This window comes from Salvelinus alpinus, chromosome 12 (genome assembly GCF_045679555.1).
Source record: "Salvelinus alpinus chromosome 12, SLU_Salpinus.1, whole genome shotgun sequence".
Taxonomy (NCBI): Eukaryota; Metazoa; Chordata; class Actinopteri; order Salmoniformes; family Salmonidae; genus Salvelinus; species Salvelinus alpinus.
The window spans coordinates 8,626,664-8,841,032 of NC_092097.1; the positions used below are offsets into that span (position 1 = coordinate 8,626,664).

At 42.1% G+C, this 214,369-nt stretch overlaps 1 protein-coding gene and 1 long non-coding RNA gene across 3 annotated transcripts; both read right to left on the reverse strand.

Moving 5' to 3' along the window:
• Window positions 1-15,239: 15,239 nt before the first annotated feature.
• LOC139535441 (chemokine-like protein TAFA-2) lies at window positions 15,240-203,292 on the reverse strand. 2 transcript variants are annotated; one of them, XM_071334846.1, is made up of 5 exons: window positions 202,792-203,292; window positions 107,480-107,592; window positions 41,616-41,765; window positions 38,544-38,668; window positions 15,240-17,753 (listed from the first exon to the last, which is right to left on the reverse strand). In XM_071334846.1, exons 2-5 carry the CDS (start codon window positions 107,589-107,591, stop codon window positions 17,742-17,744), a joined length of 399 nt encoding a protein of 132 aa, XP_071190947.1. In that variant the 5' UTR covers window position 107,592; window positions 202,792-203,292; the 3' UTR covers window positions 15,240-17,741. The 2 variants fall into 2 exon arrangements, with proteins under 2 accessions (XP_071190947.1, XP_071190946.1); XM_071334845.1 differs by having other exon boundaries at window positions 38,531-38,668.
• On the reverse strand, window positions 141,424-143,948 carry LOC139535434 (uncharacterized). The gene is made up of 3 exons (XR_011667130.1): window positions 143,628-143,948; window positions 142,671-143,175; window positions 141,424-142,554 (listed from the first exon to the last, which is right to left on the reverse strand). It is a non-coding gene; the product is annotated as an uncharacterized lncRNA (long non-coding RNA).
• Window positions 203,293-214,369: the final 11,077 nt, after the last annotated feature.

The following is a 214,369-nucleotide window of genomic DNA, read 5'->3' on the forward strand; positions in this document are numbered from 1 at the left end:
GTTGGTCCCCGCTTTGCTGCTATAAAAGCCTCCACCTTTCTGGGAAGGCTTTCCACTAGATGTTGGAACATTGCTGCGGGGACTTGCTTCCATTCAGCCATGAGCATTAGTGTGGTGGGGCACTGATGTTGGGCGATTAGGCCTTGCTCGCAGTCGGCATTCCAATTCATCCGTAAGGGGTTCGATGGGGTTGAGGTCTGGGCTCTGTCAGGCCAGTCAAATTATTCCACACGAATCTCGACAAACCATTTCTGTATACACCTCGCTTTGTGCACTGTGGCGTTGTTATGCTGAAACAGGATAGGGCCTTCCCCAAACTGTTGCCCCACAGTTGTAAGCACAGAATAGTCTAGAATGTAATTGTATGTTGTACTGTAGCATTAATATTTCCTTTCAATGGAACTAAGGGACCTAGCCCAAACCATGAAAAGCAGCCCAAGTCCATTATTCTTCCTCCACCAAACTTTACAGTTGGCACTCTGCATTCAGTCAGATAGCGTTCTCTTGGCAACTGGGAAAACCACGATTCCTTCGTCGGACTGCCAGATGGTAAAGCGTGTTTTATCTCTCCAGAGAATCTGTTTCCGGTGCTCCAGCGTCCAATGGCGGTGAGCTTTACACCACTCCAGCCGAAGCTTGGTATTGTGCATGGTGATCTGAGGCTTGTGTGCAGCTGCTCGGCCGTGGAAACCCATTTCATGAAGGTCCCGACGAACTGTTATTGTGCTGACGTTGCTTCCAGAAAGAGTTTGGAACTCTGTAGTTAGTGTTGCAACCATGAACAGATGATTTTTAAGCTTCAGCACTTGGCAGTCCCATTCTATGAGCTTGTGTGGACTACCACTTTGTGGTTGAGACGTTGTTGCTCCTAGAAGTTTCCACTTCACAATAACAGCACAGTTAACCGGGGCAGCTCTAGCAGGGCAGAAATTTGATGAACTGACTTGTTGGAAAGGTAGCATCCTATGACGGTGCCACTTTGAAAGTCACTGAGCTCTTCAGTAAGGCCATTCTACTGCCAATGTTTGTCAATGGAGATTTTATGGCTGTACGCTCAATTTCGTACACCTGTCAGCAACGGGTGCGGCTTAAATAGCCGAATCCACAAATTTTAAGGGGTGTCCACATACTTTTGTATATATAGTGTATCGTCACATGTGAAGTGTTCCAAAAACACATGATTTCACATTTGCAAAACGTGGAAATGTCATGTGAAATCATGTGTTTTTTTAATAAGGGGTATTTTAAACCACAAATAATGTATGGCTATTTGGATTGTGAAATGTTTCAACTAAACCTTGAGTTTTTGTACGGTTGAATAACACTAAATATGCACTGACTTCGAAGCCATGTGGAGTATGAGAGGAATCCAGTAGGCTTGCAGAACAGACTGTAGTGTGTTGCTGGTGGGCTCGCCTCTGTGCTCCTGGGTCCTTTGTACAGATGGAGTGGAGTGCCCCAGGTAACCGGAGAACCAGAGACAGAGCCAAGGATATGAAACACGGATGACCAGCCTCCCACAGGATGGCAACACAGGGATTCTGGGATGTTTGAGAACTGTGCAACAATAGATAATTATTTTTGGAACATCTGTTGGATGAGGTTTCCAAATACCTCAGTGGGCAAAGCATCTTAAATCACTGTGGAAACCATGGTGAGCTGGTTTTATTCACTTTAATAAATCGTTTGTGTTCATCATCAAGGCCCACTTGTATATGGGTCTTTCTATAAACGAGGGCACCAATGAGGATGTCCTACACTGGACAACTTGTTACAGTTGTTGATAAGTCATTGATAATAATCTGCCAATTTTCTTCATGTCATTATGATATAAAGGGAGAACATAGCTTTACTTAATACAATTCATGAATTGATTTAAAACCTATGTTTAACCCTTTCTCGTGGTTGGTGTCTTGACGGATTTGTCCAAAATCGTGTGACATAAGACATTACCTTTCTGTCCTTGCTGTTATGGAATTGTAAGTAGTTGTTATATCATATATTATGCATTAATCAGTTAAAATAGACATTGAACTTGAACCCTGCAAGAATCCTGGATCTAGCTGTCGGACAGTTTTTTTGTATAGAGATCTCAGACATGCTGTGGAACTCCGTAACATTTCGTTTCTCCTTATATTACAGATTGAAAACAGTTTTCATGGGCACACAAATCCCCAAAATGTATGCAATTGCAAAATCGAATGCTTATAACCGAAAGAGTCACCTTACCTTGATACTTAAAACCTAAATCGATACTGTCATTAATGTGGTTCTTCAATAATTATGCATAATACTTTGTTGGATGCGCATTTGGTGTCGAGCTGTTTAATTACGGCGTGATATTTTCACACATCATCATCTGATCCAGGAAGAAATTTTCTGAATGACAGTCAAGTGAACAACAGCTGCTGTGATAGCACAAGCGATGCAACAACAGCCCAAGTGCTGGAAAAAGTGTGTTGGTGTCTCATTCGTTACTCCTGTGAAGACAGTTGTGCTTGGATCCACGTTGGATCTCTAGCGAATTGATGTTGATCATCTATTGTCTGCTTGATTTACAACATGGTGTTGTTAGATTTAACAGAAAAAGCATCAAGGTAATGGGTTAATGTTTTCATATGTTTTTGTGCTTCGGATTGGACACCGAGCGATTGTGCGCAATTGTGTAGGATAGACTATTGCTCAACACCCAACGCTATTCCTAATAATTATTCTGGATATAATGACAACATATTACATAGCCTAGTAGTGGGAATTTTCTCAATATGATCCTGAAATGAAATAACATGACACACACATTTTGGTTTCCATGTTACACCTGCAATGTTAAACCTTACACGAGGCTTGAAGGAGCCTACTTTAATTTGGAGCTCAGAAATTCAAGTACTGAATAAGCCTACCTTGAAAATAATTTGGTGCTTGAAAAGTCCTTGTAATTATTGTAGCCAATTTATAGGTTCTCCTGTACCCTTTATAATTATCCATGATTTAATCTTGTATCTGTTTTTGTGAGAGATGTGGCCACTCAATTGTTTACAGCGGCTTAAATGGAAGGGTGTTGCGTTACTCTGTTGCGGTAAATCCCCGTTCCCTTATTATGAGGACGACAACATCTAATGCTGGCTTCAATTTGGCTTTCCATACAAATCCTTCCATTACATAAGGGAACCTGGTTTTTGGTCACTTTCTCATTACAAAAACTGCTATGGTGAGATTCAAATGGTGAGATCAATGCTACCGCTATTCATGGTTTTATTATGTGCGCTTGCGTCGGCCACATAGGCTACAGAATATCAGCATGCGTACATCCAAATCATTTAGTCAGGCAAGTCCACATTATTCTCACATATTTTAGAATGTAATAAGTTAAATATCAATGCATTGGCAAGCCTAAGAAATGAATTATTATTAAGTGGTAATGGCCTAATTTTTTGTAACCGTTTGCATGCTCTTTGCGTGCCTTATACGTACAATTACATAAAAATGTATCGGACAAATAATAAAATATGATAAAAACAAATTAAACATCCTACAAGCCCCAACTTTCCTCCAGACCTTATCTTCCCTTCAAAGTTGTACCTCTCGTCTCACCCGCTAATAAAACAGCCTTTTGAAAATGAACTGTGGAGAGGTGATATGATCTTCTACCAGAGTTGTTTGAAATGTGGACACATGCCATCTCTGCAAATTACATCAAAAGCAAAAACAGATATTTTCTCAGATCCCTGCCTTGCTTATGTAACGAGAGCCTGGCCGTCTGCATTGGAGGGAAGATGCTGTGCATACTGCAGTGTTCAGTCAGGTGCAACCAGCAGGGAGCTATAGCTTCAAGTTCCATTACTTCCCTGTGATTTCAGTCTCCATTTAGTACACATCAGCATGGCTGAACATGTCAGGGATGTCAGGAAACATAAACAACCCGTCTATGACTAAAACTGGTGAGAGAACATTTGATAAGATACATTTCAGTTGGCTCCATCGTCACAAGTCTTCCACCATCTTCCAAATGACAGGCCGTTGACCTCACCGAAGGGGAACTTTGGAAATAAATAATACATTTCGCCAGAATCATCAACTCATCTTGAAACTCATCAACTGCTTTATCTGACCCAACCCACCTTGTGCTACTGAACTGTAACTTGCCCATTAGGCAAACATCTGCTCTCTCTCCTCAAGGAGCTATTTACAGGCCATAAAAAAAATGAATGCACACACATCAAGAAATGGGGCCAAGGAGGAAAAAAAGTCTGTTAGAAGTTCCATCAGAATTACATTTCCAGTGTGTCTCTCTCTCTCCCTCTCACCCCATCCTGATAGTCATCATCAGCTCATTGCAAGTCTCACTCCCATTAACCTGTTCCCAGGTTGCGCGGAGAGGAAGTTACTTTCTTTTTTATATATATGTCCTCCTGTCCTTTCTTTCCTTCTCTCCCATCTTCCATCTCTCTCAGTGTGGATCACAAAATATAATTTATTTTTGAAATTACAGCAGTCCCTTTCAGCTGACCCCAGAGCATTGTGATAATGCAGTGTGGGAGTGGAGAATGCCTCTGATGAGGGTTCCAAACAGAGCAGACGCTCTGGCCGGCAATAATGCCAGACAATAGTATATTTGTACTCAAGGAGAGGAACCTCTGCAGCAGGTCCCTAACTACATTCAGCCATAGGGTATTTTTTTCTTTAGCGAGTGGTTTGGGGGACATATCATTTTTTGTACAACCTTTATTTAACTAGGCAAGTCAGTTAAGAACAACTTCTTATTATACAATGACGGTCTACCCCAGCCAAACCCTCCCCTATCCCAGACAACACTGGGCCAATTGTGCACCGCCCTATGGGACTCCCAATCACAGCCAGTTGTGATACAATCTGGGATTGAACCAGGGTCTGTACTGACACCTCTAGCACTGAGATGCAGTGCCTTAGACCACTGTGCCACTCGGGGGCCAACATAATCATAAATCATTTGTACCATGCAAATTGACCACAATAATCCCAAACAGATATAGTATTTGGCAAAAACATAATCATTTCGAACCTGGATTACATTGGGATACAATCACGTCTCTGTATTTATGCCTGGGAATACTTCAAACAGATTCCCAAATTAAAATTAATTTGAGCTGATTTCCTATTGATTTTACAGGGGTCTTCAATGAAAATTCTATATAAAAATAAATATATAAAACATCTCTTGGAAAACTTCAGCGGTGATTGTGATTGGCCCCCCAATATTTTTTTAAATAAAAACATTTTGTTGAAGACCTCTGCGTTACAGTAACACACTGGGAGCGAAGGGCTCCATCTAAGCTAGTTGGACAGATCCAGACATTCATTATGTGTCATGGAGAGGGAAAAATCAGGAAGTGAGGCCCTGCATAATCAGCTGTCACTTACTTTCTCCTGAATCCACCAATAGTGTATGCAAGGAGAAGAGTTCTCCAGGGCAGGTAGAGAGAATCCTTTGGAAGTGGGAACATATACTGTAGTTAGTGTACAGTGTGAGTGACTGAGTGACTGACTGGATGTAGCAGATTGAGGGCCGTGTTGTGTGATACACATGATGAATAGCCTCAGTCCAGTCAAGCGTGAGGAACATGAAGAGGAGGAGATATCAGGTATAGGCATACAGGAATACTGTACTTTGATATTAAAATTACAGCCACTATGGCTTGGCCCCAAGCATGATAATCCCATTGTGCTGCAGGTCACAGCAGAGAGAGAAGAGAAGCTGCCTCACTTCAAACTAAACTGCTTATGGCTGACGAGAACAAAAAACAACCATCAGAATAACATCAGCCTCCCAACTAAAGTAAGTGAATTAGGGCAAACGTCCAATTTAGATGATATAGGAAAGATATCATGAGATATTGAGAATGGAGAGAGAGACCAAACAATTAGATCAACATGAAGTAAACCTTTTTTCACAGGCAGACCTTTACAGTTGATCTCAAATGTTTTCAAGATCCAAAGATTTTTCATTACACATTGTCTGCATTCATTACGAGGTGGGGAAATCAAATTTTGTTCCATGTATCTGACAGTTTTTCAGACAAATTCATCCTGTCAAGGTGCAGCCTCAACAAACTCACCAGATGGTGTTTATGTGAGCTGGAGATTTTGTTTCTTGTTCATGCGTCTCCTAAAGTGCAAGCTACTAGGGGGGATGGGCCTAGAGAAAAGCTGAGGGATGGATGCAAGGCCTGACCATCCCACAATTATGGCTTTAAACATGTTATGAAGCTATACAGTGTGTACTTTTACAATGTTTAAAAACATTGTAGTATTTCACGTTTATTTATTGGGTTCTGATGGGGTTTGACAGTTGAAATAAGCATTTATAAGTTACATTCTTCAAGAATCAATGGGAATATATAATTAATTAATGGGCTCCCGAGTGGCGCAGTGGTCTAAAGCACTGCATCTCAGTGCTAGAGGTGTCAACACAGACCATGGTTTGATCCCGAGGTGTATCACAACCGGCTGTGACTGGGAGTCCCATAGGGAAGCGCACAATTGGCCCAGCGTGGTCCGGGTTAGGGGAGGGTTTGGCCGTGGTAGGCCGTCATTGTAAAATAAGAATTTGTTCTTACTGACTTGTGGTAGCAGAGAGAACAGTTTATGACTAGGGTGGCAGGACTCTTTGGCAATTTTTAGGGCCTTCCTCTGACACCGCCTGGTGTAGAGGTTCTGGATGGTAGGAAGCTTGGCCACAGTGATGTACTGGGCCGTACGCACTACCCTCTGTAGTGCCTTGCAGTCAGAGGCCGAGCAGTTGCCATACCAGGCAGTGATGCAACCAGACAGGATGCTCTCGATTGTGCAGCTGCAGAACCTTTTGAGATTCTGAGGACCCTTGCTAAATCTTTTCAGTCTCCTAAGGGGGAATAGGTTTTGTCATGCCCTCTTCACAACCTTCTTGGTGAGCTTGGACCATGTTAGTTTGTTGGTGATGTGTACACCAAGGAACTTGAAGCTCTCAACCTGCTCCACTACAGCCCTGTCGATGAGAATGGGGGCGTGCTCGGTCCTCTTTTTCCTATGATCCACAATCATCTCCTTTGTCTTGATCACGTTGAGGGAGAGGTTGTTGTCCTGGCACCACACGGCCAGGTCTCTGACCTGCTCCCTATAGGCTGTCTCGTTGTTGTCGGTGATCAGGCTTACCACTGTTGTGTCATCGGCAAATGTAATGATGTTGTTGGAGTCGTGCCTGGCCGTGCAGTCATGAGTGAACAGGAAGTACAGGAGGGGACTGAGCTCCCACCACTGAGGGGCCCCTGTGTTGAGGATAAGTGTGGTTGATGTGTTGTTACCTACCCTTACCACCTGGGGGTAGCCCATTAGGAAGTCCAGGATCCAGTTGCAGAGGGAGGTGTATGGTCCCAGGGTCCTTAGCTTATTGATGAGCTTTGAGGGTGTTGAATGCTGAGCTGTAGTCAATGAATAGCATTCTCACATAGGTGTTCCTTTTTTCAAGTGGGAAGGGCAGTGTGGAGTGCAATAGAGATTGCATCATCTATGGATCTGTTGGGGCGGTATGCAAATTGGAGTGGGTCTAGGGTTTCTGTGATAATGGTGTTGATGTGAACCATGACCAGCCTTTCAAAGAACTTCATGGCTACAGACGTGAGTGCTACGGGTCGATAGTTATTTAGGCAGGTTACCTTAGTGTTCTTGGGCACAGGGACTATGGTGTTCTGCTTAAAACCTGTTGGTATTACAGACTGACAGGGAGAGGTTGAAAACGTCAGTGAAGACACTTGCCAGTTGGTCAGCGCATGCTCGCAGTACACGTCCTGGTAATCCGTCTGGCCCTGCGGCCTTGTGAATGTTGACCTATTTAACCTACCTGTTGTGTTTGTTTCACGTTAATTAATTCTGTGTTCCCGGTCCAAAATGACCGCCCCATTAAAGCTGATTATAAATCCATAATAATACATATATTATCACCAAATATTATGTTAGATCTTTTTATCAACTTAAGTTCTTGTGAACATTACAAGTTTTGAATTTCTATTTGCTATTTATGGCCTGCAGGCCTCATTGATCTGAGCTCATACAACTTGTTTTTGAGTAAAAAAAGCATATTGTATGGATTATTTTGACTATAACAAATACTCAGATGAAACATATTGTGCTATTTATCACAGCCTCACATACAGTACATTGTACTGTACATACAGTACAACTCATTCTGTGCTGCCACAGAATGAGTTGTGAGCAAGGCCTCAAGAAAGCTTTATATACCAGAGCTGCGAGAAAAGTTCTAAATATTATTGAAACAATGTTGCGAAAGTTTGTGAGAATGCCAACAGGTGTGTTTCCGTGGGGGGGGGGGAATTATATTGGTGAAAGATTCCTGTGTGGGTTGCCATGGAAGCCAAGAAGGGGAGTGAGGTGTGGTGTGTGTGCTCAAACACACATGCATGTGGTGGTCTGGGAGAGGAAGTGTGTCCATCTGATGAATGGGCATGTGCCTGAACTAAATTTTATACACTAATTGTAGTCTCACCCATTAATTTCTAATGACCGATCATTTTTGACCAGGAACACCACAGGTGTACAAATGTTAAATAAAACACACAAAATGTAATGATGGAACCTTATGACGATCAGATTGAACTACATTTTTCAGAGAGAAAACTTGTAAATCGGTCCAATTCAACCGGAACGCTCCAGGAGGGTTAAAGGTCTTACCCACATTGGCTGCGGAAAGCATGATCACACAGTCTTCCGGAACAGCTGGTGCTCTCATGCATGTTTCAGTGTTATTTGCCTCATAGCGAGCATAGAAGTAGTTTAGCTCGTCTGGTAGGCTTGTGTCACTGAGCAGCTCTCGGCTGTGCTTCTCTTTGTAGTCTGTAATGGTTTGCGAGCCTTGCCACATCCGACGAGCGTCAGAGCCAGTGTAGTATGATTAGATCTTAGTCCTGTATTGATGTTTTGCCTGTTTGATGGTTTATTGGAGGGCAGAGCGGGATTTCTTATAAGCTTCCGGGGTTAGAGTCTCGCTCCTTGAAAGCGGCAGCTCTAGCCTTTAGCTCAGTGCGGATGTTGCCTGTAATCCATGGCTTCTGGTTGGGGTATGTACTTATGGTCACTGTTGGGATGACGTCATCGATGCACTTGTTGATGAAGCCAATGACTGATGTGTTGTACTCCTCAATGCCATCAAAGGAATCCCGGAACATATTTCAGTCTGTGCTAGCAAAACAGTCCTGTAGCTTAGCATCTGCTTCATCTGGCCACTTTTTTATTGATCGAGTCACTGGTGCTTCCTCCTTTAATTTTTTCTTGTAAGTAGGAATCAGGAGGATAGAATTATGGTCAGATTTGCCAAATGGAGGGTGAGGGAGAGCTTTGTATGCGTCTCTGTGTGTGGAGTAAAGGTGGTCCAGAGTTATTTTCCCTCTGGTTGCACATTTAACATGCTGATAGAAATTTGATAAAACAGACTTAAGTTTCCCTGCATTAAAGTCCCCGGCTACTAGGATCACCACCTCTGGGTGAGCGTTTTCCTGTTTGCTTATGGCGGAATACAGCTCATTCAGTGCGGCCTTAGTGCCAGCATCAGTCTGTGGTGGTATGTAGACAGCTATGAAAAATACAGATGAAAACTCTCTAGGTAGATAGTGTGGTCTACAGGTTATCATGAGATACTCTACCTCAGGCGAGTAAAACCTTGAGACTTCCTTAGATGTTGCGCACCAGCTGTTATAAAAATACATAGCCCGCCGCCCCTTGTCTTACCAGATGCCTCTGTTCTGTCCTGCCGATACAGCGTATAACCAGCCAGCTGTATGTTGACAATGTCATCGTTCAGCCAAGACTCCGTGAAGCATAAGATATTATAGTGTTTAATCTTCCGCGTAAGTCATCGATTTTATTTTCCCAAGATTGCACATTTGCTAGCAGAATGGAAGTAAGTGGGGGTTTATTCGATTGCCTACGAATTCTCAGAAGGAAGCCCACCCTCTGGCTCCTTTTTCTCCCCGCCTTCTCTTCAGGAAAATGGCGGGGATCTGGGCCTGTTCCCGGGGAAGCAGTATAACATTCATGACGGGCTCGTCGGAAACGTTAAAGGAAAAAAATGATTCTACCAGTCCATGCTGAGTAATCGCAGTCCTGATGTCCAGAAGTTATTTTTGGTCATAAGAGACGGTAGCAGCAACATTATGTGCAAAATGAGTTAAAGAATAAGTTACAAATAACGCAAAGAAACAAACAAAAAAACACAATTGGTTAGTAATACGTAAAACATCAGCCTTGTTCTCCAGTGCCATCTTAATTAACGGTAAATAAGTGAATTGCTTTCCCCCACAGTTAGCCAATATCATTGTTTAGAGTTATTTAGCAACTGCTTCTGCACACTTTTGTTAGCTACCGTTGCACTGCCAAGTTTAAGACTGGTCTCCAAAAATGGCGAGGTGTCAACTGTTGATTTTAATTTTTGAAATTGTAACTCACCTTCCATGTGTATTTACTTTACATGTGTATTGGGCTGATGAATGTACATGAAGAATACTGTTATAACAGTGATACTCCTGTAATAGGGGTAGATAGGGCCTAAGATAGTGCACAGTAAGCCTAAGACTCAAAGGTTGTGCTGTTAACAACCTACTAAGCGTTGCATCCCTAGATCTTCAACATATTAGGTGGGCGGCAAGTAGCCTTACGGTTAAGAGTGTTGGGCCAGTAACCAAAAGGTTGCTGGTTTGAGTCCCTGAGCTGACTAGGTGATATCTGTCGATGTGCTTTGGGCTAGGCACTTTATTACTCCTGTAAGTCGTTCTGGATAAGAGCGTCTGCTGAATGACTGAAAATGTCGATATTTTCCAGGGGTTTTAAATTATTTTCCAATCGTTCCGAACAGAACCGCAAATTTTTTCATTCTATCCCAGTGTTCCAACCAGCATAATAAAGTTCTGAACCGGTTCAAACCCCCAAAAATGTAGTGGTTCATACAGTTCCTTTTCGTTCATTTTTTAACCTGTGAAATCAAAATTTTTACATTTAGCTCATTATTTTACCCCACCAATTAGCACGGATAGAGCAGCTGGCTATGGAACGGGTAAGCTAGTTGTTTACATATTTAATTGGTCAGAGATGATGCGACTGACATTTCACAGGTGGGGAGAGAGCAAACGAGGGGAAGAGCTGATTCTTCATGACATGATGTGAATTGGAATGTATTTAGGCTATTACTAGCATTATAACATTGCAGAATTATATACTATTTTTGTAACAAAAAATAACATTATTTACCGGTTCTCAAGATTTGAAAATAGCGGTTCTGTTCCGGAACACTAGAGATCACTTTAGTTCCTGGTTCCGTTTCTCTTCCTTGAAAAATGTTGTTCTTTTCCGGTTTTCGGTTCTGTTCCCTGAACCGGTTCCAACCCCCAAAGCAGTAAGCACCACACCACAACCCCTGCATATTACACATTTTACCATTTGGACATCCTTAAAAAATACCCTTAAAGAAAATCCATTCATGGTAAAAGCTCACTAAATACTTCCGCAATAGAGAATATGGCATGAATAAAGTCTTCTCTCCCCTCGTCAGAAGTTTTTGCATCATTGTGATCTGAGACTGTCATCAAATGCTTGGTCATTTTTCTTCTGTGGCACACGTTTCTGTCCTAAGGTTTGCTACTTGAGAACTTGGAGCATCTCTTCGAAATGTCAAGAACATTCTTCGATTCATGCTGTGGTTTCAAAACACCCTGAAATGATTTCTTGCTCTCAAACTTTGTTGAAAGCCTTTTCTGCCCAGATATGCAAAACCCGGAGGATTCATGTCTGAAGAAGCCTTTCATATGTTAATAGAATATTAGAGCGCATAAAGGTGAATCACTGAAGGATTTTGTTTTAATACGTCCGGGGCATCACACTGCACAAAGGTTAATTCTCCTATCCATGGGTAGATTCACATCATGGTTTGTAGATTGAAAAGGGCCTTTCTCTGGGATCGGTTTCATGTGTTCTCTTCTCTTCTATCGAGCGCCACAGTGTATTGTCGTCTGATTAATCTTAATGAATTATGCAAATCGCCTTTATCTCAAATGATTTAGGAATGTTTTTGTATTGTTTTATTAATGCACTTTTTTACTCTGTATTATCACGTAGCCCTTCTCTGAGGCGTTCAGTGTTTGTTATTCATTGCAAGCTCTTTATTAAATCCTTGTTGGTCTCTGGCGTATTGCATGCTGGAATGAGAAATTAGTCATTACTGTAATTTAATGATTTCTAACCAAACAAGAGGCAACCTGGATCGCTAACCGCATCACCCCGTATCACTCTATTCCCCGCAGTCTGGTATTTGGGAGCATGTCTCTCCTAAAATGTATACTTAATTAATTGCGTTCATTATCAGGAGCATCCTGAGTTGAATATACTATTTTAATTACAGCAGAGAATTGACAGACAAAATATTAAACGCCCTGAGTAAAGCACCGGCCTGATGAGAGTCTCTGGAAACCACGTTCATTGTGTTGCATTATGATGAAGGGATTTTTGGTTTACTTAAATACCAGTAGGTTTACTATAAAAGGTCACGTGAAGTAAGGTAAAATACACTGTGTGTTTCTCTTCACACTGACTAAATGACTTTTCTTGAGCTACTTTAAGCAACAGCTCACATAACTCGTTCATTTAAAGCGATCACTGAAACAGTGAATTGCAAAATGTCTCAAAGAACCTATTTAACTTCCAGTGCCATTTTTATGTAGGTGAATAATTAGGATTATTAAGATTAAATGAGTGTCAACAGACAATTGTCTGGCCGTGGCGATGGTAGAGGCCTCACTCCCCCCTATCTGAGATACCTACTGCAGCCCTCATCCTCCACATACAACACCCGTTCTGCCAGTCACATTCTGTTAAAGTTCCCCAAAGCACACACATCCTTGGGTCGCTCGTCCTTTCAGTTTGCTGCAGCAAGCGACTGGAACGAGCTGCAAAAAACACTCAAACTGGACCTTTTTATCTCAATCTCTTCTTTCAAAGACTCAATCATGGACACTCTTACTAACAATTGTGGCTGCTTCGCGTGATCTATTGCCCTTCTTGCCCTTTGTGCTGTTGCCTGTGCCCAATAATGGTTGTACCATGTATTGTGCTGCTACCATGTTGTGCTGCTGTCATGTTGTGTCGCTACCATGTTGTTGTCATGTTGTGTTTCTGCCATGCTGTGTTTTCATGTGTTGCTGCCATGCTATGTTGTTGTCTTAGGTCTCTCTTTATGTAGAGTTGTGGTGTCTCTCTTGTCGTGATGTGTTTTGCCCTATAATTTTTTTGTATAGAAAGATATCTAGCTTCCACTCTAAAGTGTAGGTATTTTAAAAGTTTATTCTCTCTAAGGATGTTATTCCTCACCACTGAACCTTCACTGAGCAGTAATATCTAAATGCACCATCCCACCACTCCAACACCTACAGCTGTTGCACAAGTCAATTTACACTTCATCAAATATGTCCCTGATGTATCCGACAATACGGCATCTGTAATGAATTTGATAAACACATACATACATTAATTTCCATAAATACGGTCACCAATGCATGCTCATGAACCATCTGTGAATAACAGATATATGATATTCATGTCTCAATTATCCTTATCATTACAGCAGAAGCAGCACCCCAAATTATAAGGTTACATATCCTAACATTACAGGGTCTGCTGGCGTTAGGTAAACCATAGGAGAATAATCAGCACAGCTCCACCTGTGTCCTCCGTATATCTGTTCTTCCTGTGAGATGCCTGCTTGTCTCTAACCTGTGTTTGGTTTACACAGGGAGGGGAATGGAGCTGCATGTTGATAAGGATATCAGAAATGATAATGGCAGTATATATCGGTGTGGAAATGGAAGAATGTGCTATTCACCCTTGCCCCCCACAGATTATGGCTGTAGCACAAACAGTCAGACGGTACAGCAGGCAGGACTGAGGCTGAGGATGACAAATCCTGCCCCACTTGGTTCCACCCCCTGCTCAAGACTGTGCGTCCTGAATTCCATAGCCGGTTAATTTTCTTTAAGGTTTTAATGACATGCACTACGAATTTTAGGAAGCCGCCTGTGAGAAATCCCAACAGGAAATCGCTCAGAATGCTAAAGCATCTTTGTGCAAACGGGCTTTTGTTTATCAACTTTGGAAGAAGGCAGGGTAATGGGGACTACAAATGACCATTTTAGTTGGTTGCCCTTTATGACAGTAAAGGTGTACTAGTACTACTGCACTGTGGGTCGCTCAAGCAGCAGGACCAGATTTCCTGTTTACTATTTTACAGCAAAATATCAACAACAACAAAAAAATATGTTTTATTATTATTTTAAATTGCCATGCACATTTCATCATAAAAGGGGGGGGGGGGGGGCAGAGTGCCATTTATAGTCTAATCCTGTCCATGAATTACTTGCTGGGTATAGAAATCAAAATACTGGGTTGATGGTACAGCATATAAACAGAAAATTATAATTTGGATCCATCTCTGGATTTGGCATTGTTGAAATCGGAGCTCTTTGATGAACACAACTCCAAATTAATTCTGAGTGCTTTTCCCCTTCAATTATTCCACTATTTGCAGGACTGACTAATTGTAAATTAGTTCCAGTGTGGATCCTTGGAAAATTATATTATGCTAATAGCATTACCCTTGCCTTACACAAGACATGTCCCACGGAGGCTGTCTGGGACTGTGACACCGATGTAAACAGGATTTTTTTGGTTACACCATCTGAATATAAATCATGTAATCTAAGGGAATGAATGCATAACGCTGACCTCTGTGACAGTTCATGGTTTCCCAAAGAATGAAAGGATTTGAGCGTTAGCAGTGGGAGAGGTGCTATGACGTCAGTGCAGTAAGATTCAGTTTCACTGACATCTTCCCTTTCCAAGCAGTTCATGGTTTTCCATTCTGACCTTTGTGTTCAAAATGCATCATCAACCCTCATGACAGAACAACGTAAGAATGACCACTTTTAGTGTTGTTGTTATCCGGCCTCACAGTAAGTTGGACATACAGTACTGTGCTGATATAGCGCAAACAAGTGCCTGTAATGTGGCAGTTGTATGCACAATCCGGTGTTGAATTTCTTTCATTGTTATTTTGTCTGTACGTTATTTGGTTGTCTTGTAAAGGTGACGTTGGCGATTTCGTAAAATGTATTGAGTTGTAGAGACATTTGAAACTATGATACAAAACCAAACCCTTTCTCGATTCAGTGACATCCTTTTGACATAGGTTTATTGAGATAATACTGACACTTTTACTCAATGTTGGTCACCAGGCTTTTAAAAACAGATATTAAAACAGTTGGAGTTCAGCTTATGTCATTTTAATTGGTTTGTTGAAACCATGGTGCCTTTAATTCAAGCACTGCAACATAGTAGTTAGTACTATCTTTCACTGTGGCATCTCCTTCGATGTCTCAAGTCTTCAAAAGCAGACCTGACAGTCCAACAGATTTACTAAAACCAAACACTTAATTCTTTAAAAAAAATCAAAAGCCTTAAAAAGAAGAGATGTCTGCTTCATACTGTTAAAAATAAATGGATATGCTTATAATCTAAATCTCGAACACAAACACTTTGTTTTGGAGTCATTGAGCTCTCTGTGGCAAAAAGAGGAAAAATATTTGAAAATGTCACGTCACATGTTTCGCATGAAGGTTTATCTTGCTTGCATAATCCACAGTTTTTGTTTTTACTGAATAAATACCTTGCAGGTTTGGATCTCCTACTGTAGCAGTTCATTGGAGGAAAAAACATAAACAATAATGGCTAGGAATTGGATCTGATCAGTAGTCCAGTAGTCTGGATAGGTGGTTCTATGGGATCTGATCAGTAGTCTGGATAGGTGGTTCTATGGGATCTGATCAGTAGTCTGGATAGGTGGTTCTATGGGATCTGATCAGTAGTCTGGATAGGTGGTTCTATGGGATCTGATCAGTAGTCTGGATAGGTGGTTCTATGGATCTGATCAGTAGTCCCGTAGTCTGGATAGGTGGTTCTATGGGATCTGATCAGTAGTCCCGTAGTCTGGATAGGTGGTTCTATGGGATCTGATCAGTAGTCCAGTAGTCTGGATAGGTGGTTCTATGGGATCTGATCAGTAGTCCAGTGTCTGGATAGGTGGTTCTATGGGATCTAATCAGTAGACCATTAGTCTGGATAGGTGGTTCTATGGGATCTGATCAGTAGTCCAGTAGTCTGGATAGGTGGTTCTATGGGATCTGATCAGTAGTCCAGTAGTCTGGATAGGTGGTTCTATGGGATCTGATCAGTAGTCCAGTTGTCTGGATAGGTGGTTCTATGGGATCTGATCAGTAGTCTGGATAGGTGGTTCTATGGGATCTGATCAGTAGTCCAGTGTCTGGATAGGTGGTTCTATGGGATCTCATCAGTAGTCCAGTAGTCTGGATAGGTGGTTATATGGGATCTGATCAGTAGTCCCGTAGTCTGGATAGGTGGTTCTATGGGATCTGATCAGTAGTCCAGTAGTCTGGATAGGTGGTTCTATGGGATCTGATCAGTAGTCCAGTGTCTGGATAGGTGGTTCTATGGGATCTGATCAGTAGTCCCATAGTCTGGATAGGTGGTTCTATGGGATCTGATCAGTAGTCCAGTGTCTGGATAGGTGGTTCTATGGGATCTGATCAGTAGTCCCGTAGTCTGGATAGGTGGTTCTATGGGATCTGATCAGTAGTCCCATAGTCTGGATAGGTGGTTCTATGGGATCTGATCAGTAGTCCAGTGTCTGGATAGGTGGTTCTATGGGATCTGATCAGTAGTCCCGTAGTCTGGATAGGTGGTTCTATGGGATCTGATCAGTAGTCCCGTAGTCTGGATAGGTGGTTCTATGGGATCTAATCAGTAGTCCATTAGTCTGGATAGGTGGTTCTATGGGATCTGATCAGTAGTCCAGTAGTCTGGATAGGTGGTTCTATGGGATCTGATCAGTAGTCCAGTAGTCTGGATAGGTGGTTCTATGGGATCTGATCAGTAGTCCAGTGTCTGGATAGGTGGTTCTATGGGATCTGATCAGTAGTCCAGTAGTTTGGATAGGTGGTTCTATGGGATCTGATCAGTAGTCCCGTAGTCTGGATAGGTGGTTCTATGGGATCTGATCAGTAGTCCAGTTGTCTGGATAGGTGGTTCTATGGGATCTGATCAGTAGTCTGGATAGGTGGTTCTATGGGATCTGATCAGTTGTCTGGATAGGTGGTTCTATGGGATCTGATCAGTAGTCTGGATAGGTGGTTCTATGGGATCTGATCAGTAGTCCAGTGTCTGGATAGGTGGTTCTATGGGATCTAATCAGTAGTCCATTAGTCTGGATAGGTGGTTCTATGGGATCTGATCAGTAGTCTGGATAGGTGGTTCTATGGGATCTGATCAGTTGTCTGGATAGGTGGTTCTATGGGATCTGATCAGTAGTCTGGATAGGTGGTTCTATGGGATCTGATCAGTAGTCCAGTGTCTGGATAGGTGGTTCTATGGGATCTAATCAGTAGTCCATTAGTCTGGATAGGTGGTTCTATGGGATCTCCAAGTCAAGTCTCTGCTCTGCATCCATTCAGTGGAATTTCAGTGTTTCCTTTTTCCCCCTTATTGGTCCCTGGTTCCATCCCACAATCCTTCAATACAGTCTTCACATCCAAGAAGTCCCTGTGGTTTCTGTCAAGGAAGAGATGACTGATGCCAAGTCTTCAGATCCAGGACAGACAGCACTATCGTGTGACCTGTAAACAGGGGAGATAGCAGGATGTTAGTTAATACTAATGGACAACGCTACAGATTAAACTAGGATTTGGTGCTATTTATGACACATGGCAGAGTGTAAAAACCTCAGTCAATCTGACCCCGCTGCTGGACTACAAACCCATGATAAGAAGATTGAGTGATTAATTACACAACATGGATGGAGCGTTGTTTATTCCAAAAGGTCCATCTCTAAGTACTAAGCACCACACCACACTGTCTATTACTGTGTAAATCCATATCTGTCTTAATGTGTAGATCAATCTGCCAAACGTGCTGCATACACCAGGCTGTGTTTGAATCCCCAGCTGTCACGACCATCACCCACCTGTCCTAGGGTGTCCGAGTCAAATAGTGTAGTGTAGTGTATGTCAGAAGTGGTACAGTAGGTCTGGTAGGTCTTATATAATGAGATGTACTGTACACACGGTAATGGTGTAGATTGACTTCAAAACCTGACGCACATGATCCATTTTGACACCCTGCAAGCATAAGTATTTCACTGAATATTAATCCAAAGGGCCTTCACAAAGTACAGTAACTATGACATGTGCCATCTTTGCTGTTTTCATGGTCATAAAAGGAATGTTGTTAGTTGTCCTCTCTTTGGTGTTTTGCCCTTTAAGTAGAACACACATTTAGAGCCCTAGTTTAATTCAAAAATAGAATTATAGGTTCAGGGGTATGTCATAAATACTTTTGCTATTTTCACAATCGGAATATAGGCGCAGTAGCTGGCGGTGGTGTGAAAGGGCTGGTTTTTGATGAATAAACAAGTTGTGGGTGTGTCAAGGCTTGACTCCTCAATGGCCAATCAGAACATGCTCCATGGTTAAATATGTGGTTGCTTCAAGTTGTGTATTTACGGTCTTTTATGTATTGCGTTGTCATCAACTCCAATTCGAATGTTAATCCGTTATAGCTTAGTTTGTTAAATAGCCTGCCTCATATTTGCTAAATTGTATGTTGAACATGTTTGCAGTACACATTGTTCTAATTGTATTGCTTCAATATGGAAATACATTGATAAACATAGGCTTTAGCAATCGCACTGATAAAGGGTCTAGGACTACTGTAAATTGCAATTGGGACATATACATGACAAACGTAGTCAATAAGCAAGATTAAATTCACTAGGCTATTGATAAGGCCTAAAAAGACAGTGTATAACTAATACAATTATAATGAAAATTAAACAACTTATTTTAAATAGGCTGTCTAAATACAGTTCCAGGCACCATAATTGCTCCCCATGGGCATATAATACAGACAGGGCAACTTAGACTATGGAGGGTTTTACGCACATCTAAACTTTTCTCTAGAGCTGGATAAAGATCCAATATGAAGAGAAAGGGGGAATGTCCACTCACAGTTATACTGCTCCCAAATGTAATGTTTTATCAACATCATGGAACCATTGTACAGATCATATTTGCACTTCTCTGGAAATAGCAGATGAAATTGCATTCGAGCAATATACAGTGCCTTCGGAAAGTATTCAGACCCCTTGACTTTTTCCCACATTTTGTTACGTTACAGCCTTATTCTATATAGATTAAATTGTTTTTTCCCCCTCATCAATCTATACACAATACCCCATAATGACAAAGCAAAAAATGTTTTTTTTTGGAAAAAAAACTATACAAACCTGAAAAAATGATTTACATAAGTATTTATAAGTATAACTTTATTTGCCACATGCGCCGAATTACAAGTGTAGACTTTACCGTGAAATGCTTACTTACAAGCCCTTCACCAACAGTGCCGTTCAAGGAGAAAATATTTACCAAGTAGGCTAAAATAAAAAGTAATAATAATAAGTAACACAATAAGAATAACAATAACGAGTCTATATACAGGGGGCACCGGTACCGAGTCAGTGTGCAGGAGTACAGACTTGTTGAGGTAATCTGTACATGTAGGTGGGGGCGAAGTGACTATGTATAGGAAACAAACAAACAGCGAGTAGCAGCAGTGTACAAGAGGGGGTAGGGGTCAATGTAAATTGTCCAGTGGTGATTTTTCTGAATTGTTTAGCAGTCTAATGGCCTGGGGGTAGAAGCTGTTGAGGAGCCTTTGGTCCTAGACTTGGCACTTGCCGTACGGTAGCAGAGAAAACAGTCTATAACTTGGGTGACTGGAGTCGCTGATAATTTTATGGGCTTTCCTCTGACACAGCCTATTATATAGGTTCTGGATGGCAGGAAGATTCGCCCCAGTGATGTACTGGGCCGTTCGCACTACCCTCTGTAGCGCCTTACGGTCAGATGCCGACCAGTTGCCATACCAGGCGGTGATGCAACCGGTCAGGATGCTCTCGATGGTGCAGCTGTAGAACCTTTTGAGGATCTGGGGGTCCATGCCAAATCTTTTCAGTCTCCCTGAGGGGGAAAAGGTTTTGTCGTGCCCTCTTCATGACTGTCTTGGTATGTTTGGACCATGATAGTTCGTTGGTGATGTGGACACCAAGGAACTTGAAACTCTCGACCCGCTCCACTACAGCCCCGTCGATGTAAATGGGGGCCTGTTCGGCCCTCCGCCTTTTCCTGTAGTCCACGATCAGCTCCTTTGTCTTGGTCATATTGAGGGAGAGGTTGTTGTCCTGGCACCACACTGGCAGTTCTCTGACCTCCTCCCTATAGGGCATCTCATCATTGTCGGTGATCAGGCCAACCACTGTTGTGTCGTTAGCAAACTTAATGATGGTGTTGGAGTCGTGTTTGTCCACGCAGTCGTGGGTGAACAGGGAATACAGGAGGGGACTAAGTACACACCTCTGAGGGGCCCCAGTATTAAGGATCAGCGTGGCAGATGTGTTGTTGCCTACCCTTACCACCTGGGGGCGGCCTGTCAAGAAGTCCAGGATCCAGTTGCAGAGGGAGGTGTTTAGTCCCAGAGTCCTTAGCTTAGTGATGAGCTTCGTGGGCATTATGGTGTTGAACGCTGAGCTGCAGTCGATGAACAGCATTCTCCTTTTGTCCAGGTGAGAAAAGGCAGTGCGGAGTGTGATTGAGATTGTGTCATCTGTGGATCTGTTGGGGCGGTATGCGAATTGGAGTGGGTCTAGGGTATCCGGGAGGATGCTGTTGATATGAGCCATGACCAGCCTTTCAAATTACTTCATGGCTACAGACGGTAATCATTTAGGAAGGTTACCTTCGCTTCCTTGGGCACAGGGACTATGGTGGTCTGCTTGAAACATGTAGGTATTACAGACTCAGTCAGGGAGAGGTTGAAAATGTCAGTGAAGCCACTTGACAGTTGGTCCCCGCATGCTTTGAGTACACGTCCTGGTAATCCATCTGTCCCAGCGGCATTGTGAATATTGACCTGTTCCTCAATGCCATTGGATGAATCCCGGAACATATTCCAATCTGTGCTAGCAAAACAGTCCTGTAGTGTAGCATCCGCGTCATCTGACCACTTCCATATTGAGCGAGTCACTGGTACTTCCTGCTTTAGTTTTTGCTTGTAAGCTGGAATCAGGAGGATAGAATTGTGGTCAGATTTGCCAAATGGAGGGTCTCTGTTCTGCCGGTGCATGGAAAATCCTGCCAGCTCTATATTGTCCGTTTCTTCGTTCAGCCACATCTCGGTGAAACATAAGATGTTACAGTTTTTAATGTCCCGTTGGTCGGATAATCTTAATAGTAGGTCATCAATTTATTTTCTAACGATTGCACGTTAGCAAGAATGGAAGGCACTGGGAGTTTACTCGCTCGCCTCTGCCTTCTCAGAAGGATCCCTGTTCTGCGTACCCTTTTCCGGCGTCTTCACGCAAAAGGCATGGATCTGGGCCTGTTCCAGTAAAAGCAGGATATCCTTCTCGTCGGACTCATTAGAGGAAAAAGTTTCCTCCAATCCGCAGTGAGTAATCTCTTTTCTGATGTCCAGAAGTTATTTTCGGTCATAAGAGACGGTTGTAGCAACATTATGCACACAATAAGTAAAAAAATTATTTACACAAAATGCCAAAAAAATAACAAAATTGCACAATTGGTTGGGAGAATGAAAAACGTCAGCCATGTTCTTCGGCGCCATCTTTATCAGACCCTTTACTCAGTAGTTTGTTGAAGAACCTTTGGCAGCAATTACAGCCTTGAGTCTTTTTGGGTATGATGCTACAAGCTTGGCACACCTGTATTTGGGGAGTTTCTCCCATTCTTTACTGCCGATCCTCTCAAGCTATGTCAGGTTGGAAAGGGAGCGTTGCTGCACAGCTATTTTCAGGTCTCTCCAGAGAAATTTGATCGGGTTCCAGTCCTGGCTCTGCATGGGCCACTGAAGGACATTCAGAGACTTGTCCCGAAGCCAGTCCTGTGTTGTCTTGGCTGTGTGCTTAGGTGCGTTGTGCTGTTGGAAGGTGTTACGCACGCCTCTAAGAAGAGGGAACGCAACACCCTGCTACAACTCAACTCCCCGTGAAGTGAAAGAGGTATGGAACTGTAGGTGTGAGAAAGGACGACAAATGGCAGATTTGACCGTTTACTAGGACTTTATTCCTTTACACGGTAATATGGGGAAAAGGGGCTGGACGGAACCAAAGCAAAGAAAGTAAATGTCAAAGCCCCCCCCTCTCCTATCTAACCTGCCTACCCACTACTTACCTAACTTAGCACCACCTGGTACACTAACCAAAATACAGGGGGTGGGCCGCCCAGGTCTTACCTAGTGTGCCTAGACATTGAATATACTACGGGTATATGTATGCCCGCGGGCCTCTTGCCTAAGCACTCCCTAGGTGCCTTCCCCTTCCCTCGTGGGAACAAATGAAACAGAATATCAAACAATTACTCAAACAAACTAATAAACAAAGGACATCAAATAAGCTCTAGCTGAGCAACAATCTCACACAGAACATACCAACTGCTCCCAGCAACAACTAACACAGTACATACCAATACATACCAACATGCTACAACCCTCAGCCATCAACCTCCTATCTCAGCAATGATCTATATAACATTCAATCTCTCCAGCAATGATCTCAGCCAGCAATGATCTCAGCCAGCAATGATCTCAGCCAGCAATGATCTCAGCCAGCAATGATCTCAGCCTGCCTATGATCTCTCTCTTCTGAACAACAGAACACTGGCTTTTATAGCTTCTGACGGCATTGGTAATTAGAGACAGCTGCATCTTGACGAGGGGGCGGGGTCAGCTCTCCAATCATCAATTGGGGCCGACCAATCAGCTGCTTGGGGAGAATTTCAGGAAGCCATCTCCTGAAACACACACACTCAAATACAAACTACAACACAGAAACTGGGGAACGTAACAGAAGGTGAACCTTCACCCCAGTCTAAGGTCCTGAGTGCTCTGGAGCAGGTTTTCATGAAGGAACTCTCTGTACTTTGCTCCGTTAATCTTTGCCTCGATCCTGACTAGTCTCCCTGTTCCTGCCGCTGAACATCATCCCCACACCATGCTTCACCATAGAGATGGTGTCAAGTTTGCTTCAGACGTGACGCTTGGCATTCAGGCCAAAGAGTTCAATCTTGGTTTCATCAGACCAGAGAATCTTGTTTCTCAGGGTCTGAGAGTCTGTAGGTGCCTTTTGGCAAACTTTAAGCAGGCATTCATTTGCCTTTTACTGAGGAGTGGCTTCTGTCTGGCCACTCTATCACAAAGGCCTAATTGGTGGAGTGCTAGAAAGATGGTTGTCCTTCTGGAAGGTTCTCCCATCTCCACAGAGGAACTCTGGAGCTCTATCAGAGTGACCATCGGGTTCTTTTTCACCTCCCTGACCAAGGCCCTTCCCCCCCGATTGCTCAGATTGACTGGGCGGCCAGCTCTAGGAAGAGTCTTGGTGGTTCCAAACTTCTTCCATTTAAGAATGATGGAGACCACTGTGTTCTTTGGGACCTTGGATGCTGCAAATTTTTTTTGGTAATCTTCCCCAGATCTGTGGCTTGACACAATCCTGTCTCGAAGCTCAACGGACAATTTCTTCGACCTCATGGGTTGGTTTTTGCTCTGACATGCACTGTCAACTGTGGAACCTTATATAGACAGGTGTGCGCCTTTCCAAATCATGTCCAATCAATTGAATTTACCACAGGTGGACTCCAATCAAGTTGTAGAAACATCTCAAGGATGCTCAATTTAAACAGGATGCACCTGAGCTCAATTTCGAGTCTCATAGCAAAAGGTCTGAATACTTATGTAAAGTAAATAAGGTATTTCTGTTTTGCAGTACATTCCTAAACTGCTTTCACTTGTCATTATGGGGCATTGCGTGTGGATTGATGAGAAAAAACAATAATGTAATACATTTTTGAATACGGCTGTAACGTAACATAATGTGGAAAAAGTGAAGGGGTCTGAATACTCTCCGAAGGCACTGTACATTCTGAACATAAACCAATGGATGGTGAATCTTTCTAATAAAACTTTGTTTTTTAATAAAATTAAACAAAAAACAATCAATTTGTGTTTAAAAAAAACAATATTTCTAAATAGGATTGGGTCAGAAGCATGATATTATAAATCACATCTTCAGCAGGAGGCATGGATGTTTGTCCTATCCATTGAAGGTTTATTAAAGAGTATACAGTAAGCCTACAATAGGCCTAGTTACAACAAACATTGGCTTCAACATGGAAATAATTATCTGCACACATTGCATTCACATTTCGAAAATTCACTGTGTGTTTGAGCCATTGACAATTGGACATTGCCCAAACGTTATAATAAGATTAGTTTACCATCGCCATTGATATGATCTGTTTGTGACTTTGCCACATGAAAGATAAACAAACGAACAGGGAAATATAGCCTAGACTACAAGCGGATTCAACACCAAGGAAAAACAATAATTAGTCTATCGTAATAACTTGATGTTCCTAAACATTTCCGCTAAAACCAGCTTTTGGTAAGTCTTAAATATCACCAGTAGTGCTGCTTGAAATTGACACATTGGTGACACACATGTTTTTAATGACACGCGTTAAATATTTCCACCCTCCCACCTCAGTGCAAGCAAGCTGATATAAGACAGGTAAATTACCAACCCTGGTGTTAGAGCTGGAAAATGCCAGTGCGCCAGTGTTTACATGACAAAATTACAAACTATCATGCGTTTGCCACTAGCGCCGCCTTAACAGCAGCTGAAACTAGAGCCCCTAGTATACATAATTATAAGTGGGGCTTGTTATCAGAGAGTGGCACACACATGCATAGGTGTTCCTATTTGTGTCTGGGCACCTATTAGTGTCATTTAATTACCGAGTGGCAGGGGCTCCACGGTCTTGGCCTGGAATGCGCCACAGTGTCAGGTAACATGAGGTGTCAGTGCCCCACAGCACACTGTTCCAAGGTATGCCTCATCCCAGTCGGCCCATGAAGGGTCTCACTCTCTAACATATTTCACACACACAAACATCTAACAACTAGATATACATTGGCCTGTAATTTTGTGTTCACGGGCACTGAAACCGGGAACATAAGACTCACCCCTCGCTGTTTCAGGAGGCACAGTTTAATCTTCACATGGCAGTGACACTCGTCAGGATGCTGGTTGTGTGTGTATGTGCGTGTGGAGAGGAGTGACTGTGTGGTTTGGTTCCATTCCAGGACACTGCGTGAAGTCTTCAAACAGAAGAGGCTCAATGCGTACAAGCCAGCAGGTTCTCCAGTCTCACCATTAGCTACACCACAGATTGGCAAAGCATGTATCTTACAGTACGAAGCCACTAGAATAATTAAATGCCAACAAAGTGGATAAGTCCTGACTTACAACCCATAACGAGTAACCAGACCCATATGACAACAAAAGGTGTTGCATATTCTTGTTATATTGCTATGCTGCTCCATATTGGAATTCTATTTATATCCACGCAATATGTGATCAGATGTAAACACCTAGAGAATCATATAATGAAAAACAATTTGCATGCTAGTCATGTGAGAGCAGTTTTGGGTGCTGATATGAGGGTTTTGTGGAGGAGACCGGGGTTACCAGTGGGCGAACCACACGAATGGAAAGAAGAACAAAGGAGGTTTTGATGCTTAAGCTGTGTAGGCTTATAAAGGGATAAAAGACCACACTTGACTAGTCAGGCTCAAACTAACCCGATTCAAAGCTTCACGGACAAACAAACAAATGCTTACCACTGATAAAGAAGCACAATCTTTGTTATTTTGATTTTGTTCTCTACTTATTGACTGTACGGATTTCATAATCTTTTAGAGGTTCTAGGCAGTGAAATACAGTAAATTATTGGCTTGCCTACAGAAAGTGTCTTGTCTATCTGTGAAAGCTGTAAAAGAGTCATCAAAAGGTGGAGGGTCTCATTCCACTGTCTTTACTGGTGCCCTAAAAGCCCAAACTGCAGAGTCAATCTCAGATTTCAGACAGAGCCTAATGGGCCTTAAGAAACAGATCAATGATCGATATAATGATTTAGGGCATCTTTCAGGCGATATATTGACTCCTTCGGTATTGATGGAAATACCAGATGGTATCTTTTATCTCCCAAACTATTAAAAGGATGTATATCAGCCATACTCAAAAGGCAGATGGCTAATTGTTATTTTGGGGGGGGACTCAGTCAGGCTTTTGAAATGTGGTAGTGCATAGGCAGTTATCCTCTTGGAATGTCATTGACTGACAGACATTAGAAAGCTATTTATAACCTGTCAGAAATGTCCAGTTGATCAGTTAGCCCATGTTAGCTAGCAGGTAAGTTCAGCTAACCAGCTATCTACATCTTGTACTTATCATGGCCAGATCATGTGCCCATGGGCCTTGAACCCCAGCGAGCCCCCATTGATTTTGTTGAGTCACTCAGGTATCATATGAATACAGATAAGATATGGCAAAATGTGTAGAATTGCAGGAAATTAGCTTTAAAACGGCAGAATTTTCATTCCGTCCCATTGCAAAATCTGTAGAATTGCAGGAAATAAGCTTTAAAACTGCTAAATGTTCTCTAGACCAACAAGAGGGGTGTGACATTATTTTAAAAGTTTGGGGTCCCATGGGTCGTGATTTGGGGGTTTGTTACTACGCCGATAAATTACAATATCCATCTGGACCGTTGCCAATTTGTGTGACCAGACCTTCTCAAATAGTAGTATCCCTACTGTATATTATATAGAGTCTATAGGTTACCAGTGTTTCTACATGGTGTATGGGTGGGGGTCCATTTACAGCAGCCAATACAACAGTGAATTGTTATGTACTGACAATGTGTCAACAACAAAAAAGTTTCACTAACACAGACAGCTTAAAACCTCTTAAGGATCGGACCCTTTTTTTCAATTTTTGCCTAAATAGACATACCCAAATCTAATTAAATTGCTGTTAGAGGCACATTGTCTGTGGTAAAAATGAAATGGAAAAGCTCATTTGTGTAAATGTTTGGTCTGAAATTGTTTTGAAAGGAGGATATGATTTCACACAGCTTTACATATTGAATCATACACATTACTTTGGGCCCACATTTACATTGCCATTGCCATGATATCTTGTAATGGGATACATGAAACTGTTAGCAAACTTTAAACTCGAACCCTCAGCACTTAAAGGAAGAAAAATATGATGTGAAATGCATCATACCAGCTGTATTTCTGCTGTATTTTGAAAGATAAATATACTGAAAACTTGATTGCTGACATAGAAAACATTTTGGAACTATATTAACAATGGACTAATGAAATAAATACTAAAATATCATTTTTGGTTTTCCTTTAACCCTCTCAAACCTGTAAAATGTATTTTCTTTATCAAACTACAATAGGATTTGATTGACACAGTGGGATTGACATAGTAGTATCTGCACTAGCATTGAGTTCTCAACCCCGTAACATCACGTGTGGCAAGGCTTACAATGAATAAAAAGTAAACTCTTACATGACAGTGTACCTACTGTATACAAACAACGACCATGGGTCCTAAGGTCCCGGATTCATTCAAGCTATTCCACTCAGCTCTTAGTCCAAACACAGTAAGCCCTTTGTATAGGTCTTATACAACCTTACATCTTCTCATCACCAACATCCAGGTAATTATTTCTAAAAGTAACATAATTAATATCTTCCTGAGAATTGGCTCTGTGCACCGCTTGTTAGGTGTGATGTGTGTTGATTGATATGATGTGAAAGCGGGGGTGGGGGTATGACTCATGACATTACTGACAGGCTTCTAACACCTGCACTCTTAGAAAAAGGTGCTATGTAGAACCATACAGGGTTCTTTGGTTTGTCCTCATAGGGGAGCCCTTTTTGGTGCTAGGTAGAACCCTTTGCAGACAGTTCTACCTAAAACCCTATATGTAGGGTTCTTCATAGAACCCCCTGTATATGGTTCTACCTAGAACCCTCTATGAAGGGTTTTAACAATAACAATTTTATCATCTAAAGGTTCTTCCTAGAACCCTCTATGAACAGCGTTATTAACCTTTACAATTAAATTATTTATGGCAATATATTATATACAGTACCAGTCAAAAGTTTGGACACACCTACTCATTCAAGGGTTTTTCTTTATTTGTACTATTTTCTACATTGTACAATAAAAGTGAAGACATCAAAACTATGAAATAACACATATGGATTCATGTAGTAACCCAAAAAGTGTTAAACAAATCAAAATATATGTTATATTTGAGATTCTTCAAGGTAGCCACCCTTTGCCTTGATGACAGCTTTGCACACTCTTGGCATTCTCTCAACCAGCTTCATGGGGTTGTCACCTGGAATGCATTTTAATTAACAAGTGTGCCTTGTAAAAAGTTAATTTGTTTGAGCCAATCAGTTGTGTTGTGACAAAGTGTGACAAGGTAGTGATGGTATACAGAATATGTATTTTTATTTGGTAAAAGACCAAGTCCATATTATGGCAAGAACAGCTCAAGTATGCAAAGGGAAACGACAGTTCATCATTACTTTAAGACATGAAGGTCAGTCAATCCGGGAAAATGTCAAGAAAAATGTCAAGAACTTTCAAAGTTTCTTGAAGTGCAGTGGCAAAAACCATCAAGCGCTATGATGGAACTGGCTCTCATGAGAACTGCCACAGGAAAGGAAGACCCATGGTTACCTCTGCTGCAGAGGATACGTTCATTGGCGTTAAGTTACTAGCTATAGTTACTAGCCTCAGAAACTGCAGCCCAAATAAATGCTTCACAGTGTTCAAGTAACAGACACATCACAACATCAACTGTTCAAAGGAGACAGCGAGAATCAGGCCATGGTTGAATTGCTGCAAAGAAACCACCACTAAAGGACACCAATAAGAAGAAGATACTTGCTTGGGCCAAGAAACACAAGCAATGGACATTAGACCGGTGGAAATATGTCCTTTGGTCTGATGAGTCCAAAAGTGAGATTTTTGGTTCCAACCGCCGTGTTTTTGTGAGATGCAGAGTAAGTGAACGGATGATCTCAGCATGTGTGGTTACCACTGTGAAGTATGGAGGAGGAGGTGTGATGTTGTGGGGGTGCTTTGCTGGTGACACTGTTGGTGATTTATTTTGAACTCAAGGCACACTTAACCAGCATGTCTTCCACAGCATTCTGCAGCGATACGCCATCTGGTTTGCGCTTAGTGGGACTATAGTTTGTTTTTCAACATGATAATGACCCAAAACACACCTCCAGACTGTGTAAGGGCTATTTGACCAAGAAGGAGAGTGATGGAGTGCTACATCAGTTGAACTGGCCACCACAGTCACCCAACCTCAATCCAATTGAGATGTTTCGGGATGAGTTGGACTGCAGAGTGAAGGAAAAGCAGCCAACAAGTGCTCAATATATGTGGGAACTCCTTCAAGACTGTTCGAAAAAGCATTCCTCATGAAGCTAGTTGTTAGAATGAAAAGCGTGTGTAAAGCTGTCATCAACGCAAAGGGTGGCTACTTTGAAGAATCTCAAATATAACATATATATGGATTTGGTTAACACTTTTTTGGTTTTGATGTCTTCCCTACTATTTTACAATGTACAAAATAGTAAAATAAAGAAAAACCCTTGAATGAGTAGGTGTGTCCAAACTTTGACCTTTTCTGTATATCATAAGTCCTTTCGTTGAGGGCCTAGTTATACCCAGTGCTTAATTTGAGCCAGATCCTGCTGGAACAGGATCCGGCACCTCTCAGTTTTGGACTGTTTTGTTCCAGAACTTATTTGTCAGGAATCGGTACCTCTCGTGCAATGTAAAAATCACATAACTAGATTGAAATCCCCTTTCTATGATCTCTCCCCTTCTGCTCTGATAGACATGAGCCTGCAACTTTCATCTCTTCAGCATTGCACTTCATCATTTATTTCCTAATAGAATCATAGTTTCGCAAAGGGTTCTGGAGGAGCTGCCAAAGTTATAGAGCCACAGTACTGCTGTCTGTTCTGAAAGAACAGTGGCAAAAAAAAATACCACAGAGGATCGATGGCTTATTTTACAAATAGCCTAGCTGTGGAGTGTAGTCCGATAACAAGGCATAGCCTACAGTCGGAAACACTCGGCAATCTGTCAGTGAACAAACAGCATGCAGACAAAACTGGCTATTCGCAGTATTTCAAATTGCCTTCAATCGTGGGAAAACAAAGGTTGGAAAGCAAATGGCTCCTGCTGAAAAGAGAAGACTCTAATATGTCAGCTGTAGGCTACCAAAATATTTGATCACCTTCCAAATATTGTTTTACAAAGTAAAACAAGAAAGAGGCTTTTCGAATGAGAGCATAGGCCATCACCAGCAAGTGAGCTGCGCATCAATGGGAAAGTCAGTGAAACTGTAAAACAAAATGAGGACTATCATTTCCTCTTCATATTGTAGCATACAATATGTGTCTCCACACACCTAGCCTAGGCTAATGATGGATTCAAGACAAGGTTGTTTTCATTGATCTCAGATTCTCAGTCAGCGTCAAAGTAGTGTGTCATTTCGATCATTTGTGCAGTATTATGGTGCTTTCAAGACAACTGGGAACTCCGAATTCTTGGGGGGAATTATGACGTCAGTGATCTTCAGGTTGGAAAGTCTGAGCTCTAGAAAGAGCCCAGAGTTCCTCACTTGGAATTCCGAATTGGATGACCGTTCAAAAAATAATAATCCCAGTCGGAGCTCGTTTTGTCACGATTTCCCAGTTGTCTTGAACGCACTGAAGTCAGAAGTCAGAGATTTCCCAGCTCAGAGTTCCCAGTTGAATGCGGCACTAAAACAGATTATGCCAAGTCTCCAGTCATGTAAAATTAATGAAATGCGTTTATAAAAAGCCCAAAATTTACCAGACCCTAGGCCACAAAAAATGTTTCCCATGTTTGCAACTTCTGTAAGTGCCTCTACTCGTCTATGCCACTAAGCAAATGCGATGCTATATATTCAAAGCTTTATTATAGAGGTGATATTTTTTTCTCATGCGTTCCGTTACCTCAGGGCTCCCCAGGTCACCCCACTCTTGCTCTCACTTTTTGTTCTGGCACTTCCCGATTTACAAAATAAGCACTGGTTAAACCCTAACACAGCTGTGTTAGGAAACCCCTGGTTTACAGGTCACATCAGGCATGCGAGACCAATTATACTGACTTGCAAAGTTATTTGTAATTCCTATTGGAATCCAGCCTGAGTTATGATATTCAACAAGAGGAATCACCCGCATCATGAATTCAGAATCACTGCCAGAATAGGGAGGGTTGAATAATGAGACAACCTCAACGATCTAAATTGGAACAACCATCCCAGTAAGCGGTGCAATAAGTCTGGCTACTAACAGATTGGTCTAGTTTTATTTAAAGTATTTTATTTATCTTTGTGTAGCATAAAAATTCATCAACCATTTAAACATTTAAACTCAGTTTTTCACAATTCCTAACATTTAATCCTAGTAAAAATGTCCTGTCTTAGGTCAGTTAGGATCACCACTTTATTTTAAGAATGTGAAATGTCAGAAAAAAGTAGAGAGAATGATTTATTTCAGCTTTTATTTCTTTCATCACATGCACAGTGGGTCATAAGTTTACATACACTCAATTAGTATTTGGTAGCATTGCCTTTAACTTGTTTAACTTGGGTCAAATGTTTTGTGTAGCCTTCCACAAGCTTCCCACAATAAGTGGGTGATTTTTGGCCCATTCCTCCTGACAGAGCTGGTGTAACTGAGTCGGGTTTATAGGCCTCCTTTGCTCACACACGCTTTTTCAGTTCTGCCCACACATTTTCTCTGGGATTGAGGCCAGGGCTTTGTGATGGTCACTCCAATACCTTGACTTTATTGTCCTTAAGCCGTTTTGCCACAACTTTGGAAGTATGCTTGGGGTCATTGTCCATTTGGAAGACCCATTTGCGACCAAGCTTTAACTTCCTGACTGATGTCTTGAGATGTTGCTTCAATATATCCACATAATTTTCCGTCCTCATGATGCCATCTATTTTGTGAAGTGCACCAGTCTCTCCTGCAGTAAAGCACCCCCACAAAATGATGCTGCCACCCCTGTGCTTCACGGTTGGGATGGTGTTATTCGGCTTGCAAGCCTCCCCCTTTTTCCTCCAAACATAACAATGGTCATTATGGCCAAACAGTTCTATTTTTGTTTCATCAGACCAGAGGACATTTCTCCAAAATGTACGATCTTTGTTACAAACGGTAGTCTGGCTTTTTTATGGCGGTTTTGGAGTAGTGGATTCTTACTTGCTGAGCGGCCTTTCAGGTTATGTCGATATAGGACTCGTTTTACTGTGGATATAGATACTTTTGTACCGCTTTCCTCCAGCATCTTCACAAGGTCCTTTGCTGTTGTTCTGGGATTGATTTGCACTTTTCGCACCAAAGTACATTCATCTCTAGGAGACAGAACGCGTCTCCTTCCTGAGCAGTATGATGGCTGCATGGGCCCATGGTGTTTATACTTGCGTACTATTGTTTGTACAGATGAACGTTGTACCTTCAGGCGTTTGGAAATTTCTCAAAAGGATGAACCAGACATGTGGAGGTCTACAAACATTTTTCTGAGGTCTTGGCTGATTTCTTTTGATTTTCCAAAGATGCACTGAGTTTGAAGGTATACCTTGAAATACATCCACAGGTACACCTCCAATTGACTCAAATGATGTCAATTAGCCTATCAGAAGCTTCTGAAGCCATGACATGATTTCCAAGCTGTTTAAAGGCACAATCAACTTCTTACCCACTGGAATTGTGATACAGTGAATTATAAGTGAAATAATCTGTCTGTAAACAATTGTTGGAACAATGACTTGTGTCATGCACAAAGTAAATGTCCTAACCAACTCGCCAAAACTATAGTTTGTTAACAATACATTTGTGGAGTGGTTGAAAAACAAGTTTTAATTTCTCCAACCTAAGTGTATGTAAACTAATTGACGTCAAATGTTTTTTTTGTTTTTTTGCATAATTCCCCTAACCTGCTACATGAATTACCATAATCTGCTGGGTAAGTTCACCTAAACCTGCTATGAAAAGTCAATTATTACAAAAAGCACTATCCCTCAAAATGTCATTCATTTGCACAATGTCTCTCATTCACATTTGCTTACATTTGCAAACTCACCAAAAATGACATTCGGTAGATACTACCTATACTTGTATGACTTTATGAGCTAGATTGCCTGTCTTTACAATTAGTTTATTTTCGTTTGTGCTCGTTAGCATATTTAGCTAGCAAGCTCTATGGAAATGCACTAGTACTTGTGCTAATTTTGTTAGCATTCTATATAGTAATAGACGCCCAATGGGCTTTTTTTGCGTTTTAAGCGCCTCATTGTGTACTAAAACGGTAATACCTTAATTCTGTGGATGAGAAAAGGACGGTATGACGATGTGAAAATCTAGATACCTCCCAACCCTAGTACTGTAGCAGCCACCTGCACCCCAGGCCGCATGCCTCTATGCCTGCCTGCCTCTCTGCCTCCCTCTTTGATAGAGAAGAGGTATACATTATTAACTTGGCTAAAATAAAAAGGTCTGCCTCGTCCAAGCCCTCAGCACAATGAATAATGGAGAAGGCAGCTCAAGTACAGGTGTTTGGTGAGTCAAACACTGGGCCGTGATGGATGGCTCTGGGCCCACTGTGTCACAAACAACCCCCTCCTAACCCACCCCACGCTCACCCTAAAGCACAGACACACATAGCCTCCATTAATCTCTGGAAGTCACCCTATCCTGCTCTGAACATCCACCTGCATGGCTCAGCTTGTTTATTGTTGAGGTTTTTCTTCTTCTCTTTTTTGCCAATGTTGTTTCCTCGCTGACTCTCTTCAAGTTACATCCAAGACCACTCAAATGTTTTCAAAGGCAGGCCCCGACCCAAGCCTGTTCTCAAATCCAAGTGCCAAATGCAAGTGGGTCAGATGGAAGCACGAGAGTTTTCTGTACACCAGTAGGCAGGCAGGAAGATATGTTTAAGGATAATGTTGGCGCTCCTAGGTGGGCATGTTTTCAGCCCCTGTAGGAGCTGGGAAATACAGTAGTCAGCCTTAGACGCGCATTTTCTATTTCAGGAGGCTTATTGTTCATCTTCATCACCAGAGCCTACTGTCAAGCTGTCATATGGACACTATATATACAAAAGTATGTGGACACCCCTTTAAATTAGTGGATTCAGCTATTTCAGTCACACCTGTTGCTGACAGGTGTCTACAATCAAGCACACAGCCAGGCAATCTCTATAGACAAACATTGGCAGTAGAATGGCCTTACTGAAGAGCTACTGAAGAGCTCAGGGACTTTCAACGTGGCACTGTCAAAGGATGCCACCTTTCCAACAAGTCAGTTCGTCAAATTTCTGGCCTGCTAGAGCTGCACCGGTCAACTGTAAGTGCTGTTATTGTGAAGAGGAAATGTCTAGGAGCAACAACGGCTCAGCCACGCAGTGGTAGGCCACACAAGTTTACAAAATGGGACCAGCGAGTGCTGAAGCACATAGCGCATAAAAATAGTTTGTCCTTGGTTGCAACACTCACTATTAAGTTCCAAACTGCCTCTGGAAGCAACGTCAGCACAAGAACTGTTCATCGGGAGCTTCATGATATGGGTTTCCACGGCCGAGCAGCCGCACACAAGCCTAAGATCACCATGCGCAATGCCAAGCGTCGGCTGGAGTGGTTTAAAGCTCGCCGCCATTGGACTCTGGAGCAGTGGAAACAAACGCGTTCTCTGGAGTGATGAATCACGCTTCACCATCTGGCAGTCCGACAGACAAATATGGGTTTGGCGGATGCCAAGAGAACACGACCTGCCCAAATGCATAGTGCCAAGTGTAAAGTTTGGTGGGGCTGTTTTTCATGGTTTGGGCTAGGCCACTTAGTTCCAGGGGAGGGAAATCTTACCGCTACAGCATACAATGACATTCTAGACCATTCTGTGCTTCAACTTTGTGGCAACAGTTTGGGGAAGTCCCTTTCCTGTTTCAGCATGACAATACACCCATGCACAAAGTGAGGTCCATACAGAAATGGTTTGTCGACATTGGTGTGGAAGAACTTGACTGGCCTGCACAGAGCCCTGACCTCAACCCCATCAAACACCTTTGGGATGAATTGGAACACAGACAGCAAACCAGGCCTAATCGCATAACATCAGTGCTGACCTCACTAATGCTCTTGTCGCTGAATGGAAGCAAGTCCCCGCAGCAATGTTACAACATCTAGTGAAAAGCCTTCCCAGAAGAGTGGAGGCTGACACAGCATCAAAGGGGGGACCAACTCCATATTAGTGCCCATGATTTTGTAATGAGATGTTCGACGAGCAGGTGTCGGCATACTTTTGGTCATGTATTGTACTTCAGAATGACACTTTTCTACAAAAATGTAATTGGATGAATAAGTGCATAAGTGTGTGTGTGGGTGTCTCTCACAGCAATCTCTAGATACTGTTCTTTCAAGATACACATATTTTACAGTATCTCAGTAGAATTTAGCCTTTTTGATCGTATAAAATTCAAATATATTGCTCCCTACAGATACAAACACTTTTCAGCCACACAATCTATAGTTGGTAAGAAGGGCTTATGAGTCTAGGAAATTCAAAACATGTATGCGTGAGCACAGCAGTTTTCTAGAATATTGAACTTTTTGAATTCTCAGTGCAGCTCAAGCAATTTCTACAACTGTGAACACATTCAAATGAAGAGAGGACGTGTACCGGATCCACTTTGGTTTGGAATTTGCGGAGAGTTGCGAGTTTGGGCTGTGCGTGCCAGCGGATGGTGTCTCAGAGCCATGTAGCTATGTCACAATGGGACGCCGGACTATCGCATCTCAGCGTCTGTTGACTTTGACTTATACTTTACAGTTGGTTATGTAGAAGATAAATCAACAACTTTAATTACTGAAGATTCTATGTCATGGTGGGCTTTAGAGGAAGCAAAACCTGTATGTGTGTTTAATAAGGGTGTGAACTACCGTTTAAACAAAATTGGGATTGTTAACATACATCTGTTTCCCCCTACAATCACAAAATTAAAATCATAGTGCAGTTTTCAAAAAACGACCACACTACTAAAAAATTCAAATAAATGCTGGATTAAAAACAACCCAGTGCTGGGTAAATAGTGGACAGAACACAAGTTGGGCTATTTTTGACCCAGAGAGTTGGGTCACTTAGTTGGGTTATTGAGCTATGATCCACCGGGTCAGATCAGAAGACTGGAGGCGTGGCTTAGTATGGGCATGGCTTTCAGATAGTTTGTTTTGGCCACCCGTGAGAGTACATTTATTTCCCTTTAATCTGTTCTGTTTTATTGTTGACACATATTTTGATTGAGCACTGAAACTGTAGTTTAATGATGTTTATGCTAGGTGATTTTCTCAAGGCCTATGTGTATCCCAATTTTGGGATAGTTAGCATTTAGTTATGATACTTAAATAATAATGTTATTAATTGTATATTAAAATATGTCATGTGCAAGTATATTGAAGGGACATTAGAATGTGCAGTGTATAAACATATATTACATTTACTCTCACAGGTTGCCAAAAATACCTTATTTTTGCACCCGTGAGAGTAAATTTTATTAATGTTCATCATGTTAAGTTTTTACACTGCAAATTTCAATTTTTCTTTAATATTTTAGTACATCACATATTTTTATATAATTTTTTTAACACTATTATGTAAATATTCTAACAAATTGCTAACTTTGACAACTTTGGGATATGCCTCTACTAAGCCATGCTTCCAGTCTTCTGATCTTACCAGGCAGATCATAGCTCAATAACCCAACATCAACAACCCAACTGGCTGGGTCAAAATAACTGTTTTTAATCATTGTTTTTAACTCAGCATTTTTTGGAGTGCACTAACAGGACAATTTTTTATGAAACAAATACCTAATGCAACAATGATGTAAAGTTAATAGGAGATACTGTATGCATCTGTCAAATTATTATTATTTATTATTATTATTATAAAGCGCTCTACACGTCATCGTCGTTCACAGTTGGAAAAACGGCAAGGGAAGGCAAGCGACGGCAGCGAAGTGCTCCCGCACATTGGCATCTGCATTGGCCTAACGTTATATCCTAATTTGACTTTGGTCCATGTTGTTCTTCAAATTACCATCTCTGATAAACCCACACTATATCAAATAAAATCAACCTTTACTTGTAACATGTACAGGATACAGAAGGTGTAAACCCTACAGTAAAATGGTTACTTGCATAGTGGTATCTTCTGTTTAGACATGTAGCTAGCTAGCTAAGCAATGAACCATACTCCCAACTCATAATGTTATACCCTGCATGAATCTGCAGGTAGCCAAAGATAACCAACTAGGTTCGATGTTAGCTAGCTAGCTTTCATTAGGCTGTAACTAGCAATGCAAATGGCTCTGAGATACGAATAATATTACTACACAGATCCTACACGTAATGTTAGCTAGCGAGTAATCTGTTGATCTGTTCAACACTCTCTCGCTTACTAAATGACTCCACGTGCCATTCCACAGTTCTGATGTCCTCACCACCACTCCACAACGCAGAAAATAGTAAAAACAAAGAAAACCCCTCAATTAGTAGGTGTGTCCAAATTCCTGACCGGTACCGCAGATAGACGTACGCATGTGTGCCTTGTCCCATAGGCCCAGGGCTTATCAGCTAAAACCCTGGGCCTGGCTCCCCAGTGGGTGGGAATTAGCCCCTAATCTATGCCCTCGAAGGCCCACCCATGGCTGCCCCCCTGCCCAGACATGTGAAATCCATAGATTAGGGGCTACTTCATTTATTTCAATTGACTGATTTCCTAATATAAACTGTAACTTAGTCAAATCTTTGAAATTGTTGCATGTTGCGTTTATATTTTTGTTCATTATATGACTACGGTAGATAGAACTTCATTGCCCCCTAGCGGTCATTCGCAATAGGACCATATTCTGCATTGTGAATTCAAATGGAATTTTTAGAATTTTTGTTTTAACTGAAAAACAATTTTTGGGGGCAGTTTAAATGTTAACAAAAAAAAGTGTGTCACATCCCTAGTGTGTTTATGTGTGTGTGTTTGTGAGCGCATGTGCCCCATGTGCGCGTGTGTGTGTGTGTGTGTGTGTAAGTGCACATGTGTACACGTGTACACCTATGTGTACATACAGTGCCTTCGGAAAGTATTCAGACCCCTTGACTTTTTCCACATTTTGTTATGTTGCAGCCTTATTCTAAAATGTTTTTGTTTTTTTAATCCCTCATCAATCTACACACAACACCCCATAATGACAAATTCGAAAACAGGTTTTTAGACATTTTTGCAAATGTATAAAAATAAAAAAAACTGTATGTGTTATAACGACGCATGTGATGCATTTTCTTACATTATGCACCCACCTTCGTCGTCTTTACTTTGTTTCCTGTACTGCAGCTCCAGCCTTTCAGGTCAGGCAACACTTTACACTCCTCCCCATCCATACATGGATGCATCTGGCACCACCACTTCTGGGCAACTATGGATGCTGCAAGAGGCAAAGAGAGAGGAATACAACCAGTTAATCTGTGCACATTACAAGGCGGTGAAAAGACACTTCCTCTACTAGACTACTGTAACAACTGAACCCACAACAAGACATCTGTTTCTACAAACATGTCAGTGAGAGTGAAGCCTTTTGATCCATGACTGACAGTAGAGTAGAGAGAGATCCTCCATGACTGCGAGCTGACTGCCTGGCTGCCTGACTGACTGGCTGAGCTGTGTGTTTCCAGAAGTGAATTACAGGGTGTGGGTCAATGTTAAGCTGATGAACAAAGTGGCAGGAGGGCAAAACACAGACTGGCACAGTGGGAGCAGAACAGGCCTCCAAGGTCTACAGCTGCCTCTGAGGACACCTGCAGAGGGTAGGGTTTCCCTTGACATTTCTAAAGCTTCAGTCAGTGGTGTCAAGATGGGAGGAAACTGCTGTCAGAGCCATTACAGTACAGAGGATAGGGATCGATTCACCTGTCGCAGGGGCCTCTGTTGACATGATATTAAATGACCTGGCCCACTATACTTCAATGAGCAAGCGCATCAGCACGCCGGGCTTTATTGTTTCCAGTGATAGACAGACAGCAAAACAGCCTGAAACGTAAGTTTGCAGTTTACAAATGTAACATGTTGAACAGAAATGACATTTACTCTCACGGGTTGCCAAAAATACCTATCTGAAAGCCACGACTCCAATAGGCCAAGCCTCCTGAAAATAACATATTATATACAAGATACCCATCTGCTGGGTCAACCCAGCATGAAAGTGAATACAAACACAACTGATGATTAACATAACCCATGTTTGGGTAATCCAAAGCCTGGCCTATTTCGGGTGTTGCTTCCAGAGTTCTTTATGCACATGTGAGAGTAAATTTTATTAATGTTCATCATGTTAAGTTTTTACACTGCAAATTTCAATTTTCCTTTATTATTTTAGTACATCACATATTTTAATATAGCATTATTTACACTATTATGTAAATATTATAACAAATTGCTAAATTTGCCAACTTTGGGATTTGCATACGCAAGGTAAAAATAACCCTGTCCAATATTTACCTAAATTGGGTTGTTTTTAAGCATTTTGTTGAGATCTTCCAGCAATTTGTTTAGATTGATCGGTAGATGCAGGAAAACGTAATAGTAGAAGAAAATATCTTACCCTATGTCAAATGTTGAATTGTTGATGATTGATAATCATTTGAAACCGCACTAATTCTGAGTGATACATGTGTGATACAAGACCGATTTTGGAACAGTGTACTGCCAATTACTGTGTTGCTAATACTGTCCTGTCAATAAAAATATATACAGTTGAAGTCGTAAGTTTACATACACTTACGTTGGAGTCATTCAAACTTGCTTTTCAACCACTCCACAAATTTCTTGTTAACAAACTATAGTTTTCGCAAGTCGGTTAGGACATCTACTTTGTGCAAGACACAAGTACATTTTCCAACAAATGTTTACAGACAGACTATTTCACTGTATCACAATTCCAGTGGGTCAGAAGTTTACATACACTAAGTTGACTGTGCCTTTAAACAGCTTGGAAAAATCCAGAAAATTATGTCATGGCTTTAGAAGCTTCTGATAGGCTAATTTACATAATTTGAGTCAATTGGAGGTGTACCTGTGGATGTATTTCAAGGCATACCTTCAAACTCAGTGCCTCTTTGCTTGACATCATGGGAAAATCAAAAGAAATCAGCCAAGACCCCAGAAAAAAATTGTGGACCTCCACATGTCTGGTTCATCCTTGGGAGCAATTTCCAAACACCTGAAGGTACCACATTCATCTGTACAAACAATAGTACGCAAGTATAAACACCATGGGACCATGCAGCCGTCATACTGCTCAGGAAGGAGACGCGTTCTGTCTCCTAGAGAGTATAAATCAATCCCCGTACAACAGCAAAGGACCGTGTGAAGATGCTGGAAGAAACAGGTACAAAAGTATATATATTCACAGTAAAACGAGTCCTATATCGACATAACCTGAAAGGCCGCTCAGCAAGGAGGAAGCCACTGCTCCAAAAACGCCATAAAAAAGCCAGACTACAGATTGCAACTGCAGATGGGGACAAAGATCGTACTTTTTGTAGAAATGTCCTCTGGTCTGATGAAACAAAAATAGAACTGTTTGGCCATAATGACCATCGTTATGTTTGGAGGAAAAAGGGGGATGCTTGCAAGCTGAAGAACACCATCCCAACCGTGAAGCATGGGGGTGCTTCATGGCAGCATCATGTTGTGGGGGTGCTTTGCTGCTGGAGGGACTGGTGCACTTCAAAAAATAGATGGCATCATGAGGACGGAAAATTATGTGGATATATTGAAGCAACATCTCAAGACATCAGTCTGGAAGTTAAAGCTTGGTAGCAAATGGGTCTTCCAAATGGACAATTACCCCAAGCATACTTCCAAAGATGGCTTAAGGACAACAAAGTCAAGGTATTGGAGTGGCCATCACGAAGCCCTGACCTCAATCCCATAGAAAATGTGTGGGCAGAACTGAAAAAGTGTGTGTGAGCAAAGGAGGCCTACAAACCTGACTCAGTTACACCAGTTCTGTCAGGAGGAATGGGCCAAAATTCACCCAATTTATTGTGAGAAGCTTGTGGAAGGCTACCCAAAACGTTTGACCCAAGTTAAACAATTTAAAGGCAATGCTACCAAATACTAATTGAGTGTATGTAAACTTATGACCCACTGTGAATGTGATGAAAGAAATAAAAGCTGAAATAAATCATTCTCTCTACAATTACATTTCACATTCTTAAAATATAGTTGTGATCCTAACTGACCTAAGACAGGGAATTTTTACTAGGATTAAATGTCAGGAATTGTGAAAAACTGAGTATAAATGTATTCGGCAAAGGTATATGTAAACTTCCAACTTCAACTGTATATATATAAATATAGAATGACCGTACCGTCCACACAAGATGGAGCCGCTCTTGTTGTCCCAGCAACCTGTCCGGGGAAGCAGGAACATTTGACCGTCTGGGATCTCTCCTCAATCTTGTTCTTGTTGCAGCAGCGGTGGGCGGCGATCACTTCACAGGTCCCTGCTTTGACATGCACTGCAAACACAAACAGAGATGGCTCCATGTTCATGTTCCATGTTCATCAACCCAGCTCCTGTAGACAGCAGACCACGTAGGTTAAAGCTGTGTCTGTAAGGACATATCTCAAATTACCCTATTCTCCTTAATGCACTATGCATGTTTTCTGTTCTACTTGATAATTAATTGCACCCACCTGGTATCCAGGTCTAAATCAGTCCCTGATAAGAGGGGAATCATTTTTTTAAAGCAGTGGAACTGGCTTTGAAGTCCATATTTGAACCCTACACAGAGTGTATGGCTGCGTTTACACAGGCAGCCCATTTCAGATATTTTGCCAATTATTAGCATTTCTGATACTTTTTCTTTTCACTGATGTGTAAACAGCAAAGAAACACATGGAATCTGATCTTTTGACTTTAGATTTATACTGCTTCCAAATGGCTGAGTTTACACAGGCAGCCCAATTCTGATATTTTTTTTCCATTAATTGCTCTTTTGGCAAGATCTGATAGGTAAAAAGACAATTTCTGAAATAAACATTAGAATTTGACTGCCTGGTGAAACGCAGACAAAGTGGATCTGAATCCTGATACAAACTTGATCCTCTTTATGCAACCTCTGTCTAGATGTGCATATCAGTTTTTCTTGTAGAACATGACCTGCCGTTGCCATGAAAACCACGCCATCATTTTAAAGGAATAGTGACAAGAAATAAGCATTCCATCTGTGTGCTACTTCAGAGGCTACATCAGTGTGAAGGCGCAAATCTGATATGGGTCACATGTAAAACTGGATATACCGTAGAAAGAAAATCTGATTTGGGTTCTTAGGGTGGCTGTGTAAACAAAACATAAAACATAAAATACACAACTATTCACACCCCTTTACTTTTTCCACATTTTGTTATAGACTGAATTTAACATTCATAACATTTCGATTTTTATAACTGGCCTACACACAGTAACCCATAAAGTTAAAGTGGAATTATGTTTTTAAATCTTTTACAAATTAATAAAAAATGAAAAGCTGAAATGTCTTGAGTCAATAAGTATTCAACCCCTTTGTTGTGGCAAGCCTAAATAGGTTCAGGAGTAAAAATGTGCTTAACAAGTCAGATAATAAATTGCATGGAATAATAGTGTTTGACATGATTTTTGAATGACTACCCCATCTCTGTACTCCACACATACAATTATATGTAAGTTCCTTCAGTCGAACAGTTAATTTCAAACATAGATTCAACATCGACCAGGAAGGTTTTCCAATGCCTCGCAAAGAAGTGCACCTATTCGTCGATGGGTAAAAAAAAGCAGACAGTGTATATCCCGTTGTGCATGGTGAAGTTATTAGTTACAATTTGGATGGTGTATCATTACACCATCCAAATATTACTATGGCGCCGACAGAGATGGTCGCCTCGCTTCGCGTTCTTAGGAAACTATGCAGTATTTTGTTTATATATGTATTATTTATTACATTGTTACCCCAGGAAATCTTAATTCTTATGGGCAGGTGGGACGGTAGCGTCCCACCTGGCCAACATCCGGTGAAATTGCAGAGCACCAAAATCAAAATACAGAAATACTCATAATAAACATTCATAAAATATACAAGTGTTATACGTCGACTTAAAGAGGAACTTTTTGTTAATCCAGCCGCTGTCAGATTTCAAAAAGGCTTTACGGTGAAAGCATAACATGAGATTATCTGAGGACAGCGCCCCACTTACAAAAGCATACAAACATTTTACAACCAAGTAAAGAAATTACAAAAGTCAGAAATAGCGATAAAATTAATCACTTAACTTTGATCATCTTCATATGTTTGCAGTCACAAGAGTCCATGTTACACAATAAATGTTTGTTTTGTTCGATAAAGTCCCTCTTTATGTCCCAAAAAACTCAGTTTTGTTGGCGCGTTTTGTTCAGTAATCCACTGGCTCAAAGGCGGTTACGACATGCAGATGAAAACATCCTAATAGTACCTGTAAAGGTCATCGAAACATGTCAAACGATGTTTATAATTAATCCTCAGGTTGTCTATTGTCTAAATAATTGATAATATTTCAACCGGACAATAGTGTCTTCAATAGAAAAGAAAAACAATGAACGGCGCGCAATCGGTCACGCTTTCAAAACAGCTCTGGTTCATTTAGAGTCCACTGAAAGAATGTTCTCATTCTTCCTCGTTTTTCAGGATACAAGCCTGAAACAATGTCTAAAGATAGTTGACATCTAGTGGAAGCCATAGGAACTGCAATTTGGGTCCTATCCAAATACATACTGTATAGGCATTCAATAGAAAAGTACCCACATCAAAAATATCCCATTTCCTGGATGGATTTTCCTCAGGTTTTTGTCTGCCATATCAGTTCTGTTATACTCACAGACATTATGCTAACAGTTCTGGAGACTTCAGAGTGTTTTCTATCCAATACTACCATGCATGTGCATGTTTACTTTGGGCACGTTTGTCATCCAAACTTCTAAATACTGCTCCCTACCCAAGAGAGGTTAAGTGTTATTACATACAGCCGAGAAGAACTATTGGATATAAGAGCAACGTCAACTTACCAACATTATGACCAGGAATACAACTTTCCCGAAGCGGATCCTCTGTTTGGACCACCAACCAGGACAATGGATCGGATCCCAGTAGGCAACCCAAAACAACGGTGCCGCAGAAGGGGCAGATGGAGCGGTCTTCTGGTCAGGCTCCGTAGACGGGCACATCGTTCACCGCTCCCGGGTATACTACTCGCCAATGTCCAGTCTTTTGACAGCAAGGTAGACGAAATTCGAGCAAGGGTTAACTTCCAGAGAGACATCAGAGATTGTAACATTCTCTGTTTCACGGAAACATGGCTCACTCGGGATATGCTATCAGAGTTGGTACAGCCACCTGGATTCTTCACGCATTGTGTCGACAGAAACAAACATCTCTCTGGTAAGAAGAAGGGCGGGCGTGTATGCCTTATGATTAACGAGTCGTAGTGTGATCATAACAACATACAGGAACTCAAGTCCTTTTGTTCACCTGACCTAGAATTCCTTACAATCAAATGCCGACAGCATTATCTACCAAGAGAATTCTCTTAGATTATAATCACAGCCGTGTATATACCCCCCCAAGCAGACACCTCGACCGCCCTGAAAGAACTTCATTGGACTCTATGTAAACTATGTACATTTTATCAGCATATCGAATGCGCGAACCGGGCTGGCGACGTTCTAGATCATTGCTACTCTAACTTCTGCGAGGCATACAAAGCCCTCCCTCTCCCTTCTTTCGGCAAATCTGACCACAACTCCATTTTGTTGCTCCCTGCCTATAGACAGAAACTAAAACAGGAAACGCCCGTGCTCAGGTCTGTTCAACGCTGGTCCAACCAATCGGATTCCACGCTTCAAGATTGCTTCGATCACGTGGACTGGGATATGTTCCGGATAGCCTCAGACAACAACATTGATGGATACGCTGATTCGGTGAGCGAGTTAAATAGCAAGTGCATTGAAGATGTTGTACCCACGGTGACTATTAAAACCTTCCCCAACCAGAAACTGTGGATTGATGGCAGCATTCGCGCAAAACTGAAAGCACGAACCACTGCTTTTAATCATGGCAAGGCAACCGGAAACATGACCGAATACAAACAGTGTAGCTATTCCCTCCGCAAGGCAATCAAACAAGCTAAGCGTCAGTATAGAGACAAAGTAGAGTCACAATTCAATGGCTCAGACATGAGACGTATGTGGCAGGGTCTACAGTCAATCACGGATTACAAAAAGAAAACCAGCACCATCGCGGACACATACGTCTTGCTCTCAGACAAATTAAACAACTTCTTTGCTCGCTTTGAGGACAATACAGTGCCACTGACACGGCCCGCTACCAAAACCTGCGGGCTCTCCTTCACCGCGGCCAACATGAGTACAACATTTAAACATGTTAACCCCCGCAAGGCTGTCGGCCCAGACGGCATCCCTAGCCGCGTCCTCAGAGCATGCGCAGACCAGCTGGCTGGTGTGTTTACAGACATATTCAATCAATCCCTATCCCAGTCTGCTGTTCCCACATGCTTCAAGAGGGCCACCATTGTTCCTGTTCCCAAGAAAGCTAAGGTAACTGAGCTAAACGACTAGCTTCCGTCATCATGAAGTGCTTTGAGAGACTAGTCAAGGATCATATCACCTCCACCCTACCTGACACCCTAGACCCACTCCAATTTGCTTACCGCCCCAATAGGTCCACAGACGACGCAATCACAATCACTCTGCACACTGCCCGAACCCATCTGGACAAGAGGAATACCTATGTAAGAATGCTGTTCATCGATTACAACTCAGCATTTAACACCATAGTACCCTCCAAACTCGTAATTAAACTCGAGACCCTGGGTCTCGACCCCACCCTGTGCAACTGGGTCCTGGACTTTCTGACGGGCCGCACCCAGGTGGTTAGGGTAGGAAACAACATCTCCACCCCGCTGATCCTCAACACTGGGGCCCCACAAGGGTGCGTTCTCAGTCCTCTCTTGTACTTCCTGTTCACCCATGACTGCATGGCCATGCACACCTCCAACTCAATCATCAAGTTTGCAGACGTTACTACAGCGGTAGGCTTTGTTACCAACAACGACAAGGTGGCCTACAGGGAGGAGGTGAGGGCCCTCGGAGTGTGGTGTCAGGAACATAAGCTCACACTCAACGTCAACAAAACAAAGGAGATGATCGTGGATTTCAGGAAACAGCAGAGGGAGCACCCCCCTATCCACATTGACAGGACAGTAGTAGAGAAGGTGGAACGTTTTAAGTTCCTCGACGTACACATCACGGACAAACTGAAATGGTCCACCCACACAGACAGTGTGGTGAAGAAGGCGTAACAGCGCCTCTTCAGGAACTTTTACAGATGCACAATCGAGAGCATCCTGTCGGGCTGTATCACCGCCTGGTACGGCAACTGCTCCGCCCACAACCATAAGACTCTCCAGAGGGTAGTGAGGTCTGCACAACGCATCACCAGTGGCAAACTACCTGCCCTCCAGGACACCTACACCACGCGATGTCACAGAAAGGCCAAAAAGATCATCAAGGACAACAACCACCCGAGCCACTGCCTGTTCACCCCACTATCATCCAGAAGGTGAGGTCAGTACAGGTGCATGAAAGCTGGGACCGAGAGACTGAAAAACAGCTTCTATCTCAAGGCCATCAGACTGTTAAACAGCCATCACTAACATTGAGTGGCTGCTGCCAACATACTGACTCAAATATCTAGCCACTTTAATAATAAAAAATTGGATGTAATAAATGTATCACTAGTCACTTTAAACAATGCCACTTTATATAATGTTTACCTACCCTACATTACTCATCTCATATGTATATACTGTACTCTATGCCATCTACTGCATCTTGCCTATGCCGCACGGCCATCGCTCATCCATATATTTATATGTACACAATCTTATTAATTCCTTTACACTTGTGTGTATAAGGTAGTTGTTGTGAAATTGTTAGATTACTTGTTAGTTATTACTGCATGGTCGGAACTAGAAGCACAAGCATTTCGCTACACTCGCATTAACATCTGCTAACCATGTGTATGTGACCAATACAATTTGATTTGATTGATTTGATTTGATTACACACAGTTACTACAAAGACACAGGCGTCCTTCCTAACTCAGTTGACAGAAAGGAAAGAAACCGCTCAGGGATTTCACCATGAGGCAAATGGGGACTTTAAGATAGTTTAATGGCTGTGATAGGAGAAAACTGAGGAGGGATGAACGACATTGTAGTTACTTCACAATACTAACCTAATTGACAGAGTGAAAAGAAGGAAGCCTGTACAGAATGAAAAATATCTCAAAACATGCATCCTTTTTGCAACAAGGCACTAAAGTAATGCTAGAAAAAATATGGCAAAGCAATTCACTTTTTGTCCTGAATACAAAGTGTTATGTCTGGGGCAAATCCAACACAACACATTACTGAGTACCACTCTCCATATTTTCAAGCATAGTGGTGTCTGCATCATGTTATGGGTATGCTTGTAATCGATAAGGACTGGGCAGTTCTTCAGGATAAAAAAATCAATGAAATGGAGCTAAGCACAGGCAAAATCCTAAAGGAAAACCTGATTCAGCCTGCTTTTCACCAGACACTGGGAGATTAATTCACCTTCCAGCAGGACAATAACCTAAAACACAAGGCCAAATCTACGCTGGATTTTCTTACCAAGAAGACAGTGAATGTTCAAGAGTGGCCACTTTGACTTAAATATACTGTACTTGAAAATCTATGGCAAGACCTGAAAATGGTTGTCTAGCAATGATCAACAACTAATTTGACAGAGCTTAAAGAATTATGAAAAGAATAATGGGTAAATCCTACTCATTGAAGGGTTTTTCTTTATTTTTACTATTTTGTAGAACTACATTGTAGAATAACAGTGAAGACATCAAAAATATGAACTAACACATATGAAATCATGTAGTAACCAAAAAAGTGTTAAAGATATGAAAAATTCTTCAAAGAGATTCTTCAAAGCAGCCACCCTTTGCCTTGTAGCCACCCTTTGCATTCTCTAAACCAGCTTCATGAGGTAGTCACTTGGAATGCATTTCAATTAAAAGGTGTGCTTTGTTAAAAGTTAATTTGTGGAATTTCCTTCTTCTTAATCTGTTTGAGACAATCAGTTGTGTTGTGACAAGATATGGGTGGTATACAGAAGATAGCCCTATTTGGTAAAAGACCAAGTCCATATTATGGCAAGAACAGCTCAAATAAGCAAAGAGAAACGACAGTCCATCATTACTTTAAAACATGAAGGTCAGTCAATCCGGATCATTTCAGCTTTGAAAGTTTCTTCAAGTGTAGTCTCAAAACCATCAAGCGCAATGATGAAACTGGCTCTCATGACGACTCCCACAGGAAAGGAAGACACAGAGTTACCTCTGCTGGCAAGGATAAGTTCATTAGAGTTACCAGCCTCAGAAATTGCAGCCCAAATAAATGCAGAGTTCAAGTAAGAGACACTTGCTTGGGCCAAGAAACACAAGCAATGGACATTAGACCGGTGAAAATCATCAAATCAAATCAAATGTATTTATATAGCCCTTCTTACATCAGCTGATGCCACAAAGTGCTGTACAGAAACCCAGCCTAAAACCCCAAACAGCAAGCAATGCAGGTGTAGAAGCACGGTGGCTAAGAAAAACTCCCTAGAAAGGCCAAAACCTAGGAAGAAACCTAGAGAGGAACCAGGTGCCGGGTGGAGATTATAACAGAACATGGCCAAGATGTTCAAATGTTCATAAATGACCAACATGGTCAAATAATAATAATCCCAATAGTTGTCGAGGGTGCAACAGGTCAGCACCTCAGGAGTAAATGTCAGTTGGCTTTTCATAGCCGATCATTGAGAGTATCTCTACCGCTCCTGCTGTCTCTAGAGAGTTGAAAACAGCGGGTCTGGGACAGGTAGCACGTCCGGTGAACAGGTCAGTGTTCCAAATCTGTCCTTTGGTCTGATGAGTCCAACTGTGAGATTTTTGGTTCCAACTACCGTGTCTATGTGAGAAGCAGAGTAGGTGAACGGATGATCTCCGCATGTGTGACTCCCAACGTGAAACATGGAGGAGGAGGTGTGAAAGTGTAGGGGTGGTTTGCTGGTGACACTGTCAGTGATTTATTTAGAATTCAAGGCACACTTAACCAGCATGGCTACCACAGAATTCTGCAGCGATACGCCATGATTTGCGCTTAGTGGGACTATCAATTGTTTTTCAACAGGACAATGGCCCAACACAACACCAAGCTGTGTAAGGGTTATTTGACCAAGAAGGAGAATGATGGAGTGCTGCATCAGATGACCTGGCCTCCACAATCACCCGACCTCAACCCAATTGAGATGGTTTGGGATGAGTTGGACCGCAGAGTGAAGGAAAAGCAGCCAACAAGTGCTCAGCATATGTGGGAAGTCCGTCAAGAATGTTGGAAAATCTGTTGATTTGTTTAACACTTTTTTGGTTACTACATGATTCCATATGTGTTATTTCATAGTTTTGATGTCTTCACTATTATTCTACAATGTAGAAAATAGTAAAATTTAAGAAAAACCCTGGAATGAGTAGGTATGTCCAAACTTTTGACTGGTACTGTATGTACATTGGAAATTTCTGTATTTCATTTTCAATAAATTGAGAAAAAAAAATCTAAAAACATGTTTACACTTTGTTATTATGGGTTATTGTGTGTAAAAAAAAAAAGCAATGTAATCAATTTTGAATTCAGGCTGTAACACAACAAAATGTGGAATAAGTCAAGGGGTATGAATACTTCCTGAAGGCACTGTCTGTACCCTACAGAGTCTAATCTTATAGCAATTGGTAGCTTGATCGGGAATCCTCCTCCTGACTTTAAAAGGCTTTTGGGAAAGCCAGAGAAGAGTGGGGAGGAGGAAGTGTATTTGAACCGACCAGGCAGGGACATCTATAGAGCTGACCTGCAGCTCATGCACAGATACATCTCTGACGTACATTCATGGTTAAATTGTTCTCCATGTAGGGGCCCTTTTCTTTCCTGCACCTGATGTATTATGCATAAGAAAAATCCTTCTTTACGAGCTGAGAAGGCCACATCTTCCATGGTGAGAACACGGACAATATAGTAATTGCTTCATGAAGTAAGAGATAACCTCATATTAAAGTAACCCATATAGATTGGTGCTGAATTATTAATTCCAAGTATAAAATGGAGACAGTGGAGATGAGTGAACTAGGAATGCAACAATGACACGGCAACGTCAGCAGAAAAACGTTGTCGATGGTATGTTTTCAAATGTCCTTTGATGAAAGGAATCGTGGAGTGAAAATCGAATCACATTTTATTTGTCACATACGCTAAATACAACAAGGGTAGATCTTACCGTGATATGCTTACTTACGAGTCTTTAACCAATAACGTTTGAATAGAGAAAGTACGAAAACTGTGCTAAATAAACGAAAGGAAAAATAGTAACACAATAAAATAACAATAACGGTGCTATATAAAAGGGGTACCGGTACCGATTCGATGTGCAGGGGTACAGATTAGTCGAGGTAATTAAGGTAATATTTACATGTAGGTAGGGGTTGTTAAAGGCTTTGGTTTTTCCATTTATGTTTTGAGGTTGGACTTTAGCACGTATAGCTCGTTAGTACGTAGGGTGCACCGATTGGTGTCTCCTCGTTAGTCCGTTTGTGTTGCCATTTCATTTGTGGGAAGCTGTGTCATCTGTGCTGGCCCAGGTGCTCCAGTTGTCTTGATAGATGCGGAACTTCAACACTTTTAGTTGGTGCTCCTGATTTTGTTTTCTAAACAAACAAGCCTTAATCTGATTTCCCTGATTTCGTTTTGCTCCACCTTTTTGATTGGCTTCCTGTCTTTAAGTTTGGTGTGGGTTTATCTTTCGTTTGCCTATTCTTGGGCAAATTTCCTGGGCACTCATGGTGTTTTTTTTTTAGGTTCCAGTAGTTGTTGCTCGTCAACGTTCAGTAGACACCCCCATGAGTGTCTTTTCAGAACCCCACCTAAACCCCACCCGTTTAATTTTGGTTGTGGTCTGTGACTCTTTGTTAGTTCCCCCTTCTGTTTGAGCGACTTGCTGGGGAACGTAACGGTAAAATGACGGTAAAATGACTGGACATAGATAATAAACAGAGAGTAGCAGAAGTGTGTGTGTGTGTGTGTGTGTGTGTGTGTGTGTGTGTGTGTGTGTGTGTGTGTGTGTGTGTGTGTGTGTGTGTGTGTGTGTGTGTGTGTGTGTGTGTGTGTGTGTGTGTGCGCGTTTGTGTGGCATCAATATGCATGTGTGTGTGTTTGTGTGTGATGTAGTGTCAGTGTAGTGTACATCAAGACTGTGCAAGAGAGTCAGAGCAAAAAATTATAATAAAACAATTAAAAAGGAAATAGTCCTGGCAGCCATTTGATTAACTGTTCAGCAGTCTTTTGGCTTGGGGTAGAATCTGTTGGTCCCAGATTTGGCACTCTGGTACAGCTTGCCATGCGGTAGCAGAGAGAACAGTCTATGACTTGGGTGGCTGGAATCGTTGACCATTTTTAGGGCCTTCCTCTGACACCGCCTGGTATAGAGGTCCTGGAAGCTCGGCCCCAGTGAGGCACTGGGCTGTACGCACTACACAATGTAGTGCCTTGCAGTTGCCACACCAAGTGGTGATGCAACCAGTCAGGATGCTTTCGATGGTGCAGTTGTATAACTTTTGGAGGATCTGAGATCCCATGTCAAATTTTGAAGCCCATCAGGAAGTCCAGAATCCTCTTGCAGAGGGAGGTGTTCAGTCCCAGGTCCCCGAGCTTAGTGATGAGCTTGGAGGGCACTCCAAGCTCATCATGCCATGATGAATGCATCATGCACGTTGTTCTTATGCACGACGAGTGCCTGGATACAGCCCTTAGCCATGGTATATTGGCTGTATACCACTAACCCCCGAGGTGCCTTATTGTTTTTATAAACCGGTTGCAAACACAGTAAGGCAAGGAAATACACATCTAAATTGAAAATGTTGCTTTAATAAATAGATTTATAATAAATACATTCCGCCAGAAAAAGTAGTGCGTACAGAAGTATTGTTGCTAGACTGGTTACTATGCAACATAACCACAGACTAACTAGCAAGCTTACATTAAATGTATACAAAAACCAAGCATTAGCGCCACTTCTAGAGTGACTAACACATGCCAATTATTTATTAATGTTGCTCTGAATGTTTCCATTTACTGTGCACAAATGAAAAAATTGTCCCATGTTAATGTTTGTTGTTGAGTGCCCCATGTTTTTATTTGTTTTCTCCATGCTGCTGGAAATGGATGCCGTTCTTTTAGCTGGGAGAGCTGCTGCTGTGTTGTCAGAGAGAATAGTGCTCCACCGCTTCCTCGCTTCCAGATTTGGCCTGCAGTAACTTTAAAGAGACGTTTCGAATCTGTGTCCACTGACAGACATTATTTCTTGTGCCTCTAGTCCGGCATCAGAGAGTTTCTGGATCATGGTGGTTCAGAGGCAGTGGTTTGTGTAAATCTGCGATATGCCAGCTATTTCGCAGATCTTTGGCAAAATTGTTGCGAGCGTGTTCACTCCCATCTGCTTTTTTGTGTACTTGAAACATATTAGACAAAATAACATTAGCTAATAGTTAGGCCGACATAGCTACCGGTTATATTGTTAGGGTACATTAGAATGATTTAGCTAGCTACCTTACAGTTACATACCATATATATCTGTTCACTGGTGGGCAGCTTTGTTGGGCCCCACTTTCCTCAACGTTTTAATTACACCGACAAACACATTACTCGTTGTGAATTCAGTGTCTTTCTGTATACTCCATGCCAAACTGAGACGGGGGTCGTTGATATGTCGGTTCCAACCAGCTCTGAGTCCAGCATAGCTGCTAAATCCTATATTATTCGCCATGTTTCTCACTGAACCATAAAAGTCCCGTAGAATGTCGTTCAGCTCCGTTTTTGTTGTATTCCCAAACTCACAATGTATCCCTATTTTTTCACACCAGTCAGTGAAGCAGGTCAGTGCCCACTTTGTTGATTTCACAATGTTCTTTTCGTTTCACTTTCTCTCAAGTTCATCTAAACGCTTCTTTCCTACATCGGCATGACAAACTATTGTTGATGTAGCCATTTTATCGAGGTAAAAAGGCACAATGATATCAAGGTGAAAAGGCTAAACATCATAGTCATGGTATACGGTCTAACATACACAAGGCTAAATGCTGTTTTAGCCAATCAGCATCCTGTATCCAAACTACCCAGTTTATAATACAGTTTTTAATGTCCCGTTGATAGAATAGTCTCGAACGGAGCTCATCCAGTTTATTCTCCAGTGAGAATTATATTAAATACTTCCTTATGGCACAGGCCATAAGAAAGACTACAAAATGATGTTTGACTCCAGATTTAAAGACATGTGTATGGCACGTATTATGCTATTTACCGAATTAGCCTTTTTTTAATATTTAGAATAATCATTTACTAGAGGTGAATATACCCTTTAGTGTATGTACACATTTACCACAGGTGAATATAGAATTTATGTACACATTTGTCTTTTTAGATTAAATACAAAATCTATTTGTGTCTATTTTATATTCATTACCTTTCTTCTTAGTAGGCTTATGTGAAAGTCTTTAGTTATTTGAACATCATTGTCAGGGCAAGAAGGCGAGAAAACGATGAAAAGTTTCATTGTTCTTTTCAGATCAGCCTTAATTACGTCCGTAAAGATTTTCAATTTAGGACCTGAGTTGAAAATAGATTGAAAACTGGCCTCCATCTTGACATTAGTGAGCGATCCAAAAATCTCATCTACAACATTAAAAACATTTTGTTTCCAATCAATAAGGGGTCATTCACATTCCAACAAAAGTCCAGTCAACAATTGGCGATTGAGTGCTTTCCAGCCAATACAAACTACTGATGCAAACAAAGGTGAGGATCTTCGCCTGTGATGTGATTATGTTTAAGCCATAGGCACACCCCTGGGTCAAAGTTAATTTCCAAAGTTTCAATTGCTCAAATTGAATACTCAAAGTTTCTTGAAGAGGGAGAGTTAGCTGCATGTGACTGATAGGCAATCAATAATGGTCTAGTAGAGCTCTGTGACACTCATTATTGGAAGATAAACAGAACAACTGAATGTCCGAGTTGAAGGAAATTATCTGGTATGTGATCAAGAGGAGAATTTGAGAACACACAAGAGATTCAAACTGTGAAATAACATAATAATAATAGCTGCCTGTATTCATTTGATCAACTTGTTCACTAGAAAGTGCAGTCAGCATTTTACCTCAGAGAAACGACTCCTCTTCACCCCTCAAACCGAGCAGCCTTGTCCGCTAGCCAAGTCGTCTGGCCTCTCCAGCCTTCTCTGGCCAAGGTCACTGACTCGGGAGTCAAACCTCACACCAGGCCATGTGGGCAGCAGGGGGGGGGGGGGGGGGTGAGGGTGGTTAGGGGATGTATTACAGGGGTGAGGTGAGGGGTGAGCCGAGCCTTGGCTGGTAACTATGCACAACAATGCACAGGCCATAAGCAGGTTGACTGCTGATACTGATCGTATACCCTCAGCCAATGGCCCTTGGGAGAAGGTGAAAGCAAAGGGTGGGAAATATGGGAAATATGATTGGCTGGATGCCCATTATATACCATCAGGCTCTTTAGGATCACTTTGAGATCAATGGAGAGGATGCATAGTGCAACAATACTAATAGTATAGGATAATGCTCAATGTGCCAGCTAGATAGAAGCTGCCTCTCCTTCTCCTGCAGTGTTGTCCTGCTGTGCTCATCCAGACAACTGGGCAAATGGCTCCCCACACCTGTGATCAATACGTTTAACTTAAAGCACTTAGGATTGTCATCAGTTCAAATCACCCAGCACCCACATCAGCAGGAAGGATAGAGGATCAGGGTTGCAGGCAACACTAATGAGGACTGGCATGAGGTCCGGATCTCTAGGCAATCAATAGCACTTTTAGCACAGTGCTCCTCTCTGCAATCATATTCATTGATCCCTGATTGATAAGTGCCAACATGTATCCAGCAGTTATGTAGAGCTATGATTCACAGAGGGGAGAAATTCTGATAAATCTTAGGGAGGCAAGTAGCATCTATTGAGGGTAATTTATCATTGAACTAAACTAAAAGTATAGCGGACACGCAAAATGATTTAACATTTAAAATAATCTACACAGTGGACCTGTAGTTTGAAACTGCTCTTTACTGCCATACACATGTAATGTTATAAATAAGTGCATACTGTATGCTTGCATTATTAAATGAATCAAATGTAAATTACGCTCTGCTTTCAATTTCCATGCTCAATTTTCATCAATAGTTTTCAAAAAAAAATCATATTTAACGAGGCAAGTCAATTAAGAATTCATTTTTCATTTACAATGACGGCCTACCGGGGAACAGTGGGTTAATTGCCTTGTTCAGAATGACAGGTTTTTACCTTGTCAGCTCAGGGATTCGATCCAGCAACCTTTTGGTTACTGGTCCAACGCTCTAACCACTAGGCTACTTGCCACCCCAACATGATGACAAATAACAAACAAAAAACTAATGGAAAAAATAGCCACATCTCCTGTGAGTTTATTCATGATATTTGTTCATAGGGAAATTAGCATTGCAGTGTGGCAGTCACTTGTCTTTCAGCACAGAAATTAAAGACCTTGTGTTCTCCAAATTGTCTCTGCATTTGTTTTCCGCAGTATACAAAACACTGACAGAGGTTGAGGTTGAGAAAGTCAAACCACAACAGAAATAAAGGAAATTCAGCATTGAACCTAAGAACCATGAAAACAGCATCACTCAGAAAAATGTAATTTCAGTTCATACAACATCGTAGATAAAATAAATGTATCTATTAACTTGTCAGTCATACTTAGTGATAATAGCGCAGACAATTGCATCATAAAATAATAGTCATCATGGAAAATCCATCTCAAGTTACATTTAATGAAACTATCCAAGGAAACATGCTGCTCTTAGTTGGTCATTAATCTCTGTTAACTCATATGTAAAATGTTGCATCATTTGGTCAGCTGCATGACTAACTTCTGAGTTCATACTTGTTAGAAATGTATAGATATTTAAATCGATAGATACTGTATGTACAAAGGCTTAACTGAAACAAGGTTAAAGTTGTTTAGAGCACTAGATAAGATACAGTATGATCTCAAACAAGACCCATTCAGATAGGACTACAACAGTTGAAGTCGGAGGTTTACATACACTTAGGTTGGAGTCATTAAAACTCATTTTTCAACCACATTTCTTGTTAACAAACTAAAGTTTTGGCAAGTCGTTTAGGACATCTACTTTGTGCATGACACAAGTCATTTTTCCAACAATTGTTTCCAGACAGATTATTTCACTTATAATTCAGTGTATCACCATTCCAGTGGGTCAGAAGTTTACATACACTAAATTGACTGTGCCTTTAAACAGCTTGGAGAATTCCAGAAAATGATGTCATGGCTTTTGAAGCTTCTGATGGGCTAATTGCCATTATTTGAGTCAATTGGAGGTGTACCTGTTGGATGTACTTCAAGTCCTACCTTCAAACTCAGTGCCTCTTTGCTTGATATCATGGGAAAATCAAAAGAAATCAGCCAAGATGTCAGAAATCTTTTTTTTTGACCTCCACAAGTCTGGTTCCTTGGGAGCAATTTACAAACGCCTGAAGGTACCACATTCATCTGTACAAACAATAGTACGCAAGTATAAACACCATGGGACCACGCAGCCGTCATACCACTCAGGAAGGAGACGCATTCTGTCTCCTAGAGATGAACTTTTTAATTTTTTAATTTTAATTTTTTTAATACATTTTATCCCCTTTTCTCCCCAATTTTCGTGGTATCCAATCGCTAGTAATTACTATCTTGTCTCATCGCTACAACTCCCGTACGGGCTCGGGAGAGACGAAGGTCGAAAGCCATGCATCCTCCGAAGCACAACCCAACCAAGCCGCACTGCTTCTTAACACAGCGCGCCTCCAACCCGGAAGCCAGCCGCACCAATGTGTCGGAGGAAACACCGTGCACTCGCCCCCCTCGGTTAGCGCGCACTGCGCCCGGCCCGCCACAGGAGTCGCTGGAGCGCGATGAGACAAGGATATCCCTACCGGCCAAACCCTCCCTAACCCGGACGACGCTAGGCCAATTGTGCGTCGCCCCACGGACCTCCCGGTCGCGGCCGGCTGCGACAGAGCCTGGGCGCGAACCCAGAGACTCTGGTGGCGCAGCTAGCACTGGAGATGAACTTTGGTGCTTTGGTGCGAAAAGTGCAAATCAATCCCAGAACAACAACAAAGGACCTTGTGAAGATGCTGGAGGAAACAGTACCAAAAGTATCTATATCCACAGTAAAACGAGTCCTATATCGACATAACCTGAAAGGCCACTCAGCAAGGAAGAAGCCACTGCTTCAAAACCGCCATAAAAAAAGCCAGATTACGGTTTGCAACTGCAGATGGGGACAAAGATCGTACTTTTTGTAGAAATGTCCTCTGGTCTGATGAAACAAAAATAGAACTGTTTGGCCATAATATCCATTGTTATGTTTGGAGGAAAAAGGGGGAGGCTTGCAAGCCGAAGAACACCATCCCAACTGTGAAGCACGAGGTGGCAGCATCATGTTGTGGGGGTGCTTTGCTGCAGGAGGGACTGGTGCACTTCACAAAATAGATGGCAACATGAGGAAAGATGTGGATATATTGAAGCAACATCTCAAGACATCAGTCAGGAAGTTAAAGCTGGATCGCAAACGGGTCTTCCAAATGGACAGTGACCCCAAGCATACCTCTAAATTTGTGGCAAAATGGCTTAAGGACAACAAAGTCAAGGTATTGGAGTGGCCATCACAAAGTGCTGACCTCAATGCCACAGAAAATTAGTGGGCAGAACTGAAAAAGCGTGTGCGAGCAAGGAGGCCTACAAACCTGACTCAGTTACACCAGCTCTGCCAGGAGGAATGGGCCAAAATTTACCCAACTTATTGTGGGAAGCTTGTGGAAGGCTACCCGAAACGTTTGACCCAAGTTAAACAATTTAAAGGCAATGCTACCAAATACTAATTGAGTGTATGTAAACCCACTGGGAATGTGATGAAAGAAATAACAGCTGAAATAAATAATTCTCTCTGCTATTATTCTGACATTTCACATTCTTAAAAAAAAGTGGTGATCCTAACTGACCTAAAACAGGGAATTTTGACTAGGATTAAATGTCAGGAATTGTGAAAAACTGAGTTTAAATGTATTTGGCTAAGGTGTATGTAAACATCCGACTTCAACTGTAACTAGGCCCTCAAAGAAAGGCCTTACGATATATGTACTGTAATGTATTGTCATAAATCATTTACTTTTAAAGACTAATAAGGCAGGTGGAACCATTCATAGATTGTTTATTGGAAGAGCCCTCCAAAGATAAAATGGTTCTTGGTAGAACCCTTCATAGAGGGTTCTAGGTAGAACCATAAACAAAGGGTTATTTGAAGAAACCTACATAGAGGGTTATAGATAGAACCCTCTGCAAAGGGACCCTCTGCAAAGGGACCCTCTACAAAGGGTTCCACCCAGCACCAAAAAGGGTTCCCTTATGGGGACAAATCGAGGAACCCTGTATGGTTCTACTTTTTTTTAAATTCTAAGAGTGTACATGCGCACTAAAGCACCAATATGTGAACAATGCAAATCCAATGGCAAGCCACAGGATTATACTGTATAAATAGAATTTCTCTTTGAAAGATTCTGCTTCTTCACATCACATACAGTAAAGTGAATTCTAACTAATCTAATCCTGTAAAGTGATGATCAGTTGCACTAGCCCCAGCACGTCCTCACACTCATTACTCACTCACAAACACTGCTGAAGGCAGAAAAAGCTTTTTGGAGAAGTACAGAAAGAGAGAGAGAGGCAGTCCAATTACCTGTAATCGCCACAGCAATTTACAGCCAGTCACTTATGAACTAATGGCAGAACCAACCAGGCCATTTGGGCTGCGGGGGAACAGAGATCAAACAAACTCACTCCACACAGGACCCAGGCTGGGCGACACTATCAGGGATGCTGAGCTAGTAGGCCTATCCTAAATGTTCAAGTTGAATTAACATCACAAATGTAATGTAATTTCCTGTCTTGTTGACAGGAATAGTCTGTGTCTGTATTTCTGACAGACAGGAAACAAACGTATCTGCCCACTGAGGCACTAATCCTCTGGTTTAGCTTCACTGACTTCTTATTTGAACCAGAAAAGTAAGAAAACTAAATGTGCTTAACCTTATTTCCTGTTTGAGCTGATCTCTTTTTTCAACACACGGAATAGGGAGACTAAATCACAACACTGAACAGAGTCACCGGGTGTGGGCCCAGACCACAGCATCCATCAAAACATGTAGACAATAGAAGCACAACATGAATAAATGATGACTAAATTTTACGCTCAAGCTGCTCATGAACCATTTAAGACTAAGGAGAGCTGGTACAATACAGTACAACCACTAAATGCTGAATATATGACTGCCTGTCTGCTCTCCAACGCTGGTCTGACCAATTGGAATGCTTGCTTCAAGAGTGTTTTGATCATGTGGACTGTAACGTATACAGTTCATCAGGAAGTGAAGAGGGGATGTTGTTCCTACCACGACGATTAAAACCTATCCAAACCAAAAACCGTGGATAGATGGCAGCATTCGTGCCATCTAAATCTGAAAGCGCGAACCAGAGCATTTAACCACGGCATGTAGCAGGGACTCCAGACAATCACGGAGTTTAAAGGGAAAACCAGCCACATTGCGGACACCCCAACTTCTTTCTACCTGTAACGATCGTCTGTGGTGGTAGAAGGATCGGACCAAAGCGCAGCGTGGTAAGTGTTCATGTCTTTAATATAAATCCAAAACTGAACACAGGAACAAAAACAATAAACGATGATCAAACGAAACAGTACCGTGTGGCGACAATCACTGACACGGAAACAAACACCCACAAACCAAAAGTGAAACCCAGGCTACCTAAGTATGATTCTCAATCAGGGACAACGATTGACAGCTGCCTCTGATTGAGAATCATACCAGGCCGAACACAAAACCCCAACATAGAAAAACACACATAGACTGCCCACCCCAACTCACGCCCTGACCATACCAAATAAAGACAAAACAAAGGAAATAAAGGTCAGAACGTGACACTACCGGTCAAGCTAAACACCTTCTTCGCCCGCTTTTAGGAAAACAGTGCTGCTGACGCGGGCCACCGCTGTTCCCGAGGACGGTACGCTCTCATTCTCCATGGCCGACATGAGTAAGACATTTAAGCGTGTTAACACTTGCAAGGCTGCCGGCCCAATCACCATCACAATGCACACTGCCCTACCCCATCTGCACCATAGTGTTGAAGGCCGTCCCCAGGTGGTGAAGGTAGACAACAACACCTCCACTATGCTGATCCTCACACAGGGGCCCCACAAGTTTGCGTGATCAGCCCCCTCCTGTACTTTCCGTTCACCCATGACCCATGACGCACGTCTCCAACTCAATCATCAAGTTTGCAGATGACACAACAGTGGTACCAACAAAGATGAGACAGCCTATAGGGAGGAGGTGAGGGCCCTGGTGGAGTGGTGCCAGGAAAATGATCTCTCCCTCAACATCAACAAAATGAAGGAGCTGATCGTGGACTTCAAGAGGGAGCATGACCCCATCTACATCATTGGGGCTGCAGTGGAGATGGTGAAAAGTTTCAAGTTCCCCGGCATACACATCACTGACAATCTGAAATGGTCCACCCACACAGACAGTTTGGTGAAGAAGGCACAACACTGCCTCTTCAACCTCCTGAGGCTGGAGAAATTGGTCTTGGCCCCTAAGATACTCACAAACTTTTACAGATGCACCATTGAGAGCATCCTGATGGGCTGTATCACCGCCTAGTACGGCAACTGCAACGTCCACAACTGCAGGGCTTTCCAGACGGTGGTGCCCAACGCGTCAGTGCAAACTGCCTGCCCTCCAGGACAGCTACAGCACCCCAGTGTCACAGGAAGGCTAATAAGATGATCAAGGACACCCGAGCTATGGCCTGTGCACCCCACTACCATCCAGAAGGCAAGGTCAGTACAAGTGCATCAATGCTGGGACCGACAGACTGAAAAACAGCTTCTATCTCAAGGCCATCAGACTGTTAAGTAGTCACCACTAGCCGGCCTTTGCCCAGTACCCTGCCCTGAACTTTAGTCACTGTCACTAGCCGGCTACCATCCAGTTACTCAACCCCGCACCTTAGAATGCTGGTGCCTATGTAAATAGTCATGGAACACTGGTCACTTTAATAATGTTTACATACTGTTTTACTCACTTCATATGTACATAATTTATTCTAGTCAAGGCCTATTCTATTTAGCTATTTCTGTACATATGCTATTCTATCATACGTATTCATCAGATAAAATAAACATTCTATCCATATACTGTCCATAATGTCATCCCAACAGACTGTGTCCAACAGTCAACAGTTTGGACACACCTACTCATTCCAGGGTTTTTCTTTTGTACTATTTTCTACATTGTAGAATAATAGTGAAGACATCAAAACTTTGAAATGACACATATGGAATCATGTAGTCACCAAAAAAGGGTTAAACAAATCAAAATATATTCTTTAAAGTAGCCACCCTTGCCTTGATGACAGCTTTGCACACTCTTGGCATTCTCTCAACCAGCTTCATGAGGTAGTCACCTGGAATGCATTTAAATTAACAGGTGTGCCTTGTTAATTTGTGGAGGTTCTTTCCTCCTATTATACTCCAGACTCCGACATTGCTCCTCCTAATTTTTCTATATTTCTTAATTCCATTCTTTTACATTTTAGAGTTGTTTGTAATGTTTATTGTTAGATATTACTGCACTGTTGGAGCTAGGAACACAAGCATTTCTCTACACCCGCATCTGCTAAATATGTGTATGAGATCAATTCAATTGCATTTTATTATATTTTATTTTCTGTATATTGTACTGTCAATAGTCCAAGCAGTGATGTAATACCTGGGATCGAGCCTAAAGTCCTCATAATGCAAGGTAAACATTTCCAAATGGAAAAACAAAGGGAGGACAGAGAGAGGGGGGAGAGATGTTTGGACCAGGTGAAAGAGGTATATGAAAAAGATAGTGGAGATTGTTTTTTCCACCTCTATCTTGTTAAAGCATATAAAGCAGGCATAGAAATATTGGTTATCTGAGATATTTATCCCTCAAGCTTTCTGAGCAATGCGAGTAAGTCTCAGAAGACCTGTGCTTAATTGGTTTATGGTATTCTGAAGATGTTGACTCATATCTCTCCAGCTGTAAACCTGCTGAGCTTGAGAATCACACTTGGGTGTACCCAGTAAATAAGCCCACATCACAGAGACAGGTTAGAGAAAACTCCACAGACTCCAAAGACAAGTCTCTCTGAGCATACTTGCACAGTAGGTCTAATGCCGCTGTTCAATAGTTTTACCTGTGCAACAAAACAAAACAATAGAAGACTGTTGTCATGACTGTCCTGTGAGGATCCGAATGGGTCAGATCACCAGACACTCTGTCACCCACAGAGGGGAGGAGGAGGGAGCTGGAGGGGCGTTTATAGCTCACACCCTGTCGTAGATTAAAGGAGAGGAGATCCAAAGAACATCCCTCTCCAAATGAACACAGGAATGTTCCTTTGTCGCCAAAGACTTTTCCAGCTGAAACTAACACGTTCTAAAGTGAATACTGTAAAAATATTCCTGACAGAGAACGTGGGGAATGGTCAGAGGCGAGCTAAAGAATAATAATGTCATATTGGTTGCTATTTTGTGATGTCATTAAAAGTGTTATAAAGGACATACTGTAACTTGAAAAGTATATACACTACATGTACAAAGTTTTAATCCTCTAAGTGCATGAAATATGAAACATTGTGAGCGTGTTTTTGTTAAGATAGGAATGGGATTTTAGCAGTCATAAGAGATAATTGTCTCCTATATACTTTGCACAGGAAGTAGCCACGCCCCGAGTGAGGTCAGAGAGCCAGTCAGCCTGATGGAACTGTCCCTTTCTACCAGAGTGCATGAAAGGATTGGTAAAAAATGATCATTTAGACCAGAGAGGCGTAGAGCTGCAGCCCACATCTAAAGTGGTTTGAGACAATAACGTCACCTCCCAGACAATCACTGGTACGGCTGATTAGCTGTCCTAAGTAAAATCTCTTCAAAAGTGAATTTAAGTGGGACCATTCTACTACTTTGTCAAATCACCGTAGTATGCTACTCTCATCACCCCACTGGAACCATCGACACGGCTGGCTAGCCTATCTTCAAAGAAGCTTCAGGAGCGAATGAGAGGAGAACAACAGAGAAACACCTTTTTGGACAATCAGAGCCTTACAAGCGTGCCGCTGAAAGGCCCAACACCCTTCCTAAGACAGAGATCCACGGCGAGCGAAAGCATTTAAACGTAAATACATGAATGATTTCTTACTACAAACAGGCGGCGGTTCATGTGCAAAGTATATGATTACTAAAATATATCAACGATAAGTGTCTCTTTCTCTCTCTCCACAATAGGTTGTGTCAGTCCGCTAGGGACCTTTTCTCATACGTGTGTATGTTTATCCTGTCTTATCATTTAGTTAGCTAGTAAATAAATAATTAAACCAATTTGTGTAGTACTGAATCATAAGTAAGGCTGGGGTTTTTGCAGATGCAGGAGGTTACGACTGTTCAGAATGATGATATGATACGAGGTTATGATTAATACATTGACTGTTTTATGGATGTGATAGGTAAAGACCTTTAGAGTTTAATCCGGGAGATGGTAACTATTTAAACAACCGCTCTCATGGTGCCCCAAATTCTAATGAGTTAATTGTTACATGATTAATTTAATTGGGTAACAAATAAACATAGTTAGTTAATTAGATAAATAACAGTCATCAAATTAATGAAAGTAAAGTCACGACACTGTATAAAGTCAACCAAACCAAAATGTTATCTTGAACGGGTTTGGTTGACTTTACACAGTCTTCTATAGTTTTTCAATGGTTTTGTTTTGTTGCACAGATATAGTACTAAACTACTGAACAGTGGCATAAGATGCTCTTTAACTCTCAAACTCAAGTTTGGACTTCAAAGCCAGTTCCACTACATTTTTTCATTGTTGCCCTCTATAGACCTGGTGTCCCAGGTCTATAGTTGCCCTCTATAGACCTGGGACACCAGGTGGGTACAATTAATGATCCTCTAGAACAGAAAAGCAGCAGACTCCGGACCTTGTAGGGTAAGAGTTGAATACTCCTACTCCATAAGATGCTCTTCAAGAAAAAAGGAGCAATATAGAGGACATATAGCGTACAATGCAAAAGCCATAAACTATAAACAGATGAGTGTGCCTTACTTGACCATTACTACAACATTAACTTGTATCATGATACCTTCAGTCACAAGTCAGACTCTCAAAGACAAATAAAAGTATTTGTATTCTCTCCATTTGTGAGAGCAGAGAAATGGATGACTGGGTGCTGACACTTGGTGAATGTATGGCCAAGCAGTGTAAATGAAGTCCTTGTCAGCAACATTCATCTCTCTGCCACAATGTTAAGGCCCAACCACTGATTGATCAATCCAGCTCCCTCGAGGAATCATGCACACATAGAAGTGAATGGCTTCCAAAGTTATTAAATCCAGGGGCACACACAGTATCCGAAGCCTACTCAAAATAAATGGTGTCTCAGAATGGCTTTCCATTCTCTTGACAGTCGTTGTAAATGCAGGAGTGGAGAAGCACAACATTATTAAACTTTGGCTTTGAGAGCATCGTATGCCTCGCAATAAACTGTGTTGGTGAGTAGAGGCGTTTCTGATTGCCAAGCTCCTTTTTATTGGTAGAATCAATAACTACTGTGTAAACTTGGGAACTCCAGACATACACTGCTGTGTGTTATTGTTTTAACGTCAAGAGCTATTCTGCAGTACATGCACATTCTACCAGTGTTGGTTTTGAGTCTGTATTGCAGCATTGCACAGACACTTGCTAGTAGCTACTCTTGTTGGCATTCTAGTTCCATTCATCAAAGCTTATTACCTGTAAAAAGGCTATCAACCATTTATAAATCCTCCTTTGGAACATTACAACTACCATATAAAACAGAGATGCTATCTCTCAAACTACCCCAGACAGCAATGGCGCCCGTTCTCCTTCTCATCGTTGTCATCTGCACAGTGGTGACAACCCTCCAACAGGCCCGAGCAGACAAAAGCAGTAGAGAGATCATAGCCTATAGTGCAGCAGCATGTGAATCCTGTTCATTTCTATATTCTCTCATCTCACACACCACACATACTTGATATCCGTCAGAGAACCGTCATGTCACCTCTAAACGGGTTGCCGTCTCCTCTCGCAAAATGTAAGTCGTGTTTTTTTCATCCTAAACAGATGAGACACCCAGAGCTGTGGAGCAACAAAGGGGATATGGTCCTTGTTCGCTGCGTGAGAGTGGCACACAGTTACAGTTCCATCTCCAGTCGGCAACAATGAGGAAATCATGATTTAAATACGAATGGTTATCGTAGGCCGCCTCGCATATATCAGTTTAGAAATTCACTTATGACCAAAGGTGGAAAATGACCTACAGTATATTATGTGCAGTAATTTCCATTATCATACTAAATAGTGGATTGCCTTAGAGAACAATGGATTTGCGTCTTCACCAACCAACCTCTAGGGCGAGTTGCTAAATATACCACCAGGTCAAGGTGAATATGACCTGACAGTTTTCTAACTCATAGTAAATGTGCCTTTCCCTAATAACGGTGACTACCCCATTCCGTACAAATTTGTGCAACTGCGACATTCAAACGAGGCTGCAATGAAAACTAATGGGACTGCAGCGACTGTATTGACATCAAAATCTGGGGTGTGTACTACGTTTCTATTCAAGCATTGATTGACATGGTAATGGATCAATAGTATTGGAGAGAAGTTGAAAAAACTGACCCCTCCGACGCTGTACGTTAAATTGTGACGTGTCATGACATAATGTACAGCACGCATAAAGCAACTAATTCTGTGTCTTACAGTCTCTCTCCACCAGGTGTAGCGCTTCTCTCGCTGTTTAAAAACAAGAAAGGGACAGGGACAGGGTAAGGGGGATACCTAGTCCTTTTTTGCGTCATCACCGCAAGCCATCGTGACTCTCAAAAGCCGATTCAAATTCGACACGTAATGACACATTAAGTAACTCTTTATAGCGTTTTATTTACATTTTAAAGGTGATAAGTTGGACAGATCGGTTGAAAAAAGCCGTTTCCCCACATGACATCTCTCCTTCTCACTATCATGCAATAGGTTTCACTTCCCCACCCGCCATTTTTAAAAATACCCGACGGAGCTCATTGCCTTCATGAATCATGCAGAGATGGGCATCATGCTGGTCTCGTCATTGATTTTGTTGGAAAGGGGAGAGATTGTGCTTTACAATAGCATTGGTATTACAGTTGATCTGGAAGTATTACGTTTTTTGTGCGCTAAAATAAGGTAAATTGTACGGACCAGCACGATGTACAAAAGTGAGTTAGTTAACGTTAGGAAATCCTGCAGAAACATTTTGACAGACCTTTTAAAAAAGCAATTTCAGGAAACGATCCAGCAGTCCCACCCATTAAATGTTATGCTTCATTCACATAAACTTGCTGCTCAGCCTTGTTTGTGTTTTTTATGGTTTCAGTGTGGACGCTGTGATGGGCTGTACTGCACTTCCTTCCTGCAGAGAGATGCAAGCCGGGAGGTAAAAGAGTCATGGATCATGGCTGAAAGACAGAGAGGCGATTGATGGACTGCATTTCTGAAGCTTATATTTCACTTTATTCAGCCACGACTCAGCCCAGCTACTGGGGCATATCAAAGCATCGCTGTAAAGACAGGTAGAGGAAGAAGAGACTAGGGCTCTGTGGTTGCTGCTGTTGAAAACCCTGTTCAATGTTGCTTGGCTGGGAATGAACACTCGTAAATGTCTGAAAGGATTTATATTATCTAGCTACTCTTTCATGGGAAAGAGGTTTCAAAGGATAGTTATTAAAGCAAATGTCTTTAATTTAAGATCGGGGGCCGTCAATCCTCAACAGTAATAACAGCATGGGAAATAGCTTTTAGAGGAGGACATTAAACTTGACTGACATATTCTTAGCCATGTTGGGATAGCACTGTGCCAAAACACTCAAATGCTAGACTATTTGAAATACTCAGTCAGATGCTAAACTTGGTGAGCACTATGCCTCAGCTGTGGGGGAGAAATAAAGCATAATCACAATAATAAACAACAACATAAACATCTCGGATATCCCAGAGGGAATGGAAGAAATATGTTGTACGATGGGGCGTTTATTTGGATCCCCATTAGATGCTATTTTAGGCTGAATAGGACTTAGAAATACAGTTTTCCAGAAAGTGGTATGAGCCTATCATAACTCACCATGAAGTGATGTGAGCCAATCATCACTCGCCACATTTGCTGAAATGTTCATACTTCCACCAGAACTCTCCCAAATGTTACTCTCACTCTTTATGAACTCATACTCTTAATGAGCACTTGTTGAAATGTTTTCAATCACCAAATGAGAATTAGACAAATACATTGGACTCATATAACTCCTTATCTTTCCACATGCACTTACCATGCTCCCTGTAACTAGTACATACATAGGCCTACATACATAACCTACCTGGGCTGAATAATTCAGCTCACTCCCATCCTGAGCTAATAACACATAACCAAGAGGAACCTGTTCTGAGCCATAATCCTCACTTTGGCACATTACGACCACATAATCTTTATAGTATATAATGGCCCTCATTGGCATATTTATTGCTCTAAATTATTCAAGGCATTAGAAATTCAAACAGAATGTTAAAATCCCTTGAGGAGTGCAAGAGAATGGGACAACGGCCAATTTGGAAGGTGATACCCTTGGTGCTCAGCCTTAACCAAGCATTCCCAGTTAACAACAAGAAAATTGACTAAACTTAAATTGGGTTCTAATTGCCGGGTAAGGGCAAGGCTCTCAGTGTAGACCGAATTACTGCTACGCTGTTAGCACTTCTCCACTAATTGCATTCATCATCATTGCGAATCATTGTCATTGGATTGAGGATCGAGGCTCAGTCTCCCCGTTCCCCATTTCTATCAAAGTCTAAAACCCACCAGATTTCTTTTGAGTTGCAGGGTAGCTAGAGGTATAAAACAGGTTGTTTGGATCCTGGATGCTGATTGGTTGATAGCAGGGAGTAATTCACCGCAATCCTCTGGTAATGCATGTTAACAGTACCATTTGAATGATCAATGTGCATCCACTGTCCCACAGCCCAGCCAGGCAATATATAAACTTCATCCACCCTGGACAAAAGTGTCTAGACATTATTTCTGTATTCTATTAGGCTAGCATTTGGGTTGCACCAGTTGGGGTTTGTCTAAACCTTGCTGCCTGCCTCTCCGACCTGTGTCTCCCGGGTGGCGCAGTGGTCTAGGGCACTGCATCGCAGTGCTAGCTGCGCCACCAGAGTCTCTGGGTTCGTGCCCAGGCTGGGCTGGGTTCGCGCCCAGGCTCTGTCGCAGCCGGCCGCAACCGGGAGATCCGTGGGGCGACGCACAATTGGCATAGCGTCGTCCGTGTTAGGGAGGGTTTGGCCGGTAGGGGTAGGGATCCTTGTCTCAGTATGTAAAAATGTAATAAAAAATGTATGCACTCTACTGTAAGTCGCTCTGGATAAGAGCGCCTGCTCTTGGCCGGTAGGGATATCCTTGTCTCAGTATGTAAAAATGTAATAAAATGTATGCACTCTACTGTAAGTCGCTCTGGATAAGAGCGTCTGCTAAATGACTAAAATGTAAAATGTAATGTGTAACAGTAGGCAGATTTCTATTTACCCAGGTTAATTCAACAAAAACAATGTAGCAAAGACAAAATCATTGCCACATGTGTAATGGAAAACGCAGATATAGGAGCAGTGTTCTGAAGATCAACTACATTTTTATACATTCAGCGGGTGGATTTTTCTTTTATCTAACTTTATTGTGACAAATTATGATGTAAACTGTGTTTTTTTAAATAAATGATTGCCAAATAATTTTGAAGGTATACTGAACATGTGATGTTATCACTTAACTATATAGCTCCACTCCACATTTACACATATTGTAAATGCCTACTTCTTGCAAAAAATAGATCCTCCATTCCTGTTTCTTTAAGGTTGAGCACTGACAATTTTGTAGCTTTTATGAGGCTTACACAAGTGCCTATGCATATCCCAATGTTGGGAGAAGTCCTGAACAGTCATTCTGAAAAGTACTCATGGCTAACTACAAGGAAGTTCAAAATAATATTTATTTGCAGGACAAGGATTGTCCTGACTTTCAAGAATGCCGGAATTGCTTCACCTTGCTTTTCTGGTTGGCTGGATGCAAGTTTCACCATGCAATTATTTTAGATCTACAGGAGTGCATGTTCAACCATGGCATGAGACAGTTGGAGGGCATACAGACTATCGCCAATTTATTATCAATTTGCCTAAATGGGTAATGGAAACACTTCAACCGCTTCATTTTTATTCGACACTGCCGGTTTTTGGAAAGATTATAATTTTTCATCTTATATTCATGAGCTCGCCTTGACTGACAGCTCTTTTAAATGCATACGTCAAGCAACTTGGATGCAGTGAGCAGTGTAACACTAAAATCATCTCAACCAATATATATTGAGTCTCAACATCAACAGTCAAGAGGCGACTCCGGGATGCTGGCCTTCTAGGCAGAGTTCCTCTGTCCCGTGTCTGTGTTCTTTTGCCCATCTTAATATTTTATTTTTATTGGCCAGTCTGAGATATGGCTTTTTCTTTGCAACTCTGCCTAGAAGGCCAGCATCCTGGAGTCGCCTCTTCACTGTTGATGTTGAGACTGGTGTTTTGCAGGTACTATTTAATGAAGCTGCCAGTTGAGGACTTGTGAGGCATCTGTTTCTCAAACTAGACACTCTAAATTACTTGTCCTCGTGCTCAGTTGTGCACCAGGGCCTCCCACTCCTCTTACTATTCTGGTTAGAGACAGTTTGCACTGTTCTGTGAATGTAGTAGTACACAGCATTGTACGAGATCTTCAGTTTCTTGGCAATTTCTCGCATGGAATAGCCTTCATTTCTCAGAACAAGAATAGACTGACGAGTTGCAGAAGAAAGCCTTTGTTTCTGGCCATTTTGAGCCTGTTATCGAACCCACAAATGCTGATGCTCCAGATACTCAACTAGTCTAAAGAAGGCCAGTTTTATTGCTTATTTAATCAGAACAACAGTTTTCAGCTGTGCTAATATAATTGCAAAAGGGTTTTCTAATGATCAATTAGACTTTTAAAATGATAAACTTGGATTAGCTAACACAACGTGCCATTGGAACACAAGAGTGATGGTTGCTGATAATGGGCCTCTGATGTCTATGTAGATACTCCATAAAAAATCTGCCGTTTCCAGCTACAATAGTCATTTACAACATTAACAATGTCTACATTGTATTTCTGATCAATTTTATGTTATTTGAAGGGACAAAAAATTTGCTTTTCTTTCAAAAGCAAGGACATTTCTAAGTGACCCCAAACTTTGGGGCATGTCTCTCATGATGTGGTTCACAGCAGCACTGGCGGATGTGGTGACTTGACAACTGCGTTGGAGTTTTCCATGCTGGCTGAAGACCTAGCTAGCCAGTAACTAGCTAACACCAAACACAGATGAAAGGGGGGGAAGTATCTTTGCCATAGATGAATAGGGTAAACTTTTAACAGTCAAATCTTGGCACCAGTAGAGTAGATATTTAGCTATATAAAGTATACCCCTCTGCAAACACGCCTTCTCCGATGTTGGTTACAAGGCAGTACTTATTTAAATTAGGTAAGAGAATATCATGTTACCATTGGTGTATTCAAATGAGAGTTAAGGTGCTGCAGTTAATAAATAATCAAAGTGTTTGACATGGAGGGGACCAGTAACTTTATGTCTAAAATTCATCAATGTAGAAACAACAGTCATTTTTCATACGTCGTCACCATGCTTTGATCTGGTTTCATACAAATATCATCACATTTCCTCTAAATATTATTTTGACCTTCCTATAATAATTGTATTATATTCATATGAAAATATAATGCTAAAATATTGAAATATGTATTTATTTTGCAGTGTACAAACTTTATATAAACAGGAATGTAATTTACTCTCACGGGTGGCCCAAAATAACTAGCCGAAAGCCACGCCCCCAATAGGGCATCCGTCCTGAAAAGAACTCCATTACCCAAACATGGGTTAATTTAACTACAGTGCCTTCGGAAAGTATTCCAGACCCCTTGACGTTTTCCAATTTTTTTTAGGTTACAGCCTTTTTCTAAAATGTAATAAATAGATTTTTGCCCTCATCAATCTACACACAATTCCCCATAATGACAAAGCAAAAACAGGTTTTTGGAAATGTTTGCTAATTTATTAAAAATGGAAAAACAGAAATATCAAATTTACATAAGTATTCAGACCCTTTACTCAGTACTTTGTTGAAGCACCTTTGGTAGCAATTACAGCCTCGAGTCTTCTTGGGTATGACTCTACAAGCTTGGCACACCTGTATTTGGGGAGTTTCTCAAATACTTCTCTGCAGATCCTCTCAAGCTCTGTCAGGTTGGATGGGGAGCGTTACTGCATAACTATTTCAGGTCTGCCCAGATATGTTCGAACGGGTTCAAGTCCAGGCTCTGGCTGGGCCACTCAAGGATATTTAGAGACTTGTCCCGAAGCCACTCCTGCGTTGTCTTGGCTGTATGCTTAGTGTCATTGTACTGTTGGAAGGTGAACCTTCACCCAGTCTGAGGTACTGAGCGCTCTGGAGCAAGTTTTCATCAAGGATTTCTCTGTACTTTGCTTTGTTCATCTTTGCCTTGATCCTGACTAGTCTCCCAGTCCCTGCCGCTGAAAAACACCCCCACAGCAAGATTCTGCCACCACCATGCTTCACCGTAGGGATATTGCCAGGTTTCCTCCTGACGTGACGCTTGGCATTCAGGCCAAAGAGTTCAATCTTGGTTTCATCAGACCAGAGAATCTTGTTTCTCATGGTCTGAGAGTCTTTAGGTGCCTTTTGGCAAACTCCAAGCGAGCTGTCATGTACATTTTACTGAGGAGTGGCTTCCGTCTGGTTGAGGATTTAAAAAATGTAATCCATTTTAGAATAAGGCTGTAATGTAACAAAATGTGGGAAAAGTCAAGGGGTCTGAATACTTTCAGTTAGGCTTTTATTCACTTTCATGTCAGGTTGAACCCCCAGCTGGGTCTTCTTTAACCATAAGTTTATTTCAGGAGGCCCATTGGGGGACGTGACTTTCAGATAGTTATTTTTGGCCACCCAGGAGAGTAAATGTAATTCCAGTTCATTATATTAAGTACCTAATTTAATATAGATGTAATAACATTATTCAAATATTATTACACAGTTGTATCCATCCCAACATTGAGATATACATAGGCACTTAAGGAACTCATACTCTTGTGTAAGCCTCATTAAAGCTATACAATTCTCAGAGCTCAAACGTGACATATGATGACTATACAACACAACAGTTACGGAATTACATTTACTCTCACGGGTGACCCAAAATAACTATCTGAAAGCTACCTCCGGTTTTCAAAGGAAACAACCCAACTAAGTGGTCCAACTGGCTGGGTCAAAATAACCCAGCGCTGGGTTGTTTTTAATCCAGCTTTTTTTAGAGTGTACTCTGGATGCAACGTGGGCCTTTGGGGAGCCTTGTAGATTTGTAATGGCGAACTTCAAGTGGCCTACGGCCAAAGCAGGGCAGAGAGAACAGAATAGCTCTGGGACTGGGGCTGACATTCTGATGGGCAGTGGGCGGGCAGCGTCGCTAGCGGCTGAGCAGGTCACGTCCTCCCCAGGGACAGTGCTGGACGTAGTGGAGAAGTCAGAGCTGTGTGTGTATGTGTGTGCGTATGTGTGTGTGGCCCATGGCAATGGATCGGGGTGACATTTTAGAGAGCAGGTGGATGACACAATGGGGAGAGGAGATGGAAGAGATGGAGATGTGGGGCCTATTTGAAATGCACTATTGGGTGACAGACAGGGGGGTCAGGTGGCTTTATTTTCCAGTGGCAGACCATTGAGATTAGAACAGCCTCAGACGTCCCATGCTATAGATCTCTACGAATGGCAGCTGGGTATATGAGCTGAGAGATTGAGGGCTATGATGCTGTGTTTATTCAGGAAGGACTGAGGTGCTGTAGAAGGACATTTGATGTAGAAATACCATTTGTGTAAGAAGAAGCGGACAGCTTAGAGAATTCAACATTTCATGTGCACACTGCATTATGTTGTTGTTCTTCTTCTGGGCTTGTTTAGAAGCGTTGCCACATTCTGTGAATTATTTATCATGGCAAAGGTTGAGTCATAACAGAGAGCCATATAAGTAGATTTGCTTGAAAATGAACAATATCTAAAAAGCATTGTTTGGTTTGTATGCAGAACAACAACTATATCACACACGAGTGATTACTATTGTAGTTATCAGGTCAAGTGTAGTTTGTGGTGAGTGTCTCTAAATGATCTCAAATGATCTCTCATTGTGCTAGAGAACCCCCTACGGTGGCCCAGTGGTTCACACATCTCCATACTGATCCCTCTCCCCTCTCCTACTCCAAATAGAGTTCCAATATTATCCCACACCCCATTGGAAGCTAGTTACTTAAGTAATAAGGCATGAGAACACAGGGATTATCGTCTGAATAACTCGCGATTTAGGGCTGTTCTAAGGCCCGAAGTGGAAGGCCGGTTAAACAGCCCTTAGGAGGGTGTTATTCACAATAATTCCTGGGTTCGAAGGCCTTGTTGCTTTAATAAAACGGTAACCAACATATTTTTTAAAAGATGATTGACATGTTTGCATTAAAACATTCATTTTAATGGTAAATGTGTTTTATTTCATCCTTCCAACAGACAATATAGTTTGAGCAAAAGCCAGTTGTTATTTCTGAGATTCTGAAGTATATACATTTACATTACATTTACATTTAAGTCATTTAGCAGACGCTCTTATCCAGAGCGACTTACAAATTGGTGCATTCACCTTATGATATCCAGTGGAACAACCACTTTACAATAGTGCATCTAACTCTTTTAAGGGGGAGGGGGGGGTTAGAAGGATTACTTTATCCTATCCTAGGTATTCCTTAAAGAGGTGGGGTTTCAGGTGTCTCCGGAAGGTGGTGATTGACTCCGCTGACCTGGCGTCGTGAGGGAGTTTGTTCCACCATTGGGGTGCCAGAGCAGCGAACAGTTTTGACTGGGCTGAGCGGGAACTGTACTTCCTCAGAGGTAGGGAGGCGAGCAGGCCAGAGGTGGATGAACGCAGTGCCCTTGTTTGGGTGTAGGGCCTGATCAGAGCCTGAAGGTACGGAGGTGCCGTTCCCCTCACAGCTCCGTAGGCAAGCACCATGGTCTTGTAGCGGATGCGAGCTTCAACTGGAAGCCAGTGGAGAGAGCGGAGGAGCGGGGTGACGTGAGAGAACTTGGGAAGGTTGAACACCAGACGGGCTGCGGCGTTCTGGATGAGTTGTAGGGGTTTAATAGCACAGGCAGGGAGCCCAGCCAACAGCGAGTTGCAGTAATCCAGACGGGAGATGACAAGTGCCTGGATTAGGACCTGCGCCGCTTCCTGTGTGAGGCAGGGTCGTACTCTGCGAATGTTGTAGAGCATGAACCTACAGGAACGGGTCACCGCCTTGATGTGAGTTGAGAACGACAGGGTGTTGTCCAGGATCACGCCAAGGTTCTTAGCACTCTGGGAGGAGGACACAATGGAGTTGTCAACCGTGATGGCGAGATCATGGAACGGGCAGTCCTTCCCCGGGAGGAAGAGCAGCTCCGTCTTGCCGAGGTTCAGCTTGAGGTGGTGATCCGTCATCCACACTGATATGTCTGCCAGACATGCAGAGATGCGATTCGCCACCTGGTTATCAGAGGGGGGAATATACAGCCTCATAAAAGCTACAAAAGTGTCAATGCTCAACCTTAGCATATGATGACAATACAACAGAACATGAACTGGAATGACATTCAATCTCACGGGTGGCCAAAAATAACTATTGGAAAACTCCACTCCTACTAAGCCACGCCTCCAGTCTTGATATGACCTGGTGGCTCATACCTCAATAACCCAGATTTGGCCACCCGTTTGAGTAAATGTCATTCCAGTTCATCATATTAAGTTTGTACTAGAGGTCGACCGATTATGATTTTTCAACGCCGATACCGATACCGATTATTGGAGGACCAAAAAAGCCGATACCGATTAATCGCCCGATTTTTTTTATTTATTTGTAATAATGACAATTACAACAATACTGAATGATCACTTATTTTAACTTAATATAATACATCAATAAAATCTATTTAGCCTCAAATAAATAATGAAACATGTTCAATTTGGTTTAAATAATGCAAAAACAAAGTGTTGGAGAAGAAAGTAAAAGTGCAATATGTGCCATGTAAGAAAGCTAACGTTTAAGTTCCTTGCTCAGAACATGAGAATATATGAAAGCTGGTGGTTCCTTTTAACATGAGTCTTAAACAATATTCCCAGGTAAGAAGTTTTAGGTTGTAGTTATTATAGGAATTATTGGACTATTTCTCTCTATACGATGTGTACTTCATATACCTTTGACTATTGGATGTTCTTATAGGCACTTTAGTATTGCCAGTGTAACAGTACAGCTTCCATCCCTCTCCTCGCCGCTACCTGGGCTCGAACCAGGAACACATCGACAACAGCCACCCTCGAAGCAGCGTTACCCATGCAGAGCAAGGGGAACAACTACTCCAAGTCTCAGAGCGAGTGACGTTTGAAACGCTATTAGCGCGCACCTCGCTAACTAGCTAGCCATTTCACATCAGTTACACCAGCCTAATCTCGGGAGCTGATAGCCTTGAAGTCATAAACAGCGCAATGCTTGAAGCATTGCACGAAAGTGCTGTTTGAATAAATGCTTACGAGCCTGCTGGTGCCTACCATCGCTCAGTCAGACTGCTCTATCAAAACATAGACTTAATTATTGTAACGTTCGTCTTCCTCCTCGTCTGAGGAGGAGCAAGGATCGGACCAAAGCGCAGCGTGGTTTGAATACATACTATCGTTTATTAAACGAAGACGAAAAAACACTTGAACAAACTACAAAACAATAAACGACGTGAACAGACCTGAACTTGAGAACATATAAAACATGAACGCACGAACAGGAACAAACGAACGAAACAGTACCGTGTGGCGAACAAACACAGACACAGCAACATTCACCCACAAACAACCAGTGAAAACAGCCTACCTTAATATGGCTCCCAATCAGAGACAATGACAAACACCTGTCTCTGATTAAGAACCATATTAGGCCAAACGAACTAACCTAAACATAGAAACAAATAACATAGACTGCCCACCCCAACTCACGCCCTGACCATACTAAATAAATACAAAACAAGGGAAATAAGGTCAGGAACGTGACAATTATAACATAATAACACACAGAAATACGAGCCTTAGGTCATTAATATGGTCGAATCCGGAAACTATCATCTCGAAAACAAAACGTTTATTCTTTCAGTGAAATACGGAACCATTCCGTATTTTCTAACGGGCGGCATCCATAAGTCTAAATATTCCTGTTACATTGCACAACCTTCAATGTTATGTCATAATTACGTAAAATTCTGGCAAATTAGTTCGCAATGAGCCAGGCGGCCCAAACTGTTGCATATACTCTGACTGCGTGCAATGAACGCAAGAGAAGTGACACAATTTCACCTGGTTAATATTGCCTGCTAACCTGGATTTCTTTTAGCTAAATATGCAGGTTTAAAAATATATACTTCTGTGTATTGATTTTAAGAAAGGCATTGATGTTTATGGTTAGGTACACGTTGGAGCAACGACAGTCCTTTTTCGCAAATGCGCACTGCATCGATTATATGCAACGCAGGACACGCTAGATAAACTAGTAATATCATCAACCATGTGTAGTTATAACTAGTGATTATGATTGATTGATTGATTGATTGTTTTTTATAAGATAAGTTTAATGCTAGCTAGCAACTTACCTTGGCTTCTTACTGCATTCGCGTAACAAGCGGGCTCCTCGTGAGGCAGGTGGTTAGAGCGTTGGACTAGTTAACCGTAAGGTTGCAAGATTGAATCCCTGAGCTGACAAGGTAAAAATCTGTCGTTCTGCCCCTGAACTAGGCAGTTAACCCACCGTTCCTAGGCCGTCATTGAAAATAAGAATGTGTTCTTAACTGACTTGCCTCGTTACATAAAGGTGTAAAAATTATAATAATAATATGAGCAAAATCACCGTCCAAAATTACCGATTTCCGATTGTTATGAAAACTTGAAATCGGCCCTAATTAATCGGCCATTCCGATTCATCGGTCGACCTCTAGTTTGTACACTGCGAATTAAAATGTACCTTCAATATTGTTACACATTACATATTTAAATATAAAAGTAATAACATTATTACTTAATTATTAAAGCAAAGTGGTAACTCTCTCAACATTTGGATGTGCATAGGTACTTGAGGAACTCATACTCTTGTGTAAGGCTCATAAAAGCTGCAAAAGAATCAGTCCCCAACCTTAACATGTGATGACAATACAACAGAACATGAACCGGATTGACATTTACTCTCACGGGTGGCCAAAAACAGCTCTTGTAAAACTACGCACTACGAAACCAAGCCTCCAGTCAACTGATCTGACCCGGTGGGTCATAGCTCAATAACCCAACTAAGTGGCCCAACTGGCTGGGTCCAAATAACCCAATGTGTGTTCCTGTAACGAACGTCGTCGGGAGAAGGAGAAGACCAAGGTGCAGTGTGGTAAGTATTCATAATCCTTTTAATAAATACGAATACTAGAACAAAAAACAACAAAACGACAAATGAACAGTTCTGCAAGGTGCAATTCACAGAACAGAAAACAACTACCCACCAAGCACAGGTGGGAATGAGGCTACCTAAGTATGGTTCTCAGAGACAACGATAGACAGCTGCCTTGACTGAGAACCACAGCAGGCCAAACACCTAGAAATACATCACACAGAACAAAACATAGAACGCTCACCCCAACTCACGCCCTGACCAAACAAAATAGAGACATAAAAAAGATCTCTAAGGTCAGGGCTTGACAGTTCCGTCCAATACTTACCCAATTTGGCTTATTTTTTACCCAGCATTTTTTTATGTGTGTATAGAGCACAGAATACAGAGTACAGTGTCCAGACATCAGTCAGTCAATTTCAAATTTTAGTTGTCAGTATATTATATCGTTCAAAGGGGATATGGAAGCAGGAATGCATTACAGTGACTGTTTGATTTGGGGATTAAAATGGAAAAGCTGTAGGCAGGAAAAGGTTATGCTTCGTTCCAACACAGAATTAAATAGTAAATATCAGTATAGGCTTGGCAGACTTAAATATTTGGTTTCTATTCTAAACAGATGAGCGCTTGGACAGAGAACAGGTAAAGAGCTGAGTCATGGCTGGTTCACATAACGCTCGTCATGTAAGAATAGTTCAGCACGCACAATTAACTCAACCTCTCTGTGTTTGGTCGATGTTTCTGTCGATGTGACATTTCTCAGTGAAACATTCATGGTGATTGTAATATGGATGTTAGATTTACGTTAATTAGTCATTGGACATCAAGATCACTAAATGACCATTCGGATTTGTAAAGAAACTGTCTCAGTAAACAGTAAATGAATTTGACTAAAATCCTAATGCATATTTGTATCCCTTGGAGCATAAGAATCCGTGTGAGAATGATCCATTAGAATGCATTAGAAAGCAAATATGCAAATATGGCACTAGAATGCAAATTAAGAGGACTGACTGCACAATTTCAACTCATAGGCATATCTTGATAGTCCCATGTGACATTAGTGAAATCTTAGCATTAAACCCAACATAAACCCACCAAAAAAGTCAAATAAATTTTGAGTATTCAGAGTTATAGAGTATCTATGAGCAGTATGAGTTGTGTTTAATCCCTTTCACTGTGAAATGTAAGAGAGTGTATGACCTGTAAATGGTTCTGTTTAGATCCCTTCATCGCCAGAAAAGCAGAGCCGTCACACCGCATCACATAATCAGCTTGGCCAATGTGTTTCTCACACCCATTTTTCATTCCACTGCATTTCAGCATCTGGCCCTCGGGCTACTGACTGACTAACAAATCAGAGAGAGCCTGATTGCTGTTTTCAAAATGAGAAAAAACTATTAAAATGCTCATGGTTACGAAATACGATTTTTTTTAATGAAACACAGCTATTGAAAGACATCCACATGATTGATGTGTTCTGAGTGATTCAGGCACACTTGTGACGTAGCGATCTAAATTGTATAGATCACACCAGCATAAAAGTAACTGGTTTCCCTCTCAATCCCCCCCCCCCCTCTCATGACTAACTAATGAATGTGGATGGTGCTCTGGGGGACTGCAGTCTTATTACTGTGCTCAGCTGTGCTATTTCGTCAGGTTCAATTGCTCTGGCGAGGCCCCCACCTCAGTAAACAGTGGGGCTAAAGAGGTTTGTTTATTTGGCACACCTTGGTTTGACCTCTGGAGCTGCGGGACCCGCCATGTGATTACCTCAGTGTTGGCCCTGCCCGAAGAGACCAGTGGCTGGCAACTAGTCCACTTCCCAGGGCTGTCGAGTGGCTGTATGGCCTGGCCGTCTCTTCAAAATCAATCACACTCCACATAGTGGTGCACCAACTTCTATGGCCATACTACAGGTGCTTGGATACTAGTAGACTTCATTATTTTTAGATTTTTAGAAGACTAATAATGTGCTCAAGTCTGTTTATTATGAGAACATGTGTAACATTAGGTTCTTATGGAGTCTATCCTCTGTTTCCCCTGTCTCTAGTAGCCTGGGTTTTCATTTATTCTCAGATCAGATCACAGTGTTTGTGCTCCAGCGTTGATGTTGTTTTGTCTAATGCAGATACTTGTCTCCAGTCGGCTGTCATTAGTTGTATCTGTCGCTTACTCCCAGTGAAATTAGCTCATTATTCTAATGTGAAGTGACAGCTTCCCCTTACGGCAGCGGTTCCCAAACTAGTGGCTGCGACCCCATGAGGGGTTGCCTGATATGAACATGGGGTTGTGGGAGAATTTCCACAACACAAAATCCTAATATCGTCTTTGTATCTCAAAATCTAAAAGATAAAATTCAACCAGAGCGCAACCCTTAGATCATGGGAAAAGGCCACACTTGACCGTTGCTCTTGAAACATTCCCAACCGTGAGTTGGCTAGGCTATGAAACCATACTCTATTGCAGAGACTTTGATGTTACCAGCCACAACTAATACGGTGAAAACAATGTGTAGGGAGAAAGAGGCACCGAAACTCATATGAATACCTTTGTCAGATAACACTGTTGAATGAAGAATTTATGCTATTGCTAGCAATCAAGAGAAAATTCTGACTGAACGACTCAAAAACTCCCTAGCTCGTGCTCTCCAAATGGGTGTTAGCTGTGAGGGCCTAGATGCCCATGCATTGAATAGGGACGCTATTCACGAGGACATATTGCTCTGTCTCATGATTCTCGAGCATGAAACGGCACAGGGGATGTTCAGTGTGCTCCGTGGCTATATTGGCGAAAAACAGATTCAATGGGATCGAATGGTGCATTTTTGCACAAATGGGGCTCCATCTATTCCGGAATGGCGGCAAGGACTCTGCACTCTTGTTTGATTGTGATCCTGGCTCAGTTGACATGCCAGTAAGTGTAATCGAACAGTTGATCGAGCTGTCATGTGACCAAATGCATTCACAGGTCACTACGGAGGAGTTTTGGTTCATGACTCAAAGGGAAAACCCTGCCATCTCCCTCTGAGCATTAATGCCGCTTTCAAAACAACTCGGAGATATACTGCAGCAGGTAACTACATCAAACCACATCCACAGAGTGCATGCCTGTTTGCAAAACAATGTGGAGATATGGGATCAGGGCATGACAATGTTTTATTTCACACCGAGGCTTGGTAGTTATCGAGGGGGAGTGTAGGAAAGATTTTTCACGTTGAGAGAGGAACTGTTGTTTTGGTTCATGACTCAAAGGGAATACCCTACTATCTCCCTCTGAGCATTAATGCTGTGTTCAAAACAACTGGGAACATGGAACTGGGAACTAGTAAAAAAAACAAGCTCCGAAAGTGAAAAATTGTTTTGAATGGTCATCCAACTCGGAATTACAACTCGGGAACTCTGGCCTCTTTCTAGAGCCGCGACATTCCGACCTGAAGATCACTGTCGTTATGATTTGACCTTGTATTTTTCAGAGTTCCCAGTTGTCTTGAAAGCACCATCGGTGCTCTCGTCTGCATGAAAACCAAAGATCGATCCCAGGTTGGATGTGACAGAAGAGATGAGGTGCACACTGTCGACCACGCCCCTTGAGTTTGAGAAGCTCCGACGCAACATGCTTCAAGCACAGCCATCTCATTAGTGGTGGCGAGATAAGATACTTTATGTCAGACCAATTTGCAATTGACTGTCATAGCCCCACATAAAAAATATGTGATAGTGAGTGGAGAAGACAATCAGAAATACTGTTAGAATGTTTTTCAAATGACTTGCCATAGCCCAAAATAAGAAAGTAAACACTGGCTGTAATTACATAATTTTTTTCGCATGGTTGGGGTCGCGAGAATTTTCAGTTTTCAAAATGGGGTCGGGGGCCAAAAAAGTTTGGGAACCCCTGCCTTACGGAAAAACCACATGAATTTCACATGCGAACACATAAGCTCTCAATTGAGCACGTGATTTCATGTGAAGTTAATGTGATAACGTGAAGTAATGTGATAACATAAAACTACACATGACAACATGTGAGAGCATGATCTCATGTTAAATTAATGGGGGAAAAATGGGACAACATAGGGATGCAAAATTTCCACACGTGATAAAATTCAACTATACTTGATAACATTTGAGCATGTGAAAACATGATCTCGTGTGAAATAAATGAGATAACATGGGGATGCATTGGTAACTCCTTACTTGACATCCAGCGTCATAACACCATGTCATAATATGTCGTAACTGCTGACATAACTTGTCATATAACATGTCGTAATATGGTCATAACACTGTCATGACCCATATATTCACACCTGTTGTGACATATTTTGCATTATTTTATGACTGGTTATGACCCCTACATAAGAGTGTTAAAACCCACATTTATTCAAATTAGTTTATTTCCCCCTGCCATGAAGTTTCCTTTCGTTTGAAAGTTTGTTAAATCTTTTGTTGTTGTTGTAATTAATTCTTTACATTCGTGTTTTTTATCTCATAGTATTTTAAATAACTTGTCATGACGCATTATGACCATCCTGGCACTTTACTTGGACTAAGGAAATGTTATTTTTCACACTGTCAAGAAGCATTATGACCCTTCTGTGTCACTTTACTTGAACTAAGAAAATACGCTTTGTGACACTGTCAAGAAGCATTATGACCATCCTGTGTCACTTTACAAAAAATCTAAATGAAAATTATTCAAATCTAACAGATAAAATTCAACCAGAGAGCGCCCTTAGATCATGGGAAAAGGCCACACTTGACCGTTGGTCTTGAAACATTCCCAACCGTGAGTTGGCTATGAAACCATACACTATTGCAGAGACTTTGATGTTACCAGCAGCAACTGATACGGAGAAAACATTGTGTGGGGAGGTAGAGGCACCGAAACTCACATGAATACCTTGAAGAATTTATGCTATTGCTAGCAATCAAGAGAAAACTCGGACACTCTTATGTCGGTGTCATAACCATCCTTAAAATAACACTATATAAATACCAGGTCTAAATATGTGTTATGACAGTGTTGTGACCATAACTCTACCTACATGTACATATTACCTCAACTAACCAGTGCCCCCACATATTGTACCGGTACCCCCCTTGTGTATAGTCTCGCTATTGTTATTTTACTGCTGCTCTTTAATTACTTGTTACTTCTATTTCTTACTCTTACTCGTATTTTTTTAAACTGCATTGTTGGTTAGGGGCTCGTAAGTAAGCATTTCACTGAAAGGTCTACACCTGTTGTATTCAGCACTTGTGACTAATAAAATGTGATTTGATTTGATTATGACAGGTTATGACAAGTTGTCAGCTCTTATGACACATTATGACATGGTCATGACAGTGTCATAATGTGTTATGACGCTGTGTGTCAAGTAAAGTGTTACCACAACATTTGAGCACATTGAAAGCCCAGATGTCAAATGTCATTTTGAATATTTTACTTTAGAAGACATATATCACATTAAACAGTCATGGTCCACGGCAGGTTTTGTCTAGGTCCCGGTTTTTCCAGAGAAATCCCCAAGGAGGTTTTTAGGATATTGTCTGAATGTTGTGTCATGGTCCAATGGAGGTTTTGGTCTAGTTGCAGTGAAAATACAGTAAATCTACAACAAGTTCTGTATTTTGTACAACGTAATTAAGATGTTAATGTTAAAGGACAGTATGCTGTTATATGCTGATTAGTTGGGACTCAAACTCACTTGGGATTTGAACTCACCTCTTGGTTGCTAGCCACTGTACCCGAAGTTCTTGCTGAGCTACCAGGTTTGTGGACATAATGGAGATTCGCTATGTATTTATTGACAAGAATAGATTTTTTTCACTTTTTGCATCGATGTGGTCATCAACAGTCTAAGCCTCGTCTGTTTTGTCCCATATTTGTGCACACGTATTGTTGCTAAGCAACCAACCCGTCTATGCTGATTTCAATTACTGTAAAATCTCCTTTAATTTTGTACTATGACCACAATTGTGACTCAGCCTTAAATGGGATTTGAACTCATAACCGCTTGGTCATAATGTGTCATAAGAGCTGACATATCTTGGCATAATATATAATAATATGGTCATAACACTGTCATGACACATATTTAGACCTGTTACATATATTGCGTTATTTGAGTGTGACAAATTAGCAACAGCAAGTTACGTTGAACTTTAGAATAACCCGCTTGCAACTATTTGAAGGTAAGTTCTTGAAAACTAAACATGAACTTCCTGTGAATTAGTGTTATTACGTTTGATTCCGGACGTAAGTCAAAATCACTAAGCAGCTTACTTCAAAGCAATTTGCCGATGCCTGTATCAGAAGCATGTGATCAATGTCCTATCAATGTGATCAATGTCCTATCCCAGAGCTTGAGTAAATTACATTACTAAGCTGCTCCCGAATGTTCTACGCCAGGACATGGAGATCGATTCTATCGTAGTCCATGTGGGTTTTAATGACATGATGAAGGGCAGCTCTGAACAGTTGAAACTGGATTTTAAAGAGCTGATAGATTATCTGCTATACACTAATAAAATACCCATCATATCTGGCCCTGTGCCCTCTCTGAATCGTGATTGTTGCAGTTAAATGGGTGTAACTTTTTTTGACAATTTCGATACCTTTTGGAAACAAAACACATTTTATAAGGAAGATGGGATCCACCCAAATAATTTGGGTTCCTAGATCCTTTCACAGCATTATAACGCTGCGTTGAGACAATAACTTATCAGTGACCCAAGCACAGCTAAGTTAATCCATACCATTGTGTCACTAAGTTGTCATAATGCTTCAGCAAATGTACATTATACCAGGGGCATTGGTAAAGACAATGTAAGTAACCTAATTTATGTCCCTTTAACTGCCCTGAATGCCTCTGCTGATCCTACAGCTATTGTATGCTGTAATCCTGTGCCTATGAACTAGAGTTATACTGTTAGCCCTAGTAAGTCTGGCTGCACAACCGATTGGCAAACTTACTGCAAATTGAGTAATCATGTGACTAAACTGAATGAAAAGAAAAATAAACAATACTAAGAAACAAAGGTAAATAATATAAAGAATGCTAGTAAAAAGGTCTGGAGCACCTAGAATGAAATTTTGGGCAAAGAGGCAAACTCAGCTCCATCATTCATTGAATCAGATAGCTCATTCATCACAAAACCTACTGGTATTGTCAATTGCGTGATGATCAAGATGATCAAACTTAGGCATGACATGCCAGCAACAGACGCTGACACTACTGTAACGGCAGTCTAGCTTTTCCTCCTCCTCGGACGAGGAGAGGCGAGAAGGATCGGAGGACCAATGTGCAGCTCATGACTGGAGGGCAGCTCATGACTGGAGGACAGCTCATGACTGGAGGACAGCTCATGACTGGCAGGCAGCTCCTGCAGCTCCTGACTGGCGGGCGGCTCTGGCAGCTCCTGTCTGGCGGGCGGCTCTGGCTGCTCCTATCTGGCGGGCGGCTCTCGCGGCTCCTGTCTGGCGGACGGCTTACTGCAAATTGAGTAATCAGGAAAGACGGGCGGCTCTAGCGGCTCAGGAAAGACGGGCGACTTTGAAGGCTCAGGACAGACGGGCGGCTTTGAAGGCTCAGGACAGACGGACAGTTCAGGCGGCTCTGGGCAGACGGGCAGTGGAGGCGGCTCTGGGCAGACGGGCAGTGCAGGCGGCTCTGGGCAGACGAGCAGTGCAGGCGGCTCTGGGCAGACGGGCAGTGCAGGCGGCTCTGGGCAGACGGCAGACTCTGGCCGGCTGAGGCGCACAGTAGGCCTGGTGCGTGGTACCGGCACTGGTGGTACCGGGCTGAGAGCACACACCTCAGGGCGAGTGCGGGGAGAAGGAACAGTGCGTACAGGGCTCCGGAGACGCACAGGAGGCTTGGTGCGTGGTGCCGGAACTGGAGGTACTGGGCTGGGGCGGGAAGGTGACGCCTAATATACCGGACCGTGCAGGCGTACTGGCTCCCTTGAGCACCGAGCCTGCCCAACCTTACCTGGTTGAATGCTCCCCGTAGCCCGACCAGTGCGGGGAGGTGGAATAACCCGCACTGGGCTGTGTTGGCGAACCGGGGACACCATGCGTAAGGCTGGTGCCATGTACACCGGCCCGAGGAGACGTACTGGAGGCCAGAGATGTTGAGCCGGCTTCATGGCACTTGGCTCAATGCTCAATCTAGCCCGGCCAGTGCGGGGAGGTGGAATAACCCGCACCGGGCTATGCACACGTACAGGAGACACCGTGCGCTCTTCCGCATAACACGGTGTCTGCCCGTACTCCCGCTCTCCACGGTAAGCATGGGAAGTGGGCGCAGGTTTCCTACTTGCCTTCGCCACACTACCCTTTATCCCCCCCCCAAGACATTTTTGGGATTTCTTCTCGGGTTTCCGTGCTAGCCGCGTACCTTCATAACGCCGGTTCCTCTCTCCGGTTGCCTCTGCTCTCCTAGCTGCCTCCAGCTGTTCCCATGGGAGGCGATCCTTTCCAGCCAGGATCTCCTCCCATGTGTAGCAACCCTTGCCGTCCAAAACGTCTTCCCATGTCCATTCCTCCTTTCTCTGCTCCTGCTGTCGCTGCTGTCGCTGCCCGTAGCCACGCTGCTTGGTCCGAGTTTGGTGGGGGGTTCTGTAACGGCAGTCTAGCTTTTCCTCCTCCTCGGACGAGGAGAGGCGAGAAGGATCGGAGGACCAATGTGCAGCGTGGTAAGTTTCCATGATTTAATAACACGAAAACAAGACACTATACAAAATAACAAACAAAGTAACCGTCACAGTCCCGTGTGGCACAAACACTGACACAGGAAACAACCACCCACAAAATCCCAACACAAAACAAGCCACCTATATATGATTCTCAATCAGGGACAACGATTGCCAGCTGCCTCTGATTGAGAACCATATTAGGCTGAACACAGAAACAGACAAACTAGACACACAACATAGAATGCCCACCCAGCTCACGTCCTGACCAACACTAAAACAAGCAAAACACATAAGCACTATGTTCAGGACGTGACAACTACACATCCAAGTATAACTGATCAAGTTATGAAAGACAGGCATTGTCATTTTTAATTCCATAAAGTGAGTGTGGAAGAGCTGAAATAATTATTCTTGTCTATCAACAATGACAAGCCACTGGGGTCTGACAACTGGGATGGAAAATTACTGAGGATAATAGCAGACAATATTGCCATTCCTATTTGCCATATCTTAAATATAAGCCTACTAGAAAGTGTGTGCTCTCAGGCCTGGAGGGAATCAAAAGAAATTCCGCTACTTAATAAGAATAGTAAACCCTCTTTACTGGCTCAATTAGCTGACCAATCAGCCTGTTACCAACCTTTAGTAAACTTGGAAAAAATAGTGTTTGACCAGATACAATGCCATTTTACAGTAAACAAACTTTCAGCACGTTTATAGGGAAGGACATTCAACAAGAACAGCACTTACACAAGTGACTGATGATTGGCTGAGAGAAAATGATGATGCAAATATTGTGGGGGCTGTTTTGTTAGTTTTCAGTGTGGCTTTTGACATAATTGATCATAGTCTGATGCTGGAAAAACGTGTGTGTTATCGCTTTACAGGGTGTTGGCCTCTCGAGCGGCGCAGCGGTCTAAGGCACTGCATCGCAGTGTTGCGGTGTCACTACAGCCTGGGTGTGATCCCGGGCTTTACTTGCCTCATCGTGCTCTAGTGACTCCTTGTGATGGGTCGGGCACCTGCAGGCTGACCTTGGTTGTCAGTAAAACGGTGTTTCCTCTGACACATTGGTGCAGCTGGCTTCCAGATTGGGCGGGTATTAATAAGAAGCGTGGTTTGGCAGTTCATGTTTTGGAGGAAGCATGACCCGAGCTTTGCCTCTCCTGAGCCCGTTGGGGAGTTGCAACGATGAGACAAGAACGTAATCACGAAATTGGGGAGAAAAAGGGGGTAAAAAAAAGGAAGCCTCTCCAACATAATTCAGGTAGAATCAGGAATTCCCCAGGTCAGCTGTCTAGGCCCAATCTTTACTAACGACATGCCACTGGCTGTGAGTAAAGCCAGTGTGTCTATGTATGCGGATGACTCAACACTATACATGTCAGCAACTGAAATGATTGCAACACTTAACAAAGAGCTGCAGTTGGTTTCAGAATGGGTGGCAAGGAATCAGTTAGTCCTAAATATTTAAAAAACGAAAAACTGTTTTGTCCCAGGGTCCTTAGCTTAGTAATGAGTATTGAGGGCTCTACGGTGTTGAACGCTGAGCTGTAGTCAATGAATAGCATTCTCACGTAGGTTTTCCTTTTGTCCAGTCCAGATGGGAAAGGGCAGTGTGGAGTGCAATAGAGATTGTATCATCTGTGGATCTGTTGGGGCAGCATGCAAATTGGAGTGGGTCAAGGGCTTCTGGGATAATGGTGTTGATGTGATGCATGTCAATCTCTCATGGCTCAAAGTGGAGGAGAGATTGACATCATCACTACTTGTTTTTGTAAGAAGTGTTGACAAGCTGAATGCATCGAGCTGTCTGTTTAAACTACTAGCACACAGCTCAGACACCCATGCATACCCCACAAGACATGCCAACAGAGGTCTCTTCACAGTACTACATAGAGCCATAACTACTTGGTACTCTATTCCACATCAGGTAACTGATGCAAGCAGTAGAATCAGATTTTAAAAACAGATTAAAAAACACCTTATGGAACAGCGGGGACTATGAAGAGACACACACACAGGTACAGACACGCATACGCACACAGGCGCTAGCACACGCACTCTACAAACACGTACATTGTAATATTGTTGTATGGTGGTATCATGTTATATGATGTACTGTTTTATCTTTTGTTTTATGTGTAATGTAAGTGTCTTAATGTGTTTGGAACCCAGGAAGAGTAGCTGCTGCCTTGGCAGCTAATTGGTTTGGTATTGGTTTGGTAGAAGACGGAAAGGCTACCCTGCACACACTACGGCAAAAGCGACATCTGTAATATTTGTTTGCTCTACATTATTTTGACCCGCTCCTGCAGGTATATCTCACTGGTGACCCCAAAAGCCAATTCCTCCTTTGGCCGCCTTTCTTTCCAGTTCTCTGCTGCCAATGACTGGAACGAACTGCAAAAATCACTGAAGCTGGAGACCCATATCTCCCTCACTAGCTTTAAGCACCAGCTGTCAGAACAGCTCACAGATCACTGCACCTGTACATAGCTCATCTGTAAACATCCCATCCAACTACCTCATCCCCATACTGTATTTATGTATTTATCTTGCTCCTTTGCACCCCAGTATCTCTACTTGCACATTCATCTTCTGCACATCTACCATTCCAGTGTCTAATTGTTATATTGTAATTACTTCGCCACCATGGCCTATTTATTGCCTTACCTCCCTTATCCTACCTCATTTGCATTCACTGTATATAGATTTTACTTTTTTCTACTGTATCATTGACTGTATGCTTGTTTATTCCATGTGTAACTCTGTGTTGTACGTATGTGTCAAACTGCTGTGCTTTATCTTGGCCAGGTCGCAGTTGTAAATGAGAACTTGTTCTCAACTAGCCTACCTGGTTAAATAAAGGTTAAATAAAAAAAATTAAAAAAATATTTTGATCAGCAGGTGCCACTAGTGTACAATGTGTTGATCAAATGAACCTATTTTTGACAAAATTGTCTGGAATGCCTCAATCCTTCAGGAAGCTTTGTTTCTCCATCACTACTATGAACCAGCTGTCATTAAACTACTGGAAACTGCACAGTAAGCACGTAAGAGTAAAGATCTTTATTGCCACACGTTCTTACAACAATTGCCAAACTAACAATGTCAAAAGAGGTGCTCAACATAACGATAAAACCACTTATACTGGTACATCATTTGAAATAACGGTTGGCACAAATATAACATGTATGCTAATGAGCCCCCCCGATGCACATTGCCCCCGCTTACATTTCTTATGCTGCGTTTGTAGCCAAGTGGGAAGTGGGAATTTATCACATACAACTGGCAAAAATCCAATTGAACAGCCCTCCAACTGGTAATTACTAGTGGTAAACTCATCTATCATCCTGAGCTCCCACTTCTCCCACATGCTGACCTCTGACATCACCTACTAAGGCAGGAGTAGGCGACCTTGTTCCTGGAGTGCCGCAGATACTGCAGGATTTTGTTTCAACTGGGCACCACACCTAACCAACTGAGCTAATTGATCAGTTCAGTGATTGCCTAAATTCAACACACCTGGTCTTCCCGGTCAGTCAAATCAAAAACATAAAGTGCCTGTAGCACTCCAGGACCTGGGTTGCCTACCCCTGTACTCAGGAAATTACCCAGATAACAGTATTGTTGATGCAAAAACAAAGCATTATTTATAATAATCATTCTATTCATATGGTTTTTGAACACTATAATTTGTTTAGAAGCATGATAGCTGTACTTTTAGTTTGTGATTTACGCCAGGGCTCTTCAACCTTTCTTACCCAGGGGACCCCCGCCCAGGCAAACCAGGGACCCCCATTACGTTAGCGAAACGTTTTTTTCCCACGTCCTCTCTTATCATCCGGTGAATGATAATGACAAGGACAACTAATCAACATCTCAAAATGAATAGATTTGATAGTTTTTCATTATTTTGACCCTCCCCACATTATAATTTGAAGAAGTGTAAACTAACATAGCCACAGCTAGAAAGGTAACTCCAAACTGGGGCTGTGACAATTATGGAATATTGGGTAACAATTAGGGCTGTTACGGTGACCGTATTACCGCCACACCGGCGTTCACGAGTCATGATTGCAGTGCAATTCCACGTGACCGTTTAGTCATGATAATTAGGCTTCTCCAAGCTCTGATGCTGCTGATGGTCATTTGCAACCTACGAAACTTGCTAACTGCCTGTTACTCAGCACTTTATTGTCCCTCTAATCACTCTGAAATCAATGCAAATGTTATCAAAAATCTAATCAAACACAAAATCTAATCAAAATGTTGAGCAACATTTCTAAAGGCTTTGCAATTGCTTGAGAAATCAGAGTAATGGCCTGTACTAAAAAGAGTAGGATCCCATCAGCTTTCTATAGGCTAGGCCTACTATATTTATTTCTAAACTTTCCTAATATTAAGCACATTGCTTCTCTTTACAACAGGAGTATAGCCTACCTGACTGGCATGAAAATGAACCATGGGAAAAGTGTCCTCCATTTGCTATTTAAGTGCAGAGACGAAATGTATTTTTTTTCAGCTGCCCTGTTTCGACAGGTGCATGATAATGGTCCATTCTAAATTAAAACAAATATATTATTTTGTATATGTAAAGTAAAGATGAGATTAAATCAAGAATAGTGTGATGGATGACAATATGATCACTTGTGAATGATGCCCAGCTTAAAGCAAGAAACAGCTAAATATTTCTTTGCAACTTTTTCAAATCACAGTCGCACACCTCATGTAGCCTAACCCATAGGCCTATATGTTTTGATACGGTTTGTATCACAACTAAAGTGGCCAACTAATCATTAAAATGACGCACATTAATCCGCTTTACAACGGGTGTAGAGCCTAGAGTCGATGCATGAGTTTTAAGTTTGGGTAAGATCATTTTCACCATAAAAATGCAGCTTTATAATAAGAGCATTACATGCATAATCGCATTTATGGTCATTTTTGAGAATGGGGTTTTCCTGCTAATGGAACATTTGCGCTTATAGCCTACTGCGTGTGCGCAGTGCTGCGCTTATAATGTGAAGAAATAACCTAATAGTTTATCAACATTTTAAGCTAAACTTCATCATCTGTTGCGTCAGGCTCATTGCTTAAAACAGTTTTTGATGCTAGTGGTTGTATTCTCTTGGGGATCTATTGCATCCCACAACTCTCCCAGACTATGTTCAGAATATTTAATTCTTGCACGGAATAGAATAGGTCAACTTTTGTACTATGGGGATAGTAGATTGACATAGGGTAGTGCTTTTGCTGTTCGTTAGGCCTTCTCATCTTGTTAAGCGGGCGGTGTTAAGAAGCGTGGTTTGACGGGTCATGTTTCAGAGGATGCATGACGCGACCTTCGCCTCTCCCGAGCCCGTTGGGGAGTTGCAGCGATGAGACAAGATTGAAATTTGGGAGAAAAAGGGGGTAAAATACATCATATTTTGAATAAATAATCTAAAATATGCCACGGAATTCTAATCAAATCTTGTCTGCTAAATGAGATAGTGTAGCCCACAGCCATATAGCATAGCCAGATCAGGGCCTAACATAAGGACAACTAGCGGCGACCCGTCATTGTTTTGAGCCCCACCTTTTTGGCATGTTATTTTGGCATTAATACGTGTCACATATCAGTTTGCAAACAATACATATTTTAATCAACTTGAGTAAAGAAAGCCTCATACTAACATGTTTTTTTTTGTTGCTTTATTGAATAAGGCTGCTCTAAAATGCAGGTGTTTCAGCCTAGCTCAGTTCTTTCTGTGGTGGTGGGGCTGCCACCAGAAAATACGGAGCATAGGTGTTGGTAATGTTCTCCAGTTGTGTCGTGATTGGCTCAGGGTTCTGTCACTCATGGGGACACTACGTAACCACAAACTCTACAGGGAGAGCTTGAAAATTCAAGGTCCTTGGGTGCTGCAATAGAGTTACATTAGAAGTTCCCATCCAAGAAGGCTCAAGGTCATTGGCTACAGATAAAATGATGTCAAATCACGTTATATCTACAGTAGCTTTGATTGGTCTGATCATGTCAACATCATACTTTCAAAATCTTAGCTAGCGAGCTAGCAGTCATCATCATGAATTAAGTCAATAATCTACTGGCAAATCCTTTTCATTCCTGGTCATGTTAAGAGAAGTTCTGAAGAGATCTGTTTCACCTGTCTTGTGCTTGTCTCTACCCCCCTCCATGTGTTGCGCATTTTTCCCATTATCCCCTGTGCATTTATACCTGTTTTTTCTGTTGGTCTGTTGCCAGTTCGTCTTGTCATGGTTAACCTACCAGCGTGTTTTTCACTGTACTCCTGTTTCGCGCTTTCCCCTGTTTTGCTAGTTTTTCTGGTTTTGACCACTCTGCCTGCCCTGAGCCTGCCTGCTCTGAGCCTGCCTGCCATTCTGTACCTGTCTGACTCTGCCCTGGATTACTGACCTCTGCCTGCCCTTGACCTGTCGTCTGCCTGCCCCCTGTTTTGTTCATTAACATCTGTGATTCGAACTATCTGCATCTGGGTCTTATACTGAGTCCTGATAAATTATAGATAAAACGTATCAGTGCTAATCGGCCATTGGACATAAACATTACACAACAAGTTGGAAATTGCAAATTCAACTGCAAGCATTGAAAAGCAATCACTAGCTTGCTATTCCCTGGAGTGAATGTGTGGCCGTTGTCTGTGTATATGGGTATCGTTCCCAAGCTTAAAAAGACAAACATTCAATATTGGCCATGCTGTCAATCCAGCATGACTTCTGACGCTTTCAAAAGAACTGTAAACCCGGAACTGGGAAATCTCAGACTTCAGTGAGTTCAAGACAACTGGGAACTCCAAGCTCCGACTGGAAAGATAGATATTTGAACGGTCATCCAACTCAGAAATCCAAGTCGGGAGCTCAGGCCTCTTTCTAAAGCTCCGACCTGAAGAAAACTAACGTCATGATCCGACCTTGTTTTTATCCGAGTTCCCAGTTGAGAATGCCAGATTTCAACGAAGTTTAATGACAAAATGTGCCCACGAAGACCGCGTCACCTTCCTGTTCAAGTGAGCACAGCACAACAAGGTCCAAAAATGTATTGTATGCTGCTGCATAAATGATGAACTATGCCAGGGAGATATGTACCTTACCAGTCAAAAGTTTGGACACATAGTGAAGACATCAGAACTATGAAATAACACATGGAATCATGTAGAAACATAAAAAGTGTGAAACAAATCAAAATATATTTGAGATTCTTCAAAGTAGCCACCCTTTGCCTTGACGACAGCTTTGCACACTCTTGGCATTCCCTCAACCAGCTCCACATGGTGGTCACCTGGAATGCATTTCAATTAACAGCTGTGCCTTGTTAAAAGTTATTTGTGGAATTTCTTTCTATCTTAATGCGTTTGAGCCAATCAGTTGTGTTGTGACGAGGTAGGGGTGGTATACAGAAGCCCTATTTGGTAAAAGACCAAGTCCATATTATGGCAAGAACAGCTCCAAAAAGCAAAGAGAAACGACAGTCCATCATTACTTTAATACATGAAGGTCAGTCAATGCGGATAATTACAAGAACTTTGAACATTTCTTCAAGTGCAGTCGCAAAACCATCAAGCGCTATGATGAAACTGGCTCTCATGAGGACCGCCACAGGAAAGGAAGACATAGAATTACCTCTGATGCAGAGAAAAAATTCATTAGAGTTACCAGCCTCAGAAATTGCAGCCCAAATAGAGTTCAAGTAACAGACACATCTCAACATCAACTGTTCCGATGAGACTGTATGAATCAGGCCTTCATGGTCGAATAACTGCAAAGAAAACAAAGGACACCAATAAGAAGAGACTTCCTTGGGCCAAGAAACACGAGCAATGGACATTAGACCGGTGGAAATCTGTCCTTTGGTCTGATGAATCCAAATCTGAGATTTTTGGTTCCTACCGCTGTGTCTTTGTGAGACATAGAGTAGGTAAACGGATGATCTCCAGCGTGAAGCTTGAAGGAGGAGGTGTGATGGTGTGGGGGTGCTTTGCTGGTGATACTGTCGGGATTTATTTAGAATTCAAGGCATACTTAACCAGCATGGCTACCACAGCATGCTGCAGCAATACGCCATCCCATCTGGTTTGGGCTTAGTGGGACTATCATTTGTTTTGACACATCACACATTCCGGCTGTGTAAGGGCTATTTGACTAAAAAGGAGAGTGATGGAGTGCTACATCAGATGACCTGGCCTCCACAATCACCCAACCTCAACCTAGTTGAGATGGTTTGGGATTAGTTGGACCGCAGTGTGTAGGAAAAGCAGCCAACAAGTGCTGAGCATATGCAGGAACTTCTTCAAGACTGTTGGAATGCTAAGAGTGTGCAAAGCTATCATCAAGGCAAAGGGTGGCTACTTGAAGAGTCTCAAATATAAAATATATTTTATTTATTTAACACTGTTTTTGTTACATGATTCCATGTGTGTTATTTCATAGTTTGATGTATTCACTATTATTCTACAATGTAAAAAATTAAGAAAAACCCTTGAATGAGTAGGCGTGTCAACTTTTGACTGGTACTGTATACTGTAGCTAAGAAAGTAATACTAAAACTGTGTTTGAATACCCATACTAACATACTGTATACAACATACTTAATGAGTATATACCACATACTATTAGTTTATTTTAGTATACTGTAAATTAATGGTGTCGATTCAGTTGAGAGTACTAGAGCTTCGCCTGTCTACCAAAAGTTGATGCTGTTGCCATGCAACCTCTTGCTAGCTTGTTATCATAACAAATTACAATCTAAACATTTTACGATTTCGGGTGTGTTCGTAAATTCAATCTGCAGTGCCAGAGTGCACCTGGGCATTCGTAAATCCAGAACGTTGTCAGATTGTAAAATCAGACCGTTCAGAGCGTTTAACGGCAGTCAAGTACCCAAGCTAACTGGCTAACATTGGCTAGCTACTTCCAGACACAAATGAAAGAACACCTCACTCTGACCATTTTACTCGCCATAGCAGAGCTGGTTAGACTGTTCATGTTATCCAGAGCATTGGTGACTGTAACTGTGCTGCTAGCAACAATTTACTACGCTTTTTTTTGCTGATGTCTACTGACGTCAGCATATTCAACGGTGAGCGAGAGTGCTCAGAAATTGGAATAGATAGCCAGAATTAACAATGTCGATTGAAACGCACAACGACTATACCACTTAGCTAAGAATGATGTGAATAATCAAGTCAATAAACATTGGTTAGTTAGTTTGATAGTTAATATGGTGCCTGGCAAGTTTGATGTATTAGTATCCAACTAATGTTAGGTAACTAGCTAACAAATTGTCAGCCAACATAACGTGTAACATAACTTATTTGAAAAGTCATGCCTTTATTACATTGCTCAACATTTTCTTAACATTTGTCATTAGTTAGTTCAATGAATTTGTATTCGCTCTTGTCAGACTTCGGCTGCATATTTTCCACCATTTTCTTCAATTCTGAAAACGTTGTGAAGCCACGCCCATTTTCTGAAGAATTGTGTTATGGGCCCTAAAAGTACGGAAATAGTGTCCTCTGCGTGTATAATAATGGCACACTATCTATATCCATACTATGACCAATAAGTATACTATATACTCAATTCTCATTACAAATAGTGTGGTTAGTACGAATATTTGAACACAGCTTAAGTGTGTGTTGTGTAGTAAGCTTTTAGTAGCCCATGTGCCTCACCCTAATAATTGTACCCCTTTTCCCCTCATAACTTAGCCTACTGTTCTGATTTGGTGGTGCACATGTAGCCTGTTTTAAAGAAATGTCATCATCGAATATTGTAAAAGCTTTCATGGTCTGCTTATTTGCCCCTTTTGTTTATCCTACGGTTGGTGTACAGGGACAATACTGTAAGAACGGCCCATGTTCTGAATTCTGACGCTGTACATTTCAAAAGTGCTTAACAAATAGTTATATTAACTACGTCCGTCCTAGCTTGCTCATTAATGTCTTAATCGAAATTATGGATTGCCTCTTATCCGGTCATCGTCCTCTTATGCCATAGTTTGTGCATCTCAATTGTCAGTAGAAACCACATTTGTTTATGCAAGTCAGCCATATCATCTATGTTTTTTAAAGGCATTAAATTAGTCTGAATTAACTGTTTTTCTGCCAGACAAGGCTCCGCTGATAGCCAGGTGTAACAGTGGTAAGGTGTTTGCTCTGCTGTTGGGACTCTGCTGTTGGGACAGCTTTATGTAGGCCCTAACAGTTTGTGGGCACCGTTTGTCAGCGTTATAGTCCAATTAATGTATTGTTTAGTGTTGTGTTATGTAGTGGCATTGCTGGCATGCATCTTAATTTTGTTGTTGTTGAGTTTGCCCCACCAAGATTTACATGCTAAAATCGCCACTGAGGACAACTCAGAGTATGCTATTCTGTTCTTCTGAAATAGACTACATTTTCTAGATATCATGTTTCTTTAGACCTGTCTAAAATAAAATAATGGATTTATTGTGATGGTGTAATCAATATTACATGGATTTATTAAACTTTTTAAAAGGTAGATGTTCGAAAGGTCTGCATCAGTGGCTTGTAGGCTATACATGGAAGTTGGGAGATGCTAAATGCGTTTGTTAATTAAAGATCCAATTACCATGAGACCAGCAGTTATTTGCTTGACAATCACCGGCTGACAAAATTTCATGACTGCCACAGCCTTAGTAACAATTAATTGTCATGAAAATGGCCAAGGTTATTGTCAGAATTGTCTTTTTTGTCTTTCTTTTTCTTTCTTTTTTTTACTTGAAAGGCATCTTTAGAAGACATTGTGTAACGAACGTCGTCGGGAGAAGGAGAAGAGGACCAAGGTGCAGCGTGGTAAGTATTCATAATACGTTATTTTAATAAATATGAACACTCTAACAAAACAACAACACGACAAACGAACAGTTCTGTAAGGTGACGAAAAACACTAAACAGAAAATAATCACCCACAACTCAAAGTGGGAAAACAGGCTACCTAAATATGGTTCTCAATCAGAGACAACGATAGACAGCTGCCTCTGATTGAGAACCACACACGGCCAAACACAAAGAAATATACAACATAGAACACCAGACATAGAATGCCCACCCCAACTCACGCCCTGACCAACCAAAATAGAGACATAAAAAGGATCTCTACGGTCAGGGCGTGACATGGGCAATCTATGTTTTGTTCTATGTTGTCCTTTTCTATGTGTTTGGCCTGGTATGGTTCCCAATCAGAGGCAGCTGTCAATCGTTGTCTCTGATTGAGAACCATACTTAGGTAGCCTGTTCCCACCTGTGTTTGTGGGTAGTTCTTTTCTGTTTTGTGTGTTTTCACCTTACAGAACTGTTTCGTCGTTTCGTTCACTCTCTTTGTTGTTTTGTTGTCATTCAGTGTTCAGATTATTTAATTAAAGTAGTACGAACACTTACCACGCTGCGTGTTGGTCCGATGATTCCTATTCCGCATCATCAGACAAAGAGGAGAGTCGTTACACATTGGTGACACCTCTGTCTTAAAAATAATGTTTTTTACCGCTTAGATCTTTTAGGAATGAAGCTTCTCCTCCCAACCGTTCTGCTCATAAAATAATTACCAACCTTACCCACTTCATGTAAAAATCTAAAACTGCTATTCGGGAAACTATATCTACTTCAATATAAAGTTGAATCCCCCCCTTCTCCTACAATTTATGTATTATGACGATTTATTATACGATAATTGTGCCAGCCCTACTCCAAATACACGTTCTCTAACAGAAGCTGTTTAACTGGTTAAACAAAGGTTAGCAATGTGTTGGCAGAAATGAATGTCCAAGTCAAGAAAGCATGCCAGCAACCAGCGTCACTTGCCACGACTGGTATGTGCAGGTGCTTTTTCAAAGCCAATGTCAGATACTACCGTAGGGGGTTGCGGAACCCTGGTTGAATACCCCTGGTTTACACAGCTTTTTATCCATTAAGAGTTTCTCAATGAGTTCATAGCACATGAATGCATCCAACTGGATTTTACGACTTCACAACTGGTAAATTCCCACCTCCCACTTGATTTCGAACTCACCAAAAGTGCCGTAACGATTGTACCTAAAGCTGCATTCATAACCAGGTAGGAATTTACCACATACGACTGGGAAAAATCCACTTGAACGGCCCTCCAACTGGTAATAACTAGTGGGAAACGCATCTACAGTATCATCCCTGAGATCCGACTTCTCCCACATGTTGACCTCTGACGTCAACTACTAAGGAAATTACTTAGATAACACTATTTTCGGCAATAACAACAAAACATTATTCATAAAAAGCAATCTATTAATAGGGTTTTTGAACTCCCAATTGGCGTTTTTCAGCGAGTTTAAAGCAAGTGAACGCATCCCATTGATATTTACGACTTCACAACTGGTAAATTCCCACCTCCCACATCATTATGAATGCAGCTTTTTATTGAATGTATTGGGTAGAAAAATGTACCATTATACGCAGCACATGTACTCTAAAAGGTACCGACCAGTACCATGTGAGTTCCTATGTCTACCTCTGAAGGTACCTTATGTGTACATTTGACTGAACATTGCCATTGGTTGCACTGGAATGTGATATGTAATCTACACCTCAATTTCTTAAATTATTTTCAACGAGTGTAATTATTTATATGTATCCTACATTTCCTTGTTCGGTACTTCTAAAGCGAGTAAGATTGTGACAATGACCACACGAGCAGCCGCTCACCGTTTTGACAGCTCTAACACAGTTACACCTCCGACACCGCCAAAACACCAGCTATGCGGGTGTCGGCTATCGCATGTTTACGCTTGATCTGATTGAAGCTAGGCCTTAATGTCAAGTGTCCCTGAGCACTGCTACTTTTTCGTTGGTGTTGACAAATTTTTTGTTTGCAACATGATTTCATGTGAAAATGATGAAGCAATTTCAGTGCCAACAGAAATTTGAGTTTGTATTAGGATGTTAAATTTGAATGTAATATTTTTGAATGCTTAATGCACAAATTGAATAATTGAATAAATAAATTGAACTTGTATTTGGAACCACCAAACTGAGCAATTGGGGGAGAAGGGCCTTGGTCAGTTAGGTGACCAAGAACCCAATAGTCACTCTGACAGAGCTCCAGAGTTCCTCTGTGGAGATAGGAGAACCTTCCAGAAGGACAACCATCTCTGCAGCACTCCACGAATCAGGCCTTTATGGTAGAGTGGCCAGACGGAAGCCACTCCTCAGTAAAAGGCACATGACAGTCCTCTAGGAGTTTGCCAATAGCCGCCTAAAGGTCTCTCAGACAATGAGAAACAAGATTATATGGGCTGATGAAACAAAGATTGAACTTTTTGGCCTGAATGCCAAGGGTCATGTCTGGAGGAAACCTGGCACCATCACTACGGTGAAGCATGGTGGTGGCAGCATCATGCTGTGGGGATGTTTTTCAGCGGCAGGGACTGAGGGATTAGTCAGGATCAAGGGAAAGATGAAGATATCCTTGATGAAAACCTTCAACAAAAGTACTGAGTAAAGGGTCTGAATACTTATGTAAATAACAAATATATATAGCATTTTTTTGCCCAAAACAATTAAAACCAGTTTTCGCTTTGCCATTATGGGGTATTGTGGGCAGATTATTGAGGGGAAAATTCTATTTAATAAATTTTAGATTAAGGCTGTAACATAACAAAATGCGGAAAGTCAAGGGGTCTGAATTTTTTACGAATGCACTGTATATATTCAGTTTCAATATGGTAGATACTGCATTCATTGTCTGTGTATCAAGTTTGCAAGAAATCATTTCAAGTTAATCAAACTTTCATGTATTCAACTTCTCAGATGCGTTCAGATTCAGTTTTCAAATTCAGTTCTCTAAATTCAGATTCAAAACTAGAGACAACATCCTACTACTTTGCCAGCTAAAAAAGGTAGAGGAGAACAGAAATAATCAAACTGTCACGACTTCTACCGAAGTCGATGCCTCTCCTTGTTCAGGCGGTGCTCGGCGGTCGACGTCACCGGTCTTCTAGCCATCATTGATCCATGTTTCATTTTCCATTGCTTTTGTCTTGTCTTCCTACACACCTGGTTCCAATCCCATTCATTAATTGTTGTGTATTTAACCCTCTGTTTCCCCTCATGTCCTTGTCAGAGATTGTTTATTGTTATGCTCGTTATGCTCAATTTATGGATTGGTGTGCGACGGGTTCTTGTACCCATGTTTATTTTTATTATGTACTTTGGTTTTGGAGTTTTTGTTTTACGTTATTAAACTACTCCATTTTACCAAGTTTGATTCTCCTGTGCCTGACTTCCCTGCCACCTACACATACGACATGACACAAACACTCTGTGTGGTAAACAAGCTTCTGGTGGTTTCTAATGTGGAATGTCCAATTTTAACTATGAATTTGGCTCTAGCGTTTGAAGTGATTCTGATATAATATGAATGTGCTTTCTGATCCCCTATATGATGATCACAGGCCGCATTAGAAGGGAGTGTCACAAAAAAACACAATTTGTCCCTAATAAGAATATAGTTGAGTAGCCCTGTCATATCCCTTCTAAGGTTAGCCTTTCCACTCCCTATTTCATCTTGGTCTTGTGACTGACTGGGTTTGAACCAGGTCTCGTGAATGTCACAAGACTGTGTTGTGCCCACTTATATAGATAAAGCCCTGAGGGATTAGTTCAGGAAGCCAACAAGTCTTCAAGTCTCCAGCAAGGTTCATCGAACCACCTCGGTTACATTTCACCCCCCTTTGACCTCATACATAGAGATCATAGCAACAATATAACTGACTGAATTCGAAATCAGGCCTCCTGCACTTCAACAACACTTTCTGTGGCAAACAGAAGGACCGGTGCACCCCATTTAATGAGAGTACAACAGAGGTGGTTTGGTGATCCATCCACGTGATGAGTAGCCTCGTAATTACCAGAATGATTACCATGTGTAGCTAACCATTCACGTAAGCTTGTGATGAGCAACCTTGGCTGAGACCTGGAGACGTGTTAGTTTGACTGATGGGGTTCTAACCCAGGTCTCCAGTGCACCAGGCAACGCAACTTTTCAGGTCTCAGACAAGTTACTCATCATATGAGCGTGATCACCGAATCACCCGTGTTACACTTCACCCCCCTTTCACCTTCGCCATGCATAGACCCATCCAAGTCACTGGACCAATGCATAGGCTTTAGCTCAATAGGCTAACACAGGCTTAACCCAGTCAGACACATGTTAACCTTATGACTACTGTAATATGTGTCAACATCCAGAATTGTAATTGGTTGAATTCTACCGTCATATCATCCTGAGCTACGATTGATTAAGACCACCCAGGTCGTGAGGTCATTGCAGTTGATCATGGCCGGAGACAGTTATAGCTAGCTAATAAAGAGCTACATTTCATAAAAATCCTGTCGTACTGCATTTTATTATTTTGTGCAAAGCATGCAAAACATGACATGGTGTCTGAATAAAAGGACTAAAAGATGGATTTTGCTGGAGTTCCTTCACCTCGGATGGACTGGGTCTACAAATTTACCCGATGCATGGCGCAAGTTCAAACACCATGCGGAGCTAATGTTCATGGGTCCTCTGAAGGAAAAAGAGTAGGTAAAGTGCAGCTACCTGCTCCTGTGGATCGGTGAAAAAGGGAGAGACATTCACAACACATGGACACTTACTGAAGCTGAATCCAAAGTACTGAAAACATAATACGATCTTTTTGAAGCATATGCTGTGCCAAAGACCATTACGATTTTTGCTAGGTACAAATTCCATGAGAAAGTACAGGGAGCTAGCGAATCGGGGACATCTAGGGGACATCTAGTGACAAAAAACCAGAACAGTCCTGGCCAAAACCTGACAGTTTGTGACTGAGCTGCGTCGGCTTTTGAAAGACTGTGATTATGCAAAAAAAGGATGAGATGGTCAGGGACTGTATTGTATTTGGAATATACTCACCACGAGTGAGAGAGAAACTTTTGAATGTTGGTTCTGAGCTAACGCTGGACAAAGCTATCGACATAGCCAGATCTCACGAGCTAGCACAGGCTCAGATGAAAACCATTTTAGGCGGCAACTCGAGCACATTACGTGAACAAGCAGTGCACGCAGTCAGGCAGACATCAAAGCACACCTCCAGTGCCCAGAGAGCGCGCATCAGAACGGAGAGAGACAGAACTCCAAAACAAATAGCGACACAGTCTCAAAATGCCTCAAAACATGTGGATATTGTTGATACAAAGTGCATGGGGAACAGGAAAATTGCCCAGCTAAAAGGCAAACCGTGTACTAAATGTGGAAAATTGAATCACTTTGCAAAAGTTTGCAGAGCTTACTGTGGGAAAACAGTACACACAGTGAGTGAAGCTGAAATGTCAATCAAAGAGTCAAATACTGATGAACTGTTTATTGATTCAGTGACACAGAAAAGTCATATCAGAGACAGAGCAAGCCTTTGCTAACATTGAGATAGGAACACAAGGCAAGTAAACATTATTCCTCTGAATGATTACCGCAGCTTGACATCTGAGTGCGAGCTACAGCCCACCTCGCGCTGACTGACTAGTTATGGTGGTGAACAGCTCACAGTAAAAGGCACATGCACTTTCAAATGCAAATACAAGGAACGTGAAATGATGTTGGATTTTTACATTGTTGACACTGCAGTGCTAGGTCTTAAAAAGCATGTTTTGGCATTGACCTAATCAAGCTAGTGTTACAAGTGACGGCACCAGTGGAGACAGAAAAATAATGTCATGGATGAGTTTGCTGATGTTTTTACAGGAATACATGGAGCAATCTGACAATGTCACCAAGGTTACAGAACCGACAGATTGGGTCAACGTGTTAGTGGTGGTGGAGAATCCATGCACAGGCAAGCTCAGAGTATGTCTTGACCCACATTATCCCTTACCGACGCTAGATGACATCACACACAAGCTAGCGGGAGCACACTACTTCAGTGTCATGGACGCCAGATCAGGTTAATGGGCTATCAAGCTCATTGAAGAGTCATCTAAGCTCTGCCCTTTGGGATTATCTCAGCCCAAGTTTCAGCGAAAGATCAACGAGATGTACAAAGTTGTGGAAATTGTTGTGGAGTTGTGGAAATTGTAGACGACATCCTTGGCTATGGTCGAACCAAAGAGGAACACAACAGAAACCTCAGTGCGATGCTGCAAAGGTCCCGTGAGAGAGGAGTCCGGCTCAACCCCGAGAAGAGCACAGTCAGCTCTACAGAGGTCAGCTACTTCGGACATCATCTCGCAGTGAATGGAATCAAGTCAGATCCACAGAAAATCTCGCCCATAAAATACATGGAGCCACCAAAGAACTGTGCAGAGCTGGAAACAGTGCTTGGCATGGTCAACTACTTAGCCAAGTTCGCACCCAGCCTCTCCAATGCCAACTCACCCCTGCGTCAGCTGCTAAAGCAGTACAGTGAGTTCCTCTGGGACAAGCAATATGACATTGCTTTCCAGAAAGTGGAAGACTTGATCACGAGAGAAACAGGACCAATTCTTGCCTACTACGACCCCAACAAAGAGCTCAGACTCCAAGTGATTACGTGGAAGTATAGACTAGGTGCAGTGCTACTGCAAGAAGGAAAGCCCATCGGCTACGCTTCCAAATCTCTGACTGTGAAATCAACTATGCTCAAATTGAAAAGGAGCTGTACACCATTTTGTTCGGATGTAAGCGTTTCCATCAGTACGTCTATGGATGACAAATCATTGAGGAATCCGACCAGCTCCTTGAGTCAATCATGAGGAAACCACTAGCGGCACCTCTGCCAAGGCTACAGAGAATGATTCTACAATAATAAAAAATACAACTTCAAAATCATTCACTGTCCAGGCAAAGACATCACTGTCACAGGCACACTCTCCCGGAAGTTTCTTACCACCAAGGACAGCAGATTCAGTGAAGGCATGGACATGCAGGTGCACACTGTGTACAGCAACTTACCAGTTAGTGACACAAAACTGAAGGAGATCTGAGCCAAAACAGAAAAGGACACACAACTCACACAGCTGAAGAAAGTCATACAGGATGGATGGCTTGGGAGAAGAGAAAATGCCCTCAGAGCGTCTGAGTTCTGGAACCATTGTGATGCACTATCACAGATCAACGGAATAATTTTAAAAGGAGAGAATCATCATTCCTACCAGTCTCAGAGAGGAGATTTTGGACACATGGGCAAGGAACAGTACAAAAAAGAGAGCACGGGACATTTTGTTTTGGCCAGAATGTGCATACAAATAGAGGACATTGATGGTAAATGCCCCACCTGTCTTGAACGATGTCCCTCAAACACCAAAGAACCAATGTTACTTCACTGTATCCCAGACAGACCCTGGCAGGTCGTGACTACCGATCTGTTCACCTGGAACAACGAGGACTACATCCTAAATGTGGACTACTACAGCAGATACTTCAAACTCGACAAGCTTCACAGCACCACATCTGCAGCTGTGATACACAAGCTGAAAGCAACCTTTGCCAGGCATTGCATCGTAGAGACTTTAATATCTGACAATGGCCCCTGTTACAAATCAAAGGAGTTTGAATCCTTCTGAAAAGCATGGGAGTTCGCCACATGTCACCACACGCCCACATTACCTTCAAAGTAATGGCCAGGCTGAAAAATCTGTCCAGATTGCTAAATCCCTCATGGACAAAACAAAAGCAGACGAGACTCCCCTACCTCACTCTCCTTGAGTACTCCAATTGACAACATCAAATCACCTGCCCAGCTGTTTATGAGCCTCAGACTTCGCTCAAACTTTCCCAGCAGCAACCAGCAGCTGCAACCTGAGGTCGTCAGCTACAAGGAAAGGCATGAAAAACGTGCAGAGACGACACCAAAAGCAATACTACGACAGGTCAGCTAGACCACTACCACCACTGAACGACGGAGACTCAGTTAGAAGCCAGGAGCATGACTACTAATAGCCATCAGTCATCATTCAGCCAGCTGACACTAAACGTTCGTATCACGTCCGCACCGCAGAAGGCGCGGTGTACCGCCGCAATCGTAGTCACCTACTGAACACAAAAGAACAACACACTGATGAGATTAACTGTTTCCCTGAAAGAGAACGTGATGGGCTAAACACACACACAAACACAACACACACCATACTTACCTGCAACACAACAACTGTTGACTGACACAGAAGCATGCTCAGCTTCATACCACACAAGGTCAGGAAGAAAGGTCAAGCCTAGAGCTGTGAAATGAAACACTTATATGTACACTTATATTAAAATATGTAGAACATTTGTATTTTATTTTTAAAGAAGGGGGATGTAAGAAGGGGGACGCCAGAAGTTTCTGTTCACCACAGTGAGTGTTTGAGTCTATCTGTTCTCCTCTACCAGGATGTTTTCTCTGGTTTTAAATCTGAATTTAGAGAACTGAATTAGAAAACTGAATCTGAATGCATCTGAGAAGTTGAATATACAAAACTTTGATAACCTTGAAATGATCGTTTGCTAAACTTGATATAATGAATGCAATACCTACCATATTGAAACTGAATATATAAATATTGAACTTGAATTTTCAGTTATGAAATACAAGTTAAATGTATGTATTCAATGATTTAATTTGTGCAATACAAATTCAAAAATATTACATTCAAATTAAATATCCTAATACTAATTCAAAGTTAAATACAATTTCTGTTGGAACTGAAATCACTCCATAGAAACTCCACATAACCACATGTTCCAAAAACACATGATTTCACATAATTTCACATTTGCATAACATGGAAATTTAACGTGAAATCATGTGGTTTTTCCGTAAGGGTCTACCTTTTGCGTTCATGTCTGTTGTTGTTTCGCTATTTCGGCTTTTTGTTCGAAGTGTCGAAGCCTAAAGACACTCCAGATCAACAAATGACCCCAAAGCACCCTCCACTGGGTGTCACACAACGGAGTGTCTACTAATTACAACAGTATTTACAGTGAGGTCTGTTGGAGCGATGAACTGGAACCAGTCACTATGAGTACTTTAACAGTAGGCTACATTATCCTAGCTACTGACCATTATGAACATCCTCACCTGTCCACTGTGTTACCTCATCACTGATGTATTATATCATTGTGTTGTGGTGTGCTTTCTGGGCCAAAATGGCTGCCTGGCATCACAAAGGTGGGTGCTACTCTTAGTGGATGAAGTTTCTTCCCCATAAAATGTCAAGTGCTTTGAGCACCTGGTGGATGTAAAGCAATGTAAATCAAATCCATTATACTGATTAGGAAATACTTTATGTTAAGTATTGTGTATTCTGTAATAACTCGTTGTTACATAATAAGTGCTTTGCATTTACATTTGAATAGGTTAATGGTTTACATTATTATATCCATGTATTATGTTATTACACAATTTGCTGACAATAATTATGGTGTGTGCAACCTACCCATAGAGGTACATATCTACCCTATTTAATTGTCTGGACATACCTATGTGACTTCTGTGTGACGATGCGAGGGTCAGCTGTCCCCAGAGAGACACCACACAGACGGCCAGCAGCAGCCCCCTTTTGCACACTCTCCGTAGGTCTCTCTCCCGCATACTGAAACGACAGAGTGGGGAAAACGTGATCAGTAACTTACATCCGTCATTAGGACATTTTTGGAGTGACATACAGGCATGACGTAGTGAAAAGACTCAACAAACTACATACAGTACAAGTCCAATACAAATTCCATGCCATCTTCGCCCTAGCCACGTGAGCCACTCTGATCTCCCTAGCTTACATTTAGTATTTTAGTATTTTATTTGGATCCCCATTAGCTGCTGCTAAGGCAGCCACTACTCTTCCCGGTGTCCATACGGAGTCAGTGCATATTTATTTAAGCTCGCGAGGCTAGCTTTGCCCTGCACAGAGACAAAAGATGGACGGTGCAACTCACAAAATCCCAATCTGGAGAAAGGAGCTGGCTTTAGGCGGTGGCCCACTTATGCTGTTGGGTATCAAACACAGCAGGGTGTCTCATCCTGCAGATACAGTACAGTGTGGCTTCCTTCCCAAAAAAACAGAATTATACATGAGCTCGTGGTAACATATGCATTGAACGCTGCAGTGCTTTCCTTCCCACGCCATGACGCCAGTTGGTGTTTGATCAACTGTGAGGACGCATGTTTCCCATAGCTTTTTTCACAGAGACAAATAAACACGCCCATGTTGATTCTGTGCGAACTGATTTAGCTAAATACCTTTTTTGTATTCATGTGTAAACATACAGTAGATGGGTGCTTGTCATTTCCCCCCAAATGATGTGTTGTTGTTATTCCCTTAAAACACATAGCTACAGTAACACTGCAGCAACCGCAAACCCACCACAAGCTGTTGTGCTGTGTACTTCTCTATAGTCCTAGAAGTTCTATAAATAGAACAAATGACGTCAGACTATCCCTTATTCCCCCGTTTCCTCTTTCCCTCTATATAAATGATGTCTGTCTTTCCCTTATTCCCTCGCTTCCTCTCTCTCTGCTCTCCTTACCTGGGAGGGAGGTGCCTGAGTAATAGTGTTTGGGTGGTCTGTCTTGGCTAGTGTTTCCCAGCTCAGTAATCTTCATGTAGTGTTCAGGGTCTGTTGTCCAGTAATACATTGTGGCTGTGTAAGATGCCCTTTGAGAGGAGAACAAACAATGCAATCAGCGGCTCATCTTATTGCCAACAGAGCCCGTTCCTCTCACAGGAAAAACAGTCGCAAATCACAGGCATCCTTTCTACTCATTGCCAGTGTATCCACTCAAATTAGTGAAAAGATTGGTTTCATGCTAAGAGCTTAACTCTTGGTTATTTGGCAGTGGCTCGTGAAGGGAGTAGAGAGGGAGACATCTACCACAATAGAGCTGGGTGGCATCTAAAGGATAGTTGTCTCTACTGTATGTAGAGGATGCTGGTTTGATGGACAGTGTCAAGTGCAATCAGACCTGAATTCGGAGAGTATTTGTTTTCTTTCTCTGGATGTTTTATTAGGCAGGTAGCCTAGTGGTTAGAACGTTGGACTTGCAACCTTCCCCGAGCTGACAAGGTAAAAATATGTTACTCTGCCCCTGAACAAGGCAGTTAACCCACTGTTCCTAGGCCATCATTCAAAATATGATTTTTTTCTTAACTGACTTGCCTAGTTAAATAAAGGTGAAATTAATTAAGCCTGCCTGGAGTGCCATATGGGCAGGGTTTACACTTTCGAGACCATTCCATTGCGTCCATTGAACCAGGCAATCTCAATCAAGCACAGATAAATTTAAGATAAAACAAATACTATTTGAACCCAGGTCTGGGTACAACCTTAATCTACCTAAACAGACCACGGTGTTCAGTATCAGAATGGTATGACTATTGTTGTCATACCATTCATGGATGACATGTATGACATACGATTCATGAGTTCCTCACGTGTGGCATGCATGGTTATACATGCAAATTATGGAGGAGTTGGGAAACGCACATTCAGATTTGGGACACTACATCAACAGACTAGTTGAGAGAGGCCGAGGGATGGTTTTTCTGCATGCTATACATAGTCATATAATACACAGACACAGTACATCTCCAAGGCTTAAAGATGCCTAAAGATTTCCTGTTTAATGATGGAGGTTAGTCAATGGGACCAATAGGGCTGGGGGTTTTAGCTAACAACCGATGCCTGCAACTGGGTGGACAAGGCCGATGTGTTCGAGTTGGAGGGCAAAATAAATCAGTGTTGTTGTTGAGGATAGTTTTTTATGTGTGATGCAACTGGCTTTGTGCCACTTGTCATGCCCTCTGAGCCGAGCCATGTCTCTCCAACAGAAACTAGATAAACAAGCATCCTTCTAATAGATTAGATAGAGAAAAATAACAATCTGAGCATAATAAAGCACACACCAAACCCGGGTTTCTATTGAATTATATTTATCAAGGTTGATCATTAAATGTTTTCTGTAATCACATTGCACAGAAATCCGACGTTTTCCACAAATTAATCCCCTCAACGTGTCGTGCCTCCCGAAGGCAATAAATTATGCATAGCAGCTCCGATTTACTAAAAATGAAACCACAACAAGGAATTTCAATACATTTTTCATACCATATACTGTAGATGAAAACATACTGTACAGTGTCTCTACCAAACCTACATATCAACATTGAATCACCTTATCAAGTTTGTTTTGAAGGCAAGTTGCCAAAACAAATGAGATACAAGGTGAAACGCTACTTGAACCTCTGTAAGAAAAATGATCCTAGCATTGATAAGACTTTGAGCGCCACATGGCAACAGGCCTCACACACTCCAACGTATTGGAACACAGAGTGAGTCAGCAATGTAGGCTAGGGCTGCACTCTGTACCTGATTTATATAGAGTGATATGGTTTCAGATGAGCGGCTTAGCCGGCTTCTCTTCTTTAATTAGTCTCTTTGGATTACTCCCCGACATGTGGGAAGATGTCGGACAGATTTATTTCTGTTCCTGCTTCTAAACTCCCTTTCATTCCTCCATCAAGGGATATACTGTAGCCAAACTGTAGAGGTGGCTCAGGATGCAACTTAGAGAGAGCTAGTAAGGATTGGGTGAATCCACTGTGACGACATCACTAGCAGCCTTGAACCAAGCAGCCACCCCTCAAACTTCCTTCCTGCGTGTAATGGTAAGTGTGTGATGGGGTGGTGGTGGGTGAGGTGTGTCCATGCTCTGCTGAGCTCCTACCCTTTGGACTCTGACTGGACACGCTAGGCTAGGCTTCAGTACAGTGTGGGCCTGGACCAGTTTGCTCGTCTTTGGACCCAGATATCTGGTACAGTACACAGAGGGATGAGATGTAAAGGGGAAATGACTGAAACGATTTCATGGCAGGAAGTCAGAGAGGAGAGCAGGAGGGCCTGCTAATACAGGCCTGAGGTGGTTTTGAGTTTCATTGTTCAGGTTCAAGGTTCAAGGTCTGATGACCTACAGACCACTACACCATACTGAACCCTATGGAAAACCCCAGACTCAGCTCAAAGGTAGCACACGTGAGTATACCATGTGCATGTACTGTACTTTCCAATGGTGGCACATGGTCACTCTCAATACCACTCGGCATGAAGGAGTGCCAGCCCTCGATTTTACTCCACACTGACTCAATTTCAGATTATTTGGGAATATTTAAAGGTAGTGTTGTCACAAAACCAGAATTTTGACTTCGATACTGATACCAGGTTTAGTATCACAATACCTGATACCATTACAATACTCAATACCAAAACGTTACAAAAACGATACCAAAATAATACCACAAAAAAAAGAAGGCGTATCGGCCAAAGTCACAGAGCTCGTTTTATCTGATTTCATGGGGCTACAGATGACAAACAATCCCTGCCATTTAGAACTTATTTTATTAGCAACTGCTAAGAAAACCTATTATTTTATTGTGCCAATTAACAACATTTGCAGTGAAGAAGGAACCACTTTTTTGTGAAAAGTGTCCGCTGTCTCTTTAAGAAATTAATGGCATCATTTGCAAGGCATAATGTGCCTGTGGAATCTGCCTTTGTGGCTGTGGCATCTAGTGGAAACCAGACGGTAGGCAAAGGAAGATGACGAAGGGAATTTGTTTTTGGCGAGGGAGATTAAGTGGATTAATAACGTTTTTGGTGACAAGGAAAGCAAGGAAAGTTAGTCAACAGTTAAAGCTCGAAGCTACCGGTTTCATATTTCTGGGGAGCTAATGCAGCCCAGACAGCTCAAGCAATGAATGAGTAAGTGGAGCAAGCACTTTGCTCTTCACGCTATAAAGGGCCTGCGCTGATACTGACTTGATCCTCTCAATTACGTGAGACACATTTGACAGAAGTACAGAACTTAAAAAATTAAATAAAAATTGGTATACCGTGCAACACTATTTCAATGGATACTGTGAGATTCTGGCAATTAAGCCATTTTTCTACTTACCCAGAGTCAGATGAACTCATTGATACCATTTCTATGTATCTGCGTGCAGTATGTAGGAAGGAAGTTAGAGTTAACAATGCTAACTAGAGTTAGCATGATGACTGGAAGTATACTACTGTGCCTGTAGACTTCCAGTCGTTACCAGAATTGTGCAGTATCCCTTTAAGCAAGGTGTGGCATGCAATCAAGGAAACAAAACACCAACATTCTGGAACTCAAATGCAATTAACATTCGAGCATATGGCTCGATTGGCAGCGGAATGGAGAGTAGAGTGGATTTCTATTCATGGCATCACCCTACTTAGGTAAGAGCCCAAGACTTAAGAACCCAAAGCGTAACCCACAGAGGTAGGAATTGCAATGATTTTATGAACAGATGTAGACTTATTTGAGATTGATTTGAAATGATGAATAAAAGATGATGTATCCACCCTTGACTCGTCTTGTATAAAAGTGAAGGTTACAACCAGTAAAGAACATAATGGGGAAGGAAGCTTGTTACATACTTTGGGGGTGAGGCTTGTGAGTGCAAGGCACCCACCCAGTGCTAGTGTGATTAGAGAAGAGAACTCCTGCCATCAGTGCCTAAACATAGACTACGCGCAGTCGGGGTCTCAACTTACTGTTGAAAGTTAGAATTGTAGAATACACAATGGTGCAATTTCAGAATTTGGTAGTGCATCAGCAGTCACTGACAGTCACTGAATTAGCCCATGTCAGCTAACATTTGAGAGATTTCTAGGTAAGTTAGTCCAGCCAGGTGTCTAAGCCTTGTAGTCATGGCTGAATTACGGATCGGGCACAAAGGGCAAATGCCCAGGGGCACTCCAGTAGGCCCGCATTGATTTTGTTAGTCACCCAGATATCATATGAACATGGCATAACTCTCTCCACTCCATGGAAAAATGAGTAGAATGGCAGGAAAGTAGATGTAAAACTGCTAAACGCTCTCTCCGCCGTCAAGAGGGAGGCAACTAAAATCCCCAAAAATACAAATCTCTCTTTGGGCCCCCAAAAGCCTAGAGGCAGCTTTGCCTGCCATGCTCCCATGTTTCTGTTTCTGAACCAATCAATTAGAACTAGCACCATTGTGCTTCCAGGGCAACAGCGACAGAATTCTAAGAGCTATTAGTTTGCACTATTTAACAATGGTTTCAAGAGAGCTGCTTAACAAATTGCCCTCCCCTTCATAGACACAGACTCTCCCTCTCCCCCTCTTTCACCTCCCCTCCTCCTTCTCCTACCCCCCCTTCCCCCTTTCTCCCCTCTCGCTCTCTCCCCCGCTCTCCTGTCTCCTGTCTAAACACCACCTGATTTGCATACTTGCTTCTGGTTCAGTAACCCACCACAAACACACTTAGAGCGACTTGCGACCTTTATCTTGTCTAATGCTGAGAACCAAATTGGGGTTAGAAGTTAGAAAAAAGCCCCAACAGAATTCAGCAAACCAGGGTAGAGAAATGTGGTAGAATCTCAGAGTTCACTTCCCCACTGGGGTCTCGGAGTCTGCAACATTAGTTACAGTACAGGCAGAGGCTGACAAAGCCCTGTTGGCCCTGTTACCGGAGCTGACATTGGGCAGGCTGACCCGTCTGAAAACATTAATGTGTCAACATCGTCCCCAAATTCACATCTGTATATGAATGGCAGGGGAAGATTCAGGAGGATAGTGACGTTTTGCTGATGATAAAGACCAGAAGGTTATGGTATGGTATGGCAGAGGTCATCTCCATAATACTGGCGCTCAACTGCCTGCCATGGATCGTCTTCAACAGAGATCTGAACAGCGCTTGGCTACACTCTGGGTTCTCTGGGTTTATATGGCACACACACACACACAGACTCTCCTGACTCATCCGTTGTTCTCCCAGCGTGTTTTGGGCCACTGCTCTCAGGGTGCATAACATAGGGAAAAGGTCAGGGATCAGGGGTGAGGGGTCAGATAACTATTGTGTTGCACGCTACACACCCAAGATCGCAAGGATGGCTACAGCTGGACTACCCAACGGGCAAAACTGGTTGCATTGACGTTAGTGATGAGGGAAAATAATTGCTACAGTTGCATATCAGGATATTATTTTTCACGATATATAATATCGTATCGTTTTGACAATATTGCTATATTATTTTTGCGCTAGTTCGCTGCACCTGTATGAAAACTACATTTTTTCCTTCATAGCTTGTTCTCCAGCCTCTTTTTAAATAGGGAGCCAATTTGTTTTCAGAAATGTATCAGACTGTTCAATCTTTTTCCATGGCAACGCAGCCCGAATCGCAATAAAATCACAAAATCGAATCGCAATATATATAGAATTGTGAGAATCGCAATACATATCATATCGGCAGGTTGTATATTTGCTGTAAGAAGACGATTTCTACACTACCAAAACATTACTTTTTTCCCAGACGCCTTGATGTCATCGTGAAAAATGATAAAAAAAAATCTGTTTTACCTACTTATATTCTGGCCATTTTGATATTTTCTCTAATATTTTGAAGAAAGGATCAACTCCTTAGAATGGCATGCTAACTAGCTTACTCTCAGTTACATTGACTCAAGATGGACTCAATATTTTGCGGATATATTGCAGAGTAATTTACATTTAAGAGGAATACACTCCCTAATAAGCTTTGCTCGTTGGTTGTTTATGGGGGGGGGGTCGTTAAAGCAGTTGTCACTTCTGATATACTGTAGACTCACACATCAAATTACATTTTTCACTGTGGGTCCATTCCCCTTAAATGAATATTCAAATCCGTGAAGAGAATCAGACATAAATTGAATGCATGAGCTGTGTCTAAGCTGTAATAAGATCAAAGTCATGCTAAGTGGATCTTCAGGCTTTATTTCCACATTTCATCCAACAATGTGTCTGCTGAAGCAGAAAATTATGCTGCTGCTTTAAAGCAATATAAGTCACTCTAGAATAAACACAATAAACTGTGATGCTCACACTATATGATTAAACTCCAATACAACCGAGTGCCCAGGAAACTGAGGGCATAGAATGTGACTGGCTATGGGGCTGAACCAGCCATACCAAGCAGCACCCTCTTACAGCATGGACCTGTCTCTAACATCTCCCCTTCAATGATCCTCAATAATTGACTGGCATAATCATCTAACTCTGAGGCTCTTGATGTCGAACGTGATGGAACCCCACTGGTTTCAGTGCCAAACCAAGCTGGCAATTACAAAGCAATGGGAGGACGTTAGTTCTGCTGACCCCAATGCCTTCTCCAAATTAAATGTTGCATGAGATAACCTTTCATCTCGCTCAGAGGAATGACAGAATCTTGATGCTCCTTTTCCTTTAGCAAGCACTTTTTACAGAATCCCACACCGAAGCCCTACATTGAATCTTAAATAGGTCAATTTAAACTTGAAAGCATTCAAGCTTTTCCCAAAACTTTTCAAACTGACATAATATCCTCAGAGTAAATCTATGTCCATGTGATAAGACCAAAGGAGAAAACAGAGATGCCATTCAAGTCAGTGTGGTGGAAGCAAGCACCGCCTTTTCACGTAGAGCAGAACTTAAAAGCTCAGCTAAGTGCATTGTTGAAATTTAGTTGTTCTTATTTTCACAGTTTCATGCAGTGCTGCACACCATAGGACATACAGTGGTTCCTCAATTAAACGTTTCAAACTTATGCTGTAACCGTTTGTGGTAGATGGTGGCAGATTGTGGTAAATTGCTTAATTCTGTCATTGCACCACACTATCACAAGGGGTAGTTAGAATGCTGATCCATCGGTAGTCTAATCTCTGGCATGAACTGACTATCTTTTCGTAAATTAATGGTGGTGTGAATGTTTCAGTCCGAGAGTCTCTCTTCTCTGGCAATAGAGTTCTGCATCAGGGCAAAACAAAATTAGCTGGCGGGTGGTCCCGGAGCTGAGAGAGAACTTAAATACAATGGCACAATTACACTTGACATGTGGACTGATGATTTTCAAAAAAAGGTGGGCTTTTGGTTTCTCTACCTCTAAAAACAGAAATAAATCATTCTAAATAACAAACTGGCTTTATTTACCACAGTGTGAAAGAGTGAAAGCCCATCTATGTCAATGTAGTTTCTGAAATAGGGAGTCCATCTTTGCTGATGTGAAGAAGAAGAAACTGAATGAAAGAGAGTCCAGCGAGGATAGGGAGGGAAAAATGTTGCCCATATTTTCAAGACCTGAGCGTCTTCATTTATTTATGAAATGTACTTTTTTTATTTAGGCCATTTAATATGTTTGTTTAGGCGTGGCCTATTTAGTAGGCTATTTCACAGCATAAAGCTATATTTGTCAGTATAAAGCTGTGACTCACTCATTCATGGCTTTGGATCAAAATAAATAAGTACCAACATTCTTTCTGATAGTCTTTAATAAAGAAATGTTTTGACCAAGTTAATCTGCTCATGTTGTGTGTGTTCAATTATTTGTGACCTTGTGGTTACAATAAAGAATGGAAACTAAATAAATCCTACTCAAAATGAAACGTCAGATGCATGTTCCAAGCATGTCATCTTTCCTTATTACATTTTTTTGTAAGATTTTATGTATTTTTAGACATTAAAAAACATACACATACAAACAACAACTACATCACACCTGCCCAGACACACCTGCTCACCCCCCCCATCTCCAGCGCCCGCATCACTCTCCACCACATGGCCTCAAACTGCACCATATTGTTTCTCTCCGCCACCTACATGTACTTTCAACATTTGCACAGTAAAGCATTTAAAGGCAGAAATTGGTTGAATTTCTGTTTTTAAGTATCATTTTTTTCAAGATGATTGACGGAAAAAGTATCGTCAAACCCATTAGGTATCTCACTGCACCCTTAATGCCATGTCTTGAAATATGAAGACCGGCGGATTAAAAGTTAATTTCCATTGTAATACTTCTGACAGCCAAATGTCTTACTCCACCCATAGCTTTTGGACTTTACAACATTCCCAGAAGGCTTGGATTATGTTAACTTAATGAAAAACGAACCTGGTAATCAAATGTAATTTACTGCAGACCTAAGACCTATGGGTTTACCCTTCTCAATGAATGCTTATATTGAAGATAGAAGCCGCCTCTTAATGAGTTCCAAGAGACGATCTGTTACCCAACAAAATAATATCAATTTATTAATCCTAATTGTTTTTATGACTACAGACAGTAGGCTATTATTCCTCTTTTCCTGCATTAATTAATTTGTCTGCATGTCTATTCAACATTTGGCTAAAAATAAACCATGTCATGAATTAAGAACATCATTTTTTTAAACAATGCAATGCGGCACATTGACACCTCAAATCGCTTTAAAGAGCCTTCTAATATTAGACAACAAATGAATATACTACAACAATAACTTCAAAAACAGTCCATTCATCACTGGATTTCTTCAAATTGCTGTGCAGGAAAAGGATGTCATCCACTGTGCCTGGTCATAGGCTCGCAGCTGGCTTCTCTCTGAAACCACACATCTATCTGAAGGTGACACTATATCCTTTGGGACCACACAATTACCAGGTGGACAGCAGGCCTCTTGAAGCGATAGAGGAAAGCGATAGAGGAAATCAACAAGATCCACAAGTATTCTTTCACAATAGCTGGCCTTATGTTATCTGCAGTTTTTAGCTGCACTTTCCCATTCCATGGTGGGTAACGTCCACTCTTCGCTTATGTAATGGGCTGTAAAGGCCCCTATTTTTCGAAAATCGTCAGTCCACATGTTAAGCGTAATTGCGCCATTTTATTTACCCAAGTTCTCTCTCAACTCCGGGACCACTCGCCAGCTGATTCTTTTTGCCTGATGCAGGACTCTAGTTTGATAGGAGAGAGACTGACAAACATTCACACCTCCATTAATTTACAAAAGGAGAGTCTAATAGCTCACCTAGGTGTGAATAATCCCCCAATTTGTGCCACAGTTTAGACTACCGATAGATGCTGCGGTCAGTCAGAGTCGAGTCCTATTGTAAAGTGTAGCCTAATGGCCAAAAAAGGGCAAACTTGCAATGTATTCGATGCTTAAGTACTCTAAAGTTTTACATTTCTAACTCAATATCACAGACCAGATTTGCCCTAACAAAAAAATGCATCAACTCACATTATGCCTGAAATACAAAAGTTTGGGCACACTTACTCATTCAAGGATTTTTCTTTATTTTTACTTTATCAAGAGTGTGCAAAGCTGTCATCAAGGCAAAGGGTGGCTACTTTGAAGAATCTCAAATGTTTTGATTTGTTTAACACTATTCAATATGTAATTTCATGGTTCTTATGTCTTCACTATTATTCTACAATTTAGAAAATAGTAAAAAATAAAGAAAAACCCAGGAATGAGGAGGTGTGTCCAAACTTTTGACTGGTATTGTATATCAACTTTCGATTATTTAATTAACCTATATCATGTTATTTCAAGGTATTCCTTTGGAGCACATGCTAATGTGATTTGGAGTTGTTGAACAGGGGTGATGAAATATATTACAATTGAATTTGAATGAACTGAATGATGAGGATGAAGAAGAAGAAAGTGATTGAATTTAGAACAATAGTGTAAGAATTGCTCTTCCTCTATCCCACATGCACATAAAATATATATTTTTTATTTGTACTTTGTCAGAAGAAAATGTAACTGGACCTTAACTTACTAAAACTGTTCTTATACTGTAAGGTTTTAATTCTAAGAGAAATGAAAATGGTCTGTTATATTCCATTATATTCTTAAAATATATGTGTTGACTGAATATACGCAAGTCATATCTGCTAAAATAACTAGTTGATGGCGAAGCCATAAGGCCTCCGCTACTAAAAAAATCATAAAATAAATAAAAAAGGTTTCACATATTTTTAAGACCTGAGCTATTTATTGTAGGCGTTTTATATATTATATTTACTTGTGGAATGTTACTGAATAGATAACAACAATAGAAAGAATAATCTGGTGGAATTGGTAGAGAGTCAGGCGGAATATGGAGTGAAAGTGCACTGTACTGTAAGTACGCAACAACGCTGTGGGCCAGGTGTGAATGGTATAGCAGCCTTTCCAATGAATTGGAATGTAAAAGAAGTCATCCACCCTTAATGGGCTATCAGCAGGACCATAGACTTGCTGAGTTTAGTGACTTTAAATGTATTAATGCATGTTTGCGAGACATGTCAATTCACCCATCTCTTTGCATAGCCCACCACATGCAATGTTCTCTAACCACATCTGGGTGGATTCATAACGAATTACTATGGGAATAAATATCACTGAATGACATAAATATTGGAATAAAGTAGGCTAATGCAATTGAAGGCAACAAATTGTTGCTTATTGAAACACCCAAAGTCATCCAATGGTTATAATAAGATTTAAATAGCAATAGCCTGAGGCCAACTATTTCAGGTCCGTTTCGCGCTGCTTTGAGACAAGCATGGGGACTGGTCTTGATAAATATATCAGATAAAACATTTCACAGAATCTCCATTTGGGTATTGGTTAGCCTACAATTACGGTGTGGAAATGTTAGGATTATTTAGCTCTTCACTCGCAGTTGCTTAGTTGCCTAGGCCTACTCCTGACCGGTCACGTTGTACAGCGCCATATTTTCCTAACGGAAACCCTGAGGTCTACATAGGCTATTGTAAAATGCATTTTTGTTTTTCTTGGAATAGAAACACCATAATATTAATCAATTTAATTAAGCTACATTTCCAACAGTATAAACAGCACAACAAATACAATAATAATTGACAAACAAATTATAATCAATCCCATAGTCTGTTCAAACAAAAAAGGTTTTAAAGTCTCTAGTACAGCCAATATTAAAAACAGTCAAAAGCATTTGTGAATTCAATCGCTTTAGCAAACATGTTGCGGTTTATTCATTGTATAATTATTCAAGCCTCCCTTTGTTATTTCGTTTTATAACTAAAACGCTTGACTGTATTTAAAGACATGGATGACTTGTATGCTGTGTGATGACATGCACAAATGAATGAATGATTGATTGATATACTGTATATTGAAGTAGGCCTGTATGCCAATAAGTAAGTTACTCTAAAACAGCTACAGTAAACAGGAATCTACAGCTCCATGACATTTCAATAACTTAACTTCTCAAAGATGCCCTCTGGTGGTCAAACTACCATTAACTAGCATTAACTTCTTTGTGATAGGGGGCAGCATTTTCACTTTTGGATGAATCGCGTGCCCATAGTGAACTGCCTCCTACTCTGTCCCAGATGCTAATATATGCATATTATTATTACTATTGGATATAAAACACTCTGAAGTTTCTAAAACTGTTTGAATGATGTCTGTGAGTATAACAGAACTCATATGGCAGGCAAAAACCTGAGAAAAAATCCAAACAGGACGTGAGAATTCTGAGGCTGGTCGATGTTCAACTCATCGCCTATTCAATTCCCTGTAAGATATGGATCTGTTTGCACTTCCTACGCCTTCCACTAGATGTCAACAGTCTGTAGAACGTGGAATGAAGCCTCTACTGTGATGTTGAGCCGGATGGGAGGTGTTTCAGTCATTGGTCTGGCAGAATGTCAGTTCCTGGTCACGCGCATTCCAAACGATATCGTCTTGCTTTCCATAACTTCTAGAGACACAAAGGAATTCTCCGGTTGGAACGTTATTGGATAGTTATGATAACAACATCCTGAAGATTAATTCTATACTTAGTTTGACCAGTTTATTCGACCTGTTATATTACTTTTTTAAGTTTTCGTCCGAGTTCGCCTGCATCTGCGTGAGCGTTTGGACATGTGCACTAAACATGCTAGCAAAAGTAGCTACTTAGACATAAGTAATGGACATTATCGAACAAAACAACGATTTATTGTGGAACTAGGATTCCTAGCACTGCATTCTGATGAAGATCGTCAAAGGTAAGGGAATATTTATGATGTAATTTCGTATTTCTGTTGACTCCAACGTGGCGGAGAAATGTAGTTATATCTGAGCGCCGTCTCAGATTATTGCATGGTGTGCTTTTTCCGTAGTTTAAAAAAAATCTGACACAGCAGTTGCATTAAGAACAAGTGTATCTTTAATTCTATGTAAAACATGTATCTTTCATCAAAGTTTATGATGAGTATTTCTGTTATTTGACGTGGCTCTCTGCAATTTCTCCTTATATTTTGGAGGCATTTCTGAACATGGCGCCAATGTAAACCGAGATTTGTGGATATAAATATGCACATTATCGAACAAAACATAAATGTATTGTGTAACATTATTTACATTTACATTTACATTTAAGTCATTTAGCAGACGCTCTTATCCAGAGCGACTTACAAATTGGTGCATTCACCTTATGATATCCAGTGGAACAACCACTTTACAATAGTGCATCTAACTCTTTTAAGGGGGGGGGGGGTTAGAAGGATTACTTTATCCTATCCTAGGTATTCCTTAAAGAGGTGGGGTTTCAGGTGTCTCCGGAAGGTGGTGATTATTATTTTATTATAGGACAATTATGTCCTATGAGTGTCATCTGATGAAGATCATCAAAGGTTAGTGATTCATTTTATCTCTATTTCTGCTTTTTGTGACTACTATCTTTGGCTGGGAAAATGGCTATGTTTTTCTGTGGCTATGTACTGAGCTAACATAATCGTTTGGTGTGTTTTCGCCGTAAATCATTTTTGAAATCAGACATGTTGGCTGGATTCACAACATGTGTAGCTTAAATTTGGTGTCTTTCATCTGTGATTTCATGAAAGATAGATTTTTATAGTAATATATTTGAATTTGGCGCGCTACATTTTCTCTGGCTTTTGGCCAAGTGGGACGCTACCGTCCCACATATCCCAGAGAAGTTAATGGCTGACAATAAAATACTATGATGTCACGTACTCCAACATGCCATACCATTCCGCAGCACCCCACAAGCTGTGCTGCTGTTTGACACAACTTTTAAAGGAAGAACCACCGTAGTCTGGACATTGCTAAAATGGCACTAGAGTACCTCCATAGTACTGTCCAGAGGCAACTTTGCCTAAATTAGTTATGGAGTGTATTCTTACACCTTTTCATTTCGGTCATACAGTTTTTCTTAAGTCCCAGATTATGGTCTCTGAACATTGAAGATGACAAAATCTGTGCTATGATGACACCCTAAGGCATGGCTCTTAGTGATCTGCACTATGGTGACACCCTTAGGCATGGCTCTTATTGATCTGTGCTATGGTGACACCGTAAGGCATGGCTCTTAGTGATCTGTGCTATGGTGACACCCTAAGGCATTGCTCTTTGTGAGTCACCATGGGCCTACGGGTCATAAACACTCATGCTTGTGACACACAACAGGCTTCTGAGAAAAAAAAGTAGACTTTCTAATAATAAACCTTTAAATACTGCTGAGCACCTCTTCGTTGTTTCTGTGAGTGCAAATTAGCGTAGACTCATAAATACGAGGGCTGCACAGTCCAAAAACAACATAAAAGACCTCATTAGTGACCCTTTGGCAGCAGCTGTGTGAGTGCCTCCTTAGACCACCCGATTGGGATGGAGGCCAGGACTCCCAGACCCTAACACAACAATATGCTCTAGCACCTAAATGTCTACTAATACCTTCCAGTGACTGAGGTTCATTCCTGCTGAATAATTTACAGTGGAGGCAGGCAGGGTTCTCATTCCATTTTCTTCTCCGGAAGTAGCTTAGCATGCACTGATGTATTATTGACCACGGCCACAACACGTGGCAACCAGTGGAGGCTGCTGAGGGGAGGACGGCTCATAATAATGGCTGGAATGAATAGAATGGCATCAAACACATGGAACCCATGTGTTTGATGTATTTGATACCATTCCACTCCAGCCATTACCACAAGCCTGTCCTCCCCAATTAAGGTGCCACCAACCTCCTGTGGTGGGAACAGACTAAGAGCAATGGCCCAAAAAACTGAGAGACCCAACTGCAAGAAGAGGCACGAGAGTACAGACAGATTGAGGATTAACAGGCTAATCTGGGCATGGTAAAATAAAGTCTGTTAGCCCCAGCCAGTCACGCATGAAGCACTGGTCGATGACAAAACAGAGACAACATTTTTTTTAAAGGGTGAGGCCATGAAAGCAAAATAAAAATGTGCATTTGAGCAAAAGCAAGGCGACAAAGCATGCAGAGCAGACAACTACAGCTTGTAAACATGGGGGTGGTCTCATGGACAATGTAGTGCTTTCATTGACAGTTACACTAACTGATCAGAACGCTGGGAGGGTCTTAACTTCTTCACGCAATGCCTGCTGTTCAACACCAACTAACACTTCGATAAAATCTCATTCGAATGAACAAATCAAGAATTTTCAGGTTTATGTGGATTAACAAGTCAACCATTAGAGACGATTAACAAGTCAACCATGTTGCTCACCATCTACTGTTGGTATTTGTTTAGTTTTATAGTTTAAGATGACATTAATTTGGCTGGTAGTTAATGAAAGTGTTTACAACACTAACCCCTGTGAGAGCAGCTCAACAATAATTGGGTGTCTGCTAATTGAGTTGCCTGACATGTTTGGACAAGCTAAGTCTCAGTGCAATTTTGAGGTTTAATTTGACTCATTACCAGCTTTGAGTCTTTGTTCTCATCACCATGGGGGACCCAATGGGTGTCTGGCAGCAGTACATCATGGCATTTAACCACCCCCAACTTCAGTCTCTCAAGGCCTGGTCCAGGTCAGCTAAAGAAGTGCAAATTCATGCATGTAAAAATAAGAAAATCGAAAAAATTTAAACAGATGAAAAATCTGTTACCAAGACAACACCCGAGCAATGAGCTTGAAACCCACAAATTAGATATGAGAGAACATCAGTCGCTAGCGAGTGTTTCCTCATAAGCGGTGGGGGAATTATGCTGTACTCTGTGTGAGTAATTTTTTTTGTGTGCAGTAGATCTGCAGTGAGCCGCTGTACATCTGGCTGCCGACGCTTGGCAGGGCCTCGTGCATTCTGGGAAAAGGAGACGCAGTGAGGCAGAAGAGAGAAAGCGAAAATAATCTTTTTTCAACCCAAAGCCAGTTCAAATTTTTGACAGGCCTGCTTAATTCCATTTAAAAGTCCCTTCAATAGATTTTTTTCTGTACTGCTCCGTTGTGCAGTTCCTGCAGGGAGTCTTCCGTTGTTCGTGTTTTCGGGGCACGCTTCAGCCTATTTATGCGAGCTAATATAAAGTATAAAATGAGGGCATGTTTTTTTGGTGAGTGTGCACACAATTGCAAGTGGGAATAGAGTTGACTGTTTAATTTCCCTTATAGCCAGGTAAGCGAGAATGCAGGCTCTCCCTCGACTCCTCAAGGAAATGCTGCTGAATATAACCACAGAATATCTACTGGGCCCATATGAGAAAATCCATATAAGTTACATATACTAAAGTGGTATGTACAGCAGGTGCATTAAATAAGAATATATTTTCATTATGCAAATACCCTGCCCTTTTTACACTAAGAAACAACATAGTTTCAAGCCGCATTAGGCAATCAAGTCCCAACAATAAACTGAAATGGCCATAGTACACAACAAATTGAGTCCTCATGCATCAGTTGAAACAAACGCTGCAATATATGCATTTAACGCAATCGCGCCCAGCAGCAAGTCCCTTACATACAGCTCAGGTCAAGAACAAATCTGGGTAACACTTTACTTGACACTCACCGTCATAACATGTTACGACACGGTCATAACCATGTCATTTGTCCTAACAGCTGACATAACTTGTCAAAACCTGTTATAATATGGTCATAATACTATCATGACGTATATTTATACCGGTTGTGACATATAGTGTTATTTTATGGCTGTTTATTACACCTACATAAGAGTGGCAAACCCCACAAAACAAGGCAAAACTTTTCATTTGCACCCTACCCTACATGTCAACAGTATGTAAAAAAAAAAAAATTGCGACCATATTACACATTATCATTGTAAATGCACACACATTGATGTCAGACATGCACCTACCCCAATGCTTTGTTGCTGATGACTAGGATGAACGCAGGGGCAGAGTTCAGGAGCAGGACAAGACACCTTTTTTTTGACTGATGACTGATATAAGGGCATGTACGTGATTAGCCTATCTGGCTTATATGATTATGATAAGCCATAATGCTTCTTGACAGTGTCATAAAGAGTATTTTCTTAGTCCAAGTAAAGTGACAGAGGATGGTCATAATGCTTCTTGACAGTGTCATAAAGTGCATTTACTTTGTCCAAGTGACATAGGATGATCATAATGCTACATGACAGTGTTATTTAAAATATGATGAAAAAAACATGACTGTAAAGAATTCATTGCAACAACAACAAAGGATTTAAGAAAAGCACTTTAAAACCAAAGGAAACTTCTTGGCAGAGAAAAACCTATTTGAATAAATGTGGATTTTGACACTCTTATGTTGGTGTCATAACCAGCCATAAAATAGCACAATATATGTCATAACGAGTAAAAATGTATGGGTCATGACAGTTTTATGACCATACTTTATTATGACAGGTTATGACAAGTTATGTCAGCTGTCCTGACATATTATACATGGTTATGACCCGTGACGTAACGTGTTATGAAACTGGGTGTCAAGTAGTGTTGCCCAAGTCTGCTAACCAGCCAAACATGGGCTCTGCTAGGATTGTGTGATGGCACTGCAGAAGAAAACTGACAAGATGAAGAGGCAGTACTGCTGTTGCGTGACTGCCACTTCTGCTGCTCTCATATCTATACTGTTCGTGAGTGGGGGGGATGGGGATTTTTGTTATAGATGCCACAGTAGGCTACGCGCATCAATGTTCCCACTGGAAACAGCAACAGGGAAGGGTATAAGGTAAAATCATTATGTATGTCCTACTCCTACTGTACACATGCGTAATTGCCAGTTAGTCCCTTGCAGGTGACCTGGGGCTTAGATGTCATCCCCCGGTACTAATGACTGCTTCACTGAGCATGTCCCCATGTCCCTGTATTATCAGACCTATGGCAGGGACTACAGGGAAAAGCCCAGGGGCTGCACAGATGGTCACTCTCTCTTGCTCTGTGTGTGTTTGTGTGTGTGTGTGTGTGTGTGTGTGTGTGTCCTATACCTATTCATCAACATACTTGTTCTCTGTTCTCTCTTTCCCATCCCTCTCTCTCTCTCTCTCTGATGCCTCTGTCGTTCTATTCCAGCCATACTATCTATAGACCTCCTCCTCCCTCTCTTTCTCTCCTCATGGTATCCATATACCTCTGGCTCTCCAGGAGCTCTAAAGATATTCTTCTCAGCTTATCTTCCTTCTTTTCTCCTCTCAGGGGGATTGATTAATTCCAAGCTGTGAGAGAGGTGTTTTTAATTACAGTGTCAAATGATCTGTTAACAGACACAATGAAATCCATTGCATCATCCACATGCATTTGTGATCCCCCTATGTATAGGGCAAAGATCCCTGGTCTTCATTGGCTATAGGGTCAGGTAGGATTACTGCAATACGAACCGTGACACAGAGCACCACTTAAAGAGATAGTTCACCCAATTTACAAAATTACACAATGTTTTCCGTGTACTGTAAGCAGTCTATGAACAAGGTAGGACAGCAATCTATGCTTTGGTTTAGTTTCCCTGTCACTGTTTCCAAGTCATGGGACTGATATTATCATTTTTCTGGCATCATGTCCAAATTATCCGAAAGTATCTTAAATTGATTGTGAAGCTCAACAAAGTTACTTATAGATGATCTGAACATGATGAGTGAAAAATTCAAATAAATCAGTCGCATGACTTAAATGGGAATGGGCCACAATTGCTCAAATGTTAGCATGTGGAAACATTGCCAGGGAAACTAAACCAAAGCATGGATTGATGTCATAGCAGTTCATAGACTGCTTACAGGCTAAGGAAACCAAAGTGTCATTTTGTAATTTGAGTGAACTATCCCTTTAATGAGCAACCACTAATCCCTCTTCCCTCTCTCCCTACTATCTCTTTCTCTCTCTCCCGGGCTGGAACACCTTGTAACACTTCTTCACATAGAGACACATTTGGTAGAAACTCTTAAATGTCTTTAAAGGCCACTACAAAACCAGTTAACGCTGAAAATACACTAAGTCAAATCCTCAGATGAAAAATGCTCGATTGATTTTGAAGAACTGACAAAAGTGTAGTAGTCAAAACCTCAACTGATGAATTGAAAAGTGAGCAACCTTGATGTTGTAGTGATAGAATTGGTGACATGTCATGCCATGCCGCGGGGAAGAAGCTCAAGGCCCAGAGGTTGAAAAATGCTTTCAGTGCGTTCACTGTGAAATGATGGTACAGCACATATTATAATAGCGTTAAACCTAGACTCAGGTGAATGTTGATATGTGCTGTTGTTATCAATTACACAGCCATCCTTTGAAGGCTTTAACTCAGCTTTTGTTCTTCATTCTACAAATTCATTTTAATCTCCCAAACAAGGTTGTGTGACCTTCAATAATCTGTGTTTCAACAACCACTGTTTGGACAATTTTGAAGAGGGCAGTAATATTGCAATTTCAATAAAAAATGAAAGCAGGGTGTTTCCTTTGACAGAAAGATAAAATATGAAAACATTTATAAAATATCGCCTTCAGTCTCTGAATAATATTCTGGCATTCTTCCTTTCCACAAAGCACCAGCGGATTGTTTCGATGAAATACCTTCCTGCTATCATTGTGAACTGAGTAACACCATCATATGGGTCAGAGGAAAGGGCTCACAACATGGGGAGGGGGAATTTGTTTAAGAGACTTCCAACTCGAGACATTCTTGGACTATTACTTCCAGGGGCAGTCACTGACTAATAAATGTAGCACAGAGCTTCTCCCCTAACCCTGGGGGAGGTGTGTCACATCACACTTCTTAATTTGGGTTCAGTTGAGCTTCACAGGCGCCATTAGCATCGAGTGCTGGCGTGTAAGATGAGCTAAGAAAAGAGAGAGAGAGAGACAGAGAGAGAGAGAGAGAGAGGTCATGATCAGATGAGCTCCTGCATTTTTCAGCATTTTCTTTAAAAAATATAGATTTAGAGTTAGTTAAACTTGGATTTTTTGTCAGGAACACATACAGGATGCTACCCTCTACAACATAACCCTAAATTCAAATCAAAACTCAAAACCTACAACCTGATTTTGGACGGAATTACGGAATCACCTGAAAGATTCACAACTACCAAGGATTATTACACAGCAAATTCTCTGGAAAACAACAGTAACCTGAAAACACCACCCAACCTGGAACTGAGTGAGTAATGTTTAGTCTGAAACTATATTCTATTGCCAAAAGCCAAGAAGAAAAATACATGACATTACTTTATAAGCATTGAATGAAACATAATTGCCAAGCTTGATACAGCTTCAACTAGCACTGACGTGTCAAGTGAGAGGTGTCAAAGACCATTAGCCCAACAATGGCAGGAGAGTCGAATAGTCTACCCCAACCAAATGGAGAGGCCTTAGAAGCTCCCTCCTGCTGTTCAGAGGTAATTAAAATACAGTACCCTGGGAGTGTAAAGAATGACAAGGCAAGAAAAGAGCACAAAATGAAGCTCCTTATGGAAAATCAAGAGACACTTTTTGCTGACTATTACAAAAATGGGAACATCAGCAACCTTATCTTCCACACAAACCATCCCCTGGCATGGCACAGTGCTATATTAGCACACTACCCCTCTGTTAAGAGAGGGGGGGTTAACGAGGGGTGGAAACTCAGGATACTTGACAACGAGGACTCTGAGTCGGCTAACATAAATCTATATAAGTCTGGAACAGTATTGGTACAGGGCAACCCCAAACAGTTTCAGCTGGACTTTCACCTAATCAAAGAATTAGCCCAGCAGGAGAAGCTCTCCCTTGATAAAGATACCCCCACCCCAAGCGGGTCAGACCAAAACTCTTCATCATATAACCCCACAGACGAGCAACCCTCAGCAGACAGTCAACCTCCCAGTACAGAGCACTTCTCCCTCATTGAAATGAAGGATAAATTCACCCAGCTGGAGGTAAGGCAGGTTGAGCTGGAACAGCAGGTGATTACACTCCAGTCAGCACAGACCCAGACAACAGTCCAGCACAACAACACCCCCTTAACCAGACCAGGAGAGCTGGAGGTGGAGAGAGACACATCTGGACTCTGGACAGTTAAGAGACAACTTCAACTGGAGAAAGAGCAGAAGCAGGAGCAGGAGCAGAACAGAGCACTAGAGGAGAGGATCAGACTGCTGGAGGAGAGGGAGAGGGGGATGGAGGAGAGGATCAGACTGCTGGAGGAGAGGTTGAGGGGGATGGCATGTGACAGAGAACAACCCACTAGGGAGGTGGCCATCCCCACAGAGAAGCCAGCAGAACAGCCCACCTCATCACCCGACAAAAGTCTCGACACCACAGCAGAACAGTCCACACCAGACCCTGACCATAGAGTCAACATCACAGCAGAACAGACAAAAGAAAAACCCCAAGCCCAGCAGCTCTCACCCCCCCTGTCAGCCACCCTGATAGCCCTCCTGACAACCCCCCCACACCCACTGAGGACAAACACAAGACACAGATTTTTCTCCTTATGGACTCAAATGGGAAATTTATAGAAGAAAAAAAACTTTTTCCCAAACACAGTGTATCTAAACTCTGGTGTCCAAACACCCAGTGCGCCCTAGACCTTCTGTCTGAGGACAAACTAGGCTCACCTAGCCACATAATAATACACACAGGCACAAACGACCTGAGAGCACAGCAGGAAAGGGTGGCCACAGCACTGAAGGGAGTGATTGAAAAAGCTTCTTCTACTTTCCCCAATGCACAAGTGGTTATCTCCACCCTGCTACCACGAAAAGACTTCCACCCTGCTACAATACAGCGGGTAAACGCAAGCATCTCCCGTGACTGTGCCTCAAAACCAAATGTTTTCCTGGCCCACCACTCCACCCTGGACTTGAACAGCCTCTATGACCAGGTCCACCTCTACAAGGCAGCAGTGCCCACCTTTGCCCGGACTCTAAAGGACATCGCTCTCAAACGCAGCCCCAACACTTCACACAGGAGCAACAGATCAATAGACACCCCACCCAGACCAGCGAGACACCCTCCAAGACCTTCAGCACCCCACCCTGGACCTACACATAGAGGACCCACGCCAAGAGGACCTACATCCAGACCACAGCACCCCCAGACACACCCCCACCCCAACCAATCAACACCCCCCCACATCAACCATGCCCACACCCAATTTAGGCCCCCTCAGATCAGACCTATGCCACTCCTGCCCACCCCATGCACCCCACCCCCGCAGAGAGGGCATCAACATGGAAGTCACACATACGCCCAGGTAGTGAGCGGGCAAACAGGCCCAACCCCCACTCTTACACTCGCCCAAGCCAACGGCATGTACCAGATGCTCAGCAGGCTCTGCTCACACTTACTGGCCTGAGGCCAAACCACGACCAACAACATTGGACACTTTATGGAACAAAAAGCCTTCACTATATCATCCTGGAATATCCAAGGCCTGAGGTCATCTGCCTTTGGCCTAAAGAGCAGGAACCCGGACTTCACCAAAGAAATCGGTAATGCAGACATTGTCATCCTGCAAGAAACCTGGTACAGAGGAGACGGACCCACTGGTTGCCCTCTAGGTTACAGAGAGCTGGTAGTCCCATCCACCAAACTACCAGGTGTGAAACAGGGAAGGGACTCAGGGGGAATGCTAATTTGGTATAGAGCAGACCTAACTCACTCCATTAAATTAATCAAAACAGGAACATTTTACATTTGGCTAGAAATTCAAAAGGAAATTATCTTAACAGAGAAAAATGTCCTCCTGTGTGCTACCTATATCCCCCCACTAGAATCCCCATACTTTAATGAAGACAGCTTCTCCATCCTGAAGGAGGAAATCAATCATTTCCAGGCCCAGGGACATGTATTAGTCTGTGGCGACCTAAATGCCAGAACTGGACAAGAACCTGACACCCTCAGCACACAGGGGGACAAACACCTGCCTGCAGGTGACAGCATTCCCTCCCCCATATGCCCCCCTAGGCACAACTATGACAACATAACCAACAAAAACGGGTCACAACTCCTGCAGCTCTGTCGCACGCTGGGTATGTACATAGTCAATGGTAGGCTTCGAGGGGACTCCTATGGTAGGTTCACCTATAGCTCATCTCTTGGCAGTAGCACTGTAGACTACTTTATCACTGACCTCAACCCAGAGTCTCTCAGAGCGTTCACAGTCAGCCCACTGACACCCCTATCAGACCACAGCAAAATCACAGTCTACTTGAACAGAGCAATACTCAATCATGAGGCATCAAAGCCAAAGGAACTGAGTAACATTAAGAAATGCTATAGATGGAAGGAATGCAGTTTGGAAACCTACCAAAACACAATTAGACAACAGCAAATTCAATCCCTTTTAGACAACTTCCTGGGTAAAACGTTCCACTGCAATAGTGAAGGTGTAAACTTGGCAGTAGAAAATCTTAACAGTATATTTGACCTCTCAGCTTCCCTGTCAAATCTAAAAATCTCAAATAGAAAACCAAAGAAAATGAACAACAATGACAAATGGTTTGATGAAGAATGCAAAAATCTAAGAAATAAATTGAGAAACCTGTCCAACCAAAAACATAGAGACCCGGAAAACCTGAGTCTACGCCTTCACTATGGTGAATCACTAAAACAATACAGAAATACACTACGGAAAAAGAAGGAACAGCACGTCAGAAATCAGCTCAATGTAATTGAAGAATCCATAGACTCTAACCACTTCTGGGAAAATTGGAAAACACTAAACAAACAACAACACGAAGAATTATCTATCCAAAATGGAGATGTATGGGTAAACCACTTCTCCAATCTTTTTGGCTCTATAACAAAGAATAAAGCGCAAAAACATATACATGATCAAATACAAATCCTAGAATCAACTATTAAAGACTACCAGAACCCACTGGATTCTCCAATTACCTTGAACGAGTTACAGGACAAAATAAAAACCCTCCAACCCAAAAAGGCCTGTGGTGTTGATGGTATCCTTAATGAAATGATCAAATATACAGACAACAAATTCCAATTGGCTATACTAAAACTCTTTAACATCGTCCTTAGCTCTGGCATCTTCCCCAATATTTGGAACCAAGGACTGATCACCCCAATCCACAAAAGTGGAGACAAATTTGACCCCAATAACTACCGTGGAATATGCGTCAACAGTAACCTTGGGAAAATACTCTGCATTATCATTAACAGCAGACTCGTACATTTCCTCAATGAAAACAATGTACTGAGCAAATGTCAAATTGGCTTTTTACCAAATTACCGTACAACAGACCATGTATTCACCCTACACACCCTAATTGACAACCAAACAAACCAAAACAAAGGCAAAGTCTTCTCATGCTTTGTTGACTTCAAAAAAGCCTTCGACTCAATTTGGCATGAGGGTCTGCTATACAAATTGATGGAAAGTGGTGTTGGGGGTAAAACATACGACATTATAAAATCCATGTACACAAACAACAAGTGTGCGGTTAAAATTGGCAAAAAACACACACATTTCTTCACACAGGGTCGTGGGGTGAGACAGTGATGCAGCTTAAGCCCCACCCTCTTCAACATATATATCAACGAATTGGCGCGGGCACTAGAACAGTCTGCAGCACCCGGCCTCACCCTACTAGACTCTGAAGTCAAATGTCTACTGTTTGCTGATGATCTGGTGCTTCTGTCACCAACCAAGGAGGGCCTACAGCAGCACCTAGATCTTCTGCACAGATTCTGTCAGACCTGGGCCCTGACAGTAAATCTCAGTAAGACCAAAATAATGGTGTTCCAAAAAAGGTCCAGTCGCCAGGACCACAAATTCCATCTAGACACTGTTGCCCTAGAGCACACAAAAAACTATACATACCTCGGCCTAAACATCAGCGCCACAGGTAACTTCCACAAAGCTGTGAACGATCTGAGAGACAAGGCAAGAAGGGCATTCTATGCCATCAAAAGGAACATAAATTTCAACATACCAATTAGGATCTGGCTAAAAATACTTGAATCAGTCATAGAGCCCATTGCCCTTTATGGTTGTGAGGTCTGGGGTCCGCTCACCAACCAAGATTTCACAAAATGGGACAAACACCAAATTGAGACTCTGCATGCAGAATTCTGCAAAAATATCCTCCGTGTACAACGTAGAACACCAAATAATGCATGCAGAGCAGAATTAGGCCGATACCCACTAATTATCAAAATCCAGAAAAGAGCCGTTAAATTCTACAACCACCTAAAAGGAAGCGATTCCCAAACCTTCCATAACAAAGCCATCACCTACAGAGAGATGAACCTGGAGAAGAGTCCCCTAAGCAAGCTGGTCCTAGGGCTCTGTTCACAAACACAAACACACCCCACAGAGCCCCAGGACAACAGCACAATTAGACCCAACCAAATCATGAGAAAACAAAAAGATAATTACTTGACACATTGGAAAGAATTAACAAAAAAACAGAGCAAACTAGAATGCTATTTGGCCCTAAACAGAGAGTACACAGTGGCAGAATACCTGACCACTGTGACTGACCCAAACTTAAGGAAAGCTTTGACTATGTACAGACTCAGTGAGCATAGCCTTGCTATTGAGAAAGGCCACCGTAGGCAGACATGGCTCTCAAGAGAAGACAGGCTATGTGCTCACTGCCCACAAAATGAGGTGGAAACTGAGCTGCACTTCCTAACCTCCTGCCCAATGTATGACCATATTAGAGAGACATATTTCCCACAGATTACACAGATCCACAAAGAATTTGAAAACAAATCCAATTTTGATAAACTCCCATATCTACTGGGAGAAATTCCACAGTGTGCCATCACAGCAGCAAGATTTGTGACCTGTTGCCACAAGAAAAGGGCAACCAGTGAAGAACAAACACCATTGTAAATACAACCCATATTTATGCTTATTTATTTTAACTTGTGTGCTTTAACCATTTGTACATTGTTACAACACTGTATATATATAATATAACATGTGTAATGTCTTTATTGTTTTGAAACTTCTGTATGTGTAATGTTTACTGTTAATTTGTATTGTTTATTTCACTTTTGTATAATATCTACCTCACTTGCTTTGGCAATGTTAACACATGTTTCCCATGCCAATAAAGCCCCTTGAATTGAATTGAATTGAGTGCAGAGAGAGAGAGAGAGAGGGCAGAGAGAGAGAGAGAGAGAGAGAGAGAGAGAGAGAGAGAATCTGAAGTCAAATGTCTACTGTTTGCTGATGATCTGGTGCTTCTGTCCCCAACCAAGGAGGGTCTACAGCAGCACCTAGATCTTTTGCACAGATTCTGTCAGACCTGGGCCCTGACAGTAAATCTCAGTAGTAGTTGCCAGGACAACTAATACAAATTCCATCTAGACACCGTTTCCTTAGAGCACACAAAAAATGATTCATACCTCGGCTTAAACATCAGCGCCACAGGTAACTTCCACAAAGCTGTGAACGATCTGAGAGACAAGGCAAGAAGGGCCATCTATGCCATCAAAAGGAACATAAAATTTGACATATCAATTAGGATCTGGCTAAAAACAGTTTTGAATCAGTTATAGAACCCATTGCCCTTTATGGTTGTGAGGTCTGGGGTCTGCAGCTCACCAACCAAGTTTTCACAAAATGGGACAAACACCAAATTGAGACTCTGCATGCAGAATTCTGCAAAAATATCCTCTGTGTACAACGTAAAACACCAAATAATGCATACAGAGCAGAATTAGGCCGATACCTGCTAATGATCAAAATCCAGAAAAGAGCCGTTAAATTCCCAAACCTTCCATAACAAAGCCATCACCTACTGAGAGATGAACCTGGAGTCCCCTAAGCAAGCTGGTCCTGGGGCTCTGTTCACAAACACAAACAGACCCCACAGGACAGCAAAACAATTAGACCCAATCAAATCATGAGATAACAAAAATATAATTACTTGACACATTGGAAAGAATTAACAAAAAAACAGAGCAAACTAGAATGCTATTTCATCCTAAACATAGAGTACACAGTGGCAGAATACCTGACCACTGTGACTGACCCAAAGCCGCATACAAACATGATCTCTTTACTGAGTAAGGCAGCTCCAAAATGCAGGTCTTTCAGCCTAGCTCAGTGCTTTCTGTGATGGATGGGCAGTGGGCTCCCGTTTTACAGGCCCCTAACCAATTGTGCTATTTTGTGTATTTTTTTGCATTGTTAGTAACTTATTTTGTACATAATGTTGATGCTACCATCTCTTATGACCGAAAATAGCTTCTGGATATCCGAACAGCGATTACTCACCTCGTACTGGACAAAGATTTTTTCTTTAATGAGTCTGATGTAAAGGATATAATGTTTCTCCCAGACAAGGCCCAAATCCCCATTATTCACATGAAGAAAGGAAGGAAATACAGGCGGCTTAGATCAGGGTGTCTTGTGAGAATTCGTTCGCGAGTGGGTAACCCGCCTCTACCATCAGTTATATTAGCCAACGTCACTGTAGAATAAACTGGATGAGCTCCGTTCGAGACTATCCTGCCAATGGGACATTAAAAACTGTAATATCTTATGATTCACAGAGTCGTGGCTGAACGACGACACAGTTCATACACAGTTGGCTGGGTTTTCCGTGCATTTGCAGGACAGAACAGCTATGTCCGGTAAGACGAGGGGTGTGGTTGTCTATTTGTCAATAACAACTGGTGCGCGATATCTAATATTAACGTGGTCTCGAGGTATTGCTCGCCAGAGGTAGAGTACCTCATGATAAGCTGTAGACCACACTATCTACCAGTTTTCATCTATATTTTTCATAGCCGTCTATTTACCACCACAAACCGACGCTGGCACTAATACTCTACTCAACGAGTTGTATAAGGCCATAAGCAAACAAGGAAATGCTCATCCAGAAGTGGCGCTCCTAGTGGCCGGGGACTTTAATGCAGGCAAACTTAAATCCGTTTTACCTAATTACTACTAGCATGCCACATGTGCAACCAGAGGAAAAAAACTTTAGACCACCTTTACTCCACACACAGAGATGCATTTAAAGCTATTTGATCCTCTTGATTCCTGCTTACGAGCAAAAACTAAAGCAGGAAGTACCAGTGACTCGCTCAATATAGAAGTGGTAAGATGATGTGGATGCTAAGCTACAGGACTGTTTTGATAGCACAAACTGGAATGTGTTCCAGTATTCATCCAATGGCATTGAAGAGCATACCACCTTAGTCACCGGCTTCATTAATAAGTGCATCGACGACGACGTCCCCACAGTGACCGTACGTACATATCCCAACGAGAAGCCATGGATTAGAGGCAACATCCGCACCAAACTTAAGGCTAGAGTTGCAGCTTTCAAGGAGCGGGACACTAATCCGGACGCTTATAAAACATCCGGCTATGTCCTCAGACAAACCATCAAACAGGCAAAGTGTCAATACAGGACTAAGATTGAATCTTACTGCACCGGCTCTGATGCTTGTCGGATGTGACAGCGTTTGCAAACTATTACGGACTACAAAGGAAAACCCAGGCACGAGCTGCACAGTGACGCAAGCCTACCAGACGGACTAAATGCAATTTTTGTTCGCTTCGAGGCAAGCAACACCTCTCTCTGCAACTGGATCCTGGACTTCCTGACGGGCCGCCCCCAGGTGGTAAGTCTATGCAACAACACATCTGCCATGCTGATCCTCAAAACGGGGGCCCCTCAGGGGTGCGTGCTTAGTCCCCTCCTGTACTCCCTGTTCACCCACAACTGCACGGCCAAGCACAACTCCAACACCGTCATTAAGTTTGCTGACGACACAACGGTGGTAGTCCTGATCATCAACAACGATGAGACGGTCTATAGGGAGGAGGTCAGAGACCCGGCAGTGTGGTGCCAAGACTACAACCTCTCCCTCAATGTAAGTCAGACAAAGGAGATGATCGTAGACTACAGGAAAAGGTGGGCCGAACACGCCCCCATTCACATCGATGGGGCTTAAGTGGAGCGGATCGAGAGTTTCAAGTAAATTGGTGTCCACATCACCAACAAACTACATGGTCCAAACACACCAAGAAAGTATTGAAGAGGGCACGACAATGCCTGTTCCCACTCAGGAGACTGAAAAGATTTGGCATGGGTCCCCAGATCCTCAAAACGGTCTATAGCTGCATGATCGAGAGCATCCTGACCGGTTGCATCACCGCCTGGTATGGCAGTATATCACTGGTGCCAAGCTTCCTGCCATCCAGGACCTATATATTAGGCAGTGTCAGTGGAAGGTCCAAAGAATTTTCAAAGACTCGAGTCACCCAAGTTATAGACTGTTCTCTCTGTTACCGCACGGCAAGCGGTACCGGAGCGCCATGTCTAGGTCCAAAAGACTCCTTAACATCTTCTACCCCCAAGCCATATGACTGCTGAATAATTAATCAAATGGACAGCCCCCCTTTGTTTTTACACTGCTGCTACTCGCTGTTTATTATCTATGCATTGTCAGTTTACCCCTACCTAAATGTACAAATTACCTCAACATGTACCCCATCACATTGACTCGGTACCGGTACACCCTGTATATAGCCTCAATATTGTTATTTTATTGTGTTCCTTTTTTATTTTTTTACTTTAGTTTATTTAGGAAACATTTTCTTAACTATATTTTCATGAAAACGACATTTTTGGTTAAGGGCTTGTAAGTAAGCATTTCGCGGTAAGGTCTACTACACCTGTTGTATAAATAAAATTTGATTTGAAAAGGATAAACACACACATGCAAAACCATGGGCCAGAAAAGGTTGAATACATTGGCCATGCTGTCAATCCAGCATGACGTCAGCTGCGTTCAAAACAACTGAGAACTCGGGGAAAAAATGAGCTCGGACTGGGAAATGATATTTTCCGAGTCATCCAACTCGGATTTACAAGTGGGGATCTCGGGCCTCTTTCTAGAGCTCTGAACTGAAGATCACTGATGTCATGATTCGACCTTGTTTTTTATTAGTTTCCAGTTGTCTTGAAAGCACCATAAATCCAGAGAATGCCAGACTTTGATGACAAGGTTTGATGGCCAAGTTTGCCCACGAGAAGGACCGCCACGCCACATTCAATTGAGCACAGCACAACAACGGTCCAAAAATCTATATTGTATACTGCTACATAAATGATGTAATATGCCCGGGAGATATGTATACAGCAGCTAAGAAAGTAATACTAAGTGTATGTTGTGTAGTAAGCTGTTAGTAGCTCACCCTAAGAATTTGGTCCCTCTCCCCCTCAGAACTTAACCTACTGACTCGGTGGTGCACATGTAGCCTATAGCTTGTTTTAGAGAAATGTCATCATTGAATATTGTAAGAGGTTTCATTGTCTGTTTATATGCCCCTGTTATTTATCCTACGGTTCTGACTTGGTGTACAGGGAGAATAATGTAAGAACAGGCCATGTTCTGAATTCGGTCGCTGTACATTTCAAAAGTGCTGAACAAATAGTTATATCGACTACTTGCTCATTAATGTCTTAATCAAAATTAATGCTTGTCTCTTATCTGCTCATCGTTCCCTTATGCCATAGTTTGTACATCTCAATTGATATATTGCTTATATAGGTATGTCTCATTAGTATCTTATTCATCATTTTAGCCAATGTTGGAATGATTTTGTTGTTTTGCTTACTTTATGTATTATAATTAGCTAATTTTCTTCATCAGATGGGGATACTATATAATGTTGTTGGGTGTGTAACCATGTTTTCTAGTGACAGTCTCTTCCCATTGAAGTATATTTTTTCAACAAAAATTCAGTAATAGACCCATGTAATTCCAGTTGATATTGCGAGGGTTGTTTTGTTTGCGCGATGTGCTGTCTGTGCGTCGGTATATTGTCTATAAAAGTTGATCCTCGTGATTGTATTTTCCTTTTTAGACCACTTTGTTCTAATAAATAATAAAATGTTGTGTAGTGGCATTGCTGGCATGCATCTAAAAAAATTGGTTGAGTTTGCCCCACCAAGATTAACATGCTAAAATCGCCACTGGTCTCCACACCTTATTGAAGCATTTGTCGGCAGTTATCTTGGCCAAAGGCTGTGCAACCAAGTAGTAACTCCGGGTTGACAATCATTTTGTTCATGCCATTTGTCTTCATTTTCTAAATTAAAACTGTAAACTGAAGTTTACAAAAATAAAATGTGTTCTGTGATGTAGAAAATACGAAAAACAAGGTGTGGAGACCCAAAGTTTTTCTTTTACATTACTAATTATTTTAGAAAAAATAGGGAATTATTTAAGAAAAGTGCAAGGGTGCCAATAAATATGACTCACCACCTGGATTCGGTCTTATGTAGCAAAATTTGAATTTCAGTTTGTTATATTGGATAAAAGTAGAGACTCAGAGCTACAAAATGGTATATCATACAGTGCATTTTGAGGAACAATGGGACAGTATTTCTACTTTGAAAGTTGATACACTTGTAAATTCACTTTTGAGAAAAGAGCCTTTGAATGTTTTGGTACCTACTAGAGAGCTCTCCTTTGCCCACACCCATTCAGCATTGTTCACACCCTCTTCAAATCAAATTTCAAATCAAAATTTATTTGTCACATACAGATGGTTAGCAGATGTTAACGCGAGTGTAGCGAAATGCTTGTGCTTCTAGTTCCGACAGTGCAGTAATATCTAACAAGTAATCTAACAATTCCCCAACAACTACCTAATACACAGACATCTAAAGGGGTGAATGAGGAAATGTACAGTACACGTAAGTATACGGATGAGTGATGGCCGAGCGGCATAGGCAAGGTGCAATAGATGGCCTTGAGATAGAAGCTGTTTTTCAGTCTCTCGGTCCCAGTTTTGATGCACCTGTACTGACCCCGCCTTCTGGATGCTAGCGGTGTGAACAGGCAGTGGTGGTTGATGTCCTCGATGATCTGTTTGGCCTTCCTGTGACATCGGGTGCTGTAGGTGTCATGGAGGGCAGGTAGTTTGACCCCGGTGATGCGTTGTGCAGACCACACAACCCTCTGGAGAGCCTTGCGGTTGAGGGCAGTGCAGTTGCCGTACCAGGCTGGGATACAGCCCAACAGGATGCTCTCGATTGTGCATCTATAAAAGTTGGTCAGGATTTTGGGTGTCAAACCAAATTTCTTCAGCCTCCTGAGTGTCGTCTGAGCACTTGATGATTGAGTTGCAGGCGTGCATGGCCACGCAGTCATGGGTGAACAGGGAGTACAGGAGGGGGCTGAGCACACACCCTTGTGGGGCCCCAGCGTTGAGGGTCAGCAAAGTGGAGATGTTGTTTCCTACCTTCACCACCAGGGGGCCACCCGTCAAAAAGTCCAGGACCCAATTGCACAGGGCGGGGTTGAGACCCAGGGCCTCCAGCTTGATGATGAGCTTGGAGGGTACTATGGTGCTGAATGCTGAGCTGTAGTCAATGAACAGCATTCTTACATACAGTTGAAGTCGGAAGTTTAAATACACCTCAGCCAAATACACTAAACTACATTTTTCACAATTCCTGCCATTAAATCCTAGTAAAAATTCCCTGTTTTAGGTCAGTTAGGATCACCACTTTATTTTAAGATTGTGAAATGTCAGAATAATAGTAGCGAGAATGATTTATTTCAGCTTTTCTTTCATCACATTCCCAGTGGGTCAGAAGTTTACATACACTCAATTATTATTTGGTAGCATTGCCTTTAAATTGTTTAACTTGGGTCAAACGTTTCAGGTAGCCTTCCACAAGCTTCCCACAATAAATTGGGTGAAATAATCTCTTTGTAAACAATTGTTGGAAAAATGACTTGTGTCATGCACAAAGTAGATGTCCTAACCGACTTGCCAAAACTATAGTTTGTTAAGAAGAAATTTGTGGAGTGTTTGAAAAACTAGTTTTAATGACTCCAACCTAAGTGTATGTAAACTTCCGACTTCAACTGTCGCTATTCCTTTTATCTAGATGGGATAGGGCAGTGTGCAGTGCGATGGCGATTGCGTCGTCTGTGGACCTGTTGGGGCGGTATGCAAACTGAAGTGGGTCTAGGGTGGTTGGCCGGTGAGGTGGAGGTGACATGATCCATGACTAGTCTCTCAAAGCACTTCATGATAACAGAAGCCAGCCCCACCCATCTTTTTAAAGATTCACATGAGGTGATGTGCTAAAGACTAAAAGTGGTAGTAGCTTACAATAATGAAAAATTCCAGGTAAACAGAAAGTGTCCAGATAAAAATATTAGATGATGCTTACCCAGATACACTTGTCTAAATTGATGGGTCATGTGAAAGAAATGCTAGAACCCCCAGCCACATCCAGTGGTGGATAAAGTACTAAATTGTCATACTTGAGTAAAAAATCTAATTCCTTCCTATATTAAAACAGACGGCACAATTGTATTTTAAAAAATTATTGCCGGATAGCCAGGGGCACAATGTACTTAAGTATCAAAAGTATAAACCATTTCAACTTCCTTATATTAAGCAAACCAGACGGCACAATTGTATTATTGTTTATTGATGGATAGCCAGGGGCACACTCCTGCATAATTTACAAACAAAGCATTTGTGTTTAGTGAGTCTGACAGATCAGAGGCAGTATGGATGACCAGGGATGTTCTCTTGATAAGTGTTTGAATTGGACAATGTTCCTGTCCAAATGTAACAAGTACTTTTGGGTGTCAAGGAAAATGTATGGAGTAAAAAGTACATTATATTCTTTACGAATGTAGAAAAGTAAAAGTTTCCAAATTATAAATAGTAAAGTAATGTACAGATACCACAAAAAACAATTTAAGTAGTACTTTAAAGTATTTTTACATCACTGCCCAAATGCCTTCACACCAGTACATTAGCATACTTTATATACCGTTACACATGCACTTATCACATAGTATTCCATACATAAGTTAAGGCCATGCAACCTGAGTTGAAACCTGAGTGAGGTGCACCTGTACAGTACATAAACAGATGCATGCGCCATATATTTAAGCGGTGGACACTTGATACGGTCACATGATATTGTTGTGGTATGTCACAATTTTGTTACGACCACATATATCAATATTTTGCTAAGTCTTGCTAAGCAGATGGTCTCTACAGGAGGTGTAAACGGTACAGCCAAATGATTACTTGCATAGTAGCAATATCAGAAAGTGTCAATATAAATAAAATATACAGTTTGTACAAGAACAATATGAGCGTCTGTTAAATGACTTAAATGTAAATGTAAATAATGATATCAGTGATAGATGAGGTAGTTATATGCATACAATCAGGGGTAAAGTGGCCGAGCTGGATAGAGAGAAAATTGCAGCAACGTATGGCGTTTGTTTTAGAAGAGAGTCATGTGAATAGAGGCACTGCAGATAGTGCTGATGACTGGTCCGTCCAAACCACGCATGAACAAGGTAATCTATAGTCGGAGAGCCTGTTTCTGTCCTGCCCTTGACTTTGGCGCAGGGCATGTGTTGTCCATAGCCCCTTTGTTGCAAAACTCCCTGATCTTGTCAAAAATATAAGTTTGTCTAGCTGTGTCCAGTCCAGGTGGTGATTTTACAGGCAGACCATCTATGGGAGGAAGGATGTCAGCGTTGCGTAGCAGCTGAAACCTGCTCCAGAGCATCGAAGCTGTAAAACAGGGAATAACAAAAAAAATCTGAAGACATTACAACCCTGCACAACATCAATTCACCTCCCAAGTTTAGATAAGAAGAATAACCTCATGCAATGAAAATGATTTTCACCTGAAGTGCTGGTACTGCTTGATCTGTGGCAGCGCCCTGAAGTACGGAGTCAGGTGTTGTTGCCAGCCATAGCTTTCCACCAGCACCTTATCACCTCCAGTCCAACCAGCTTTGAGATGTTGACCCCGTCACAGTGCTGTGCTTCACAACACCAGCAATCTCAGACAAAGTGTTCACTCTGGTCTTTCTGTAGTGCTGCTTGATGAGGCCGAAGCACCAGTCGGGGGCAAACTTGGTGTGGCCTGTGATCAGGAAGTGAAGGTCCAGATTGTGGTGGAGCATGTGCATGGTCCACCAGGCACAATACCAGAGCACAAACTTGTTCTTATTTTGGCCATTGCAGTTATCACAATTCAGGCCCACACAAATTTTCCCAACTCCGTAGTTGGTGAAGAAATGGTGCATGTAGTTGACTGCGCTGCTGCCTTTGCTTGCTTGGGCCAGCTCTCTTTTTGATGACTGTATGACTGGTGGATTAGAGTCAGGCGTGTTCTACTGATTAATGCTGAAAGACAAATTCCAGATACAAATATTTTAGCATTATTATACAATAGATGCAAAATGGCATTCTGAGATAAGATCACTACACGCAGTTCAGACAGGTAATGTTAACTACTGTAGCTAGCCATCTAACGTCAGCTGGCTAGCTAACAGCAAGCTTTAACTAGCAATACAAACCGATTGTCATAGCTAGCTATTGTTTAGACATGCCACATTAACGTTAGCGAGCTAAAAAAGTAACTATAATCCCAATCCATAGAGTAGCATTACTAGCAATACAAACCGATTGTCATACCTAGCTAAAGTTAACCAAATAACGTTAGGTTCATTGTTAGTTAGCAAGCCAGCCATCGAACTCCAGCTGGCTAGCTAACAGCAAGTTTTAGCTTGCAGTGAAAACAACTTTCTGACAAAATTAGAAACGTATAATATTTGACTCTGTAGCTAGATTCTTACCTGTATACATGGATGAAAGCTTCACGGCAGACTGCAAACCCTTTTATAAGAAATCCTGTGTTGTTTCCGTTTAGTTTGCACAGCTTGTTTGGCCCGTTGTGTTCCACTTATTTCAAAACATGTCATGAAATGAGAGTCAGCATTGCATGGCACGATCGTAGTTCAGAAAGTTGTCCATCACAACTTTTTCCCACAGGACCTTTGTCGATAGCGCCTGATACATTCAGGGCAGAAATGTTATTGAGAGCAGTAGCAACGTATTTGCAGTTCTCCATTGCTAACATAATATATTTTGGTGAAAAAACTACCGTGGAAACGATTATTTACGGATGACGAGCAGCTCATTTTATAGACACAAGATGCAACACCAACCAATCCAAACTCATCTCTAGGCATGTCCAGCCCACTCATTATCTCAGCCAATCATGGCTAGCGGGAAGGATGCTGCCTTTTTCTTTGGCTAAACCAACTAGGATCATAATTTAACAATTTTATTCGTATTTACAGATGACATACAAGTTTGATAGTAAGGCACATGCAGGTTCACATGTTCCTGTGAAGTCGTGACTTGCGACATAGGCCTAGTTTCCTGAATCGGGTCACATATTTGGCAGCAACTGAACCATATTTTCAAGCACTGCGTCGATGTGTGTTTCTGTCAGCTGTCACTGACAGCAGTGAGATAGACGTCAAGAGAGATGTAGATGGTTACTGTGTGTCAATTAACCCAGAACTTGTGAGCCAGCTGCATCAAAACTCACTAACAGTGTACACCGTTTCCTCACATGATATGCGATTTGGCTCTGGGGTGCAGTGAGTAGTAGTGTCTCTACATTGCTGCCATATGCTCAGCCTGGTCTGACAGGAGACACGGGTCAGTGAGCAGCACTCCACTATTCACTATTACTACGATGCGGCATCACGGCTGGCTCTGCCCCTGTCCATAGTCCTGAAGAGAGAGCGAGAGAGAGAGAGAGAGAGGATTTCCTCGTATTACATGTCCTTATCCCCTCCATCCCCTTTAACCACATTTAACACTCTTTTCCACTTAGCGCTGCCGCACATATTCAATATGGCCCAGAGGACAAGTAATGCATACGTTGGGAATGGGGAGGCCGGGGCTATGAAATGCTAAATTCAACAGTTCAATCTGTGAGGGCTGCTGGTGGCTGGTGGCTGGTGTTGTGGATCATGTGGCTGACTGAGGCTCCATCGTCTAATTCCTGTAACCACTGCTCTCAAAGCTGATCTGAATTAGTCCTGTCCTGCTCGTGGAGAGTGAAACCCCACTACAAGCCTGCTCTTTTAATGTAAGCCCTGGGATTAAACACAGCTCAGGGGCACAGATTGGGTGATGCAGTGGAGTGGGCCCTGATTGGCCCAACAGATGGGTTTTAGTAGGGAAAGAAGCTTTAATCAATCCAGTTTGGACATTGTTTACAGAGTCCAGCAGCAGCAGAGAGAGCAGATTTTATACAGGGAGGAGGAGAGAGGAGAAGAGAGGAAACAAGAGGCCTGGGGAGGTGTTGCATAAATGTGCATGGTCGCTTTCTAATTGATTTATTTATCAGGGTCTCCGCTCCTCTATTGACCGAATACTGTAATTCAGAATAAACATGGTTAGCTGGGTTGGATTCATTTTGCTATGTGATTTGTGTCCCCTCAACGACACAGATCTGGACAAACCATAAACAGCAGCATTTGCTTATGGGCATTTCCATGTACAAAAAGAAAACATGAGCACTAATGTGAAGTTCATAGGAGCACATGAAATATATTACCCGATTCAGGATACTAGGCGTATGTTGCAAGTCACAACTTCACAGGAGAGCCGCTTAAACCTTATTTTTTTATTAAAATGCATTTTTGGGCCGAAATTCCTTCTCAAACATGTGAACTTTCTTTGTTAAATTGTTAAATTAAAAGCCTAGTTGGTTTAGCCAAAGAAAAAGACAGGAACCTTCCCGCTAGCCATGATTGGCTGAGATAATGAGTGGGCTGGACATGCCGAGAGATAAGTTTGATTGGTCTGCGGTGTTGCATCTTGTGTCTATAAAATGAGCTGATCGTTATGTGTAGATAATCCTTTCTACCGCAGTTTTTTCTAAAGATATAATGTTAGCCATGGAGAACTGCAAATATGTTGCTACTGCTCTCAATAACATTGTTGCCCTGAATTTATCAGGCACTATCGACAAAAGTCAGTGGTAAAAAATTGTGATGGACTACTTTCTGGATGACAATTGTGCCATGCTGACTCGCTCTGACTCTCAGATGATGAGGAAATACCTGATTTAGGTCAAAACATTTTAATTGAAGAAGACATTGTAGAGTCTTCTGATGACAGTGATGGGGAAGAAACGGCGATCAACAGTATTGCTGTCACGTAAGTCGTTTTGAAATCAGTGGAACACAACGGGCCAAACAAGCTGTGCAAACTAAACGTAAATTATGTCTTATTTATTGAAAGGTGTTGCAGTCTGCCGTGAAGGTTTCATCCATGTATATGGGTAAGAATCTAGATACAGTTCCAGATGTTATACGTTTCTAATTTTGTCAGAAAGTTGTTTTCATTGCAAGTTAAGGCTTGCTGTCAGCTAGCCAGCTGGAGTTCAATGGCTGGCTTGCTAGCTAACGTTAACATTGAACCTAACTTATTTGGTTAACTTTAGCTATGACAATCGGTTTGTATTGCTAGTAACGTTACTCTATGGATTGGGATTATAGTTAATTTTTGTAGCTAGCTAACATTAACGTGACATGTCTAAACAAAAGACCCCAAGTTAAAGCTTGCTGTTAGTTAGCTAACGTTAGCCGAGGGTAGATGGCTGGCTTGCTAGCTAACATTAATTTCCGTGTATGAATTGTGTGTAACTTTAGTGATGTTTTCTCAGAATGCCATTTCACATTGCTAGTTATAGCCTAATGCTCAAATATTTGTATCTGGAATTTGTCTTTCAGAATTAGTAGAACACACCTGACTCTTCTCCACCAGTCATACAAGGAGAATGGTCTAACGCCTCCCATCAAAAAGAGAGCTGGCCCAAGCAAGCAAAGGCAGCGCAGTCATCAACTACATGCACCCTTTCTTCACCAACTACGAAGTTGAAGGAAACACGTGTGGACCTGAATTGTGATAACTGCAGTGACCAAAACAAGAACAAGTTTGTGCTCTGGTATTGTGCCTGGTGGACCATGTACAAGCACCACCAAAGTCTGGACCTTCACTTCCTGATCACAGGCCACACCAAGTTTGCCCCCGACTGGTGCTTCGGCCTCATCAAGCAGCACTTCAGAAAGACCAGAGTGAACACTGTCTGAGATTGCTGGTGTTGTGAAGGACAGCACTGTGATAGGGGTCAACATCCCACAGCTGGTTGGACTGGAGGATGGTATGGTGCTGGTGGAAAGCTATGGCTGGCAACAACATCTGACTCCGTACTTCAGGGCGCTGCCACAGATCAAGCAGTACCAGCACTTCAGGTGAAAATCATTTTCATTGCATTGCATGAGGTTATTCTTCTTATCTAAACTTGGGAGGTGAATTGATGTTGTGCAGGGTTGTAATGTCTTCTCAATTTGTTTTGTTATTTCCTGTTTTACAGCTTCGATGCTCTGGAGCCTGGTGTTGTTGTCGCCAAGGAGCGTTCGGACTGTTGGGACTAGGTTTCAGCTGCTACGTAACGCTGACATCCTTCCTCCCATAGATGGTCTGCATGTACAAGCACCACCTGTACTGGACACAGCTAGACAAACTTATGTTTTTGAGAAGATCAAGGAGTTTTGCGACGAAGAGGCTATGGACATCACATGCCCTGAGCCAAAGTCAAGGGCAGGACAGAAACAGGCTTTCGAATGTCGGATTCCCTTGTTCATGCTTGGTTCGGACGGACCATTCATCAGCACTATCTGCCTGCCTCTATTCAAATGACTCTCTCTTAATACACACGCCATACGTTGCTGCTACATTTTTTTTGTCCTGCTGCTCAGCCACTTTACCACTGATTGTATGCATACAACTACCTTGTCTATCACTGATATTGTTCTTGTACATACTGTATATTATTTTCTTTTGACACAAACTATTTCTGATATTGCTACTATGCAAGTAACCTTTTGACTGTACAATTTTCTGTAGAGACCCATCCACTTAGCAAGACTTAGCAAAATATTGATATATAAAATGAATATTGACATGTGTGGTCGTAACATGATTTTGTGACATACCACAACAATAGCATGTGACCGTATCAAGTGTCCACCACGCAAATAAATATATGGCACATTCACATAAATACACTACCGTTCAAAAGTTTGGGTTCACTTTAAAAATGTCCTTGTTTTCCATGAAAACATACGTGAAATGAGTTGCAAAATGAGAATAGGAAATATAGTCAAGACGTTGACAAGGTTATAAATAATGAAATAATCATTGTGTCCTTTCAAAGAATCCTCCATTTGCAGCAATTACAGCCTTGCAGACCTTTGGCATTCTAGTTGTCAATTTGTTGAGGTAATCTGAAGAGATTTCACCCCATGCTTCCTGAAGCACTTCCCACAAGTTGGATTGGCTTGATGGGCACTTCTTACGTACCATACGGTCAAGCTGCTCCCACAACAGCTCAATAGGGTTGAGATCCGGTGACTGTGCTGGCCACTCCATTATAGACAGAATAACAGCTGAATGCTTCTTCCCTAAATAGTTCTTGCATAGTTAGGAGCTGTGCACTGGGTCATTGTCCTGTTGTAGAAGGAAATTGGCTCCAATTAAGTGCCGTCCACAGGATATGGCATAGTAAAAGATCCCCTTTACCCTGTACAAATCTCCCACTTTACAACCACCAAAGCACCCCCAGACCATCACATTGCCTCCACCACAGGCTTGACAGATGGCGTCAAGCACTCCAGCGTCTTTTAATTTTTTCTGCATCTCACGAATGCTCTTCTTTGTGATCCGAACATCCGAACACAAAAACAAGGACATTTCTACGTGACCCCAAACTTTTGAACAGTTGTGTAAATGGCACATGTACAGTACATAAACAGATACATGTACACCTCATTCAGTTTTCAACTCAGTTTGCATGGCCTTAATGTATGTATGGAATACTATGTGATAAGTGCATGTGTAACAGTATATAAAGTATGCTAATGTACTGGTGTGAAGGCATTTGAGCAGTGGTCAAAAGTGCTTAAGTAAAAATACTTTAAAGTACTACTTAAATATTTGGGGGGGGGGTTTCTACATTACTTTACTATTTCTATTTTTGGCAACTTTTACTTCACTACATTCTGATAGAAAATAATGTACTTTTTACTCCATACATTTTCCCTGACATCCAAAAGTACTTTTACAGGGATATTGTCCAATTCACACACTTATCAAGAGAACATCCCTACTGCATCTGATCATACTCACTAAACACAAATGCTTTGTTTGTAAATGATGTCTGAGTGTTGGAGTGTGCCGCTGGCTATCCGTCAATAAAAAAATAAAGAGAAAAAAATTGTAATTTTAAATGATTCATACTTTTACTCAAGTATGACAGTTTTAGTACTTTTTCCACCACTCGATGTGGCTGGGGGTTCTAGCATTTCTTTCACATGACCCATCAATTTTGAGAAGTGTGTCTGGGTAAGCGTCATCTAATATTTATCAAATATTTTTATCTGGCCCCTTTCTGTTTACCTGGAATGTTTCCTTATTGTAGGCTACTACCACTTTTAGACTTAATCTTTACTACACTACTCACATGACACATTGGGGCAGCAAGTAGCCTAGTGTTTAGAGCGTTGGACTAGATACCGAAAGGTTGCAAGATCTAATCCCCGAACTGACAAGGTAAAAATCTGTCGTTTGTCCCTGAACAAGGCAGTTAACCCACTGTTCCTAGGCCGTCATTGAAAATAAGATTTTTTTCTTAACCGACATGCCTAGTTATAAAAATAAAAATATATTTTTAAATGACCTCACATGAATCCTTAAAGAGATGGGTGGGGATGGCTTAAGAGGGTGTGGACAATGCTGAATGGGTGTAGAGAAAGGAGAGTTCTCCAGTAGGTATCAAAACATTCAAAGGCCCTTTTCTCAAAAGTGAGTTTATAAGTGTATCAACTTTCAAAGCAGAATTACTTTCCCATTGTTCCTCAAAATGCTGTGTATGATATACCATTTTGTAGCTCTGAGTCTCTACTTTTATCCAATGTAAAAAAAAAAATATATTTCAAATTTTGCTACATAAGACCGAATCCAGGTGGTGAGTCACATATGGTGTCAAATGACATCTACGGATCTAGATATTTTTAAAATTAATAGACATATAAATGCTTCGACCATTTTTTTATCATAAACATGTGGTAAAACAAAGGCTTTGATTTCTGGTCAAACGGTTGGAAAAGGGGTCTTAAACAAAATCGAACAGAGAGTCGCAACATAATTGAATATAACATGTGTACAACATCTTAAGACCTACATCACTATACTGAGAGCTTTGCCATTTCTAAAATGATGTATTTAGGTGTTTTTTTTTAGCCTTTGTTCATTTCTTCAGGGCCCCCATTCTACACAACTAGAATAAGGATGTGATTTACTGTTTGGGGTTTCTCAAAAACAAGTGAAATCACACAAAAAACATGTCTGGCTGGGTGGACCCTTCTATAAAAAGAAATAACATTTACATAACATTTATAGATTTGGTTGTAAAAGATAAAACTTCTCCTTTAAATCACAATAATGTTGAAGTAAAAACTAATATCAACATTTACAGGGATGTGATTTTAGAAAACATAAGAGGAAATTGTTTCTATAACTGTGCACAGTAAGTAGTCACCGCCCCCTTGAGTAAGGTCAGAGAGCGTGCCAGCATGATGGAACCGCCCCTTTTGAACGAACTGTATAAAATTATGGGTTAAGAATTAACATATTAGACCAGAGAGACGTAGAGCTGCAGCTCAAGTTTAAAGTTGTTTGAGCTCTGAATCTCAACACGAGGTAGAGATGAAAGTCTCTAAAGTCACCTCTCGGACAATCACTGGTATGGCTGATTAGCTGTCCTAAGTAAAGTATCTAGAGAAGTGAATTTAACTGGGACCATTCTATTACTCTCTTCAAACCATCACATTACGCTACTCTCATCACCCCACTGGGAACCATCGACACGGCTGGCTAGCCTATCTTCAAAGAAGCATCTTCCAGAGCGAATGGAAGTAGAATCAACTATGTAGTTCTGTTCAGGACTACATGACAAGTCACCGGATACCGGACAACTACAAAGAACGACAACAGTATGAGACTTGTCGAAACCATTTTGGAAAATCAGAGCCTGACAGGCGTGTCACAAAAAGGCCTGACTCCCTTTCCAAGGCGGACCGGTTCCAACAAAAATATACGAAGAACCAAGACATATCATGTAAATACATTCATGATTTCTTACTCAAAGAGGGCCCCCCACCCCTCCCTCCCCCCTCGCCTGTACAGTGGCTTGCGAAAGTATTTACCCCCTTGGCATTTTTCCAATTTTGTTGCCTTTCAACCTTGAATTAAAATAGATTTTTGGGGGGTTTGTATCATTTGATTTAGACAACATGCCTACCACTTTGAAGATGCTAAATATTTTTTGGGGTGAAACAAACAAGAAGACAAAAGAAAACGGAAAACTTGAGCGTGCATAACTATTCACCGCCCCAAAGTCAATACTTTGTAGAGCCACCTTTTGCAGCAATTACTGCTTACTCCTTAAACCACTCGAGTGTTGCTTTTGCAGTATGCTTAGGGCCATTGTCCTGCTGGAAGGTGATCCTCCGTTCCAGTCTCAAATCTCTGGAAGACTGAGACAGGTTTCCCTCAAGAATGTCCCTTTATTTAGCACCATCCATCATTCCTTAAATTCTGACCAGTTTCCCAGTCCCTACCGATGACAAACATCCCCACAGCATGATGCTGCCACCACCATGCTTCACTGTAGGGATGGTGTTCTCACGGTGATGAGAGGTGTTGGGTTTGTGCCAGACACAGCGTTTTCCTTGATGGCCAAAAAGCAAAATTTTAGTCTCATCTGACCAGAGAACATTCTTCCATATGTTTGGGGAGTCTCCCACACGCCTTTTGGCGAACACCAAACATGTTTGCTTATTTTCTTCTGGCCACTCTTCTGTAAAGCCCAGCTCTGTGGAGTGTACGGCTTAAAGTGGTCCTACGGACAGATACTCCAATCTCCGCTGTGGAGCTTTGCAGCTCCTTCAGGGTTATCTTTGGTCTCTTTGTTGCCTCTCTGATTAATGCCTCCTTGCCTGGTCCATGAGTTTTAGTGAGCGGCCCTCTCTTGGCAGGTTTCTTTCCATTTTTTAATAATGGATTTAATGGTGCTCCGTGGATTTCAAAATTTCGGATATTTTTTTTATAACCCAACGCTGATCTATACTTTTCCACAACTTTGTCCCTGACCTGTTTGGAGAGCTCCTTGGTCTTCATGGTGTCGCTTGCTTGGTGGTACCCCTTGCTTAGTGGTGTTGCAGACTCTGGGTCCTTTCAGAACAGGTGTATATATACTGAGATCATGTGACAGCTCAAGTGACAGCTCACTTAAATAAAGTCCACCTGTGTGCAATCTAACTAGATATGTGACTTCTGAAGGTAATTGTTTGCACCAGATCTTATTTAGGGGCTTCATAGCAAAGTGGGTGAATATGCACACACCACTTTTGTTTTATTTATAAAAATAATTATTTGTTGCATTTCACTTCACCAATTTGAACTATTTTGTGTATGTCCATTCCATGAAATACAAATAAAAATCTATTTTAATGAAAGGTTGTAATACAACAAAATAGGAAAAACTTATTGCAAGGCACTATATACTTTTGCAAGGCACTATGTTTATCCTGTGTTACCATTTAGTTAGCTAGTAAAAAAATTATTCAACCAATTTCTGTAGAATTGAAGCATAAGTGTCACGCCCTGACCGTAGAAATCTTTTTATTTGTAATGACAGATTTCCTCCTCTTCATCTGAAGAGGAGGTGTAGCAGGGATCGGACCAAAGCGCAGCATGGTTAGTGTTCATCATGTTTAATAACGACAAAAAACGTGAACACTACAAAATACAAAAACAACAAATGTGAAAAACCGAAACAGTCCTATCTGGTGCATAGACATAAAGATAGAAGACAACCACCCACAAAACCCAACACAAAACAGGCTACCTAAATATGGTTCCCAATCAGAGACAATGACTAACACCTGCCTCTGATTGAGAACCATATCAGGCCAAGCATAGAAACGGGAAAAAACTAGACACACAACATAGAATGCCCACTCAGCTCACGTCCTGACCAACACTAAAACAACAAAAACACAAAAGAACTATGGTCAGAACGTGACATTATTCTCTATGTTTGGTTGGTCAGGGTGTGACTCGGGTGGGAAACTCTATGTTCTTTGTTTCTATGTTTTGGCCGGGTATGGTTCTCAATCAGGGACAGCTGTCTATCGTTGTCTCTGATTGGGAATCATACTTAGGCAGCCTTTTTTCCTTTGGTGTTTGTGGGTAGTTGTCTTTGTTAGTGGCCTGTATAGCCCTAGTAAGCTTCACGTTCGTTTTCGGTGTTTCTTCTTTTGTTGGGGACATTTATAATAAAGAAAAATGTACGCTCACCACGATGCACCTTGGTCCGGTCATTTCCACGAAGACAGCGATCGTGACAATAAGTACGGCTCTGGTTTTTGCAGATGCAAGGAGGTTGCGACTGTTCAGAATGATGATGTGATACGAGGTTATGATTAATAATTTGACTGTTTATAGATGTTATAGGTAGACCTTTAGAGTTTGGGAGATGGTAACTCTTTAAAGAACCGCTCTCGTGGTGCCCCAATTCCTAATGAGTTGATTTTTACATGATTAATGTAATCGAGTAGTAATTTAACATAGTTAGTTGATAACATTCATCAGATTAATGTTTAAAGTAAAGTCACGACACATTTCCCTTTGCTTATTTGAGCTGTTCTTGCCATAATATGGACTTGGTATTTAACAAAATAGGGCTATCTTATGTATACCACCCCTACCTTGTCACAACACAACTGTTTGGCTCAAACGCAATAAGAAGGAAAGGGATTCCACAAATTAACTTTTAACAAGGCACACCTGTTAATTGAAATGCATTCTAGGTGACTCCCTCTTGAAGCTGGTTGAGAGAACTCCAAGAGTGTGCAAAGCTGTCATCAAGGCAAAGGGTGGCTACTTTGAAGAATCTCAAATATAAAATATATTTCAATTTGTTTAACACTTTATTGGTTACTACATGATTCCATGTGTGTTATTTCATAGTTTTGATGTCTTCACTATTATTCTATAATGTAGAAAATAGTAACAGTAAAGAAAAACCCTTGAATGGGTAGGTGTTCTAAAACTTTTGACAGGCAGTGTATATATCACAGAATGGGTCCATGTTTTGTTCTGTTTATCATTCAATGCCTGTTATGATAATGTTTACATATCCAACTACAATTTCAAGTTGAGTATACAATGGAATGGAAAATACATTATTACAATGTACAGAAAGCCCACTTAATCATTATAGTCTACTCCTGTGCTCATGGTCCTAATCACACATTGACTACTGAGAGTTCCCAGTGTTTCAATATGTTTGAGGGGGGGCACATTGACAATTGAAATGTTATGGGAGTGCTCATGAGCACCACTGAAGTTAGGACCATGTCTGTGTTCTATCTTACAGTATGCACATTCTGTTACAGGAACACTGGTGTTATTGTTAGGAGAATACAAGCTAACTAGTAATTGTGTAGTCCATACACATCAACGGTGTAATAGCTGGATGCATTTTGATAATACTAAATAAATAATGAGGAACATACAGTAGAATTACATGATATGTATACATGCAAGATGTTTATTGATAGGCAATGCATTTTTTTATTTTTTTATTGTGTTACTTTTATTTAACCAGGCATTTGTAATAAAGAGCAAGGATGCATGATAAACAGAGTCAGTCTCTGTAAGACAGAGGAGGTTGCATGCATAATACAACAAGTCACCATAATCAAATACAGAGAGAAAAGTGGCCTGAACAAGCTTATTTCTAGCCTTAAGCGGGAAGCAAGCCTTATTACGATTTGGTACAGAGTATAATTTATGATTTGACCGAGTGAATGATCTGAACAAGTGACAGCCTTATTCTAACCGGCTCATCAAAACAATGTGCAACAAGTTGGGCTCTTTTTTTAGTAACTAGCTATATTGCTATAAAGGTATTGGTCCACCTTCTAGCTAGTGTCCATCAGGCAATATTTGCTTTCTTTGGCTCTCTACAAAGAGAGACCACTAGTGGGGATACTAGTTAATATTACAGCTAGGTTGTTCCATCTGTTGTTTAGTTAACTAGCCAGGTAGTTAACAAGCTAGCTAAATTTCAAGTACAGATATTAACTAACTACTTACTTAACCTTACTCTTCAGATAATTAGGTTATCAGAAAACTGATGAATGGTAGCTAGCTAGCATAGTTACAGGTACTCTATGCTTGAAACAACTTTGGAACCAATTAATCACAGTTGCTAATAGTTACCGGTTGCTATCTGGCTAGCTAGCTAGCCATTTCACATCCGTTACACATGTACACATATTCATGAAATACAATAGATGGATGTAATAACCCCCACACACACCTGGCTATTTTGATGGGGCATGTAATAATCCAGCCAAAGTGGAGTCTTTTATTTAGCTAGCTACACAATGAACCAGCATAATCCCAACATACTACTACCAATACAAACATTGTCAAAGCTGTAGTATCAATCTGCAGGTAGCTAAAGCTAACAAACTAGGTTCAACGTTAACTAGCTAACATTAGGCTATAACTAGCAATGCAAATGGTTTTCTGATTAGAACAATATTACTACACAGATCATACACGTAACGTTCGCTAGCTAACAGTATGCTATCACTTTTTACAACTGATCTGTAAATAGCGCCTGCTAAATTCAGGGCATCAATGTTGTTGAGAAAAGTAGCAACACTTTTGTAATTCTCGATGGCTAACGTTATATCTTTCAAAAACAGCACGGTAGAAAGTACTATCAACACATACTGAACAGTTCACGTTACAGACAGAAGCAGGCTACATGTCAGACCAATCCAAACTCATCTCCCGACATGTCCAGCCCATCCATTATCTCAGCCAATCATGACTAGTAGGGAGGTTCCTGTCATTTTCCATAATTTAACAATTTTATTTGTAATTATGGATGGAATACAAGTTTGTTATTAAAGCACAAGAAAGGTCCCGTTTCAGAAGGCATTTCTGCCAAAAGAAAAATGCATTTTGATTTAAAAAAATTATGTTTACGTTCTAATCCCTCTCCTGGGAAGTAATGACGTGCGACATGCGCCTAGTTTCCTGAAATGAGTCACATTTGGGCTGTGCACACGGAGGAAGGTGGAGATGTGTACGCCCGATTAATCAATATTTATAAGGAGCAATATGTCGGTGTTCATAGGGTGGAACTAAACAAGAATTTCCACACTAGGACAGGAATTATGTTGAAATAGTAGCGGCAACTTCCTCTGGAGGGGTCCTTTAATAGAGTTGCTGGAAAATGTGTTCACATAAAAAAACTGACAGAGATTTTACCATCATTCTGTTACAAAACTTTACATCTGCACTTTTCTTCAAGCAAATGTGTTTTTGTAAAATTTTCTGTGGAAAATGTTAAAAGTAGTCCTTGTGCATATAATTGTACGGTTTCTTTAACTTTGCAATCAATGTTTTTTGTTTGGCACACTTACAGTGGAATTTTCTGATACAGTGGAATTTTCCTTACACTAACAAGTGTGCTGTAATGAAGTGAACAAGATTAGTAAATCCTTGGCAGCATAGGGCTATAGAGGTTTCTATAGCGATAATGACATTGCAATGACAGGAAATAAAATAAATGTATAGAGAATCAAATGAAAATATCCATATTTTGAAGTACTGTAGGATGTGTCATGAATAATGTTTTGAGTTGTTGATTATTTGGTAGATTTTTGAGGGGAGAAATGGAAAAGCAGCCAAATCATTGGTGCCTGTAAGATGAGGGCTGAAATGTATATTAGCCCAAAAGCAAAAAATCGTTGTAAGCTGTCAGGAGGATTAGGCAAACATGACAGATAAGATGAGGTCTATTTCAAGACAGAATAGATAGCCTCATGAGAGTCAAAAGATAGTAAACAGAAAAATCTTGAATATATTTACTGTACTTTAATCAGTGTTTAACATCTGACAACTAGCTTGACTTAGAACATGACACAGTATGAAACATATACTGTAACCTCAGTAACGAGCATGGTGGTGAGGTGTGTAATTTTTTATTTTTTTTTACAGTATATTTATTGCCATTTTTTACAATTTAAAGATCATCAGCAAAATGACAAATAATGCCCCGTTATTCCTTACACCTACACAAAAAAGGTGGAAGGAATAACGGGAGCACATCGTGCAAAACCCTTCCCTCCCCAGCACATGAACACGCCCTTCCCTCCTCTCTACCGGTAATAGCTTCAATGAATAACAACAACAAAAATGAAACAGAATGACCCTCACATCCAATGCTAGAAAATATATTATTCAACACAAAAACAAATAATAATAATAATAATACATTAATGAAGAAAATAATAATGAGGCAGCTAAGGTGAAACTGCTGAAAATCCCCCAAGACGTCAGTAAATTCAAAAGGATCTAGTGGTACAGTCATATTAGTGACCTGTGATAAGATCTGTATAATGTCTTCCCAATAATTGCCTAGTTCAGGGCAGGACAAAAAAATATGCATAAGTGTGCCCAGCCCCGTTTTACACCTTGAGCAAAATGTTGAACATTTAGAATTTATCTTATTCAGTCTCTCTGGTGTAAAGTAGACCCTATGTACAATATTGACTTGCATCAACTTGTGCCTTGTGTTAAATGAAAGACGCTGAGCATCTAAAAAGAGCTTTCGCCATTTCTCATCTTCAAAAATGAGACCAAGGTCATCATGCCACTTCGTGCAAGCCTTCAGAGCTTCATCATTCCCTAACAAAACTTGAAGACATGTAAGAAATTAAACCTTTTACCCCTTTCCTCTCCAGCCAGTTTATCAGTTATAGGTTAGTAAATCTGAATCCTACCTCCCTGCTGAGTGGCAATATAATGCCTAACCTGTAGGTACTTGAAGAAATTAGTTTGAGGTAACTGAAAATGAGATGCCAGTTGTTGAAAGGATAGTAGTTCACCTTCTCTATACAGGTTACCAAATGTTTTAATTCAATTTTTGAACCAAGAAAATGTAATACCATCTCTCAGGGCTTTGGATAAGATGGGGTTATTATAGAAAGGTGTTTGTTCATATATAGATCTAAGCCCTTCTGTTTGTTTATGGACCTCAATCCATATATTTAAAGTGTTTTTAATGAAAGGGTTGTTTATGAGACCTAGCAAAGCTTTAAGTGGGCTGATACCAAGGTATAGATGCCAATGAAACAGGGGTAAGACACTCTTCTGCTATCTGCCTCAAAGAGGGTAAACGTGTTGTTGAACCTTGCCATACCCACACAGCCCTTAACTGAGATGCCCAGTAATACAACTGGAAGTCAGGTAGAGTAAGCCCTCCTTCTGAGTATGGTTTGCATAAAGTTGTGAGTTTCACTGTGGGGGGTTTCCTTTTACACAGAAATGAAAAGACCTTCCTATTAAGTTGTTCGAAAAAAACTTTGGGAATAGGAAAGGGAAAGGTTTGAAAAAGGTACACGAATTTTGGTAATATATTCATCTTCCCACAATTGATCCGCCCAATAATAGAAATTGGTAAATCCTGCCATCTATCCAATTCTTCCCCAAACTTTTTGAGAAGTGAAGTATAGTTCAGTTGACGTGTTTGCAATTCTAGATATGTCATTTTCTGAGGTCTCCAAGAAAATGGATGGTCTAAGATTGGGTTCTGCATAGATGCCCTGTTAAAAGGCATGATTATACTCTTCAATAGTTTTTTTTATATCCTGAAAAGGTCCCATATTCTTTCAGCATGTCAACTAAGGCTCGGAGTGAAATTACTGGTTTAGTGAGGTAAAGCAAAATGTCATCAGCATTTAACGAGACCAGATGTTCACGCCCACTTGTACAAACACCATGGATGGATGGTTGATATCTTAAAGCTTCTGCCAGTGGCTCGATAAACAAAGAGGAAATGAGAGGACTAGCGGGACAACCCTGTCTTGTGCCACATGATAGGGAGAACTAGGAGGAAACATTTCCATTAGTCAGGGTCTGAGCTACCGGACATTTGTACATCCATCTAATAATCAGACCCACATACAATAGGTCTGGTTCAATATTCATCCTCACTAAAAAAGGTAGTTTCATTCTATATTGTCAAAAGCTTTTTCTGCATCTAATGAAGCCACCACTACAGTTGCTTGGTCATAATGCATAATATTAAATAATCTTCTGATATTATCAGGAGATGAGCGGTTTCTTACAAAGCCTGTTTAGTCCATATCAACCAAGTCAGGAAGAACCTTACCTAGTCTAAGATCTCTGAGTTTTGCAAGAATCTTACATGAAGTGTTCAATAAAAGATACTGGTCTATACGGCCCACAAAGCAGAGGATCTTTCCCAGGTTTTAACAAAACTGTGATCAGTGCTTGTTCAAGTGTGTCTGGGAGCTTTTCTGTCTCTATGGCATAATTAAACATATTGCAAAGAGGCTCAATTAGTTTGGGTAAAAAGGATCGATAGAATTCAATAGGGAATTCATCTAACCCTGGTGATTTTCCCCCAGAAGTGTTGAAAATGGTTTCCCTAATTTCGTCAGATGTGATCTCTTTCTCCAATTACTCTCTATCCTCATCAGTTAAAGCTTGTAAATTGACTTTGTTCAGAAACTTCCCCTTCAGACTTGTACAATGTTTCATAAAACTCCCTAAAGACTAGACTAATTTCCTCAGGAACCTGAACAACTGTGTTATCGGGCTGCTTAATAGAGCTAATAACTCTACTAGTTTCCTCTTCACCTTATCTGTGAAGCAAGCAACTTTAATGCTTTATCTCCATGTTCATAGGAGTTTTGTTTTGTTCTCCTAAGTGTGTTTTCTGCTTTGTGGGTCGTCAGGGTGTTCTATAAAAAATTTGGTAGAGTTGAGTCGTTAAATGTTATACTACGTTCATTTTCCAGATCTCTAATTTCTTTCTCCAACAAATCTACTTGAACCTTATACATCTTACGAGCACCTGAACTAAACAAAATGATTTGCCCCCTCAGATATAAAAGGAGAGCTTCCCATAAAATTAGCGGCGAGGCAGAGCTGTTACTGGTGCTAAAATAATATGTTGATATGAGTGTTCAGAAATGTTACAAATGTGGCATTAATTAGTAAGTATGTGCCAAACCTCCACCTTCTTGAGGGTGGTTGTGTTTTACTGACTGGTAATGAAGCCAGCAGGGCTGAATGATATACATCTTGGTAAATACTTATACCCAGTAGTTAAACTTCCCTTGCCTGCAGGAAAATAAATAAGTTGATTCTAGAGTAACTGTTATGGACAGGGGAGTAAAATGAGTATCATTTAACCTTTTGTTGTGAAATCGCCATATGTCTACAAGTCCAAAGTCTTTCATTTCTGCTTTTACCATTTTAGCTGCCTGTGTGAGGGTGACACTATTAGAGGAAGATCTATCACTGGAAGGGTCCAGTACCAAGTTAAAGTCCCCTGCCGTTATTATCTCTGATGAGGAGCACGTTAACTTAATAAAGATGTCTTGGTAAAATGTAGGATCATCATGGTTAGGCCTATACACATTCACAATGGTAATGGGCTCAGTGTTAATGAAACATTGAATGATGACAAACCTACACCCTTTGTCTTTAATCTGAGATTGTAGCTGAAAGGAGCAATGCTTATTAATGAGAATGGCCACCCCTCTTGCCCGAGAGGGGAAAGATGAATGGTACACTTGACCAACCCACTCTCTCTTCAGTTTATCATGCTCAGAGTCAGTCAGGTGTGTCTCCTGAAGAAGATCTATATCAACCGTATGCTGCTTTAGATCATTCACAATGCGTTTGCGCTTGACTGGGCATTTAGTAAATGTATAGTTATTAGGTGCCAACATTTTTAAAGAAAATAAGAAAGAGGGAAAAAGATAGAAACAAAATTGCGTTGAGCGTATACAAATTGTACCAAATGAAATCATGAAAGTATAAAATAGTAAACATCTCGTAAGCTAATACCCTGGCACTACCACTAACCCACCCAACCTCCTTGTAACGGCATTCAGAAGAAGAAGGTGAGGACCAAGGTGCAGCGTGATACGTGTTCATATTATTTATGACAGGTGATACAAACACTAAACAGAAAAAATAACCACCCACAACTAACAGTGGGAAAACAGGCTACCTAAGTATGGTTCTCAATCAGAGACAACGATAGACAGCTGCCTCTGATTGGGAACCATACCAGGCCAAAACATAGAAATACAAAACCTAGACATACAAACATAGAATGCCCACCCACATCACACCCTGACCAAACAAAAAATAGAAACATACAAAGCAATCTACGGTCAGGGCGTGACACTCCTCCCCAACTGAGGGAGTTAAAGAACCCATATCCTTAGACGCTAGTCTTTAAGATAGATGTACCTGCTATGCATAGCATCGCCCGAATTAGGTTAATTCTAAATTATATGTATATGGCATTAAAAGTGCATTGACTGTTCCCTGTAACATGAAAATATTGTCGGTCGAGTAACAAAATACAATTTGAATCAAAGCGACAAACATCAGCAACAATAATGACCAGACTATTTAGCCCCACTATAGCATATCAACAACAAAAAGACAAAAAAACAGATGATGCGTTCATGGTCACCAACAGCGCCTACCCGTACACCCAAATGTCAACCAATCGGCATTCCCCAAGGCGCCCTGAAACCTGTGCCTCGCGGCGACAAAAGCCATGACCACAAACGCACCCAAGCAGCACAGGAAAAAATACATAAAACTATGATGAATAAATGAAAACCTTTACCAGACGATAACTATCATCCCTCAAATATAAAATAGGGACAGTTAGTTAAACGATCACCATCATCCTGAGCATGTACGCACACACACAACTATAAAGCTATGAGCTAGCTGGCAATTAGGCGGCCAGCCTAAGCCTAAGTGTGTAGCTTATCCCTGCCTCGGCATCACTAACGCTAACATACATCACTAACAATAAACAAGCCAGCCAACGTAATAAAGTAATATAAACAACATAGTTAGTCTTGAAACCCAGTCTAAAGCCACATAACTATCTAACCAGACCGGACTGGACCTCTATGAGTAAAATAAAAGTATATAGAAAGAATGTAACTGCCTGGCATAGTGTGGTTGTAGCTATAGTCACACCCGTGTAAACTTAGCGAGCTGGCTAAATAGCGCAGCCAACATTAGCTATGATCCAACATTACAGTACCTCGCCAGTCATTATCACACTAGCCATCTAGCCAGCCAGGCATGCCAGCCAGTCGATCCTATGAGTCATTTCATTGTATCCTCTAAATAGGCATGCTCCTGCATGGGGCTTGTTTGCTCTCCGGGCTTTGAGAAATTTAACTGCTGTGGGGGACTGTTGACTGCTGTCTCCCAGGCCTCATCTCTCCTCCTCATCTCTCCTCTCCTGCTGTAGACTGTCTGTCTGTCTGTCTGTCTGTCTGTCTGTCTGTCCTGCAAAGTTATTTATGTTGTTGTTCGGTCGGTTTGGCATATCAAGGAAATATGGACAAACCTGCAAAAAAGAAAAAAACTGTGCAGCTACAACAAACAATGGGAAGCAAAAAAGACGTGGGTTCAGCCCGTCAGTGGTGACTCGACAAAAGCTTTCTGTACTTTATGCCGTCAGGAATTCTCAATTGGCCATGGAGGGGAGAAGGACCTAACTCAGCATGCATCCACAGAAATACACAATATGGCGACGCTAGCTAAAGGGGCTAGCAATATCGGTGCATTCTTCGTGACGTCTACTGCGGAAAATGACAAAATCGCGGCAAGTGAAGCCTCGTATGTGTACCACACGGTTAAACACGGACTCAGCTACAACGGCACCGACTGTCTTGTTAAGCTCAACGGTGCTTTTGTTTCATGACTCAAATGTTGTGACGAAGATGCACTTGGGAAGAACGAAAGCTGAGATGATTGCAATGAATGTTTTAGGATCAAATACTGTGTGGGATATTTTGGATGATCTGTCCCCGACCAAAGGTGAGCCAGAGTATTTCTCAGTTGCCAGTGACGCCTCAAACAAGGTAAATAGAAGCATGTCTCCAGTGTGCGTGAGATATTTCTCTGTGTCTGATGGAGTGCAGTGGAAGTTACTTTACTCTTATGAAGACAGTGATGAAACTGCATATGGCATACATCAAGCTCAGAGAGCAACTGCGTGCATTTTTTTGCCTTTGTTGACATTGAGTGGCGTGAAATTCTGCAACATGTTTGCACACAATGGCTCTCTCTTCATCCAGCTGTCGATCGTCTCCTGCAAAAGCTGGCCAGCTCTTACTTTATACTTCAGGTCCCTTGGGGAGACCTGTCCTGTGGCACTGAAGAGTATTTTTGAGTGTGACGAAAAAACGGAAGCTGCTGAGATTTATCGGTGCTTTTTCCGCAACGTGGGGTGTGTTCTTGACCAACTTGTAAAAAAGCTGGAGGAAACAACGCACTGCATCACAGATGTTTACGAGGAAGTCCAACATTTCAAAATGAAGATTCTTCAGCAAGAACAGGACAGCTTTTTTGGATACCAGACCAAGCAGCTGATGGACAAACAATTGTCAGCACAAAGGTCCAAGCAGCAACAGGACTTTGTGAAGTTCTATGACACTGTCATTACATACATTGGACAAGTGGTTTGATTTCACACCAGAAAATGTATTGGTGAAATTGAAACCGATCAGCCTCTATGAGGAGCTCTCCTTCACTGACCTGGAGCAGGTGGTGGTTGCCCTCAAAATGACAGAGACAGTCAGTATGGACCAACTCTATGAAGAGTATTGTGCTAGCCAGGAGAAAATATAGAAAGCCAGACAGGATACCACAAAATCCACCAGTGAGAAGTGGGTGGCAGTTTTCCAAAACCTAGGGAAAGCCAACTTGGTCAACATGTTCAGGATTGTCTCATTTGTCCTCAGTGTGCCAGGCTCAAATGCCTTTGTAGAGAGGATTTTCTCTCTGATGACCATTAAATGGTCAGACTCAAGAAACAGATGCAGCACAGAGCTGATCAAAAATGAACTTCAAATATCTGTGAACTGTGACTTGTCATGTAAGGACTTCTCTCTGGCTATGCAAAAGGACAAAGGACTGCTTGAATCAGTCAAGAGCAGCAAAAAATATCCATGGAAAAAGTAGACTTGGTGAGTGACTCATGCCTGTCTTTTCCTCTTTTGCATTTGAAATGTTTATTATTTTTTGCTATAAAAATCAAAATTGTGATTTCTTTGATCATTTATTTTGAGGTTTATTCACATAAGTTTACATAATGATACAGTTTTAGCAAAGCTATAGACTAAATAGAATATACACATGTTTTGCCTTTCCAATTGAATATGAATATGAATATACGCACACAATTCATTCACACAACACCATACCCACACCGCCATGGCACCGTGAACTGGCACGCCACCTTTTGTCCCTTATTTGGTAGTGAGAAAGTTGGCAACCCTAGTCTGTCTGTGTCTCTGCCTCAGTCTCAGTATCACCTCATCCAGGGGACATACAGCGGAGAGAAACACCTAAACCTCTATTCTCATTACTAGTTGGTAGCAGGGTTGAAAGATAAGGAACAGAAGGGTTTGTTGTGGGACTGACCTTTTAAAAATGTTCCTCAAAAAAAAAAGCGAGAGGAAACACAACATTAGCATGGATCAAGGGAATAATCTAACAACAATGTACCAGTGAGGAAATACTGTACGCAGACTGGAGATTAGGGCTGACTGATATCGTCTTCTGAGGTATATGGATCCACATACCGGTATGGAGTTTTACAATACCACCTACAAAGGTATTTGATATAGTGCTAAATAAACTGTCAGTTTTGTCCTAGTTTGGTTGAGTATTAAACAATCCGAATGGAGAGAGCCCAGTAAAACCATTCAGAATTCATTTGTTGCCATTCAAGGGTCACGCGGTACTCATAAAACATATTTAGAACTTGTATTATACAGAAACAATAAATATCGTATACTATGAAAAATATTGTGATCTGATATTTTGGTCATATCACCCAGACTTACTGGAGATGTGTTATTTATTTTGCTCAGTGGCTAAAAATCAAACCCCCATATTCTGGTTGGCCAACAGTGTCACTGGTAAAGAAAATAACTGAACCAAATTAAGTAGAACATAGAACATGGAAAATAACATGAAAAATAGCATGTTCCCATAGCTGGAATGGTGTGTGTGAGGCATGGGTTTGTTTGTTTCATCCAGCTTTCATCTCCTGTTAATCTAGGACATGATCAAAGTGTTTTTCTCCTGTTCTCTATGTGCTTTTGTTCCCATTTTTATAAATTCCTCTATGATTAAACATAACAGAATCAAAAGGAAATTCCCACAAGGAATGTAAGAGAATGAAAACAGAACATTTGAACATAAATATTTCACACCCGCACCTATTTCAACACATTGACTTTGGAAATGTGGACCACCACCAAAGACACGTGCCACAAAAATACAATAACAGCCAGTGTGAATAAAAAAACAGACCATCTACAGCAGGGGTATTGCGCTCCCGAGTGGTGCAGCAATCTAAGGCACTGCATCTCAGTGCAAGAAGTGTCACTACAGTCCCTGGTTTGAGTCCAGGCTGTATCACATCCGACCGTGATTGGGAGTCGCATAGGGCGGCGCGCAATTGGACCAGCGTCGTCCAGGTTTGGCCGGGGTAGGCCGTCATTGTAAATAAGAATTTGTTCTTAACTGACTTGCCTAGTTAAATACAGGTTAAATTAAAAACATATATACTACCGTTCAAAATTGGGGTCACTTAGAAATGTCCTTGTTTTTGAAAGAAAAGCAAATTTTTTGTCCATTAAAATAACATCAAATTGATCAGAAATACAGTGTAGACATTGTTAATGTTGTAAATGACTATTGTAGCTGGAAGAGGCGACTCCGGGATGCTGGCCTTCTAGGCAGAGATCCTCTGTCCAGTGTCTGTGTTCTTTTACCCATCTTAATCTTTTATTTTTATTGGCCAGTCTGAGATATGACTTTTTCTTTGCAACTCTGCCTCGAAGGCCAGCATCCCGGAGTCTGTTTCTCAAACTAGACACTCTAATGTACTTGTCCTCTTGCTCAGTTGTGCACCGGGGCCTCCCACTCCTCTTTCTATTCTGGTTAGAGCCAGTTTGCACTGTTCTGTGAAGGGAGTAGTACACAGCGTTGTACGAGATATATATATATATTCAAATCCTACCCTGGAGCTCCGGAGTACTGCTGGTTATACCTGAGTAATTGCACCCACCTGGAGAGGGGAAGAATGAAAGAAAGCATTGAAACTGGCTTTAAGGTCCTGATTTAAATTTGAGGGACCTACAGTAACAGCATTGAAAAAATTAAACACAAGTGATACATTTCATGACGAGTAGAACTTCATAGTGGTTCCTGACTGGGCTTACCATGGTTTAGCTACCCCAGCTAACCACCTTTAACTACTACTACATAATTCAACAACGCCAGTCAATCAGGAAGTCCAGACACTTTCCCCTGGCCATCGCTCAGAAGAGGCAGCTTGGTGGCAATCTGCTATCGACATCAGCCTGCAATCTGAGAGCCTTGTCATATTGAAACACGCAATGCAGCTCTGTCATGTCAGATTGTGTGGCATCTACCACACAAGTACAAACACTGATGCAGACAGACAGGCAGCTCTACAGCTCCAGCCTCGCACACATCTCACGCCATTCAGGTCCAACGGTAAACATTGAGATTAAACAAACTATAAACACTCCGTGGTATTCACGTTTCCGTTGTGTTGCATACCTCGGAAAAGGCCTGCCAAACTGTGCATCCTGTAAATCCTGTATAGATGTGCATCCTGTAATTCCTCAACAGAGTTTGGAGGTAGGGACATAATTATGGGCTATAAGGGACTGCACTCCGAAGCATCACAAAGGGAGTTTGTGAACTGACCCCCTCAATGGGTAATATGGTCTGTCTGTGGCATTAGTCAGGCCCTTGATGACCATGTGACCTGACCAGGAAAAACTCCAGGCACTGGTTTTATGCTTCTGGCCCTAGTATGTGTACCCATCTCAGTGAGTAACATGTCTGTAGGTACATGTCTAAGGTTAGGGACATCAGTTGTATTGTAGAGCAACCAATGTGACCAAATACTGTATAGCAACCCTTTATCACCAATTTCGGTTTCCAATCTCTCCAAAATAATGTGGTGATCGATGATAGCAAAAGGAGCACTAAGGTCTAGGAGCACGAGGACAGATGCAGAGCCTCGGTCTGATGCCATTAAAAGGTAATTTACCATCTTCACAAGTGCAGTCTCAGTGCTATGATGGGGTCTAAAACCAGACTTAAGCGTTTCGAATACAGTCGTGGCCAAAAGTTTTGAGAATGACACAAATATTAATTTCCACAAAGTTTGCTGCTTCAGTGTCTTTAGATATTTTTGTCAGATGTTACTATGGAATACTGAAGTATATTTATAAGCATTTCATAAGTGTCAAAGTGTCATGATCGTCATAATGATTGGACCAAGACGCAGCGTGATATGTTTCCATCCCTTTCATTAGGAAGAGAAAACTCAAAGAACAAAACAATAAAGCGAACAAACGAAACGTGAAGCTAAATATAATGCTCACAGGCAACTATACATAGACAAGATCCCACAAAGCACAATGGTGAAATGGCTACCTAAATATGATCCCCAATCAGAGACAACGATAAACAGCTGCCTCTGATTGGGAACCACACCAGGCCAACATAGACATACAATTCCCCTAGATAACCCACCCTAAATCACACCCCGACCTAACCAACATAGAGAATAAACAGCTCTCTATGGTCAGGGCGTGACACAAAGGCTTTTATTGACAATTACATGAAGTTGATGCAAAGAGCCAATATTTGCAGTGTTGACCCTTCTTTTTCAAGACCTCTGCAATCCACCCTGGCATGCTGTCAATTAACTTCTGGGCCACATCCTGACTGATGGCATCTCATTCTTGCATAATCAGTGCTTGGATTTTGTCAGAATTTGTGGGGTTTTGTTTGCCATCCGCCTCTTGAGGATTGACCACAGGTTTTCAATGGGATTAAGGTCTGGGGAGTTTCCAGGCCATGGACCCAAATTTCAATGTTTTGTTCTCCGAGCCACTTAGTTATCACTTTTGCCTTATGGCAAGGTGCTCCATCATGCTGGAAAAGGCATTGTTCGTCACCAAACTGTTCCTGAATGGTTAGGAGAAGTTGCTCTCAGAGGATGTGTTGGTGCCATTCTTTATTCATGGCTGTGTTCTTAGGCAAAAATGTGAGTGAGCCCACTCCCTTAGCTGAGAAGCAACTAGGATGCTTTACTGTTAGCATGACACAGGACTAATGGTAGCGCTCACCTTGTCTTCTCCGGACAAGCTTTTTTCCGGATTCCCCAAACAATCGGAAAGGGGATTCATCAGATAAAATGACTTTACCCCAGTCCTCAGCAGTCCAATCCCTGTACCTTTTGCAGAATATCAGTCTGTCCCTGATGTTTTTCCTGGAGAGAAGTGGCTTCTTTGCTGCCCTTCTTGACACCAGGCCATCCTCCAAAAGTCTTCACCTCACTGTGCGTGCAGATGCACTCACACCTGCCTGCTGCCGTTCCTGATCAAGCTCTGTACTGGTGGTGCCCCGATCCCGCAGCTGAATCAACTTTAGGAGACGGTCCTGGCGCTTGCTGGACTTTCTTGGGCACCCTGAAGCCTTCTTCACAATAATTGAACCACTCTCCTTGAAGTTCTATGATCCGATAAATGGTTGATTTAGGTGCAATCTTACTGGCAGCAATATCCTTGTCTGTGAAGCCCTTTTTGTGCAAAGCAATGATGACAGCACGTGTTTCCTTGCAGGTAACCATGGTTGACAGAGGAAGAACAATGATTCCAAGCACCACCCTACTTTTGAAGCTTCCAGTCTGTTATTCGAACTCAATCAGCATGACAGAGTGATCTCCAGCCTTGTCCTCGTCAACACTCACACCTGTGTTAATGAGAGAATCACTGACATGATGTCAGCTGCTCCTTTTGTGGCAGGGCTGAAATGCAGTGGAAATATTTTTTGGGGATTCAGTTCATTTGCATGGCAAAGAGGGACTTTGAAATTAATTGCAATTCATCTGATCATTCTTCATAACATTCTGGAGTATATGCAAATTGCCATCATACAAACTGAGGCAGCAGACTTTGTGAAAATGTATATTTGTGTCATTCTCAAAACGTTTGGCCACGACTGTATATTGTTTGTCTTCAGGCAGGCAGTGAGTTGCTGCGTAACAGCTTTTTCTAAAAATTTTGAGAGGAATGGGAGATTCAATATAGGCCGATAGTTTTTTATATTTTCTGGGTTAAGGTTTGGCTTTTTCAAGGGAGGCTTTATTACTGCCACTTTGAGTGAGTTTGGTACACATCCGGTGGATAGAGAGACGTTTATTATGTTCAACATAGGAGACTGGATTATCACAAACAAAATACAAAAGAATAAACAAAGTCTTAAAACAGTCTTAACATGGTTCTCCACCGCTGTTGTGTTGTGGCTGGCAGTCAGAGGACAACATGACAGAGAGTGTTTGTTCTGCATCCGTATTGACTCCCTGAGAGAAATGAAAGCAGTTCCAAAACCATCAGAACAGACATCACAAACATGCTGCAAATTGGCAGGCCTGGCAATCAAAAGTTCACTTCAGTTCAGACATGTGATGGGTGTTGATGACATCTAATCTACCTTCCTCCTCCTCACCCCTCCCTTCCTCCTCCTTCCATCACACAAACATCCAGAAAGTGACAAGACAAGCAGACAAGTGACAAGACAAAGAAACAGTGTGAAGTAGTCTTGTTGCACAAACGAAGAAGCTGCTTAATGAATTGGCAGTCTCCCCAATTCCCCTGCCAAACAGTGGTGAGCATCTCAACAATATGGCCCAGGCATCTGTTTCTCAGCCAGTAGGTCCCCATCTCTCCCATCCTTCTTTTGTTTCCCTACCCCTTTTATTTATTCATCCTCATTTCATCTCCACCGTTTTCCCCAGGATCTACACCCTCACTATGCTGTGTTCCTAATTACCTCAAGGCTACTCATTACCAGTGACACACTGAACATCTCCTCAGCAGAACCAGACAACAAATAGAGCTTACCATCATGCTGTGATCTGTATTGATACAAAGGGAGATAAAGAAAAGCTTTTATCTTTTGACAAAATGCTACACAGGGGCGTGAATGGAGTATGTTCTTACATTGTAACATGACTACAGCGCTGGGGTAAGAAACGGTCAAAGGAGTTGGCCTTGCTTGAGAGAACATAGAACTGTAGATGCAGAGAGGTTAATCTAGTTCTATCTAAGGTATAGTGATTCTCCCTGAAGTGGGTATACTGTACGTCTGACATGGACAGCTCCACATTGGCACCAATGACAGAACCTACTGGGAGTGCTACCTCTATACGTTTACAGAGAGAACACTTCCTGTAGAGGTCAATGAGCCTCTGCTATTGTCTTACAACAGGAAGCTCTAGATGTTTCACAGTTCTAAACGTGTCTCTTTTACGGAAATAAAAATTTGTCAAACTGCCAGGGAGCCAGATTTTCCCAATTGGTTAATCAATGATGGATCTGACCATTTTGTCCTTATTCTCTCCTGCTTATACTTGGTGTTTGACCATCTCTTAACACTCAGCCATACACTTGTTTTACTATTGCTGCAGTAGACTCCTGCTATGGCTGTCTACATCTGAGGGTCCAGCCTTGGTCGTCCAGAGAGGCTGAGCGAGGCTGCCGTCTTAAGGGGATTGGCCACAGTCACACTCCACAAGACAAGCTCCAATGATCCATGAATTGAGTCTTAACCACAGCACCGTGGACCACATTAGATCTACAGCAGCTTCCTTTCTATGAACAGGACTGGGAGAGAGGGGGATTGGTAATGAGAGAGAGAGAGAGAGATAACGAGAGAGAGAGAGATAACGAGAGAGAGAGAGAGAGAGAGAGAGAGAGAGAGAGAGAGAGAGAGAGAGAGAGAGAGAGAGAGAGAGAGAGAGAGAGAGAGAGAGAGAGAGAGAGAGAGAGAGAGAGAGAGAGAGAGAGAGAGAGAGAGAGAGAGAGAGAGAGAGAGAGAGAGAGAGAGAGAGAGAGAGAGAGAGAGAGAGAGAGAGAGAGAGAGAGAGAGAGAGAGAGAGAGAGAGAGAGAGAGAGAGAGAGAGAGAGAGAGAGAGAGAGAGAGAGAGAGAGAGAGAGAGAGAGAGAGAGAGAGAGAGAGAGAGAGAGAGAGAGTATAAAAAAAGACAGAGAAAGAGAAGAGAGAGAGATAGGAGTTGAGATTAAAAGCAGTAGGGGCTCAATTACCCAAATTTTTCTGCTGCCACCCCTGATTGGAGAGCTGGAAGATCTCACCTTCTTCTATGAGTTAATTAGTGTTTGTTGGGGAATCATTTCAAACAAGGGATGCTTTTGTGTTATTACATCGAATGGCAAGCTGTTAGAGAATAATAAACATTTGATTACGCATAATTACATAGGGAGTGTCAGCAGAGCGAGCGGGCTGCAAAAAAAAGAGAATTACAGATATTTCCAAACACTGCTCTGGAACTCTCAATCCTGACAGAAATGTTGTCATTATAAACACATAATAAGCTCCCTCATATTCTCAGTAGTGTTCACCTCAACTCAATTTCCCTGTCTCTCTCACTTGCTCTTTCTCTCTCACTCCCTCTACTCTCTCTCACGTGTGCTGTCTGTCTGTCTGTCTGTCTGTCTGTCTGTCTGTCTGTCTGTCTGTCTGTCTGTCTGTCTGTCTGTCTGTCTTTTACACACAAACCACACATTCACTACACACACATAAACAGACAGGTTGAAAAATCATTTCAGACAGATTTCCATGCATCTGGGATGACGGCAGGCCAGTTCAAACCGCTTCTGGACGTTTGGAGACAGAGAGCGACAGGGAAAGCCAAGCTGGATTTGTGCTGTGTGTATTTAGAAAGCTGTTCATGAGGGGAAGGCAAATAGCACCAATGCTCAAACAGAGGCACAGAGTCATTATTTGTAGTCGTGTTTATTGTGAGGCTATTGGAACGTATGCCCTCCTCTCCTCCCTAGGAATAGAGAGAGATAGCAAAAAGAGGGAGAAGAGAGAGAGAGGAGGAGGAATGGAACAGGCCCCTAGGAGAGCACACATCGTTATAAAGTCGGATTCAACATAATTATAATCAGTTCAGTTCATTTCACAGCACAGTAATAATATCGCAAAATAATCATTGTAAGATCATAAAATGGGCTTAGTATTTCAGGATGAACGTTAATCGTAATTATGGCTATAAACTCTATTTTTCCCTTCGCATCACATGATAACCCATATGTGCTCTATCTGCTGCCAGGGCTAGTGGACTTTTTCTTGTTTTACTGGAAATGAAAGAAAACAGTTGAGGTACCACAGGATGGGTTTCAGGTTGAAAAGGCTCCTTCATCATCTCAGGCCCTGATTTCTCCCTGCAGAGCCTCTAAAAGCTCCATATACACAGAGGATCCACCGTGGCAGTATTACAGGTACAGAACAAAGCCGAGCTGGCGATGACATGAATGATCTATCACACTCAGCCACCTGCTTCCCAAAAAGAAGGCCATTTAAATGCCACATCTGCTCCGAGCCACCATCCACTAGAACAGAGCCGAATACATGCGCACGCACGCACGCACACACGCACGCACACACACACAAGGCAGCAGTCTGTGGTGCCTGATGCCCAGTCCAACCTCATTTTCAGGTCGTGGTACCGTAGAGCGTTTGGAGAGTCACATGTCTAGGGATGGCTTTGGCGTTGGACAGCAGGCAGGGGCCTGGGATCATGGGAAACCTCTGGATGTCACTGATGCAAGGCTTCACAGACCAACCGAGGCCCATGGTGACCGCAGACCTCCAGACTAATCTCCAACAGACCCGGCCACCTGTCTGCTCTTGGCCCATTGACTGGACAACTGGACACCAATCCCCTTTTTCCTTCCCCTCTCACTGTTTGGTTATCCATAGGGAGGGTATTATATTTGTGCTGTGCTGTGGTCAGTAAGGGATCAGTCCTGGCCATGTGTGTGTGTGTGTCTGTGTTTAGTTTTTATTGGGCTGAGGCTGCTTTTTTTCAGCCATAGCAGGCAGGGAGGCCAGCTGTGGCTCTGAGGAGACTGCTGAGGCTATTTTAATGAACTGTCTGCATCAGGGTGATGAATAGCTGTGTCTGAGCTCTCTGTCTGCCACCTTTCGAAGATGCTTCCACTAGGCCTTTTCACATATTGCATCTAAAGCCACAAAATACCACAACATCCTCCCAAACACACACAGGAAAAACGCCCACAAACACAGACACAAAAGCACACACACAGACACACACAAATAGTATGCTTAGTAAATTGAAGTTGTAGTAGGTCTAGTATAACATAGAATGGTACTGTAGACACTTTACTTTAGATAGTAAGGATGTAGCGTGCAGTATCTGAGTGTTAGAAGAGATGCACTGTAGGTTGCATGGGGGAGAAGACATAGAAAACATAAAACACAGTCTTTTTGTCAGAGTAAGCGAGAAAGAGAGCGAGCGAGCGAGAGAGAGAGGGAAAGAGAGCGAGCGAGAGAGAGAGAGAGAGAGGGAAAGAGAGCGAGCGAGAGAGAGAGAGAGAGGGAAAGAGGGCGAGAGAGCGAGAGAGAGAGGGAAAGAGAGCGAGCGAGAGAGAGTGGCTGGCTCCATACCACTGTTCATTAGCAATGAACCATAACCATTCCATTTCTTCCCTTTTCACGGCAGATTTATTCTCCTTTGCAGTAGCGGTTGGAACACTGGACCGCTGCAGCATTACAGACTATCCTGTCAGGATCATACAGTTACGTCACAGAACGGAACATGCTCCTTAAATTAAGGACACGCTAAGGGAGCCTTCCCAGACCAAGCTTCCAGCCTCTCCAGTGGCACTTGGCGAGATGTCTTCTTATTAGACCCATTACCATGATACAAGTGTCCATATCAGTCTAGATCCACCAACAACAACAATCCATTCTATTCCCAGAAGTGCCTTAGGCCCTGTCAGAGCAGGATCCAACGACTCCTAATGTTAACTTAGCTAGTGTCCCTCAAGACAGCTCCTCGCTCCTTTTCCAACACCATCAAGTCCATACACACTGTCAATGAGATGAACCAAGTGCACCAGTCTACTCTTGATTCCTCCTTAGTTAGACCTCCCCATTAGCAAACAACGGGACTGTCAGCCAGTGGAATAGTGGCCCTTTAATTAATCTTCCAGGATTGTGGAAGGATTGTTTTATCAAAGCATATCAAGGTAATTTGCTTATAAATCATCTTTCATTAGACTGAATCGCTTCGTGATTGTTCTGACTGACAGCCCCGCTTTCATGCTTATATTCAGTTGGTTTCGGATGACTCTGGGGTATCGGGTTACATATCCACAGCGATTGGAGGCTCAGGAGTCCAGCCTTAACGCTCATTCGCAGATTGGACTGTCCTCCAATTTGTGGCGGAACAGTACATCACAGGCACACAAGCCGCATAGCGCTGCAAAGCTGAGAGTTCACTGCAGCCATAGAAGTCCCATCATTCTTTACGACAAACACACATCGACAAACACACAAAATCTAAAACTTAAAGACAATTTGAGGATGTGAAACAAAACCTCGCTGAGGTCGTGACGATTCAGTAGTCGGTAGCCAACTCTGTGGTATGTTCCCAGAGGGAGAGAGACAACAATGAATGACAGCAGTGCCCCAGGAAATATATATATTTTTTCCTGACCACTAGTTATATGAAAACAATTTCAGTAATCAGGCAGCTGAAATCGTATAGCATGTCAACTGTAAAGTTGATTATTTGAGCATATGTATTTTTCATGAATAGGTGGATCATAGCATTTTAAATTTGAAAATGAAATCTACGATGTACTATTTTTCATACTATTTACTATAGCAGTACATACTAGTGCAAAACGTGCATAATCATAGATAAATAATGAATAAAAATAAAAACAGCCTGGTCTCATAGACTAGATGTAACATAGTAAATGTAAATCTGAGACACTAAAATTAGTATGATATGTTACGTTGGGTATAATTACATTAGACACAAGGCTACTTAAGAAAAAAAGTACGTGGTTGGTCAGGGTGGAAGGGTAGGTGTAAAACACGAACTTCTAGCAACCCAAAAGTTGCGTGTTCGAATCTCATCACGGACAACATTAGCATTTTAGCTAATTAGCAACTGCTCTTTTGAGTCGCTCTGGATGGTAGCGTCTGATAAATGACTGGAATGTAATGTAAATATTGAGCGGCTTCACTGCAGGTAAATTGTATGTTTTAAAATTCAATAAAAATTCATTCAAAATGTTGCAACTACTTAGTACTTTGCAACTACTTTGCAACTACTTAGCATGTTAGCTAACCCTAACCCTAACACTTTAACCTAACTCCTAACCATAACCCCTAGCCTAGCTAACATTAGCCACCTAGCTAACATTAGAATTAGCCAGATAGCTAACGTTAGCCACAACAAATTGGAATTAGTAACATATCATATGTTTAGCAAATTCGTAACTTGTAACATATAACATCGTAACATATGTTTAGCAAATTCGTATTGTATGAACTGTAATTCGTAAGATATTGTATGACTTGCAATTCATAACATATCATATGAAATGTAATTCATAACATATCATACGAAATGGATGATGGACATCCACAAATGAATATACACCATACGAAATGTAACATATCATACTAATTGGAATGTCTCAAATTTATGTTTACCATGTTATGTCTACCCCTGAGTCCAGGTTGAAAAAAGCTAAACATTTTGGGCTTTGTAACAGTATAAGGCATTACTAGGTACTGTTCTCGTGAAGATTTGTTTAATATGGCCATCCACTTAAAATGTACAGGGAGGATGAACTGTACATCTTTGCATAAGGACTGACTGACTACATTATATCTCCATTTGGTCTCTCTTCAGCATGTGTTACAGTGGTGAGCTCTGCACACCTCATTTCAAAAGAAAATGTACCAAAACTCTTCATAGGATTTATTAGGCCGCTGAGAGCAGATAAGAGAACTAAATGACAGAATTTACACTCAGTTCTAAAAAACAGATGATAGATTATCAGTTTTTTAAAAGGGGTGCTATTCTGGGTTGAAAGTCAGATTATTGGGGATGCGTGTCCAGAGCTGGAAGCCAACTTCATTGGGGTAAAGATCTATCAGAACTTTCTCTGCATGTGCACCTGTTCCACAAAAATAAATACTGCATATGGCTGAAGAATTGCAACATTTAACTGGAGCTAACTCTGCAAATAGCACTGCTGGGTGATTTGAAAAGTTCCACATTTTTGTGAAACAGCACAGTTAAAAATACATGGTAAATAGAAATCAAACTGGATGGTCTTCAGAGTTAAATGGGGTGAGGTTGAGGGTAGCTGAAGGATGGGATTAGAAAAACAATCAAAAGATAACTCTTGTAAAATACATTGTGTCTGTAAAATGTATACAGTATGTAAAAGCTGGAAGTAGAAGCATAAGTGTTGTTGTCCATTAGTTTACTCCAATCAGGGAAGAGGTGGTAGGGTTATGGAAAATAATAAAGGAAAGTATATTTTTAGTGGTCATGACCACTATATATATATATATATATACAGTGAGGCGAACAAGTATTTGATACACTGCCGATTTTGCAGGTTTTACTACTTACAAAGCACGGCCTCCTCCACGTCTCCTGATGTACTGGCCTGTCTCCTGGTAGCGCCTCCATGCTCTGGACACTACGCTGACCGACACAGCAAACCTTCTTGCCACAGCTCGCATTGATGTGCCATCCTGGATGAGCTGCACTACCTGAGCCACTTGTGTGGGTTGTAGACTCCGTCTCATGCTACCACTAGAGTGAAAGCACCGCCAGCATTCAAAAGTGACCAAAACATCAGCCAGGAAGCATAGGAACTGAGAAGTGGTCTGTGGTCACCACCTGCAGAACCACTCCTTTATTGGGGGTGTCTTGCTAATTGCCTATAATTTCCACCTTTTGTCTATTCCATTTGCACAACAGCATGTGAAATTTATTGTCAATCAGTGTTGCTTCCTAAGTGGACAGTTTGATTTCACAGAAGTGTGATTGACTTGGAGTTACATTGTGTTGTTTAAGTGTTCCTGTCACGTTCCTGACCTATTTTCTGTTGTTTTGTATGTGTTAGTCGGTCAGGGCGTGAGTGTGGGTGGGCATTTCTATGTTTTGTGTTTCTATGTTTAGGTCTTGTAATCAGCCTTATATGGTTCTCAATCAGAGACAGGTGTTTGACGTTTTCCTCTGATTGAGAACCATATATAGGTTGGCTGTTCACACTGTTTGTTTGTGGGTGATTGTCTCCTGTGTCTTTCGTGTCAGTGTATGTGCACCACACGGGACTGTTTTGGCTGTTCGTTCGTTTGATGTAGTCTGTTCCTGTTCGTGAGTTCTGCGTGTAGTATGTAAGTTCCATGTTCAGGTCTGTCTACGTCGTGTTTGTTATTTTGTAATTTTCAAGTGTTTTCGTGTTCATTTCGTATTTCAATAAATATAATTTATGTCATCATACCTCGCTGCGTGTTGGTCCGACCCATGCTCCTCCTCGTCCGAGGAAGAGGAAGACGACAGCCGTTACAGAATCACCCACCAACCTAGGACCAAGCGGCGGGGGAGAGCTCAACAGAGCAACCAGGACTCGTGGACTTGGGACGAAGTATTGGAGGGAAAAGGACACTGGGCGCACATTGGGGAATATCGCCGCGCTCGTGAGGAGATGGAGGCAGCGAGAGCCCAACAGCGGTGGTATGAGGAGGCAGCAAGGAGACGTGGCTGGAAGCCTGAAAAGCCCGTGAGTACTACCCAAAAATTTCTTGGTGGGGGCTAAGAGGTAGTGGGCCAAGGGCAGGTAGGAGACCTGCGCCCACTTCCCAGGCTAACCGTGGAGAGCGGGAGTACGGGCGGACACCGTGTTACGCAGTAGAGCGCAAGGTGTCTCCTGTACGTGTGCATAGCCCGGTGCGGGTTATTCCACCTCCCCGCACTGGTAGGGCTAGATTGGGCATTGAGCCAGGTGCCATGAAGCCGGCTCAACGCGTCTGGTCTCCAGTGCGTCTCCTCGGGCCGGCATTCATGGCACCAGCCTTACGCATGGTGTTCCCGGTTCGCCTACATAGCCCGGTGCGGGTTATTCCACCTCCCCGCACTGGTCGGGCGACGGGGAGTATTCAACCAGGTAGGGTTGGGCAGGCTCAATGCTCAAGAGAGCCAGTACGCCTGCACGGTCCGGTATTTCCGGCACCACCTCCCCGCCCCAGCCTAGTACCCACAGTGCCTACACCACGCACCAGGCTTCCAGTGCGTTTTCAGAGCCTTGTTCCTCCTCCACGCACTCTCCCTGTGGTGCGTGTCTCCAGCCCAGTGCCTCCAGTTCCGGCACCACGCACTAAGCCACCTGTGCGTCTCCTGAGTCCTGTACACACTGTTACTTCTCCCCGTACTAGTCCTGATGTGCGTGCACTCAGCCCGGTGCCACCAGTGCCGGTACCACGCACCAGGCACAGAGTACGCTTTGAGAGTCCAGTGTGCCCTGTCCCTGCTCCCCGCACTAGCATGAAGGTGCGTGTCCTTAGCCCGGTGCCTCCAGTTCCGGCACCACGCACTAGGCCTAATGTGCGTATCCAGGGTTCAGTATGCCCTGTTGCTGCTTCCCGCACTAGCCCTGAGATGCGTGTCCCCAGCCCGGTAACACCAGTTCCGGCACCACGCACCAGGCCTACAGTGCGCCTCAGCCGGCCAGAGCCATCCGTCTCCCCAGCGCCATCTGAGCCATCCGTCTCCCCAGCGCCATCTGAGCCATCCGTCTCCCCAGCGCCATCTGAGCCATCCGTCTCCCCAGCGCCATCTGAGCCATCCGTCTCCCCAGCGCCATCTGAGCCATCCGTCTGCCCAGTGCCGTCTGAGCCATCCGTCTGTCCCGAGCCATTAGAGCCGCCTGTCTGTCCCGAGCCGTCAGAGCCGATAGTCAGTCAGGAGCCGCTAGAGCCATTCGTCAGACAGGATCTGCCAGAGCCGCCAACCAGACAGGATCTGCCAGAGCCGCCAACCAGACAGGATCTGCCAGAGCCGCCAACCAGACAGGATCTGCCAGAGCCGCCAACCAGACAGGATCTGCCAGAGCCGCCAACCAGACAGGATCTGCCAGAGCCGCCAACCAGACAGGATCTGCCAGAGCCGCCAACCAGACAGGACCAGCCAGAGCCGCCAACCAGACAGGACCAGCCAGAGCCGTCCAGCCAGGACCAGCCAGAGCCGCTAACCAGCCAGGAGCTAGCCAGAGCCGTCCAGCCAGGAGCTAGCCAGAGCCGTCCAGCCAGGAGCCAGCCAGAGCCGTCCAACCAGGACCAGCCAGAGCCGTCCAGCCAGGACCAGCCAGAGCCGTCCAGCCAGGACCAGCCAGAGCCGTCCAGCCAGGACCAGCCAGAGCCAGCCAGCCAGGATCCGCCAGAGTCAGCCAGCCATGACCGTCCAGAGCCGTCAGCGAGCCATGACCAGCCAGAGCCAGCCAGCCAGGATCCGCCAGAGCCAGGATCCGCCAGTCATTCTGGTGTTGCCCCTTAATTTAGGTGGGGTTATTTGGAGGGTGGTCATTTTGAGGAGGCTACGGAAGCTGGGATTGAATATGGTGGGGTGGGGACCTCGTCCAGAGCCTGAGCCACCACCGTGGTCAGATGCCCACCCAGACCCTCCCCTAGACTTTTGGTAGTGCGTCCGGAGTACGCACCTTGAGGGGGGGGTTATGTCACGTTCCTGACCTATTTTCTGTTGTTTTGTATGTGTTAGTCGGTCAGGGCGTGAGTGTGGGTGGGCATTTCTATGTTTTGTGTTTCTATGTTTAGGTCTTGTAATCAGCCTTATATGGTTCTCAATCAGAGACAGGTGTTTGACGTTTTCCTCTGATTGAGAACCATATATAGGTTGGCTGTTCACACTGTTTGTTTGTGGGTGATTGTCTCCTGTGTCTTTCGTGTCAGTGTATGTGCACCACACGGGACTGTTTTGGCTGTTCGTTCGTTTGATGTAGTCTGTTCCTGTTCGTGAGTTCTGCGTGTAGTATGTAAGTTCCATGTTCAGGTCTGTCTACGTCGTGTTTGTTATTTTGTAATTTTCAAGTGTTTTCATGTTCATTTCGTATTTCAATAAATATCATTTATGTCATCATACCTCGCTGCGTGTTGGTCCGACCCATGCTCCTCCTCGTCCGAGGAAGAGGAAGACGACAGCCGTTACAGTTCCCTTTATTTTTTTGAGCAGTGTATATATATATATATAGTACCAGTCAAAAGTTGACACACCTACTCATTCAAGAGTTGTTCTTTATTTTTACTATTTTCTACATTGTAGAATAATAGTGAAGACATCAAAACTATGAAATAACACATATGGAATCATGTAGTGACCAAAAAAGTGTAGATTTTAGATTCTTCAAAGTAGCCACCCTTTGCCTTGATGACAGCTTTGCACACTCTTTGCATTCTCTCAATCAGCTTCACCTGGAATGCTTTTCCAACAGTCTTGAAGGAGTTCCCACATATGCTGAGCACTTGTTGGCTGCTTTTCCTTCACTCTGCAGTCCAACTCATCACAAACCATCCATATAGTGTTGAGGTCGGGTGACTGTGGAGGCCAAGTCATCTGATGCAGCACTCCATCACTCTCCTTCTTGGTCAAATAGCCCTTACACAGCCTGGAGGTTTGTTAGGTCATTGACCTGTTGAAAAACAAATGATAGTCCCACTAAGCGCAAACCAGATGGGATGGTGTATCGCTGCAGAATGCTGTGGTAGCCATGCTGGTTAAGTGTACCTTGAATTCTAAATAAATCACTGACAGTGTCACCAGCAAAGCACCCCCACAACATCACAACTCCTCCTCCTCCATGCTTCACAGTGGGAACCACACATGCGGGGATGATCCGTTCACCTACTCTGCGTCTCACAAAGACACACCGGTTGGAACCAAAAATCTCAAATTTGGACTCGTCAGACAAAAGGACAGATTTCCACCGGTCTATTGTACATTGCTCATGTTTCTTGGCCCAAGCAAGTCTCTTCTTCTTATTGGTGTCCTTTAGTAATGGTTTCTTCGCAGCAATTCGACCATGAAGGCCTGATTCACGCAGTCTCCTCTGAACAGTTGATGTTGAGATGTGTCTGTTACTTGAACTCTGTGAAGCATTTATCTGGGCTGCAATTTCTGAGGCTGGTAACTCTAATGAACTTATTCTCTGCAGCAGATGTAACTCTAGGTCTTCCTTTCCTGTCGCGGTCCTCATGAGAGCCAGTTTCATCATAGCTCTTGATTGTTTTTGCAACTGCACTCTAAGAAACTTTCAAAGTTCTTGAAATGTTCAGAATTGACTGACATTCATGTCTTAAAGTAATGATGGACTGTCGTTTCTCTTTGCTTATTTGAGCTGTTCTTGCCATAATATGGACTTGGTCTTTTACCAAATATGTCTATATTTTGTATACCAGCCCTACCTTGTCACAACACAACTGATAGGCTCAAACGCATTAAGGATAGAAATTCCACAAATTAACTTAACAAGACACACCTGTCAATTGAAATGTATTCCAGGTGACTACCTCATGAAGCTGGTTGAGAGAATGCCAACAGTGGTACTGTATATACAGTGTTATGTAACAAAACGTGGAAAAAGTCAAGGGGTCTGAATACTTTCCGAATGCACTGTATATATGTATTTACAAAAAAATATATGGGGGATTGGAAATGATGCAGACAATTACACTAATGGAAGCTATAATCTATCTGCAGTATTAAAGCTGATTTATTTTATAAATAAATACTGCAATGGTCATTTACACTTCGACAGGTCATTGTACTTTGGTTACCCAAACAGCTACGTTAATCAGCACAGAAAGACATACAGTTCACACACAGTATGTTATCTTAACCAGCTGTCAGAAAGGGTAGCATCAAGCACCAAAATAGTATCAAAATGTAGCATGGTTTATTAATGGCAATATCCATTGCGAAATTCCCTATCATTATAAGGTTCCTGTTTCGTATGGCCTGTTACTCCTCTCCTATTATGGGACTGGATAATAAAATAACTGGTGGTTTTAACGAGACAATCAGTTCACACACTTCATTAATTAGACTCGCCAAGATGTACAATCACCCACATGCATGCACAGTCCCCAGCCCACAGAGACTTATTTCCCTCTTTAATTCTGCAGTTCCTCGCCTACATTGGCTCTTGTTTTGTCAGCATGTGTGGGAGACAAAATAATTGCCTCTATATTTCCTGAATTGATTTCTTGCACAGTTCTTAATACAGTGGTCAGGCCTGCACTGAAGAGTAGGCGTCTGCCTTCTTACTGTGGGTTTGTGTTTCAAAGCAACACGCATGCACACACGAACAAACACTGCGTCATGACAGCATCTTTAATGTCTTTTAAAAGCAGAACAATTAGTCTCAGTAAGAGTTAGGGCGGGGGCCATATTTCCTCTCAGTCTCATTATGGGGGCTAACATTACCCACACAACGGAAGAACCACTCAAAGAAAATACTTATGGCTCTCTGGGCGCGATCAATGATTTTGCTGTGTAATCTATGGTTACAGATATGCACCTTAAGCCACTAACCTAAACACCATAAATTGTTTTTTTGTCGATTATCATGCCGACTGTCACTAAGAGAGGTCATTGTTAATGTTGCTGTGGTGTTCAAAATGTCCACGTCATTTCCGGGCGAGAGTATCTGCTGGTGTTGTGTTTAGTAACAGTGTTTACTCGTTAACATTGATTTGTTAGTTCTTCGTCAGTTTTTTCATTAAGTGTTTGTTTTTGTCTACTTTTCGGCCTGTTGTTTGTGAAGTAGGGCTACCGGAGTTTTGTGACTTTTATAACGTTGGCTTATAAGTGGTAGCTAGCTTGCTAGTTGCCTACCTTTGAGTCTGGACTGCTGCGATCACCTCCACCTGCCTGGATTCTTCCTCTGATCGCTGGCCTCCTGGTTCCCTGAACCAGCTCTGGATTATTTCTTTAGGAATGTATCTAGATTGGGTTTTCCTCACCATACCTCCCTCTGGAATACCTATCCAATTAACCTCTTTCACTCTTCCGCGGCCCCGTGCTTATTTTTCTCTTCTGGCGAGGGATGTGTTTAGGGTTGCAGAGGGTCTGAAACTTTCCGGGACATTTCTGGAATATTTCTGGAAATTTTCCATGGGAAGTTAAGCCTGGGAATTTGAGAAATTTTGCTTAAATTCATTAAAAAAAGTTAGCTTATAACAGTGAACCTTTTTTGTGGGATACACATAAGGCAATTCTAGGTCTTGTGGCATATTTTTGGTTAAACTATCCCCAATTCAATGAAATTGCAACCCTCTGGATGGCCAGTGCTTTCTACCATCACATGTGCAGTGCACTCTTCCATCACATGTACAGATGATTCTCAAGATCTTGCACACTAATGAGATGCTACTGAGCCCACACTACTACACTGTCTGAGCCAAGGACTGCATGCTTTCTGGTAAGTTTTGATTACAATACTGGGTGGGTGAATATATTTTATATGACAAACACGATTTTTTGTTAACTAGTATATAGTAGCCTATAGTAGCAAAGTGTGTTTAAATAATTTCTAACCATTTCTGCTAGTTAGTTTTTGCTGTCATGTGGGTTTTAGCTTGCTTAAGCCTGCTAACTGAGGACTGTTAATTCACCTGTTTCCATACATGTTTAATTGTAAAACATGTATCTTACAAAGGAGTTGTTTAATCTAACTGCTTAACTATTTATCTGTACATGGAATTGTATAACTTTCTTTTTTACAATTTTTACAAATGCCACGGGCACTATCTGATGTGTGGAGACATTTCACTGCAGCTAATGTAGAAGGAAAGCTGTGTACATTTGTATACTGTGCCAAATCATATGTGAAGAAAGAATGCAACAAAGATGCAGAATCATCCAGCCAAGTGCATAAAGTTCCCTCAGTGCTCACAACAAGCAACGTCTGACAAAAATCCCTCTACTTCTATTCGAGGTGAAAATGATGAATCAGACACCTTATCAATAGCAACAGCTCATGGTCCTCCTGGAATCAGAAGTTTTTTTGACTCATTCGAGGAACGTAGTCAGAGAAATGCTGATGAATGTCTTGCTCAAGCTGTGTATGCAACTGGTTCACCTCTGATGCTCACAGGCAATGTGTATTGGAAGAGATTTCTGAATGTTCTTCGCCCAGCATACACCCCTCCAACCAGACATGCTTTATCTACTAATTTGCTGGATGCAGAGTTCAACAAATTTCAAGTGAAGGTCAAGCAAATCATACAGAAAGCAGACTGTATTGAAATCATCTCTGATGGGTGGTCGAATGTTTGTGGGAAAGGAATAATTAACTACATCATCTCCACCCCTCAACCAGTATTCTACAAGAGCACAGACACAAGGGACAACATACACACTGGTCTCTGCATTGCAGAGGAGCTGAAGGCAGTCATCAATGACCTTGGACCACAGAAGGTATTTGCACTGGTGACAGACAATGCTGCGAACATGAAGGCTGCTTGGTCTAAAGTGGAGGAGTCCTACCCTCACATCACACCCATTGGCTGTGCTGCTCATGCATTGAATCTGCTCCTCAAGGACATCATGGCACTGAAAACAATGGATACACTCTGCAAGAGAGCCAAGGAAATGGTTAGGTATGTGAAGGGTCATCAAGTTACAGCAACAATCTACCTCACCAAGCAAAGTGAGAACATTCAAGCTGCCCAGCAACACCCGTTAGGGTGGTGTTGTCATCATGTTTCACAGTCTCCTGGAGGGGAAGGAGTCTCTCCAAAAAATGTCCATATCACAGTCTGCCGTTATGGACAGCCCCATCAAGAGGTTCCTCCTGGATTATGTATTTTGGGAGAGAGTGGTAAGCAGCCTGAAACTCCTGAATTCTATAGCAGTAGCCATTGCACGGATTAAGGGAGACAATGCCATCCTGTCTGATGAAGAAACCTGTACTGCCCTGCCGACTTCGCTGTTGCTCCAAGCAAAGGAAACTGCAGTTCTGAAATACATCAAAAAGCATGAAGACTTCTGCCTGAAGCCCATACACGCCACAGCGTACATGTTGGACCCCAAGTATGCTGGCAAGAGCATCCTGTCTGGTGCAGAGATCAACAAGGCCTATGGTGTCTCGCCGTGTCTCGCCACCTTGGCCTGGAAGAGGGCAAGGTTCTTGGCAGTCTGGCGAAGTAAACTTCCAAGCAAGGGCTTTGGGATGGAGATGCAATATGGCAGTCGTGCCAACATATCTCATCAGCCACCTGGTAGAAGGGACTTTGTGGATCTGAGGCTCTTTCCCCTGTTGCCTCCATCATTCTCCAAATCCCACCAACAACAGCCGCCTCACAGCGCAACTGGTCCTTGTTTGGGAACACACACAACAAAGGACGCAACATTGCCAAGTCAGGTCCTCCCTCTCCTGCCACTGAAACCCTCATACATGCATTCATCTCCTCCTGTGTTGATTACCGCAACTCACCACTCTATGGCATCAACTCAAGCTCCCTCCATAAGCTGCAGATGGTTCAAAACTCTGCAGACCAACTCCTTAACCACACTAAGTCCTGGCAGCGCATCATGAACTCCACTGGCTTTCTGTCTCCCAACGTATTGATTACAAGACCCCCCTTCTGACCTCCAAAGCCCCACGCACACTCTGTTCCACCACAGCAGGCCCATTCCTCAGAGCTTTGGCGACAGGGCCTTCTCCAGGGTTGCTCCTAGGCTCTGGAACTCCCTCCAGCCATCCATGACTCTGAGTCCATCACCATCATTCAGTCCCTCTTAAAGCCCCATATCTTTGACAAGGCTTACCCTTACACCCCCCCACCCCTCTCTCCACCATACTGAGCACCACCTAACCCAAACCCTTACCCTACCCCTTACCCTAAACCGGGTTCGTATCCTAACCCCAATCCCAACCCTTACCCTAAACCGGGTTCGTATCCTAACCCCAATCCCACATCTTACCCTAAACCGGGTTCGTATCCTAACCCCAATCCCAACCCTTACCCTAAACCGGGTTCGTATCCGAACCCCAATCCCACATCTTACCCTAAACCGGGTTCGTATCCTAACCCCAATCCCACATCTTACCCTAAACTGGGTTCGTATCCTAACCCCAATCCCAACCCTTACTCTAAACCGGGTTCGTATCCTAACCCCAATCCCAACCCTTACCCTAAACCGGGTTCGTATCCTAACCCCAATCCCACACCTTACCCTAAACCGGGTTCGGATCCTAACCCCAATCCCAAACCTTACCCTAAACCGGGTTCGTATCCTAACCCCAATCCCACATCTTACCCTAAACCGGGTTCGTATCCTAACCCCAATCCCAACCCTTACTCTAAACCGGGTTCGTATCCTAACCCCAATCCTTACCCTAAACCGGGTTCGTATCCTAACCCCAATCCCAACCCTTACCCTAAACCGGGTTCGTATCCTAACCCCAATCCCAACCCTTACCCTAAACCGGGTTCGTATCCGAACCCCAATCCCACATCTTACCCTAAACCGGGTTCGTATCCTAACCCCAATCCCACATCTTACCCTAAACCGGGTTCGTATCCTAACCCCAATCCCAACCCTTACTCTAAACCGGGTTCGTATCCTAACCCCAATCCCAACCCTTACCCTAAACCGGGTTCGTATCCTAACCCCAATCCCACACCTTACCCTAAACCGGGTTCGTATCCTAACCCCAATCCCAACCCTTACCCTAAACCGGGTTCGTATCCTAACCCCAATCCCACATCTTACCCTAAACCGGGTTCGTATCCTAACCCCAATTCCAACCCTTACCCTAAACCGGGTTCGTATCCTAACCCCAATCCCACATCTTACCCTAAACCGGGTTCGTATCCTAACCCCAATCCCACATCTTACCCTAAACCGGGTTCGTATCCTAACCCCAATCCCAACCCTTACCCTAAACCGGGTTCGTATCCTAACCCCAATCCCAACCCTTACTCTAAACCGGGTTCGTATCCTAACCCCAATCCCAACCCTTACCCTAAACCGGGTTCGTATCCAAACCACAACCCTATCCTCCCCATACACTGATACATCACACTCTTTCCCTTCCTTGAGCCCAGCCCTCTCTTTGTTCATGTTTTTGTTTAGTCTGATGTTGTTTTGTTTTTACTCTTATTTCTACAATTGTAAAAATACTTTGGGTCTTTTTACAATTGCAGAAAAGAAGGTTCAGTAACCACCTCCATGCCAGACTGACAGGAGGAAGAGTGTAGGACCTGGCTCTTTTATTCCAGGACCTGGAATAAAAAGGAGGGCAGAAAGTCTACCAAAAAAGAGAAGGAAAGAAAAAAGCTGTCTACTGACACTCCTGTAGTCTGACCATTGTTGGAATTCCTCTCTTCCAATATCACCCCTCATCGTACAGAGAGGCCTGGGTTCCCTTGAGGTTTGAGGGGAAAACACACTCTACAATCACCCCGAAGAGTATCATGACGCAACACCGCCTCTGAAAACCCCTCATCGCTCTGTCAGGGAGAGAGACAAGACATGGTATCAGAGGGAGGGAAACAGGAGAAGGAGAGTGCATTACTGAAAGAGAGTTGGGGCACCGACTGTGGCATCAATTAATGAGAGGCCTGGCAGCATGTCCATCCAGACTCACTCTGCTCGAGTTGTACCCAGGGAGGTGGGGGCCACCGTGGGGACATGAATAATTGAGGCCCCTGCTTTAAAAGTTTAGATGAATTAGGGCAGTTTTTCCCAAACTCTGTCCTGGGGACCCCAAGGGGTGCATGTTTTGTTTTTTGCCCTAGCACTACACAGCTGATTCAAATAATGCAAGCTTAATAATGATGTGATTATTTAAATCAACTGTGTAGATCTAGGGCAAAAACCAAAATGTGCACCCCTTGAGGTCCCCAGGACCGAGTTTGGGAAACACTGAATTAGGGCCAGGGGAGCGGGGTGTGAACTGGAAAAAACATGTCCATTATGTTACTAATTATGGAAGGTGGAGGGCCAAAAAGTCACCCCAAAAAGTTACAAATGCTAATTAAGTGAGTACCCCCCCCCCCCCCCCAACAGGATTTGCTGTGGTGAATCATCATGGCCAATCTTTAATCTGATATCTTTCCTACCCATGTTTAATCTAGTGGGAACTGACATGGATAATCAATTACTGTCACTGTTGTGCTTGTATGCAAATGCAGATGTGGTTGAACTTGAGTCTTTCTGATATAAATGTAAAACACAGCTTTTTACAATGGTAAAAGGGGAGCATTTATTGTCAATCCATGGCAGCTGAACTCTGTGACAGGAGGTTGAAAATAGGCGGAGAGGAGAACCCACTGCCCTTCTGACTGACAGCTGCTTTCCACTCTACTGACATCCACAGAGAAGAACGGAATCTGGAAGGCGCAAAAATAGCACATCTGTGTTGTCTTTTCTCCAGAGAAAGAAGAGGATCACGTTTGCTTTACGATAGATCCATCTGAAGTGCCTTGAACTCTTTGAGAGTAAACACTGATCGTACTGACAACACAGTGACACTGCAGATACTAGCAGGCCTCACATGCAGTGCTCACACAGGGCTGGGGATAAAACACAGAGAGGGACCGATGGAGAAGATGAGAGTAGATATCAGGCTTTTATGATGTGAGCAGCCTCTAAGCTGCAAAGCTGAGAGCTGCCTCTCCCCTCTCTTCTTCATTTTCTCCTCCTTTTCACCCTTCTCTCACTACAAAGTCCAATGCCCAAGAAAAATTTGTCAACTGCACACTGTACAGAGAAAGAGACAGAGATACAATTGACTAATCATTTAGCAGTTTCTGTCATTTGGCAAAGGAAATGCTGTGGAAAAAAGAATGCACATTTTCCATCATTGTTACCCCAGCGAGACCGCTCAAGATTGAGTACACAATTGTACGTCTGTCTATATCCTGAGGACGTTGGGAAATGCATTCAAAACCGGCCACTGTGAGCGGTTATACCATCAAGTAAACTTGGGTTCTGCTAGGACGTCGTGGATGGGCGTAATCCCATGACTCCGGATCTGAAGGTCACACGATCCCAATGGTAGACACTTGTTTATAAAAAATACATGTTTTAACCCTATCCCAAAACGTAACCCTTAACGTAGCTATTTGGAATAAATACCTCAACTTTATGTTTTAACGCTATCAAAAACTTTAACCCTTTAACTTCGAAATTTGAATTTTGGAGAAACGTGGATAAACGTCAACTTGGTAAAACTGTGATATCTTGTTGGTTATCCTGTCTATCCTCCATGATTGTAAACTTATTAAGTTCCTAACTCATATATGCTACTTCTCAACATTATTTCTCTCCTATTGCATTATGACAATACATATTTAGAGTGTAGGCAACTGGAATGCTTGTCTGTCAAACCTAGCCTCTGCAGGGGAAACGGAAAGAGAGCTTGTGACGACTTCCACTTTTGGACGTTAACAAGGCGACACCCCATCTTAACTTCTCCTCCACTATTACTAGATTGGTTGAACAGTGCAGAAGAAAACCTCCCCTGACAGTTTTTTTAGTTTCAGTTCCAGGCATTTATTTTACACCTGCAACGTAAGGTTAGTCAAAACCTAACGTACACAAAGTATTACATGCATTTTGAATTCAATCAAATAGGCTATTATTTTAAACAAACTATGAAAGGATGCGTCCCCAGCAGGGTTTATGTTAGGAAAATGTGGCACCGGACAACGTGACCGGGAAGATTTTAAATTACCACCAGTGGTTGGACCAAGTCATTGTTTTACAAGTCACAAGTAAGTCTCAAGTCTTAGCACTCAAGTCCCAAGTCAAGACAGGCAAGCCGAGTCAAGTATCAAGTCAAGTCTCAAGTCCTAAACTTTTAGTTTTGAGTCCTAAACAAGTCATAATGTGCTCTTCACCAAATGTAATATTTCATATTTTTATAGTTAGTATATTACATTTACGCAAATCATGAATGCTTTTAAAAACATCTATATATTTATACCTTTCCAAATAAACGTTATATTTCCATGGAAATACAAGGGTAGCCATGAGAAAGACCCCCCCCCCAATAGTGATGGACTAACGTGGTTGCTATGGGGCGCAATCGGGCGGTGTAGGCTTGTACACAATCGCCCAACCTTAACACACACTCTCTCTCTGTGTGGTTACAGTAGGCTAATGTATGTCAATGGTTTTAGGAACAGCAGTAACATCAGGCAGGATTTAGGCTACCAACTGCCTAGCCAGTTGTAGCTCAATCTTGGGTGCAATGATCACGTTCCCGCACTGATTGACTGTGTGGAGGCTCATTAATTTAACATTACGTTAGCCTACATGATACACTAGTAAAGTATTAAAATATAATATCTGTCGGCTATATTAGCCCCGACTTACCGTTCTTTGTGCAGCTTCAAATGTCGAACTAATTTGGAAATTGTTGCGCCTCCGTCTGTAATTTTATTCCCGCATGTTTTGCAAGTTGCAATTCGTTTTTTGTTGACACAGCGTTGTCTTTATATCCAAAATTTTTGGTATCATCTTTCCAAGGGCTCCATCTGAATTCACCCGCCGACGTTCCTCTGCCACGCACAACCTTTTCTCAGCTGGCAGAATTTGATTGTCTGCTGTCGGATTCAAACTGTAATCCGTTAAATGAAGAGTTGATGCCCTGCACACTTTTTTTAATAGCATCATTTTTTATATTTGGGCTTGGCGAGGGTATCAAGTCAGGTCGAGTCAAAAGGCTCAAGTCCAAGTCAAGTCACGAGTCATTGGTGTTAAAGTCAAAGTCGAGTTGCAAGTCATCATATTTGTGACTCGAGTCCAAGTCATGTGACTCAAGTCCACACCTCTGATTACCGCCATTTGAGAAATGTGCTGGACCCATATGCATTTGCTTCGTAACCTGTTAGGGCATTCACTCACAGTGCTCAGAATGACAGAGGTCACATTTAGATTATGGTAACTCATCTTAACAGAACATCTCCTGTAATGAAGCAGCCAATAAAACGTAATTTGCCAAAATACAATTCTAAACAGTGCCCCTGATGGGAGCGATTTCACATGTCAGATATGAACATCTCTGTTAGAAACTTAGAAAGAGGGGGGAATCTATTGATCTATTTATAAAGACGCCACAACTAGGATGGGTCGCTAATATGACTCTGGACAACGGAAGAAAGTTGATACAGAATAGGAGGGAAATGCTAGTCTTTATAAAACATTTCCCTCCATGTTTCTGCCTCATAACATGAACTAAAATGTTCAGGTTTTTAAACAATTAAGTATATGTTTTTCAAAACGCGTACTGCCTCCAGCTTACATTGCGAAGTGGTGGGTAACACGCTGATAGCCTGCCTACTGTTGCCAATGCACTTGAATGGCAACTGGGAGGCAAGCTTCACAATTACCAAAATAAAAAAAATGGTGGCCATCACGCACTTGTATTTAGAATGGTTGTGCAATGACTGGACATATAAAAGGAAACCCTGGTCCCCAGAATGTTGTACAAGTTAGAGCTCTGCTACCGACTCGAGCCCGACGGACCCCGGCATTATACATCGGGTTAAGGTATGGCCAGAGCTCGACAATCACTAAATTGATCACTAACATTTTGAAGCTGAGCCATTTGCGTGTGTACAGTCCTATCTGACTAAGATCATAACGTGGTGTCAGAAGTGCTTCAACTTCATCAAATATAAGACAGGAGAGACTACTTCACAGATAATCATGTTCCTTGAGTTTTGCTGGTTTAGAGTGACGAAAAGACAGCGAACTGCTGCCTCGTGTGTCTTCATTGAGCAGCGCAGCCCAAGCGGAGTCATTGCTATGGATACTCACAGACTTTGCCACCATGAGCAGAGTGCGTGCAGAGTGAGCTGCGTGCAGCGAGCGAGTGTCAGACATAGAGGAGCAGCTTACAAAGGAAGTTATTTCTGATTTCGGGCCTTAAATTTGTCAAAAGTAAATCGGGCCTGTGTAGGCTAGGGCCTGAATGTCCCGGACATGGATAGGGCTTAAAATTCATGCCCATGCAGGGCTCTAGTAGAATTACATATTGAACAAACATATAAACGCAACATGTAAAGTGTTGGTCCTATGTTTCATGAGCTGAAAAAATAAATCCCAGGAATGTTCCATACGTACAAAATGCTTATTTCTCTCAAATTCTGTGGACAACTTTGTTAACATCCTTGTTAGTGAGTATTTCTCCTTTACCAAGATAATCCAAACACCTGATTGGTGTGGCATATCAAGAAGCTGATTTAATCAACATGATCATTACACAGGGGCACCTTGTGCTGCGGACAATAAAAGGCCACTCTAAAATTTTTAGTTTTGTCACAAAACACAAAACACAATGCCACAGATGTCTTAAGTTTTGAGGGAGTGTGCAATTGGCATGCTGTCTGCAGGAATGTCCACCAGAGCTGTTGCCACAGAATTGAATATTAATTTCTCTACCCTAAGCCACCTCCAACGTCGTTTTGGAGAATTTGGCAGAATTTGCTCTGGATCGACGTGTACGACAACGTGTCCCAGCAACTTCGCACAGCCATTGAAGAGGAGTGGGAAAACATTCCACAGACATGTCTGTGACCAACAGATGCATATCTGTATTCCCAGTCATGTGAAATCCATAGATTAGGTCCTAATTTATTTATTTCAATTGACTGATTTCCTTATATGAACTGTAACTCAGTAAAATCTTTGAAATTGTTGCAGGTTGTGTTTATGTTTTTGTTCAGCTTACATAACCAGAAAAAAAGATTTGGATCAAAGCGAGGAACTGAAATGAAGTTGCCCTTCAGCTAATTCTATCTTCAGAAAGATAACAATAAAACTATGACTGATTTCTGTTTCTCATTCCCATCTTGTACCACAGATAGATAAAGGCGTATACACAGTCTCTGCACAATATATTTAATGACATGGGGTAAATCTTTTTGATGATAGGCATTTCTTTGAAGTCCCAGCTCTTCCGTAAAGGGATCTGATGATGAGAAACTTGAACAGTCTTTGTGTTAGGTCATGAAATCGACACCCCTTTCCTTTTTTCCCCAGGTTGCTGTGGAGGAGTCAATCCCCTAATCCAATTTATAGGAGAGTCTCTGAGTCACAACAGTTCATTTGAACTTGCAGGAAACAACCGCATGGACTCATGCCCTTAAATGAGAGAACTTTGACATGATCCCAGGTTTTATTGCATCTTATTCCCTGAACTATAATCAGAGCTGGGTCGACTTCCCCCACCCTTTCTCAACAATAACAAGCATAGAAAATAACAGGCTAATTTCTAAACCCCGTAATTCTAATTTTCTGCCCAAATTGCAGCCTCATGATTACAGGCATGAGGTGGAGCCTGACAACAGCAGCAGAAAGAGAAAGAAAAAAAGTCTCTGCCAGGGAGCCTTTGGCGTTTAAGAAAAACAAATGACAAAATGACAACTCTCTTCCTCTCAAAGGGAGCGCAGCGTAGAACTGGGCCTCTCCAAAGCTCCAATTCCCCAATCTAGGCCTTTCACAGGGATGATCGTAAAAGCTTGGAGAGTGAGATTGGGTTCTCTAGTCCTGCCTGCTGCCATGGAGAATGAGTTAATAGGAACTCACTGCAATGGTAAAGTATTGGGAGTGAGGGCTGCCAAATGTCGACATGCTCAAATGGGGCGAGTGGAGAGGGAGGGGATGGGGATAGGGATGGTAAGGGGATGGGGAAATGGTTGCCAGCAGTGCTGAAAGGCACCTCTATAGAAGGGCGAGTGAGCTCCTAAGCTGTCCTGAAGCTGCTGGGTATTCAGCGCTCAGACTCCAGCTGAGTGCTGAATGCTGTCCACTTCAAGGGGCTGGACGGAGGATTCTCCTGCACACTCATTCCCCTAATTCCTTTATTGTACTGTAGTTCCTCATATTTTTATTTTTATTTTTTTATTTTACCGTTATTTTACCAGGTAAGTTGACTGAGAACACATTCTCATTTGCAGCAACGACCTGGGGAATAGTTACAGGGGAGAGGAGGGGGATGAATGAGCCAATTGTAAACTGGTGGGGACTGGTGGGGATATGGTGGGGATTGGCAATAAGAGAAACTCAGTTATGTGGTAAAATCAGGGGTGAAAGTAGAATTCATTTATTCGCGGTACGGGACAATTTCTTTTATGGGCCTAATCATAGAATGACATATAGAACCCCTATTAATTCAATAGGATCTCTGTTGGCATAGTCGTAAAGATCTGTCATTTAACTTATAAAATGTATTACTTTTCACTGTGGCATAAACACAACCAGTCATAATGGTTTAATCTGATTGTTAAACAATCACTTCAAAGGGCTCCTTTACTAGGCTACCCGTGCACGTTCATCCACTAGCTACATATTTACAGCCTCCAAACAGTGGTGAATGGATAGAGACCTGTTTTGTGGATCTGTTACACAAAATACCAAAAAGTGTAATGACATTTGGTGAATGTCATTAGGCCAGAATGTATGCGTCAATTGCTGTCCGCGCGCGTCTCGGTGTCGGCCACTCATCTCTGCCTTGACAAAATGCATTTTGGAGCGTAGGCTATACCACCCGTTTTCAAATCAATTAGCAAATGTTCCATGCCTCTGACATGCGGTAATTTTTTAAAAGTGGTGTAATAGCCTACAGTTTTCTTGACATGTTGTTTTAATTATTGTGATAGGGTCATGTTTTACTGGTACGGTGTACCCCCACTGTTTATTTTGCCGGGACGCCGTACCCCACCATACCACCTTACTTTCGCCCCTGGGTAAAAGGAATGGATTTTTTTATTTTACAGTATGTGCTGCTAGGTGGAAGTAGTGGAGCTATGGCAGAGAATTATGTCCTTCTTGCTTCATTTGACTTTAACTGTGACCAAACATGAGTTGGTTGCCAAAATGTTTTACAAATGTTGACAAATGTTGCAACCAAATACACATAGTGGGTTAGACGATATAACTTGGAATCTAAATTCAAAACGGTAAAAAAATCTGTTGAATGCAATGTGGCATCCTGCCCCCCGGGCACTGTGCAAGCTGTTTACCCGCCGTTTCACAACAATGCCATATGAACTTTACGTGATAGGCCCCCGCAGGACTCCAATCTGCAGCCACATCAGGTACACTGGCTGGACAACAGATGCAACTGAGATCCGCTCCATTTTACAAACCTGTAACAAAGAAACCTGGAGTCCCTCCATTGCAAACACAACACACCCTCACGATCTTACACACACATTAGTAAAGTGACACCAAATAAGCAGGAATAAATATAAGATGGAGTTGTGTTTCACAGTCGAATCTCTGAGGAGCAGCCAGCAGCAACCCGTCTTCCTTCACTGCATGCAGCATAAGCATTAGCCCATAGTGACTGGGACACTGCTGGCTCCCAGGCAACCAATTTGTTTGTTTATTGTCTTGGTGTTTTGTTGCAGTTACAGTTCATTGCAGCCAGCCAAGCTTGGGCATGCTCCTTTAAATGGCATCTATAAACCATGGGATATGCTCCCCCCACCTCCTCACACGACAAAGCAGAGCGTACAGTGTCACGATGATGCTGCTGCTACTGCTACTCTCTCGCTAGCCATGATGGAGCTTAGATATTCTCCTGAAATGCTGTCGGATCCACCTCAGTGGTTCCACGGGGAGGCAGGACATGCTGTATAACGTGATATATGACACACCTAAACTTATTAGCCCATGAAGAACACAGCTGGCAAGGCCTTGCACTCAAGTGCTTTGAACTGCTCAAATATGGTGCAATACTGTGGATGGCTGGCTGCCTTGTGAAGACCAGTGTTGAGGGTAATGCGTTACAAAAGTAGCGTGTTACCTAATCAGATTACTTTTAGGAGTAATGGCGTAAAATAAAGTGTTACATTTTGAAATTGGGTAATATTATTACAGTTACTTTGTCAAACAACGCGTGTGTTACTTTCAGAATCCTACCTCGACCAGGCGCGTTTCCATGATCTGACCTCGACTCGTTTCCTCGTTCATTCTCGAGCTGCGGAGAAAGGCTGGTTGGAGAAATGTCATGACATCTGCTGTCCATAGAAATGTATAGAGGGTGCACTTCTGATCTTTGATCTCTGATGATTGATCGCTTCTGTGTAGTAGGACATTGCAGTACTGTACTGATTTTGCTCATGAACGTGACATGCAGCAGATGATGTTTGTAGGGTCAGTTGAGGGGAAATACATAGGGTGTCCAATCAAAAACACATGTTTTGACAAATGGGTCAAATAATGTTATTTGTGTAGATACTCCTCGAAGAAAACCAATAGTACAAACCTCATGTCTCTTTCATAATCGGTTCAAAGGTTATTGGAGTTTTTACCTTTCTATGAGAGAAAGAATTAGCTTCACTAAATCAATGGAGGCCAGTATTTTCATATTTTAATATACGCTTTTCATATTAATGAAAAATTCGGGTTATTTTTGTCACGTCTGCTCCCGCTCTTTCCCTCCCCCTGGCGCTTGAGGGCGCCAGAATGCCTTGCATCACTCACTCCTGCCATCCATCACGTACACCTGCCTTTCCTTGTCACGCGCATCAGCGTTATTGGACTCACCTGGACTCTATTATCACCTGTTCATTTCCTCCCCTATATGTGTCAGTTCCCCAGCTCTGTTCCCTGCTTCTGCATTGGTTGTTTTTCTGTTTGCTGGGCTGTTTGTGTCTCGTTCCGTGTCCGTTATTTATTAAATGTTACTCCCCGTACCTGCTTCGTCTCTCCAGCGTCATCCTTGTGATAGATCGTGACAGAATGCAGAAGCCATCACACGAAGCATCGGGGAGTACTGGCGTTCTGGTTGGTATAGTGGCATTGGCTCTGGGTCACCACCGATGGAACCGGGGGTGCCTAGCCTGCTCGTCGGGCTTCCACGCCCTAGCAGGCTCGAGAGGTTTCCTTGCCCCGGTTGGCTCGGATGGCGCCCATCCCACGTCGGGCCTCAGCTGGATCGTCAGTTCTTGTCTGCCCAGCCTGTCCAGGAGTTTTTTTTGTTTGTTTGTTTGTTTTGTCGGTGACGTCGGGGGTGGATTCTGCCGCCGATGGAACCGGGGGTGCCTAAGCCAGCCCGTCGAGCTTTCATGCCCTGGCTGGCTAGAGAGGTTTCATTGCCTCGGTTGGCTCGGTGGCTTCCCATCCCACGTCACAATCCACCGGATCATCGGGTTTCCTCAGCGGGATCGACAGGCGTCTGGACTCAGCCGGATCGTCAGGCTCCCATGCCTCAGCCGGCTCGCCAGGCTCTCACGCTCCAGCCGGTTCGTCGGGCTTCCACGCCTCAACCGGCTTGCCCAGCGCCCATGTCTCGGCCGGTTTGCCCAGGTGGGACGCCGGGTGGCGCCCCTAGTGGGGGGGTACTGTCACGTCTGCTCCCGCTCTTTCCCTCCCCCTGGCGCTTGAGGGCGCCAGAATGCCTTGCATCACTCACTCCTGCCATCCATCACGTACACCTGCCTTTCCTTGTCACGCGCATCAGCGTTATTGGACTCACCTGGACTCTATTATCACCTGTTCATTTCCTCCCCTATATGTGTCAGTTCCCCAGCTCTGTTCCCTGCTTCTGCATTGGTTGTTTTTCTGTTTGCTGGGCTGTTTGTGTCTCGTTCCGTGTCCGTTATTTATTAAATGTTACTCCCCGTACCTGCTTCGTCTCTCCAGCGTCATCCTTGTGATAGATCGTGACAATTTTTTCAAGGATTTCACACAAAAACAAGCATATCTCTGTGAAATGTCAATGGAGTACTAAGCATACCGCAAGCTTTTTAATTTCAAAGCCTTTTATATTTAATTCAGTTTGTGAGAATTGGGGTTTTTGTGACCTGCAGAAACAACTTTGCAGACGACCACCACAATGTGTAAAATCCTCAAGTCGCTGTGAGAAAGCGGCACTAGAGCTCGGTGCTTATTATTGGAGTATTAGGTTACGAAATCCAACTTTTTGGATCAGAAATTTCATCACCTAAGCGTGTTTTCACCCACTCTGGGCAGAGTGGGTGGCCACCCTACCGTACATGTACATGTAAATCTTTCAAATGGTAAGTTGGTTTATCAAGGCTTTTTGACAACTCCAACAGTGCAATGTTTTGTTTTTTAAGATTATCTTTGGTTCTGGTTGCCTGAGTGTGACTGAGTAAGCTAATTGTACAAGTTCTGGCTGGACTTCACATGGCCTACATAAATGTGCAACATTCAGAAAATGCCAAATACATATTTTGCTTGTCTCCTGCATGCAAACAGAGCACAGTGTCTTTTCATATTAATCTGACAGCCAAGGGCTGGAAGAGAACACAAATGCTGCCTAGGGGTTTCTCCTTAAAACTAGACACAAGCCTCTTATCCCTGATAGTCTCTTCTTCTATAAATCACCTGCGGTCTCATGCATATCAAGTGTTCACAGCTCCAGCTCTGTCTGCCTGCCACGCTCAGACTCCTCTATTTGTTGCCAATGTGATGGCTTCTTTAACCCAAAAAAATGAAAACATACCCTGGCTGCTGTATCTCTCACAATGTCTCTTTTAGCACCAGGACAATATCGGACAATATCGGACAGACAGAGAGACAGACAGACAGACAGACAGACAGACAGACAGACAGACAGACAGACAGACAGACAGACAGACAGAGAGAGAGAGTGAGAGAGCGTGTACAGACTATAAATGTACAGCTGTGTTGTTTCTTGTCTGACAACTGCATACTGAACAAATTTCAGTCTGATTTTCGACCGGGGCCCAGTACTCTCACAGCTACCACACTGGTTGTAAATTATATTGTAAGAGTTTTGGATAAGAAGTTGAACGGTGTTGCTTTGTTTGTTGACCTGTCAAAGGCTTTCGATACAGTTGATCATTCTCTTCTGCTGAAAAGACTGACCTCACTGGGGTTGGCCTCAGATACATGTTTGTGGTTTCAGAATTATCTCAGTTATAGATTTCAAGCTATTATTGCAGATGGGGTAAAATCAGATTTTGTCACTGTTCACAAAGGAGTCCCACAAGGTTCGATTTTAGGTCCTTTATTACTCACTATATACATAAATGATATCTGTAACTCAGTGAAAAGAAATGCAACTTTAATTTCTATGCTGATGACACAGTAATATATGCCACAGCCCTATCACTCGCTCAAGCAGTTTAACTTTTAATTACTTAAAGATGCACTTGTAGATCTTAGGCTGGTGCTTAATTCAAGTTAAACTAAGTTTATGGTATTTTCATGATCCAAAGGTATACAATTGGAAAATCTGAACATTGCTACCCATGATGGCACTCTTTTGGAACGTGTTCCAACCTATAAATCGCTTGGAATTTGGTTAGATGATAATCTCTCTTTTAGAACTCATGTAACTGAGCTTGTAAAGAAGCGGAAATTGAGAATTAGATTTTTTAATATAAATAAATATTGTCTGTCATCACAGCACAGAAAGTAAATTGTGCAGGCCACTTTTATGTCAGTGCTTGATAATGGTGATGTTTTATTTATGCATGGATCAGCATCAGTACTGAAGAAATTGGATGCAGTGTATCATGCAGCGTTGCGCTTTGTTTCTGGTGCAAACTTTTGCACACCTCATTGCCTTTTGTACACTTCGGTTGGCTGGGACTTACTGACTTTTAAAGGGGCAGACACTGGTTGATATTTGTCTATAAAGCTGTCTTACAGAAACTTCCTAATTATCTTAACTCAAAATACAGTGGTCAAACAGTATTTATCAGACTCGGTCACAGGACATGCTAGTGCTAGAGATACCCCGGAGTTAGGCAAAACCGCATTTGAATATCATGCTCCACACTCATGGAATGAATTGCAGAGAGAACGATATTTTGGTGCCTGTAAGACAGTTTAAATGCACATTACATTAACTTTATATTATAAACTGTGATTGCTTTTTGTAATGTGTGTTTTTCATATAGAAGTTTATTTATTTTAATCATTTTAACCTCCATCTTGTACTTTTTATTTGTTTTAATTTTGTTTTAAATTCTTATTAATTGCTGTGTCGTTTTATTTGTTCTATCACAGGACACAACTGTACAAGAGACTCTGTCTCACCTTGTTTCCCCTGTTTAAATAAAGCTTAATAAATGATATTTGCCACTGAGAAAGGTTGAAATGGGTCTGCAAGAGCCATCCTCTATTTGATAGTACTGTAGCTTCACATTGGAGAATGGTCTTGGCCATACTGCTTATGACCACTCGACGTCCATCCATGTCTGAGGAAGTCAGAAGATGACATGGAAACCGGCCACTAGAGGCAACAGTGAGCGCTGTTACCTTCAAGTAGGTAAGCATCTGCCTCTGGTGCCAAAGGTTGCATGTTCAAATCCAGCTATATATTTAAAAAATAAAGCCTATCCCAAACCTTAACTCTTACCTTAACCATTCAGAGTTAATGCATAACCGTAAGATTTCAGAGTTAATGCCTGAATTTAACCTTAAACACTTCTAAATTTGACATTTTGAACAACTTTTAACGTCTAATTCTGACATGAGACTGTGAGACCTTGTTGCAAATATAACACTGCACCGAGTTACAGTGCAATCATATCCACTTTTAACCACTTTCATCACACGTCTAGCTCGTACAGATTTGGAACAAATGGCGCCAACGTAGGTGTCCCAATTTGACCAAGTTTCACTTTTACAGGATAATTGGCCAAAGGGGAGAGCCTAATTGGATCAAACCCTATCATAGACACCTCAACAACCAACCCAGCATCCGAACCCACAAACCCAATCCATTCTCATTAATTGTCCAGCATTGTTTACATCCAGTGCAGTTGAACTGTCCCAGGGTGACCTTTGATCCGCCTGTCAGCAATACAATAACACAGTCCAATAAAAAACCCTCAGAACAACAGTGGGACCACAAGCAACTCCGGGGGCTACATACAGCAATCTATAAAACACTGTAAAGGGTTGCCTGTCAGCGGGTGTGAAACGGAAGATCTACACCTCCTCTGACTCTCTGGAGGGACTTCAATTAATCACAGCGGAGTTGTATCGTCGCTGCGCAACAGGAGCCGTAAGGTTATTGCCATCTGTGTTCCACAGGATGAAATGAGATGATAGCACTAATTGCAGATAGACAGTTGACCGCACAACACATGTCAGGGGGATGAAGGACATATGGATGGATGAAGGACATATGGATGAATAGAGAACCAGGAAGGAGATAGACAGAGATAAAGAGGATGTGGAAAGAGAAAGAGAGAGAGAGAGAGAGAGAGAGAGAGAGAGAGAGAGAGAGAGAGAGAGAGAGAGAGAGAGAGAGAGAGAGAGAGAGAGAGAGAGAGAGAGAGAGAGAGAGAGAGAGAGAGAGAGAGAGAGAGAGAGAGAGAGAGAGAGAGAACATGCACCACTGTGCTGTGAGTGGTGGCATAATCATGAATATCTACAGGGGCAGACAAGGAAAAGCAAGGCTGATTAGCTCTGAGGACAGTGTTTGTGTCCCCAAAACACAAATCCACAATCCTCTGTCTCCTTAATCAGACAGCTGCTTTGTTAGAGCATGAAGAGAAAGGAGAAAAATCACATTTAAAGCACATACTGTGAATAGTCAGATCTAATGCCCCCTCCAATGTGCAGTGTGTCTTAGCATAAGGAGCTAAGCTTTTCCTAATTGTCAACACACAAATAGTTTTTGTCCACTAAGGCTTGGCCTTCTGGTACTAATACCATTTGTTCTAGAACAAATAACTTTTCAGAAACAATAGATTTGATTTTAAATGTATCAAAAGCTTGATTTTGAGTTGAATGTTTAAAATCAAAAGGCATTAGTCATATGAGTCATATGTCTCTGTGTTAAGCTTTTTCATAGCAGTGTTAGCGTCAAATATTCCCTGAACTGCACCACAAAAATGGTGTTGCACACACACAGAGAGAGAGAGCAAGAGCGAGAATGAAAGAAAGAGAAAAATACATCTGCCATTGCATGCTGTAATTATTCGAATTTCTTTAATAAACAGCCTCACTTATGAGATTCACCATCTGAGTGAAGTTATCCCCTCAGAGACCTTCATTAGTTGTATTGGAGCAGCACCAGGACCTGTGCCATACACTGGAAAAAATTACTTCATGTTTCTTTTCATTTCATTATCGAAATGAAACCCATCACAACTCATGTACAGTATCAGTGAACATGGGAGAAAAATAAGTATGAATAACCATGTGCCAACTTTTGATCCTCACATTTCATGCACATTCTGTAGGCTAATATGCGGCTATCCATATGGAACACTGTGTTTTAACGCACAGGCTAAAGGGAAGAAACCAATACCAACACCTTGCTAGATGACATGAATTTAGACCGACGTGAACCAGTATTGTCATCAACCATTATTTATAACGACTGTATTGGTTTGGATCCCCATCTGTGACAGTAGATTACGTGCATCCCTTTTACAAAGAAAGCACTTAAAATTATAGTTTTCACAAACAAACAAAATAATAGCCCCAAACAAGGATATTTGAACATCGTTGAGATTGCTTTTAAGATTCAGTACGTATCAAAGTCTAATTTTGTAAGTATGTAGAAATGGCTGTAAATTCATATATTCAGTCCACAGAATGTGTTATCCATACCGTGCACATACGTTTTATGCTTTTGAAAATAAAGATCACAATAAGCACTTGCGTTCATTATTAGGATATATAAAACATCAAGTAGCCTAGATTATTTCCACATTAGCAAAATTATGTAGCCTAGATAAATTAAATGTAATATATATTTATAATGAAGCATAGCCTACCTGTCGTTGTGCTGTCAATTAATCCCGTGAACTGCCCCTTTCATTTGCTTTCCATTGTCAAAAACAAAACCAGGATAATGTTAAAGAAATACCATATCCTTATCGCATGAAGGTGCCCACCACGACAAAACATAACCTAGGACAATTATGTAGAAGTCAAGCTTTCCGAGCGCACAAATCCCTGAGTCGAGAGAAGTCTAAAATGTATTGCATAGACTTTAAAGCTCGACCGGACCACCGGCTTGATCAGTAGAGTGGAAAGCAACTGGAGGTCTTCCAAAGTTCCAGGTCCTTTTGCGCTTTTTCAGAACTTCCCAACCGCAAAAGGGCGACAGCTTGGATGCAAAAACGTATAGTCAATCATTGTTTCTCCAGAACACATTAGTATTGCTGCAATTCACCCAGTATTGTTTTGTTAACTTGTTGTGGGGTGTGTTTCTTCGCCGTTCCAGACGAGGCATTTGAGATGAGGGATCGGAGCGTTAGCAACGGGAGGCAGAGCAGGATACGCACCTGAGACAAGTGTATTATTTCAAACAACGTTACTTCAATGATTTGGCGCCACTCAGTGGCATTTTCACTTGCCGCCTTGGCGTCATGCAATAGATGTATGATAAAGGGGATAATAATAGGCTATGAGAGTTATCCCCTGAAATGTGATGGTTTATTGAAGATGTTATGTATCTATGATATGGTGCCAACGAAATTGCTACTGTCACATATTAAAATGAAATCAATGGCATATTATAAGACATGTATTACCATGTAGGCTAAATATAATTCTGAAAACCCTCAGATCTAGGTCTACTGTCAATGTGGGATGATGTTATCCCTGATGCACATAAACTCTGATTCGATGAGAAAACACACTTTTATTCCTCAGCTTTTCCATTTCAAATGTTTGAACTCATCCAAGCAAGTATGCTAATATACACTGCATGTATAACACATTTCAACAATAGCCTTCAGGAAGCCCAAAGGAAAGTAGAAAACAGCATTCTCAGACTTGGGCATTATCAGTTTGGAAGAAACTGATGAGATTAGAGGTTAAAAGCGGTGCCTTGGGCAGGCTTTAACACAAAGCAGTAAAAGGAAAAACTATTTGTTAGGATTTCAGAGAAGCCCTGAGTTTGTTTGTCTGCATGAAAACATCTTCAGAGAGAAGCTGATGTATTCTGATATGCATTAGGTCCCTAACACACTCTAAGGTTGGGAGTACGCTCCCGTTTCTCTCAGAGACTCACCCTCTCTCTCCTCCCAAAGCATTACCGCTCAGTCTAAAAAGCTCTCTCTTTAGTAATTGCATTATCTCTCTATTTCTCAAGCGCTGTCTTTTGTCTGCCTCAAAAGACAGGAATGGGCGGAATAATCAATATCCTGCTTTGAAATAGCCTGCGGAGAGAGGAGGCAAACATTTGGATTTGACTTTGATTGCTTTTGGACACCCTCAGAGTGTTATCATCATAAACTCAAGTCATCTACCTCTCAGAGAATGTGCGCGCGCACACACACGCACGCACACACAAGCACACAGTGCACAGAGCCAGTGGGCAGGTCATGAAAATCACTGCATGACTGATGATTCGTGATTGGTGGTGGGGGCGGGGGGGACGTCTGGCCATTATCGTTGACTAACGGTATTACATATACTCTGTGTCGTTATTGAAGGAACTTACAGACGTCATGGCCACAGACACGGCATCACTCCTCACAGAATGCGTAATGCTTTTCCATTATGTCGTCATACAAAGGACCCTTCCTCTGATCCTACTCCTACAAATGCTTCAGTGTGACAACTACTCATCAGCTTGGTCATGATTTCTCGACTTGATAAACACGTGTCCATCAAAACACAAATCCTACCAGAAGGTGTAGTTTTAACAGGGAGCTTTGGATCCTCACCACAAACAAACTCACACACACACGCACACACACACATACATAAATAAACATAAATTAAAGGAGATTACCTCATTAATCTCCAGTGCTAATGTGTATTTACACAGTAAGTGGAGCAGAAGCTCATACCACGCACACATTTCTGTGGACACACTGCTCTCATGAAGTCACGCGATTCGATGGCTTCAACCATGAGGTAAGGCTCCACAAGCTGCATGGGGAGGTAAGATCAATGCAATCCCAGCCCCCGAGGCATACCCACACATCTTTATTATGGGCATACTTCACAGAGGCCCCAGCATAGGTCTTTATAAGCTGAACACATAGAGGGATAGCCATGGAGCCTCATGGCCATTCAATACTGTTCCTAATATCTGCCGGGGTCACATAACGGGCAACTTCTGTAGCTAAAGCAAATTCCATGGGGATGCTATAATATGTACATTTGACATCTCAGTGAAGGACATTAGCTCTGAATAATAGTGATAGTAGTGAGTAGATCTGCAAAGTGTGACTAATGAGTCTTCTGTGTGACCCCTCATACACTGTCAGCCCCTGCTGTCTCTCGCCTTGAGAAGGGGGGAAAAGAACACTGAAAAACTCCCGGGCCAAACAGGAGCAATGATTGTGGTGTCTCTGCTTAAAATAACAGGCCCTGTGAGTGGAGTAACCTCCTCGACTCCTCCCCAGGCAGTCCTCTGCCTGAACCCCTCCCTGTCTTCACCGCGGATGTGATGAAGACGGTGTGACATCCAGTAGAAAAGTGCAGGAGGACAAATAGGAGGCATAATGACTTCTGGGATGTAGCTGTCCATCATTTATTCAGTGGCAGCATCAGTTAACCCTTACGGAAAACCAGATGATTCCACATGTGGAAAATGTGACATGTAAAATTTCCACATTTTGTGAAATGTGAAACCATGTGTTTTTGGGACACTATGTGATGATATTTAACATGTCAATTTTCACGTGATCACATAACCTTTCACAAATTTTAACATGAGATTTTACAGGTCATTCACCAACAAAAGAAAATGAGTCGTTATGATACACAGACAGTGCTTTTAACATACTGTATGTACGTTGAAAACACTGTTGTATCTGACCACAGACTGTATGTTAATTTATACAGTAATTATTATTTAACATGTCCTTACCTGGGATTTGAACTCACAACCTCTTGGTTCATGGCATTCCAATTTTCCTGCTACGCTACCATGTCTGGGTTAGTAACCGATTTCACCTGTATTCCTACACTTTGGACTTCAAAGTACATCTCAGCTTTATGTTATTCCCTCAAGAAAAACAATTATATTTATAATAGTGATTCAGGAGTAACATAAAAACATAATAATATGCCTCACCAACATTAGACAACTACACAGAAAACCCTACAATTGCTGAAATAAGTCAATTAAATCAATGATGAGAAAATAGTCAGAATAACTGAGAACTAAAACAGCAGTACAGGTGGCACTCTTTTGCTAAGTGCAGAGATATATTATAGGTATTGAATGTGTAGGGGAATATTACAGACTGTGTCGCAGGAGAAAGATCAGCATACCTCAAATCCCAGGTGGGGTCATATTTTAGCTGAACAGCGTACCACTTACTTTAAAAGCCCCATGCCATTTCATTGCTTACAAAGGTTTGGGATGGTTTGATCTTATGTGATGTTAATGTGATAACATGATTTCGCATTTGTAATGTCACATGTGAAGTGTTCCAAAAACATGTGTCACATGTGAATTGTCACATATTGTCACATGTGAATTGTCACATATGAAGTGTTTGAAATTCGTTGAGAAACACCAATTGGAGTTCAAAAACCATTAATAGATATTTATTAATAATGTTTTGTTGTTAATGTCGAAAATGCTGTTATCGAGGTCATTTCCTTAGTAGGTGATGTCAGAGGTCAGCATGTGGGAGAAGTTGGAGTTCACGTGCTAGTTGGAACTAGGAAACTCGAAAATATCCGACTTGCTAATTGGTTGTGGTTATACGTGCAGCATTCCACCCGTTAGCAAGTCGGAAATTTCAATGAGAAACGCTGATTGGCTAATTGATGCACTATGATGCATTACAAGCAAAACAAATATTCTACAAAAATGACAATTATGTCAATAACTGTGGCAATTTGCATGACAATTAATACTTACCCAAAATGCCATAATCGACACAGCCCTAGTTTGGAGTTACCTTTATCGCTAATAGGCTATGTCAGAGTTTACACTTCATCCAATTATAATGATGGGAGGTCAAAACATCATGGGGGTTCCTGGGTTGACGGGTTTGGCTGAAATGGCTGAATCCACTAATTTGAAGGGGTGTCCATATACTTCGGTATATATTTAACAAGGCTGCAGAACTGACAGTATACACGCTTAGTGGTTATGAACAAAATACAACAGAGCACATTAACTGGGAGGACATTCCCTGTCACGTGAGGCCAAAAGGAGGTAGCAGAAAGCCACACCACCAATAAGCCACGCCTGCAATCTTCTGATAGGCTGTTGCTGTTTCTATATACAGTACCTTCGGGAAAGTATTCAGACCCCTTGACTTTTTCGACATTTTGTTAGGTTACATACTTTTTCTAAAATATATAAAAATTGTTTTTTTTACCCCTGATCATAAAAAAACAGAAATATCACATTTACACAAGTATTCAGACCTTTTACTCAGTACTTTGTTGAAGCACCTTTGGCAGCGATTACAGCCTCAAGTATTTTTGGGGGAGTTTCTCCCATTCTTCTCTGCAGATCCTCTCAAGCTCTGTCAGGTTGGATGGGGAGCGTTGCTGCGCAGCTGTTTTCAGGTCTCTCCAGAGATGTTTGATTGGGTTCAAGTCCGGGCTCTGGATGGTCCACTCAAGGACATTCAGAGACTTGCCCTGAAGCCACTCCTGCGTTGTCTTGGCTGTGTGCTTAGGGTCGTTGTCCTGTTGGAAGGTGAACCTTCGCCCCAGTCTGAGGTCCTGAGCGCTCTGGAGCAGGTTTTCATCAAGGTTCTCTCTGTTTTTCCTCTGTTCATCCTTTCCTCAATCCTGACTAGTCTCCCTGTCCCTGCCGCTGAAAAACATCCTCACAGCATGATGCTGCCACCAAATGCTTTACCATAGGGATGGTGCCAGGTTTGTTCCAGATGTGACGCTTGGCATTCAGGCCAAAGAGTTAAATCTTGGCTTCATCAGACCAGAGAATCTTGTTTCTCATGGTCTGAGAGTCTTTAGGTGGCTTTTGGCAAACTCCAAGAGGGCTGTCATGTGACTTTTAATGAGGAGTGGCTTCCGTCTGCTCACTCTATCACAAAGGCTTGATTGGTGGAGTGCTGCAGAGATGGTTGTCCTTCTGGAAGGTTTTCCCATCTCCACAGAGGAACTAGAACTCTGTCAGAGTGACTATTGGGTTCTTGGTCACCTCCCTAACCAAGATCCTTCTCCCCCGATTGCTCAGTTTGTCCGGGTGGCCAGCTCTAGGAAGAGTCTTGGTGGTTCCGAACTTCTTCCATTTATGAATGATGGAGGCCACTGTGTTCTTGGGGACCTTTAATGCTCTAGAATGTTTTTGGTACCCTTCCCCAGATCTGTGCCTCGACACAATCCTGTCTTGGAGCTCTACGGACAATTCCTTTGGCCTCATGGCTTGTTTTTTGCTCTGACATGCACTGTCAACTGTGGGACCTCATATAGACTGGTGTGTGCCTTTCCAAATCATGTCCAATCAATTGAATTTACCACAGGTGGACTCCAATCCAGCTGTAGGAACATCTCAAGGATGATCAATGGAAACAGGATGCACCTAAGCTCAATTTGGAGTCTCATAGCAAAGGGTCTGAATACTTTTTAAAATATATTTATGTTTTGTTGCAAAAATTCCTAAAAAACTGTTTTTGCTTGTCATTATGGGGTATTGTGTGTTGGTTGCTAAAGATGTGTATTTATTTAATCCATTTTAGAATAAAGCTGTAATGTAACAAGATGTGGAAAAAGTCAAGGGGTCTGAATACATTCCGAAGGCGCTGTATGCTGTGAATCAGCAAGTGATGTGCATGTTGCCAACAGTAGGTTACTGGCAAGGATTGCTACTGGCAACATTTTGCCAGTAAGTTATTGTGACTTTCACAGTAACTTACTGAGAAGTAGTTTTACAGTCAAGAAATGACAAATTCACAGAATCTTCTGGCAACAAGTCACCATTAGGTTACTGGAAAATGCACAATAACCTCTTTTGCAGCACAGCCACATTCCCTTAAACGGCTGCAGAACAGACCGTGTCAAAGCAGATGCTCAACTTGCACAACCATCACACACTTAAACTGCTACAACACTTTCACTGACGGTTGGCACAAATGCTCAAATATGCTAACGAACCCCACCAGTACATTACCTCCACCTCTCAAAGTGCAGTGACGATTGTACCTTATATTCAAAATATTGGTTAGAAAAATGGCCCATTATACCTACAAGGTACCGAACTGTACCATATAAAAAATATAAACGCAAAGTGCTGGTACCATGTTTCATGAGCTGAAATGAAAGATCCCAGAAATATTCTATGAGCTCAAAAAGCTTATTTCTCAAAAATGTTGTGCACAAATTTGTTAACATCCCCGTTAGTGAGCATTTCTCCACTGCCAAGATAATCCATCCACCTGACAGGTGGGGCATTTCAAGAAGCTGATATATGTAGTTTTGTCACACAACACAATGCCACAGATGTCTCCAGTTTTGAGGGATCGTGCAATTGGCATGCTGACTGCAGGAATGTCCACCAGAGCTGTTGCCAGAGAATTGAATGCTAATTTCTCTACCATAAGCTGCCTCCAACGTGGTTATAGAGAATTTGGCAGTACGTCCAACTGCCCTCGCAACCGCAGGCCATGTGTATGGCATTGTGTGGGCGAGCGGTTTGCTGATGCCAACGTTGTAAACAGAGTGCCCCATGGTGGCGGTATGGTATGGGCAGGCATAAGCTACGGACAACGAACGCAGTTGCATTTTATCGATGGCAATTTGAATGCACAGAAATACTGTGATGAGATCCTGAGGCCCATTGTCGTGCCATTCATCCCACCACCATCACCTCATGTTTAAGCATGATAATTTACGGCCCCAGTTCTTCCATGGTCTGCATTCTCAGCAGACATGTCAACATACTGAGTATGTTTTCGATGCTCTGGATCGACGTGTGTTCCAGTTCCCGCCAATATCCAGCAACTTTGCACACACATTGAAGAGGAGTGGGACAACATTCCACAAGCCACAATCAGCAGCCTATGCGAAGGAGATGTGTTGCTCTGCATGAGGCAAATGGTGGTCACACCAGATACCGACTGGTTTTCTGTTCCACGACCCTACGTTTTTTTAAGGTATCTGTGAAATCCATAGATTAGGGCCTAAGTAATTTATTTAAATTGACTGATTTCCTCATATGAACTGTAACACAGTAAAATCTTTGAAATTGTTGCATGTTGCATTTATATTTTTGTTCAACATACCTGTGTAATGTACCTTTGACCTTTTTGTAAGCCAGAGAACAACACTCTAGTGTACCCTAACCATATCCTTATTTTTTGAGTATGTGTTTATATATGTTCCAAGTAATAATTACAAACCTCGTGGCACGGCAGAAACATCGAATGCTCTCCCAACCAAGAGGTTGCAAGTTCTAAGTGTGCACTGTTACATTGGTGGTGATAATTGGACAATTCTTTACTTGATTCTGGGCAGCTTTTTATAAAGTGCAGACATTCATTCTTGCCAATAATTCATTCTTGCCTTTTTCATGCTCACAGACCTAGTGGTTTAGCTCCACTGTAGCAGGACATTTCAGGTTGCTCCAGAAAAAGATGTTATGAGTTCAAATCCCATTTAAGGTTAAGTCACAATTGTGGTCACAGTACAAAATCATTGAAGATTTTACAGTAATTTAAATCAGCATAGACAGGTTGGTTGTTCAGCAACAAAACCATTGCATGTAAAACAGAAGGGGCTTAGATTGTTGACAACATGTAAAGTATATTTTGTCTCCAAATGTTGTTTCTTGTTGTTTCTGAAATACATTGTTACAGTTGTTGATTAGCTAGCTAACACATTTTTGCTATATTAGCATTGACATGAAATAAGTGAAAACAACACAAAACCACACATGGTATCAAGAACCAAAAAAGAACGGGCTGAAACAAGCCACCTACAATTCTCCATAAAGCAGCTTCTTGTCATTGTTGCTAGCTTTCGGCAACATCGATGCGTACGCATTTACATCGACACGCAAACCCATTTATACAGCAGCATACTGGTCATTTCATAGATCCATTTACTTTATATTTACTGCAACTCAAAATGTTCAGAAATCTATTATTGGGAATAAATATATAGAGAATCTCCATTATACACAGACCCGGTGGTGCAGCAGGATCTTCAGCTGGCTAGCAACCAGGAGGTTGTGAGTTCAAATCCCAAGTGAGGTTAAGTCCCAAGCAATCGGCATACTGTCCATTAACACTTTATGTTATCACGTGGCTTCACATGTTGTCTAATGTTATCACATTAACTTCACAAATGACATGTGATCATATGAGTTCACATGTGAAATTCATGTGGTTTAACCGTAAGGGAATGCCCCTTGACTCAACAGATCGGCAGACTCACTGACACCTGCTTTTCTCTTGTGTCATTTTGACCACAGAGAGAGGAAACTCAGAAGGCAGAGAGAGGCATCAGGCTACATGCCAGGTCTTTCCAAGTAGCTATTCCATCAAGATGCTGCAGCCTTGACTAATGGGTTTGCATCAAGGAGCGTTGCAATGTACCGTAGTTTGCACTTTCTAACTACTTTTGCTCTCAGTGGCAATTCTCTCAACTGCAAGATTATGGAAAATAGAAGACTATGGAAGATATTGCTGCAATTTGTCGTATAGAATGTAATATAAGGGCCATTGCTATCATATTTCAAGAATTGTTCACCCATTTTGCTTTTTATCAAAGGTAACATAACGAAATGCTAAATAGAGGATGAAAAGTTGAAACAATCAGAAATGCTTGTGCTGTACTGATATGAAACCAATATGTCCTGGTTTGTGGAATTCATTCTAGTATCACTTACTGTGCCAGTGCTTCATATTGAATGAGGCTAAATTCAGAGACTAAGTTCCACCAATCAGACTGCAGTAAAATTACAAGAATGTGAATACTAGCTGGTAGCCTACTCAGTACTGCATCTGTATCCGTTAAAATAACTGTAGTGATGTGGATGTTTTGGATGAGTATATTTCAATACCAAATGCGATGATTAATTTACAGTTTAACCAGACAACATAGTATGATTCAATGATGTACTGTAAATCTATCCAATATGACCCACAGATCATTCACACAGGACTTCCTATCATCTCATTCTCTGTCTTAACTCCCCCACACCTCTCTCTCCCTTTCTCTCCTTCCCTCTTTCTCTCTCCCTCTCTTTCCCTCACTCACTCTCCCTCTCTCTCTCTGCTTCTCTCCCTTCCCGTCTATCTCAAGTTGGCTTTACCTGATGGTCTTGGCTGCCTCTCCCAGAGCACACACCCACACAGAGAGAGCGAGGAGGAGATTAAAAAAAACAAATTCACCTGTCATTCTCCCTGTTTCGAAAGGATACAGCTCAGGTCTGGGGTTACACATTTGTGCCCAGTGGATCAGTCCTCCTGACAGCCAAGTAGAGTGCCATTTATCAGCTCTGAGATTACATCTTCAATGCCAACCACAGCCAGTTGGTAAGCTGGGAGTAGTCTATCTTAAACATGATAGAAAATATTTTTTTTAATTGCTCTTCCTTAGAGGCTAAAATTCTCATTTTGTTTTCTGATATTGTTTGCCAGTGTTGCATCCTGGCGTTGTTGGCAGCCTCTACTCTGCAATTGCAAATTCACCAACAGTGAACACAGCAACATAACCCCAGTTATTAGATATGGTAAGCAAAATCATGCAATAAAATTATATGAATGCATCCTATTCAGCAAAAAATTGCCATCAGGGATAACAGGGGCGACAGGGTAGCCTAGTGGTTAGAGTGTTGGACTAGTAACCGAAAGGTTGCAAGTTCAAATCCCCGAGCTGACAAGGTACAAATCTGTCGTTCTGCCCCTGAACAGGCAGTTAACCACTGTTCCTAGGCCATCATTGAAAATAAGAATTTGTTCTTAACTGACTTGCCTAGTTAAATAAAGGTAAAATAAAAAAACAGAAATGTTTTTGTGTACTCAAGTAATGTGGCTTGTATCCCTTCATACACACTTGGCTCAAATGGCCAAGTTGATTGGAGCATGATGTTTTCTACAGAAGAGTTATGGGTTGACATGGGCCATATATTGCCTAATTTAAAGGCAGAGATGAGACTGTGGATAGTAGGTAACTGCCCTTTAGTTGTCGGGAAGAAAGGTCCAGGAAAAGTCAGATCCGCTTGCCACTCCATAATTGAAATATGTGGTAACTAGAAGTCTGTTTACAAGCGTCTGCTAAATAACGATTATTATGTTAAATTTTCATCTGTTCATCAGCCAAACTGCTTCTCATCTCCTATACTGTGGCTCCCTCTATTGGGGAAATATTTACTCTACAATGCCCTAGATATATATATATATTTAACTAGGCAAGTCAGTTAATTAAGAACAAATTCTTATTTTACAATGACAGCCTACCTCGGCCAAACCCTCCCCTAACCCGGACAACGCTGGTCCAATTGTGCGCCGCCCTATGGGACTCCCGATCACGGCCGGTTGTGATACAGCCCGGGATCAAACCAGGGCCTGTAGTGATGCCTCTAGCACTGAGATGCAGTGCCTTAGACCGCTGTGCCACTCGGGAGCCAGCTCTGGAACTAATTACAGTGTAACTAAACAGTATAAGAGCACCACAACAGTCATACTTTTAGAGAAAAGTCTACTTGATCCGCCTGAGATTAGGCTACCACTTTTAAATGAGCATAACACACGTTTTTTGGATTATGTTTTTCTGACCTAAAAACATGCATTACCCTAGACCTTGAAAAATATCAAGATTGTGGTGGAATTGGCAGTCCATCATAATAAACTCCTTGTAGTAGGTTAATCATTTGGGGGCTTTCTACTCTGGAACTTGGACCAGCAACTTTGCAATTAGAGGACAATGCACACGTTACCTGCCATGTGCCATAAAGGTCTAGACCTCTTAGCAGAGACAGTAGTAGGCTTGGCCTATACCTGAATACAGGGAGGCAACACAATTCCCCATCTCTAGAGAAGTGGAGCCGTAATGGGAACATGAACATAAGCTAAATATGATGTGGCTGTCCATGGTACTGATTTCTCTGTGTGTGTGCGCAAGTAGAAAAAAAACATGTTGACTCACCCTATTTGTAGAGAAATGCCAATGACATCCTCCTCTTTCATGTTGCCTAAATGGTCTAGGACTCTTGTCAAACTTTTATTTTTATATCTTTTACATTATTTGCTTTTAATTCTTGTTGTCCTAGGCAGCCTGGCTAAAATACTTGCTCGCTAGCCTAACTTCCTTTCATGGGCAACGATACGCCAGGCCAGCTAGTTAACATTAGCATACATATGCCTACATGTTGAACTTCCGTCCTCTTAGGCCAGTGGCATAATGTATTCATTTATGGTTGGATCAGAATCACCGTTATAATCATTGGCCAGTACA

Bases quoted from the DNA above. Each gene is read 5' to 3' on its own strand.
- LOC139535441 (XM_071334846.1), bottom strand. From the start codon at position 107,591: ATGCGGGAGAGAGACCTACGGAGAGTGTGCAAAAGGGGGCTGCTGCTG. The intron at 41,766-107,479 runs GTATGTCCAGAC...TTGTGTTTGCAG, and splicing joins GTCACACAGAAGTCACATAG to TGCATGTCAAAGCAGGGACC. The intron at 38,669-41,615 runs GTACGGTCATTC...TGCCTCTTGCAG, and splicing joins GGCTCCATCTTGTGTGGACG to CATCCATAGTTGCCCAGAAG.